This window comes from Xenopus tropicalis, chromosome 5 (genome assembly GCF_000004195.4).
Source record: "Xenopus tropicalis strain Nigerian chromosome 5, UCB_Xtro_10.0, whole genome shotgun sequence".
Classification (NCBI taxonomy): domain Eukaryota; kingdom Metazoa; phylum Chordata; class Amphibia; order Anura; family Pipidae; genus Xenopus; species Xenopus tropicalis.
In genome coordinates, this window is record NC_030681.2 from 141,034,961 (window position 1) to 141,323,318 (window position 288,358).

Below are 288,358 nucleotides of genomic sequence, written 5' to 3' on the forward strand. Positions count from 1 at the left end.
GCAGTTCAGTTCTTGGGAAATTCCATTATTCCAATGGCAGCAGGAGGAGATTTTGTTTGGTACAGTGATAGAATAAGTCATCAAGGTTTCAATTCCCCTTGATAATTGTGTCAAAGTTATTGAAATAATAATTGAAATGCCATCGAAATAATAGGATTTCTATGACATTTTACTAGTACAATGGCATTTCTGTCCCTCTGATTCCAGATTATTTCATCTTTTGACATTATTTTCTGAAACGTTATTAATAGGCATTTCTATCAACTACTTCACTTTATAAATCACTGGTGTTTATTGTCTGTTTGCTTTACCCTACACTACCAGGAACAAAAATGTTTAGGGGCAATGTAAAAATGCACATTGTGTTCCACTTGTCACCCATATCAGCCAATCAGATATTTGCTTTCAAACAGTAGACCAGGAAATGCTATTTAACTGACTTGGTGCAAATGTTGTGCCTGTTATTACATTACCCTAATGGTACCTGCCCCATTATACCAGCAGCATCATTTAACATAACATATCTGTCTAACGTTTTTGCCACCTGTCCCTTTGCACTTTTTCATCTCTAACCTCTCTGTTCCTGCTTTGTTCTCACTTTTTGATACAGTAAGAAGCTAATGATAACCAAATAATATTACCTATTCAGATATAGTATAAAAACATAATACTCTTTGGGTTTATGAACACATAGGTAAGGTTTGTAGCCTTGTGCGCTTCGTACTTCTATTGCATGTAGGCATATAATGGACTAAGCCTATGACTAAATGGAATAGAAGCATGAAACACCTAGCAAGACAACGTTGAATTCATCTGTATGTCTAACTTCTAGTTCCATCAGGGTTGGACTGGGTGGTGCAGGTTGTAGGACAGTGATCCCCAACCAGTAGGGCAACATGTTGCTCACCAACCCCTTGGATGTTGCTCTCAGTGCCCCCAAACCAGGTAGGTATTTTTGAATTCCTGACTTGGGGGCAAGTTTTGGTTGAATAAAAACAAGATTTCCTACCAAATAAAGCCCCCTGTAAGCTGATAGTGTGCATAGAGGCCCCTAATAGCCAATCACAGCCCTTATTTGGCTCCTCCATGAACTTTTATGGTGCTTGTGTTGCTCCCCAAGTCTTTTTACATTTGACTGTGGCTTACGAGTAAGAAAGGTTGGGGGCCCCTGTACCATAGCATAAGACAGTGATCCCCACTGTGGCTTATGAGCAACATGGTGCTCCCCAACCACTTGGATGTTGTTCCCAAAGCAGGTTCTTATTTTTGAATTCCTGGCTTGGTGGCAAGTTTTAATGGGTTAAGCAAGTAGTTACTAAGCCATTGAAGAGATACTCTTTATAAAGAGCACTTGTATTTCAGTATATCCATAAGGGAATCCAGGTGAAAGGATCAAAGTCACATATCCCCTAACTGATCAGCCTAGGCCCCTGTAAGAATATCTGCAGAGCATCACCCACCGGGCTCACCCCAGGGCGGCCTCAGGTATAAATTGAGTTAAACAGATTCCTCACCAATTAGAGCCAACTAGGACTTACAATCTGCATAAATTCATGTGGTAAGGAGGTAATTTGTACGAGTCATCCTGCCTTAAATGTAATTTGAAGCGATTTGAAGTGATTTGTGCCAATTATCTCCTTAACGCATGAATTAATGCAGAATCCCAGTTTCTGCCAGTCAAGTATTACATTTACTGGTGAGGAACAAGCTATTTATATAGCAGCGTTCTTCCTGCCAAGCTGCGGAATAGTTGTTGCTGCTATATTCTACGCTATTTTATAGCCGGGCATTCAAGAAAATACTTTTCTTTATCGATGGAACAGAGGTATCCATTTGTATGACTACCAGTAATATGGATATTAGGTAACACACAAACATGCAGAATTAGTGATATAGGTATATACACAGAGGCGTATTTAGTATATAGGCACTTGAGGACCTGTACCTGTGCAGTCCTCGTGGATATGGTAAATAAAACTTTGTGAAAAAAAAGCCCCTTCCCCTGCCATTGGATGGTTTCCTATCAAATCCAGCAGCAGAGGTAACGCTTGAGAAAAAGTGATGTCATGCCCAGGCGTGTTGCATCATGATGTTACTTCTAGTGACATCATTGCACATAGACCAATGGGCGCCCACTGGTCTGTTGACTAGGGAACCCCCTGACCAGAATATGCCATTGGTGGCACCTAGGTGCCATTCATTAATACATTGCTGCTACAATTCTTTAAACAGCAGGGAACAAAGAGCAAAAAACATGGCAGCTAGTGATGAGCGAATTTTTTCGGCAGGCATGGATTCGCAGCAAATTTCCCCATTTCGTCACTGGCGAATTGTTTAGAGAAACTTCCGTGAAAATTCACCGCGTAAAAAAAAAACGGTGCACGTCAAAAGGGCGCGGTCACATCAAAAAAGGGCATGGTCGTGTCAAAAAACGCGGGTGACAAAAAAAAGACGCGGGTGATCAAAAAAACCACAGGCGACCAAAAAAATTGCGACAAATGCGTTTCGCGAATATTTCTGGACAGATTCTCTCATCACTAATGGCGGCTTGCACTCAGTTTTTTGCACTTTGCACCCTAGCCAGGCAGTAAATGACTCATATTATCCAATAATCAATCCTTTTATATATATATATATATATATATATAGTGCTGACACATTCACACAGCACGTCAATTGGTTGGGGTTTATTGAAACTACCTTATTGCCACTGCAAGTGGATTTAGCAACCATACAGAAGCTTCAGCACCAAATACAGTAGAACACAATTTTACATTTGCCATGGCACAGCGTCAAAATGGCATAAAATCTGTAAATGTATAAAATCCAGGAAAAAAAGATGATTGTGTGGGACTATGGGAAAAACGGTGTAAATCCCACAAAAAGTCAAATCCGGGTAAGTAAAATTGGGGTTCTACTGTAGAAAATGGAACATATAAAAATTAAAAAGAAGACCAATGGCAAGCCGTTACCCATACTACTGCTTACACAAAGTAGCAGTTTATTTATGAAAGTGAAGCTCTCCTGTAGCCCCCAGAGACTGCCTGCAGAAGGGAGCGGAATAATGAAAGATAATGCTGAGTGATGGTGGGCCGTGCAGCGGAGGTCAGAATTTTAATCAGTTAGATTGTAATCAGCCCTGCCGCACTGCTGCTGCTGCTGCTGGGGTTTTGCATAATGCTACTTTATCTTTTATGCACAAAATGACTTCATGTCTTAGTCATCTAATTCATTTATGTGTTGAACAGCCACACATCATGCAGGATTGCCCGGGGCAGCAGCGGGGCCTAGTAAGCCCCACTCTCATTGTTCCCTAATATGGTACCACTTTGCTCTTCCTAAAGCTTGTTAGCATCCCCCCTAAACAGATTTTCCTTCAGCACGCTAACGTTTTTAGTGAATCTAAATGCAGTTAAATGTTCAGGATGTCAAGACTTTCAAGCCAGATTGATTTCATGTATTGTATCATGTGTTGAGATGTCTGATACCATTCGCTGGCTGAAACAGATGTCAAACGGCCCCGCCAGAGACAATAGCCTCCATATACTTTCTATAAGGCACATGTGTTGCCTTCTGTATTTTCCTCTTCTCTTTTCAAGTTTGTTTCTTTTGGTTTGTAAATATAAGGGATCATTTACAAACACAGCCGTGTAGAGCGGGTGCACTAAAATGGATGTTGGCACAATTCATTCAAACAACTTCCAAAGACACTCCTGCACTTCCACAAGGCGGCTAATCTGTCCACCCTGCCTCTTATGATAAATGTCTGCAACTGCGTCTATTGATGCTGTGGGGCCAGGTCCAGGGTGGTGTTAACTCCATGGTTCCTACAGCAGGTTGTGTCTTTTGACACTCCAGAAATGATGCAACCCCCCCCCCCACTAAAAGATCATCATGGGTTGAAAAAACATGGCAATTGTGCCTGAAATTGCACTTTCCATGATGCTAAACGACCCCTTTAATCTAAGATCTAAGCACCTGTTGTGTAGATTACATGTAGTGGGCCAAATATTTCTCAAATAGCATGCTGGAGGGCCAGGTTGAAGTAAAATGATGGTATCGAACAGTAAAGTCTATGGAGCCTTTACGCAAACTGGGGACCATAAAAATCCTTTGGATTATTATTATTAACATTTATTTATAAAGCGCCAACATATTCCGCAGCGCTGTACAATAAGTGGGTTTCATACATTGGACATACAGAGTAACATATAAAGCAATCAGTAACCGATACAAGAGGTGAAGAGAGCCCTGCTCAAAAGAGCTTACAATCTACAAGGAGACATACAGAGTAACATATAAAGCAATCAATAACCGATACAAGAGGTGAAGAGAGCCCTGCCCAAAAGAGCTTACAATCTACAAGGAGACATACAGAGTAACATATAAAGCAACCAATAACCGATACAAGAGGTGAAGAGAGCCCTGCCCAAAAGAGCTTACAATCTACAAGGAGAAAGGGTTGAGACACAAGTTTGGATGGCCACATACGGCCCGCGGGGCTCCAGTTGTACAGCCCTGGATACATCTATCTAATCAGTGCTTCCAGAATTTGATATGCTTCTCAATGGAGGTGATAATGGAGGCTTAAACCTCATATCTCGAGTCGACATGGTCATTTATGCCAACTGCCTTGTGTGAGTGGTTGCTGTAACCAGAACAAACAAAGGCTCCGGCAGTTGTCCAGCGCCAAGTTGATATGAATTACACAAACCTTTTATGGCTTCCAACCAGAGCTTCAACAGAAAAATTGTTTAGTAAATGGTCCAAAGCTAAAACTAAGTATCGAAACCCAGGTGGCCCATCTTTTCTCAACTTGAGAACCTGAGGTAGGGGAGGAAAACAAAACAAGAAATGCTATTAAATGATATGGAACATCTACAGTGTTCTTCTGGTTGGACTCCAGAAATCATCACATAAGCCCTGCTTCCACCAAGCTTTGATTCTCCTTTAGCTTGCACAGACTTCTTAACCATGCTCCCAATATCTAATTGTGTGGCTTAGTGGGTGCACAGTAGCATTGCAGGAACAGGAGAAACAATCACATAGTTACATAGGGTTGAAAAAAGACCAGGGTCCATCAAGTTCAACCCTTCCAAGTAAACCCAGCACACACAACCTATACTTACCTATCTATACCAACACGTACATAAACTATATATACAGAGTATATAGAATTTCTTTTTACAAAAGTACAAATATTTATATACTGTATATATGGTCAATGATAACCCACAATACCCTCATTTTAAGATACAAAGAAACTATATGGGAATATACATGGTTTACTGCAGATATAGCAAACTCAGCCTTCCAGCTGCTGTCAGATGCAATTCCCTGCATCCAAAGATGCAACAGCCGTAGGACTGGAAGAATGTCATGCCTGGTTTTCTCCCATGAATAAAAATACAGAGACTTTGCTTTAGAACATTTTTGCCCCACTTGATTACTGGCTTAATTGAAGTCCATAACGGACAATATTTTGTTACTAAATGGCAGTCACGGATGTGAAGAATAGGTATCCATCCTGGAAACCAGCTGATTTCAACATAATACATTCAGCATGGGGACATATTTGCCATAGATTCCTAATCTCTTGATGATCGATCAGTTCACATAGGGAATAGAGGACGGTGCGACCCAGTTAAAATTCACTGTATACCCCTTTTATATTGGCCTACTGAATTTAAAACCAAGACCATCAGCCTACATTATACACTGGACATAATTCTTTTTGACAGCTGTAACCTCCATTATCACCACCCAGGGGCAAACATCCAGGGAAACCGAAAGCTAAAAAAAGGATATATGGGATTACATTCTTACCCGAGGGAGTACTTGCTCTTAAATGAATACATTTATTGTGAGTTTGAGCATAAAAATCAACCAAGGAAGCTTATGGAACAGAACCCAAACATTGATATTGGTTCTGGATAACATGCAAACACCGAGGCCTGAACACTGCAATGGGATTCGTGCATACAACTGGTACATAATGTGCAAATTGCTACTGGTTTACCCATTCTGATCTCCAGGATTTCCACATCCAATTGAGAATGAAAAAGAAAAAGGTGTAGGTGTATAAAAAAACACAGACTTGGTATTTTATCCAAAATCAGAAATAAAACAATTCCATGTACAAACCCATTATCCAGAGAGCCATGTCCCATAGACTCCATTTTAATCAAATAATTCACTTTTTTAAAAATGATTTCCTTTTTCTCTGTAATAATAAAACAGTACCTTGTACTTGATCCCAACTAAGATATAATTACCCCTTATTGGGGGCAGAACAGCCCTATTGGGTTTATTTAATGGTTAAATGATTCCCTTTTCTCTGTAATAATAAAACAGTACCTGTACTTGATCCCAACTAAGATATAATTACCCCTTATTGGGGACAGAACAGCCCTATTGGGTTTATTTAATGGTTAAATGATTCCCTTTTCTCTGTAATAATAAAACCTGTACTTGATCCCAACTAAGATATAATTACCCCTTATTGGGGGCAGAACAGCCCTATTGGATTTATTTAATGGTTAAATGATTCCCTTTTCTCTGTAATAATAAAACCTGTACTTGATCCCAACTAAGATATAATTACCCCTTATTGGGGGCAGAACAGCCCTATTGGGTTTATTTAATGGTTAAATTATTCCCTTTTCTCTGTAATAATAAAACCTGTACTTGATCCCAACTAAGATATAATTACCCCTTATTGGGGGCAGAACAGCCCTATTGGGTTTATTTAATGGTTAAATGATTCCCTTTTCTCTGTAATAATCAAACAGTACCTGTACTTGATCCCAACTAAGATATAATTACCCCTTATTGGGGGCAGAACAGCCCTATTGGGTTTATTTAATGGTTAAATGATTCCATTTTCTCTGTAATAATAAAACAGTACCTGTACTTGATCCCAACTAAGATATAATTACCCCTTATTGGGGGCAGAACAGCCCTATTGAGTTTATTTAATGGTTAAATGATTCCCTTTTCTCTGTAATAATAAAACAGTACCTGTACTTGATCCCAACTAAGATATAATTACCCCTTATTGGGGCAGAACAGCCCTATTGGGTTTATTTAATGGTTAAATGATTTCCTTTTCTCTGTAATAATAAAACAGTACTTGTACTTGATCCCAACTAAGATATAATTACCCCTTATTGGGGGCAGAACAGCCCTATTGGGTTTATTTCATGTTTAAATGATTCCCTTTTCTCTGTAATAATAAAACAGTACCTGTACTTGATCCCAACTAAGATATAATTACCCCTTATTGGGGCAGAACAGCCCTATTGGGTTTATTTAATGGTTAAATGATTTCCTTTTCTCTGTAATAATAAAACAGTACTTGTACTTGATCCCAACTAAGATATAATTACCCCTTATTGGGGGCAGAACAGCCCTATTGGGTTTATTTCATGTTTAAATGATTCCCTTTTCTCTGTAATAATAAAACAGTACCTGTACTTGATCCAACTAAGATATAATTACCCCTTATTGGGGGCAGAACAGCCCTATTGGGTTTATTTAATGGTTAAATGATTCCCTTTTCTCTGTAATAATAAAACAGTACCTGTACTTGATCCCAACTAAGATATAATTACCCCTTATTGGGGGCAGAACAGCCCTATTGGGTTTATTTAATGGTTAAATGATTCCCTTTTTTCTGTAATAATAAAACAGTACCTGTACCTGATCCCAACTAAGATATAATTACCCCTTATTGGGGGCAGAACAGCCCTATTGGGTTTATTTCTGTCACGAAGCGCTCCCTACCTGGTGTGCGGCGGCGTCCTCCTTCTCAGCGCGGCGGATCCAAGATGGCGGCGCCCAGGACTCCACGTGGGCGCAAGGACGCCGGCGCGATGACGTCACGCGCTATGGCGCCAAATCCAACATTAAAAGGACGCCAGAGACCCAGGTTCAATGCCCGAGTATAGCTCAATTTACCTATTGTGTTCCTGGGTCTCTAATTGTCTCTCTGCTTCCCTGTTGCTGTGTTATTGCCTGTTCCTGACCTTGAACCTTGCTGCCTGCCTTAAGTGACCTTTGCCTGAACCTGACCTCTCTATTGGATTACCCTGCATCTGTACTTCGCTCGGACTCGCTGGAAGCGGCCTTCCTCCTTGATCCTGACTTCACCCTTCTCGTGGGTGCCGGAGGCCCCCGCTGACATTATACTTGGACCATGGATCCCGAGGAAGCGGTACCGGACGTCGGAAGAGCCCTTCGCGGGCTGGCATCCCGTATGGAGGCGTATGAATCCCAGCAAGTCAGAATTGGGCAAGTACTTGATTCCATTTTGTCCCGTTTGCCTGCTACTCCCGCTGTCGCGGAAATTCCTCCTGCTGTGGTGGTTCCTCTGCCAGCGATGTCGCCAGCTCGTGAGCCACGAATACCTCCTCCTCCGCGCTACAGTGGCAATCCGCAGGCCTGCAGAGGATTCGTGACTCAATGCCAGATTCAGTTTGAGTTCCAACCTTCCCAATTCTCCTGTGAGCGAGCGAAGGTGGGCTACGTTATGTCTCGTCTGGAGGGCAAACCACTGGAATGGGCAACTTCTCTCTGGGAGAGTCAGTCACCCCTGACATTTGATGTGAAGGAATTTCTACAAATGTTCAGAACCATCTTTGATGCCCCTGGTCGGGTCGCTACTGCCTCTTCACGCCTGCTGCAAATCCGCCAGGGCAGTCTCGGTGCCAGTGAGTATGCCATAGACTTAAGAACCCTCATGGCGGAAAGTTCCTGGAATGAGGAGGCTGATAAGGCAGTCTTCTACCAAGGCCTATCGTCCCGTCTGAAGGATGACCTGGTATCCAGAGATCTACCTGACTCCCTTGAAGATTTGATTGCTCTCGCTATTAAGGTGGACACTCGCCTTAAAGAACATCAGGCTGATAAAGAGCGGAATAAAAAGTCTCATCCAGTCCTGGCTCCGCGCTTCCAGAACCCTATGATACCCCCGTCTTCTCCGCAGTTTACCACTTCCCCTTCGGAGGAACCCATGCAACTTGGGAAGGCTCGACTATCTGCACAAGAAAAGCTTTGGAGACGCCTTTCCGGCCTATGTCTGTACTGCGGCGGACAATCCCACTTAGCGGTTTCCTGCCCTGTCAAGCTGGGGAATACTCCTGCTTCAAGTAAGACTGTTGTTTCTTTTGCTGGTAGTATTGTTCCTAAGTCAGCGGAACAATCTCACCAATTTCATGTTCCTGTGCAGATCCGGTTGTCCTCCCAGGCAATTCCAGTCTCAGCCTTCCTTGATTCCGGAGCTGCAGGAAACTTTATGGACTGGGCATTCGCAAAAAATGTTGGCATTTCCCTCTTTCCAGTGACTCCTCCTATTCGGGTCTTCGCCATCGATGACAGACCTCTCTCCACGGACACCATCACTTTAACCACCGGTGAACTATCTGTCCAGATTGGAGCACTACATCTGGAGAAGATGTCATTCCTGATCATTCCATGTCCTTCATCTCCTGTTGTGCTGGGGTTGCCATGGCTACGACTCCATAACCCCTCCATTGACTGGTCATCGGGTCAAATCTCCCGTTGGAGTCAGTACTGCCAAAGACATTGTTTAATTCCTCAGCCACTCCAGCGGGTTACAGTCTCCTCTACGAGTCTTTCAGCTCTGCCCTCCGTCTACAGGGACTTCTCTGATGTTTTTTGTAAAAAGTCAGCAGAGTTTCTTCCCCCGCATCGGCGGTATGACTGCCCTATTGATCTCCTTCCTGGAACCATGCCACCCCGTGGGCGGACCTATCCCTTATCCCCTGCAGAGACGGCTGCCATGAAGGAGTATATCTCTGAGAATCTCCAGCATGGATTTATCTGTCCTTCTACCTCCCCAGCAGGAGCTGGCTTCTTTTTTGTCGAAAAAAAGGACGGTGGACTCCGCCCCTGTATTGATTACCGGGGTCTCAATAAAATAACTGTTAAGAACAGATACCCTTTACCCCTTATTTCTGAACTTTTTGACCAACTTAAAGGGGCCAAGATTTTCTCTAAGTTGGATCTCCGCGGGGCCTATAATCTCATCAGGATCCGAGAGGGCGATGAGTGGAAGACGGCTTTCAATACCCGTGATTACGAGTACCTCGTGATGCCCTTCGGCCTCTGCAACGCTCCAGCCGTTTTCCAAGAGTTCGTTAACGATATTTTTCGGGACCTCCTGGGGAAGTCTGTTGTCGTGTACCTGGATGACATCCTTATCTTCTCTCAAGATTTGGAGACCCATCGCTCCCAAGTCAAAGAAGCCCTTTCTCGCCTTAGAGAAAATTCTCTTTTCGCCAAGTTGGAGAAATGCACTTTCGAAGTACCAAAGATCTCCTTCCTGGGCTATATTATCTCATCTAGGGGCTTCGAAATGGATCCTGCCAAGGTATCTGCTATCCAGAAGTGGCCACTTCCCCAGAGTACTAAAGCAATCCAGAGGTTTATAGGATTTGCGAACTATTACCGCCAATTCATTAAAGGCTTTTCTTCCCGCATTTCTCCTATCCTTTCCCTCATCCGCAAAGGAGGGAGACCCAATTGTTGGCCTCCTGCGGCCCTTGAAGCCTTCCAGTCCCTGAAGGATGCCTTCATTTCGGCCTCTGTTCTTCTACACCCAGAGCCTCACCTACCCTTCTTTATTGAAGTCGACGCCTCTGATGTAGGAGCAGGTGCTATCCTCTCCCAGAGACATTCTGCAGATGGTAAGCTCCATCCATGTGCATACTTCTCCAAGAAGTTTTCCTCCGCCGAGCAGAATTACGACATTGGGAATCGTGAACTCCTGGCTGTCAAACTCGCCCTCGAGGAATGGCGACACCTCTTAGAGGGAGCATCTCATCCGGTCACGATCTACACTGATCATAAGAACCTAGAATTTCTACAGTCTCTCAAGAGACAGAATCCCCGTCAGGCGAGGTGGTCGCTTTTCTTCTCCCGTTTCAATTTTGTCCTGACGTATCGTCCTGGGACCAAGAATCGAAAGGCAGACGCCCTGTCTCGAAGTTTCTCCTCAGAAGATCGTCTACCTATAGAGCAAGAGCCTATCATTCCTCCTTCCAGGATCATTGCCTCTGTATTGCCCCAATTCGCTGAACAAATTTTGCTAAGCCAGTCTGCCGCTCCTCCAGATACTCCCATAGGAATGGCATTTGTACCTCCTGAGTTACGCCTTCCCATTCTCCAGCAGACACATAGCTCCAAACAAGCTGGCCACCCTGGTTCGGAAAAGACTCTTGAGCTTCTTCGACGTCTAGTTTGGTGGCCGACCATCCGCAAGGATGTCCGAGCTTGTACAGTATGTGCCACCACTAAAGCCAGCCACTCTCGACCCTGCGGTCTTCTGCATCCATTGCCAATACCCTCTCGCCCATGGACGCATTTGGGTATGGACTTTATTGTAGAGTTGCCGCCCTCCTGTGGTAACACTGTCATTTGGGTAGTGATAGACCGCTTCAGCAAGATGGCTCACTTCATACCCTTGAGGAAACTCCCCTCGGCTGTAGAACTGGCTTATCTCTTCGTACAGCATATCTTCCGTTTACATGGTTTCCCTGTGGAGATTGTCTCCGATAGAGGGTCTCAGTTTGTTTCCAGATTTTGGCGCTCCTTGTGCAAGTCTCTGGGAGTATCTCTTCAGTTCTCCTCGGCCTATCACCCTCAGACCAATGGGGCAGCAGAGCGTGTAAACCAAGCTCTTGAACAGTTCCTGCGAAACCATGTTTCCCTTTGCCAGGACGACTGGTCGGATTTACTCCCATGGGCGGAATTCGCTCATAACAATGCCAGTCACTCCTCCACTGGAAGATCTCCTTTCCTGTCGGTGTATGGTCAACATCCTTTGGCCTTCCCTCAAGATTTTCTCCTCTCCGAAGTCCCCGCCGCAGATGATCTGGCGGCTCACATGTTTGTTATCTGGGCTGCCACCAAGTCTAATTTGGAGAAAAGTTCCTTGGTACACAAGACCTTCGCTGATCGTCAGAGAAAGCCTTCCCCTCCATACAAGGTTGGTGAGAAAGTCTGGCTTTCTTCCAGGAACATCCGCTTGAAGGTACCATCTCCGAAACTGGGTCCAAAGTTCCTGGGTCCCTTCTCCATCTCTGAAGTGATCAATCCCGTGGCAGTCCGGCTACAACTTCCCCCAGAGATGCGGATTCCTAACGTGTTCCACGTTTCCTTGTTGAAACCAGTAGTGCTCAATCACTTCTCCTCTGCTCAGTCCCCTCCTTCTGCCGTCCTCGTGGATGGTCAGCAAGAGTATGAGGTTGAGAAAATTCTAGATTCTAGGCTCTCCAGGGGATCACTCCAGTACCTCGTCCAATGGAAGGGATTCGGCCCTGAGGAATGCTCCTGGGAAAAAGATTCTGATGTACATGCTCCTCGTCTTGTGAAGGCGTTCCATGGTCAATTCCCTCAGAAGCCTCGGCCTGGTGGTCCAGTGGCCCCCCGTGGGGGGGGGTACTGTCACGAAGCGCTCCCTACCTGGTGTGCGGCGGCGTCCTCCTTCTCAGCGCGGCGGATCCAAGATGGCGGCGCCCAGGACTCCACGTGGGCGCAAGGACGCCGGCGCGATGACGTCACGCGCTATGGCGCCAAATTCAAACTTAAAAGGACGCCAGAGACCCAGGTTCAATGCCCGAGTATAGCTCAATTTACCTATTGTGTTCCTGGGTCTCTAATTGTCTCTCTGCTTACCTGTTGCTGTGTTATTGCCTGTTCCTGACCTTGAACCTTGCTGCCTGCCTTAAGTGACCTTTGCCTGAACCTGACCTCTCTATTGGATTACCCTGCATCTGTACTTCGCTCGGACTCGCTGGAAGCGGCCTTCCTCCTTGATCCTGACTTCACCCTTCTCGTGGGTGCCGGAGGCCCCCGCTGACAATTTCATGGTTAAATGATTCCCTTTTCTCTGTAATAATAAAACAGTACCTGTACTTGATCCCAACTAAGATATAATTACCCCTTATTGGGGCAGAACAATCCCATTGGGTTTATTTCATGTTGTACCGTATATACTCGAGTATAAGCCGACCCGAATATAAGCCGAGGTACCTAATTTTACCTAAGAAAACTGGAAAAGCCTATTGACTCGAGTATAAGCCTAGGGTTATTCAATCATTAAATCAATTTCAGAGCATGATTATTGAGACTGACGCGCGGGAGCCAATTTGATATATTTACACTCATATATATATATATATACACAATCAGGGGAATCTTAAATAGTCACATTCAGTATGTATACACTTATGGGGAAGGGACACTGGTGCTAGATACAGGGGATGGTCGTTATAATTAATACTATTGTAGGGTTAATTTTTCAGCAGCAGCCTATGAGCTGCAATAGTGCCTGATCAGAAAGGTCTGGATAACTGCCTTCTCAGAACAATGGCATGGCACCCACCCAATGAGCAGCAAATCTTGATGGTGGTAATTGCTCAGTATAGCATTGTCTTTTAGGGCTCTGGCACATGGGAATATTAGTGGCTGTACTAGTAGGATGAGGGAAAAGCAAGGGGTGCAGAGCTGGTGTGCCCCACACTAATCCCCGCATGCCCAAGCACTGACCTGATTAAGGGTTGGCAAGAGGCTCAGGCTCATGGTCCCCCCACTTCCAGCCTCCTCTTCATCATCATCCGGATCCAGCAGAAGCTCCCCACCAGGGCCGCGGCTTAGCCCACATCCGAGCGCCAGGTTAAACATCTCTATTCCAGCGTCGGCCAAAGGCAGAGAGGCACAAGACACGGCCGCAGGCAGCGCAGAGCCCCGATCCTCCAGCACTAGAACCCACACTATCACCTCCGCTCGGGGGTAGCGATCCAATCGCATGGCCGGCTCCAGGCTTTCCTGTAGCTGCAGCCCGGCCTGGTGGGGAGAGGGCCCGGCGGGGCAAGAGCCAGACCAGGGTCCGCGGCGGGAGAAAGGAGCTCAGCGCAGGTCACAGAGCAGGTGGCCCCGGGTCTCTGCTCCCCTCCCATCCCGCGGCGATCCTCCAGCACTAGGACCCACACTATCACCTCCGCCGAGTACACGGGGGGATGCGGCTGCATCGTGGGTGCCGCACTGAGCTACTGTATTCAGCAATAGCAAGGTGAGGTGGATGCTGGAGGGAAAACTTATCTAGACGCTCAGGTGTAAGCATTGAAATGCTGCAAATCTAGGCAGGATAGATGGCATGATAATTAAATGTGCGGCTGCGGCGTGCATTTGATGCCAGTATTCACTCGATGCCAGTATTCACTCGAGTATAAGCCGAGCATGAGTTTTTAAGCACATTTTTCATGCTGAAAAACTCGGCTTATACTCGAGTATATACGGTAATTATTAATTGCCCCCAAAATCATACTGAATTCTCTCTTATCTGGGACTGCCCTCAGCAGCTGCCAAGAAAAGATGGTGGTGAATGATTGCACACTAGTAACCAAGTTGCAAAAGAAGGAATGAGAATCATTTATTAAGTGCCATTTACTTACCAACCACCCTCTAATGAACTTGGATATTCTACTGCTCAGGCTTTTCATTATACTCTCCTGACATTATATTCTCCTGATCAGCAATGGAGGCCTGTTCACATTGCTTGTAAGCTCTTTTGGGCAGGGCTCTCTTCACCTTGTATCGGTTATTGGTTGCTTTATATGTTACTCTGTATGTCTCCTTGTAGATTGTAAGCTCTTTTGGGCAGGGCTCTCTTCCCCTCTTGTATCGGTTATTGGTTGCTTTATATGTTACTCTGTATGTCTCCTTGTAGATTGTAAGCTCTTTTGGACAGGGCTCTCTTCCCCTCTTGTATCGGTTATTGGTTGCTTTATATGTTACTCTGTATGTCTCCTTGTAGAGTGTAAGCTCTTTTGGGCAGGGCTCTCTTCACCTCTTGTATCGGTTATTGGTTGCTTTATATGTTACTCTGTATGTCTCCTTGTAGATTGTAAGCTCTTTTGGGCAGGGCTCTCTTCCCCTCTTGTATCGGTTATTGGTTGCTTTATATGTTACTCTGTATGTCTCCTTGTAGATTGTAAGCTCTTTTGGGCAGGGCTCTCTTCCCCTCTTGTATCGGTTATTGGTTGCTTTATATGTTACTCTGTATGTCTCCTTGTAGATTGTAAGCTCTTTTGGGCAGGGCTCTCTTCCCCTCTTGTATCGGTTATTGATTGCTTTATATGTTACTCTGTATGTCTCCTTGTAGATTGTAAGCTCTTTTGGGCAGGGCTCTCTTCCCCTCTTGTATCGGTTATTGGTTGCTTTATATGTTACTCTGTATGTCTCCTTGTAGATTGTAAGCTCTTTTGGGCAGGGCTCTCTTCCCCTCTTGTATCGGTTACTGATTGCTTTATATGTTACTCTGTATGTCCAATGTATGAAACCCACTTATTGTACAGCGCTGCGGAATATGTTGCCGCTTTATAAGTAAATGTTAATAATAATAATAATAATAATCATAATTGCTTCTCATATGAATGGGAGGAGACCTGTGGCGAGTCTTTGAATACTGACTGGCTACTGAAGAACCTGCCCCTTTTTGCAACCATATAAACTCAGATTTGAACCATTAAAGTGGTTCTCTTCCACTGGGCCTTGCTCAGGCTCATGGTCCACGTCCATTTTTAGCTATATTATTGTGCTGCAAATGTTCCCTGAATATCTGGCATTTCAATTGTCTTTTAATATTGCAAGAGAATTTGCAAGAATGGCGCTTTTATTATAGCCCCAGAACAGATTGGTGACAAAGTAAACTCTTTTCCAGTAAGTGCAGTTCTGTAATAAATGTGAATAAAAGACAATGTAAAGATGTTATTGCACCTAAAAAATGTGAAATAATAATAACACACCATATTTTTGTGTCAAAATAAGTTTTAAGGGGACAGTTTAAAGGGCTCTGTGCTCATTTGTATGTTCATTTTGTGCAAGTGTTTAGGTGCAGCTGATTTCTATACCTGATAGCTTCAACATCTGTTTTTCAACTACTATGATTATTATCTGTTTTCCTGACCTTCTGGATCTTTTCCTGACCTTCTTGGCCTTCTGAACTCTTCCTCCTTGTCTTCACTCTATTTGAAATTAAATCTACTCCTCGGAGAGGTGGCCACAGAGTAACTTTGGGCTCAATCTTAAATCTCTTTTTTAATTACTGTCTGCCCTGACCTTCTAGGCCATTCTTTATTATATCTGAACTATTTCTCCTTCTCTTTGCTCAGTACTTTGGGCCTTGAAACTAAATATACTCCTAGGAGAAGACCATTGCCTCATGTCTAAGTTATTGTAGTCATGGAGTAACTATAAATCTCCTAAATTCTTTGATTACTGCCTGCTCTGACTTTCTAGAATGTCCTCTGGTTTCTCTGAACTCCTCTTTTCTTCACTCAATACTTTGGGCCTAGAAGAGGAGTATCACTTCATGCCATAGGCATGGTGCCCTCATAGTAATTGTTGGCCAAATCTCAAGGGTGTCCCAGCAGCAGAAGGCTCTGCTTCCTCTATAGTTATAGCCCTGATATCCTATTACATGAGAGAGAAGTTGGCCTAGAGTTCAAGACTTTGATGTGAGTTCTCATAATAGAGACCCTATTTCTATTCTCTGTTGCAACTCCTTGTTACCCTGGACAAGTCCCTGGGGGGTAAATGTGTGATTGCTTGAATCTTTGGGGGAAAATACCTCAACTAACTAGGTATTTTTCCCTGATTGGGCTCTTTTAAATAAAAAAAAAAAATCAGTGCCTAAAAGCTGCTGAACTTTTTCTTATTTAAGAAAGCCTGCTCAGGGAAAAATACCTCAACTAACAAGGTTTTGGTTTTTTTTTATCCCTGAAACCCTGTATGATTTCCTTAACTCCTTTCCTTTATGATTGCTTAAGCCCGAAGGCTCAAGCAATCATAAACTGGCCCCTTGATCTCCTGGTATTCCGTCATGCTATATAATGGCTGCCTTGCTTGCTGTAAAGACCCACAGGAGAAAAGCACTATATAAATGATACCCAAGTCCCACAGGAGAAAAGCGCTATATAAATGATACCCAAGTCCCACAGGAGCAAAGCGTTATATAAATGATACCCAAGTCTCAGAGGAGAAAAGCGCTATATAAATGATACCCAAGTCCCACAGGAGCAAAGCGTTATATAAATGATACCCAAGTCTCAGAGGAGAAAAGCGCTATATAAATGATACCCAAGTCCCACAGGAGAAAAGCGCTATATAAATGATACCCAAGTCCCACAGGAGAAAAGCACTATATAAATGATACCCAAGTCCCACAGGAGAAAAGCGCAATATAAATGATACCCAAGTCCCACAGGAGAAAAGCGCTATATAAATGGTACCCAAGTCCCAGAGGAGAAAAGCACTTTATAAATGGTACCCAAGTCCCAGAGGAGAAAAGTGCTATATAAATCATATCCAAGTCCCACAGGAGAAAAGCGCTATATAAATGATACCCAAGTCCCAGAGGAGAAAAGCGCTATATAAATGGTACCCAAGTCCCAGAGGAGAAAAGCGCTATATAAATGGTACCCAAGTCCCACAGGAGAAAAGCGCTATATAAATGATACCCAAGTCCCAGAGGAGAAAAGCGCTATATAAATGATACCCAAGTCCCACAGGAGAAAAGCGCTATATAAATGGTACCCAAGTCCCACAGGAGAAAAGCGCTATATAAATGATACCCAAGTCCCAGAGGAGAAAAGCGCTATATAAATGGTACCCAAGTCCCACAGGAGAAAAGCGCTATATAAATGGTACCCAAGTCCCAGAGGAGAAAAGCGCTATATAAATGATACCCAAGTCCCACAGGAGAAAAGCGCTATATAAATGATACCCAAGTCCCAGAGGAGAAAAGCGCTATATAAATGGTACCCAAGTCCCACAGGAGAAAAGCGCTATATAAATGGTACCCAAGTCCCAGAGGAGAAAAGCGCTATATAAATGGTACCCAAGTCCCACAGGAGAAAAGCGCTATATAAATGGTACCCAAGTCCCAGAGGAGAAAAGCGCTATATAAATGGTACCCAAGTCCCAGAGGAGAAAAGCGCTATATAAATGATACCCAAGTCCCACAGGAGAAAAGCGCTATATAAATGGTACCCAAGTCCCACAGGAGAAAAGCGCTATATAAATGATACCCAAGCTCCACAGGAGAAAAGCGTTATATAAATGATACCCAAGTCTCAGAGGAGAAAAGCGCTATATAAATGATAACCAAGTCCCACAGGAGAAAAGCGCTATATAAATGATACCCAAGTCCCACAGGAGAAAAGCGCTATATAAATGATACCCAAGTCCCACAGGAGAAAAGCGCTATATAAATGATACCCAAGTCCGACAGGAGAAAAGCGCTATATAAATGGTACCCAAGTCCCAGAGGAGAAAAGCACTTTATAAATGATACCCAAGTCCCAGAGGAGCAAAGCGCTATATAAATGATACCCAAGTCCCAGAGGAGCAAAGCGCTATATAAATCATATCCAAGTCCCACAGGAGCAAAGCGCTATATAAATGATACCCAAGTCCCACAGGAGAAAAGCGCTATATAAATGGTACCCAAGTCCCAGAGGAGAAAAGCGCTATATAAATGGTACCCAAGTCCCACAGGAGAAAAGCGCTATATAAATGATACCCAAGTCCCAGAGGAGAAAAGCGCTATATAAATGATACCCAAGTCCCACAGGAGCAAAGCGCTATATAAATGATACCCAAGTCCCAGAGGAGCAAAGCGCTGTATAAATGATACCCAAGTCCCAGAGGAGCAAAGCGCTATATAAATGATACCCAAGTCCCAGAGGAGCAAAGCGCTATATAAATGATACCCAAGTCCCAGAGGAGAAAAGCTCTTTATAAATGATACCCAAGTCCCAGAGGAGAAAAGCGCTATATAAATGATACCCAAGTCCCAGAGGAGCAAAGCGCTGTATAAATGATACCCAAGTCCCACAGGAGAAAAGCGCTATATAAATGATACCCAAGTCCAACAGGAGCAAAGCGCTATATAAATGATACCCAAGTCCCACAGGAGCAAAGTGCTATATAAATGATACCCAAGTCCCAGAGGAGCAAAGCGCTGTATAAATGATACCCAAGTCCCAGAGGAGCAAAGCGCTATATAAATGATACCCAAGTCCCAGAGGAGCAAAGCGCTATATAAATGATACCCAAGTCCCAGAGGAGCAAAGCGCTATATAAATGATACCCAAGTCCCAGAGGAGCAAAGTGCTATATAAATGATACCCAAGTCCCAGAGGAGAAAAGCTCTTTATAAATGATACCCAAGTCCCAGAGGAGAAAAGCGCTATATAAATGATACCCAAGTCCCAGAGGAGAAAAGCTCTTTATAAATGATACCCAAGTCCCAGAGGAGCAAAGCGCTGTATAAATGATACCCAAGTCCCAGAGGAGAAAAGCGCTATATAAATGATACCCAAGTCCCACAGGAGAAAAGCGTTATATAAATGATACCCAAGTCTCAGAGGAGAAAAGCGCTATATAAATGATAACCAAGTCCCACAGGAGAAAAGCGCTATATAAATGATACCCAAGTCCCACAGGAGAAAAGCGCTATATAAATGATACCCAAGTACCACAGGAGAAAAGCGCTATATAAATGATACCCAAGTCCGACAGGAGAAAAGCGCTATATAAATGGTACCCAAGTCCCAGAGGAGAAAAGCACTTTATAAATGATACCCAAGTCCCAGAGGAGCAAAGCGCTATATAAATGATACCCAAGTCCCAGAGGAGCAAAGCGCTATATAAATCATATCCAAGTCCCACAGGAGCAAAGCGCTATATAAATGATACCCAAGTCCCACAGGAGAAAAGCGCTATATAAATGGTACCCAAGTCCCAGAGGAGAAAAGCGCTATATAAATGGTACCCAAGTCCCACAGGAGAAAAGCGCTATATAAATGATACCCAAGTCCCAGAGGAGAAAAGCGCTATATAAATGATACCCAAGTCCCACAGGAGCAAAGCGCTATATAAATGATACCCAAGTCCCAGAGGAGCAAAGCGCTGTATAAATGATACCCAAGTCCCAGAGGAGCAAAGCGCTATATAAATGATACCCAAGTCCCAGAGGAGCAAAGCGCTATATAAATGATACCCAAGTCCCAGAGGAGAAAAGCTCTTTATAAATGATACCCAAGTCCCAGAGGAGAAAAGCGCTATATAAATGATACCCAAGTCCCAGAGGAGCAAAGCGCTGTATAAATGATACCCAAGTCCAACAGGAGCAAAGCGCTATATAAATGATACCCAAGTCCCACAGGAGCAAAGTGCTATATAAATGATACCCAAGTCCAACAGGAGCAAAGCGCTATATAAATGATACCCAAGTCCCACAGGAGCAAAGCGCTATATAAATGATACCCAAGTCCCAGAGGAGCAAAGCGCTATATAAATGATACCCAAGTCCCAGAGGAGCAAAGCGCTATATAAACGATACCCAAGTCCCAGAGGAGCAAAGTGCTATATAAATGATACCCAAGTCCCAGAGGAGAAAAGCTCTTTATAAATGATACCCAAGTCCCAGAGGAGAAAAGCGCTATATAAATGATACCCAAGTCCCAGAGGAGAAAAGCTCTTTATAAATGATACCCAAGTCCCAGAGGAGCAAAGCGCTGTATAAATGATACCCAAGTCCCAGAGGAGAAAAGCGCTATATAAATGATACCCAAGTCCCACAGGAGCAAAGTGCTATATAAATGATACCCAAGTCCCAGAGAAGCAAAGTGCTATATAAATGATACCCAAGTCCCACTGGAGCAAAGCGCTTTATAAATGATACCCAAGTCCCAGAGGAGAAAAGCGCTATATAAATGATACCCAAGTCCCACAGGAGCAAAGCGCTATATAAATGATACCCAAGTCCCAGAGGAGCAAAGCGCTGTATAAATGATACCCAAGTCCCAGAGGAGCAAAGCGCTATATAAATGATACCCAAGTCCCAGAGGAGCAAAGCGCTATATAAATGATACCCAAGTCCCACAGGAGCAAAGCGCTATATAAATGATACCCAAGTCCCAGAGGAGAAAAGCTCTTTATAAATGATACCCAAGTCCCAGAGGAGAAAAGCGCTATATAAATGATACCCAAGTCCCACAAGAGCAAAGCGCTGTATAAATGATACCCAAGTCCCAGAGGAGAAAAGCGCTGTATAAATGATACCCAAGTCCCACAGGAGCAAAGCGCTGTATAAATGATACCCAAGTCCCAGAGGAGCAAAGCGCTATATAAATGATACCCAAGTCCCAGAGAAGCAATGCGCTATATAAATGATACCCAAGTCCCACAGGAGCAAAGCGCTTTATAAATGATACCCAAGTCCCAGAAGAGCAAAGTGCTATATAAATGATACCCAAGTCCCACAGGAGCAAAGCGCTATATAAATGATACCCAAGTCCCACAGGAGCAAAGTGCTATATAAATGATACCCAAGTCCCACAGGAGAAAAGCGCTATATAAATGATACCCAAGTCCCACAGGAGAAAAGCGCTATATAAATGATACCCAAGTCCCACAGGAGAAAAGCACTTTATAAATGATACCCAAGTCCCACAGGAGAAAAGCGCTATATAAATCATATCCAAGTCCCACAGGAGAAAAGCGCTATATAAATGATACCCAAGTCCCACAGGAGAAAAGCGCTATATAAATGGTACCCAAGTCCCACAGGAGAAAAGCGCTATATAAATGATACCCAAGTCCCAGAGGAGAAAAGCGCTATATAAATGATACCCAAGTCCCACAGGAGCAAAGCGCTATATAAATGATACCCAAATCACAGAGGAGCAAAGCGCTGTATAAATGATACCCAAGTCCCAGAGGAGCAAAGCGCTATATAAATGATACCCAAGTCCCAGAGGAGCAAAGCGCTATATAAATGATACCCAAGTCCCAGAGGAGCAAAGCGCTATATAAATGATACCCAAGTCCCAGAGGAGAAAAGCTCTTTATAAATGATACCCAAGTCCCAGAGGAGAAAAGCGCTATATAAATGATACCCAAGTCCCACAAGAGCAAAGCGCTGTATAAATGATACCCAAGTCCCAGAGGAGAAAAGCGCTGTATAAATGATACCCAAGTCCCACAGGAGCAAAGCGCTTTATAAATGATACCCAAGTCCCAGAGGAGCAAAGTGCTATATAAATGATACCCAAGTCCCACAGGAGCAAAGTGCTATATAAATGATACCCAAGTCCCACAGGAGCAAAGCGCTATATAAATGATACCCAAGTCCCAGAGGAGAAAAGCGCTATATAAATGATACCCAAGTCCCACAGGAGCAAAGCGCTGTATAAATGATACCCAAGTCCCAGAGGAGCAAAGCGCTGTATAAATGATACCCAAGTCCCAGAGGAGCAAAGCGCTGTATAAATGATACCCAAGTCCCAGAGGAGCAAAGCGCTATATAAATGATACCCAAGTCCCAGAGGAGCAAAGCGCTATATAAATGATACCCAAGTCCCAGAGGAGCAAAGCGCTATATAAATGATACCCAAGTCCCAGAGGAGAAAAGCTCTTTATAAATGATACCCAAGTCCCAGAGGAGAAAAGCGCTATATAAATGATACCCAAGTCCCACAAGAGCAAAGCGCTGTATAAATGATACCCAAGTCCCAGAGGAGAAAAGCGCTATATAAATGATACCCAAGTCCCACAGGAGCAAAGCGCTGTATAAATGATACCCAAGTCCCAGAGGAGAAAAGCGCTATATAAATGATACCCAAGTCCCACAGGAGCAAAGCGCTGTATAAATGATACCCAAGTCCCAGAGGAGCAAAGCGCTATATAAATGATACCCAAGTCCCAGAGAAGCAAAGTGCTATATAAATGATACCCAAGTCCCACAGGAGCAAAGCGCTTTATAAATGATACCCAAGTCCCAGAGGAGCAAAGTGCTATATAAATGATACCCAAGTCCCACAGGAGCAAAGTGCTATATAAATGATACCCAAGTCCCACAGGAGCAAAGCACTATATAAATGATACCCAAGTCCTAGAGGAGAAAAGTGCTATATAAATGATACCCAAGTCCCACAGGAGCAAAGCGCTGTATAAATGATACCCAAGTCCCAGAGGAGCAAAGCGCTGTATAAATGATACCCAAGTCCCAGAGGAGCAAAGCGCTGTATAAATGATACCCAAGTCCCAGAGGAGCAAAGCGCTATATAAATGATACCCAAGTCCCAGAGGAGCAAAGCGCTATATAAATGATACCCAAGTCCCAGAGGAGCAAAGCGCTATATAAATGATACCCAAGTCCCAGAGGAGAAAAGCTCTTTATAAATGATACCCAAGTCCCAGAGGAGAAAAGCGCTATATAAATGATACCCAAGTCCCACAAGAGCAAAGCGCTGTATAAATGATACCCAAGTCCCAGAGGAGAAAAGCGCTGTATAAATGATACCCAAGTCCCACAGGAGCAAAGCGCTGTATAAATGATACCCAAGTCCCAGAGGAGAAAAGCGCTATATAAATGATACCCAAGTCCCACAGGAGCAAAGCGCTGTATAAATGATACCCAAGTCCCAGAGAAGCAAAGTGCTATATAAATGATACCCAAGTCCCACAGGAGCAAAGCGCTTTATAAATGATACCCAAGTCCCAGAGGAGCAAAGTGCTATATAAATGATACCCAAGTCCCACAGGAGCAAAGTGCTATATAAATGATACCCAAGTCCCACAGGAGCAAAGCGCTATATAAATGATACCCAAGTCCCACAGGAGCAAAGTGCTATATAAATGATACCCAAGTCCCAGAGGAGAAAAGCGCTTTATAAATTATAACCTTATCCCTTTAGCTTCACAATAGTCTTGAGTCCAGGGAAATACTCAAGCAAAGCAGGCATCTCCTTTTGGAACACTAACAGAGCTCCGACTGTGTTCAAATGTCATTCCCATCACTTCAACAAGTTATAGCCAAGAGAGATTCAATGACCTGACAAAAAAACATATGTGCCAAAAGGTGAGCGCCAGAGCTTCCGTGTATCTCATTGCCAATACGTCTTTACCCGGGTCGTCTCTGCTGTAGCCCTAATAAATACGTCTTTATAAATTGCGGTTGAATCTCTTTTTTTTTCTTATTGTTTTTAGATTAAACAAGTGCAACACCTTAAGGTTCAGAGCTGGGTCACTTCTTTTTCAGCTGTCAATAATTATCTAATTGTTGGAGCTGAATTCAGTGGCTGAGCCCTTGAAGTTATATAAGGTCCTAATGAACTCAGAGCAGGATGTTTATCCTCTATCAACGAGATGGGGAAATGGGCTGTCAAGTAACAGATGCGGCCAAACCTTGATAATTATAAGAATGTGCATTTAGGGGAGTATAAATAAGCATATTCTATCCTACACAGGATTGGAGAGATTCCTGATTAGAAAAAATGGGAGCCCTCATCATGTGTATTCCTTTAGGATAGAGCACGATTCAATAAGATGCGTAAAGATATTTTTAGAGGGAAATTTGAAAATAATAGCCCTGACCACAAATGTATGTACCTAATAAGTAAAAACATACAAATCAGTAGAACTAAGATAATAATCTTCAAGATGTGCAACTACAGTAGTGATACAAACATAATAAACAGAATTAAAAAAAATAATAGTATTAAAGAATCCTTCCTTTGGTTATGCCATAAAGCTGAATCTGTCTGATATTGATAGAAATATGAACCTTTATCATCACAATCATTTATGTACCATGAATTAACATTAAAATAAATAAATAAAACGGGTTATATTTATTTTTGTCTTAGTATTTTGGAAATACAGGGGTGCTTTCCCAACCAACATTTTTTTTCCTGCTACAAACCTAATTACCCAACCATGTATAGTGATTTGCTAATGGCCAACTCATGCTAGAATCAGCCAGTTAGAGCAGGTAACAACTGCCAGCGACCCACAGCATGAGTGTGCAATGTTCAGCCAAAAGGAACATGTAAAGCTGAGGATCTGATGGATGAACCAAAAAAATAAAGAGGACAATTTGTGAAACAGACTCATTAAGACTCCAATACAGTTAAATGGAATTTTTATTTAGTCTAAAAGCCACCCAAGATAAATATAAGAACCTAAAATATCTTTTTTACCTGGAACTCGGAGAAGGGGAGGCATGGGGTCCCCTCCTTTGAGTGTCAAAAAACACAGAATTTCCAAAGTCAGAAAAGAACACGTTCACCCATATACTCCAAAGTCCTCAGTCTTCCATGCAGAACTTTGTTTACAGGAACCTTGGCCAGAAGATATACTTGGCAAAAGTCCTTTTATTACTTATTCTTACATTGCCTAACCGATTTGTATCAGGGATGTTGTAAATACAGCCCTCTAGCTGGCATTGCACCACCAGTGCCAGAAGGTGCTTGTTTACCTGCCTATTTCCATTGATCAGCTGGCAATCGCACAGTGGTAAAGGTAACAATAATAACAGCAATAGTGTTTAGCTTGGCGCTAACTGAACTAGAATTGCTGCTACGGCCAGGTTGGGGGAAATTTCAGTGTGCATAGTTGTGCAATAGCCATCAGAGGAGGCAGGGTGGTTAGCAGAAGGTTAGCAGAACCAGAATATTAGGAACAGGCTAAGCACACAGAAGAACTTATAACGACACCTTTAAATATCCAAAGAGCCAAGAATATATAGGCCTTTAGGGTGAAGACACACAGAGCTACTAGCAGCAGCTACTAGCAGCAGCTACTAGTCGTGACTACTAAAATAGACAATGCTGATCATTTACTGATAACTGTCTCTCTGTGTGTTTTAGCAAAGGCAATATTCAGTATTGTCCATGGCAAAGTATATTCTGGAGTTTAGTAGCCGTGAAAAAGTAGCTGCTACTAAGTAGCTCCGTGTGTCTTCACCCTTAGGGCAGTGGCACATGGGGAGATAAGTCGCCCCGCGATAAATCTTCATTGCCGCAGGCGACTAATCTCCCCGCAATGCCATCCCACTGGCAAGAATATAAATTGCTGGTGGGATGGCAAAATCGTCGCTTAGGTTTCCTGAAGTTGCCTGAAGTTTCCTTGAGAGGCAACTTCGGGAAAACGAAGCTATGCATATGCCATCCCAACAGCGATTTATATTCTTGCCTTTGGGATGGCATGTCAAGGAGATTAGTAATGAAGACTAATCTCCACGTATGCCACTGCCCTTAAGCTGGCCATACACGTGGCGATCTCACGATGTTTCGTACGACCGTCGGTCGCACGAAACATCGTCAGATCCGCCACACACCATTCAGGGCTGAATCGGCAGGTAAGGAGGTAGAAACAATAGGATTTCTACCTCCTTCTGCCGATTCAGCTCTGAAGGGAGAATTTTGGTCAGGCGCCTTCTATGGCGCCCGATCAAAATTTTCTAACTTGGCCGATCGGCGAGCCGACCGATTTCAGCAGCTTCCTGCGATATCGGTCGGCTCGCTGACATGCCATACACGCACCGATTATCGTACGAAACGAGGTTTCGTACGATAATATCGGTGCGTGTATGGCCACCTTTAGGGTGAAGACACATGGAGCTAGTAGTAGCCTCTACTTGTTGTGGCTACTAAAATAGACAGTGCTGATCATTTACTGATAACTGTCTCTACGTGTGTTTTAGAAGAGGCAGTTCTCAGTATTGTCCATGGCAAAGTATATTTTGGAGTTTAGTAGCTGTGAAAAAGTAGCGGCTACTAGTAGCTCCGATTCCGGCAAATTGCCGGGGCTGCGTATGCCATCCCGCCAAGAGATTTGCCGGAGATTAGTTGCCCGCGACACAGCCCTAAAGCTGTTTGCCGAAAAATAATTTGATTATCACACTTATCCTATTATTATATTGGCACTTAAGCTCAGTACCTCAGTCAGTATAGTTAGTATTATTGCTATAAACTGCTGCTTTACTGATTTGTATTTTTCAGCCAAAAGATGTCTTTCCTTATGATAATGATTTTTGGTTGTAAATGTCTATGAGTGCAAACAACAGGGGAACTGCTTAAATATCTGTATATGAGCTCAAGAACACAAGCAATGATCGCTGAAACTGCTGGTTTAATCATTAGACTCACTTCTCAGTGGGCCCCTTATCTCCAGCCCACCCCCAGCTGATCAGCCTTGTACCAGAGCGATTTTCCCACTCCTGTCAACTGGAAAGTTTCCCTTTCCTTTACCCCCGATGTGTTCTTCTTCAGAAGTATCAGGGCGACTCTCCTCTCAGTACACTTCTCAGTACAAAAGATTTGCCTACTCTTAATGAATTTGATCTATGGACATGTACATCTTTAAAAATGGGGAGGGGAGAATTAATTTCTAAAGGTCCCACAACCACAAAGCTATTGATAAATAGTTTCAAGTAAATATCTTTCTCCTACATCTGAATGTTAAATGAACTGACAACTATATTAAGATTTCTTCTTATAGAGACACGGCAGGTTCAGGGCAACCTACTGTGCAATTGTAGTTTTGCCATGTTGGGAGATATACCGGTGTTAAAACTCCAGTCCTGTTCTTTTCACTCAGTGGTCACTCTATCACTAATGAATATAAGAGGTGGGTGTTAGAGTTGGAAGGAAAGGGTATGGAGAGATAGAAAGAAGGTGGGGGACAGATGGAAAGGATGGGCTGGGTAGGTTGAGATGGGTAAGGGGTAGAGATAGTTGGCAAGAGTGAAATAAAGGTGATAAAGATGGACAGGAAACATAGAAAGGGATAGAGAGGGGAAAGATGAGACACAAGCAAGAGTTGATTGAGCCATAAATGACTGCCCAGTTATGTTATAGAATGGTCCATTCTAAGCAACTTTTCAATTGGCTTTCATTATTTATTTTTTATAGTTTTTGAATTGGTTGCCTTCATCTTCTGCCCCTTTTTAGCTTTCAAATGGGGGTCACTCACCCCAGCAGCCAAAAAACTATTGCTCTGTGAGGCTACAGTTTTATTGTTATTGTTGCTTCTTGTAACTTTTTTTCTATTCAGACCCTCCCCTATTCATATTTCAGTCTCTCATCCAAACCACTCCCTGGTTGCTAAGGTAACTTGGACCCTAGCAACCAAATAGCTGCTGAAACTCCAAAGTGGACTTGTTCACTTTCAAATAACAAGTTTGGAAATCTGTCTGATCAGTGATGGAATCATCCCATGTACACAGTGGGCAAACAATTTCCATAGGGATCCAGTCATTTGGCAGACTGCTGAAAGACTGGAACATTGCCCATTGGCTATTTTGCCCATCCAAGTGTGTGGTAACATGGTTGGTAGACCATTGGTTGCTGGATAAACAGCTATAATTATGCTGGTGGGAGTCTCTATATGACATTAAGAAAGGTACATTTTTAAAATAACATAATTGTTGTTGAAAATATTGATCAGGAGACCTTGGCACGGCCAATACAGTGGATTTGAGGTTATTGCTATTGCCTTGCAGTACTGGGATCCTGAGTTTGATTCTGACCTCAACACTGCAAGGTGATTAAATGTTCCCTGGGTGCTCCATTTTACTTTTAACAGCTACAGGAAAGTTCAGTGGCTTCTGATGGAATGGACTCTAGCACATGTCAATGTGATAGGCTCCTTAGATTGTAAGTTCCACTGGGGCAGGGACTGATGGGAATGTGATAGGCTCCTTAGATTGTAAGCTCACTGGGGCAGGGACTGATGGAAATGTGATAGGGACCTTAGATTGTAAGCTCACTGGGGCAGGGACTGATGGGAATGTGATAGGGGCCTTAGATTGTAAGCTCACTGGGGCAGGGACTGATGGGAATGTCATAGGGACCTTAGATTGTAAGCTCACTGGGGCAGGGACTGATGGGAATGTCATAGGGACCTTAGATTGTAAGCTCACTGGAGCAGGGACTGATGGGAATGTGATAGGGACCTTAGATTGTAAGTTCCACTGGGGCAGGGACTGATGGGAATGTGATAGGCTCCTTAGATTGTAAGCGCACTGGGGCAGGGACTGATGGAAATGTGATAGGGACCTTAGATTGTAAGCTCACTGGGGCAGGGACTGATGGGAATGTGATAGGGACCTTAGATTGTAAGCTCACTGGGGCAGGGACTGATGGGAATGTGATAGGGACCTTAGATTGTAAGTTCCACTGGGGCAGGGACTGATGGGAATGTGATAGGGACCTTAGATTGTAAGCTCACTGGGGCAGGGACTGATGGGAATGTGATAGGGACCTTAGATTGTAAGCTCCACTGGGGCAGGGACTGATGGGAATGTGATAGGGACCTTAGATTGTAAGCTCCACTGGGGCAGGGACTGATGGGAATGGGATAGGGACCTTAGATTGTAAGCTCACTGGGGCAGGGACTGATGGGAATGGGATAGGGACCTTAGATTGTAAGCTCCACTGGGGCAGGGACTGATGGGAATGTGTTGGTTCAATAATAAAATGATAATAACTCCCAAGTGACGAGTCTATTTCTTTACAGGGGAGCTTATGTCCCATATTTGGTGACTTCCTTTTGTCACTTATGTGATTTCCACCAAACACAATAAATCACCACAATGAACTAAATCAGATCTGTCGGCTGTAACTTAGTTTCAGTATTTTTTTGCCCTCCTTTTCTAGAAAGTATTTTTATTTACCTTGGCCTTTCTACTCAAAGTTTCGACCCTCCAGCTGCACTCACCCAATTCATGGTTAATGCATGAAAGAGCCGTCAGGCCGAGCGCAGAATGGATTCTTTCACACCCATTTGATTCAAACTTAAGACATAAATTAGAATCATCTTTGTACAGTGCGGCCGCTTCTCTTGTTTCAGCCGCTCGCCTGCTCCCTCTCACACCCGAGCCCCTCCATATGTTTGTGTTTTGTGCCCCTGCATTGTGTTTTCCTCCGTTCCATTGTCGCCGCGTATACAAATCACACCGTGCCGAACATTGTCCCAGAGGGAGGGGTATTACATAACCGTTCCCTTTTTTTCCCCTTTCGAAGCGCTCCATTGTTCAAAGTATGGAGAACCGTATAATTTTCGCTGTAAGGACTTTGAATATATTGGCTCCAATTTCAAAGCAACTTTTTTAGCTTACAAAGTAATCGACACCACTGTCTTGTATTGCAAAGAGCCTTCATTTATCTAAGCTTCCGATGCTCTAATGGTTAAATTGCTCCGTGAAAGTTGTTTCTAATTTTTTCCGAGACGATTAATAGACTATCATGTTATATCCAAAACCTAAAAAAAAGAATTTTTCAAGGGCAAGTTATTTCGGTTTAATATTTGTTTGTGGTCTCTTTTCAATTCAGCAGTTCTATATTATTTTTTTCAAGATCTTTAAGCCTTTTTTTCCTGTTTGTTCCCCCTTCTGGGTAGTGTCTTTACAGGCTGTTGGTAATCTACTCCTAATCCTTTTTTATTCGCATGAAGAAATAAAAGATGCCAGTTTGTGGTTCTTGTTGCATTAAGATGAACCTCCACAATGCTGCCAAGATTTACCATCTGCCACCTACAAGCGCAGGTGCCACGAAGTCTCCCCTGCATACAAAGCAAAATAATATAATGGAACAAGCCAGTGCGCTCCAATAATTGCTAAACACACATAAAAAAAAGGGGCCAGGGCATTTTTATGAAAGTTTACTTAGTCGCCGGAGATTTGCATACAGATGGATAGGTCAGGGACTCCGAGTGTTGTGTGTGCCGCTCGGGCCACTGCGGGTAGGAGTGCCTTCCAGCAACCTTTAGAAGCACACACGGCTTTTTACTATAGTGTAACGTGGTGAAGAGGCCGCATTCTCCACACAGTGAATAGTCATTGAAGAAGCTTGCTTTGAAATTAAAAAAAAAAAGAGAAAGAGAAAGAGAGAGAGACCTTGGATGTGGGGGGAAAAAAAAAAGCAAATTCTTTTCTTTGTCCAACGGGAGGAGTGTTGGGAAAAAGGCCAGAAGAGCTAAAGAATGTAGGCTGGTAACAAGGAATTAGAGCAAAGTTTCTGTGGAGACACATTTAGAAAAGTGGCATTCAGCCTCTTCTTCTGGTGACCAACAGCAGCAGGGACGTTTCAAAGGATCCACGGACGATGTGAACTCAGAGGACATGAGCATTTTCTTTTTTTCCCCCCCCCTTGACATTAAAGAAAAAACTGTAACTTACGTTTTTAAAAAGAGACCTACCCGGACCGGGGGGATTAGGCATTGTCAGCCCGGCCTTGGGAGTCGGGGAAAAATGAGAGGAAATTTAGCATTGTGCCTTTCTGGTTTATAAATTAATTGCCAATTTGAAGGCACTTTTGTTCCTTGGGCGGCGATAGATCAGAATGGGGAAAACTGAAGGGTTAGACCTTTGATCATCGCACAATGCCATTTTAATCTGCCCATTATTCCACTAGGAAACATCAGATTTTGATGAATGCAGTAAAAGACAATGACGCAGAAATGGCTATGATTAGCGAAGAGCGAAAGTGTCCCGTTTGGCTTCACGGAAAAATCTGCGAAACTGATGAAGAATTTGTGAAATGGCGAAAAAATTTTCGAAACGGAAATTCATTATAAAATTCATTATAGTCAATGCATTAAGTCAATAGCCGTTTTTTGTATCAGCAACATTTCTGTCTCTGCAACAGTTTTGTTTTTCGCAAAACAATTCACTGATGGCAAAATGCGTAATTTCGTTGTGATCCATGCCTGGCGAAAAAATTCACTCATCACTAGCTATGATCTAGACTGATATTTATCTAGACTAATTATTTATATCTTTATGGTGTGTGCATAAATAACAGATTATTTATTTATTATAATAGAATAATATATAGAGCAATGGGAGGCAAAGACATTGAAGGGCCTAAAAATTACATTTTTCCCACTCGCTCCGTGGCCAAGTGACTCTTAAACTCCCTATAGATGGAAAGTTCCACTTATTAGTTAAGATCAGCAGACAAACTGCTCTAATTTGCCCACCCAGGTGGTTGGCCTGACAGAGCTGATCTGAGGGTTTGGCCCCCAGGCCAGTAATCTGATAACAATAGGGACCTATACAAACCCACCAAGAGAACACTGCAATAATGGCCCAATGTGCTCCTTGAATGGAATTGTTATTATTACTACACATCATTCCCATCAGTCCCTGCCCCAGTGGAACTAATGGTATTTTGTATGTATGTATGTATGTATGTATGTATGTATGTATGTATGTATGTATGTAAAGCGCCACAAGGGTACGCAGTGCTGTACAGTCTTACAGAATACAAAATTACACACAGGGAGGACAAGTGTTATAATAAATAAATACAATAAATAAGTATAAATGCACAGGGAATAAGTGCCATGGGGTATGAGGGAGGTCCCTGCCCCGTAGAGCTTACAGTCTAAGTGGTTGGGTAACATACAGGCACAAATTTGGCCCTATATCTATCTAATTATCTATCTATCTATGTTTCATCTATCCATCTATAATCTGTCATCATCATCTATCAATTATCTATCTATCTCTCTATATAAAGATTTTAGCTATCTATGCGTGTATGTATGTGTTTATCTATTTATCTGTCTGTCCACACACACACACACACACATACACACACACACACATACACACACACACATACACACACACACACACACATACACACACACATATACACACATACACACATACACACACACACACATACACACACACACACACACACACACATATACACACATACACATATACACACATACACACATACACACACACACATATACACACATACACATATACACATACACACACACACACACATATAAACACACACACATATACACACACACACACACACACACATACACACATATACACACATACACATATACACATACACACACACATATAAACACACACACATATACACACACACACACACACACACATACACACATACACACACACATATACACACATACACACACACACATACACACATACACACACATATAAACACACACACACATACACACACACACATATACACACACATATAAACACACACACACATACACACACACATACACACACACACACATACACAGACACACACACACATACACACACAGACACACACATACACACAGACACACACGTACCTGGCTTACGTCATACTGAAACATTTTTATAAGTCCCTGAATGGAACAGAAATATAATTAGGTTGGTGGTTGGCAGTAACGAGGCTGCTACATACCAAAACCCTGTCATTTCTACATAAATAATTCTTTCAGCTGTTCAGCTTTTGCTTTGAATGCTTTCACAGTTTAAAGTTGTTAGCTGGTGCCAGTTCTGCGCGTTCCAGGTATTTTCCACCCTCCCAGCCTCTCACACAGGCCTCTGGCTATATCCATACTGAGAGGCACACACATAAACAGCCTTAATAATTATGGGATTTGCACTGAATCCCTGATACACTGAGCCCTATGATGCTGGGAACTGTGGCGCTACTATGCAGCGGTATTGGGCGAGTATTGGGCGCAATGGGCTCCTTCCTTCAGGTACCTCTCTGGGCAAAGAGAAATCAATAGACAGAGACAACTGATGGCTGTGCCCTTGATGAGTTTCTTTAATGATCCCTAACCATTTGTTATCTGTAGAACAATCCATCTTCTTCCCTTTTACCTTCTGCTTAAACATCAACTAAATGAACAACACAAACGATGATGAGGTCAATTCTACCCGGGGAAGCTGCTCTATACAGCCAGTCAAGCATAAAAGCCAGTGGATATTTATTTGGTCATTGCTCACACAGATTTCATCATGGAGTCATCACCACTGGCCAAAATGATGTTGTTTGGGAGCCACCTTACCTTGTACAGGTTCTGTATGCACGGCAAATAGACATTATAGCGTTTCAGCAATGAAACCCCAACAACATCAGCAACATCAGCCCAGAATCCCCATACCAGCAGGGAAGCTTGCAGGTCTACATTGTAGGTCTACAGTCTTTAAAATCCAATGGTTGCCTTTCTGTTGGCCACTGGTGTCTGGGTTTTCCGTGTCAGAGATTTGCCTGGCTTTCCTATGATTTCACTTTTTAACTATGGCCCTGGTTATTGAGTTGCCTTCTAAAATGAAGCTAAAGCTGGCCACACACTGATAGATCCAGTCATTTGGTGAGTTGGCCAAAGGAACAGATATTTTGGGATATGCTCTCATTGAGGTGGGTGATATTGAATTACTCTGATCATTTTGCCCACGGGGCAAACGTCAGGATCCCACTGATGGGATACAGGCCATTGGGACAAGGACTTTATTAAGGTGCTGATATATTCCCCTTCCCAATGGGAATTTTTATCCTGGGCGATTGACATTTGGCTGACTTTTCAGGCAGATATTGGTCAGGTAGCCCTTTCGGAGCACCCCCTACATGGGCCGATAAACTGCAGCTTTTATTGGCCCATATGGCCACCTTAATACTCTGCAACTGATTGGTTAATTCTTGGAAGTAGTATTTTCTTCTGAAGTTTTTCAGTCAATAATGAATTACATTTTATTTGTAAGTACCCTTAACTCTTAAGGTGGCCATACAGCTTCAGATCTGCTCGCTTGGCGATGTCGCTAAGCGAGCGGATCTTCTTCTGATATCCCCCACCTATGGGTGGACGATATCGGGAGAATCCAGGATAATTTGGTCATTTGGTCCTGGGGCCAAACGATTGAATTATAACGACGGGTATAGGCAAAGTCGGTTCGGGGACCGCATCAACGAACCAATGCGGTCCTGCCCGATTGATATCTGGATGATTTCAGGCCAGATATCGGTCGGGCAGGCCCGTCGGTAGTGCCCATACATGGGCCGATTAGCTGCCCAATTGGTCTAAGGGACCAATATCGGCAGCTAGAATCAGCCCGTGTATCTTTATACCAGGGGTCCCCAAATTATTATAACTGCGAGCAACATTCAAATGTAAAAAGTGCTGAGGAGCAACACAAGCATGAAAAAAGTTCCTGAGGGTTCCAAATAAGGACTGTGATTGGCTATTTGGCAGCCCCTATGTGGACTGGCAGCCTACAGAAGGCTCTGTTTGGCAGTACCTCTGGTTTATATGCAACCAAACTTGCCCCCAAGCCAGGAATTCAAAAATAAGCCCCTGCTTTGAGGCCACTGGGAGCAACATCTAAGGGGTTGGGGAGCAACATGTTCCTCGAGAGCCACTGGTTGAGACCCTCCGAGAGCCCTATAAGCTGTTCACACTCAAGCCAATCAAATGTCCAAACTGATGCCATCTGGCCAGTACATTGCTGATGTCTATAGGAATTGAGATTTCTAGGAGTTTGAGGTTTGTATGAAAGTATATAGTGTAAGCCCTGAGATGGATACTAATATCCTATTAATGACGCAGTGCATAGAAGCCCTTCCGTGTTGTATCTATGGGTACATGCCCATGCACGTTCTTGTCAGTGATCCAGTCCTGTTGGCCGTAGGCTTCTTCTAAGAGGTCACATAGTAAGCAGACAGTATTACAGGGATAACAAAGCTGGTGGAACTTCCATAGTTGGAGTTTTCAGAGGAAACACTGCCTGCAGGGGGAACTTTTAGACCCACGGCCGTTGCCACATTCCAAAAATTTCCAATGTTTGTCTGATGGGATTGACAGTAAAAATTAGGTTTATATGTAATCCCTGGGACAATATTTCTGTCTGGTCTCTTCTTAGCTGTATTTAAATTCCTTTCGGCCAGTTTGGGTTTCATGAAAGAATTTCCTTTGCTCCCATGTGCTGTTTATTTTTATTTTGCAGAATGACCACTGGGCCTGGAAGCTCTGCCTGCAAAGGAAAATGACGTGCCACTGGGTGCTAAAAGCATCTCTTGTCGTTTTCAAGTGTGTTTGCTTAAATGCATAATTCAGTCATTATTTTTATTTGCCTTTATTTATATTGCACCAACATTGCTAAGTAATGCCTAACAGAGAATGTCTAAACATTCCGTGCCGCAGTGCAGATTGCAATGTAATTTCCCCTCTCAGCATACAGGTTCTACCTTTTTACTTTATATCATTCCATGTGAATGTGCCACGTAAATGGCCACGTAACTGAATGGAGAAGGGGAAACTCATCTTCCTGACTCCATAACAGGGGTGGACCAACTTGCCCCTGCACCCTCCTCCCATGCACATTGCCATCATGGGGGGAGGGGGGCATTTACCCCACCACATAATGACAAGCGTTTGGGGCAATGACAAGGGAGCGTGGACTAGGGGTAGGCAGGAGAGGTAACAGCCTGGCCCCCCCATCATTGCACCCTAGACAGGTGCTAGGGTTGCCACCTTTGTCATCTTTCTTAGCCAGGAGGGGGGGGGTGATGTCACGGGGCAGAGAAGAGGCGGGGCCATGATGTCACAGGGCGGTGAAGAGATGGGGCCGTGACATCACAGAAGCTTGGCTATGACATGGCAATCAGCGATTTCCCAATTGCCGCGTCAATGTCAGTAAGTACTGACTGAGTACTGGGCAGGAGGTTTTGACCCGGACAGCCCTTACAAAAACCGAACTGTCCAGGTCAAAACCGGACAGGTGGCAACCCTAGCAGGTGCCTCTTCTGCCTACCAATAGTTCTGCCCCTAGTCAATAAGGGCAACCTAACCAGCCCTTGGATCAAAACTGTACAAAACCATACAAAGAGCATCATTATTATTAACCTTCTAACTTCTCACTTGCTTTAAAAGGCATCCAACCCTTTCTTAAAAGATCTAGATTCCTTGTCACACCTTATATACTTTCCACCCCATTAAATGTCTGATCTCCAATATAAACAATACCAGCCTAGGCTGCTCTACATCATAACTGAGATCTTCCATACTTATTATCAGCTAAATTGCTCTTGCCTTAACTTTTTGAACACTGGAGGCCAAAACTGGATGGCCTATTCTAGACCAGTGATCACCAACTAGTGGCTCATAAGTAACATGTTGCTCACCACCCCCTATGATGTTGCTCCTGGTGGCCTCAAATAACAGATAACAGATAAACCCCCATTATATGGGGCTTATCTACTAGTTATCTGCTGTGTAACCTGTGCCTTTTCTCCTTTTTTCCAGCTTGAATGGCTGCCCCCATGGCTACACAGCAGCTTATTTATTTAGTAGCTTTTCTGTAGCAAAAACACCAGTTTTTTGCAGAGCAACAGCACATTATATTTTAATTACTTTAAAACACTTTAATTTTTTGATGTTACTGTTCCTTTAAAAGATATCTGACCAATTTATTGGTCAGAATTCCATCAGTGAGGTAGTGCAGGGCCCAGCTTAAGTCTTCTGTACTACAATGTGAGTCCTGTGACACAGATTTCTCTATAATACACCTAAATGTTTAAATTTTTTTACTGGACCTGTAAGGCGCTCTGCCGGTCCGGCGCGTTCTCCTACCTTAGGTCGTGCCGGCCAGCAGACGCGCGCTAGTAAGGGCCCGCACTTCCGGGTTCGGCAGGGACGGCGCGGCGTTACTGCGCATGCGGGATGACACGCGGACATGCGCAGTCGCGCGCCTTGAAGCATTAGGCGCCATCTTTGTGCAGGTTTTCTAGTTCTTCCAGTTCCTTTTGTTTTGGCGCCAAATTCTGCTATTTAAACCCCTTCCTTCAGTGTTTCATTGCCCAAGCTGGCTTCTGGTTACTATCAGTACCTGCTGAAGCATTTTGATTGTTATTTCCGGTTTTGACCTTTGCCTGTACCCTGACTACGATTCTTGCTACCTGCCTCGACCTTTTGCCTGTACCCCGATTACGAATATTGCCGCCAGCCTCGACCTTTGCCTGTACCCCGACTACGTTCTGCCTTTGCCTTGCCGGTACCTCGTATTTGGTCTGAACTCTGAAAGTTTGCAGGACCCCAGCTTGGACCGCAGCAGAAAGTTCCGGGGCCCCAAAAGGGCGTCGGTGAAGACCGGAAAGAGCTGGGAGTTCCTGTTATACTGTAAGAGTCAGATTTTGCATACAGCGGTCGCACACTGGTTCCCTCCTAACTTGAACGTTACAGTACCCTTCCTTTTTAATATTTGAAAAATTATTTTTGTATTGGTTCTTGCAGGTGAAACAATCAGTTCCTCATGTTATATTGTCTTCTTGATTGCTGTTCCATAATAAATAATATATAATATTTATATGCTCTATCTATGTCAGTTTTCTCTAATTTGTAGCTTTTAAATGGTCTCTTCTTCTTCCCTATTATCGTTAAATATATTTGAGTTACGCTACATAGACTGGTCCTTTATGCGTTTATATTTCTTTCCTAAGAGTCTAAATAAATAACAGTAACAGTTCAATATCTTTTTGAAAGACAATATTTGTGTTTTGTGTTTTTAGGGAAGTGTTGCCCTTTTTTTGTATTGACAGTACTAAAAGTTTAGTATCCTTATTGACCAATTGTGTGCTTTTGACAGTAACAAAATTCCCAATTACTGCCACCTGTCTTGCCTTATTAATACTCCATCCACCTTCTATGCCACAGTAGGGCAACTTAAGGCTGTGCTCTCCAACATCTTCTCTCAAAATGATTTTTGGGTGACCTAGCTGCACATCAGATAATGGGTTAAACTACCCATAGACTGTAATTATCTATACAACATACTGTATGTTCAATCGTTGTATCTTGTATGAGATAATAATGGGTTATGTACAAAATAATCACAAAGCTTGTGACAGCCATATCCAATATTTGCTTTTAGATAGGTCACTTGAAAATACTTCCCATTGATTGGTTGCTATGGGTAAGTATGCCGGGGGCAGGTTTTCTTATGTTACCCCCTAAGCCAGTGATCCCCAACCAGTGGCTCGGGGGTAACATGTTGCTCCCCAACCCCTTGGATGTTGCTCTCAGTGCCCCCAAACCAGGTAGGTATTTTTGAATTCCTGACTTGGGGGCAAGTTTTGGTTGAATAAAAACAAGATTTCCTACCAAATAAAGCCCCCTGTAAGCTGATAGGGTGCATAGAGGCTGTCTAATAGCCAATCTTAGCCCTTATTTGGCTCCTCCATGAACTTTTATGGTGCTTGTGTTGCTCTCCAAGTCTTTTTACATTTGACTGTGGCTCACAAGTAAGAAAATTTGGGGATCCCCGGGCTAAGCATTAAAAAGCAATGAATTTGGTTATGAAGAACCTTATCTGACCAAACACATTCTGGTTGAAATGCTAAATTCAATCATTAAAAAATATAGATAATTGTTACAAACGAAAAGAAAACAATCTGGATAGCGTGAAAAATGGACAAAAAGTAGTTGAATTTTTACCCTAATTAAAAGAGCTCAAATTTTCTAATCAGCAAACACTTTGATCTACTTAACCCTAAAGGTTAAACCACCCTGACCTCTGCTAGGCTCTTGCTCCAAACTTCCAGTCCTCGGGTCAGTTACCCCATTGTTTTCCTAGTCGCACATTAACTTCAAAATGAAGCGGCCATGTTTCCCTGCACCTAGAACATTTACCTAATCTTCCAAAAGGTGAAGGCCTATTGTTTTCTCTGAAATCACAGGCCATTGTGCCAACACAGCCAAACATCCATTTCCTCACTCTGATAACTACATCCTATTCTGGCCTCTACGCATTTTGTCATTTTGACTTTAGGAGCCGTAGAAACACTTTGATCTCCACTTCTTTTTTTTGTACTCGTTGTTAGGGATATTATCCATTTATCCCAAGCCAAGTTATTTAGAATTGATGGACGGGAGCTAGGCATTAACTTGTACCACTGAGTGCAAATCAGATTAAAGATTCTTAAAATTCCTAATTTATCTTTACTACCTTTTACAATTAATAATTAATGACTATATACAGGTTAATTTATTTATTCAAATATATATACAGGTATAGGATCCGTTATCCAGAATGTTAGGGACCTGGGGTCTTCTGGATAAAGGATCTTTCCGTAGTAAGTTTACTAAAAAATCATTTAACCATTAAATAAACCCAATAGGGCTGTTCTGCCCCCAATAAGGGGTAATTATATCTTAGTTGGGATCAACTGTTTTATTATTACAGAGAAAAGGGAATCATTTAACCATTAAATAAACCCAATAGGGCTGTTCTGCCCCCAATAAGGGGTAATTATATCTTAGTTGGGATCAAGTACAGGTACTGTTTTATTATTACAGAGAAAAGGGAATCATTTAACCATGAAATAAACCCAATAGGGCTGTTCTGCCCCAATAAGGGGTAATTATATCTTAGTTGGGATCAAGTACAGGTACTGTTTTATTATTACAGAGAAAAGGGAATTAGGGAGTCTATGAAGTCGTTTCGCATTCACTCAAGACACTTAGGGGGCCATTTACTAACTTCCGGATTTTTTTTTCTCAATTTGGGTTTTTAGTGATAAAAGTTGTGGAACAAAAAAGTTGCAACTTTTTTGACATTTACTATGTGTCCAAATGACTAAAAATCCGAATCCAACAATTTCCCAGCTAAAACTTGCTGAGATCATGTTTTGTTTTTTTGTTTTTTTTTACCCTGGTTTTTGTACATATGTATAACTTTATTTATAAAGCGCCACAAGGGTACGCAGTGCTGTACAGTCTTACAATATACACAATTACACACAGGGAGGAACAAGTGTTATAATAAATACAATAAATATATATAAATACACAGGGAATAAGTGCCATGTGGTATGAGACACAGTAGGAAGGAGGTCCCTGCCCCGTAGAGCTTACAATCTGAGTGGTTGGGTAACATACAGGCACAAATTGGAAGGTAAGAGTGCATCAGGTATGGGCATTTGCCCTTAAGCGCAGGACTGGGCAAAATAATGTCTTAGTGCTCCAGAAGGTAACAGCTGAGTTTTTTCTTAAAGAGAGTGGGTGAGTTTTCCCTACGGAGGGAGCCAGGGATAGAGTTCCAGAGGTAAGGAGCAGCGAGATAGAAAGGTTTAAGACAAGAGAGCGCAGTGGGTGTGAATTGTGCGACAATTCAAAAAATTTGAGTTTTCGGGGCAACAATCCGAAAAAGTCACAGTTTCTGTGACTTTTTCCCTCACTGAGTTTTCAAATCCAGATTTTTTTTTTATTTTTGAGTTTAGTCGAATTTTTAAAAATAAAAATATGAGAAATGTTAGAGTTTTAGTAAAGCTGCCCCTTAGCTTTGGGCATGGGGGGAATTGCTCAAACCCAACAATGAAGCACATTTTTCTTTAAAACAATATTACACCATTATATGTATTGATCCACAATATTTGCTGATATGACAGAATAACTCCAGATTAATATTTGAAAAACAGACAATCCCAAAATTGAAGTGCAACACTGACCTATCCCTGTTCTTTCCACATTTTGGTTTGGAAAAGCTTTAATACGGCAGTTCACACCACTAATCCAGAGGAATGAAATGAACCCATTTAAAGGACACAGTAAAATGATTTTCTTCCACGTTCTGTCTGTGATTGATGTGAAGTTGAGTTCACACATAAACAGTTCCTTACATATATATATAATTTAGCTTTAAAATTTTGAATGCACGGCATGTTGAGCGGTCCTGCAATGTTCTGGCAACTCGTGCCAAAATAAATATTGTGCGTTTTGTATGATGAGTTTGCTGTCTGAAGCCCCGCACAAGAAAAAGGCTGTTTGAAAATAAAATCATGAGCAAGAGGTTAAAGGGAAACTACAGCCATAATATCAGCTGTTCCTGTATGAAAGAGCATTTGTAAAATAATATACAGAACATTTGGGGGAAGCAGTCACCACAGCATTCCTGCCACCCTGGTGCTGGAACAGAAAAAGAAAGCGCACACTCAAAGGATATGTTGATAAGCAGAAGGCCTCCTTAGTACTCACATTTTTATAGAGAGCGTCTCAGAGCAGGAGATTTCTTTTTTTTTAACTGGGTATAAGTCCCGTTGCCCAATTATTGACAAATATTGAAAATGTAGGCCATTGGCACACAGGGAATATTGCAAGACACTTTGGCTTTACAGGTAAGAACTTTATTTTACTCCACGATATGGAGGTTCTCTGTAATCTGTCATTGTGTGACACTGGCACACAGGGCCGGAACTAGAGGTAGGCAGAAGAGGCACCGGCGCAACAGTGGGGGGCGCCAGGCAGGTACCTCTTCTTTCACCTACCACTAGTTCTGGGCCCATTCCCCTAACTACATTACCCTCTACCAGCGACCCTAGCAACCCCGCCACCTGGTGTGCGCGCATCTTGAGCTTGCACGGGGCGGGTGCTCAAAGCCGACCAGGTTGCCTAGGGAGCCCAGTTGGCTTGGCCCGGCACATGGTGTGCTTTGATCATCCCTTACCAAAATGCCCCCCTTTGTCTTTAAATAAGTTTCACAAATTGTTGGACAGCAACCAGTGAAATTGCTCTGTGGATCAAAAAACTGAAGGTAGGTCCAGTCCTATGAATGTTCTTATGCACTGACTGGCATATGTTGTTCTAGATTAGTGATCCCCAATCAGTGGCACGGGGGCAACATGTTGCTCCCCAACCCCTTGAATGTTGCTCTCAGTGCCCCCAAACCAGGGAGTTATTTTTGAATTCCTGACTTGGGGGCAAGTTTTGGTTGAATAAAAACAAGATTTCCTACCAAATAAAGCCCCTGTAAGCTGATAGGGTGCATAGAGGCTGCCTAATAGCCAATCACCCTCAGGAACTTTTATTGTAGATTGTAAGCTCTTTTGGGCAGGGCCCTCTTCACCTCTTGTATCGGTTATTGATTGCTTTATATGTTACTCTGTATGTCTCCTTGTAGATTGTAAGCTCTTTTGGGCAGGGCTCTCTTCCCCTCTTGTATCGGTTATTGGTTGCTTTATATGTTACTCTGTATGTCTCCTTGTAGATTGTAAGCTCTTTTGGGCAGGGCTCTCTTCCCCTCTTGTATCGGTTATTGGTTGCTTTATATGTTACTCTGTATGTCTCCTTGTAGATTGTAAGCTCTTTTGGGCAGGGCTCTCTTCACCTCTTGTATCGGTTATTGGTTGCTTTATATGTTACTCTGTATGTCTCCTTGTAGATTGTAAGCTCTTTTGGGCAGGGCTCTCTTCACCTCTTGTATCGGTTACTGATTGCTTTATATGTTACTCTGTATGTCCAATGTATGTAACCCACTTATTGTACAGCGCTGCGGAATATGTTGGCGCTTTATAAATAAATGTTAATGTAATGATGCTCCCCAAGTCTTTTTACATTTGACTGAGACTCGCAAGTAAGAAAGTTTGGGGATCCCTGGTCTAAAGGTTGCTCTAGCCCAGTATTATGCGGTAGGTTGTCCAACATGCAAAGCTAACTGTTGGTTGGTCGCCATGGGTTACTGCACTAGAATACAAGTTAATCAGTGTGATTAAATCATGTCTTTAGTATCCATCTCACTGGTGTCCTCCTCCTGTTGAGTGCAATGTTGGGAGTTGTAAGTAGATGGAGGGCAGCACTCTGTATATTCCTGATATAGCTGGTTTTAATTTCTGCCTTCAGATAGTTTTCCTTTTCTCTAACTATGTTTGTATATTGAGAGGGTATTTAGCAACATTTTGAACCTTCCCCCCAAATCTAAGAGAAGAGTAACTGCTTCACTCACATATCCCAATATGTTTAGCACCTCCACTGGACTTTCCATGCTCCCCTCCCGTTTCTCCCATCTCTCAGCCCTCTGTATTTATGGTTATACCCCGGCTCTGTACTTAAGCTATCACTTTCCCTTAGAAGTAATTTTAGACACCCTCCGCACGGATAGATTGATGTCATGCGAGGACCACTTCAAAAACTCACCGAACCCCAATAAGAGAGGTCACTCTGTTCTGTGAAATGCGAGAGGCAAAACAATTAAAACCATGAATCAGACGAGATAACGTAAAGCCAAACTGTTACAAAGATGCCAAATACATTATTCATTGACAGCTATGCTGTAAAAACCCTATTCTCCAGCGATCAACAAAGGGCTTTCTTTTTTTTTTTTTTAACAAATCGAGGAACAGAAAAGGTATCTTTTAGGGCACAGAGAGGATACTTTGCCTTGCAGAATCTGAATTTTATATTCCTGGACGCACAAATCTCGTTCTTTTTGCTTTTCGGTTGGTCTCTCAAGCATAGGGGCGTGGGTATCTGACAGCCTTCCATGGAGAAGAGGAAATTGTTCCATTATACATTCATAGCTTTACTTCTATATTTCTAGGTGCCATTTTTTACATCACTCGCTGATAGATGAATGAGCACAAAACGTTTGATTGAAAGCCACCAGCAAAGTAAGCTCTCCTCCAAAGGGCCGGCCATCTTTATGAAGACCTTAGAAAGCCCTCACTGTAGGAGGGCGAGCACATTCATTGGAAAGTTCAAGTAAGAGGGTCAAGTATATCTGAATTGAGGCGTTGGATCAGCGCTGGCTCCATGTGTGCTCGGCATACAGTATAGGAGGCAGGGAGACAGCTCAAAAGGTAGGCAGCCACTTGTGAAAAGAGTTAATTATGTAGGTCAAAAGTGTACTTTCTTAGATGAAATAAAGAGACTTTTATGGCTTCTACAGAGGCTTTTAGGGGAGCTGGGACTTGCAGATAATACAGCAAACAAGGCAGTAATGTCTGTGGCGCTACTTGTTATATAAAGGAGGCGTGAAGATGTTTCTTTGGGGATTCTGAAGAAGAATCAGAGAGGGAGGACTGTAAGGACGGCATTAATCAAGAGGAATTCATTAAAGGGCCAGTTCACCTTTATCCTAAGTTTTAGTATGATATTCTGAGACTATTTTTTTTTAGAAAAGTTTATGAATTATTTAGCAGTTTATTCAGCTCTCCCATTTGGAATATCAGCAGGTATATGGTTGCTAGGGTCCATATAGCCTAGCAACCAGGCAGTAGTTTGAATGAGAAACTGGAATATGAGCAGTAGGGTGACTGAACTGAAAGATAAGCAATAAACAGTATCAATAACATTAACATTATCACAGAGTACAGGTCTGGGACCTGTTATTCAGAATACTCGGGGCCTGGGGTTTTCTGGATAATAGGTCTTTCCATAATTTGGATCTCCATACTTAAGTCTGCTAAAAAATCATTTAAACATTAAATAAACCCAATAGGGCTGTTCTGCCCCCAATAAGGGGTAATTATATCTTAGTTGGGATCAAGTACAGGTACTGTTTTATTATTACAGAGAAAAGGGAATCATTTAACCATGAAATAAACCCAATAGGGCTGTTCTGCCCCCAATAAGGGGTAATTATATCTTAGTTGGGATCAAGTACAGGTACTGTTTTATTATTACAGAGAAAAGGGAATCATTTAACCATGAAATAAACCCAATAGGGCTGTTCTGCCCCCAATAAGGGGTAATTATATCTTAGTTGGGATCAAGTACAGGTACTGTTTTATTATTACAGAGAAAAGGGAATCATTTAACCATTAAATAAACCCAATAGGGCTGTTCTGCCCCCAATAAGGGGTAATTATATCTTAGTTGGGATCAAGTACAGGTACTGTTTTATTATTACAGAGAAAAGGGAATCATTTAACCATTAAATAAACCCAATAGGACTGTTCTGCCCCCAATAAGGGGTAATTATATCTTAGTTGGCATCAAGTACAGGTACTGTTTTATTATTACAGAGAAAAGGGAATCATTTAACCATTAAATAAACCCAATAGGACTGTTCTGCCCCCAATAAGGGGTAATTATATCTTAGTTGGCATCAAGTACAGGTACTGTTTTTATACTACAGAGAAAAAGGAAATCATTTTTTAAATTCGGAATTATTTGATTAAAATGGAGTCTATGGGAGATGGGCTTTCCGTAATTCTGAGCTTTCTGGACAACGGGTTTCCGGATAAGGGATCCCATGTCTGTACTGATAAATGCAATAATTACCATTAAATAAGGCAACATAGTTCCTTCCTTATCACCTCTGCCTATTAACAAGGACAAGATTTAGTGGGAGTGGTCTCATGTTCCTTAGGGCGTGGCCTTCTGAAGGCTTCCCTATTGTGCCAGTATGCTTCATGGTAAGGACCATGGGTCAAACAGTTTTGCTTTATAGCAATTACAGGGTCCCAAGTCCCACCACTTTCGCTAATTTTTGCTGATAAATGCAATAATTACCATTAAATAAGGCAACATAGTTCCTTACTTATCACCTCTGCTTATTAACAGGGACATGACTTGGGAGTGGGAGTGGTCTCATGTTTGTGGCTTTCTGACTGTTGCTGTTAATTGAATACTCAGTAGCAGGAATCCCCAAGCTTTTTTTTACCTGTAAGCCAAATTCTAATGTAAAAAGAGTTGGGGAGCAACACAATCAAGTAAATGTTCCTAGGGGGTCCAAATAAGGGCTGTGATTGGCTATTTGGTAGCCCCTATAGAGAATAGTAGCCTAAGGAGACTCTGGCGGTACACTGGGTTTTTATGCAACCAAAACTTGCCTCCATTAAGACAACTTGGAGCAATATCCAATATCCAATAGCCCCTGGTTGGGGATCACTGCTCAATAGCATAAACAATGCCATAAGTTGACTTATAACGTACATGAAGTTATAGCATAAAGCTACACCAGCATAGGGATTGACCTGCAACTAGAACACCCCTACAGAAATTGTCTTAGACATTGATAGACATTGAAATTTTGAGAGAATTTGCAATTGGTCTTTTTTCTTTTATTTTACTATTACTAGAGTTATTTAGCTTTTTGTTTAGCAGCTCTCCAGAATCTGGTTGCTGGGGTCTTATTTACCTTAGCAACCAGGCCATGGTTTGAATGAGAGACAGGAATATGAATAGTAGAGGGCCTGCATAGAAAGATAATAAAAAGTAACAATATCATTGTAGGCTCACAGAGCAATAGTTTTTTGGCTGCTGGGGTCAGTGACCCCCATTTGAAAACTGTAAAGATGTAGAAGAGGAAGGCAAATAAGTAAACAACTATAGAAAATAAATGATGAAGACCAATGAAAAAGTTGCTAGGAATAGGGCATCCTATCACGTAAAGTTAACCTAAAGGTGACCCACCCCTTTTTAAAAATGATATTGTGGCAACAGTTCTACAGTGCTATCAGTTTAAAAGAAAAGTCATGTTTCGGCCACGTCGCCGTATAACTCATACTAAGGGAAATGTCTGGCTTGAATTGCGGGCCCTTTACTGCAAAATGCAAATAGGCTTTGGTCTGAGTAATGGGCCATTGCTAACCATAGTGTCAGGACATAAGTAAAATTAGAGCAGAAGGCTGCCCCTTTTATACAGTAGGCCACTGTGACCGGAGAAGGCCAAGGGCACAAACAATTGGCTCATTTGCTTCAGAAGATCTAAGAATACTGTGGCAACAATGAGAGAGCAAAGACACAATCCCAGATACAGGGTTACGGGCTATAGACTTCACTATGTTCTTCTGCAGCCTTTGCAAGTGCAAACGTTTATATCAAGATAAGATAATGTAAGATACATCAAGCCTGTGTTGGGGTAGTTCACCTTCAAGTTAACTTTTAGTATATAGCATGGCCTATTCTTAGCAACTTTTCAATTAGTCATCATTTTTTATTTATTTTTTATACTTTCTGAAGTATAATGGACATCACCAACCCCAGCATCCAAAAATCTATTATAGGTAAGGGATCCGTTATCCGGAAACCCATTATCCAGAAAGTTTCGAATTACAGAACGGCTGTCTTCCATAGACTCCATTATAAGTAAATAATTTTGAAAATTCTTTCCTTTTTCTCTGTGATAATAAAACAGTACCTGTACTTGATCCCAACTAAGATATAATTACCCCTTATTGGGGCAGAACAGCCCTATTGGGTTTATTTAATGGTTAAATGATTCCCTTTTCTCTGTAATAATAAAACAGTACCTGTACTTGATCCCAACTAAGATATAATTACCCCTTATTGGGGGCAGAACAGCCCTATTGGGTTTATTTAATGGTTAAATGATTCCCTTTTCTCTGTAATAATAAAACAGTACCTGTACTTGATCCCAACTAAGATATAATTACCCCTTATTGGGGGCAGAACAGCCCTATTGGGTTTATTTCATGGTTAAATGATTCCCTTTTCTCTGTAATAATAAAACAGTACCTGTACTTGATCCCAACTAAGATATAAATAATCCTTATTGGATGCAAAACAATCCTGTTGGGTTTAATTAATGTTTTATTAATTTTTTAGTAGACTTACGGTATGGGAATCCAAATTACGGACAGACCCCTTATCCGGAATACCCTTGGTCCCAAGCATTCTTGATAATGGGTCCTATACCTGTAAAAATTAGCAAAAGTGGTGGGACTCGGGGCCCTGTATTTGCTATAAAGCAAAACAGTTTGACCCATGGTCCTTACCATGAAGCATACTGGCACAATGCGGAAGCCTTCAGAAGGCCACGTCCTAAGGAACATGAGGCCACTCCCACTAAATCATGTCCCTGTCAAAAAGCAGAGGTGATAAGTAAGACGGTTCCCTGCCAGTGACAGCAAGGTGAGCCTATATTAACCTCTGTAGAAGCTAAAGAGGCAATAAAAGACTTTTTCAAGTTATATTAAATTTCAAAAGTTTCCCAAAATTCTAATGATGTTCTGCAGCATTGTACCGAAGATGAATAAGACACATGCGCTTCTTGAATGGTGACAATGCAAGCTGATAAAAGGGCACAGGTGTACTGAGCATAAGCCGGCCGGGAGCCGGAGTGCGTGGCCGTGTAGAAGTGTGAGATACTGGATGCCTGCGGCACCTGAAGATAGAGTGACAGCAAATGTGGAGCCAAGCGAGTTCTTCGACTTCAAAGGCGCTGATGTCATGTTCAGACAATGACTTTGTGCCGGAGCAGCTGAGATGGTGTCACTTTTCATGTGCCTGGCAGGGCCGCCATGTGATAGATGAAAGTGTCTTAAGGATAATGACATGAATAATAGATGGAATCCAGTAGTTTGAACCGTGAAAAAACATTGCCGAATGCTGTGGGTGAAGCAAATGAGAACATCGATTGCGAGATTCGGTGGAGAAAGCAGGACAAGGCTGGAATAAATTATTCAACTGCTTTCTTGTTTTTTCAAGACTGGATAAATCAAGCTGGCATTTACCATGGGGCAAAGTATAAATATGATTAGAGTTAGGAACTATTTTGACTGTTTAGAAGGACTTGCTTTAGAAGTGGTGGGATTTGGGGGTAATGTCTATAAAGCAAAACTGTTTGACCCATGGTCCTTCCCATGAAGCCAACACGTTTCCTGCTCCCCTGCCCGATATCCTGCAATTGTTGCATTTATCAGCAAAACTGACCAGGATTACATAGTTACATAGTTACACAGGGTTGAAAAAAGACCAGTGTCCATCAAGTTCAACCCATCCAAGTAAACCCAGCACACACAACCTATACTTACCAATCTATACACTCACATACATAAACTATAAATACAACCACTAATACTAACTGTAGGTATTAGTATCACAATAGCCTTGGATATTCTGCTTGTTCAAGAACTCATCCAGGCCCCTCTTATAGGCATTAACAGAATCTGCCATTACCCCATCACTAGGAAGGGCATTCCCCAACCTCACTGCCCTCACCGTGAGGAACCCCCTACCCAACATCCCCCGGCAGGGCATTCCACAACCTCACTGCCCTCACCGTGAGGAACCCCCTACCCAACATCCCCCGGCAGGGCATTCCCCAACCTCACTGCCCTCACCGTGAGGAACCCCCTACCCAACATCCCCCGGCAGGGCATTCCCCAACCTCACTGCCCTCACCGTGAGGAACCCCCTACGCTGCTTCAAATGGAAGCTCCGTTCCTCTAATCTAAAGGGGGGGCCTCTGGTGCGTTGATTGTTTCTATGGGAAAAAGAACACCCCCCAACTGCCTATAATCCCCTCTAATGTACTTGTACAGAGTAATCATGTCCCCTCGCAAGCGCCTCTTTTCCAGAGAAAACAACCCCAACCCTGACAGTCTAACCTCATAGTTTAACCCTTCCATCCCCTTTACCAGTTTAGTTGCAGTCTCTGCACTCTCTCCAGCTCATTAATATCCTTCTTAAGGACTGGAGCCCAAAACTGCACTGCATACTCAAGGTGAGGCCTTACCAGGGACCTATAAAGAGGCAAAATTATGTTCTCATCCCTTGAGTCAATGCCCTTTTTTATACAAGACAGCACTTTATTTGCTTTAGTAGCCACAGAATGACACTGCCTGGAATTAGACAACTTGTTATCTACAAAAACCCCCAGATCCTTCTCCATTAAGGAAACCCCCAACACACTACCATTCAGTAGATAGTTCGCGTTTGACTTAAGTAGTGGCAGGACTTTGTGTCCTGTAATGTCTATTAAAGCAAAACAGTTTGAGCCATGGTCCTTCCCATGAAGCCAACATGTATACTCCCCTACCTGATATCCTGCAATTGCTGCATTTATCAGCAAAACTGACCAGGACTGACTTTTCTAGTGGTGGGACATAGGGCGCTATAATGTTTAGGGACGCACTGAACCCAGTTTTTCGGGTTCAGCTGAACCCCCGAATCCATCCCAAGGGATTCGACCAAATCCTAATTAGAATACACGCTGCGCATTCGGCGAAAAATTTTTCACTTCCATGTTCACGCAGACATTTAACCCTTTCAAATCCTAATTAGAATATGCTAGTTAGGATTAGGTTTGGCCAAGACCATGGATTCGGCCTAATCCGAACCCTGACAAAAAAGGCAGAACCCTGGCCGAATACCGAACCGAATCCTGGATTCGGTGCATCCCTAATAATGTCTATTACACCAAAACTGTTTGACCCATGGGCCTTCCCATGAAGCACGCTGGCACAGTGGGGCTTATACACAAGCCAACATATTTTCTACCCCCCTGCCCGATATCCAGCAATTTTTCAGCAAGATTTAGCAGGACTTACTTTAGTAGTAGAGGTGGGACATGGGGCCCTATACTGTATATTAAAGTAAAATTGTTTGACCTATGGTCCTTCCCATGAAGCTCTCTGGCACAGTGGGGCTTATCCACAAGCCAACATGTTTTGTGCTCCCCTGCCCGATATCCTACATTTTTCAGCAAGATTTAGCAGGACTTACTTTAGTAGTAAAGGTGGGACATGGGGCCCTATAATGTCTATTAAAGCAAAACTGTTTGACTCATGGTCCTTCCCATGAAGCTCTCTGGCACAGTGGGGCTTATCCACAAGCCAACATGTTTTGTGCTCCCCTGCCTGATATCTCTGTACTTCTTTTTGTCTCCCAAATTCTATTATCTGGTTGAACACAAGACAATATATGGGCATTATGGTTCCTAATTGCCTTGAACGTGCTTAGCGAAGCTAATTGCCAGCGATGTGCGCCCTGCACACAGTTTTATCTCGCTGCTCCTTGAAGTGACACATGCATAAAATGCTTCTTTTGTTTCATAGGAAATCCACGGGCCATTTTATTTTTCCTGAAAGGTCAGAGCGCGTGCCAAGCGCAACCCTGGTGGCACGGTGCCACTGAGCTAATAACCAAGGCACCAGTCAAGCCACATGGATACCGTAGAATTTATTTTAGCTGCTGGGCTATGCTCTCTTTGATATTAAGTGGAGTTTTAGTTCTAATCTATCTAATGTAAATGGCCTTGAGTCATCTGTTCTATAAATGCCAGATGCTCTTATCTGAGCTCCGAACATTTTTGCCTGGTGCTATAAAACATTTGGCTGGCTCCCCTTATTCAAATGAACAACGCTCGCTGCCGACCGAACGCTTTGGATATGTACTTTTCTGCTGTTCCAGCCGCACACGCGTTAGAACTGTTGTTGTTGGAATTCAATTGTGACTCAGATCTGGAACAGTTTAATAGAGGAATTGGAAGCTTGCGGATGCCTTGTTTTGCGCAACACGTTGCCCAGCGTCCTTAGCTAGCCACCTGGGGGTTGAAATTTACAGCAACGTGTGGGCTGAACAGCTAACAGTTACATTTTATGGCACAGATGAACCTCTGAGTGTGGCTGAATGGTAACTTCTAACTCTGGGTCGCTTGCTCATCTTTAAAACTGGACGCTTAGGGGCAGATTTATCAATTAAAAGGTATCAATTAAAAAAAATAAATGATTTTATCCACTAAAAGGACAGATTTTTCAAAGTGTGAATTTGGAGCTCACCACAGTAACATTCCCCCACTCTCTATTCATTCCTGTGGGATTTTTAGAGGCATATTTATCAATGGAGTTCACCATTTAATAAATATACCTCTAAAAATCTCATAGGAATGAATAGAGAGTGGGGGAATGTTACTGTGGTGAGCTCCAAATTCACACTTTGAAAAATCTGTCCCTTTGGCGGATAAAATCATTTATTTTTTTTAATTGATACCTTTTTACTATGTTATCTGCAGAATGAAATCTGGCTTGTGTGAGAATTTGAAAAGAAAGAGACAAAATTAGCGGGGCAAACTGACAGACACTGTACAAGGGACAATAAGCAGTATGGCCTCCTATCTAATGGTACTTGTGTTTGGCTTATGTCCTATGGGGAGATTAGTCTTCTGTAGTGATAAGCGAATCTGTCCAGTTTCGCTTCGCCGAAAAATTTGCAAATCTTTAAAAAGATTAGCGAAACGGCAAAAAGGTCACATGTACAAAAAAATTGTTGCCCGCGACTATTCTTATGTCGTCCGCGGCTATTCTTTTGTTGCGCGGCTATTCTTTCGTCACCCGCGGCTTTTCTTTCATAGCGCGGCTATTCTTTTGTGCAGCGAATCCATGCCTGGCGAAACATTTCGCCCATCACTAGTCTTCTGTAAATCTCTGGTACTGCGAGGGAGTAATCTCCCCGAACTGCCTTCCCCACAGTAGGAATGTGAACCACCGGTGGAAAAGCCATACCCACCACTAAGTCACCCAAAGTTTGCTTTGTGAAGGAAACTTTGGGCAACTTAGTGATGCATACGCCTTCCCACAGGCGATTCACATTATTGCTGGTAGGAAGGCATTAGTTGCCCTCGGTAACAGAGATTTACAATATCACAGAAGACATATCTCTCTGGTTCTCTTTTCCCTATCCAGAAACTGCTTTTCTACTAGGGTTTGCCACTTAGGTCACAACTGTCTGTTTGGGTTTTAGCCTTGTGAAACCCAAACAATAATCTGGCCAATAATCACCACTGATGTCACGCCCACACAAGGCACAACCACGCTCACAAATATCATGAGAATGGGTAGGTCACTGCTCTGCCCCAGATGTTGGTTTTTGCCAGTTCAAAGTTGGCAACCCCATCTACTGACCTTCTCCTCAACTCCCCACTCATTACCTCTTCACATACTCACTGCCACCCTCTGGGATCCCCTCCCACGTTCCATACAACATTCTCCATTCATTCCACGTTCCATGGAACTTTCTCCATTCATTCCACATTCCATGGAACTTTCTCCATTCATTCCACTTTCCATGGAACTTTCTTGATCGCTTAAAACACATCAAGCTTACCCTCATCCAGCCTAATATTCTTTCAGTATACACTGTATGCCACAGCCACCTACTAAATGTAATCCGCCATGGTACATCTCTCAATGTGCTAACTCCTAATATTGCCTAATATTGTTTTGTTTCCTATTAAGATTTTTCAGCATTAAAAGTTGCTGAAAAAAAGTTGCAACTTTTTTTGTGATTTACTATGCAACAAAACAGCTAAAAATCCAATTTGCCAGCTAAACCTTGCTGAGATCATGTAGAAGTCAATGGCAGATGTCCTTTCCCTTCCCTTTGGACTTTTAATGCTGGTTGTTTGTGCGACAGTTTGAAACTGTAGAGGTTTTGGTGCAACAAATAAAAAAAGTAGAGGTTTCACGACTTTTTCCTGCACGTACTATTTCAGCTTAGATTGAAATGTCAGACATTCGTGGAAATGAGTTTTTTTAAAAAGAAAAAAAAATGAGGAAAATCTGCCCCCTTGTGTCTCATATCATTCCTCCTTTTAGATTGTAAGCTCTTTTTACCTCTTGTATCTGTATATTTGATATATACTCCCTCTATTGTACAGCATGTTTGTTCCACCTTCATATACGTATGAATTTCATATTTACATCCATTTAGGATGCTGAAAAATTGCACCTAGCATGTAAATAGGGGGGAAATGCTGAAGAAACACTTCTCATTGACTTTTATGTCTTTAGGCAGCGTAATTGATTTTCATTTCCCATTCATTTCCCATTAAAAATTTGCAACCACGGTTATTAACAACTCTTGCCATATGAGTTGGTTGGAGAGATAATATGCACAAAAGTCAGCAGAGCCTGACCACAGAAGCTGACAGTTTGTGCATAATATACACATAGGCAGCGGATTATTACATGTTCAGCCTGGGAGCAGACCCTGCGGCTGCGGGAGGGCATATTAAGGACCCCAGATACCTCTGCGGCCGGATGTATATGAGAAGGGGGATGTGGGTTGTGCATGTGGTGGTGAAGAGCCACCGTTAAATACATTTACAATAAAATAATTTGCTCTGTATGTCAGATTAGAGTGCGATACACTGTCTCCTACACACGCTCAGTGCAGCCATCTCGGCCTCTCCGTTACGTAACAAAGGGATTTAGGCAGGGTGCTATGGGGCAAAGGGTCATCTGAGGATTCACCTTGTCATAAGTATGAGCCGGCATTAATACACAGCCATCTGTTCCGTGTATCACCCGTGTTTACATGTGTCTGGGTGCTGGACAGTGGATGGGTGTGTCTGTACGGCACAAAACACAGGGCTCTGATTCAGCAAAGCTTTGGCTTATGGCTCGTATCAGTAATTTGGTGCCTTGTACAAATCACTTTCTTGCTGGCACCATTGAGCTCTACAGGGCCAGGACTAGTGTGTCTGAGCTGTTTAATAAACTGATGCAGACCTGACCCCGATAGGATTTGGAGATCAGACTAATTTTTGGGCAGATTTCAGTCAGACAGGCATGTTGGAGGTTCCCATACATGGGCAGATAAGTTGCCAACTTGGTCTGAAAGGACCCAATCAGCATCATAAATCTGCCCGTATGTGGCCACCTTAAGGGCTGAAGGCGAAGACAGACAGGACGATTAGTCGGTGCGATTTTTAATGCCCCAGTTGCAGCAATGGAAATGTACTGCATGGGACTAGCCCCCATGAATTTTGCGGTGACTGATTAGTCCCCGCAGGCTGATTTTTAAAATCGTGTCGATAAATTGCCCCATCTGTCTTTGAGACACACAGAGCTACTTGTATCGGCTACAAAGACAGACAATGCTGATCATTTACTGATAATTGTCTCTACGTGTGTTTTAGCAGAGGCAATTGTCAGTATTCTCTATGGCAGGGGATTTTCTGGGGTTTAGCAGCCGTGACAAGTAGCAGCTACTAAGTAGCTCTGTGTGTCATAGCCCTAAGGAATAACTTGAGAAGCTTTGAGCAACTCAAGAAGCTTTTACATGTTATGTAAAAATGTTATCAGGACTCTGCATTATTGAGTGGATGTATGTGTTATATTCCCACCTTGAGGCCGTTGGGCCAAGGAATTGGATGGCAATGACAGGGGTACAGCCCATCAGGGAGAGCACTGCATCAACAAGTAAATAATGTCTTAGCCCCAACTAGATTTTTAATCCTGTCTGATGAATATCTGTCTGATTTGTGGCCAGATATCAGTTTGTAGGCCTGTCAGAGGGCCCACTCAGTCTGAAAGGGCCAAATTGACAGCTTAAATCTGCCTATGTACCTTTAGGGTTATATAACAGATTTCCTGTCAATATGGAAAGCTACACAAATAGTCCTAACCAATAGTCCTTACCCATTTTTGTCTTGAGGGGCACTTCCCATCAGGGCTAATAGAAGGCAATTGTCTTTCACACTTTGAGGAGCACACGGGGGTGTCAATAATGAGGTCCCATGGATGTTTCTGCTGACCCTCTCCACAGTATAGCAGCAACTCAGGACTATGGCAGTCACACAGAGGGCTATGGTCTCTCAAAGCTGAGAAAAACAAAACCATATATATACATATATTGTCTATGTTACATGGAGAATTCTCTGGTGCAGGTATATTTCTATATTACTCTGAACCATGGAAATCTGGTGTGAGTGCATTGTACATGATTCTCTTCTGCAGCTGCAGGGGGTCCTGCTAATCTGGAGGGTGATTGATCCTCACTTCTCCAGAGAGCTGATCATTTGGTATATAGGTTATACCTTTGTACCTATGTACTTTGATCATTTGGCAAACTGATGTGTTTCACATTGTTATCTCAGGGCTGTATGATTAAATGCCCATTAGGGTGAAGACACACAGAGCTACTTAGTAGCAGCTACTTGTCACGGCTACTGAACACCAGAAAATCCCCTGCCATAGACAATACTGAGAATTGCCTCTGCTAAAACACATGCAGAGACAATTTTCTGTTAGTAGCTCTGTGTGTCTTCACCCTAAAGGTTTGTTTTTCCCACAGTTCACATCTAGTCTAGTTCAACACCTATCAGCTTCTCTGTAAATACTGGGGGGATAAATATAACAACTGTTTTGGGCATTTTAGTAGATTTAGGCACAACATCTCTTAGGGCTCTGGCACACGGGGAGATTAGTCGCCCACGACAAATCTCCATGTTCGCGGGCGACTAATCTCCCCGAGTTGCCATCAGTTGCCATCCCACCAGCGACAATGTAAGTTGCCGGTGGGATGGCACACGCGGCGGCGCGATTTCGGAAAATCGACGAAAATGCCTCGTGAGGCAACTTCGGGGATTTGCTGAAATCGCCTGCGCAGCGTGTACCATCCCACCGGCAACTTACATTGTCGCCGGTGGGATGGCAATTCGGGGAGATTAGTCGCCTGCGAACAGGGAGTTTTGTCGCCGGCAATTTTTAAAAGAGCGATTTGGCGACAAGATGAACGACAAGACGCCAATGCTAAACCAATGGAAATCGCCAGCGTCAAAACATACGAGGCTACTTCAAGTCGCCTGCTGTTTCAAATCGCACACAGACCCTTTTCTGAGCGACTTGAGTAAACTGTTGAGTGGTACCATGGGTACAGATCGCCTGGAGCTCAACTCGCATGAAATCTCTTCGTGGGTATTGTCGTGGCTACTTGTCGCCAAAGCGCCAGGGGGAAAAAATGCAGGCGACAAATCTCCTCGTGTGCCAGAGCCCTTAGGCTAATGCCACACGTGGCGTTTTTACGCTGCGTATTTTCTAATTCTCTCGGCGGCTGAAAAACGCCCGATATCATCATCCATAGAAATAACTTGAAAAGACTCGAAGCAAACCACACAAAGCGTAAATACGCTAGAAAACACCTTACCACGGATTTTTCAAGCGTTTGCCAAAATACGCCAGTATTTGCACAGCAAGCTATTCCTATGTATACGCAAAGGCAGCTGCCAGACCTAGCGGAAATACGTGGCGTTTTTTACTATTTCTCACTATTAGCATTGGGAAATGGGATTTGCTACGTCACCAGTACTAGGCTGAAAAACACCAAAGTCAGGGGCTGTGTGGCTTGTGCAGAGTTTTTAGGCTGAGAAAATACGCAGCGTAAAAACGCCACGTGTGGCATCACCCTTAAATGTCCTTATTATATTGATACTGGGTGAGTATATAGGATTTCTTGTCTTTGTGGCCACAGCCCCATTGCTACCCCCGCTTAATGCTTAATGCTCTCTAGTGAAGAGCACAACTTTCCCTTTTGCTAGAGGGCAAATCTAAGCCAAAGCAGCTACCCAATAGGAACCAATCAGATATTTGCTTTCATTTTATTTCCAGCATTAGACAGTTAAAAGGTAACTTTTGATTTGTTGCTTTAGGTTACTGCACAAAGGCAAAGTTGCTAAATAGTGGTAAGTGATTTACTCTTGAATTAATGTTGCGCCCTGGGCTTGTGGGGCTATAGTTGGAACTGATTTCTCTCATTGACTTGAGCCTAACCCTATATCTGGGTGACTATATTGGTTTCTAAAGCTGTCAGAAACATTTATATATATATATAAAGCATTAGCACATTACACGGCACTTTATCATCATTTCTGAAAAATATCAAAATATCCTGTATTTGATTATGAGGATTTTGCTGAAAGGCCCGAGATGGCCAAATGATATACAAACGAGGAGATGATTAGCTGCTCTACAAATCTGGATAGGGCCTGCGGTAATAATTAGAAGTGCTGTGATAATGAGCTGAGTTTGCCATTGTTCAGTCCTCCCTTTTAGTGCAACCCTCACAAACAGCCTATTGTGGCTGCTCAATGTGCCTTGAGGTATAACAGATCTTTTCCGCCATTCTTTCTTTTGATTGATTGTCTATTCATGTTTTACATTTACTGATCACATGTTCCAATTTACCACCTGTTGCTGTTAGAGCAGGGTGGGCACTTATTTCATTAGGGGCTGCGGAAATCTGGCTATGATTTCTTTCAGCATTTCATGGCGCATAACTATAACTCACTGTAATACTGAGACTGAACAGTAAGGCTGTCGGTTTGATTAAATTATCAATATGCATCCATCCGTCATTATCTATTTATGCCTAACTATCTGTCATCTGTAACTATCTGTCATCTATCTATCTATCTATCTATCTATCTATCTATCTATTATGCACTCCCCTTTAAGCAAAACAGGGATTATTTGGCTGTAGCTGGAAAGGACAGCTTTTAGTTTATACAAGAGCAGTGGCCAGCTCCATGATGCAGCTCCCATCATTCCCAGCTACAGTCAGGTGATCCCAGTGGAGCCAATAAAAGGGCACCCATTTGGGGGTTGTAACCTTGAAAGCAAGCAAGTTGCAGGTAAAACTCAGTCCCTTTGCTAAATGTATATTAAAGCAGTAGAATTCTTAATGAATCAGATGAAAGTGAGTGTAGGACTGGCCAGACTGGGGGTGAGTGAGTGTAGGACAGGCCAGACCGGGGGTGAGTGAGTGTAGGACAGGCCAGACCGGGGGTGAGTGAGTGTAGGACTGGCCAGACCGGGGGTGAGTGAGTGTAGGACTGGCCAGACCGGGGGGTGAGTGAGTGTAGGACTGGCCAGACCGGGGGTGAGTGAGTGTAGGACTGGCCAGACCGGGGGTGAGTGAGTGTAGGACAGGCCAGACCGGGGGTGAGTGAGTGTAGGACAGGCCAGACCGGGGGTGAGTGAGTGTAGGACAGGCCAGACCGGGGGTGAGTGAGTGTAGGACTGGCCAGACCGGGGGTGAGTGAGTGTAGGACTGGCCAGACCGGGGGTGAGTGAGTGTAGGACTGGCCAGACCGGGGGTGAGTGTAGGACTGGCCAGACCGGGGGCGAGTGAGTGTAGGACAGGCCAGACCGGGGGCGAGTGAGTGTAGGACTGGCCAGACCGGGGGTGAGTGAGTGTAGGACTGACCAGACCGGGGGTGAGTGAGTGTAGGACTGGCCAGACCGGGGGTGAGTGAGTGTAGGACTGGCCAGACCGGGGGTGAGTGAGTGTAGGACAGGCCAGACCGGGGGTGAGTGAGTGTAGGACTGGCCAAACCGGGGGTGAGTGAGTGTAGGACTGGCCAGACCGGGGGTGAGTGAGTGTAGGACAGGCCAGACCGGGGGTGAGTGAGTGTAGGACAGGCCAGACTGGGGGTGAGTGAGTGTAGGACAGGCCAGACCGGGGGTGAGTGAGTGTAGGACTGGCCAGACCGGGGGTGAGTGTAGGACTGGCCAGACCGGGGGTGAGTGAGTGTAGGCCAGACCGGGGGTGAGTGAGTGTAGGACAGGCCAGACCGGGGGTGAGTGAGTGTAGGACTGGCCAGACCGGGGGTGAGTGAGTGTAGGCCAGACCGGGGGTGAGTGAGTGTAGGACAGGCCAGACCGGGGGTGAGTGAGTGTAGGCCAGACCGGGGGTGAGTGAGTGTAGGACTGGCCAGACTGGGGGTGAGTGAGTGTAGGACTGGCCAGACTGGGGGTGAGTGAGTGTAGGACTGGCCAGACCGGGGGTGAGTGAGTGTAGGACTGGCCAGACCGGACAAACAATCCCTGTTTTGCTTAAAGGGGAGGGCATTGCTTGGCAGCTTAATGCACAGAATGTCTTATATATACTGATAGTGGGTGAGTGCAGAGGGGCTCTAGATATTTTTTTCAAGAACATATTAAATTGAACTTTGCTAGACAATTTAACCCTTTCTCAGACTAACACTAGTCTAGTGACCACCCCCTCCATTCATTCCTTTTCATTCCTTTATTTTGTATTTTTTGTGAATTTTAAGTTATTTAGCTTGTTCATCAGCTCTCCAGATTGGAGTTTCAGCAGCTATCTGGTTGCTAGGGTCCAAATTACCTTAGCAACCAGGGTGTGGTTTGAAGGAGAGACATGAATATGAATAGGAGAGGGTCTGAATAGAAAACTAAGTAACAATAGTAATAAAACTGTAGTCTCACAGAGCAATACATTTTTGGCTGCTGGGGTCAGTGACCCTCACTTGAGAGCTGCAAGCAGTCAGAAGAATAAGAAGGCAAATAATTCAAAAAATATAACAAATAAATAAAGAAGATCAATTAAAAAGTTGCTTAGAATGGGCCATTCTATAACATACTTAAAGGGGAAGTACCCCTTATATAGTACAATCCTAGAATTGTCTCATTGCCCTGCCCTGGGCTCTCCCTTATCTGATTAAAGAGGCAGCCGCATTCCAGGCATTTTTTCACTGGATAGGTGAGCTTCATCAGAGGATGACATATTAAGGTAATTACGGCTACTTTTGTTTCCCTTTGCTGCCCTAATCCCCAGGAGGATGCCTTGGGAAACATGGCCGTGTTTACTTTCCATCTAATTCAATCAGTAAGCCTGTGTATTGGCTTCCCCTGCCCGGCACTGTTTACCAGCATTGGTCCAGCCGCGCTTTTAGGAGCCAATAGACAGAGGAGACGCGCGGTGCCCCACTGAGAGCAGCCGGGAAGCCTGGAAATATCCACTAGTGAGTTTTTAGGCTGTTTAGTCTGGGGGTAATGAAGAGCTCACAGCTGACCTGATTTCATTGAACTAGGTCAGGGCGACTTGGAGCAACAATATAGCAGTTTTGTGCCGCCATAAAGCACCGCTCCGCACTGACAGGGGTGTGGGCTTCATTCATTTCTACTTTTCTGCACAGATTTTATTGAAATAATGGATGGAGGATATTGAAAAAGCAAAACCATGCGGGATTTATATAATAGCATTGGTAGGGGCTGGCGGACTGGGGATGTTTACAGCATAAACGTAATATAAAGCTGCAATATAAATGTAACACACTGTAACAGTTACATGTAGGAACTCCTTTTGGAATTGGGTTGCCACCTCACCCCTTTAATTCCAGCAATATATTGAATCCATATCCTGCATGGGCAATTAGCAATTTATATAAATGCATGGCTGCACATAAATCAGCTCAGTCTGCAGCATGCATTTAAATGAGTTGCTAATTAGCCATGCAGGATGAATTTAGATGTATGCTGTATGCTGCATGGCTGGTAATAAAACAGCACCAACAAAGGTATAATTACCCCTTATTGGGGGCAGAACAGCCCTATTGGGTTTATTTCATGGTTAAATGATTCCCTTTTCTCTGTAATAATAAAACAGTACCTGTACTTGATCCCAACTAAGATATAATTACCCCTTATTGGGGGCAGAACAGCCCTATTGGGTTTATTTAATGGTTAAATGATTCCCTTTTCTCTGTAATAATAAAACAGTACCTGTACTTGATCCCAACTAAGATATAATTAATCCTTATTGGAGGCAAAACAATTCTATTTATTTAATGTTTAAATGATTTTAGTAGACTTAAGGTATGGGGATCCAAATTACAGAAAGATCCCTTATCCAGAAAAGCCCAGGTCTCAAACATTCTGGATAGCAGGTGCCATACCTGCATAGTGACTTCCAATAGTTATTTTGGAGCAATATGATAAAGATGCTCTTTATTTAGGTCTTTATTTGCTTTCTGAGTGATATAGTTCAACATGTAAGAGGTTGCAGCTAAGGATATATTATTTATATATATATATATATATATATATATATATATGCTATTTACACAGAAGCACACAAACATTTACATTAGTATTATGGTATCTGAAGGTGCTTTTTTGGGCATGAACATTATATATATATATATATATATATATATATATAAACATTCATGGGAAACAATTTTTATAAATTTCATGATCATAGCCAAACTAACGCTGCCCTGAGCCAAACCTGCTTTACATTGGGAACACCCAGGGCTGTTCTAGTGTTAGGGATCATATAAAGTCCAATGCCCCCTCCCTCTGATCGCTTGTCTCACTGCAGCTTTTTGATCACTTCTCTTTATTCATCTGGAAAATATCTCTCCCAGCGCACAGCTCACTGAGCCCAATGAGGTAACCGCACACTAGCCGTCAGCTCCCCGCTCCCATCCGCAGCTCTTAATAAAAGGGCAAGTGGCAGGAACAATGCTAGCCAAGGCTAAAGGCAGAGCAAGGACCTTCAGCTTGTCAGCTCTGGTTCAATGGCAAACCCCCAGCAACCCTCCTGACCGTTTAAAGCTTCGCAGGGGATGCTGGGAGTTGGTCTTGAACAACAGCTGGAGAGCTGAAGGTTAAGTAGCCCAGGCACGGGGCAGTGTGTTTGGCTGGGGGTGATTTATGGCTCTCTGCGCTGGTGGGGCCGCTTTACAAACCATCTGCAGGGGCTGCTGGAGAGAAAAGATGTCACTTTAGTGGAAAACTGAGCAGAACCATTTCTGTGCCCAGTGCCCTTTTACGCCAGACTTACCCTTATTTCATTTAAGGTTTAATCTCATCTAAAGACATAATAATACTGATAGTGATGAGTGAATCTGTCCTGTTCCGCTTCACTGAAAAATTTTTCAGTTTTCGTTTTCGATGCGACCGCAACTTTGATGTAACTTGCGGCAGTTGAGCGTAAAAATTTGCCAGTGGCGATATGCAGAATTTTGCGACGAATTCATACCTAGTGAAAAAATCGCTGATCGCTAAATATTGATTAGGCAGCCACCCTTCCATAACGTTTCTTTGTTTCTGTGCACTTTTTTTATTGGGGTCCCATTGTGCCTGTTTGCAGGGCCTACCACCCAGGGGAACAATGGGCTAATAATTGTGGAACACTGGGGGGGGGGGGGGACATACTAATTCAGTAGTACGGGGCCTCATTATTACTAAAGGTGGCCCTGTCTCTTTCCCTTTATATTAGGCACCTACTGTATACAGAGCTACAAATCTTGACAGGGTCAGACTGGGGGGGAGGAGTGCAGTGCCCATAGGGACCCCTGCACCCCCCAAGGAGCCCTCTGTCGTGTTCCCCACCGCCCGTCCACCCCTCCGCCAAGAGTGCGGTAACTTAAACTTAACTTCATCTTGTAAGGGGGAAGGAGACTACCGCTTCTGTGGAGCAGGGATAGGGCTGGAGGGGCCCACCAGGTTTTTTCCCGGTGCCCCAGCAGCCCAGTCCAACCCTTATTCTGAATAGGAAATGGAAGCAATCACCCTTCCAACACTTTCCATTGTCTCCATGCCTATATATTTGGCGCCTATGTAGCACTACCTCAAAGTGTAACTTCTATTTGATCATTTTTATTTATAAATATACAGAGGAAAATAGGTATCGGTAACGAGGGCTCCACCATGATTTCTCTGGAACACTATGAGCCCTTCTTGCCTTGGTGCATTATAAGATAAATATACAATATAAATTCTGGAACAGTTATGCAATGAAAAACACCACTGAATTATTTAAGGGTAAACAAGAGAAAATGAATTTACGATAAATTATGGATGTTTATCTTTGAACACACATAGAAAAGAAAAATGGAGAATATTGTGTTTCTCTAATTCGGAGCTTTCTGGATAACGGGTTTCCAGATAAGGGGTCCGATACCTATATATATATATATATATATATATATATATATATATATATATATATATGCTAGTTTGTCAAGATTCTTTAATAAACCACTATAAACTATCTGTTGGTTAAGCATTCATTCTGGGGGGTATAGTTTTCCTTTAACTGGAGAATTTAAAACCAATTTAAAAATGAGTGGACTCTGCAATTAGTCCTAGCAATTAAATAAAATAATAAATACCGTAGCAGTATACCTAATAAAATCATTTTAATAGATAGTATAATGAAATAAGTGGATGAAATAGATAGTATAATAAAATAAGTGGATATTCCGTTGGGACTTGCTGAAGGGATGTGATGTATTTACAATAAAGATGGTGTTGGCAGTACAACCAAGACCTTCTTGGCCAATGTGTATATATTTCCATCACTAAAATTGTCATCATCCATCCACAGTCAGATTTAGTTTACTATCTATTAAGTTTTCCTCACTAGGGCTTTGCATCAGTATAGCCAACAACACAATTGTAGACCTTGGTGTCTTACCAGTGCCACACAGAGTTTCAGTGGTAGGTTGGTATAGAAGTCTCAAATCACACACTGATACATCCCAAGAGGAGATTTGGAAAAAAGCTTGGGTAATCCTATCAATTAATTAATTACATCTGTAACAAGTATAAAACGAGCCACATATGGGCTAATAACCACCTTGACTGAAGTGTATATGGTGGTGGGGTCTATATTAATCATAGGATTAAACTAAACTGAATTCTAAACATGATTCACCACCATATATTCAAACATTGTACAGCTGGACCAGTCTAAAGTACCTTGTTGGCCAATACCCCATATTACCGGAGTCAAGCTGGGGGATATTCGGGTCATGTTAACACTTGAGATTGAGCTTCCAACGAGGCTCAAGGGCTGACAATTATCCATCTAGGTCAGAAATTGGATGAGCTGCTCAACACAAGGAAATTCTGATGTCTTTGTGGCGGTTTAGGAAATTGACTTTCTGCATCGATCAAGTAACCAGTTCCCAGAACCATGTTAACTACAAACAAGATATTTTACTGCCATATATTCCTGCCTGAGAACAAGGATGTGGCCTGAAACTCATGCACTTTTGCAAACCACAAAGCCAACTAGGTTTGCGGCCACATTGCTGCCCCTAAAACAGCTGATAACTGATTTACTGTCCTCGCCGCAGCTTTGTTATCTGATTGGAACATTACTTCCCTCTTCAGAATTCTCCCATTGTGCTGTTCTTTAGTTTGGGCAGAAATAGAACCACTTCCAGGATTGCTGCAATTGCCCAAGAGCATAGGCTCTCAAAAAGCTTCTCACACGTCTCTATTAAAAGAATAATCTTAATTCCATGGAACCATACAGAACTTTTTCCTATATTACTGTTCCTACTTGAAGGCCGCCATCTCTTGCAGGCCCACCATGAAAGATTGAGTTGGCACAAAGAGAAATAGGATGGACAAGTGGTGCACAAAGGAACTCTGTGCTTAAGGCCCCCATACATGTGTAATATTAAGTACAGGTATGGGACCTGTTATCTGGAATGCTCGGGACCTGGGGTTTTCCGGATAAGGGATCTTTCTGTAATTTGGATCTCCATAGCTTAAATCTGCTAAATATCATTTAAATTTTCAATAAACCCAATAGGGCTGTTTTGCCCCCAATAAGGGGTAATTATATCTTAGTTGGGATCAAGTACAGGTACTGTTTTATTATTACAGAGAAAAGGGAATCATTTAACCATTAAATAAACCCAATAGGGCTGTTCTGCCCCAATAAGGGGTAATTATATCTTAGTTGGGATCAAGTACAGGTACTGTTTTATTATTACAGAGAAAAGGGAATCATTTAACCATGAAATAAACCCAATAGGGCTGTTCTGCCCCCAATAAGGGGTAATTATATCTTAGTTGGGATCAAGTACAGGTACTGTTTTATTATTACAGAGAAAAGGGAATCATTTAACCATTAAATAAACCCAATAGGGCTGTTCTGCCCCCAATAAGGGGTAATTATATCTTAGTTGGGATCAAGTACAGGTACTGTTTTATTATTACAGAGAAAAGGGAATCATTTAACCATGAAATAAACCCAATAGGGCTGTTCTGCCCCCAATAAGGGGTAATTATATCTTAGTTGGGATCAAGTACAGGTACTGTTTTATTATTACAGAGAAAAGGGAATCATTTAACCATTAAATAAACCCAATAGGGCTGTTCTGCCCCCAATAAGGGGTAATTATATCTTAGTTGGGATCAAGTACAGGTACTGTTTTATTATTACAGAGAAAAGGGAATCATTTAACCATGAAATAAACCCAATAGGGCTGTTCTGCCCCAATAAGGGGTAATTATATCTTAGTTGGGATCAAGTACCTATATATTCTTAGAACTGTGGTCGGATGACTGATACATGGAATTTTTTCTTTATCAGTTATGTTATTATAAGCTAAGGGGGTGCGGCTTAAACTGAAAAAGTCGGCCCACCGGTCATTCCATCCCTTAGGTTTATCTTTTTTGGCATTCTTTTGGCAGTAACATGATTCAGCTGATAAACATTTGAATGAAAAACACAGAGAAAAAGGCTAAAGGAATGAGTTAGATTACTCCTGTCAGCTGTCTGCTCCCTGGTTAAGCTCCAGCGGGCCTTTAATTGAGCTGTTGCATAGCCGAGGGGACAACTTTGTGCCGCTTGTTGTAATCAAAGCTGTTCGTGTTTTCCTCCTGTTACGGAAACACCAACTTTCCAGGGGAATGGTGAAAGTTTTGACAGTACATTCTTTCATTTCTGCTCAGCCAGTCATTGGTCAATACAGTCAGTTAGAATTTGACATGGTCAGATGGAAACAGAGCCCCTAAGAAGAAAAAAAAATGGGTGAAAAATACAATTAGCTCTTTCAGCTTTTGCTGAAATAAATGAATCATGGAGATGGCCAGACTCCTGCACAGTTAGAATTTTTCAGTGCTGGACACCTATAGCTGTGGGTTTGAAGCAGGGGTAACCGAACTGGGTTGCCCAAATAATTGGGCCATGCAGGGCCACCATCACAAATCATGGGGCCCCTCACAACAAAATTTTCTGGGCCCCCCTCCTCCCACACCCTGCCCACCAATGGCCCCTCCCATCAGTACAATGGACACACAGACATTGGTAGCCAGGGCCCCCCAGCAATCTCCAGCTCCCCCCAGATTCCTTCCCAGCATTCTCCAGCTCCCCCCAGCTCTCACCAGAATCCTCCAGTTCCCCCACAGCAACTTCCTCCTGCTCCCCCCCCCAGCAACTTCCTCCGGCTCCCCTCAGATCCCCCCACCCCAGTGACTTCCTATGGCATCCTCCAGCTCCCCCCCCGCCAGCGACTTCCTCTGGCTCCTCTGTGGCTTCCTCCAGCTCCCCCCCCCCACCCCAGCTACTTCGTCCGGCACCCCTGTGGCTTCCTCCGGCATCATCCAGCTCCCCCACCAGCGACTGCCACAGTCTGCATCCTCTTGATTTGTGCCGGCTCCCGCTGCATCTGCACATTTGATAAGGTTGCACCCCGTGAGTACAGATGCACGGGGTGCAACCAATCAAATTTCCCGCTGGCCACCAATGAACCAATGAAAGGGCCCGTAGTTCTTTAAAGGGGGCCCGAGCTAAAAGAACTGTATAACGGCCGGGCCCCCTTTAAAGCGACCCCTGATGGCGGCCCTGGAGCCATGTATAAAATGGGAAGGCTTAAAATTGTACAGAAATTGTACACAGGAAGTAGTTTGGGAGTAAAAAACAGAACTCTGCCTATTAATTGGCTGACATGAATGACAGGTATGTGTTCCCTTGCTTTGTTTATGTGCAGGGTCAGACTGAGAGGTGCCAACCGGGGCTTCTGCCTCAGGGGCCCCTGCACCCCCCAATGGCCCCACCTGCAGTGCATCGGGGGAGAGAGACTGGAGGATCGGTGGAGTGCCCTTCAGGGATCGGTTCTGTGCCGCCGAGGCCGACTGGGTTTTTTTTTCTGCTGCCCAGTCCAACCCTGTTTATGTGCATCATGAATAGTATGATCCTAGGGCGCGGCCCTTATTATTTAAAATGGCAATTTTCAGTTAAGGATTTTACATATGATCTACCTTATGCAATCTATTTTTATAGAGACCTACATTGTTCAGGGGTTTCGTTTTCCTTTAATGGTACCCCCAAATATCTGTAGAACTACATATATTATATGGCAGCTGCAGTTGTACACCTTGGTCCGAAAATCCTCCCCTCTGTTCGAAAATCCTCCCCTCTGTTCGAATATCCTCCCTTCTGTTCAAAAATCCTCCCCTCTGTTCGAATATCCTCCCCTCTGTTCGAAAATCCTCCCCTCTGTTCGAATATCCTCCCCTCTGTTCGAAAATCCTCCCCTCTGTTCGAATATCCTCCCTTCTGTTCGAAAATCCTCCCCTCTGTTCGAATATCCTCCCCTCTGTTCGAAAATCCTCCCCTCTGTTCGAATATCCTCCCTTCTGTTCAAAAATCCTCCCCTCTGTTCGAATATCCTCCCCTCTGTTCGAAAATCCTCCCCTCTGTTCGAATATCCTCCCTTCTGTTCGAAAATCCTCCCCTCTGTTCGAATATCCTCCCCTCTGTTCGAAAATCCTCCCCTCTGTTCGAATATCCTCCCCTCTGTTCGAAAATCCTCCCCTCTGTTCGAATATCCTCCCCTCTGTTCGAAAATCCTCCCCTCTGTTCGAATATCCTCCCTTCTGTTCGAAAATCCTCCCCTCTGTTCGAATATCCTCCCCTCTGTTCGAAAATCCTCCCCTCTGTTCGAATATCCTCCCCTCTGTCCATAACACAACTTCACTTTTGTACAAAGGAAAACACAAGCAAACAAATACCAGCGCTCAGCAACACCTAATGTACAATATTTACTCATTTAGTTCAGAGCGCTGCACCCCGCGGCGTCGGGAGCAGATCACCAAGGAACAAATCCAGGGCAATTTGTGGGAAATGTGTCACAATAGTGTCAGCTCTTGTTGCTTTTCATCTATTTCATACATTGCCAAAAAGAAAACAGGCAGGTGTTAGTTTTTTTTCCCTCTCTTTCCCTCTCAGCCAACCAGCCAGGTATTTAGAGCGATGTCTGCCAAATTACGAGCATAATTACATGGTAGTGGGTGACAGAAAAGATTGGTGATCTTAAGAAGCCTGTGTGATTAGAGAAGAAAGGCAGAACGCGTTGGGTGTGCGAGGCGAGGCAGCGATCCAATTCACACACAAAGATGTTTTCTGGAGGGAAGCCTATCTAATTGCTGACTCCTTCTTTTCCTCTTCTTCCAACGGCCCTTAATGCTAAGGCAATACCCCGGTGCCCCGCAGCAACTACACATCCTCGGATAAATGCAGCCCACACAGTCACACTCGCTAACGGCCGGCTATAATTTGTTTTACATTAGTAGAAATAGAAAGGGCTGAACATATCATTATTTTACTCTATGAACATCGTCTGCGTTCGGTAAAAGTGTAAGTGGTGAATGTATTACTATGAATGAATGGCACAGCTACCAGTGATACTGATTTTTTTTATGGCTATTGTTCAGTTTAGACCCAAAGAGTCTAGAATCCTAATGAAAGGCAGCGGGACCTTAGAAATCCTAGTTTGTTGGGGCCTCCTGGCCTCTGCAGAACCTTATGTGTAAGCTGAAAGGATTCCCCCAGACCCAGACTTATACAGGTAGGGGAGCCGTTATCCAGAATGCTCGGGACCTGGGGTTTTCCATAATTCGGATCTCCTACCTTAAGTCTACTAAAAAGATTATTTAAACAGTAATTAAACCCAATAGGACTGTTCTGCCCCCAATAAGGGGTAATTATATCTTAGTTGGGATCAAGTACAGGTACTGTTTTATTATTACAGAGAAAAGGGAATCATTTAACCATTAAATAAACCCAATAGGGCTGTTCTGCCCCAATAAGGGGTAATTATATCTTAGTTGGGATCAAGTACAGGTACTGTTTTATTATTACAGAGAAAAGGGAATCATTTAAACATGAAAAACCCAATAGGGCTGTTCTGCCCCCAATAAGGGATAATTATATCTTAGTTGGTATCAAGTACAGGTACTGTTTTATTATTACAGAGAAAAGGGAATCATTTAACCATTAAATAAACCCAATAGGGCTGTTCTGCCCCCAATAAGGGGTAATTATATCTTAGTTGGGATCAAGTACAGGTACTGTTTTATTATTACAGAGAAAAGGGAATCATTTAACCATTAAATAAACCCAATAGGGCTGTTCTGCCCCCAATAAGGGGTAATTATATCTTAGTTGGGATCAAGTACAAAGTACTGTTTTATTACAGAGAAAAAGGAAATCATGTTGGAAAATTAGAATTATATGCTTATAATGGAGTATATGGGAGATGGCCTTTCCTTAATTCGGAACTTTCTGGATAATGGGTTTCCAGATAAGGAGTCCAATACCTGTACTGTTAAATCAGTCTTAATTTAGACTGGCCTTGGCAACTTCTTGGCAAGGTCCACTGGTTCAACTAGACTAGAGCTGGAACTGCTTGTCAGGCCTTAGGTTACTATTATTAGGATTGGGGTTTTAGAACTTGGAGCCCTAGACAATACTGGGATTTTCAATGCTCCCTCTCTGGGTCCTAAGTATGTTGAATGATGTTTTCAGGGGTATTTTAAGAACAGTGTGAGAGCCATGGGTTAGACCAGTGTTCCCCAACCAGTGGCTCAGGGGGAAACATGTTGCTCCCCAACCCCTTGGGTGTTGCTCCCAGTGCCCCCAAACCAGGGAGTTATTTTTGAATTCCTGACTTGGGGGCAAGTTTTGGTTGAATAAAAACAAGATTTCCTACCAAAGAAAGCCCCTGTAAGCTGATAGGGTGCATAGAGGCTGCCTATTAGCCAATCACAGCCCTTATTTGGCTCCTCCATGAACTTTTAAGGTGCTTGTGTTGCTCCCCAAGTCTTTTTATATTTGACTGAGGCTCAGGTTGGGGTCCCCTGGGTTAGACCAAGGAATAGGTATGAAATGCATCAGGTATTTTGTTTACATCCTTTGAATCCCTTAAAAAATATTCTCTCCATCTGTTTTCAATTTGAAGAAACAGTAACATAATTTTAGTTTATACCCCGCCCCCCTCCCATGAATGGACTGACATTGTCACATGGAATAAAGTTCTCTGATGTGTTTTGGGTTGAGCAGAAGGCCTGGAAGTCCACACTAAGAGCAGCGTACAGACCTGTTTCCACATTTCCACCTTTTCCTGTTTCTTCTAGTGCTGCTCCCTTATTGTTGGGTAATGTGGTTTATTTCATTGCTACCAGTCCTGATTCCAGGTTTCAAAGGAAAGAGTAAACTCTCAGTGCAACACAATGAATGCACACCTTTGTATGGCTTGACTATCTAAGAACAATTGTCTTCTGCAAAGTTACCCTTGTAACCTCTGATATTAAAGAGATTGTTCACCTTTAAGTTAACTATTAAGGTCCCCATACATGGGCCGATAGTAGCTGCTGATATCGGTCCCTTAAGCTGGCCATACACCTGGCGATCCGACGCTGTTTCGTACGACCATCGGTCGCACGAAACATCGTCAGATCCGCCACACACCATTCAGGGCTGAATCGGCAGGTAAGGAGGTAGAAACAATAGGATTTCTACCTCCTTCTGCCGATTCAGCTCTGAAGGGAGAATTTTGGTCAGGCGCCTTCTATGGCGCCCGATCAAAATTTTCTAACCTGGCCGATCGACGAGCCGACCGATTTCAGCAGCTTCCTGCGACATCGGTCGGCTCGCTGACATACCATACACGCACCGATTATCGTACGAAACGAGGTTTCGTACGATAATATCGGTGCGTGTATGGCCACCTTTAGACAGATTCGGCAGCTAATCGGCCCATGTATGTGGACTACCAACGAGCCTGCCCGACCGATATCTGGCCTGAAATCGGCCAGATCTCGATCCGGCAGGTTAGAAAATCTAGGTGGATCGGGGACCGCATCGGCTCGTTGATACGGTCCCCGGACCGACTTCTCCTATGCCCATCGCTGTCATCCGATCGTTTGGCCCCAGGGCCAAACGATCTAATTTCCCTGGATTCTCCCAATATCTCCCACCTGTAGGGGGGGATATCAGGAGAAGATCCGCTCGCTTAGCGACATCGCCAAGCGAGCGGATCTGCCGGTGTATGGGGACCTTTAGTATGACATAGAATGCCCAATTCTAATCATCATTATTTTTTTAAATAGTTTTTTTTAATTATTGGCCACCTTCTAAATCTTTCCAACTTTCAAATGGGCTCACTGACCCCGGCAGTCAAAAAAACTATTACTCTGTGAAGCTACAATTTTATTACTACTGTTACTTATTATTACTTATTTTTCTAGCTAGGTCCTGTTCATATACCACTGCCTCATTGCTAAGGTAATTTGAACCCTAGCAACCAGATAACAGCTGAACAAAAAGTGAATTAGTTATAAAACTTCACTTATTAAAAAATGAAGACTAACTGCAGATTGTCATAGATTATTATTTTTTACATCAGTGATCCCCAGCCAGTGGCTCACAAGCAACATGTTGCTCCCCAACCCCTTGGATGTTGCTCCCAGTGGCCTCAAAGCAGGGGCTTATTTTTAAATTCCTGACTTGAAGACAAGTTGTGGTTGAATAAAAACCAGGGGTACTGCCAAACTGCCAGTCCACATAGGGGCTGCCAAATAACCAATCACAGCCCTTATTTGGCACTTCTGGAACCTTTTTCATGCTTGTGTTGTTCCCAACTATAGGTATGAAAGGTTGGGAACCCCTGCTCTACATCATACTAAAAGGTAAATCTGGTGTTTTACTGTGATAAAAACATTTTTTTGAGAAGGACAATAGAGACCTGTTTTCTGAGAGAAGACACATTACCATCTATTACAATCCCTTTCAACAAGAAAGAGTACATGCAGATATAAATATCTTATATCCTGTATGTATGATAACTTGGAACCCTATATGTTACTGGTAAATCTGATACTGGTCTTACAGGTCACTGGTTCTAAGTCATGCCCTTGTGACCCAACACTGCATGTTTCCTAGATCTCCATAGAGCAGCTCATGTGGGTGAGGAAATGGATGGCTAAATGCTAATAAAACCATCTGTAATATTGACTGATCACCTGTACTGCTATGTGGGGGTCAATGTGTAGAGCCACAAGCACATGCCATGCATTCTTAAATGCTTTAAGCACAGAGACTGTGTGTACGATGTACCTGTGCTTTACCCTATGTGTAGTTGTGATCATGTTTACAGAGTTTAAGTTATAGAGCGGAGACCCTACATTTTTGTTTTACCTATCAGCGACATTTCAAATTTAAAAAGAGTTGGTGAGCAACACAGGCAAGAACATATACCTGGGGGTGCCAAATAAGGGCTGTGATTGGTTATTTGCTAGCCCTTATGTGGACTGGCAGCCTCTGTTTGACATTACACTTGGTTTTTATGCAACCAAACTTTGCCTCCATGCCAGAAATTCAAAAAGAAGCACCTTCTTCAAGGCTTCTGGGAGCAACATCCAAGGATTGGTGAACAACATGTTGCTCCTGAGCCATTGTTGGGGATCACTGTTATAGAGTATCTGCCAAAAATGCATTTTTTAGAGACCATGGTAGAGCCTCCTGTTCCCATAGGTACCACAGCAGTGTTAGTTTTGGACTTTTTGGAAGCTCCACTTTACAGTCCACTGTTGTCTTGTCTTTAGTACAAGGTTACAGATGTAATATTTTACTTTCCTAGAGAATATATAGGATAGTAAATATATGTTCAACTCAAACCTCACATTAGATGGCCTTCATGTTGAGCATTGAGGAATATATAGGAAAATCTGTCCAACTTTTTCATATATAGTGGGATAGCTATTCACTATACAACATGTTGTATAGATGATGATCATAATTTTAATGATAAACAATGATAATAACATTATGATGTCATCAAATAAGATTAGTGAACATTCTGGGGTTTATAAAAATCTCTCTATCCAGCTTTTGGGCCTCCAGTTTGAAAGCCCTGGGAAAGAATAAATAAATATTTAGCTCAAATCTCATCCTAACTGACCATCTCGCTTTTCACCTCTATCCATTTCTTTAGGTTCCTCCAATGGGGCGAGGGCAACAGTTTAGGAACTTATGGGATACATGGATGGAATGCTGGTCATTGGTCGCCTCATTGTCATGGCTTCCAAAGTAGTGCACTGAATGATGAACTGCAGATGGTATATCTAGCATGATAGGAGAGACATCACAACACACATTATTAGCCCAACATTTTCTACCCCATCACTACTTATTCTTACTTTAGTATAATTTTTATTTAGATTGTAAGCTCTTGTACTTCATTCTGTTATCCCTGATACGTGGTTCTGAAAAATATAGGAGGTCTGCACTTTTCTTATACAAATATCTTATTGCTCTAATCTGTATTTTTGAAGATACATAAATGGGGGGGGGGGGGGTCTCTAGTACAAGTGCGCTCAATTAAAGAAAACCTACCGCCCAACACGTGTGAAGGGGTAATCTAGAAATTGTATAAATATTTATTCAGCATTTTTCATGCTTTTATACAACTCAAGATAACTCAAAGTGATGTGCTGTTTGTAACTAGTCCTCTTCGGCTCTGATAAGCCTCTGATCTCCTAAAGTCGATTCCTGCTGGGCTTCACAATAGCCTTACAATAGGAGGCCAGGAAGCAAAGTGAAGACTACAAAGAGAATTTGCATCCCTAAGAACACGGGCGGAACTATGCACAGAGCAGGGCACCGGGGGCCAGAAACATTAGAGGGCCCGCTTTATTTGATTGTGGGGGAGGTTATTCTAATTTCTGACAAACTATGGGCGAGGGGCCTCAAACCATTGTGTTGCAATGAGGCCCTTCTTAGTTGGCCCCCAACTTTCTTCTAATGAATTGTTACTATCTTTTTAGAGACCTGAGGATTAAAGGGGCATAAAGTGCTATGACACCCCATGTCTACACCCCTTTATTATATTTATGCGCAAGTTTCCCCAAGGCCCAAGGTAGCAGTTGCTACAGGGTTCCCCAGCATCTATAGGTGCACTTATGCATTATTCTTATGAAGAGCAGTGCAAGGAGCCTATTTGGGCACAAGAACCTTTAATAAATAAACAATAAATGTACAGCCTTGCGTCCATTTTGGACTGCGGCTAGTTTACACTTGTGTTCATGAAGAGGACCTATTATATGCTCTATTATTTCTCCTCCCTTGTGTATTCAGCCCTTCTTTTGATAGCTATAGACCTTAATGAACTTAGCCCAAGCAGTTTGGCTCACCATGTTATTTGAGTTTGACATAATTTACTTAATTATAAAACCACCTCATTCGGAGACTATAAGCTCTCTCCTCTTTCCAGTGTTGGCAATTCTCCACCCTGTGGAGAGCCAGTGGTCTTTTTTGTCACTTCCAGTCCACGGTGACATCACTTTCAATTATGCATACCTGGGTGGGGTGGCATACGGTTAGCGGGCCAGGGTGGAGTGACAGGTGTGGGTCAGGTTGAGGGTCAGTGGGTCTGGGTTGGGCACAGGTCTGCTGACCAGTAGAGGTGAGCGAATCTATTCTGTTTTGCTTTGATGAAAATTTTTCAAACATGCTAAAAAATTTGCAGGAGTAGGAAACCCTGAAATTATCTCCAGCTTGAAGGTGTTGGTGGCCCCAGGGGCAATAGTTGCACTTGCATGTGAGAAGGCAGGATGTACCCACAGGCACCAAATGTGACTATAGGGCAGGAGAGACTTTGAGTGAAAGTACAGGTATGGGACCTATTATCCAGAATCTTTCTGTAATTTGGATCTCCATACCTTAAGTCTGCTAAAACATCATTTATTGAATAAACCCAATAGGATTGTTTTGCCCCAGTAAGGGGTAATTATATCTTAGTTGGGATCAAGTACAGGTACTGTTTTATTATTACAGAGAAAAGGGAATCATTTAACCATGAAATAAACCCAATAGGGCTGTTCTGCCCCCAATAAGGGGTAATTATATCTTAGTTGGGATCAAGTACAGGTACTGTTTTATTATTACAGAGAAAAGGGAATCATTTAACCATTAAATAAACCCAATAGGGCTGTTCTGCCCCAATAAGGGGTAATTATATCTTAGTTGGGATCAAGTACAGGTACTGTTTTATTATTACAGAGAAAAGGGAATCATTTAACCATTAAATAAACCCAATAGGATTGTTCTGCCCCCCAATAAGGGGTAATTATATCTTAGTTGGGATCAATTACAAGGTACTGTTTTATTATTACAGAGAAAAGGGAATCATTTAACCATTAAATAAACCCAATAGGGCTGTTCTGCCCCCAATAAGGGGTAATTATATCTTAGTTGGGATCAAGTACAGGTACTGTTTTATTATTACAGAGAAAAGGGAATCATTTAACCATTAAATAAACCCAATAGGGCTGTTCTGCCCCCAATAAGGGGTAATTATATCTTAGTTGGGATCAATTACAAGGTACTGTTTTATTATTACAGAGAAAAGGGAATCATTTAACCATTAAATAAACCCAATAGGGCTGTTCTGCCCCCAATAAGGGCTAATTATATCTTAGTTGGGATCAAGTACAAGGTACTGTTTTATTATTACAGAGAAAAAGGAAATAATTTTTAAAAATTTGCATTATTTGCTTATAATGGAGTCTATGGGAGACGGAACTTTCTGGATAACGAGTGTCCGTATAACGGATCCCATACCTGTATCTTTATAAAAAAAGGAGTCAATGTGTGTACCCACGGCATCCATATATGTGCGACTGTAACGACAATAGCACTTGGGAATGAGCCCTTGGAAAAACTACACATACAGGCAGCAGGACTCTTTCTACCATTATAATCATTGATTTCAATTTCCTTTTTCTTGCCTCAACCGTGGAGTGTTTTTTTTTTTTTTTTTTTTTTTTTTTTTTTTTTTTTATCACAGATCGGAGGAATTTAGCAAATTGCCACATTTCAAAGGGATCTGTTAGTAGAGGAACATCTATCAGTGGTATCGACTCGCTGAGTATTCACTTTGTGTTTCCTGCAGTTATCAGATTTCTGCCTTATGTCCTCAGCGGAGTCTATAAGAGACTCTTTATCCCTTTAATCTGCTGAGCATGTATTCCTCCATATCACATAGCACTCTCAGTAGGAAACCTTCAAACAGATAGCTCAGGTCAGCAAGCCACAGGAATGACTGGGAGATAGGATCCTTGTTACCGTATTTCCTTGCCCTATGGCAGAGGTCAGGGAGCAGATGATCATTAGTTACTCTGATGACCTAAAGAAAACGCTAAGGCAGATGGGTGGTGCCTGAGGGCCACTTTGTTTCCAGGGCAGGATTGATGGAAGAGATTTGCTGTGTTCTGTTGGGAAGATCTAGTTGTATTTGCTATGTTTAATACACACACACATCAAACATGGCCAAACATTTGGCATAGCTGACGCATTTAAGGGCACTACAACGCCCAACCTTCAGCACTTGAGGGACGTTGGGAGCAACAGTGTCACATTACAACTCTTGGAGGTCTTCGGTTTTGCCATCCCTGGTGTACACACAGCACATTAGACCCATTATTGTAACATAAAAGAGACTTGCCATCTGTTGTACAACTACAAATCCCACTATTCTGGGCCAGATGTTGGGAGAAATGGATTTTGCAGGGATAGTCCAGTTATTTTGCCTGGAGGGATCGGAATGACAGGGGCAGCTACTGTTTGGCTCTCTGACTAATGGTAGCAAGAAAGGTTTGATATATCTGGATAGTAGTAGACATTATTCTTGGATCTGAATTCGAGATAAAGATTATACTATTTGTAAATATTATGTGCTCAATTCTTTTTTTTCCTTTTGAAAACTATAGGGATCATTCACAACCAGAACTAGTTGGAAATTGCACTTTGATCCTTTCAACTTGGAGTCAGGGGCTTATTGGTACTTGGGGACAGTATTTGGCTAACAATTCAGACCACAAACACATTGGTGCACCATTATAGATCTCCATTTGATTTAATGGCCTTGTGGCCCAGTGCATATGCGGCCCAATCTAGTAAATACTGATCATACCATCTATGCCCAGCTTTAGTCTTCCTTTGTGCTTAGTTGCCCACCTATCAGAACTTCCTGCACTATAATTTGTTTATATCCAATGAATTGTATGCCTTGGCCATCAGTAGGATTAGTTGTTGTTTTGACTAATAACACATCATAAATACTAATGAAGATAATGTTTCAAGTTCAAATGTTTCCCTGGGTTGTATAATACAGCCTCAGTTTCATTTTTACTTTAGAAAGTGATCAGGTTTATAAATTAATATATCATGTAATTCATTGATTTGGTGTAGAATTCATTCTTCAGTGTAGAATATCCCATATATAAATATACCATAAGCAGCCCAAAGTAGTCGCCATATAGTCAGTTATTGTATTGATTAAAGAAAGGAGATGCATTTGTATAGGGCCAAAACCCGTGGGACTCATGGGTTTACAAGTGGGTCGGGCGGTTCGGGCTGAACTTTCCACAGTTCTTGTGGGTTGCTGGTGGGTTTAAGCCCTTCCAAAATATAACCCCTGGCTACCAATGTTTTAGGGGGTCCCTGGCTACCAATGTTTTAGGGGGCCCTGGCACCCAATGTTTTAGGGGGCCCTGGCTACCAATGTTTTAGGGGGCCCTAGCTACCAATGTTTTAGGGGGCCCTGGATACCAATGTTTTAGGGGGCCCTGGCTACCAATGTTTTAGGGGGCCCCAGCTACCAATGTTTTAGGGGGCCCCGGCTACCAATGTTTTAGGGGGCCCCGGCTACCAATGTTTTAGGGGGCCCTAGCTACCAATGTTTTAGGGGGCCCTGGCTACCAATATTTTAGGGGGCCCTGGCACCCAATGTTTTAGGGGGTCCTGGCACCCAATGTTTTAGGGGGGACATGGCTACCAATGTTTTAGAGGGCCCTGGCCACCAATATTTTAGGGGGCCCTGGCTACCAATGTCTGTCAGTGTCCTTTGTACTGATGGGAGGGGTCACTGGGGGAGGGGCCATTGGGGGGCAGGGCGTGGAAGGAGGGGGCCCAGAAAATGTTGTTGTGAGGGGCCCCCGTGATTTCTGATGGCGGCCCTGGAGGGCAGATTAGGGTCTGGTGTCAGCAAAATGTCAATATCACTAAAGGGAATATGTGCAAATAAAGGGCAGGTGTTTAGGAGCAAAACATAAATAATATAAATGATATAATATATAAAATTTGCAAATGCAGCTTGCAAAGTGCAAAAAACTATGATTTTTGCACTTAGTACCCTGTCTGTGTTCTGCCGCACTTTATCCTTGAAGGGCAGGCAGCTACATTCTCCACCACTTGGTGCTTTTGCACTTGCCCCCAAGGTAAAAGTAAATGCCACTCAGAATAACTGAACCCCCAGGCCAACATGCAAACCCTTCTGCCTCCACTCCCCCAAATGCTAGAATATTCTGGAAACCTTGCTATATTTCCCCATGTATTTTTATGTAACAACATTCCTTTCATTGGCTAGCAAGTCATATGCAGGTATAAGTTTTCCCTTAATAAAAACTTTATATACACGCAGTCCTGTGAATGCCCATTATTCATACAAATACATGTACCTCGCACATATCTGCAAAATAAAAAGGGGGGCCCCCAGGCTACGTGTTAGCTAGCGCACTGGGCTTACGCTCTTTTATACACAGCAATGAGCAATGACATCACATTTTGGCAGAACGTATCTATTTTTGCATTAAAACAAAAGAATTCCAACTTTTTTTTTCCCCATTTCGCATTTTGAGCTTGAAAGTTGCGTTTTTTTTTTTTTCTTTTGTACCGTACATACAGTAGGAAAGGGAAAATGCTGTGTTCTAAGAGGTATTAGGCAACAGCGCTATAGGAATATTAGGAATCCATTTCTCATTAAAGTCGCTCTACGGTTGCACGGATTGTTTTTCCAGAGTCCCCGGTGCCCAGTAAAGCAGCGCGGTGCGAAGAGAAAAAAAACGCATTTGACTATTTAGTGGATCTTGCTGTGGGATTATTACTATTACCTAATGTTTCCATACTGAGTTACTGTAAAAGCACTATAAATGGCACCTTTCATGGGCCAGGAGGGGTTTTTTTTGCTTTTTTTTTTGGAGCAGAGCGCTGTGTTTTTGTAGCTTATTGGTGGAATCCCTTTCTTCACTAAAAATATTCCTTCTGTCTGGGAACGCTTATAAAAGAAGGATTTTCCAATACACAAATGGGAGCCGTGCCTGTAACATTTAACAGGATTATAATGGGCATAAATATTTGTCGAGCATGAGAGATTTTTTTTTCTTAAAGGGACATTATACCTTTAGTACAGGTATGGGATCCCTTATCCGGAAACCCATTATCCAGAAAGCTCTGAATTATGGAAAGCCCATCTCCCATAGACTCCATTTTAATCAAATAATTTAGAATTTTAAAACTGATTTCCTTTTTCTCTGTAGTAATAAAACAGTATTAATGAATGTTTTATTGATTTTTTTAGTAGACTTAAGGTATGGAGATCCAAATTACGGACACACTCCTTATCCGGAATACCCTTGGTCCCCAGCATTCTGGATAACGGGTCCTATACCTGTATAGAGTAATAGTGTCATGCAGCATTGGACTTACAGTACTTATCTCTGTACAATCAGGGAGCTCATTTAGTTGCCCCTATTGCTGCTTACTTAGGTTTCTGTGGCTATTTGCCCCTGGCCACACCCACAGCTAGCACCATAAAAAGGGCTGGGCCAAATCATGCTTTTGAGTTGGGCCCCAAGCTGATCACACAGAGGCCATGTAGAAAATCTTTGTAATGGGACCCCATCCACATTGAACATGGTCCTGGACCAATGGGACTTTTTAGCCTAATAACTGATGTGGCCAGGCCTTGTTTAGACATTGGTCAAAAAGGCTGTTGTTGTGGCTCCAGGCCAATAAGCAGCAAACTGAGTCAGGAGTGGCCAAGTGAGCAGCCAATATCATTCTGTGCATGGCCAACTTTTGCTTTGCAGGATGAGTGATAGGAGGCCATATTGAAGGCTGACCAGCCTGACCCAACTGTAGGTTAGGGAAGACTGCAATGATGCCTTCCCACAGCTTCCCAACCCCATTATGAATACAGCACTGCTGAACGCTGGTCTCTCCACTCTGTGTTGGACCACAGAGACCTGCAGCAATTCTTATAAGTGCAGGGCATTGTGCATGTTTTTTGCACTTTGCATTCTAAAAATGCTAAAAGAAGCCACAACTGATCCTGCATCCCACCCAGCCTATGTGAGGGACTTATGAACTGCCAGGGTAAAAAAGTTGGATTTAGTTAACTATTAAATATCTAAAGTTGAGTATTGTACTGTATGTATATCTTTATTTATAAAGCGCTACTTATGTACGCAGCGCTGTACAGTAGAATTCATTAATACAAACAGGGGGTTATTAAGATAATAATAGATAAATACAAAGTATAACAATAAATACAAATAAATACAAGATACAGTTGAAATAAATTAAGAGTCAAAGACACAAGAGGATGGAGGTCCCTGCCCCGTAGAGCTTACAGTCTATATGGAGTATTATGAACAAATGGGCAAACAGAACTTACCTGTTTAATCACTCACTTGTGTTTGGGTTGTTTTTAATAATAGGTATTGAGATCCATCCATTCCCACTGTTTAGTCGGGGTAGGTAGGGCTCTGCAGGGGTAGTAGGATCATGTATTCTGTAAATAGGATAACTTGGGTGCCCTACCCGACTGAATTAAGGCCAGTGCCCCATTCTTGGTTGCTAAAGAGTCATGTATTTATGGCCATGGTTGAGTTTGGAGTGGGGATAGAGTGGGTTCATATTAAAATAGTTCCGGAGGTGAAACAGTTGGAGCGGTACTATATTTGAGCCTTTTAAACAAACCAGGAGGAATTCATATCAAAATGCCTTTTAATAACTGATTATCCAATAGGTATCTACTGACTTTCTGCAGCCTTGATTGGTGTATGGACCCAATGTGACTGCCTTACCAATTGCCTGTGGTTGATCCATTTACTGTTCAATGTGGTGAATGCTCCACTCAGCCTGATCGGAGACCACAGCCCATGTATTTAATATATTTACAACAAATTGCAATTAAAGATATTTAGTCAACAACGTTACTGGAAAAATCCCGAAACATTGCTACGGTCTGGACTGAATCTGCCCATAAAACCCTGAGACTTTGCTACGAGCCATGTGTCTCAGACTATAAGGGTTCCTGGCTTAGTCAAATCTAAACATTGGTGGTTGCCCTGTGCTCTTTGTGGCCGCCGTCCTTAGAGGCCAAAGCACATTTGCTAAATACTCCTTAAGACTACATTGAACACTACTGTTCATACATAGGTTTGCTTGATAAATATCCCTTTTGTGTTTCTAGGCATGGCCGTGATTTGACCATAGAGCTCTGTCTCGTCTGGTCAAATCACAGACACGCTATTACATAGGTCACCCTGTGTGGAGCCTCGGGGCCTGTCTTGAGGCCTCGTTCTCCTAAATATCCCATTTAGACTCTTGTCTGTTAAAAATCAAATGCTCCGCATTGTACAAGGTTGGAGACCTTTCCTGGTGTAGCCATTCACAATGGCCCTTTTGTGCAAGCGGCGAGGGATGCGGCCAGCAAGGGATGTGGCTTCATTCAATTTCATTAATTCTTTAATTAGACGGCCGTATGGACAGGAAGTGAAAAAGAAAGTTTATTTTCTCTCTGGGAGACTGATATGATATATTTTCTCTTTGGGAGTGATATTTCTAGAAGATGCCAAATAAAAGCCCCTATACCCTCCCCATTACCTATCAAGGGCCACAAGCCCCAAACCATTTTTGTTTTCACGTTCAGCATTCGCATGTTGGCATTTTATTCATTAAAGTCTGATTTTAATGTAGAGCAGGTATCTGCCCAGAAGCTACAGGTATGGGATCCCTTATCCGGAAACCCATTATCCAGAAAGTTCCGAATTACGGAAAGACCATCTCCCATAGACTCCATTATAAGCAAATACTGTAATTCTAATTTTTAAAAATGATTTCCTTTTTCTCTGTAATTATAAAACAGTACCTTGATCCCAACTAAGATATAATTACCCCTTATTGGGGGCAGAACAGCCTTATTGGGTTTATTTAATGGTTAAATGATTCCCTTTTCTCTGTAATAATAAAACAGTACCTGTACTTGATCCCAACTAAGATATAATTACCCCTTATTGGGGGCAGAACAGTCCTATTGGGTTTATTTAATGGTTAAATGATTCCCTTTTCTCTGTAATAATAAAACAGTACCTGTACTTGATCCCAACTAAGATATAATTACCCCTTATTGGGGGCAGAACAGCCCTATTGGGTTTATTTCATGGTTAAATGATTCCCTTTTCTCTGTAATAATAAAACAGTACCTGTACTTGATCCCAACTTAGATATAATTAATCCTTATTGGAGGCAGAACAAGCCTATTGGGTTTATTTAATTTTTAAATGATTTTTAGCAGACTTAAGTTATGGAGATCCAAATTACAGAAAGATCCCTTATCCGGAAAACCTCAGGTCCCAAGAATTCTGAATAACAGGTCCCATACCTGTACAGTAATAATGGGTATGTGTCCACTTTCATTATAGTTATTATATAAAACACAAATCGTTATTAACACTGCAGGTAACGCGCTTGCCCTTGCCTCAGCTTCAAACCAACCAAAAGAAAAGGGAATGTCCCTAGTAAGCGTATAAACTGCCTAATATTAACACAATGGAAATAGAAATGTGCTCAAAATGGCAACAATTAGCCCACGATAAAGAGACTTCTTGCTTCTCACCTTACGTTCTGGACTTTTGTGCCATTTGTGCCTTTAATAGTGCATGTATGTATGTATAGTTGTACTTCTATAGTGCTTATATACTATATTGTATGTAATAAATGAATAGAACAAACAGGGGTCAGTATAGTAATAAATACTAATATATACAACACAGTTACATTAAAGGGGTTATTTACCTAACTTGTTACAGAATAGACAATTATAACTTTTCAATTGGTCTTCATTTTTTATCTTTTATGGTTTTTGAATTATTTGCCTTCTTCTTCTGCCTCTTACCAACTTTTAGATAAGGGATTACTGACCCCGGCAGCCAAAAAACTATTTCTCTGTGTGGCTACAGTTTTATTCTGACTGTTAGTTTTTATTACTTACTTTTGTATTCAGGCCCTCTTGTGTTCATATTCCAGTCTCTTATTCAAATCAGTGCCTGGTTGTTAGGGTAATCAGCACCCTAGCAACCAGATAGCTGCTGAAATTCCAAACTGGAGCGCTGCTTCATTTAAAGCTAAATATTTCAAAAACTACAGGTAATAAAAAAAATGAAGACCAATTGAATATTGTTTAAGAATATCACTCTCTACATTATACTAAAAGTTAATTTAACTAATTAGTGCTAATCTAAGAGACAAGAGGATGGAGATCCCTGCCCATTAGACAGAGTCCACTACTATACCTACTATACCAACTATTTCATAGCCCCAGTCCCTTCCCAGAGGCTATTATCCCCCCACTGCTACTATAGGCACCATCTCTCCCTACTATACCTGCTATCCCACAGCCCCAGTCCCTTCCCAGAGGCTATTATCCCCCCACTGCTACTATAGGCACCATCTCTCCCTACTATACCTGCTATCCCACAGCCCCAGTCCCTTCCCAGAGGCTATTATCCCCCCCACTGCTACTATAGGCACCATCTCTCCCTACTATACCTGCTATCCCACAGCCCCAGTCCCTTCCCAGAGGCTATTATCCCACTGCTACTATAGGCACCATCTCTCCCTACTATACCTGCTATCCCACAGCCACAGTCCCTTCCCAGAGGCTATTATCCCCCCACTGCTACTATAGGCACCATCTCTCCCTACTATACCTGCTATCCCACAGCCCCAGTCCCTTCCCAGAGGCTATTATCCCCCACTGCTACTATAGGCACCATCTCTTCTTACTATACCTGCTATCCCACAGCCCCAGTCCCTTCCCAGAGGCTATTATCCCCCCACTGCTACTATAGGCACCATCTCTCCCTACTATACCTGCTATCCCACAGCCCCAGTCCCTTCCCAGAGGCTATTATCCCCCCACTGCTACTATAGGCACCATCTCTCCCTACTATACCTGCTATCCCACAGCCCCAGTCCCTTCCCAGAGGCTATTATCCCACTGCTACTATAGGCACCATCTCTCCCTACTATACCTGCTATCCCACAGCCCCAGTCCCTTCCCAGAGGCTATTATCCCCCCACTGCTACTATAGGCACCATCTCTCCCTACTATACCTGCTATCCCACAGCCCCAGTCCCTTCCCAGAGGCTATTATCCCCCACTGCTACTATAGGCACCCTCTCTCCCTACTATACCTGCTATCCCACAGCCCCAGTCCCTTCCCAGAGGCTATTATCCCCCCACTGCTACTATAGGCACCATCTCTCCCTACTATACCTGCTATCCCACAGCCCCAGTCCCTTCCCAGAGGCTATTATCCCTCGCTCAAAAACACCTCAAAAAAGCTATCATGTCTATCAAAGTTAAAACTTAAGCTCTATATTAAAAACAATATAAATATACAGTTTATGATATATCATTATGTGACTGATTCTATTATTCTTTGTAAAGGAACAATTTTAGTTATTTAATTAAGAATAGAAGCATGAAAAATCATTTCATTACTGCCTTACATTTATACAATAAACCTTAGACTCCAGTTACTTGAAGTTAAACAATGCCAAATCTATCATTTCCATGAATGAGGCTTGTGTGAGAAGCATTCACATGTGAGAGTGAAACCTATGTTAACTGTCAGAACCATTACACTTCTGTATCAGAGACGTGATGGCGCTGTGCATTTTCCTTCCCATAATAACTCACAACTCTACTTAAGCTTCAGTCTGATGGGACATGACTGTTTCATGACAAATTTGACCCAAAGAAGAAAAATACCTGTCTCCAAATGGGGCGTTGAACTGTCTACATAAATTGTGTTGACAGTCAGCCACTGCTCGCTGTTTAAATGTTAATCTAATGTAATTACACCAGGCTTATGTGCAGGGGAAGGAAATCACCAGTCATCAAACCATTGTTGACTGGGTTTAAAGGAGCAGTAAATCCCTGAAAGATTTCATACCCCCACATAGCTTTTTAAACCAATATGTACCCATATGGCATCTCTAGCCAATCCAAGTTCATTCCCTGATGCTCATATAACCATCATTCTGTATGGTTATGGCATCATCTTGCTTGGTTATGGCTAGGGATACCCAATACCCAATGGGCAGAACAACTTGTAGAGCTTCCTTAGACCACTCATGGTGCTCCTATAGACCATTGGGGAAAATACCATGAATAAAGAAGTTTACTTAACGTATGAAAGAATTTAATTGTAGTATAAGCTCCCATTAAGAAGGGTTCCGCCATGCTAAAAGATTTTGGGGAAAGAAGTGATCCTTCTCCTTTAAGAAAAATCAGCCCTGTTTGGCTCTTTGACCTTCACCAACTAAAACACACAGACGGGACCAAACAACTATTTTGTGTACCCTTTGCTTTCCAGAGCGTTATATTCATGAAATATTGGACATCTGGCCGTGGCAGATGGTCCAATGAGACTAAAATGCTACAAGTAGTCCAAGCAGGACATTATAGATGCTCTCTCAGTCTGGATACAGTTACAGTAGGAACAAAGGATCCTTTATACGTTGGTTAATGAGTTGTGAGATTTCTTTAAATTTCTATTCTGGTCACACATTTCATATTCACTAACATTGATCACGTCATAGGGAAGCCTTATTTCAACAAGGACCCAGAAGGTCCATTAATATATATATATATACACGAGTAATGCATTAGTGAATTGCTAAATTGCTTTCATGGGATCTAACGTTCATTTGAAAAGGAAATAACGGTTATAATTTTATTACTGTGGTTCTCCCCAAAGAATAAAGCCACAGCTTGCAGATGTAATCAAATCATATCAAGCTTGATGCTCTTAGACGTTTGTGGTGTAGTTGGCCATGGTTGTGATGTATGCAACATTGGCAATGGGCAGGTTCCATTAACATATGATGGAAGGCAGAGGAAGGCAGGGTCTTTGCACTTCTGGCTGGAGTTTTTGTAAATGACCCTTAATGAATCCCATATATATTGTAGGGTCCACAGGAATCTGTTCAATGGCCTCATCTGACTTGTTGGCCTTGAGGGCCTCCCTTAGAGCCCAGGCACAGAGCACTTGTATGTAGGCCAATAGCCTAGGCCGGCTGTACTCTACTAAAATGCTGCTCAAGTTGCAGAGCTGTTGAGTGCAAGGCAGCCCTTTAGTTAATGCTTGCCATTGTAGGGGGCATTCCTAGGTGGGCATTACATGGGATGCCTATGTGCCCCTTTTGAATATAAAGTTGCCAGGGTCAGATTGGGGTGTATGAGGCCCAGCAGGGCTGCCACCCCAGGCCCCCCGCATCTCCCCTGGGGCCCCCCCGCCACCCTCTAACCCACCACCAGTCCCTTCCGATCCACACATACCTTATACTTACTGTTGCTACGATTGGGGGAGGGCAGTGGGGGAGCAATGGGGGAGGACAGGCAGGGATTGGGTGTGGGTCGCTGGGCCCACCAGGTTTTTTTTGCCTCCAGCCCAGTATGACCATGAAGACTGCTGGGCAAAGTGCAAATATCAGGGCACTATGAGCCTCTTCTTTGTACTTTGTACCCTGCCCACAGTTTTATGAGCTTTCCTGAGTTTCAGAAGTGACACTTAAGGTGGCCATACACGGGCAGATCTGCTCGCTTGGCGATGTCGCCAAGCGAGCGGATCTTCACCCGATATCCCCACCTACGGGTGGCGATATCGGGGAGGCATGTCGGTGAATTCGATCGTTTGGCCCTGGGGCCAAACGATCGAATTCTGCAAGTGGCAATGGGGCAGTCGGTTCAGGGACCGCATCAACGAGCCAATGCGGTCCCCGATCCGACAGGATTTTCTAACCTGGCCAACCGATATCTGGCCAATTTCAGGCCAGATATTGGTCGGCCAGTCCGATCGTTTCTGCCCCTACACGGGCTGATAAGCTCTGTAAAACTCTGTAAAACTCTGTAAAACTAAGTCACAGGCTCCTTTAACAAACATTTGGTGCAATAACCCAAAGAAACCAATCAGGCCTTTGATTAAATATTTCTATTATTTCTATTAGACTGTAATAAGCTGATTGCTGATTGGTACCTGTGAGCTACTCGCACAGTTTGGCTTTGGGCGTAAGTACCTTTGATTAATGGTACAAATTCATGCAATAACTGCGGCAACAGTTGTACAACTGGTTCTTTTCAATTGCTGGACATGCTACAAACCCGCATGGGACCGTACCGGAGTCCATAACATCAAGAAAATAACTGATTTCTGGCAGTACATTCTGTAAGTGGAAGAACTGATCTGAAAATGAAGGAAAATGGTTCATTCTGCCTTGAAAAAAGGGTCGACTAGACATTGTTAAACGGGCAAATTAAAGTTCCAGAGTTGGAGTACGGCTGTGCGAGGGTATGCCGATGACCTCACCTAATTACTCGTTATATAGGGTTTTGGAAAAACGAATGCAGACACCGTATGTGCAAGGAATGCACCTGATCTGCCAATAAAGGGAACATGACCTGCTCTCTACACAGTCACAAATGGGGGTTTACTAGTTTCTACCCCCCCTGGAAACCTGAAGCATAATGTAACCAAAGCAATAGGCTTACACAACCTTATTATAGGTTTATGTCTTTGTTTCCATATTATTTGGGGCTCTTCTCTTAGACACTAAGGGGCATATGTATTATGCTGTGTAAAAAACAGCAAGAAAATTCGCTACATATCACCTGGCTTTGGCGTGTAAAAAGCGGGGTAAAAATGGCGTAATTTTTTAACACGTTTTTTCTAACACTGGCACTTACTTATAATAACGGCGTCAAATCTGGCGTTTGGACGGCGATCTTCTCCATTTATTCTACATAGCTTTTTACACCGTTAATTCATTTTACACAGCATAACAAATGTGCCCCTAAAGCTGGCCATACACGTGGCGATCTGACGATGTTTCGTGCGACCATCGGTCGCACGAAACATCGTCAGATCCGCCACACACAGTCAGGGCTGAAACAGCAGATAAGGAGGTAGAAACAATAGGATTTCTACCTCCTTCTGCCAATTCAGCCCTGACGGCAGATTTTGGTCAGGTGCCTTCTATGGCGCCCGATCAAAATTTTCTAACCTGGCCGATTGGCGAGTCGACCGATATCAGCAGCTTCCTGCGATATTGGTCGACTCGCCGACATGCCATACACGCACCGAATATCGTACGAAACGAGGTTTTGTAGGATAGTATCGGTGCGTGTATGGCCAGCTTAAGACAATCCCAATATTCATAGTGACTAGCTGTATTTCATTCCAAGGGGCCACGATGGCTTTTGACGTTCTGTAAATGGAAAGTTGTGTTCCCGTTCGTAAAACTGACCAACTGCAGAGAAGAATTACTCAGTGGTTGTCAGATTCTTTAAGTTCAAACCTGTTTCGTATATCCAACCCTTTGTCACTGGCCCCTTGGCTCTTACAAAGATTAGAGATATTGAAAAATACTGGTATATCAGTCATCAGGAACAGGAAATAGGTTTTCACCCCAAAACTTAACCTCTACTGACCTTCCAGCTAGGCTTTCAGGTGTATTCAGGAGAACAATAGTCAATTTCCCTATGTATCCTAGTCTAGCCCACCTTTAGGCTAAGCCCCTGGGCCCCTACTCCATTTCCCCAAAAGGCCCCCCACAGTTTAGGAAATAGGCTCAGTTCTTGGTGTCTGCTCTGTGACCTATAGTTCATGAAAAATTCTTGCAGCAATGTATCCTGTGGGACTGAGGAAGGGTCGTTTATGAACAGAGTGCTTATAGATTCCATTCAAGCTTCAAACCATTCACTCCTTGCACTTTCATACAGTTGCCCCCTAAGTACCATTGCCTCAGTCTTCTATTGAATTGTGTGCAAATTAGCTTATTCATGCTGGGGAATCCTGTAGCTGCTGGAACTACTGGGTGAAAATGCTGCATTATGGGTAAAACAAATGGAGCAGCGGTGCAATAGTTACTGCTGCTGCCCTGCACCAAAGTTGTGGCATAGCTCGGGTGCAAAGTGTGCGCATAAATATTTGCAATATGTGATTATGGTGTAGTTAATAAGCTCTTAATGACAATTGTGGTTTGAACAAGAAATTGTAAACCCACATAGGGACTCCAAGCTCCACTGGGGCAGGGACTGATAGGAATGATATATAATCTCAGTAAAGCTGTTCTGCCCCCAATAAGGGGTAACTATATCTTAGTTGGGATCAAGTACAGGTACTGTTTTATTATTAGAGAGAAAAGGGAATCATTTAACCATTAAATAAACCCAATAGGACTGTTCTGCCCCCAATAAGGGGTAATTATATCTTAGTTGGGATCAAGTACAGGTACTGTTTTATTATTACAGAGAAAAGGGAATCATTTAACCATTAAATAAACCCAATAGGGCTGTTCTGCCCCAATAAGGGGTAATTATATCTTAGTTGGGATCAAGTACAGGTACTGTTTTATTATTACAGAGAAAAGGGAATCATTTAACCATTAAATAAACCCAATAGGACTGTTCTGCCCCCAATAAGGGGTAATTATATCTTAGTTGGGATCAAGTACAGGTACTGTTTTATTATTACAGAGAAAAGGGAATCATTTAACCATTAAATAAACCCAATAGGGCTGTTCTGCCCCCAATAAGGGGTAATTATATCTTAGTTGGGATCAAGTACAGGTATTGTTTTATTATTACAGAGAAAAGGGAATCATTTAACCATGAAATAAACCCAATAGGGCTGTTCTGCCCCCAATAAGGGGTAATTATATCTTAGTTGGGATCAAGTACAGGTACTGTTTTATTATTACAGAGAAAAGGGAATCATTTAACCATGAAATAAACCCAATAGGACTGTTCTGCCCCAATAAGGGGTAATTATATCTTAGTTGGGATCAAGTACAGGTACTGTTTTAATATTACAGAGAAAAAGGAAATCATTTTTAAAAATTAGAATTATTTGCTTATAATGGAGTCTATGGGAGATGGCCTTTGTGTAACTCAGAACTCAGGTTTCCGGATAAGGGATCCTATACTTGTACCTTGCACACTATGTCCGTAAATAGGGTGTGTGATCGCTGTGACGCTTTTGCAGAGCGCAAAGTAAAATCATGTTTTCTCTCTCTGCTCAATGTGACTAAATATAACACATTATGTGAATTGAAAAAATACAAATGTTATGATTTAATGACAATGTTCCTTTAAGAAACCTTAACTGCAATAAAAAAAATGGCTGACCTGGACACTTCCATTATCTGTGGAGTTGGCATTATTCAGAACTTTCCTGCAGTTGAGCATACTTACTAAAAATGCCAGATAAGCCTCTCATAGATCCTCGCTTTACTCCTTAATTGCTGTTTAACTGTTCTTTTCCGAGTGGGTCTGCACCTCTAATTGCCTTTAGCGCTAATCCCTTGTTCTCTGGAGATACCAAGTTGAATAGCAAGATAAGAGATTCTGCTCTGAATGCGCAGCTTGTTAAGGCACCATCCACTTAATCACTCCGGCGAGTTAATTAAAACGCTTGTTTTATGTATATGTTTCAAAGCAAACACAGGCAGCCCAAGCTCACAAAGCCATTTCTGATGCTAATGCCATGGCTAGGTGCCTTCATTTCAAATCACAGACAATATTGGGCAGTAATGACTCAGAAGTGCAATACAGAGGGCGGTGTGGCCCTAATGGGTTGGGGGAGGAGGCAGAGCAGCCATAGGGGCAGCATGAAGGTGACTGGAGGTCAGATATTAAATTAGGTCAGATACTTAGATTGTAAGCTCTACGGGGCAGGGACATCCTTCCTACTGTGTCTCATACCACATGGCACTTATTCCCTGTGCATTTATATATATTTATTGTATTTATTATAACACTTGTCCTCCCTGTGTGTAATTGTGTATATTGTAAGATTGTACAGCGCTGCGTACCCTTGTGGCACTTTATAAATAAAGTTATACATACATACATACATACATACATACAAAGTTATACATACATACATACATACATACATACATACATACAAAGTTATACATACATACATACAAAGTTATACATACATACAAAGTTATACATACATACATACATACATACATACAAAGTTATACATACATACATACATACATACATACATACATACATACAAAGTTATACATACATACATACATACATACATACATACATACAAAGTTATACATACATACATACATACATACATACAAAGTTATACATACATACATACATACATACAAAGTTATACATACATACATACATACATACATACATACAAAGTTATACATACATACATACATACATACATACAAAGTTATACATACATACATACATACATACAAAGTTATACATACATACATACATACATACAAAGTTATACATACATACATACATACAAAGTTATACATACATACATACATACAAAGTTATACATACATACATACATACATACATACATACAAAGTTATACACACATACATACATACAAAGTTATACATACATACATACAAAGTTATACACACATACATACATACATACATACATACAAAGTTATACATACATAAATACAAAGTTATACACACATACATACAAAGTTATACACACATACATACATACATACATACATACATACATACAAAGTTATACATACATACATACATACATACATACATACAAAGTTATACATACATACATACATACATACAAAGTTATACATACATACATACATACATACAAAGTTATACATACATACATACATACAAAGTTATACATACATACATACATACATACATACAAAGTTATACATACATACATACATACATACAAAGTTATACATACATACATACATACATACAAAGTTATACATACATACATACATACAAAGTTATACATACATACATACAAAGTTATACACACATACATACATACATACATACAAAGTTATACATACATACATACAAAGTTATACACACATACATACATACATACATACAAAGTTATACATACATAAATACAAAGTTAAACGTACATACATACAAAGTTATACACACATACATACATACATACATACAAAGTTATACATACATACAAAGTTATACATACATACATACATACATACATACATACAAAGTTATACACACATACATACATACATACATACAAAGTTATACATACATACATACATACAAAGTTATACATACATACATACAAAGTTATACACACATACATACATACATACATACAAAGTTATACATACATACATACAAAGTTATACACACATACATACATACATACATACAAAGTTATACATACATAAATACAAAGTTAAACGTACATACATACAAAGTTATACACACATACATACATACATACATACAAAGTTATACATACATACAAAGTTATACATACATACATACATACATACATACATACAAAGTTATACACACATACATACATACATACATACAAAGTTATACATACATACATACAAAGTTATACACACATACATACATACATACATACAAAGTTATACATACATAAATACAAAGTTATACACACATACATACAAAGTTATACACACATACATACATACATACATACATACATACAAAGTTATACACACATACATACATACATACATACAAAGTTATACATACATAAATACAAAGTTAAACGTACATACATACAAAGTTATACACACATACATACATACATACATACAAAGTTATACATACATACAAAGTTATACATACATACAAAGTTATACATACATATTGCAGGTGAACTTTTATCCTAAATGTCTATGGAGCTTTAGAAAATTGACTTTTGTGACACAATTTTGATATACCTGATAGCAGAACCCAACTGGAATAGGGAGAATGGACCTAAATATTTTCACTCCCTCTTTTCGGGAGTGCCAATGAGCCTGTCCAGGCTATCCATGGATGCTACTACATGGTTCTTGCACTTTGTAAATGAGGTCCAGTGTCCCTACCTATAGCCTGCCTATGGGGCCCAAGCTATTACCTTTGCCAAATGTTTGGCCAGATACTCATCAAGTTTGGGAGAAAACTGTAAAGAGTTGACAGCTGACTTCTTTATTCTGGGCCGTTTTATCATTGGCCCAAGGACTAGAAACTAAGATTATTGTATGCACCCATAGGGTTAAATCCACTACTGGTTTGGGAAATTTTCCCTCTGTTTTGTTTAGGAGTCCTGGTGCCTGTAGCCTGAATGCGTGGGTCAGACGTGTTGCCCATTGGCCTGGGTAGGTGGTGAGCAAGTTGCTTCACCTCTTTGGTCTCTACCTGTGGAACAGGTTGGATATCTGCTGGGGAGCCTAGGACAACAAGAACACAGTAAAGAGTTTGCAACGAAGGGTCAACTTCTATACACTCTATGGGTGTAAGTTAGTGGTGTAAATGATTTATTATTGCAGTTTCTCTACCTCAATTGTTGCTGTAAGTATTAACCCTATGGCATTTTGCAAATAAACTTTTTGTTTATGTTCAAGAACCTCTGGCTTCCTATCTATTTAACTTGTGTAGTTAAAAGGTGTAGTTCTTCTGCTCCATTCCTTTCCTCCACACAATGTAGCGCTGAGGGCCCAGCTGAGATGTATCCGAATGTAACTGATCATCTACTCGAGTAGGAGCTAGTTGTGGGTAGGAAAATAGGGGCAACAAGTGTAATGTGACACCTTGTTTAAGCCCCAGATTACAATTCTTTATATCCTGGGGTGCTATTCTTCAACTCAAGCAGCCCATGGCAATGTTCCCTATAATTTAGTATAAAAAGGATGCACACTCCAAAACAAATAAGGTAAATTGCAGTTATACATTATAAATCACCCAGGACACAAGACCAATTCTTCGACCACAATATGGATCTTCATCAGGATATAGTAAAATTATCCCACAACCTTTACCAAAACTTCCACAAAGAGTCAGACATGGGAAACCTCTAGCCAATAGCAGGATGTCAGTTTCACCTTGTTGGAACCAGAAACAAGCATTTATCTTTGTTTCCCAGAAAACTACTAAAGTATGTTGTCATGGAACTCCAAGTAGGATGTACACTATCCACGCACAAAAACAAGCACGTTCCTCCTATATAAGCCTAAAACCTTTGCCAATTGACCTTTCAGCTCCCCCTCTCCAGGGAACCCTATGGGAAGGATTCCTTTACCGACATGATTCAGCCCCCTTAGCACTGGAACAGGAAGGAGAGCAACATGGTGCAGAAAAGGTCCCAGCTAACTAAGAAGAGAATATGTTGGCTTTGTGCTGGGAAAGATCTTTTTTCTGATTAGATGAGATAATTCACTTTTATCTACCATCATCAAACAATAATGTTTCCACTCAGTTTGTCACAAGGGCTTTAGTAAGTCCAGTGGAGATATCTGAGTATGATCTGCTGTTTGGCTGCTATTGATTTTTTGAACCAGAGCAAGCTTTGCATGCCATTGTTTTACCAAAAAGAGCCTTATCTTTATGGTTCCAAACCCAAAACAAGGTTAGAGGTACATAAAATATTTCTATAATAATCACTGTGCTGCAATGTTCTATACATTTCCAGTTCACCCCAAAGTTCAGCATTCACCCCAAAGTCTATTCTAATTGCATCTTAGGCTGGGCCCCTGTCTGCAACCTTGGGTCATATTAGGCTCCTCTGATCCATAGGGTCTGCAATTGTGGTCGTAAGAACATAAATTATAAAACACCCCCAGAGCATAGAGCTGTTTTTTGGAGGTCCCCTAAATATATAAATATACTTGGCTTGGGGAGAGCAGGGGCATGTCTGGCCAGTAGAGCGGCAGGATATACAGTAACTGGCCATACAGAGGCATCATACTGGGCTAATAAATGGGAGAGCCCATTTATAAACATTTTAAATAAATCTTATAAAATCTAAATCTTATAAACTAAGATATATTATAAACGACATAACACAAACATAACGACAAACATAATTTTATAGGGTTTTATTGCTATATATATATATATACTTGAGTTGAATAACAGCACCCTAATATATTAAGCATTGTAATCTGGGGCTTAAACAAAGTGTTACATTACACTTGTAGCCCCTATTTTCCTATATATATATATATATATAGAGTCCAGATATCGGCACTCACCAGAATAATAGCCACTGTCCGGGTGCTAACCATAAATTCATGCACCATCTCCAAGAAAGCACTCACAGATAAATATAAAAATAAAATAATTTATTAAACAAAAAGGTCTACGCGTTTCAATCCATATAGGATCGTCATCAGGTCCTGATGACGATCCTATATGGATTGAAACGCGTAGACCTTTTTGTTTAATAAATTATTTTATTTTTATATTTATCCGTGAGTGCTTTCTTGGAGATGGTATATATATATATATATATATATATAAACAAATAACCAGTAAGCAGCACACCATCAGCATAGGGTGATACCTGGGTGCCAGTGCATAATTGTATGTCCCTGACGAAAGTTCCAGTTGGAACTGAAACGTTGGACTAAATAAACCTCTTTTTATTTGCACTTGATGACTTTGTGTGGAAATCCCTGTGTGTGCCGTCACTCTTTATAGTTATATATATATATATATGGGCCTCATAATGTTTATGAAAGCTGAAACCCTTGTACATTAAGTTTCATTGCAGTTGGGAACCCTAAAATGGATCTCTTGAGGTCAGTTACCTTACCCTTCAGCCGGCTATGAATGGCACTTTTAAACATGTAGGCCCTACTGATTAAATTTCCCTGACTGAACCAGCTGAGTATCGCAGACTCCAACATGTGATCAGCCAGCTTGGGGGGGCTCTCAGAGATCACATGCTCATTTCAGGGTCTTAAAGCAGGTAGCGGTCAAACAGATCAGTTTGATATTAGCTTATAGAAGCTCTCTTAGGACCCAGAGATACTCAGCTGGTTCAGTCAGGAAAATGTAATCATCCATGTGAGTAACTACATTGCACAGTGTGTACCCATGGGCTGATCAGTGGGATTTCCGTAGACATTCCTTCAGCAGTCAGTGAGATTCTGAGATTTACAGTGGGAGGGCTAAAGGTTGGATATCCTTGGTAAAATATCTAATTGCTACCCCTAAGGAACCATGTGGGCCCTGGGCTTTCTCTAACTTGGGTGGGAAAAAAATAAAAATGGCTGGTAATTTGTTCTTGTTGGACTTTCCCAAATCCTTCTGACATTCCTGTTGAGACCAGCATTCCTGGCCTGATAAGCCCACACCTTTATGTTGACCCAAGGGGCAGCAGATTAGAGAGCCAGGAAGATACATACCCTGAGACAAGCAGATAAGAACATTTTAATGACAGTGGTGCAGTAGTAAACTGTTGCCTAACACCCCAGCCAAGTAACTGTGGAGTCCAAATAGATAACCAATTGTTTGACTGATGCCCAGATTGCCTATGATAAGCAGAATTTATGTGGTTGTATCTTGTGGGTGGGCTGTGGCTGGCAAAGTACAGTTTATCGCCTGGAAGCAAAGGTTGTGACCTGGACTAAAACAACCTTTGGAACAACTTGCTTTCAACAAAAATTCTAATGTTCCCCGTTACCACCCAGTAAAGTCCGCAACCTATAATGTGTAGCTACTGAGAAGGGGAGGGTACACACAGCACTGGATGAGCAGAAAGAGATTTGAAACATTTTTAACAGCAGCAAACAAGGTATTTGTTCCCCTTTATTAAGGGTCCGACTGAAATGAAACTATGACTGACTATACATGAAGGACCTTAGTAACTAAACAGGAAGTAAAGGCAAAATAAATTATTAAAAATTGCTTAAAGTGCTCTTCTGAACCCTTGTGCCCTTCATATTTATTCTCCTTAGGTTTCATGATAATAGCAGTTTTATGTTGCTGACATCTTGATTTTCACCAACAGCCCTGCACTGTTTCATGGTTATCAGAGGGTTAATCAATTGATGCAGGAAGTGTCTTTGTATTCTATTATGCATAGTTCTTTTGTAGTGATGGGCAAAAAAATTTGGCAGGCATGGATTTGTGGAAAACTTCCGCGTTTTGCTATCGGCGGATTGTCTCGCGAAATGGGCGACGAAATTTGGTGCGGAAAAATTAGCTGTGCATCCAAAAATTGTCGCCCGCGTCTAAAGAATTGCTGCGCGCAGTCACATGTTCTAACTGTATCATATACCGGTAATAAATGGTATAACCTGCTCTGCCTCCAGGGGACCAAATTAATCCCCTGTCAAAAAATAACCCACGTAGGTGGGAATAGTCAGATTGCTGAGATTAAAGGATTGAATAGCAAGAGCTGGTATTTTTCAGGTTTGCTGATGGAAGTTGTTGGCTAGATTGCTCGCAACCAGGTCCATACTGGGGACTAATTTACTAGTTGGAACCCTATTACATCTAGCTTTCTCATGTCTTGACCCTATTAAGGCCCCCATACACGGGCCGCATCGGCTCGTTGATGCGGTCCCCGAACCGACTGCCCATGGCCGCAAATGTAATCCGATTGTTTGGCCTCAGGGCCAAACGATCGGATTATTTTTTTTTTTAGCAACTTCCTACCCGATATCGCCCACCCGTAGGTGGGGATATCGGGTAAAGATCCGCTCGCTTGGTGACATCGCCAAGCGAGTGGATTTTATAGTGTATGGCCACCTTTACATATACAGTAGCTTTCTCATGTGGCTTCAGCTATACAGTAGGTGTCCATTGAGAGCAGTTTCCAAGGGCATTGGGCCCTATACATTGTGGGGATTTAGCTCTTTAGGTAGAAGCGGCAGCTCCTTTCACACAGATAAGAGACAGGTACACAGGGGTTCCAGCTGAATTCTGGTGTGAGTTTATTTAACACAGTAGGCTTGACAGAAAGTTCATACAGCGGATATCCCAAATACAACCAAAAAGTAGCAGTCTCACTAAACTGAAAACTGTCCTTCCCAGGGGTCACAATTGGGCAGAATAAGCCAATAGAGGTAAATGCAGGTTACACTCACAGTCTTTTGTAGGATTCCTGTGCTTTCTCGGAAGCGGCTGCACTTCAGTCCCTCAGCCTTCAGGGCAGCATACAGTAGCTCGTCCTTGCTACTAGGCCATCCACCTCCGTGGACCAATATTCCTCCAGCTCCAGTGTCGGACTGGCCCACCAGGATACCAGGAACACTCCCAGTGGGCCCAGGTGTCAGTAGGTCCTCTTGCTTCTAACTATTTGGCCTATTGCATGGTCACTCCCTATTTCTGTATGGGAACAAGGAAGCTTGATAGATAGAAGAATAGAGAATAGTATGTAGAGAAAATAGACTAAGATAATAAAGGGAGGAGAGGTGGAATTAAAGTTTTGAGAGTGGGCCCATGGTCCAGGTTTTACTGGTGGGCCCCTGGCATCTCAGTCCGACACTGTCCGGCTCTCAGAGGTAACTGTGCACAAACAATTTCCCAACAGGTCCCAAACACACTTTTCCTCAAACAGGATAAGTTCCACACTGCAGCCCCAGTGTCTCACCTGTCTCCCAGGAGAGAGCAGCAGCACCTTTTAACCAGGGCCGGAACTAGGGGTAGGCAGAAGAGGCAGCTGCCTAGGGCGCAACGATTGAGGGGCGCCAGGCAGCCTCTCCTGCCTACCCCTAGTGCTACTTTGTCATTGCCTCCGCCGCTTGTCATTAGCGGCGGAGGCAATGACCAATCTAATCCCCCCGCACCGCCTCCTGTGCTTTGGCGTGCATGCGCCATTCGGGGGGGGGCGGGGAGGTGGGCGGAGTTGGCCGACCGGGTTGCCTAGGGCGCCCGGTCGGCTTGGCCCGCCCCTGCTTTTAACTACAGGTGAGGCTAATCAGCCCTCACAGCTGCACAGACCCTTAGGCTGATGCCACACGTGCGTATCTCATTCATTCCGGTGCAGGCACAAGTAGCAGGCGTAGGGCTGAATGCGAAAAAATCAGCCCTACGCCTGCTACTTGTGCCTGCACCGGAATGAATGAGATACGCTTGGGTGCAGGCACATGTATACGCATGAAAACGCGAGAGAATGCAAAGTCTCGCGTTTTCATGCGTATATCGGCTACATGTGCCTGCACCCGAGCGTATCCCATTATTTGGGTGCAGGCACAAGTAGCAGGCTTAAGGCTGAATTTTCGGCAAGCGTTTTTCAGCCTTAACTTTACAGCCCTTTGTGCTGCTTCATAGAGGATTCTGGGAGGAATATACTTTCCTTCTATGATTTTCCCAACCATGCTACAACATTTATTTGGAAACGCTAATAGTGCGCCCATTGTATAAAGCTTTTAGTTGGTCATTGCCAACCATTCCATGCAAAGTGCATATTTTAGTGAGAGAAATTGGAGAATTCTCAAATCATTTATCATTGTCTGTCTTTCCAGAAACCTACCAAAATGAATTCTTTCCAAATACAATCAATGGAGATCATAAACTGGGGGTGGTCGGAGAGACAGAGTTTATAAAAACAGGTGCAAATGTGCAATGAAGCCATGACACATTGCAGCCAATCAGAATGACCGATCAGATCAAATTGCTGACTGGTTGCAATGTGTTACTACACAATTATGCCCTATTTGTCAATCCGCTTAAATCAACTGTAAACACAATAGTCAGACTATAGGGTGTTAATGGACAGTAATTGGCTGCTATACTCACAATATGGGCCATGTCAGGATGACAACTATTGACCATTCCTAAGAATTCACTTTATCATTTTCATTTCAGATGACGTTCAGCTTTCAAAATATGATTGATTTAACTTTTTGCTGGGTTTCTGGGTAAGTCCATAATTTCTTTCTCGATGCTGAAGTTTTTTTTTTTTTTTTTTTACCTTAATCCCAACCATGAACCAACCTCAAATCGTATCCATTAGCACTGCCAGAATGCAACTGGAATTAAAGACAGCTGTCTGAACTTTTCTGTTTGCAAAGGACAGATTGTCTTTATTGTAAGAACAACTTCATGGCTTGTTTGAAGCCAAGGCAATTATGGAATGAATGACTTCCTTCATGTTCAGATGCCGGAGCTTTTCCTCGCAGCCGAGATGGTGTGAGTGAAACAGCGAGCGCGCCTGTTGTCAGAAAGGGAAATAACTCTGATTGAACCATCTCTCATGGATTGTAAAAAGCAGCCTTATTTAACTGCCTATATCCAATACTGTGCCCCTGTTATTCAGCACATTATGTCTCAGAAGATCACAATTGCCTTTTTTATTGCTGAAACGACTTGGACGTGCAGAGAAGACAAGAACAGGCCTTTTCATAGAACTGCTTTGTAGAATCAACTTGATTGTTGCTTTTATAGCTAAAACAGATAGACCTAGCTCTCTAGCTTGATTTGGGTGCAATGGTTGGAACAGGAGACAATTGGGAGCTCATATAATCAGTATTAGTGTGGTCCATACCCATAGGCATGTTGGGTGCAGACTACATCATATTCCACCATTGGAAGGCCTCCATCCTGGTGAAACTAACAAAATATACTGTCATGGAAAAACCAGTGTTTTTCAAAACCCATCAGTTAACAGAACTCCATTGAAATCTGTTTTTCAAAAACAGATGTTTTTATATTTAATTTTGAAATGTCACATGGGGCTAGCCATATTCTTCATTTCCCAGGATGCCACAGCCACGTGACCTGTGCTCTGATAAACTTCAGTCACACTTTACTGCAAGTTGCAGTGATATCCCACCCCTCCCAGCAGCCGATCAGCAGAACAATGGGAAGGGAGCAAGAGAGCAGCTCCCAGTAGGTATCAGAATAGCACTCAATAGTAAGGAATCCAAGTCCGGCTTGGGACTCCTCCAGTTACATGGGAGTAGGAGAAACAATATGTTAGCTGAAAGCAGTTCTAATATGTAGCGCTGGCTCCTTCTGAAAGCTCAGACTCAGGCACACTTTACTGCTGCGCTGCAAGTTGGAGTGATATCCCCCCCTCCCCCCCAGCAGCCGATCAGTAGAACAATGGGAAGGGAGCAAGATAGCTATTCCCAGTAGGTATCAGAATAGTACTCAATAGTAAGAAATCCAAGTCCGGCTTGGGACTCCTCCAGTTACATGGGAGTAGGAGAAACAATAAGTTAGCTGAAAGCAGTTCTAATGTGTAGCGCTGGCTCCTTCTGAAAGCTCAGACTCAGGCACACTTTACTGCTGCGCTGCAAGTTGGAGTGATATCCCCCCCTCCTCCCAGCAGCCGATCAGCAGAACAATGGGAAGGGAGCAAGATAGCTATTCCCAGTAGGTATCAGAATAGTACTCAATAGTAAGAAATCCAAGTCCGGCTTGGGACTCCTCCAGTTACATGGGAGTAGGAGAAACAATAGGTTAGCTGAAAGCAGTTCTAATGTGTAGCGCTGGCTGAAAGCTCAGACTCAGGCACAATGCACTGAGATGGAACCTACACACCAATATTACAGCTACAAATACATTTGTTGGTTCAAGAATAAAATGCTAAATGGCAGAGGGAATTATTTGCTATGTAAACAGTGTCATTTAGAAATAAAATGTACACCATAAAAATCATGACATGTTGAAGGTTATCAACCCAGAAGCTGTGATTTGGAGGCATTACACCAATTAATCTTGTAGTATTTGGAGATAATATGGAAAGTGATTAAATTATCACAACAGATCTATGAGATTTCTCCATTACCCATCAAGCTTAATGGCAGGGGAAGTTTTCATTGCAGTGCCAAAAGGAATATTAGTGAATAAAATACATCTTTCCATATTAATATCTTAACAATCTAATATTTTAAAGAATTCAGATAAAACTTCTGTGTAGACCCCCCCCCCCCCACAACAGATCATATAATTAGGGGGGTCTGAATTAAAGAGACAAAAAAAAGGCATCATGTTTCTGATGGCCTATCGCAACAATAAAATATTTCTTTGGAATATGGAAAGGATAATTCATTCATTTTCATATTTTTTCCAAAATTTCAGAAAACTGTGATTTATGAAAAAAATTGAATCAGAAATACTCAAAAAAAACATTGATAATGTCGTTCCATTCACTTTATAAAATTTGATTTTGAAAAATTCAACTTTATCCATTCATTGACTTGGCTTGGCAGGTTTTAATTGTGATATTAATCTCTTAGAAATTTTTCAAGACTTTATCAATAAACCTTGAAAAATTGAGTTAGGAAATTAAAATTAAAAAAAAAAATTTGAATTGATTCACAAAAATTTTCTTAAACCACAGAAAAAACACTATCTTGAATTTGACTAAATTTGCTCCTAAGCGTCAGATAGAGTAAGCCACACAGCAGGCTGCACACATAGCAAGGTGGGCGTGGGGTCTCCTACGTTCAACTCTAGGGGCGAGAAACAAGTTGTGAAATAGAATAATTTGAATGTTTTTCATCGATTGTTTTACATTTTTGAGGCCTGCTTTTTGTGCAAACCTAAATGGGCTTTTTTTCCCCAAAATTCAAGTGTCATTGCGGTCACAAGCTGGTGTTCCATTCGCCAAAATAAACTATTCACGCGTTTTGTGGCAAATCAGGTACAGTTGTGCCGAATATTTGAGACGTTTGCCAGGAAGAATTTGTGAAATGGTAAAAAATTCACGAAACACTGGTACCGCGCAACTTTTTTGACGTGACTGCGTCCTTATGCATATGGCGAAATGCGGAATTTCACTGTGAATCCATGCCTGCTGAAACAATTCAGTTGTTATGTCCCATGTGGCCCCCCCTCAAGTCACTGACTGGTTACTGACTGCTAACAGAGCTGCAAAGAAGGAAGTAGTGTTCTGGCTATTATGTTAGACATCTGCCCACTCCAGCCTTTATAGATTACATGTTTGCCTAACTAACTATATTGACAACATTTTTTATTTTGCTCAGTCTGTCTATTTTACCCAGTTTCATTTTTACACTGAACTGTAAAAATATATTCACGTTGCAACATGTATTCATTTGCGTGAACATTTTTTTTCCCCTTCTGTGAATTTAATACAGGTTTTTAATTGTATTATTGAGACATTTGGAGAAGGGCCCCAGGTTGCTGCTTTCTTGGGGATATTGGTAAGGAAGCCTGATACTGATGGAGGGAGAATAAGGGCAAAGACTAGCGATGAGCAAATTTCACCAGGCCTGGATTTGCAGCGAAAATTTAGCGAAAATTTGTCGAACGTCAAAAAAGTCTGGGTCGCGTCAAATTGGGCACGGCCCCGGCAAAATGGGCGTGGGCGACAAAAAGAAGATTCGCTGTTTCATGAATTTTCTTGTTGTTTCGCATATTTTATGGCAAAAAGGGACAGATTCACTCATCACTAGCAAAGACACATGGGGCTACTTGTTGGGGCTTCTTGTTGCAGCTACAAAAATAGAAAATGCCAATGGTCTCTGTTATGTTTTGGCACAGACAATTCTCTGTATTTTTGGTGTTTTGTAGTTATGTAATTACAGCCAATGAGCTCAAAGCATTAACAATGCTATGGTTACTAAGCTTCTTATTTTTAAAGTGTGCAAATAGGAGCATTTCCTACACAGGTGCCAATCAGAATGTTCCATTTATAAAGAATCAGTATATTTCAGCTGAAATTGAAACAGCTCTTGATTTTGGAATGGAAATGTTATCAAAATACTAAAATGCTACTGAAATCTAAAGCATTTAACGAAAGCATGTTCAGTTGGATCATTTCTGTTTCTTCCCTACAAACGTTTTCAGCTTTGTATAGAAAATAATGGTTTTTGTCATCTTAAGATATCAAAATGTTTGTTCAAAACATGAAATACAGAGTTCAAGTGAAACCATTTGCAGAGCTAGGAGGTTTAGAAATAGAGGAAATTAGTAACCATTTTTAGCAATTTTGCAGTTTTTATGGTTTAGTAATAGGGGGGGAGATAAATACTTCCATTTTTTATTTGTGCATATAATTTCTAAAATGAGTAGCTCAGAGTCTGGATACAGTTATATGTAGAAAGGGCCTGTAAAACATGAGACAAATCCTTATAGAAAATAAATATAATGAAGCATATGATAGACAAATATGGGCAGGGGTGGAGTATTGGTTCTGTTACTTTAGTAATTAAAGTATGTTCTGTTGTTGGACCGGGCAACTTGAAGGCCACGCACAGGTTAAACATCTCTGATGTATATACTTAAACATTCAGCAGTTGTTAATCTGAAGCTGGCCATGCATGGGGCCCACCAATCAACTTGCTCAACCAATGTCTTGCTGAAAATTGGCCAGATATCTATCGAGAAGGTTTAAAAATCCCAATTTAAGGTGGCCTTACACAGGCAGATTTCAGCAGCCGATTCAAGTCTTTTAGATCTATTCAGTAGCTTATCTGCCCATGTATGGGCACCCTCAATGGGCCTGCCAGGCCTAGGGGCCCCGTGAGCGAATCGCAACACACATGGTCACTTTTATTTGCAGATATGTAGAAACATGGCTTAAGGTGGCCATACATGCTAAGATCCGCTCGCTTAGCGGGGCCACCAATCGAGCAGATCTTCTCCCGATATACCAACATACGGGTCGGTTATATCAGGCCCTGGGGCCAAACAGTCAAAGTAGAACGATGGGTATAGGCGTCCGTTGGTACGGGGACCGCATCAACGAGCTGCTGCGGTCCCCGATCCGACTAAATTTTTAAACCTGCCCGATTGAGATCTGGCCAATTTCAGACCAGATATCGGACGGGCAGTTTCATCATTAGTGCCCATACATGGGCTGATTAGCTGCCGAACCGGATTAAGGGACTGATATCGGCAACTAGAATCGACCCATGTATGGGAAACTTTAGTGGGCCTGAAGATTGGGGGAACACACTCTTGCAGAATCTTATACATATGAATAGCTAAATCAGTAAAGACTTATTTTAAAGACTATGAAAACACAAGGGATAGGGAAATTTTAGCCATGGCAAAGTAGAGAAAACCAATGAACATCTACCACATTGCAACATGGGGCAATTTCAGTTTGATTTACAACTGCTCACAGTTACCCCTTGCTATCCTTCCATGGTGCCATCATGCATCAGGTGATTATCTCTCAGAACAGTAAAAGCTTTAATGGTCTTAAATGGGATTAGAAATATTAAGAGCAATAATATGATGAGATTATTAACTGAATCTGGCAGCATACTTAGATTGTAAGCTCTACGGGGCAGGGACCTCCTTCCTACAGTGTCTCATACCACATGGCACTTATATATATATATATATATTTATTGTATTTATTTATTATATCACTTGTCCTCCCTGTGTGTAATTGTGTATATTGTAAGATTGTACAGCGCTGCGTACCCTTGTGGCACTTTATAAATAATGTTATACATACATACATACATACACAGGTTGTACTGTACATCAATTATCATTGTGCTCATTCTATTATGTACATGTGGCAAATGCCAACACTGGATCAGTGGGTTTATAGGAGATATTCAAATGTCAAACCCACTATATTCACTAGGAATTCCTGAAAGAATGTTCATTTCACCTGCCTCCTTATATCCCACATTGGTCTTACAGACTAGTGCCAAGCTGTAATTGGCCATATTGCCCTGATTACCAAAATAAAGTCCCAGAAGGAAGAGGAAACGCTGATTAGCATTGGGATTGTTTGAGTAACACCGTATTGTTTGTGCAGTCATAAAACAGAGCGTGGCTAACTCAGGCCGAGCAAGGGGCCTTTGGTGCGACTCTGCCTTTGTTTAGCTAAGGTGAGGAGAACATTTGGGTGAGCAAAGTGCAGGAAACATAAACTGGGTGCAAGGATGTGAGAACGAATCAAGCGCCACATCACTTTGTTGTTCTTGTAATTCAATGATTTATTGTGCAGGAGTCCATGACATTCTCAGCCTTGAGTAAACTCATTAAGTTGTTCAGAATTACTGCTCTTGAATTTATTTTCTTTAAATAATCACTGCTTCTCAACGCTATGGGAAAAAAAAGGAAAAAGTGGTTCTGTGTCTAGGAAACAAGCCCTTTGTTAATCGCTCTTTCTTATTTGTCTCTAATGTATAGGCATAGAAATGTATATATTGTATTATTCCCTAGTCCTTTCACACAATCAGCTTAGTATTTAGGTTGTATGATTAATTCTACTTTGAAAGTTGAGGCCCCATAGGACTATATTGCATAAGGTAATTGGGTGGGAGGACACAAGGCTAGAAGGGCAAGGGGTAGGCATATAAACATTGAAGAAAATTCTAGCGGCACTTCCGCTGAGGCATTAGTCCTCAGACTTATTCATTACAAGCCAACAGGGCCCTCCTAGAACTAAACATGGTTACAGTCTCATAAATCAACCCCAAACCCTGACTCTGACTGACCTTCAAGATGGACTTCCAGGAATATCTAGATCAGGGATCCCCAACCTTTCTTATTCATGAGCCACAGTCAAATGTAAAAAGACTTGGGGAGCAACACAAGCACCATAAAAGTTCATGGAGGTGCCAAATAAGGGCTAAAGCTGGCCATACATGCACCAATATTATCGTACGAAAACTCGTTTTATACAATATTATGTGCGTGTATGGCGGCTCGATATCGCAGAAGGCTGCGGATATTAGTCATCTCATCGATCGGCCAGGTTAAAAGATTTTGATCGGCCGCCATTGAAGGCGCCCGTGCAAAATAGGCTGACTCGGCAGGTGGAGGTAGACACCCTGAATGTCAGTGGGGGGTTGGAACGATCTTTTGTGGTCGCACAAAAGATTGTTATTGCTACATGTATGACCACCTTAAGATGGACTATTAGGTAGTCTCTATGCCAGGGGTGGGCAAACTTTTTGGCTCAGGGGCCACATTGACTTTTAAAATTTGACAGACGGGCCGGGCCAGTTTTGCATCGCTGTGCTTACATGCAGTTAATCCGGCCCACCGACTTCTCAAGTCTCATGACACAAGACTTGGCGTCTCGTGTGATGAGACTTGCGGAGACCAACGGGCCGGATGTGGCCCGCGGGCCATAGTTTGCCCACCCCTGCTCTATGCACACTATCAGCATACAGGAGGCTTTATTTGGAAGTAAATCTTGTTTTTATTCAACCAAAACTTGCCCCCAAGTCAGGAATTCAAAAATAACTCCCTGGTTTGGGGGCACTGAGAGCAACATCCAAGGGGTTGGGGATCACTGATCTAGAAGAACAAATAGGCATTCTGTTCAAATATGTGCCCCACTGGCCTTCAGGCTGAGCCCACTCTACCCCCAGTCGAGGCTTTGATCCCCTCAGTGGGGCAGCCTTACCTTTTGGGAACCACTGAACACATATATCATACATATATGACTTTCTATGTTCTGCTATGGTGGGAACCAGTAGCCCCTTACATGGCCATACTGTTTGTCTGCATATCAGAAACATCTCTTGCCTTTTGTGTCTATATTTTTAGTCAAATTCTGGAGTGATCTCCGGCATTTTTATTGTGCAATATCTTAAACTCAATGGCAGATTTGCTCTTACATAGGTGGCCTCTAGATTATTTGTGTTTGAACTAAACATCAAGGAAACTAAGGGTTATCAGGCCTGGAACAAACTTTGCAGCTTTACATTACATTACCCCATAGAGGGTCAAAGAAGAAACGTTTTACGACTTAATTTCTGTTGATGTTGGAATTCGCTGCTTATAAAGCTTAAAAACTTTCCAGCAAAGTCAGAGGAAGGTTAAACGTTTTGATGATGTCGTTATGGAAAATCAATGCACATTAATGATAGGTTTTCTACATTTTCCCAAAATAAAGTTTGGATTCTTCCATGAGAAATAATAGAACTTTTCCAAGTTGGTAAACAGATTTCAATTGATGAATTTACTTACAAAAAAGAAGTGAGAAAAAACATTAAATATGCAATCAAATCAAAATAAACAGATGCATTTCCACACTAAATACGTCCTGAATCAGGATCAGAAATTCATGGGTTGTTTTTTTTTAAGCAAAAATTCTAATTTATAAACCTCAAAATTCAAGATAAAAACTTGAGTTAATGTAGAAGTCAATATAAGTGGGTTTTTCCTCCAAATTTCAAGCTATTTTTCAGTTTTCCAGATAAATTAGAATTTTACCAGTCTCCAAAGGAAGTGATTTTTACTGGATTTGAGTTCTACTTTTACATTTTTAGCAAGTTTTGAGATTTGAGTAGTGATAAGCGAATCTGTCCCGTCTCGCTTCGCCATAAAATTCGCAAAACGGAAAGAAAATTCGTGAAACACATTTGTCGCACAATTTTTTTGTCACCCGCATCTATTTTTTGTCGCTGTGGCTATTTTTTTGTCGCCCGCGCTTTTTTGCCGTGACCCGTTTTGACGCGTCTGCGCCCAATTTTGCCGTGGCCATTCCCAGTTTTGAGATTTGAGTAGTGATAAGCGAATCTGTCCCGTCTCGCTTCGCCATAAAATTCGCAAAACGGAAAGAAAATTCGTGAAACACATTTGTCGCACAATTTTTTTGTCACCCGCATCTATTTTTTGTCGCTGTGGCTATTTTTTTGTCGCCCGCGCTTTTTTGCCGTGACCCGTTTTGACGCGTCTGCGCCCAATTTTGCCGTGGCCATTCCCAGTTTTGAGATTTGAGTAGTGATAAGCGAATCTGTCCCGTCTCGCTTCGCCATAAAATTCGCAAAACGGAAAGAAAATTCGTGAAACACATTTGTCGCACAATTTTTTTGTCACCCGCATCTATTTTTTGTCGCCGTGGCTATTTTTTTGTCGCCCGTGCTTTTTTGCCGTGACCCGTTTTGACGCGACTGCGCCCAATTTTGCCGTGGCCGTTCCCAGTTTTGAGATTTGAGTAGTGATAAGCGAATCTGTCCCGTTTCGCTTCGCCATAAAATTCGCGAAACGGAAAGAAAATTAGTGAAACACATTTGTCGCACAATTTTTTTGTCCCCCGCATCTATTTTTTGTCGCCGTGGCTATTTTTTTGTCGCCCGCGCTTTTTTGCCGTGACCCGTTTTGACGCAACTGCGCCCAATTTTGCCGTGGCCGTTCCCATTTGTTGATGCGATCGCGCCCATTTTTGACACGTGACCAAAAATTTTTGCACGTCGAAATTTTCCGTGGCAAATTGGCAAAACAATTCGCCAATGGCGAAATGCGGAGATTCACTGCAAATCCATGCCTGGCGAACAAATTCGCTCATCACTAGCTTTGAGTTTTTTGCTACCTTAAGTTTTTTTTTCAAATTTGAAAGAATTCAAATTTTGATACGTCTGCCCCTAGGTGTCATTTACAAAGCACAACTATAGATGCAGTCATACAAAAATGGCCTCAGTCGCTGCCCGAGATATAACATTCATTAAAGGTACTTGCATCTGAAGCTCCTTAGCGCTTCCGGATAGTTCCGCTGGGGCCGTCCCACCTCCTCTTGCAAATTTTCAAAGCAGGGAGGCAGTGTGAGCAACATATGGCAGATTGGGCCCATTTTTTGCACTTTGCACATTGCCGTCCTGCTCATAAATGACCCCTTATCTCACATCAGGGGCCAAATTATAGGTTTATGGAACCCCAGGCATTCCATGAAGGGCAATATTCAGGAATATCGAACCATAATCTTCCATATGTTGTTGAACTGCAAATATCACACCTTCCCTCGCCCAACAACCTTTGGCTTTTGTTAACAATACTAACTGGGACAACACAAATATAATAGGAAAATAATATATCCTTTGTGCTTGCAGTAATATTACTCCCGGGGGGAAGAGCTGAATGATGTGGGGGGGCTCTCTCCTTAAATTGGCCACATTTTCCCTTTCATTCACCTTAGATATAAAGGAGGTGCGAGGCATCTATTTAAGTGCAACTAGAACCTGTGAAAATAAAATAAATACAATTAGAAAAATGCCACTCACCTTAATTCAGTGATTTATTACAGCTTTACGGTGAAACACTATACTCGCCCCTTGCATGCTAAGGGCAGGGAAATATTGCTTTTGGAAGGCTTTGTATGACACCTCAGACATTATTTCCGCTGCTCATATAATCCCTAACATTACATTATAATGCTCGCACAATCATGTGTTTAACGTTACAGCCCATATTGCCATTATTGTGTGGATTCATAATGCCCATATGGACTGAGGCCTAACGACCCCCATAGGCTGGTGAGCAGTCAGTGCCTCCACTTGTTCCAATGTTTCTGAAGGGGTTGTTCCCATTTGAGTTAACTTTTAGTATGACATAGAGAGTAATATTCTGAAACAATTTGCAATTGGTCTTCATTTTTTAGTATTTGTAGTTTTTTAATTATTTCAAGTTTTGTTCAGCAACAGTTGAGTTTTTTAACCACTATCTGGTTGCTAGGGTCCAAATTATCTTAGCAACCAGGGAGTGGTTTGAATGAGGGACTGATATATGAATAGGAGAGGGCCTGAATAGAAAAATAAGTTATAAAAAGTAACAATAACAATAAAACTGTAGCATTAAATTAACTTAGGGTCCCCATATGCAGCTCGACTACAACTCCCATACTATACAATAACTGGGGACAATATACACACAGCTTTAGTTTTAACATCCAGGCACCTCAGTCTGCGCTTCTCTTGAATGTGACTAGTGGAAGTTCTAAGGAAGACTACAGTATAAAGTGATAAAGTGTCTAGAAAGGAGGAGTGGCCTCTGCCTTCTGACTCTCAGGGAACAACTCCATTGAGCCTGGGATCAGAATAGGCCCCAGTAAAGCCACCTGCCCTAGAGTAGCCCTCTGTACTCTAGTGTCGTCGGGGATATGCCCCCATGAATGAGGTGAAGTTAGTGGTAGGATTTACTCTGTTATAGCATGCTCTGGGAGTGTGAAGTAGTTAGAGTTATCTAGAAAGAGCAGCTGTGGCTCCAACATAGGAGAACATAAGGGTTTAGCCTACCCCAGGCTCTTTTGCCTTGCTGTAGGGACCGCAGTTAAGACATAGGTATCAGGCTAGTATCTACCCCTGATCCACTGTTGGTTGTAGTGATCCGGCCCAGTAAAAGGTATTCATCCTTGGGATTCCTGGATAATAATCCAATCTGTGGTGTTGCACTGTTTCTGTGTTTCACAACTGCCACTAACCACTGTGATATGCCACCTCGATCATTGGTGAGTATAACCCTGTTTCAACCTTGTCTGTAACAATAAACCGTTCTATAGTTATTTATCAAGAACCTTCTGGCGTCCTATTTAATATATCTGCACCACACAACCTCCGTGAGTTGTAGTTACACAACAACCTCAGCTCCATTATCTGCTCTACTCCGCATTAATTATACCCTCCTGTGAAAGAGGGTCCCAATGTGCCCCATGCTCTAACCTTAGCCTGGGATTTAAGGTGCTTTTTAGCCAAAAAGGGCTTACACTCACGTGCCAAGTCGCAAACTACAACCTGAGCCACAAATCTCCCTCCTAGAAGCAAAAGAGAAATATAAAAAGCAAAATAAATACACAGTCAAGTCTTAATATTTCTATTAGACGAAACAAAGGGAAAAACGTGGTTCTACAAATTGTTAAATCCCACATTTCTAAATCCAGCCAAATGTATTCTGGGACCCAGAGACTGCCCCGCGGCTCTCCTGTTACACCGTGGCTCATAATATCGCTTTTAAAAAGTAGAGCACAATTAGAAGGCAATTAGAACAAAATAATTAAGAGAGGGAGAACGAAGCCCAAGAAGCATAATTAGCCATGGTTACTATATTATGGCACACTACGACTCTATTTTAGTATAATTACGGGCAATTTTAAGATTTTTTAACCTGTTCCTTCTTGCAAAAGTTTTATAAACCTCAGATTAATGTTTGATTTCTATTTAAAAAAAAAAATATATAGATATTAATTATTGTATTAAGATTGGACTCTTGTATCTTGCTACAAAATGGTGCAGTGTTTTCATTGGATCCACCTATCCAATCAGTCAGAGCCATCTATAGTTATAGGGGCAAACTAATCTTTGTGGAGGCCTATTATTTATATACAGTATTAGAGTAGGAGACTATCATTTTTAAAGGGGTACTAAACCCTGCTGTGCTGCACTGCTCAACCAAACTTTACTCATCTGTTGCTGGACTACAAATCCCAGAACAATTTAACATACAATGAAGGTTAAGGCATGCTGGGAGCTGTAGTCCAGCAACATCAGGGTTGTATTCTTAAAGCAATATTGCACAATAAAACTCTCCAGGAGTTGGGAGCAATAAGCACAGTTACCCAGCACTGAACAAGTCTGTCCTTTATCCCCATGTCTGATTCCTGTGTCATATAATGAATGGAAAAAAATTACATGATTATCTCTTTATGTAAGGGACCAGCAAGATGTTTTATTATTACAGAGAAAAGGAAATAATTTAACCATGAGATAAACCCAATAGGGCTGTTCTGCCCCCAATAAGGGGTAATTATATCTTAGTTGGGATCAAGTACAGGTACTGTTTTATTATTACAGAGAAAAGGGAATCATTTAACCATTAAATAAACCCAATAGGGCTGTTCTGCCCCCAATAAGGGGTAATTATATCTTAGTTGGGATCAAGTACAGGTACTGTTTTATTATTACAGAGAAAAGGGAATCATTTAACCATTAAATAAACCCAATAGGGCTGTTCTACCCCAATAAGGGGTAATTATATCTTAGTTGGGATCAAGTACAGGTACTGTTTTATTATTACAGAGTAAAGGGAATCATTTAACCATGAAATAAACCCAATAGGGCTGTTCTGCCCCCAATAAGGGGTAATTATATCTTAGTTGGGATCAAGTACAGGTACTGTTTTATTATTACAGAGAAAAGGGAATCATTTAACCATTAAATAATCCCAATAGGGCTGTTCTGCCCCCAATAAGGGGTAATTATATCTTAGTTGGGATCAAGTACAGGTATTGTTTTATTATTACAGAGAAAAGGGAATCATTTAACCATTAAATAAACCCAATAGGGCTGTTCTGCCCCAATAAGGGGTCATTATATCTTAGTTGGGATCAAGTACAGGTACTGTTTTATTATTACAGAGAAAAGGGAATCATTTAACCATGAAATAAACCCAATAGGGCTGTTCTGCCCCCAATAAGGGGTAATTATATCTTAGTTGGGATCAAGTACAGGTACTGTTTTATTATTACAGAGAAAAGGGAAATCATTTTTAAAAAAGTATAATTATTATATAATTATATATGCTTATAATGAAGTCTATTGTAAATGGCCTTTCCATAATTCAGAACTTTCTGGATAATGGGTTTCTGGATAAGGGGTCCGATACCTGTGCATGATCCTAATTAAGATATAATTAATCATTAATGGAGGGAAAACAAGCCTATTGGGTTTATTCAATATTTGAATGATTTTTTAAGGTATGGAGATCCAAATTACAGAAAGATCCCTTATCCAGAAAACCCCAGGTCCCGAGCATTCTGGGTAACAGGTCCCATACCTGTATAATGACGAAGACAATGATGATAATATATTATTGCATTTTGGTTCATTTACTGTAATATTTTCAATATAACTTTTCGGACAATATAGAGTGATCTGATAAAAAGGAATTTCTATGTTTGGAAAATCTGCAACTTTTCGGCTGTTTCCAGCTGAAACTGCATTCATTTTTTCGAAAATAAACAGCTAATAGTGGAACACATTAGGAAGCTTATCTAGGAAAAAGCCCTGTCCAGACCCCTCTATTACACAGCGGCCTGGGCCCGCGCAGCCGGTAACAGCATTAGGGGCAGGGATAGCTTTCCCACTGATAAGTTGGGTTTTTTCCTCGGCGCCAGGCGAGCAGTATCAGGATAAGTTTGCTTTGGGGCTATTGCCCAGCTGGTTTTGTGAAACTTGATTTAAAGCAACTGAATAAAACATTAGCATGTATGCTTAATACAATCCGTTCTATCATCTGCAATACATGGCTGGGCCTTCGGGCTACGACTGATACGCTATTTAAGCCATTCTCTGTGCTCTAGCGTTTTCAAGTAAATAATATTTGTTATGGGTACATACAATATTAATCATTATCTTTGGGCTGTAGATGGCCGAGAAATGCAGATATTTATGTCTATAAACATGTCATGTATTTATGTATATATGTTTATTCAGCCATATCATTACCCTGGCGGTAAGGCAGTGGCGTTATGGGCATTGTGGGATTATTATTATGGCATTATGGGACAGTAGGGGGTGCTTGAAGGCAGCAGAGTCTCAGGGGCACCTTGGCTGCAACATCTCTTCTCTTACGGGAATGTTCCTTTTCTATGGCCACTTCCTTGGCCACCTTAGTTCACCTACTGGGATCAGTGCCCCTATGATGGATCCCATGCTGCCAGCCATCTCAGGCATAAAAGGAAAGCCAAGCCAATGTGCTTATCAGCCCAATATATTTTAACATTGTTCTGCTATTTCTCTTTGTCAAGGCCAAGGCAGGGTGGGGTTGTGGGGCAGTAAAGCCTTGTGTGCCCATCTTGTTTTGGTTGCAATAAGTGCCCATTCATCAGTTTTTATTGGTAGTCAGTGTTCCACCCGTGCCATGCCTTTTGTTGCCTCAGCACTCACCTTTTTTACAATAAGCGCACCCCTGGGCAGTGGAGAATCATTACTAGTAGCAGCTACCGTATTTTTCGCCGTATAAGACGTACTTTTTCTTCCCCAAAACTGGGGTGAACTGTCTTCCTCTCTGTGCAGCGGCTCTCTGTCGCATCCTCGCTTTTATAAGGTTGCACCCGTGACGTCACACGCACAGGGCGCAACCTTATAAAAGCACAGAAGCTGCTGGGAGCCGCGGCACAGAGAGGAAGACATCACGGGAGCCGGAGGCCGGTGGGGGTAGGTTAGGGGGGAAATGGAAGGTGCTTGGGGCCCTGGGGGAAGCTGAAGAATGCTGGGGGTGCCGTGAGGGAGCTGGAGGATGCTTGGAGGCCCTGGGGGAAGCTGAAGGATACTTGGGGGGGGGCCCTGGGGGAAGCTGAATGATACTTGGGGGGGGCCCTGGGGGAAGCTGAAGGATACTTGGGGGGGGGCCCTGGGGGAAGCTGAATGATACTTGGGGGGGCCTGGGGGAAGCTGAATGATACTTGGGGGGGGCCTGGGGGAAGCTGAAGGATACTTGGGGGGGGCCCTGGGGGAAGCTAAAGGATACTTGGGGGGGGGCTGGGGGAAGCTGAAGGATACTTGGGGGGGCCTGGGGGAAGCTGAAGGATACTTGGGGGGGCCTGGGGGAAGCTGAAGGATACTTGGGGGGGCCTGGGGGAAGCTGAAGGATGCTTGGGGGGGGCCCTGGGGGAAGCCTCATTATGTGCGAGCCCAGAGACAATTAACTTTATACAGTTGATATAAAATATTTTACTACAGTATTTGGTTCAGAATCTTTTTTTCTAGATTTTTCTCCTTTAAAATTGGGTGCGTCTTATATTCCGGAGCGTCTTATAGGGCGAAAAATACGGTACTTGCCGTGGCTACAGAAATAGACAATGCTGATCGTTTACTGATAATTGTCTCTACGTGTGGTTTATCTGAGGCAATTCTCTGTATTGTCCATGGCAGGGGATTTTCTGGCTTTTGGTAGCCGTTCAGGCTCCTACAAGACAGTGGAGCTGCCAGTAAATCTAGAGCAGGGATTCCCAACCTTTTTTAATTGTGAGCACAATCAGATGTAAAAGTGTTGGGGAGCCACACAAGCATGAAAAAGGTTCTTTGGGGATCCCGAATAAGGGCTGTGATTGGCTATTTGGTAGCCCCATATGGACTGCAGGAGGCTCTGCTTGGGGTAAAATGTCCAAAACTTGCCCCCAAGCCAGAAATTTATATATGGGGTGCCCAGTGGCCAATGGGAGCAACACCAAAGGGGGGTGGTGAGCAACGGAACCTTTTCACTACAACCTCCCTATTCTTTATGGCCCTAGAGACAACCCTGTTGCCTGAACATTTTTAGATTTTTGATTATAGATTCATTTTTGCCACATTTAATTAATGAACGATACCATTTCATATCACGTAGTGGTTCCATGACCATATGGGACTGTTATCCTAATACCTTATAGCAACATATTTCTTTGCTATTTTTTGCTGTCATTTTTCTGCTGACGCTGAATGTGGTTCTTGGGCTGTTTACGTTCTGCTTGTGTATCCCAGCGGCCATACATCAAATGTGCCACCGCCGCTATTTCCTTGGATGCACGCATTTTGTCTGGGGGGCTTTAATGTACGTTTTTATCACGCGGCCCCGAAAAGATATATAAATAGATGTACAATACAAGATTCAGCAAGATGTATTTTGTTCTATATAAATGTTTGCTTCAGAAATGTCCATGTGTAACTTGAATAGTTAGAGGTCTCTGTTGTTTTGCCAAGTTTTCTTGTATCCAGAACCTTCCCAGTATTTTATTCCTGATATCATATCTTAAAGCACACCGTTTTAGCCAAGATAGGGTTACATGTTTTTCTGCATTGTGGGTAAAAACATGTTGGTTTGTGCCCAGGGCTGTATTTAGGTGCAGTGCCACCCTAGGCATCTAAATGCTCCCCTCGGGTAGCCGCGTGTGATGTCACTAAATCTATATGTGATGTCACTTCCCTGCCTACGGTCTCTTTGTACCCAGGGCCGTATTTATATATAGGCATATATAGGGTCTGTTGGGCTCAGTCTGGACACAGGTTAAAGGGGAACTCCACCCAAACACAACTTAAAGGACAATGAAAGGTTAATATAAATTAAAAGTAAGTCTAAAGGCATTCTTTTTAAGTACTTACTGCATATCTAAATTCCCAGATCCCTGCTTGCTTCTCTGAGATATGGTGCTGGCAGCCTACAGCAGTGTGAAGCCTACAGTGACATCACTGAAATCTCTCTCTCCTTCCTGTAGGTGCCAGCGGCAGCCTTCCTATTCTCTGAGCATGTGTGTAACTTGATCCTGTCTGCTGTTCTGAGCTACACATGCCCACCAGCCAATCAGAAGCGGATCTGGCAGAGGGGAGGGGGGGAGGGAATGAAACACATGTGCAGTATGAAGCAAGGAGGGAAAGGAAGGGAGAATAGCTTTTTAGAGATGGCTGCCTGTTCTACACAATGTGAAGTAAGGGCTCTGGCACACGGGGAGATTAGTCGCCCGCGACAAAACTCCCTGTTCGCGGGCGACTAATCTCCCCAAGTTGCCTTCACCTGCCATCCCACCGGTGAAAATGTAAGTCGCCGGTGGGATGGCACAAGCGGCGGCACGATTTCGCACAAGTCGGCGAAAAAGCCTCGCGAGGCAACTTCGGCAATTTGCGCGATATCACGCCGCCGCGTGTGCCATCCCCCCGGGCGACTAATCTCCCCTCGTGCCAGAGCCCTAACTGTGACCGAGTAAATATGTGATTAGGTGAGCCAAAAGGGTGGCGTTTTTACTAAACAATAGGAGGGCTATTGGGCAGTATGCTTTTTACCTTTTGACTTGCATTCTCCTTTAAGCTTTTTGAAAAGTAAACATAATTTCAAGCAACTTTGCAATATACATCAAATAAAAAATATGCAGCCATTTCATGATTGTTAATGTAATAATATGGTTCCCTAAGCCCCGCCCCCTGTTCCCCTGCTGATCCTCAGCCTGCCTTCAGCCTGCATCCTCCCAATCCCACAATTCCCTGCACACATGATATCAATAAGGAAAAGAACATCACAGTGCAATGCATCGTGGGTTATGTAGTTCCTGCATGCTGTAAGCAGTGGAGAAGTTGTTACAATTTGTAACATCAATGTTTTAGTCCCTCCTCCCCTGCCAGGATTTCAAATGATGCAGAAAGAGTAGAACTGTTTTGCAGTTAGATTTCAGCATATAAAAATGGTATTTATTCCTACTTTTTGAAGATACAGATTACAATGATAGGTATGTTAGGGGTTTCTGGTTGTATGGGACTCTTTAACAAACTTTGGTGTTAAAGAGTTCCCCTTTAAGTATGCCTTTGTGTTTACATTGTGTTTGGAATGGATGCTTCCCATAGTAACTTTGTCAGATTAAAGAGAGTAAAGGGGAAATATTCATGTCTTGCTTTCAAGGTCGGAGGCAGTTATTAATCTGTTTTGTTTGTTGCCTGACTGGGGCAGCGTCATGGACACAGTAAGTATCTCTTTGTGGGGTAAAGAACCTTCCTGGGTGGATTGATACTTTAAAGACAAGGTTAATCTGTGCCAGAGGCTGCACTGTCACATAACTCCCTGACACATCAGCGTGTGTGTGTATTGTGGGTCAGAGGGGACAATATCACAAACGGATTGATTCCTGCAGGTCTCTGTACTTTCCAAAAGGCCCTCACCGCAAACACCTATTACAGCTTTATTCACTGCTAGTGATGAGCGAATGTTTTCGCCAGGCATGGATTCGCAGCGAAATTTAGCATTTCACCATTGCCGAATTTTCTCTCGAAACCAATGGAAAAATTCACAGAGTAAGGGAAAAATCGCATCAAAAAAGTTTTGGGGGCGAGTCAAATAAATCAGGTTGTGCCAAAAAGTTGTGGTCACGTCAAAAAATTAGTGGCCGCATTGAATAAGTTGCGGTCTGGTCAAAAAAAGTTGCGGCATAAAAAAAAATCATGCCTTACCCATGTTTCTCGAATGTTTTGCTCTTTCACGAATTTTGCAGAAAAACAAAGTGGGACAAAAATATACAAAAATGATACAATTCCACCAGATTTCTCATCAACAGAAATGTGAGCAAAAAAAAAATATTCCTGCATATTCATTTGTTTCTATCTCGTTAACGAAGTTTAAGGGCTGTTTTTTTCTTGGTTATTTTCCTGCTAAAGTCTCCCTGCGGGACCCCAATGGAAGGTCCCCTTTAGAGGTTTCTGTTCCTCTCCATTTCATATCAAGCAGTCACTTATCAATATCAAGCAGTCCATCTAAACTGACACAAAGAGAAAGAAAGTTTGCCAGCCCTTAGTTTGCCTTTAAAAATAATTTTTACAAAAAATTAGGTGTTAGTACCACACTTTGGCCAAAATATGTAAGCTCACGTGCCACGTCAAGGCCCCTCATTGTACGTGAGTCCTACACTGTCTAATGACTTTGAGTCTGTGATGCAATTAAAATAAAGTCCCCCAGAAAACAATGTGACTGAGTGTAAGACCTATTGCACCTACCTTTAGCTCAAAAAGGCTCTAGTGGAAAAGCATCTAAACTGACACAGCTGAGATAAAAAAAATACCTTTTTCCCCATGTACATGGCCAGACAGGGCTGCATTGCCGATTGTGGGTCCCAGTTTGGACCATTTTGATTGAACTTAGCCTTTGTGGTACCTAATATAGGGAATTAAAAACATTTGGCATTTTGCTCTCTGCTCCCTCTCTACCTTCAATCTCTTCCTTAGTCCATTCATTATTTCTAACGCTACATGTGGCAACCTTGGTATGGGGTCCCCCTGTGGAAGCAGGGCCCAAATTGGTTCAACTGACCAAAGGCCAGCCCCAGGTATAGTTATCCTTCAGGCAAGAGGTAGGGTTACAGGAACCCATAACAGTGGTGCCTCCCAGTCCTGGGGTGTGGATACTATAGAGGCAATGCAGAAAAAAATTGTGCAAAGTTAATAAATGTTCATAATCTGCCATATTGTTTGCATTTTGTTGCATTCTGCATTTTATAACTTGCCCCAGTCATGTACTCTCTGTTTTAGAGACTTGCAGCTGGAGCAAGTTAGTACAGGTATGGGATCCCTTATCCAGAAACCCGTTATCCAGAAAACTCCGAATTACGGAAACCTGTCTCCCATAGACTCCATTTTAATCAAATAATTCAGAATTTCAAAACGGATTTCCTTTTTTTTCCTGTAGTAATAAAACAGAACCTTGTAATTGATCCCAACTAAGAAATAATTAATCCTTATTGGGGGCAGAGCTGTCCTATTGGGTTTATTTAATGGTTAAATGATTCCCTTTTCTCTGTAATAATAAAACAGTACCTGTACTTGATCCCAACTAAGATATAATTACCCCTTATTGGGGGCAGAACAGCCCTATTGGGTTTATTTAATGGTTAAATGATTCCCTTTTCTCTGTAATAATAAAACAGTACCTGTACTTGATCCCAACTAAGATATAATTACCCCTTATTGGGGGCAGAACAACCCTATTGGGTTTATTTAATGGTTAAATGATTCCCTTTTCTCTGTAATAATAAAACAGTACCTGTACTTGATCCCAACTAAGATATAATTACCCCTTATTGGGGGCAGAACAACCCTATTGAGTTTATTTAATGGTTAAATGATTCCCTTTTCTCTGTAATAATAAAACAGTACCTGTACTTGATCCCAACTAAGATATAATTACCCCTTATTGGGGGCAGAACAGCCCTATTGGGTTTATTTCATGGTTAAATGATTCCCTTTTCTCTGTAATAATAAAACAGTACCTGTACTTGATCCCAACTAAGATATAATTACCCTTATTGGGGCAGAACAGCCCTATTGGGTTTATTTAATGGTTAAATGATTCCCTTTTCTCTGTAATAATAAAACAGTACCTGTACTTGATCCCAACTAAGATATAATTACCCCTTATTGGGGGCAGAACAGCCCTATTGGGTTTATTTCATGGTTAAATGATTCCCTTTTCTCTGTAATAATAAAACAGTACCTGTACTTGATCCCAACTAAGACATAAATAATCCTTATTGGAGGCAAAACAATCCTATTGGCTTTAATTAATGTTTTATTAATTTTTTAGTAGACTTAAGGTATGGAGATCCAAATTACAGAAAGACCCCTTATCCGGAATACCCTTGGTCCCGAGCATTCTGGATAACGGGTCCTATACCTGTACTAAGGTTGTGCGCCCTTGTACTTATGCCCTGCAAAATAAAAAATGACCCCTTATGTGAATAATCTGTATTGCTATAGGTTTCCTTTCACAGGCCTAAAACATATGCTTGTAGGTAATTGGCTATGGATAAAACGGACCCTGATGGCTATGTGCAGAAATTAACCCACAGTGGCCAATCAAATATTTCTATGAGTTACTAGTGCAGGAGCAACGTTTGAGCCTTTTAGTACATTGTAAAGGGCCTCTAGAGCCGGGACTGATATGAATACTTAAATATACTCTGTAAGTTATGTGGGTTACACGTTGCTCTATAAATCAATGCTAATAAAACTGAAACGATTATGTATCAGGAAGGCTGTGACATAAAGGAAAACTATACCCCCAGAATGAATACTTGAACAACAGTTTCCAGTATATTATGTTAAGTGGCCTATTAAAGAATCTGCCCAAACTGGAATATATATATATCAGTAAATATTGTCCTTTTACATCATTTCCCTGAGCCGCCATTTAGTGATGGGCTGTGTGTTCCCTCAGAGATCAGCTGACAGGAAATTATTACAGAGAAAAGGGAATCATTTAACCATGAAATAAACCCAATAGGGCTGTTCTGCCCCCAATAAGGGGTAATTATATCTTAGTTGGGATCAAGTACAGGTACTGTTTTATTATTACAGAGAAAAGGGAATCATTTAACCATGAAATAAACCCAATAGGGCTGTTCTGCCCCCAATAAGGGGTAATTATATCTTAGTTGGGATCAAGTACAGGTACTGTTTTATTATTACAGAGAAAAGGGAATCATTTAACCATGAAATAAACCCAATAGGGCTGTTCTGCCCCCAATAAGGGGTAATTATATCTTAGTTGGGATCAAGTACAGGTACTGTTTTATTATTACAGAGAAAAGGGAATCATTTAACCATTAAATAAACCCAATAGGGCTGTTCTGCCCCCAATAAGGGGTAATTATATCTTAGTTGGGATCAAGTACAGGTACTGTTTTATTATTACAGAGAAAAGGGAATCATTTAACCATTAAATAAACCCAATAGGGCTGTTCTGCCCCCAATAAGGGGTAATTATGTCTTAGTTGGGATCAAGTACAGGTACTGTTTTAAAAAGGAAATCATTTTTAAAAATGTGAATTATTTGATTAAAATTGAGTCTATTGGAGATGGCCTTCCCGTAATTGGGAATTTTCTGGATAATGGGTTTCCGGATTAGGGATCCGATATTTGTACCAAATTACAAAAAAAAATACTCTTTAAGTGTTCAAAAAACCCAGAAACCAGATCTGAAGTCGTTCCTAGTGACTGTATGGGGTAAACCTCTCACACACACTGTATTGCATAAAAATAAGTGAGTTGTATTTGTTTCGGTTGCATTAAACAGAGTGGAACATGGAAAGCAAACACTTTGCAGATTAACCTATAACCTTGCAGATAACACAGGCCGGTAGGTAATTTTTTCTGCACTGACAGTTAGTCTGTGAAAAAGAAGGGGGAAAAATGGCAGAACCCTTTCCATGTAAATACCAAGCGCCCAAGGGCAGAAGCCAGACAGAGGAGCCATCGCTTTTTTTTTTTCGTCCCGGACCTACAGACAAAAGAATTGTGCAAATGAGCTTTTAAATCCGTAAATAGTCACTGCACAAAGCAGGAAAGAATGCGGTCCGGGACAAAGAGCAATATTCACAGTTTATCTCAGGGTGATGGATCTGAATCGACGCATGAACGAGAGTTTGCTATGGGATAGACCAAGGCCGCAAACCCCCACGGAGAACCCAGTGGCCATACTCTGTAATGCAAACAGGCAGGCTGAGTCGTTAACAATTAGGGTAATTTGAACTGCCCATTATCTGAACTTCAGCTTGCTCGCATGATTGATATGGGAAGTAGAAATGTTTATTCTAGTGTAACTTGTTCTCCCTGTTTGATAGGCCTCATGATTATTATAGGTTTGGGATGGAACCCCCCTCCCACGTCTCATTCTTTCTTCCAATAATGATTTCATAAAGAGAATTTTATTAATGGGCGCATGTAATGCAAGGAAGGCCGCTCCATGCGCTTATGTACATCATGTTCCCTGGCTGACTGCTGAGAAAGGTATTTACTGAAGGAAATAAAAATGGTGGAAAAGTATAAACTGTTTATTCCATCAATTTCCTACATTCATATGATCTAGCTCCATTTCATACCATAATTCCTCCTAGACTGTACTGACAGCTCTTGAGAAACAGGTCCTCATTACAGGTATGGGACCCGTTATCCAGAATGCTCGGGACCAAGGGTATTCTGGATAAGGGGTCTTTTCGTAATTTGGATCTCCATACCTTAAGTCTACTAAAAAAATCAATAAAACATTAATTAAACCCAATAGGATTGTTTTCCATCCAATAAGGATTATTTATATCTTAGTTGGGATCAAGTACAGGTACTGTTTTATTATTACAGAGAAAAGGGAATCATTTAACCATTAAATAAACCCAATAGGGCTGTTCTGCCCCCAATAAGGGGTAATTATATCTTAGTTGGGATCAAGTACAGGTACTGTTTTATTATTACAGAGAAAAGGGAATCATTTAACCATGAAATAAACCCAATAGGGCTGTTCTGCCCCAATAAGGGGTAATTATATCTTAGTTGGGATCAAGTACAGTTACTGTTTTATTATTACAGAGAAAAGGGAATCATTTAACCATGAAATAAACCCAATAGGGCTGTTCTGCCCCCAATAAGGGGTAATTATATCTTAGTTGGGATCAAGTACAGGTACTGTTTTATTATTACAGAGAAAAGGGAATCATTTAACCATTAAATAAACCCAATAGGGCTGTTCTGCCCCCAATAAGGGGTAATTATATCTTAGTTGGGATCAAGTACAAGGTACTGTTTTATTATTACAGAGAAAAAGTAAATCAGTTTTAAAATTCTTAATTATTTGATTAAAATGGAGTCTATGAGAGACAGGCTTTTCATAATTCTGAGCTTTCTGGATAACGGGTTTCCGGATAAGGGATCCCATACCTGTACTACAGTTTCTCCTTGCCTTATGTTTGTTATCACATTTTTCATCTCGGTGGCCATACACGGGCCGATTTTAGCTGCCAATATCGGTCCTTTAGACAAATCAGCTTATCTACTTGTGTATGGGCATCAACCATGGGCCACCCGACCGACATCTGGCCTAAAATCAGGCAGATCTTGATCGGGCAGGTTTGATTTTTCTGTCGGATCAGGGACCACCTCGGCTTGTTGATGTGGTCCCCAAACCGACAGCACCTATGGCATATATTGTGATAAAGGCACCTATACCCACCGTTTTAATTGAGGTATAAAAATTAATTCTAGCATGACATATATTCTTAGAAAATTAGCAATTTTACAATGTTTACATTTTTGCTCTGCAGCTCTCGGCCTTGAAACTTCAACTTCTGTCTGGCCGACCGGGCCTGAAAAGAAAGGTAAGCAATAAAACCAGAAAAAGAATAGCAATAAAAATTAACCTTCACACTCAATCTGTTTTTCGATTGACAGGGTCGGTGACCCCCACAATCACGGAGAATTTTTAGTTGCAGGCTGGAAATCAGGAGAATGGGGAGACTGATAATGTTAAACCAACCAAAATAAGGAAAAAATTAAAAGTTGCTTAGATACATTTTTCACATACTGAAAATTCTTGAACTTTCTCTTTACAATATTTAGTATTATTAGCATTTTTGTTCCATTTTTTTTCAGACAGGAAGCCTTATTTGCCCATATTTTTGTGGCTGAATGGTCAAGCAAAATGTACCTTTTTCATTGAAAAATTCTGCATCTATTGGCCCCATATACTCATAAAGTACCTCCTATAGTTATGTACCTGAACCATATACAGGATAGCGCTGGCAACGGTCACATAGCAATATGTAGATTGTAAGCTCTTGTGAGCAGGGCCCGCTGATCCAATTTTTATTCTGTAACTCTTGTTTGGTTAATTATTAACAACCAGTTTGTTTTAGGTTAGTGCACAGTGCTACGTAACTTACTGGCTCTGTATTTATAACTGATGGTAATAATGTCAGCATACCAGTCAGTGGGAGGGAGCAGAAATCACTACTTAAAGCAACGTCTGAGGGTGAGGAGATACAGTGGATAATGACAGGAGAGACAAACGTGTAGCCCAAACCAGCAAAACAGCAGGTCCAGCAGTCAGGCTGAAGGACAAGGGAGGCAACATCAGGCCAGGATTGTGGGCAGGCCATAAAGGCCATAAAGGCCCGGCCCTAGGGGGGCTAATATTAGAAGGCCCACTGGCCACATCACCACTGGGGACTGGGTGGGAGATAATGACAGCCTTTTGAATCACCTGCCATTTCCCAGTGGAAGTGAATGATCGCATTGGAGCAGAGAAAGCTCCTGTGCTGGGTGAGAGGGGTTTGAGGGCCAGGGAGAGGATTTATTGGACAGCGTTAGGGGAAACATGGAGCAGATGCGTTGGGTGAAAGGTATTGTGAAGGGGGGGGTGAGCGATGGGCCTAGGGGCACAAAAATTTTAAATTCTGCCCTGGGCATCATATAAGAAAGTCAAGTATAGGCAGAGGCTGAAGTCCACGGGCAGGAAGCATTAAAGAAAGTCAAGTACAGGTGAAGAATTAAAGTCATGGGCAGGCAGCATACAAGGAATTTGAGTACAGGCAGAGGCTGAAGGCCACGGGCAGGCAGCATAAAACAAAGTCAAGTATGCATGAAAAGTGAAAGTCAAGGGCAGGCAGCATACAAGGAATTTGAGTACAGGCAGAGGCTGAAGGCCAAGGGCAGGCAGCATACAAGGAATCTGAGCACAGGCAGAGGCTGAAGGCCCAGGGCAGGCGGCAAAAAAAAAAGACAAGTATGGGAGAAAAATGAAAGTCAAGGGCAGGCAGCATACAAGGAATTTGAGTACAGGCAGAGGCTGAAGGCCAAGGGCAGGCAACATACAAGGAATCTGAGCACAGGCAGAGGCTGAAGGCCCAGGGCAGGCAGCATACAAGGAATTTGAGTACAGGCAGAGGCTGAAGGCCAAGGGCAGGCAACATACAAGGAATCTGAGCACAGGCAGAGGCTGAAGGCCCAGGGCAGGCAGCATACAAGGAATTTGAGTACAGGCAGAGGCTGAAGGCCAAGGGCAGGCAACATACAAGGAATCTGAGCACAGGCAGAGGCTGAAGGCCCAGGGCAGGCAGCATACAAGGAATTTGAGTACAGGCAGAGGCTGAAGGCCAAGGGCAGGCAACATACAAGGAATCTGAGCACAGGCAGAGGCTGAAGGCCCAGGGCAGGCAGCATAAAACAAAGACAAGTATGGGTGAAAAATGAAAGTCAAGTGCAGGAAGCATACAAGGAATTTGAGTACAGGCAGAGGCTGAAGGCCAAGGGCAGGCAGCATACAAGGAATTTGAGTACAGGCAGAGGCTGAAGGCCAAGGGCAGGCAGCATACAAGGAATTTGAGTACAGGTAGAGGTTGAAGGCCGAGGGCAGGCAGCATACAAGGAATTTGAGTACAGGCAGAGGCTGAAGGCCGAGGGCAGGCAGCATACAAGGAATTTGAGTACAGGCAGAAGTTGAAGGCCAAGGGCAGGCAATATAGAGGATAGTCGGGTACAGAACGGGTGCTGCTGCCATAAGGCAAGTTGAGAAACTCGCCTCAGGCAGCAACACCCCCAAAGTTACCAGGGGCGGCCAAAAGCAACTCCTGGCAACTATAAGAGCCAAATTTCCATTTTTTAAAATGGAAATTTGGCTCTGCTAGTGTTGAAAGGACAATTGCCCTCTCTACATTAGCAATATGACCCCCCCCCCGGACCCCCTGTGGTGCTGTAAAGCCTGAGGGGGGGTGGCATCACAGGAGCTACCTTAGAGGGCTCAGGGGCCAGAAACGCCCCTGAGGTACATGCAGAAGGTGATGGCCAAGGGCAGGCAGAATACAAGAGACCATAACTTCAAAAGAACAGTCTAATTCCTGACCCATGAACTACTAACCCAATAAATACATGGTTCTGTCCCTAAGGTAATTAATGCCAAGTAGTTTTCACCAGGTCTTGTAACCCATAGCAACCAGATAAACCGGTGATAACTTTGCCTTTATGGTATAAAAATAAAGATTCACATTTAAAGTGAAAAGAACTTAATCGCATTCGCATTCAAATATGTTCCATTATTTTAAGGCATAAAGGAACATGCGGGTCTCTTTGTGGAGTCAGCTTTTCCCAAGGGAACGTTATTGAGAAAACATGAGACAAATTGTTCGGGAAAAGTTAATGATGACCTTTGTGGTTACGGCACACGCAAGCAATTATTTCCACAAAACCCAGTGAGTTTGGAGCTGTGTGCCATAACGGCAGCCATTGTTTTACTCTTCTCAAAAACAAATCTGGTTGGTCTATCTCCGCGGCTATTCATGGGAAAAATCACCAACACAAAACACCACAAAATACTTCTTGTGATCTAAGCCTTCAGCAAATATCCTGAGCAGAATCCCTAGTGTATCCCATAATGCTGTTCATCCCGAGGGTATGTGCACAACGCATCAAGAGCCGCTGACACTTGTTCGTACAAATAAACCTACACGGCTCTGGCCGAGCACAAAAGAATCTTCAGGTTTTTCAATGAGATTGAAAGAAAAGACCAGGAATCCTCTAATGATAGTGTTCAGCCCTTATAAATCAATTTTCTAGCAAAATACTCAATGAAATAAAAAATATTCACAAATGCCAACCAGAAATGGGTTCTATTCCTGTATGTACAAATGTATCTATTGGTGGTATTATTTTATTCAAAGTGGGCATTTTTGTTTGTCTCCAATAGTGATGGATCCAGTCATGGATTCATGTTCCAATATGAAATATTATTAAATTTCTCTCTTTAATTGAAGACGTGATGAGCGAATCTGTCCCACTTCGCAAAACGGCAAAAATGTTGCACGACAAAAACAATTGTTGCATTTTTTTTTTTTAGATTTGTGTGACATTTAGGCTAATGCCAGATGAGGCGTAGGGCGGATATTATCGACAAGCGGAAAAGCACTTGGTGAAAATACCGCCCTACGCCTCCTACATGTGCCTGCACCTGAATGAATGGAATACGCTCGGGTGCAGGCACATGTAGCCAAAATACGCAGAAATACGTGAGACTTTCAAACTCTTGCCTTTTTATGCGTATTTCCGCTACATGTGCCTGCACCCGAGCGCATTCTATTCATTCGGGTGCAAGCACAAGTAGGAGGCGTAGGGCGGAATTTTCAGGAAGCGGTTTTCCACCTGCCGAAAATATCCGCCCTACGCCTCGTCTGGCATTAGCCTTATTTTGAGTTTTTTGAGGGTTTTTTGAGTTTTGTTCTGTGAAAAATTTGCAAAACACCAGAAATGTTGCACGGCAAAAAAAATGTTTGCGTCCGTTTTTTTAGGCGCATGACAATTTGTGGACACACATGACATTTTTTTCTGACGCAAGCGAAATTTTTTTTGCGCCGTGGACTTATCGCCAACGAATTTTGTCTGTGTTTGCGCAAAAAAACTTTTTGAAAACAAAAAAACAAATTTGACGTGGAAAAATTTGCTGCACAACAAAAAATGTCACCCATGCCAAAAAAAATTTATTGTGTGTGTCAAAAAAGTTTTTTTTGACATACAACATTTTCACTATTTCACGAATTTTTCGCTGTTTCACAGATCTTTTAGAAGATTCGCAAATTTTTCAGCAAAGCAAAATAGGACAGATTCGCTCATCACTAGTCTTCAAATGATGTTCAATGAAATTCAATGATGTTTTATATTGGAAGTGGAACATGATAGAAAAAGAAAAGGCAAAATGAATTCAATTAAAATAAGAATGATTAATACATGTAATTAAGGGCTGTGTATTTGAGGAGGAAATCGTGTCTCAACCACCTTGAAATCAAATGCAATAAATATCTCGAGAGGAATGCCTTGTTCTTGACATAAGGATTTTCATCCTCTGAGTACAGACACAGAATATGAAGAGCCGTTGACACTTGTTTGTACAAATAAATCTACAAAGCTCTTCCTGAGAACAACAGAATCTTCAGGTTTTTCAATGAGCTCAGACAAAAAAAAAGAAAAAACAACTAAAAACGTATTTAGCTTTTATTCAGTCATAGAAATGAATTTCTGTAGTAATATATGGGATTATGGAGGAAATACAAAATATTTAAAAGTACCAATTAAGAATGTGTTCTATTTCAGAGTGTAAAAAAGCTATATAAGTGGTCTTATTTTATTGAAAATTATTGTTTTTGGCATCTTAATTCAATAGTAAACAAAGTAATATTTCACATCATAACTAGTGATGGGCGAAAAAATTGGCCAGGCATGGACACGTGAGGTCACCAAGCGAACGGATCTTCTCCCAATATCCCCACCTATGGGTGGGCGATATTGTGTAAATTTAGGGTCCCTGGGGCCAAACGATCAAATTATAATGGCGGCAATGAGCGCAGTCGGTTCAGGGACCGCATCAACGAGCCGTTGAAGAAATCTCCCAAGCTGGCCTGTAAGATGAGTGAGGGTAAAGGTGGCCATACACGTCAAGGTCGCCAAGCGAGCGGATCTTCTCCTGATATCCCCACCTACGGGTGGGTGATATTAGGAAAATGTAGGCTAATTCGATCGTTTGGCCCTAGGGTTATTATGAATTATGACTGGAGCAATGGGTGCAGTTGGTTTGGGGACCGCATCAATGAGCTGATGCGGCCCCCGATCCGACTAAATCTTTTAACCTGCCCGATCGATATCTGGCCAATTTCAGGCCAGATATCGGTGGGGCAGGCCCGTCGGTAGTGCCCATACATGGGCCGATAAGCTGCCAAATCAGTCTAAGGGACCGATAACGGCAGCTACAAACGGCCCGTGGCCACCTTTAGAGTTTTGGCATGCATTTTGTTTTGCCCAAAAAAGTGCCATTTTTTTAACTCAGAAAAACTGCCAACAACATTTTATTAGAATTTCTCAATTTTGGGGGGGGGCTGGAAAAAACACTTTTTCTGCATTGGGAAAAACTGCCTATTGACTTCAAAAATGATGTAAGAAAAAAAGTGCAGGAAAATTCATACTAAGACCGATTAATTTGCTTTGCCAAAAGATTTGCGAAATTACATCATTTTGCAGAAATGTCACCATTTGGCAAATTTTTTAGCAAAAAGGGTCAGTTTTGCTCATCACTAATAAAAGACAAAACTGGAGTAAGAATAATAAATCCATGTTCATTATATAATGTATATTGGAGGTAGAAATCTTGACTCAACAAACTTGAAATGTGTGTAAAAGTGTGAAAGCCCGGACAACAGTTTCAGTTAACATCAATATTTGCAGAAAAGTTCATTTTTTAGGGAGGTGGGGGGGGGGGCAGATATGGAAATGTTTGTTGAAGAACAATCCAGCAGTTTCCCCAGTGTAGCCACTAGGATGGCCAGTGTTTAACATGGACTTTAAGAAACCACTGTTCAAAGCATGATTTATTGAAAATACATTGCGTTCAGGCTGGGTGGATTTCTCCTTTGTCTCCGGTCATCAGAGGCAAGTGACATCTTGAACGCCTCAAGAAGATTAAATAGCAAAGCTCAGTCGGAAGCTTTAAAAAAAAAGGAAAACAAAAAAAATAAAAGAGAAGAAAAAAAAAAAAAAAGAATGGGTCTAACAGCCATAATAGAACTGTTCCTTTCTTTCTCTGAAAGAGCTTTCAAGGAGATCCATGGAAGAAGAAGGCACAGATAAAGAATACAATGATGAGTAGAAAGGCAAAACTGTGAGTGGAAGCAGAGGGTGTGGGTTGTGCTGAATGCAGGATTAGTGCAGCTTCACAGCTAAGAAAAGGGGGGATCCTAGTCAAGATGAAAATGAGGAATTACTTTTTTGGGAGACTTCAGTTCACTGAGCACCAACAATGCATGATGGGAGGTACTTGACATAACATTCTTCCAGGCCATGTTTGCTCTCCATGTGGGACCTGAGGACAACAAAAAATACATCAAAAGAAAACAAAACTATTTTCGCCTTTGTGAGGTGCTCTCTCTGACTATGACAAGGTAGGACTGTAGTTGGTGGTTCGTAGGAATGCTTGGAATTTAATTCAGAATGGCCATTCCCTACAGGCTCTTACTCATGCCAAAGTGTCCCACACACAACCTTCTTTTGATAACACAATAGGGGGGCTGTGCTCCTATTTATCCAGCCATTGTTAGAGTTACATTCTATTCATTTCCCTTGAAACATGGGTGATGCAATACATATTTTGTTATATATTAGTTTCCAGGCTTTATTATATCTAACAACTAGTAAGATAGTAGGGTTTTGCAAAATAATATGATATCAATGCTGACTATAAAACTGGTTGGGAGTTGCAGATAGGGTTGGGTGCAGCAGATTTGTTTGCATTTCCCTGTCCATGTGGCCAATTGTTGGAAGGTCAGGGGAGTAACTTTGTATTCTTTTTGTCACTCCCATTCTCACTGACCCCCATGCTCACTGACGCCCATTCTCACTGACGCCCATGCTCACTGACGCCCACGCTCACTGACGCCCATGCTCACTGACGCCCATGCTCACTGACCCCCATGCTCACTGACCCCCATGCTCACTGACGCCCACGCTCACTGACGCCCACGATCACTGACGCCCACGCTCACTGACGCCCACGCTCACTGACGCCCACGCTCACTGACGCCCATGCTTACTGACGCCCATGCTCACTGACCCCCATGCTCACTGACCCCCATGCTCACTGACTCCCATGCTCACTGACGCCCATGATCACTGACGCCCACGCTCACTGACGCCCACGCTCACTGACGCCCACGCTCACTGACACCCATGCTCATTGATGCCCATTCTCATTGACACCCATGCTTACTAAGAGTACGAGGGACCCCCTTAGCATTTTATTTGACTTTCAACTTCTCACTGCTCACTGACGCCCACATGCTCACTGACGCCCATGCTCACTGACGCCCACGCTCACTGACGCCCACCGACGCCCACGCTCACCGACGCCCACGCTCACTGACGCCCACTCTCACCGACGCCCACGCTCACCGACACCCACGCTCACCGACGCCCACGCTCACTGACACCCACGCTCACTGACACCCATGCTCATTGATGCCCATTCTCATTGACACCCATGCTTACTAAGAGTACGAGGGACCCCCTTAGCATTTTATTTGACTTTTAACTTCTCTATTTTTTTCTCTCCCCGCCATCCCATGAGGTAGGACAATCAGTCGTTTGAATTTCCAATTAAAAGGGGTTTCATAAACCATAGGGGTCATTTATGAACCTATGGTCATCCAACTAAGGTTGGTTAGATTTAGTTTATTCAGACTTACATTAATGGCAGTATTGAAGCCAGAATTAACTGATCAGCCCTCTAGCATCAGCTCCTCTCAGATCTAACTTTACTGCTAATGTTTTGATGATTTCCAAAAACCCAGTAACCCTTAACTTTTTTCCTCAATAACTGCCCAGAGAACACTGAGCATGTGCAGTGCCACTGACCCTCAAAAGTTTTTATAGCAAGTTTCAAGATGCTGGGCATAACACTGAAGGCCTGGATCATTACTGTTATAGGTATGGGTGCAAAATACATTATTTCTAGATTTATTAATTTTACAGGCCTTGTACCCTAGTAATACTTATTGGAGATGAAACAATCCTATTGGGGATAATTCATGATTTAAATGATTAGTTTAATAGTTTAAATGATTTTTAGCAGACTTAAGGTATGGAGATCCAAATTACGAAAAGATCCCTTATCCAGAGAACCCCAGGTCCCATAGCTGTATTAGAAAAATGCAAATTCCCAAAAGACTCTACCTCTAATATCAATAATGTGAAAGGGAAAGTAGATCAAAAATGGACAGCAGCCAAGATTGCAGGGCCCTTACATGTACCCCTCACAATTTTAGATATAGAGTTATATAGGGTAAATGAAAAAAACTCTAAGCTGGTTTTACTTTGGTCTAAAAATTAATGCTATCTGTAAAAATTGTCCCTTTATTGGAGTTTTCTATAGATCTGCTATGGTCCCTATCTGTGTTCAAATGAGGGGTGGGCGTGTCCTAACGTTCCCTGCCACAAACACAGTAGGAGAGAGGAGGAAGTGGAACAGATGGGCGGGGCTAGTGGGGTTTTTGGAGAAATGTTCGATAAATTATTTGAAAACATTACTTTTTAGAGCACAAATCCTTCTATATTTAGATCAGTATAATTCATCGGCACAATATTATTTTTTAGACAATATGTCCCCTTTAATGATTCACCTATTATACTTTATGTTGGTGCAATATATACAGTAACTGTGCCTGTGTGCAAATTATTAGTGTGGGCAATGTGCGTGCAGGACAGAGGGTTTCCCAAGGCATCACGACTGGAGCTTCATTGGCTTGAATTGTAATTGAATGTGGCAATGTGAATTATTTAACATTATGTCCATTCAGATATCCCTGATCACGCCATAACATCTAGGCAGGCAGAAAACAAAGGCTTCCTGGTGGGTCCCCCAGCATGGGGTCTGCAGCTGAGAATAAATGGGTTGGATGTGGCCCTCGGGTCCCCTGTTGGGCATCTCTGGCGTGAAGATTTTATATATCAAGTTACTGATTCAAATATAAACCACTTCACTTGTAAACTGATTTTTACAAGCTGTAAGGAGTGTGAAATTATGGGGGATTAGGGAATTTCAACATTTCCCAAATTTTGCACATTTTTAGAAACTCACAGGGTATAGAGCAATATTGTAGGCAAACTGTGTATAAAAACGCTAAGGATTTCTCACCGGCCAATGACTATTCTAGGCACCCCAGGTGTCATATACACAAAGTGACCAAAAAGTCCATATTTCTCAGAATATTTCCTAATATTGCACAGTCACACACACAGGTGCCAAACTGTCATGCCGCCCCACAGATTGGGAAGTGGTTGGTAACTGCTGTTTCTCTAAGTTGCATTTCTTCCACTGAAACTGCTGAAGTAGTTCCTCTAAACCATCACAGAACCTTTTTGTGCTTTAATTATTTAGTAAATTAAAACGGCATGTTGACAGGGACGTCATTGTTGATATTTTTATGTAATGTACCTTAGTAGGAGACTGCCTGGCAGCCTGATGATTAGTAGTGATGAGCAAATCTGTACTGTTTCGCTTCGCCGAAAAATTCGCGAATCTTTCAAAAGATCTGCGAAACGGCGAAAATGTCGGTCGGCAAAAAAAATTGTCGCGCGCAGCTATTATTTTGTCGCCCGCTGCTTTTATTTTGTCACACGGCTATTCTTTTGTTGCCCGTGGCTATTGTTTCATCGCACAGCTATTATTTCATTGCCCGCGGTTATTATTGGCGAATCCATGCCTGGCGAAACATTTCACCCATCACTAATGATTAGGGATTAGTATATGGACCTCAAGTACAACCTCACAAAAATACTAAGAATATTCAGTTAACAACAATTCAAATAATTTATTTGTCATTGCGGGGTTATGTAATTTAGTTGTGTCCCGTATACCCACGGCCTGAGCTTGGTGTTTGGCACCAGGAGAAAACTCTGTCCTGTTGGGCCCCACTGGCCCAGGCACTGTGTGCTGAAGTGATGGAGTTGGGGGGTGGAATGCATTGGGTGATGGAGAAAGCTGGGAGTGGGCCAGAGGTGGTGGGAATGAAGGGCTCTTAGTGTGGGCTTCCCAGTGGGCCCAGCTTCCCCCAATCTGACACTGTTCAAATCTGCAGGATAAAACATATACTGTGTGCTGGAATCAGTTTTTGAGTATAGAGTGGCATCTAAGGATAGACTAATAGCGAGATGTCCGTACAGTGAGTAGATGCTTGCCCACACTGCCATCAATCACCAGCGAACTTTTCATATGATTTGGCTGTGCAATAATATTTAATAGTTCTGATAGGATAAACCCATGTAAATGGGATTTTTTTAAGACCCTTAAGTAATTTGTTCCCAGAACTCCTTTGGTATATTTGCATACGTATGAGGCGGTCTCCTCAAACCTTTTAGCTTGTTCGTGAATCCCCACACCTTGCTCTACCTAAGCTGATCAGAAAACCCTGCGCTGCACAAGAAGGGTGAAACCAGTCTGTAGTTGGGAATCTGATCAGCTATTATCCTGGCTTTTGCTTTAAAAACCCAGTGGGTGAGCTTTAGCCTATAGGATAGTCACTGACCTTGCCCCAACAAGGAAATACATCCGCTTATGTTAGGAACCGAAGGTTACAGGCAAGTCTGCTCTACAGACTGCTCTATAGTGGCTATTGTGGCAGATCTATCCCTTCTTTCTGTCGCTACACAACCCTTACACTACAATTCCAGTATCTGCTGATCATTCTACAAAGCAGAATCTATGCTTGCTCCCAGGGGTGTAACTATAGAAGAAGGAGAGCCAGAAGGTATAGGGAACCCAATTACTGGTAAAGAGTTTCAGCATAAAATAATATTAAAACGTTTATGTAATATGAAGATATCAAAATCAGATGTTGCCCCAAACCTATGTCACATTGTACCAGTAGTCATAGGAACCATTTATACACCCATGTATCCTAAACAAGTAACGTACTAAAGGTTGCAACATTTGCATCAGGTCTAATAGCCCAAAGCAACCAATCAATAAGCAAGGTATAACTAAAAGAGTGTGATCACGGCCAATTGGAATGTTGACACGTGAAGGAATGTTACCATTTGAGCGGACATTTTGTGCATGTTTATACTTTATACCAATTAATAAGCAACACTCACTAGGCAACTATTCTGAAAGCAAACATCTAATTGCACCAACATTTCCAGTTCGGGCAACCTCCCTGCCTCCAATACTAAATAGTAAATGACACCTCTGCAATCCTCGCAGTACTGTCTGCAAATAGTGGGTGAATATTAACTTATTGGTATAATACATCATAGCACTTAATGAACAACACACACACTTACCAGTCTATTACCAGATGGGCAGCCATCATGTCTCTAAGAATAAAATGGGGCATCTCGGTTCTGCATGGTTCTAAGGCATTTGTGCACTTTGCTAAGTAATATCTACTGAGCAGTTAATTATTTGAAATCCCCACTCTGACTTTTTATTTAAGCACTGACACATTACTGACAATGTCATTAACAAAGCCCTTTCATGTGTGCCAATATCTGTGCCAGTATTCTCTGTGCCCTCTAAGTCTCTCCTTCCAATCGGACCTGGCAATGCCTGCAGTAACATGGAACCATGCCAAGCCACCATGAAATCTTCCATCTGTTTCTGCAGTGTGCGCAACCTTAACCAAGCAATACATTAGCACTGCTGGATCTAAGCACTGACTTCTTTTAGGGAAAACTGTCATCTAAATATCTTGTACAGGTATGGGATCTGTTATCTGGAAACCCCTTATCCAGAAAGTTCTGAATTATGGAAAGCCTGTCTCCCATAGACTCCATTTAAATCTAATAATTTAGCTTTTTAAAATTCCTTTTTCTTTGTAATTCTAAAACAGTACCTTTTATTTGATCCCAACTAAGATATAATTACCCCTTATTGGGGCAGAACAGCCCTATTGGGTTTATTTCATGGTTAAATGATTCCCTTTTCTCTGTAATAATAAAACAGTACCTGTACTTGATCCCAACTAAGATATAATTACCCCTTATTGGGGGCAGAACAGTCCTATTAGGTTTATTTAATGGTTAAATGATTCCCTTTTCTCTGTAATAATAAAACAGTACCTGTACTTGATCCCAACTAAGATATAATTACCTCTTATTGGGGGCAGAACAGCCCTATTGGGTTTATTTAATGGTTAAATGATTCCCTTTTCTCTGTAATAATAAAACAGTACCTGTACTTGATCCCAACTAAGATATAAATAATCCTTATTGGAGGCAAAACAATCCTTTTGGGTTTAATTAATGCTTTATTGATTTTTTAATAGACTTAAGGTATGGAGATCTAAATTACGGAAAGACCCCTTTTCCGGAATAAGCAGGACCCCTTAGGAAAGTTGTGGAATGAGACCCCATGAATAAGGGCTTGCAGTGAGTGGTAGGATAGCTACTGTTATAGCACTCTGTAGGACAGTGAGATACCTTTTCATGAGTTGTTTGTGGTTAGTTCCCCAGAAGACATTTGCCAGCTTAGAGACCTCAGTATGGCAGAGCTCAAGGTAGGGTGCATTCCCTTTCAGAGATCTTCACTAAATATCTGGTTCACAGGTACCAGATACTTAGCAGAGATAAACCAACTAAATTACAGTTCAGTTGTACCACCCTTCCCTCCAGACCTTAGGGGATTCAGCCAAGGAGATAGGGTCACTTGTAACACATGTTCTATGGCAAGCAGCTGGGGCCAGAAAGGATTTTCATTTGGCTCCACTCCCGTAACAGAATGTTCAACGTAAGATTCAACCATTTAACAATCCTTACTCAACATTAACCATGGGCACTTCTTTAAATGAGACAAGACATCCCCTTTCAACCAGAGAGTAGTGTGCCTTTATCCCTATTCCTTGTTTAAATGGGCATTGGATTTGGTGCAATTAAACTGATATGGGTGCCCTGGTTCAGCAGTCATATCTTCACCTAAACTCCACCCTTAGACATCCGGTTAACAAGGTTGCATTATTGGTTATCAGTGAATGAGGCCACAAAACCACGGATTCTTTTGGCTGCCCCACCCTCTTAACCTCTTACCATTGGGAAGTGAATTGCCCTATTTCTATTTCCTATTCCCTAATTGTTAACAGTGTGGTGATCCTAAATTGTAACTCTCAAATTTCTCATAGAATCAGTTTTCTCAAATTTCTCATTACATCTGAGACCTTATATATATATTACATTTAGTGATGAGTGAATCTGTCAAAAAAAATTGTCACCCCCGCCTATTCTTTCGTCGCCCGCGGCTATTATTTTGTCGCCCGTGGCTATTCTTTCGTCCCGCGGCTATTCTTTTGTCGCCAGTGGCTATTATTTTGTCGCCCGCGGCTATTCTTTTGTCGCCAGTGGCTATTATTTTGTCGCCCGCGGCTATTCTTTTGTCGCCAGCGGCTATTATTTTGTCACCCACGACTATTCTTTTGTCGCCCACGACTATTCTTTTGACACAGACAATTTTTGGACGTGCGGCGAATTTATCCACTGCAAATTTTTTCATCCGTTTCATGAAACAATCCGCCAATGGCGAAACGCGCAAATTCGCCGCAAATCCATGCCTGGCGAAACATTTCGATCATCACTAGTTACATTCTCACATCAAGGTATCCCTCATTCTGGGATTATTTTCTTTTTATTAAACATGATTCCATTGTGGATTGAGTACATTGTGGGATTGGGGAGCTGGTGGTTTTCTACATTCCTTTATTTGAAACCTTTGTGCCACCGGTCCCTGGGTGGGTCACAATATATACAGGTAGATAAATGCATGTTTCTTAATATGAATATGTGCCCAATAAAACATCACTAGGGAAAATCTAATTTAAGAATTTAAAAAACCATTGTTTTGTCATCATTTTTAGGCAAATATTTCAAACAAAGAGAGGACTGGCCTTTACTAAATTTAGGCTGCAGAAGACGATACATATTTCGTCTCCATTATTTGGCACTAAATAAACACTAAGGTCATTAAAGAGATATGAAATATTATTCCAATGCATGTTTCCAGGAAAAGGCTGTGCTCAGGGTCAGGATATAGTCTTTCCAGTCTCTACAAATGCGTTTAATGATTCATGTAGCCAACTCATATGTACAGTAATTGTGCTCTGCTGTTGCACTAAATCTTCCCTGATATGCGGCTTCCAGGAAACCAACATAATATGTTGTATTTACTGTCTCTTTGACATACTTCCCCTGTGCATGTTGTTATGAAAAAGTGTTATGTAGGCTACAATCACTGTCATTATTAGCACCATCCGTTTATGAAGCGTGACAAAACATGAGACAAAGTTTGCACCAAATATAGTAACTCAGAGCAACTAATTAGATGTTTGCCTTCCAGCCGGTAACCAGTGCGTAAATGCTAACTGTTGATTGGTTGTTGTAGGTAACTAGACCTGAAGCAATTTTTGTTCCTACAGTTCTGTACAGGAGGCTTACTCTGGGGTAATAAGTAATATCTTACTATGTAAAATCTTAAATAGAAAAAGGGACAGTTAAAGTTTGAGTTTAGTATCAGGGCCATCTTCAAACATCTAAGGACTTCATATAACCCAAGAATTAGGACTCCAAAGGTTGACTAATCCACCAGAATGAAAATGTTAATGAACTATGTGTACTTTAATATGTCCAGAGAGAATGGTTAGGATTAGAGATGTAGCGAACTGTTCGCCGGCAAACTGATCGCCTGCGAACTAATTCGCGCGAACATCGGGTGTTCGCAAGTTCGCAAACTTTTCGCGTATGTTCGCAATTTGGGTTCGCGTGGCGTTTTTCTGCTGCGTTTTTTCTCGGCCTAAAAACGCTGCACAAGCCACACATGGCGTTTTTCAGCAAATCCCGTTTCCATGGTGCTAATAGTGCGAAATAGCAAAAAACACTAGGTCTGCCAGCTGCCTTTGCGTATACATAGGAATAGCTTGCGTTTTTACACAACGCTGTGTCAACAAAGTATTTTTCAGAGAAATTTTTGCCCTTGATCCCCCTCCTGCATGCCGCTGTCCAGGTCGTGGCACCCGTTAAACAACTTTAAAATCGGTTTTCTGGCCAGAAATGGCTTTTCGCCTTCCCATTGAAGTCTATGGGGTTTTGAGGTTCGCTACATCCCTAGTTAGGATGGCCCTAGTTTGCTCTTGCTCTGTCAGAACAAAAGGGCTTAGGGAAGTAAGGGGTGTGAGGGCAATACTAGCAGAGCACAAGAGTTCTAGGTGCCTCTGGTGCTGGACAAAGTTACTCAAAGAATACATTTATGGGGCACTAAAACCCAATCTTATTTGAGAAAGGCCTGTACTAGTGATGTGCGGATTGTCTTGCAACCCACAGGACCCACATTTACCCTTAACTCAGGTGGGTTATGGTTGAAATGTGGATGGCCATTGTGAATTAAGTTTGGGTGTGGGTCAGGCTGAGGAAGTGCACTCTTCTTCTGCTTCTGAAATGTCCCTGTCTTGGAACCTAAGGCAATCACAGAAGTAACACGTGGGTATGGGTTGGGTGCGGGTCCTACAATGGCAACAATTTACAGGTCAGGGTTGGGTGCAGGTTACGGTTTTATGCGTTAGGGTTGGGTGCGGGTCAAGTTTTTCCTGATTCCCTATTAAAAGACCCTTGACAACCATAAATTTACAAAGGCTTCAGCTCTACAGGTTGTAAATCCATGCAGTAATGCACTGATCTCTCAATGTGTATGAAATCACTTGGCTCAATCACCCAATCAATTATTGCATTAAAAACCTGTCAATTGTTTTAAGCATTAACAGCTTTTGGCAACAGATATGGAAGGGGTGATCCCCATATGTCAGGCTCTAGGCCAGTGGGAAAGTAAAAAAAAGTTATTTTACTAGGCCCCCAAAGAAAATATGGCCTTATTTATATAATATAGGATTTAATATATATATCATATTATACTGTATTACATGTAAATTAATGATACGTTTAAAAAAATAGGTGGAGTCAAAATTAGAAGATGTGGGGGGGGAATTTCACAGAAATACCGATTTGGTTGTTGAATGTTCCAACCCCCCCCCCCCCAAATCAACTCAAACACAAAACTCTAACTGTATAGGGAAGAGAGGGTATTGGTTGGAGGTTCCACATCATCGTGTTAACAGGTTTCCCTTCTGTTATAGATTATGGAGGTTGGTGACTTTAATGAAGCACATAAAGGGGTAGATCACCTTTAAATTAACTTTTAGTATGATATAGACTTGATATTGATATAAAATTGATATTCTGAGAGAATTTGCAATTGATCTTAATTTTTTATTTAGCTTTTTGTTTAGCAGCTCACAAGTTTGGTTTTTCAGCAGACATGTGGTTTGCTAGGGTCTTATTTACCTTAGCAACCAGGCCATGGTTTGAACAAGAGACAGGAATATGAATTGTAGAGTGCCTGCCCCTGGTTTCCGCCCTGGTGTCCAGCTGTGAAGCATACAGGACAGGCTATAGGTGGGCAGCATATGGGTATCTCCTGGAACACCCTTAGTTTGTATTAGTGATGAGCAAATCTGTTCCGTTTTGCTTTGCCAAAAAATCCGCATACCTTTCAAAATATCCGCGAAGCGGCAAAAAATTTCCGAAACGGTGAAAATGTTGTGCGGCAAAAAAAAAATTGTCGCCTGCAACTATTCTTTTTTCGCCCGCGGCTATTCTTTTGTCGCCCACGGCTATTATTTTGTTGCCCAGGGCTATTATTTTGTTGCACGGCTATTATTTTGTTGCCCGCGGCTATTATTTTGTCGTGCGGCTATTATTTTGTCACCCGCGGCTATTATTATGTCGCGTGGCTATTCTTTTGTCGCCCGCGGCTATTATTTCGTCGCACGGCTATTCTGTTGACGCCCGCGACTATTCTTTTTTGACGCCAACGACAATTTTTGGACGTGCGGCGAATTTTTCCGTGGCAAATTTTTTCATCCGTTTCTCAAAACAATCCGCCAATGGCGAAACACGGAAATTCGCCGCGAATCCATGCCTGGCGAAACATTTCGACCATCACTAGTTTGTATGTTATTTAGAACATGGAAACTAGGGTCTGTGGGGTGACACAAGAAAGCTAGGGACCCCTGTAATTTCCTTCCGGTTTATACCTGACATTTCCATGCTCTGCTCTCTACACCAGATTTTAATTCTGTGCAGCACTATAAAGGGCTTGGTCAGTGTCGGACTGGCCCACCAGGATGCCAGGAAAACTCCCTATTTCTGAATGGGAAGAAAGAGGAGAAATAGATGGAAGAATAGATGCTAGCATGTAAATAAAAGAGACTGGGAGAATAAAGAGGTTGGTGAGGAAAGGGGGAAAAATAGTTTGGAGAGTGGGCCTAGGGTCTAAGGTTTTCTGGTGGGCCCCTGGGTTCCCAGTCCGACACTGGGCTAGGTTCAACCCTAAGGGTCTCAGCCCATCAGAAATAAGGGCCAAAGTCTTGATGACAACTACTCCAGCATACATCCATGTTGACAGCAAAACATTCCTATTGGGTTTATATGTTTAAATGTTTTGAAGCCACCACATATAACTGCAAAACCCCTAATTTGGCAAACTCAAGTTCCCAAGCATTCCATAGAATAGAGTCCATACCTGTGTAACTAATACGTGCCTATTAAAAAAAAAGCAAACTTATCTTGAGTTAAATGGCGTTACTGTTTAATGAAAGCGACTTTACGCTTTTCTCATTAAAAATGGCAACTACTGCATAATTAATCGGCCCCAGCATGTCTCTAGCCTGCCCTACATTAAAGAGATTGGGTTTGTTGAATAGGCTGGATAAATACTCGGGGTCAACTCACCTGCTTGTCAAGTTAAAGTGCAAACATTGCAAATACCAGAGGAGGTTAGGAGCTGCTGAAAGGAACACAGGCAACATCCTTCCCATTATGAGACGCTGCTTAGCGACACTTGTGTTTGGCTGTTGGGTTCTGGCAACCCCACCAGAAACATTACCCCATGACAGCTAGCCACTGATGCTTGCGGAGGGGGGGGAAAAATCCACTTAAAAGTCTAATAAAGCCCCTTTAACAGCATTAGATCATTTAAATCTGTTTATATCCTTCCATATCATATAAAAACAACTTTTAATTAATTCTTAAGAGTTAAAAAAAAAAAAGAAAGGAATTAAGATTTTTTTTTTTTTGTTTCTAAGGAATGCTAAGCTGTACAAAAGCTCAAGGCTTTGTGTTTTTTTGCCTGTCATTCTTAAGGAGGTGAGGATGGATTATAATTGCACCGTGGGCCCTGAACAGAGGACCCCTGTAGGTAGAGCAGACCTTTCAATCTTCTGATCAACGGAGCTGAAACAAAAATGCGGGAGGGTTGTGTTCCCACGTTCTTTGACAGTTTCCTGCTGCAGATAGCGTCCCTTTAAAGCCCCCTTATGCTCTCATTATCTGGGAGAAATAATGAATAATTTTACTCCTACACGCTTTCCTATGCATGGTCAGATATTATTGGGCGAGGAGCAAGTAGAACTTTACCCTGTAATCAAGTTCACGCTCATAAAACGCATTTGGCTGAGCTTCCTTGGGAAGCAATTATTTTTTTTCCCCAAGACAATGAATATTTTAAAAAAAAACCTCTAGAAGGTAAAGGTAAATCAGGCCATCGAGTACTGATTTACTTCACATACAGAGGCCCGGGTAGGTCTGAAGAACCAACTTCAACTTTCCTCAGCCTTGACCTTCTCTGTTTAAGTGGAATAAAACATGTTTTTTTGTTTTAAAAAAAGTTTACTTTGATTGTTCTAACACTGCTGAGTAGTGATGGGCGAAATGTTTCGCCAGGCATGGATTCGCGGCGAATTTCTGCGTTTTGCCATTGGCGGATTGTTTCGCGAAATGGATGAAAAAATTTGCACGTCCAAAATTTGTTGCGGGCGACAAAATAATAACCGTGCGACAAAATAATAGCAGTGGGCGACAAAATAATAACCGCGCAACAAAATAATAGCAGCGGGCGACGAAATAATAGCCGCGTGACAAAATAATAGCCGCAGACGACAAAATAATAGCCACGGATGACAGAATAATAGCCGCGGGCGACAAAATAATAGCCGTGGGCAACGAAATAATAGCCCCGGGCGACGAAATAATAGCCGCGCGACAAAATAATAGCCGTGTGACAAAATAATAGCAGCGGGCGACAAAATAATAGCCATGGGCGACAAAATAATAGCTGCGGGCGACAAAATAATAGCCACGGGCAACAAAATAATAGCTGCGGGCGACAAAATAATAGCCACGGGCAACAAAATAATAGCCGCGGGCGACAAAATAATAGCCATGGGCAACAAAATAATAGCCGCGTGACAAAATAATAGCCGCGGGCATATTCACTCATCACTACTGCTGAGCCATTGTGGCACAGGGTATAGCAGGTGCAATCTCATTTTTTGTAGAGTCAAGTCTACTAGACTTGTATTCATGTTAATGCTAATGAAAATATCTTGAGATTCTGAGTATAATTTTGCATAATGTTTTGCTATTCAGATAAGAAATTTAATTAGGCAACAATGAGTTTTCCCTGAAATGCTCCGTTAGAGAGGCCATCTATTATCCAGAGTGATAAAGAACAACTGACATTTACAAGTTAATTACTAGTTAACTAACTGCCCAGCGCAATATCATTAACTGGTACAGGCTAATATGTTAATTGCATGTCTAATTATGAGGTATAATGAGACAGACTGAGAATCTGCTTTCCCTGGGTTATGCTTTTATACACTCTATGGAGCTGATTTATGAGAAATTTGGCACTTAAACTCCCAAATTCTAATTAGAGTGTTTACTATTTGAATGTTTGATATTTATTAAACGCCAAAAAATTTGAAAAACCGTGAATTTAAATTTCTGCATCTTAAGCTTAAGTGATGAGTGAATCTGTCCCATTTTGGTTCGCCGTAAAATTTGCGTAATGACAAGAAAATTTGCGGAAACGACGAAAAATATGCAAAACGCGTTGTTGCACGACTTTATTGTCGCCCCCCCCACTTTTTTTTTGTCTTCCTCGTCTTTTTTTCACGTGACCACACCTATTTTGATGCAGGCGTGTCCATTTTGCTGCGACTGTGCCCAATTTAATGCGATCGCAATGGATTTTTTCGTAGCGAATTTTCACGAGGCAATTCGGCAATGGCAAAATGCAGAAATTCGCTGCGAATCCATGTCTGCCAAAAAAATTCTCTCATCACTACTTGTAAGTTCATGTAGAAGTCAGTGGGAATTGTTCTAAACAAAATGTAAGCCATATTTTCAATTTGAGTTTTTCAAATGTTTCAAACATTGTAGACCCACTGAAAATGATGACAAGAATATGAATTTGGTGTATTTGAGTTCTTTTTGCTCAGTTTTATTTAATCAGGTTTTTATAGAATCAGATTTTTTATTAATAAAGCAAATGACGGAGTACTTAGTTGAAAATTCTTAAATTTGTTTACCAGTACAAAAGTCACACACATTTAACAAACTTTCGCAGGGACCAAATCTCCCCATGGGAAATTAGCCTAAAGGGTATTTTATTTGGCTGATCTCCTAGAATGGAATCCCAACCTGAATATTAAGTAGAATAACATTTAGATGAACATTTCAAACCTTGTTATGAGCTTAAGGGATGTCTAATCTAGATGTGGAACCTCGGGATCGGTCTATAAAATACTGGCCTATGAGTGAGGGTTAAGGTCGCCAAGTGAGCGGATCTTCTCCCAATATCCCCACCCACGGGTGGGCAGGGTCGGACTGGGGGGTGCAGGGCCCACTGGGGCTGCCGCCCCAGCTGCGTCCCCTAATCCCCCCGCAGGGCCCCCGCCTGATGTCCTCCCCGAGCGCGTATAAATTGAACGCGTCGGGGAGGAACAGTCAGTAGGGGGAGCGCCGGCAAAGGTCGGACTGGGCCGCTGGGGCCCACCGGGATTTTTCCCGGTGTCCCGGCGGCCCAGTCCGAACCTGCGGGTGGGTAATATTGGGAAAATGTAGGCTAATTTGATCATTTGGCCCTGGGGCCAAATGACTGAATTATGACGGGAGCAATGGGCGCAGTCAGTCCGGGGACCGCATCGATCTGACTAAATCTTTTAACCTGCCCGATCGATATCTGTTCAATTTCAGGCCAGATATCAGTCAGGCAGGCCCCTCGTTCCTGCCCCTACACGGGCCGATAAGCTGCCGAATCGGCCCGGGTATGGCCACCTTGGCCATCTAGTAGCAACACTGATTTATTACTTAAACCACCCGTGGCCAGCACTGACCAAAACACATACCAGAGACTGTACCTTGGCTCTTTTAAGTATGAAAATAATAAAGAAAATAAGGTTGCACCTTCCACTTGGATATATCTCAAGTCTAATTATACTCCCCCATAAAGGGATCTCAAATCAAGTGAGGATGGAAGGAGAATGTGCATCAGGAGTACTTAACTCTTTTAAGTATGGCCAACATCTGTGGTTCAAATGGAGGAAGTAATGCTTTATGACCCCAATGTCCTCGCAAAGTATGTCAAACGCTAGTATTTCACTTAAACCATTAAACCAATTTCAAGAACGGCAAATAAAACTGCCCAGTTTGATAAAAATTGACTAATTCTTGAAACAAAACCCTTACATCTCTTTCAACTACAAAGGAATGTTCAGTAAGAATCAGGTACCATTTTTTTCTGCTGCGATTCCCATAAGATTTTATCAGCTTGGAATTGCAATTTCTGAAACAGGACGAATTCCGGACATAAATGTTTGAGATAAATAAAGATCCTTTTCATTCCACTCAACCTTACAGAGGAAGAGACGTTATCTGTAATCAATAGGCTCAATGAAATACCATTTTTACTGAGGCAATAATGCTGACAAATAATTGTCTAACTTCTGGTTAAGATTGTCTTCTTTTTTCCCCTGAAACATTAACCGACCATAAATGTATTAATCGTGCAGAAAAACAGATAAGGGAGTTAAACGTGCGAGGGTTGGGTTTATTTTTGGTTTTGTCCATAGACAAAGGAGGGTATGTGAGATAAGGTAATACATGTTTTTTTTATATCTAAAAGTCATCTTAAAATGTCAAGATTATATAAATATCCTTAATCTATCCTGAACTTTACACTGTTAAGAGTTATCATTTGTTTGCCCACCAACAGGAAAGAAAGGCATCGGGACAAAAGCAATACAAAAGATGTCATTGAAGGGGATTTGGCAAGAACATTCAAACCCATGCACATTCAGACACTGCTGTATGAGTGCTATGTACAAAGCTAGTCAAGTGGATTTGTACATACCGAGGACAAACACGTTAGGAGTAGAGGTGAGCAGGTCACAGAATGGCCTTCCTACACTTTGTATGGCCTGGAATGCAGAAATACAAGAACAAGGAGCATGTACTTATGCTTAGGGGCCTATAGACAACGCTTGATCCATGGTGGCTGTAACGCTGTCTTAAATAATGTAAGAATAAAGCTCAGAAAAATACTGACTCTTTTCCTGAATATTAAGTTCAACTGAGGTCTAGAGTAGAATCTAAGTATGTATCTAGAACAGTGATCCCCAACCAGTGGCTCAGGGGCAACATGTTGCTCACCAACCCCTTGGGTGTTGTTCTCAGTGCCCCCAAACCAGGGAGTTATTTTTGAATTCCTGACTTGGGGGCAAGTTTTGGTTGAATAAAAACAAGATTTCCTACCAAATAAAGCCCCTGTAAGCTGATAGGGTGCATAGAGGCCCCTAATAGCCAATCTTAGCCCTTATTTGGCACCTCCATGAACTTTTATGGTGCTTGTGTTGCTCTCCAAGTCTTTTTTATTTGACTGTGGCTCACGAGTAAGAAAGGTTCGGGACCCCTGATCTAGAACATATGATTAAATGCACAAGAACACCAATCTTAATATGCAATAAGGTCACAATTTGGAAATTTTGTGTTCTGGGCTGGAAAACAGCAACAGTCCAGCCCAGAACACAGGTAAAGGGCACTGTGTCTAGAAAGTGAAAAACTTGACCATAAAGTTGGTTAATATTGGTAATATTGGGTGTTGGATTCTCCTGAGTAAGCTACTTGTTACAAGAAAGGGGTCATTTATAATCCCTTTTACACTGTACTCTGTACTGAGCACTAGATGAAAAAAGCTGCCACTTCTATCTTGCACCTCAGAATGACTCAAGGTGAAAGCGGGAGGGAAGTGTACCTTTCTGCTTCCCCCCACTTGCCCTATTAAAATAGAGCGTAGCCTAATGCAGGCCGCACTCAAAGCCCAGTCCACAGGTCCACAGTTTGCAGACTGCAGGGAGCATTGTGAATGAGCCCTCATATGTGGCGCCAAAATTATTCTCTTCCTGACCACAGATAGATGCAAGAACTAGTGCGAACTGCAGGGCATGTTGATCATCAGCACACATCTGATCATGGTTCAGTCCAACACCGATCAGGAAGGCTGGAATCACTCTGGGACCTTCTTGATATGAAGCTTGAGTGGGCACTATTGCTTCTAACTATTTGGCCAATTGCATGGTCAATTCCCTATTTCTGTATGGGGAAAAGAGATGGAAGGATAGAGAGAAGAGACTTGGATAATAAAGAGGTTGAGGGAGGAGAGGAAGAATAATAGTTTAGTAAGTGGGCCTATGGTCCAAGGTTTTCTGCTGGGCCCCTGGCATCTCTGTTTGACATTGGATACAAGTCACCATGTTTTCTACCAATAAAGCAGTGTTTTTATCTATGATGATGATGGTGTAATTGTGGGCGTGTTCAAAGTTGTGTCTGCCAAAATAGTGCCTGATGCACGAAAACGAAGTTGCATCTAGCATTTTCAGAATAAGGGTTGAGCCAATAATCATGAAATAACATCACAAACACCCAGCTCCCTAATTAACCTCATCAGGTTCTGATATCCCTCAGTGACCTCAGATGCCATCATTAAAACTTATAGAGGACAATGTACTTGTAAAAAAGCTATGTTGGCAGCCAATCAGCAAACACCAGCTGTTATGGGTTACTTACAGTTAACTAAAGGTTAATTTTAACATAAACACCCCCATTAACAGAATACAAGCAACCTATCTACCTCAACATTTTCATTCTCAGAGCAAAAATTTGTGAGTTCAGCAGGCACCCTTGAATGGGTGTTTGAGACCGCGGTGCGGTGCTGGCAATCAAACGTCCAAGTTATTAGAGGTAAGAACCATTCCTGAGTGTGGTATGGGAAGAGACAGTGCATGAAAAAGATGGCAGAGGTCAGGAGGGTAACACTGAGGATAAAATACTTTCATCTATTGTGTTGGGGTCAACAGGCTCCCTTCAGGGGACCACGAGGCCGAGATTAATTACTTGTTGCAGTTGGTGCACTATTGTTTTCTTGAATAACAGTGATGACTTTAGGCACTTGGTGGGACTCTGGTTCACACAGTGTAAGGAAATAGAGGGAGATGAGCGAAAGCATTTGACTTATGTAGGACAAACGGCCTCGTACCATATTCATCTTGGAAATGAATGATCATTAGACATAGAAAAGCGCAAAATCTGCCTCATGGAGCTGTTCTGATTTATAGATTGGCGTTTATGGATGAGTTCAGTGCAGCAGATACATGGCGCCCCCCCTAGCTGGACTGAATTTTTGAATTTCATGAAGTCTGATGACACAGATATTTTTTTTCCCTATTCATTGTTTGACACCTCAGTATTTATTATCTGTGTTGCAAAGAGAAATGAGGAGAAAAACAAAAAAAATGATCATGTCCTAAGCAGCTGTCTAGCGGCGGCTGAATTAAAACTCCATTCATCAGTCTTGCTTTACGTGTGCATGATGGGAATTGTAGTTCCGTATCATTGGATATTTTTTAATCACTCTTAAAGTTGCGTTGATAGAGCACATATATGGGATAACTATTTTTGATATAAGTGAAGTGGGCTCTTCTGAATTAGGTTTAGCCATCTTGATACTAAGCCATAATGGAATGTTCCACAGCACGAGCAATGATATATGCTGATGACATAAACACAATGAGATAAACAGAGAATAAACCTTATTGGCCAAGGATCCCCAATTTGTGTCCTCTGTGGATCTGCATACTACCCAATTTTAATTGAATTTAATTTATCTATAGGTAACACATATACTAGATTGCTACATATGCTGAAATTCATTAAGAGAGGAAGGAAGTATCACAAGTTGTTCTCTAAATAAGTCAAAGGGATTCTGGGAACAAATTCCTTAAGGCTCCTAGAAAAATACCATTTACATGGGCTTATCCTATAGGCTAAAGCTCACCCACTGGGTTTTAAAGCAGAAGCCAGGATAATAGCTGATCAGATTCCCAACTACAGACCGGTTTCGCCCTTCTTGGGGCTCATCAGTGTAGTGCAGTGTTTTCTGATCAGCTTAGGTAGAGCCAGGAGTGGGGATTCACGAACAAGTCAAAAGTTGTTCTCTAGCAACCCCCTGTTCAGCAAGAGGTATATAAAGAATAGGTTGGTGAACTTAAAGCCCAAAAACAGTGCATGGCTAAAAGAAGACCCCATGGCTAGCCCATTGGTGAGGCTGACAATTTATAAAAGCATATTGTAGCAGACTGTTATACAGTGGCACATAACAAACACATCAATATACTTTTGGAAATGGAGAGTGCCTAAGTAAGAAGTCAACACGGAGTGCCTGCACATTCTTGCGTGTAGACTTCTCATTAGTATGACTTTTCGTGGCTCATTATGTGCCATCAATCAACATCAATTGTATAGGCGCATTTTTTGTGTATGGAGATGACCTGTCACATTTTTGGAGGTTCTTCTTCTCTGTTGGGAGTGGAGACTGAAGGTTGAGCAGAAGAATCAACTAGACAGCGCTTTTTTGAAGTCATTGACTATTGATTCCCAGCTTGGGAGTGTATTTGACATTGTTTGGAACTTTGGAGGTGACCTGTCACATTTTGGAGGTTCTGCTTCTCTGCAGGGTTTGGAAGTGGAGATGGTAGGTTGAACAGAAGCATCAACAGATATTCCAAAGTCAGTGACTATTGATCCCCCGCTTGTGGGTGTATTTGTCATTGTTTAGAACACCACCAATATTTATTCATTCAGGATTTAGACTGATTCCAGGATATCATGGAAACTGTCACTTAATCCACCAGACACATGAAGGAAATACAATTTTGCTGCCATTTTGATGATTTGGTTCAGATTCACTTTGGGTCAGATTCATTTTGTTAGTTGCCCGCTTATATTATCCAGCCTAAAATTGGGACCTGTGAAAAATATAAAGGCATTCATCACTTAAGGCAGCTTCTCATATTTCCCATCTGATACATGCCCGCAGCTCACTTTTATTACCATTACATCAGTGATCCCCAACCTTTTTTACCCATGAGCAACATTTCAATGAAAATAAAGCTGGGGAGCAACACAAGCACAAAAACATTCCTAGTAGGTGACCAATAAGGTCTCGGATTGGTTAATTAGTAGCCCAATGTGGACTGGCAGACTACTATAGACTCTGTTTAGCAGTACAAATGGTCTTTATGCCTCCAAGTCAGAAATGGGCACTAACTTTGATGCCACTGGGAGCAATATCAAAGGTGTTTTGGGGATCACTGCATTACATTAATGGCACTAAAAAGGGGTAAAACAACTAATGACCCGTAAGCAACATGTAGCTCTCCCCCCCATTTGATGTTGCTCCCAGTGGCCTAATGGAAGGTGCCTAATTTTAAAACTCTTCACTTGGATGCAAGTTGTAAAGGCAAATAGCCTCCTGCAGTCATGCAGTCTACATGGGGCTACCAAAAAGCCAATCGCAGCACTTATTTGGCAACTGTTAAGAATGTGTTTTCATGATTGTGTTGCACCCCAAAAATATTATACATTTGATTGTGGCTTATGGGTAAACAAGGTTTGAGTGCACTGATCTCGAGGTTTGGTCGAACTACAAATTCAGTGTGTTATAATTGCCCTGATGACTTTTTCCAGTAGATGCATTTCTTTTTCCTCTTTGGATGCCATCACAGTCACCGCCACCTGTGCATTACGACCATTAATAGAGTCTAATCTGTGACTCCACGCCTCTCTTTACTAATGTTGGAGATCTCCCCTTTGATACGGAGATCATTTTGCCTGGCTTAAAAAATATCTCCAGTAAGACTTTGGCAAGAAAAGATGTTTCCTTTGTTAAGGAATTGCAAATGTCTCTCTCTCTTTTTTTTTTTTTAATTCTGACAAATATGCATCACTTCAAATGAGACAGCTCGTCCAACAGCCTTCAGATCTCCGCAATGCATTTTGGCAAGGAGACTAAACACTCCCGGTGCCCGCTCCTCGCCTTATGCACGCTGCGCATCACTGCAGTTGGCAGGTTACACAAGAAGACTCACTCATGGCGACGCTCAGATGGTGGCTAGCAGGAATATCAGTGAATTAACTTTTGGCCTGCTGACAATGCCTACCTTTGCCAAAACAGCCCCAGATAATTTGATTTCTCGCCTGTAGCTGATTCCGTGCCAACCCACAAGAGGGATTTTAGAAAGCTAAATTCTTCTTGGAGGATGCTGCTGGGGAGGCCAAAATCTTGCTGTATGAATAAAACGCTAGCTGCTCAATGGCTTTGGGCCAGAACATGTCAGCGCTTGATTCCTGAAGAGACAGTTATGTTTCAGAGCATAGTAATATATAGAAGTAAAAAAAAGTCCAATATTTTAACTTTTTCTTAGAATCACTCTTTGCATGGAATTCTCTGCTTTGCACAATTTAGTATCAGGAAACAGATAGGGTTCTTACAATGCCAACTTGTAGGTCATTTATAAATAAGGTTAAAGGCAATTGACCAAAGACAGACCCCAACATACTCCATTAACAACATTGGTCAAACTACAATACATTCCATTTATTAATACATGCAGTATGGGATCCCTTATCCGTAAACCCGTTATCCAGAAAGCTCCGAATTACGGAAAGCCTGTCTCCCATTGACTCCATTTGAATTAAATAATTCAGAATTTTAACAGCCCTATTGGGTTTATTTCATGGTTAAATGATTCCCTTTTCTCTGTAATAATAAAACAGTACCTGTACTTGATCCCAACTAAGATATAATTACCCCTTATTGGGGGCAGAACAGCCCTATTGGGTTTATTTAATGGTTAAATGATTCCCTTTTCTCTGTAATAATAAAACAGTACCTGTACTTGATCCCAACTAAGATATAATTACCCCTTATTGGGGGCAAAACAGCCCTATTGGGTTTAATGAATGTTTTATTGATTTTTTAGTAGACTTAAGGTATGGAGATCCAAATTACAGAATGATCCCCTATCTGGAATACCCTTGGATAACGGGTCCTATACCTGTACTGCTTTAGGTGAGCCCGCCTCCTCGTAGAAGGCAACTAGTCTGGCAGGATCTGTTGCACTTAGCACAAGCTAGCTCTACTTTTAATGTTGTGGTTTGAAATGAATTCCAATTCTTATCCCATTCATGTCCCTTCCTACCACAAAACTTTCCTTCCTTACATATTTAACTAACAGGACTTATTTTCTTGGGTCTTCTGAAGACAATAAAAAACTTAATACAGCCTACCAATGTGGTAGTGAATCATGGGAAGGACTTGTATGTATATAAATGAAATAAAATGCCAGTTTGGCCAGCTATTTAGTTGGATAAAGATCCAAACATCAAAGTATATAGTGAAGACCAGTGTTTCCCAACCAGTGGCTCAGGGGCAACATGTTGCTCCCCAACCCCTTGGATGTTGCTCTCAGTGCCCCCAAACCAGGGAGTTATTTTTGAATTCCTGACTTGGGGGCAAGTTTTGGTTGAATAAAAACAAGATTTCCTACCAAATAAAGCCCCTGTAAGCTGATAGGGTGCATAGAGGCCCCTAATAGCCAATCTTAGCCCTTATTTGGCTCCTCCATGAACTTTTATGGTGCTTGTGTTGCTCTCCAACTCTTTTTATATTTGACTGTGGCTCACAAGTAATAAAGGTTGGGGAACCCCTGGTGTAGCATAACCTCTGAGTAGCTACCACTTTGACCTACATGATATCCATTCTAAACAATCAACTCCCAATCAAAAATAATTTTATTTCATTCTGAAATAATATTTTTGGAGGACACACACCATGCAATTGCTGTGCCAAGAAGGTAAGAGTTTGACTTTTGTGGGGGCTGTTGTGTTGGCTTCTTGTGGTCTTGGGTTACAAGCACATATACAGTGTCAAGGGGAAAAAGGGAAATCTCAAAAAATTTCTCAAATACCAACCATTAAAATTTGCTGGTAGGTGTGAAGCATTTTATCATTCCCCTTTGATAATATATTGGAAAATAATGAACATTTAGGGAAACGTGACTCCCCAAAAGGAGACTAATTGCTCTATATTCTTATGTAAGTTCTCCAATGGAAAGCCTTTTATTGGTTGTCCCCAAGACACACGTTTCAGCCTCCTCCATGCTTCCTCTACCCTTGCTATTAAATAACAAATCGGTGTACAAATCTTTAAGAAATTAAGAGCTCTATATAATTATAGAAGTTATAAAGATATAGTAATATTATTATTAACATTATAAAGCGCCAACTAGTGATGAGCGAATCTGCCCCCAAAAATTCTCGAAACACATTTGTTGCGCAATTTTTTTTGTTGCCCGCGTCTATTTTTTTGTCGTCCACCCTTTTTTGACGCAACCGCGCCCAATTTGACAGCGCAATGAATTTTTTCCGCGCAAATTTTCACGGAAGTTTCGCGAAACAATTCGCCAAAAAGAGCTTACAATCTGCAGGGAGAAAGGGTTGAGACAGAAGATGTGGGAATGGGCAAGATCATATAGGAGCATAATAAACTTTGGTGATTACATTTTACGGAAAACTTGTAATTAATTTATGGGATATAATATCATTATTCTAAAAAAACAAAAGGATGAAAGGCCCTAATTGTCTCTGCAATATATGTATTTGATGAAGGCTACATCATGGAGGAAAATTGCTCCCTATCGTTCTTGCTTCAATGTCATTGAAAATCTGTTCATATTTCCATAAGGAAGCGTGACTCGGCCACTGTTCGACTACGCAAAGATAACAAAAACCAAAGTAGCATGACAAATACATTTTATCGTAGCCCCTACTACTGGCTATGTCAGGAAGCCCTCTGGCTAAGATTAACGTAGTTATAAATTTGCACCTCTAACATCTTGTATTCATTTACCATGTGTGTGAGATAAGTAGGGTTACATGACATAGAACTTCAATAAAATACTTTAACTCAAAGAACTCGGAATACATTGTTGGCTTAAATAAATTAACTCCAAATGAGCAAACATGGTCTGGCTGCTAAATCCATGTTGCCTTTATTTCCTATTAGTTAAGTGAATTCCATTTCTTTACTAATCAAGAACTTAAAGCAGTGGTTCCCAGACAGTGGGGCTGGCCATTACAGGGGGGCTTGGAACAGGGGCGAGGGGCTCAGCATGAAGGCCAGCTGGGGAAGATTTTGGAAAATACATATTTGTTCTCCTAGATACACCTGAAAGTCCATGTTGAACATCAGGGGTGAGACATGAGGCGAACACTTATTGACATCTTAAGCTGCCCATACATTAGAACAAGTGGATCTTTCCCTTCTATGCCCACAGGGGACAGGAATACAATGGCAGGGATACAGACCATCGAGATGAAGACGACATCAACGAGCCAATGTGGTCCTTGGTCTGAAAATCAAACCTGGACAATAAACATTTGGCTGATTTTTGGCCAGATATCGGTTGGGTAGGCCAATTGTAGGACCCCATGTACTGGCAATTCAGCTCCAAACTGGTCTGAAGGGGCTTAATTGGCAGCTTAAATCTGGCTGTGTATGGAGTAAGGAGTGCCGGCAAGGGTCAGGTCTGGGCTGCCGGGGCCCACTAGGGCCAGGCCCCACCGGGATTTTTCCCAGTGTCCCAGCGGCCTAGTCCGACCCTGCACACTACTTTCTGTTACAGTTAGAGCTGCATTATTTCCTGTCAGCTGATCTCTGAGGGAACACACAGCCCATCACTAAATGGCGGCTCAAGGGAAAGGATGTAAAAGGGCAATATTTACTGATATATATATTCCAGTTTGGTAAGATTCTTTAATAGGTCAATTAACATAATATAAACTATCTGTATCTGTTACATATTCATTCTGGGGGTATAGTTTTCCTTTAATGAGGGGTTACCAGGGGAAGACATACAGGCATCAGTCTGACTCTCAACAGGCTGCCCTATTGCGGCTAGTACAGAGCAGAACCACACTCAGGAGAGGAGATAAAAAACTAAAGCAGACAGCTAGAGCAATGCCATCTCTTCACTGGCTGCTAGACTGGGGGGCGTGTTTAGTAATCTGAGCTTAGAACAACTGAGCATGCCCACAAGCCAACAGCCAAAGCAAATTCCTGAGGGAGGGGGCTGAGTGGGTTACAGGAGGAGAAGGAAATCTAAGTGATTAAGGGGACACTGCAGGTATTGAAAGATTTCAAAGAGGCAGTTCACCGATTACATTTTTGTGTGTGGGGTTTACATGTCCTTTAATTCATGGGCGCAGCTTTTTTTTTTTACACAATTGTGACCTATTTGACACAATCGCAATTTTATTGACACAACCATGATTTTTGGATACGACCGCAACTTTTTTCTCACTTGGCCAATTTTTGTCGCTGGAAATTTTTCCCGAAAAATGGTGAATTGAGGAAATTTGTAGCAAATCCGAAAAAATCCGCTCCTTGCTAATTATAATATCCTTTAAAGTTTTTCTGGGGGTGTATTATTTTAGCTTAGTCCATGTATTTTATTTGTAAGACTTCAATCAAGAACCCATGGCCCCAAAAATAGTAACGGAAAAGGAAACTTCTCTTGGTTTTTCTCTTTATTTTCTTCTTAAAAGCAGTTTGTTGCAGTGTTGTAAGACTTATATACATAATAAAGATGTGGGTCAGTAAAGCAGGAAGAAACCAAGTAGTACTGACCCAATTCATGGTCACAAAGAGGGTTTAACCGCTGGGGTTTAAGGTCCTTACAGTCTTGTAGGAGCTGCAAGTTACAGGGAGTTTGAGTTTTGTTGTTCTTGAGTCTGAGGGTCCCAGATGTCCTTATGGAATTCTATTTTATCTGTAGAAATCGCTGTAGACATTGTTCACTTCTTAGTAACCATCCACTGAGATGTTGCGCCAGTGCGATTGCTGCTGCCTAATGAGGTAGCCCAAGGCGCTCTCTGTGGAGCAAGGCAGGCGTTTATTTCATTTATATACAGTGCTCCTTCAGCCTTCAGTGCTGTACTCAGAAGGACTGCTGGCCAGCATTTTGGCCCCTTGGATTTTCCCTAGTTTGCCCATAGTTCTGGGAGCACCATCAGCGTCACTTAGCAACCCGCCCTGCCCTTGATTGAGGCCTACTATCTCACCGTATTAGGCCAATGGCACAAATGACTTCTGCTCCAGTCCCACATTCAGCATGAAAATGCATAAGTTCCACTCCAAAATCTGCTCCGTGTTCGTGCGAATGCGCCAATGCCGTGCCTGTAAGGTGCGCACAACACAAGGCGGATGGGGGCATATCAGTCTTTTCTATGCCAACAAAGACAATACTATGAGTGCCATTGGCCGTAGGGAAACCTACTGTCTCAGTGTTAGAGAGACTTTCTGTGGACTTGGATACTGCATGGGTATTGCTTCTGAGCTCTGGGAGAATAAAGGGAGGGATAATAGATTTAGTCAGTTACTATTCATTCACTTCCATTGTTCATATGGAGCATAATGCCCCCCCCCCATGGAGCCTTTCATCATAACGTTGCTCTCCAACAGAAAAATATCATTTATCCATTAATCACTGTGCCCTGTTTCCAAGAATTCTGCACGGCTTCAGCAGAAAACGCGGCTTCATGGATCAGTTTGTGACCCTGAAGCAGCTGTTTGCATTTCCTAACATCCCCACTATAGCTATATAAGCACCTTGCATTTAACCCTGTCAGTGAATGAAAATATCTGATGAATTTACATGTTTATCAAAGAAGATTCAGGCATCAGCTTAGCTTATTAGAATGCATTGGACAACTCATAGCAGCCAAACACCATTCTGCTCTATGGGTTGTTAGAGCTCAGTAGAGGCACTGATCTCTAACACCCCTCCATTTGCCAGTTGCATAAACAATTCTGACAAACCTTTTTGTGCTGGATCATATTATCACAGGAAGGAAATGGCAGCCCATGGCCTCAGTCACTATTGATCCACCCCTGCCCATTGCTATATCACTACAGCCTGTATATCCCTTTCCTGTTGTATCAGTAGCATAGGAAAGCTTAGTGAAGCAGAATAAAACCAGCCCATGCATTGGACAATGACCCTATACATGGCAAGAATCAGGTTAGTAGTTGGCACGGTCTTTACTCTTGACTAATCAACTTTGGTGCAATTGATACCATTTTGGGACCCCCATGCACAAAGATTACCATATGGGTCAGCCAAGAATTCACCATAATAAACAAAAATGTACAGGTGGACAACTTTCTGAATATTTTGCTCCTTCCCCCAAGATGTGAATTATTCTTTTTTTCTCCTCCTTCTTCAGTATGTAATAAGAAAAGATGCTGAAGGCCACGGTATCTGTTATCCTTGGTCTTTCCCATGAATTCTTTAGCTGATTACATACTTCACTTTTCAACAGCAAACGCTTTGTGTGCCACACTCTGATTTCTGCAAAGGATCATTTCATTCACAATTTTCTCATCATGTGCTCCGCCGGTCACAGTGGAAGGTAATGGCAGATCGATTTCAGGAGATGAATAAGGCAAATATAAGTTAGCTGTAACCTAAATATGCTCTGCTCATTATCGGACGTAAGCATAAAACGCACGTATTGAATTTTATATTTGAGAACTTTCCTGTGCTTTATCAGAAACCTTTCCCATTTATTATGCCCACTTCCTTTCCATTACATCAATAAGCAGCACTAATAGGATTATGGCATCTCACAGGTTCCCATAGGAATAGCTTGTGTTTATGTTACCATTACTTGGCTTTTCCTTAACATTATTTTGGGTAATATCTATAACCTTTTTTAAGAGATGTTGATATAATGCATAGCATGTTGGAGAATATAGTTAGCATTTCCTCCTAATGTCTACAGAATGTGCATAATTCGTTGAAGGCTCTGCTGACCCCTAAACTCCCCTTGGTACTGCCCATTAAGTCTAGGCTAGTGTTTCCCATTTTATTCTGTAAGTAGTAATAAGTGATAACAACTGAATTAGGTTAAGTTCTTTTAGGAAAAATGTTGAAAGCACCCGAGAAGTTGTGTTTTTCTTAAGCCATAAAAGAAATTCTAGGAGAATGCTTTGAGATAGTTTTAAGACTGAACTAGTATTAGAGTTATGTACCTCCTGCTTAAGCCACATTTACTTCTTGGGGCACACACACCATTTGTTGAAAAATCATGATCTAGTACAGCGTTGTCCAACCTTCCATACAATGGGCAAGCCAACCGACACACACAGTGTTCATAAATATACATTAAACATAGTATCTAATGGGCCAAATTCAATTAGGTAGGAAAAACTTATGTTATAGGATCTGGTTCTCATATCTCCACCAAGCTTGGTAGGTAAGGTCTAGAAATAGAAGTGCCAATGGTTAAACAGAGTTGGGGTCATGTAGATCCAAGGCTAAGGCAGATAAAACTGGTTCAAAAACGGAAAGCAGGCCCGGAGTCAGAACAGGTGATGAACATGGTGGTCAGGTCCAAGCAAAGTCTCAGCCGGAATGGACAATCCAATCCAATACAAAGCCATCCTTAATCTATTCCCACAATCATACAGGACAATGCAATACATTTGGTTTGTTTGATGTTCAGGCAGAGCTCCTACATTTTCATTTTCAAGTGCTTCCCAGGGAGTAGAAGAAAACATTTAAGGGATCTGGCACACGGGAGGAAACTTCCACCATTTCGTTGAAATCGCGCCGCCGTGTATGCCATCCCACCGGCAATTTACATTTTCGCCGGTGGAATGGCAATTCGCGGGCGACTAATCTCCCCATGTGCCAGAGCCCTAAAGGAGCCTTTATGATAAAGGGCAGTTGATCCTGCGTCATGTCTTATGAAATGAGGGTATAAGCAAAATCCCTGTCATAAAGCAAGATATAACTGTTGTTGCTTTAGTACACGGGCCCCCAACCTTTCTTACTTGGAAGCCCCAGTCAAATATAAAAAGACTTGGAGAGCAACACAAGCACCATAAAAGTTCATGGAGGAGCCAAATAAGGGCTGTGATTGGCTATTAGGCAGCCTCTATGCACCCTATCAGCTTACAGGGGCTTTATTTGGTAGGAAATCTTGTTTTTATTCAACCAAAACTTGCCTCCAAGTCAGGAATTCAAAAATAACTACCTGGTTTGGGGGCACTGAGAGCAACACCCAAGGGGTTGGTGAGTAACACGTTGCCCCCGAGCCACTGGCTGGGGATCACTGTTTTAGTAGAATAACTGTTGCTATTAAAAATAAGATGTTATAATAAAAAATCAAACAACTGAACTGCTCAGGTTTCCATTCAGAGTAATAGAGTCTGTGTTTCCTTGGGAGACCGGTTAGTCTGATACAGTACTTGGGCAATGTGAACTTTTTACGACTGGTGCATTTGATGCCTTTGCCAGTCATATGTTGGATCTGGATGGTGCGTGCTGTTCACAGCATGGAGTTGACGTTGCTTGAGAAGATCCATATAGAAGGAGTTGTTCTATAGAGTTTGTTCCAAGGCCTTGTTCTTTCTGTAGAGATATCTCAATCAGCAGGGGTCTCGGCTGGCTTTTTTGTTTTTCCACTGTGCACTTGTTGGTTGTATGTTTGAATGATCAGACATTTGAGTGATCCTTTCATCTCTTCCAGGGGGCTTGTAGAGACCCTCTGAACTAAGATGACAGGATTTGGAACCTGAGAGTAGAGTTTTTTGTTTAGCATTGCCTATCATCAGTCAAATCCAGTGTGCAGGTTAATAAGGCTTAAGCTGAAAGGAATGATGCGCATCTGATTGACATGCTTGGGAATAAAGGGGCCGATGGAAGGGCTGCTTATGGCAGGCTCTAATTCATTTGGCTGCACAAAATGCACAAGAATAGGACATTTATTCAGCAGCGTAATACTGCTAGCAACACATCCAACATCTAGTTTTAATGAACATACTGAACAATTATCATGAGAAGGGAGGGGGGAATTGATTTTAGTGAATTGATTAAAGGGGAACCAACATTTGTTAAAGAGTCACACAGAAACTCCTTCCAGCTATGGGCACTGTATATACTGTAAGTCATTTAGTGAGGCCCCTCTCCTTCCAGCTATGGGCACTGTATATACTGTAAGTCATTTAGCGAGGCCCCTCTCCTTCCAGCTATGGGCACTGTATATACTGTAAGTCATTTAGCGAGGCCCCTCTCCTTCCAGCTATGGGCACTGTATATACTGTAAGTCATTTAGCGAGGCCCCTCTCCTTCCAGCTATGGGCACTGTATATACTGTAAGTCATTTAGCGAGGCCCCTCTCCTTCCAGCTATGGGCACTGTATATACTGTAAGTCATTTAGCGAGGCCCCTCTCCTTCCAGCTATGGGCACTGTATATACTGTAAGTCATTTAGCGAGGCCCCTCTCCTTCCAGCTATGGGCACTGTATATACTGTAAGTCATTTAGCGAGGCCCCTCTCCTTCCAGCTATGGGCACTGTATATACTGTAAGTCATTTAGCGAGGCCCCTCTCCTTCCAGCTATGGGCACTGTATATACTGTAAGTCATTTAGCGAGGCCCCTCTCCTTCCAGCTATGGGCACTGTATATACTGTAAGTCATTTAGCGAGGCCCCTCTCCTTCCAGCTATGGGCACTGTATATACTGTAAGTCATTTAGCGAGGCCCCTCTCCTTCCAGCTATGGGCACTGTATATACTGTAAGTCATTTAGCGAGGCCCGTCTCCTTCCAGCTATGGGCACTGTATATACTGTAAGTCATTTAGCGAGGCCCGTCTCCTTCCAGCTATGGGCACTGTATATACTGTAAGTCATTTAGCGAGGCCCGTCTCCTTCCAGCTATGGGCACTGTATATACTGTAAGTCATTTAGTGAGGCCCCTCTCCTTCCAGCTATGGGCACTGTATATACTGTAAGTCATTTAGCGAGGCCCCTCCCCTTCCAGCTATGGGCACTGTATATACTGTAAGTCATTTAGTGAGGCCCCTCCCCTTCCAGCTATGGGCACTGTATATACTGTAAGTCATTTAGCGAGGCCCCTCTCCTTCCAGCTATGGGCACTGTATATACCAGTGATCCCCAACCAGTGGCTCGGGGGCAACAACCCCTTGGATGTTGCTCTCAGTGCCCCCAAACAAGGGAGTTATTTTTGAATTCCTGACTTGGGGGCAAGTTTTGGTTGAATATAAACAAGATTTCCTACCAAATAAAGCCCCTGTAAGCTGATAGGGTGCATAGAGGCCCCTAATAGCCAATCACAGCCCTTATTTGGCTCCTCCATGAACTTTTATGGTGCTTGTGTTGCTCTCCAAGTCTTTTTACATTTGACTGTGGCTCATGAGTAAGAAAGGTTGGGGATCCCTGGTCTATACTGTAAGTCATTTAGCGAGGCCCGTCTCCTTCCAGCTATGGGCACTGTATATACTGTAAGTCATTTAGTGAGGCCCGTCTCCTTCCAGCTATGGGCACTGTATATACTGTAGGTTCCCAATACTGTAGGTTCCCAAGGAGTTTGCAGGGGTTCAGAAAGATTTTATCATGGGTCCCGGCTTTCTATGTTTGTGCTCTGAGGAGTTAAAGATATTGAGGATAGTGTAAGATATTAGCCTATTACAAACACTATAATCGGTGGGGTAGAAGCATCAATAGACCCATCTGTGCTCCATTAGAGCAGCCTGTACCTCTGTGGATTGCGAGCACTCTGAGACATATGTAGCAACAGACTCATTAACATGTAGAAATTGCAGGTTTCTTTCATTTTATTCATAGCCAGGGAGCTGATGTATCATATAAACTTCATTATCAGTGTATAAGAGAGTTACATGTGTCTCTGTAACGCAGCAGTTACTTTTATTTCCCATAAAACGGAGCCGTTCTATAAATACCCAGGTATTATTGTGCAACGGGAACCCAAATCATGTCACAAGGTCTGGGTCTATTTGTGTTCCATCTAATCTAGCAAGTTAATAAATAATGCATGCCTTGCTGAAAAGCCGCCTGATCAAAAAGCACAAATCTGTGAGATATAGAATTTTCCCTCTTGCATCTGTCCAAAAACCTGGCAAACCATATGGCTCAGATACTTTCAGTAGTTATATATATATCCTTAAAAAAACAGCTTAATATTTACTCAGGAATATTTAAAAGGATTTCAGATCCTGAACCGGAGAGAGAGCAGCGTGAATTGCAGGAGAGCAAATTAGTTGCATTTTTTAATGATATTCAATTAATGGGAAATTGCGGCAATGTATTCTAGTTATATCAGTCAGCGGGGCGGCCGAGTAACGTAAAACCAGAAAAGTGAGAGAAATCGGCCAATAAGAGGGACATTAGCGCTGACAGATAGTTCTACTAAATGTCATGCTTCAAAGGATTTCACGGTTTCACATATAAGGTTTAATGTAAGATCAGGGGTCACCCTGGCCATCTGGGCCGCTCGCCCTACAGACGCTCACATATGGGTGGCCTTTCAGAGAGTCCGAGTAGCAGAATGTGTCTATCGGAAATATCATTAACCCTAAGCTTTGTACAGATATGTTTTTTCTCAACTGCTCTTCAGTTTAACAAGGTTTACATTCTAGACCGGAGTTCCTCTGATTTCCATTCCAATGTCTGAATGTAATAAGTCAAGAATATAAATAACGATACATATACAGTATGGGTGGTGCCACCTTCATGTAGACACCTGGCTCATAGGGATGTAGCGAACATCGCCAAAAATGTTCGCGAACCCGTTCGCGGACTTTCGCCAAAACTCGCGAATATTCGCGAACTTTGCGAACCCCATAGACTTCAATGGGAAGGCGAACTTTAAAACCTAGAAAAGCCATTTCTGGCCAGAAAACTGATTTTAAAGTTGTTTAAAGGGTGCCACGACCTGGACAGTGACATGCAGGAGGGGGATCAAGGGCAAAAATTTCTCTGAAAAATACTTTGTAAAAAACACGCAAAAAAAAAACCAAAAAATAACGCCCCCAAAAAAACGCAAGCTATTCCTATGTATACGCAAAGGCGAAAAACCGAAGCGAAAAAACACGGCGGAAAAAACCGAGGCGAAAAAACACTGCGCAAAAAAAAACGCGGCGAACCCAAAATGGCGAACATCGCCAAAAGTTCGCGAATTTGCAGACTTGCGAACACCCGATGTTCGCGCGAATTAGTTCGCCGGCGAACAGTTCGCTACATCTCTACTGGCTCAGCTAACTCAATGGGTCCTACTGTTTCACGCCATTCAAATGAAAGTTGTCGCTAGTGATGAGCAAATCTGTCCTGTTTTGCTTTGCCAAAAAGTTTGCAAATGGCAAAAAATTCACAAAACGTGGCTACCACATTGACATGACAAAGGCGAAATGCAGAGTTTTGCAGCAAATTCATGCCTGGCGAAAAAATGTGCTTATCACTAGTTGTGGTCCTGTGCTTTGTTGGGGTGCATGAACGGTGCACGTTTGCTCCATCTGTACGTGGTGATACCAAACTCAGTCACACAAAGAAATCCCAGATATCCTTAATGAAGGCAATTTGCTGGATATAACATACTGGGGGTGAAACTAATAACTGGTGTAGGTGACTCATTTATTGATGGTGGGCAGGGCGCAAGATGCAACAAACAGGCGCTAGCCACACAAGGACCTGTATTTGGCAAATGTGCTCTTCGCATATGGTGGCACAGTATTCATGATTAGTGATGAGCGAATCTGTCCCGTTTCGCTTCACCGAAAAATTGGAGAATCTTTCAAAAGATTTGCAAAATGGCAAATGATTCGCGAAACGGCGAAAATGTAGATCGGAAAAAAACGACTGTTCTTTTGACGGCCACGACTATTCTTGCAACAATTTTTGGACGTGCGACTATTCTTTTGACGCCCGCAACTATTCTTGCGACAATTTTTGGACATGCGACTATTCTTTTGACGTCCGCGACTACTCTTGTGACAATTTTGTGTATTTTGTGAATTTTTGTGGGTGTTTTGTGAAAAAATTGGCAATGGCGAAAAATGTTGCTCATCACTAGTATGTAGGAGATTCCCTCCCACCGCTAACCCTCCCCATAGCTTGTGTGTCATTTAGATGTAAGGAAAGGGTTACCTTGTGCCTGGCAGCACTGTGCTCAGAACCTGAAGGACCCTAGGTGCACATGCTTTTTGTATGAACAGTAAGGGGCACAATTTGGCTCCCATCAGGGCTCTTGCACTTGTGCCTGGGGTCATCGTAAATGACCCCTTTAATCTTCAGTCAACATAATAAAGATGTAAAACTTCTAAGTTATGGTCTATGTTGGCTCTACTGTGTTCTCTTAGGTAATTAGGACAGGCCAGACAACTCTGGAACTCAGTCAAATAAACAGCCAAAGCTTCATCCATCTGTCAATCTGGTGGCTAGCACAGCTGAAAGTGCATTGCTGATGGGTCAGGTTATTTGTGTTTGACCTACAATATTGACACCATAATGTACAACAAATCTATTCAACTGAAGGTCATCGGGTCTTATATGGGATTTTTATGGCTTCCAACCTGGACAAGAACTTTGACCTCTTTGTATGGTGTTTGCTTTGCAACATAATGAGCCCCATTAACATAGCATATATTGAATTATTGTCCCACTATAGTAATGAGCAAAATTTTTCACCAGGTTTGGATTCACGGCGAAATTCCACATTTCGCCATTGGCAAATTAGCCGTGACAAAAATTCACAGAGTGAGGAAAAAGTTGCGGTCACATCAAAAAAGTCATGGTTGTGTCAAATAAGTAGCAATCACGTCAAAAAAGTTATGTGTGTCAAGAAAAGTTGTGCGGTAGCCGCTGTTTTGGTAAATTTCCGGTGAAGCTAAGCAGTCAGATTTGCTCATCGCTATCCCACTATATGGGGTTTGGGGATGGGGTTTTTTGCCTTCCTCTGGATCAACTAGTAGTTAGGCAGGTTATATATAGGCATTATGGTTGAACTTGATGGACGTATGTCTTTTTTCAACCCAACTTACTATGTTACTATGTATGTTACTATGTTACTATATGGAAAGCTTGACCTAACCAATAATAAAATGGATACTCTTTCAAATCAGCTCATAGAGACAAAGAAATAGTGCAGCCATTGTTTGAATAATGACTAAAAAAAAAAAGAATAAGAATTATTTCATGTTGCGTATGTGTTGCGTACAAGGAAGAGGTGCAAGTCATTACTTTACTGAATAGCCAATTATATTATGTAGTTTCTGTCACTGCACATAGATTGGGGCACTAGGACACACTGGACAGGAAAATGAGAGATAAGGTTCAACATAGACGTGAACAGGGTCTCATTAACGTTAGAAAAATGTTATAATTAAGTGTAATTCATTATGGCAAATTAAGATCCATGAGCAAGCTTTATGGTAGGGTAGGAATGGCATTTGTTCCAGGCTCTCAGCATTACCATGGGTTCTTGGGGGAAAATATAATATAAGAACAAACAACAAGGTAAGGCTGTATGTTCTAGTTGGGCTGGAGATACTTAGGGTGGACACCAGTAACTTACTTCTTTACTTACTGGGATTATAAACAACTGGATTACAGGACACAGTTACAGGGCTCTAGGGTTATCAGGTTATTGGTTTAACGTCTAATTGATTTGCCATTGGGTGGATTTTTACCCTTCGTATTCTATTCAGATAGAGTATATTATATACGATACATGCCTAGGTCAGTGGTCAGTTTGTTTAGGTTGGGAGGACTAGGAGCAGGGCCGCAGCTCCCTATAAGCAGAGTACTCAGTCTGCATAGGGCACCAACTCCCAGGGGGGCACCATCCCAGCTGCTCCAAAAAAAAAACCATTTTTATATATTATAACATACCCCCCAACACTGTCCCGCTGGTTTTTATAGCGCATCCCGCTTTCCCGGATAGTTCAATCAATCTATGGGGGCAGCGCCGGATTTCTAAATGATGCGCCCCGAGGCCGCCCCCATTCGGCGGCCCCTACCGCCCCCACCCGCCGTGCGAGCGCGCATGCGCAAACCACCTCCTCCTCCCCTGCCGCCACGCTAACGCGCATGCGCCAAAGTTAAAACTCCCATACGGAGCAGTGGGGAGAGGTCCCCATTGCTCCGTATGGGAGCAAAATTTTTAAATTTGAGTGCGGCGGGGCGGCATGCCGCCCCTATGTTTATGCCGCCTGTATGGAGGCTATTGGGGGCACTTACTATGGGGGCAATTGGGGGCACTGTGTGTGGGACCCCTATAGTAGGTGTTTTTTTTATTATTTTATTTTTACTTCCGTAATATTTGGGGGAGGGGGCACAAAAGTAAATTTCTGCTTAGGGCACCCATTTGGCCAGCAGCGGCCCTGACTAGGAGAAGGTATACTGTATATTTTCACATATATTCTTTTATTTCTAAGAAATGGCTACCTTTGCTTTTTGCCATTTTTTTTGCCATTTTTTGGTTTTGAAAATTAGACCTGGAAACTCTCAAAAGCAGCAAAACTGATTTCAGTAATTGAAGATTTGAGCTTTGGGCTAATGGCGCAGGGGTTATTTTATCCACTGGTGCCAGAAGAAAAGCAATGACGCATGTACCATTAGCCTTATGGTAAGGATTGGTAAATAAAGAATAAAGGCACCAAAGTGGGAAAATATGGTCAATATCTAAATAAAAATTATTAGTATCATTATTTTTCTAATTAAATAAACTAATTACCCTGGGTAGGTTTCAGTAAAAAGATGGGTTGTGGGGAAAGATGGGTTGTGGGGGAAGAAACATATTATGATGTTCTTTAAAGAAGCAAATGGCAGAAGTAAATTGATTGGTGGCTGTAGAAACTGGGTGAGTGACTTCTAACAATAAAGAGCATATGCCATAATGATCATTTAACAAGCCCGCCCAGTGACCCCTGTGGCTATCCAATTATCATTTATGGCACAAGAGTTGAACTCCATAAATAAGTCTTTTCTGGATTTCACTATATAACGTATTTAATGATGGTATCATCCAGTGGATTAAAAGAAAGGATGACAGATCTTATATATCAAATCAAAATCAGCGAGTGATTTCCATGATGGCTGTAGAAACCATTTCTGCTGATTTTTTTTAATGTCATGAGGGGTAGTTAGCAAGCCTACTCATGGAGATAATGTGCTGTCAGTTTTACATTAGGAAGTAAATGAATTTTCAGGTTCAGAACACAGGTGCCGTATGGTCTTCAGACGGACTGAGATGTAGCTGTTTTCTAATTGAGACGGCTTCATATCACAGTTTATAACTGGTAAGACCATTAAATACTTTCAGTATCAATTAATTATGCAACAAGAATGAAATTGTGAACTTTATTTGCTGCAGAGAAGCATTTGACACTGCATAGAGACACTGAATAGAGTAATAACAGTCCAAATCCACCATATGGAAGATGAAAAACTGGTAGCATCTCAATAAAAGTTGCCCAATTAGAAGTATAACCTCCAACCTGCTGAAAAACATGCAGCCCTAACCTGCCCCTGTTTTTTGTCTTTATACCATATTTTTGCCCAAAAATGGGAAAAATGCCAACACTACCCTACCATAAAACTTCCCTTGCTTATGGATCAAAGCCACACCCACAGCTCACCTTAAGTGTCATTTTCTATTCCCATTGCATAGTAGAATGACTTGTACCCCAGCGTACCCTCTTTGTCAGTACATTGAGGTCATGGTAGCCTTACTATATAACCTGTGCCACTGAACAGAGTAAAGGTGGCCATACACGGGCCGATTCTAACTGCTGATATCGGTCCCTTAGACCAATTCGGCAGCTTATCGGGCCATGTATGGGCACTACTGATGGGCCTGCCCGACCGATATCGATCGGGCAGGTTAAAAAATGTAGTCAAAGTCGGTCCCTGAACCGACTTTGCCTATACCCGTTGTTATAATTAAACGACTGAATTAGCCTGTCGCCAAGCGAGCAGATCTGAAGGTGTATGGTCACCTTAAGTCCAAATCCACCAAATGGGAGGTTGTTACTTTAAAAAACTGGTAGTGTCTCGACACTGAGTCTGCGGTGTGAACAAAGTATCATGACATATGCTGTTGGGCCGTTGGCCAATAGAGATATTTTTGACCGTCCATTGATTGCAGAATCAACAGTAATTACACAGGCTTTAGTATTGAGTAGCTGCACTGGCTGACTCCACCGCCGGATATACATTGCTTTGGGTGGTTAAACATTGGGAATGTGGGCTTAGATCACAATATACTCTGGGTAAAATAAGGTTGTTTCCAAATACACATCAGAGTTTCTCCAGCAGAATCCTGCATTGAAATCCATTTCTCCAAAACCCAAACATATTTTTTTTATATTTAATTTTGAAATTACACATGGGGCTAGCCATATTCTTCATTTCCCAGGGTGCCACAGCCATGTGACCTTTGTTATGCTAAACTTCAGGCACACTTTACTGCTGTGCTGCAAGTTGGAGTGATGTCCCTCCCCTCCCCCCCAGCAGCCGATCAGCAGAACAATGGGAAGGGAGCAAGATAGCAGCTCCCAGTAGGTATAAGAATAGCAATCAATAGTAAGAAATCCAAGTCTGGCTTGGGACTCCTCCAGTTACATGGGAGTAGGAGAAACAATAGGTTAGCTGAAAGCAGTTCTAATGTGTAGCGCTGGCTGAAAGCTCAGACTCAGGTACAATGCACTGAGATGGCGCCTACACACCAATATTACAGCTACAAATACATTTGTTGGTTCAAGAATAATATTTTAAATGGTAGAGTGAATTATTTTCTGTGTAAACAGTGTAATTTAGAAATAATAAGTATACCTCAATAATTATGACAGTATCGTTTTATTTGCTATGACTGCCTACTCATCTCACATTGAGCCATCCCCCTACAAGTAAAAGTATTGTGTATCTAATACAATCATTAACCAAACCATTGCAGAACAGTTTTTTGTCAAGTAAAAGAGTGAAACCAGTGAGACCAGTGAGAAAGAGATACTTATCCACTTTGCCAGGACCTGACATATCATGGAGTGGATTATATTAAGTTGATGAAGTCATGCAAAGAAGCCCATGGAGACAATGGACAGGCCTGAAGCCATAGATACCATATGCTTTGAAGGACCATCTCCAGCCCACTGATCCTCATCATTTATTTATATAGCGCCAGCAAGTTACGTAGCCATTTTTTAATCATTTATAACAATCAGTGGATCAGAGGGCCCTGCTCACAAGAACTTACAATCAAAAGTGTGAGGGTACAGTTAGCACATAAGAAGTTGCAACCAGTTGGAGATTCTTTATGGTCAGTTGACTTCTGATCAGTCAGTGTTTTTAATACCTTTCTTTAAACAGATGGGTGTTTAGAAAGGGTTTTTGAAGTTTGGAAGGAAGGGGAGAATCTGATTGGTTGAGTTCCAGAGACTGGCAAAAGCCTAAGAAAAGTCTTGGCTTTGGCAGAAGAAAAGTGCAAAAGACAGGTGCAATCTGCCATATTGTTTGTCACTGCAATCCAAAACTGGAGGCTGCAAGGACAAACATGGGGCAGGCAGTAGGTAGGGGGTTCAATGGCTGCACCCACCAAGAGCTTAGTGATGCATGAGTTAGGGGCAGTTAGGGGCAGGTGAGGGAAACCCACGTGCCACCCCCCCCATTCAACCCCATGAATACAGAGCGGCCAAATGCTGGCGATATGTATTCATGGGAGGGTTGGGTACAGGTCTAGTTTTAAAGTGCAGAGACCTGCAGTAATTTCTCAACGTGCAGAGCAGGGGGCAAAGTGCAAAAAACATGGCAGATTGTGCTTTTTTGCACTTTGTGTCCTTCTCTGCATGCAATAAATATCTCTTGTTGGTAACTTGAACACTTAAATACATATACAGAACATGTTACATGAGGCGAGTGTGCTTATCTTCCAGCTGCTCATTATATGCAAAATAAACATTCTATTCTGCTGAGGCAAGCAACATGGCAGCTCCCACTCACATACTGTATATAAATAGTAAGATTTTAGACTAGGGGCATCATAGGGCTTTGCACATATAAATGCAAGTATGGATATAGAGAAATCATATTCTGCATATCCATAGCAATCTATTCACCTGTTTTAATAACTTTCAAATCTATTATAATCGTATTTGCCATTGCCACCAATTGACAATAGTTCATACGGAATGATTGTATATATAGAATGTTTTCTATCAAGCCCACTGAGCGGCAGGCACGACATGGGCACCGGGGGGTACAGGGAGTGCCTACAGCTCAGAAATAACCAGGGAAACAGAGAGAAATCTATGCAAGCACAGGCCGGTAGTCAGGTAAAACACAATCTTTAATGCATTAACCCAGCAGGGAAGCGAAATATTCCACCCAGAGCTAAACTGGAGCCGTGTTTACTGCGCCTTCATGACTATTTTATTGCTTTCAGCGCCGATTCCCAGACACTCACTTCCCACCGGTGCAATCCCATGGCATTTGTTTTTCTAACACTGTTTGTGTGTATTTTGCCATTAATAAAGATGCGTCTGTATACGATTCTGTCAGATTATCTAGTAGGAGTTATTGTATTAGAAATAACAGAGCGGTGGCGAACCCTGAGTCCCCCCGGGGAGCCCAAATCCATAAATAATTAACAGTAATCCTGCCTGTACCGTTTCTAAATGGGCAACACTGGCCTGTGGCAAATATTTCATAATTATACTTGGAATTATTTCTGTTACTTGGGCCCAATATGGTGTCTGCGGATATTCACACGGGATTTAGATTGTAAGCTCTTGCGAGCAGGGCCCACTGATCCCATTTTTACTCTGATAAATTATTGAACCCTAATTCATTAAAAAATGAATGTCAAGTGCTGCTTAACTTGCTGGTGCTGTATAAATAAATGATGATGATGATAAAATAATTGCAAAAGATAAATAAAATAAAATTCGCAAAACTGCAAAAAATTTGCAAACTGCATCTGTCTCGCGATTTTTTTTTGTCGCCCGTGTCTATTTTTTTGTCGCCTGCGCTTTTTTTGATGCGACGCACCCTTTTTTTGCCACGACCGCACCCAATTTCATGCGACCATGCCCTTTTTTGTGCGACCGCACCCAATTTGACGCACAACAAAAAAAATTCTGCGGCAAATTTTTCACAGAAGTTTCGCAAAACAATTCGCCAATGGTGAAATGTGGAAATTCGCTGCAAATCTATGTCTGGCGAAAAAATTCGCTCATCGCTAGGGCTGGGTTCTAGAGGTTTGGGCTGTCCGACATATTGCTGGACCCATAGGTTTGAGGCAGACTTTTCTCTGTAATAATAAAACAGTACCTGTACTTGATCCCAACTAAGATATAATTACCCCTTATTGGGGGCAGAACAGCCCTATTGGGTTTATTTAATGGTTAAATGATTCCCTTTTCTCTGTAATAATAAAACAGTACCTGTACTTGATCCCAACTAAGATATAATTACCCCTTATTGGGGGCAGAACAGCCCTATTGGGTTTATTTAATGGTTAAATGATTCCCTTTTCTCTGTAATAATAAAACAGTACCTGTACTTGATCCCAACTAAGATATAATTACCCCTTATTGGGGCAGAACAGCCCTATTGGGTTTATTTAATGGTTAAATGATTCCCTTTTCTCTGTAATAATAAAACAGTACCTGTACTTGATCCCAACTAAGATATAATTACCCCTTATTGGGGGCAGAACAGCCCTATTGGGTTTATTTCATGGTTAAATGATTCCCTTTTCTCTGTAATAATAAAACATTACCTTGTACTTGATTCCAACTAAGATATAATTACCCCTTATTGGGGCAGAACAGCCCTATTGGGTTTATTTAATGGTTAAATGATTCCCTTTTCTCTGTAATAATAAAACAGTACCTGTACTTGATCCCAACTAAGATATAATTACCCCTTATTGGGGGGCAGAACAGCCCTATTGGGTTTATTTAATGGTTAAATGATTCCCTTTTCTCTGTAATAATAAAACAGTACCTGTACTTGATCCCAACTAAGATATAATTACCCCTTATTGGGGGCAGAACAGCCCTATTGGGTTTATTTCATGGTTAAATGATTCCCTTTTCTCTGTAATAATAAAACATTACCTTGTACTTGATTCCAACTAAGATATAATTACCCCTTATTGGGGCAGAACAGCCCTATTGGGTTTATTTAATGGTTAAATGATTCCCTTTTCTCTGTAATAATAAAACAGTACCTGTACTTGATCCCAACTAAGATATAATTACCCCTTATTGGGGGGCAGAACAGCCCTATTGGGTTTATTTAATGGTTAAATGATTCCCTTTTCTCTGTAATAATAAAACAGTACCTGTACTTGATCCCAACTAAGATATAATTACCCCTTATTGGGGGCAGAACAATCCTATTGGGTTTATTTAATGGTTAAATGAATCCCTTTTCTCTGTAATAATAAAACAGTACCTGTACTTGATCCCAACTAAGATATAATTACCCCTTATTGGGGGCAGAACAGCCCTATTGGGTTTATTTAATGGTTAAATGATTTTGATTTTGACAGAAAAACCTGTTATCTGGAAACCTCCTGGTTCTGAGCATTCTGGATAACAGGTCCCATACCTGTACTCAGAGACTGACCTAGAATTGTTCCCAATATCTCTGTTATTGCCAAAAGAAAGTGAAAGCCTAAATTTCAAAAAGTAGAAACTGGCACAACATAATATCATGTTCTCACAGGCAATCTGAGCAAAGGCCACACTGGATAACACATTTCTCAGTATCACAATGCTGTATCGGTTGGTATAAAAACCCGGAATTGGAAAAAAAACAGATTTTTCAGAAGTGACCAAAACACAAACATTTAACAAATATGCAGAACTTTTTCTGCTTTCATGGCTAAAATGATGAAAATAACAACCCGCATCATAATTATTTCACCCAGATGCCAACATTCATTTCAAACTTTGCGTTGCATGAAACTGGGAAGACTCTGCTCCTTCCTGCTGGGGACCCACCACAATTGCTTTCCGAAGGAATTAGTCTCCGGGGAGGGATTTGCCTGCAGATTTATAAACGTTGACAATGACCTTAAACTGTTAGCGCTGGAACGGAACCCATCGGCACAGTTTCCTAACAAATGTTAGAGGGGTACTTGAAAGCGCCGGCATTCATTAGGGAGCAAATGGGCGACAGCTGAGAGGCAGATAAAGAACCCCCCCTAAAATAATAGATCCCTCCTTAGAATACTAATCTGCAACTTTTTATGCATTTGATTTAGAACCACAAACAATGGATACACAACTGAAAATGGATATGGCTAGCTGTAACTATAAATCTGCTTGTGTTTAATTAGCATTAAAATGAATTAAAAGAAAAGCAAAGGAGGCAATGTGCCCCTGGGCACCTCCAAACAGCCATTAAGGGCCTCCCCTTGCTAACTGTCATGTCCCTGATGACCTTGCTTGGCAAGTGGAGCTGAAAATGAAGCCCAGGATGGCAACCGACAGGACTAAATGTCATCATTTATAAATACATTTACATTTAATACATTTGCCCAGATTTGTTTATCTATTTTACTGGATTTGTATCCCATATATGTTTCCAAAACTCAGTATTATGGTTAGAGGGTAGGGCTGGAATGAAATGATTGTGCTTCACGTTAGCATTTTGGAAAAAGTTATAGTAAAGCAACAAAAAATTTCAAATTTTGATCAAAATTCAAAACTACTTTTGCAGTTGCATGTTTTTTGTTCTTATCCGCAAGGATAGGAAAAAAAAAATTGTAAAAATTGCAATAAAAACACAGTCACGTTGAAAATGAAATTGTTCCATTCATTTTTACAAATTCAACAAAAAAACAGGAAAACTCAAGTTATAGAAAGCTACTCCCTAATGAAAGTGTTTTTGTCATTATTCTACCGGCGAAAATACAACTTAGTGACGTCAGCAAGATATAATAAACCTGAGAACAGTTAATACAAAGAGGAAAAACCATTTTGCTTTGAGTTCTGAATTCCCTGTTTCATTGTTTTTTTCTGGCATCAGTTTTTGCTAAATTTGTGTTTCATAGGATGGATAATCTATAATGGGGATTTACGACTGCGAGCATGGTTGTGGTCCCATTCGTTAAAGGTACAGGTATGGGATCTGTCATCCGGAAACCGTATATCCAGAAAGCTCTGAATTACGGAAAGCCCGTCTCCCATAGACTCTATTTTAATCAAATAATTCATATTTTTAAAACTGATTTCCTTTTTCTCTGTAAAAATAAAACAGTACCTGTACTTGATCCCAACTAAGATATAATTACCCCTTATTGGGGGCAGAACAGCCCTATTGGGTTTATTTAATGGTTAAATGATTCCCTTTTCTCTGTAATAATAAAACAGTACCTGTACTTGATCCCAACTAAGATATAATTACCCCTTATTGGGGGCAGAACAGTCCTATTGGGTTTATTTAATGGTTAAATGATTCCCTTTTCTCTGTAATAATAAAACAGTACCTGTACTTGATCCCAACTAAGATATAATTACCCCTTATTGGGGGCAGAACAGCCCTATTGGGTTTATTTAATGGTTAAATGATTCCCTTTTCTCTGTAATAATAAAACAGTACCTGTACTTGATCCCAACTAAGATATAATTACCCCTTATTGGGGGCAGAACAGTCCTATTGGGTTTATTTAATGGTTAAATGATTCCCTTTTCTCTGTAATAATAAAACAGTACCTGTACTTGATCCCAACTAAGATATAATTACCCCTTATTGGGGGCAGAACAGCCCTATTGGGTTTATTTAATGGTTAAATGATTCCCTTTTCTCTGTAATAATAAAACAGTACCTGTACTTGATCCCAACTAAGATATAATTACCCCTTATTGGGGGCAGAACAGCCCTATTGGGTTTATTTAATGGTTAAATGATTCCCTTTTCTCTGTAATAATAAAACAGTACCTGTACTTGATCCCAACTAAGATATAATTACCCCTTATTGGGGGCAGAACAGCCCTATTGGGTTTATTTAATGGTTAAATGATTCCCTTTTCTCTGTAATAATAAAACAGTACCTGTACTTGATCCCAACTAAGATATAATTACCCCTTATTGGGGGCAGAACAATCCTATTGGGTTTATTTAATGGTTAAATGATTCCCTTTTCTCTGTAATAATAAAACAGAACCTTTTAATTGATCCCAACTAAGATATAATTAATCCTTATTGGATGCAAAACAATCCTATTGGGTTTAATTAATGTTTTATTGATTTTTTAGTAGACTTAAGGTATGGAGATCCAAATTACGGAAAGACCCCTTATCCGGAATACCCTTGGTCCCAAGCATTCTGGATAATGGGCGCTATACCTGTACTTCAAAATGAGCTCCTTGCCCATCCGTATAGTTGTGCTCAGCGCTGCTCAGTCCTTCCTTTCTCCTGTTTCAAACTCAACACTGTTGCACCTATTGATGCAGAGTAACCATGGAGCTACAGCCACCTCCGGACCAGGGGATAACGCCAGGGATCCCTTAGCACCCTGTGTTAATGGGTGCAGAGCACTTGTGCCAAAGAACAGGATACAGAAGTCATTTGCATGACAAACACTGAAACTGGGCTTCAGTGTAACTGTGTTCATTTTGATCCATTGTCTCCAATTTCATCAGCTGCAACACAACTGCTCTAGAATTCTGGGGAAAAATGCAAAATGAAGTTTCTTTTGCTTCTAGCCTACACATAATGGAAGATGCAGACGTTCCAAATAAAGTGAGTGCATAATTACAGCTCTGGGGTAGTGATGAGCGAATCTGTTCCATTTCGCTTCGGCAAAAAAAATTAGAAACGACAGTAATATTTGAAACAGGCATTTTTTTTGCCACGACCACACCTATTTTGACGCGACTGCACCCAATTTGATGCGACCGGGCCTATTTGGACGTGACCGCACCCAATTTGATGCGACCGGGCCTATTTGGACGCGACCGCACCCAATTTGATGCGACCGGGCCTATTTGGATGCGACCGCACCCAATTTGATGCGACCGGGCCTATTTGGACGCGACCGGGCCTATTTGGACGCGACTGCACCCAATTTGATTTGCAACTGTGTCTTTTTTGGACGCATACCAAATTTTTCTGCGGTGAATTTTTGCTGAAGTTTTGCAAACCAATGGCGAAATGCGGAAATTTGCTGCGAATCAATGCCTGGTGAAAAAATTCGCTCATCACTACTCTGTGGTCTTGGGAATAGTCCTGGGCAGAGCACTAAAGACTATGTACAGAGTTTACATATGTTCAGACCCTGCCTGGGTGGGTTTCTCTGCCCTTACTTCCTCCCCATTTAAAAAATATAATTAGCTTGAAAGTGACCCTAGGGCATGTGTGCCGTTATACGGAAACTAATAAATAATCTCAATAAGAACTGTCTCTCTAAAAACAGTGATCCCCAACCAGTGGCTCACAAGCAACATGTTGCTCCCCAACCCCTTGGATGTTGCTCCCTGTGGCCTCAAAGCAGGGGCTTATTTTTGAATTCCTGGCTTGGGGGCAAGTTTTGGTTGCATAAAATCCAGGGTAAACCCAAACAGAGCCTCCTGTAGGCTGCCAGTTCACATATGGGCTCCCCAACTTTTTCCATATTTGAATGTGGCTCACCAGTTAAAAAAGAAACAATATAAAGGATAATCATATCCAAGTCTTATATTATATTGTTGTTTAATTAGGCCCGTAGCCTCCCTGTGTTTCCCCAGGGCCTCTCCTAGGACAAAAGCAGCCGTATATTTTTGTAAAATGATAATAGGTCAGACACATTATCGGTATGGGACATGTTCAGTGGTTACGTGTAACCAAACTCACGGCAATGTTAGTGAAACATGACTTTGTTTTTAATAAATTCTGCTTTCATTTACCCTTTCTACATACATTTTACCGTCTTTGTCTTTCGTTTAAAAGTTCTTCTTTTTTTAAAGCCATTGAGCTCATATGGAGCCACGCCTCAGTGCATTGCAGATATTGCTGAAATTATCAGGCATTTCTCTTGTTCTTCTCCCTCCGAGGAACCTAAAACCTTTTAACCTCAAACATCTTATTAAAAGTCTTCTAACCCAGGCCTCTTGAATGGGAAAAAAGGGGCCCGAGAAACAACTGGATTTGTTCTCTTCTATAATTCATTCACGCAGCCTGTAGTGTGTAGGGGAGGCCGGCTTTGATCTCCACGTCTGTTAATTGGATGGAAGTGAACTGTTCGCCTGTCACTTCTCTTTCTCTCCCACCCGCTACCTTAAGCGCTATCAGCGCACTACCGTTCTCACACCACTGAAAGGGAAATAATGAGTGATCTGTTGTTTGTTATAATGTTTAATCAATGCTTCCGCCTCACAAAAAAAGAAAAAAATCCACTCTAATGCCATTTCACATGTTGGTTCTTCTACTTTTTCTGCAAGTGCCTCTCACCTATTCACTCTAGCATGGCCTAAATAGCAGCCTTAGGAAGGGTGTGTGGCGAGGCTGGGAGTCGTTGGGCCGCGCTTGATGATGTGCTAACACAAATTACAGAGCAGGCATTTAAAGCTGAAGGTGTAGAAAGAAAACCGAGCCGGTGGAAGTTCCATCTGGTAAAGTAACGCTTTGCCAAAAGCTTTCCCACTATCCAAAAAGACTTCCAAATTCAACCAAAAAGAGCAACGTTAACAAGGAAAAATATACAAATATGTGAAATTAAATACAGGTATTTCCTTATCCGGAAACCCAAGTTCCGAATTAAAGAAAGATCATCTCCCATAGACTCCATTTTAATCAAATAATTCACATTTTTAAAAATTATTTCCTTTTTCTCTGTAATAATAAAACAGTACCTGTACTTGATCCCAACTAAGATATAATTACCCCTTATTGGGGGCAGAACAGCCCTATTGGGTTTATTTATTGGTTAAATGATTCCCTTTTCTCTGTAATAATAAAACAGTACCTGTACTTGATCCCAACTAAGATATAATTACCCCTTATTGGGGCAGAACAGCCCTATTGGGTTTATTTAATGGTTAAATGATTCCCTTTTCTCTGTAATAATAAAACAGTACCTGTACTTGATCCCAACTAAGATATAATTACCCCTTATTGGGGCAGAACAGTCCTATTGGGTTTATTTAATGGTTAAATGATTCCCTTTTCTCTGTAATAATAAAACAGTACCTGTACTTGATCCCAACTAAGATATAATTACCCCTTATTGGGGCAGAACAGCCCTATTGGGTTTATTTAATGGTTAAATGATTCCCTTTTCTCTGTAAAATAAAACAGTACCTGTACTTGATCCCAACTAAGATATAATTACCCCTTATTGGGGCAGAACAGCCCTATTGGGTTTATTTCATGGTTAAATGATTCCCCTTTCTCTGTAATAATAAAACAGTACCTGTACTTGATCCCAACTAAGATATTATTAATCCTTATTGGAGCCAAAACAATCCTATTGGGTTTAATTACTGTTTAAATATTTTTTTCAGTACACTAAGGGGCTGATTTACTAACCCACGAATCCGACCCGAATTGGAAAAGTTCCGACTTGAAAACGAACATTTTGCGACTTTTTCGTATGTTTTGCGATTTTTTCGGATTCTGTACGAATTTTTCGTTACCAATACGATTTTTGCGTAAAAACGCGAGTTTTTCGTATCCATTACGAAAGTTGCGTAAAAAGTTGCGCATTTTGCGTAGCGTTAAAACTTACGCGAAAAGTTGCGCATTTTTCGTAGCGTTAAAACTTAACGCTACGAAAAATGCGCAACTTTTCGCGTACGTTTTAACGCTACGCAAAATGCGCAACTTTTTACGCAACTTTCGTAATGGATAGGAAAACTCGCGTTTTTACGCAAAAATCGTATTGGATCCGAAAAATTCGTAAAGAATCCGAAAAAATCGCAAAACATACGAAAAAATCGCAAAGTACCGATCATTACGAAAAAAACGCAATCGGACTCCATTCGACCCGTTCGTGGGTAAGTAAATCAGCCCCTAAAGGTAGGAGATCTGAATTACGTAAAGACCCGGAAAGACCTTATCCGGAAAACCCCAGGTCCCGAGCATTCTGGATAACAGGTCCCATACCTGTACTACTGATGTGCAGGAAGGGCGGGCTAATGAAAGTCTTCTAGAACATTCCTGCAAAGCCAGTCCATCCATCATCCAACACTTAGGGGAGGCAGGAGAGGTATGTGCCTTGGATCCTCATGCTCCCCACCCATTGCCCCCTTACCACATGCCTCCTCTACCTACCCCTAGTCCTGGCCCTTCATTCCTCTGCAGTGGAAAACCATCATTTTACAAAGAAAACCAGGGGTTTGGCTTAGGATGAGTTCCATTATGACTCTGATTACCTGGCCATACTCCAGTTGGTATGAAACCAAGCTATGACATGGTAAGGAGGTGGTAAGAAGGCTGTGAGCAGGTACTCTGACACAATGACAGTTAAGGCATGAGGTGAAATTAAATTAAAATGAATACCTGGCATCATGGTGGAGCACTGGGTTCCTAGGTTGAATTGCATCCTGGGCACTAGCAACAAAGTGTTTGTATGTTGTCCCATACACTTACGTGGGCACCCTGGTTTCCTCCAACCACAACATACAGGTACATGAATTGGCTCCTGATAAAACTGATGTACAGCTCTACAGTTTTGAGGAGAAGGTGCTTTTTGGTAGTTACATTCACTCTGAACGGGTAGAGGGAGCGACCCAATGCTTGGAAATTTCCATTTGCGCAATTACTCTTATTGTTATGTGCACCACCATGATGCCAGTTATTCCCTTGCTATCATATCATTTTAGGCATCTAGTCAACTGCTCCCCATGATATGGTCCTTAGTCATTACCTGCTATGACTGTACCTCCAATAAGTATATGGTGTTAAGAGCTTACAACATAGAGATGATTGAAGAGAACACAACATTAAACAGAACCTACAGTATCTCCCAGTGCTCCCTATTTAGGTGGGATAGTCTGTATTCACAGTTCAGGGGTAGGGTATAGGGCACATTAGGGGCATGTGTGAGGGGTAACTGGCTGTAAACATTATAACTTTTCAGTTGGGAAGGCTGGGATAGGAGATACCTATCAAAGAGTTATTGAATTAAACATAGCACACATGAATGATTGTAGAGTGTATGTATGTATGTATATCTTTATTTATAAAGTGCTACTTATGTACCAGGTGCTGTACAGTAGAATAGATTAATATAAACAGGGGGTTAAAGATAATAATAGATAAATACACAGTATAACAATAAATACAGATAAATACAAGGTACAGTTGCAATAAGTTAAGAGTCAAAGACACAAGAGGATGGAGGTCCCTGCCCCGTAGAGCTTACAATCTATATGGGAGGGTAACACAGACACAAATAGGCAAAGTGCTGTAGGTCACAGTGGATTAGAATCCATGCCTTACACAGTGGCATCTTGGTTCAATTCCAACCAGCTGCAGTTTGTATATGGCTTTTATATGTTTCCATTGGTTTCCTCCTTTATACTTGCAGATTCATTGGCTTGTGAGGAACTATATTAGGTGTGTGGCTAGGATGTATGCTTCAGTGGAGTAGGGAACAATGTCAATAAAGAAACATTCCCTTATCGATATGTGCTATTATTAAATACATTTCCCATTAAGAACATCCTACAAGTATTTAGTAGAACAGGTACAGTATCAAAATCCATAGTCATCAATTATACATTACATTGAGTAAACAGCCACAGGACATTATGAAGGGTAAATAAATGTAATTATGATCAAATATGTTGCCTTTTTGACTTCCAACTTGTACCTTTCTCTAACCCAGACATTCATTTTTTTTTACAAAACGATTTACATTTTATTACAAAAGGCACCAAAAACACACAAAGCCGGAGTGAATCCCTCATCTGCATCACAGGTTGCATTGATGAACGATCAAAATCCACATGGATGGGTGCCTGACAACAAAGAACCTTTTTATTCCATGGCTGTAAAGAGGCGAGCAATCAAACTGTCTCCTTATCAGATTCGGTTACAGGGTACAAGTCATGTGATGAAATGAAAATGGCGACACACTCTGTTGATTGTCACCTAAAGAATGAGGGAGCTCGGCAAACGCGTCTCCGCCAATTTAATCGTGGGTAATTTTGCATTTGCACATGTTTTTTTTATTATAGCTTTTTCTGAGAATAGTGACACGTACATAAAAGAGGAGCCATCGGATCTGACGTTGTTCTTTATTAATCAGCGCACATTAATAGATGTCAGAGAGGCATATGTGATGCTTTGAATTGTGCCTTGTCATCTTATTGATATTCACTTGGTTCCTTTTCTATCTTCTTTCTAGGGTAACAGAAGGGAAGGGAGAGTAATACAGGGACTCAGGACAAAAATGAAGTTTATTTAGCAGAACTCGGACTCCTGACAGACATCTGATACAGATACAGTATAATACATTATAAGAATTACTGTTGGACCTAGCTGTACAACAATTTGCTAAAGAACAGGGCAAAATGCAGGTTACAAAGATAGGATAAAGCTTGTTCTCACCAAACATTGGTATGATATGGGACTTCCTTCCATCCTTTTCTCGCGTCCCACGGGAGAAAAGCGCTTTACAAATGTTTGTTGTTGTTGTTGTTGTTGTTCCTTCTGCCACAGGTGAACATTTTTGCCCCTAGTCTGCCTGAGAGCTCCATGGACACATTTTGCTTGGTACCATTCAATAGGATAAGGTCCATTTATAAACTTTCCTAGGAATGAGTCTTGCTATAATCCAGGGATCCCCAACCAGTGGCTCCGGGGCAACATGTTGCTCCCCAACCCCTTGGATGTTGCTCTCAGTGCCCCCAAACCAGTTATTTTTGAATTCCTGACTTGGGGGCAAGTTTAGGTTGAATAAAACCAAGATTTCCTACCAAATAAAGCCCCCTGTAAGCTGATAGGGTGCATAGAGGCTGCCTAATAGCCAATCACAGCCCTTATTTGGCTCCTCCATGAACTTTTATGGTGCTTGTGTTGCTCCCCAAGTCTTTTTACATTTGCCTGTGGCTCACGAGTAAGAAAGGTTGGGCTATAATCACATAAAGCGGTGTGTGATACCAGCATGTACCTTCCCATTACAAAAAGTCATGTTCTTGCCAGCCCTAATACTTTGCCAATGGGACTAGGCACATACAGACATGTCTATTTAATACAGTGAGAGACATGCAATGCTCAGGCCCAGAGCATACGAGACCATTATTCCTGACACTATGTCCGAGCACAGTTGACGATACTGCATGCCTATTGCATAATTAACATATGACCATTGCCAGACATTTTAAATCCTTGATTTTTTTTTTCCTTAAATATGATCTCAAACACAAACTCTGTTTCATGCAAGTATCAGATTTCCTGACATGGGAATACTGGCACCAAATGGAGATATTTTATGCTTGACCTCAAAGAACAGGTGCTGGAACCATATAGCGAAACACTGAGCAGCTGTTGTAACATATTAGGCAAGTGAAAATATTGCTATAGTTTTCTTTTAAAGAGAGCGTTTCTGGGGGATTTCGCCCGCCGGCCGCCCCGAGTGACGTGGCCATGGAACCAGTCCATTCTGCAGTGACAGAACGCACAGCTACATCTTATCATATGCCACGGGGATCCTTGCCAAATAACTGGAGACAGGCAAGCTTTTGTATAGTTCTGCCAAACCAAGCAAGACACTTTCTCACTCACTATAGTAACCGGCACTGCTGGAGTGATGACAGTGGGAACTGAACCACCAGAAATGAAACTGAATCAGCTTCTTTGGATAGGAAACCACATTCCTAGAATAACTGCAGGGCTATTTTCCAGCTACCAAGGAGCGTTCTCATGATGCACCTTTGTACAATGAACTGTATACAAATCCCATCGGCCCATTATTTGCTCATTTGTCATTTTCTGTTCATCTGCCAAAATAATTTTTAATTAATTATTTATTATTTAACATATTTATTTCTATGCCCTTGTCTTTCACATCCATATCTTCAGCACCCCCAACTGTCCACATTTGTAGCATGAACAAATAGCTTATCCATTGATTCATCCACCAGTGCCTGATGGTAGGGTTTTTGTATCAGAGATGCCCTCAGGAATTGGGAGGGAAGTCATTGGGAAGCACATAGGTTACCTGGGTAGTAAAAGGTGATATAAATTATTTTATTCCTCCCTGGGTACAACTCAAACTAGGTGACTATTTCCTCAATATTGTTAAATATATAGAAAACGTTTTGGGTCACAAAGAGCAGCTTGAACTTGATTTGTGCTCAACGTTTGCACCATGTTGGTCTTTTGATGGAGGTGATTCAGTCATTGGGCTTTGATTCTAAGTTTAGCTTGGGAACATCACTGAGAGCAGTGGTCTCCAATCCGTTGGGCTGATCCCACAGAGCAGTGGCTGATGGGTTTAGCCTGAAGACCAATGGGTAGGAATTGTGAAGAATGGCCTTTAGCTCTCCTAGATACACCTGAACACCCAAACTTGAAGGTCGGTAAGGGTGAGATTTGGATGAATATATATTTGTAAATGGTGAACCTTCAGTGGGGGCCCTAAGCAAATGCTGGACCTTCAAGTGGGGCTCTGACCATTATGTGGGGCTTGAAGAAAGGAGGTTTGACAATCACTGGGGTTATAAAGTGCTTGCAAAGTCCAGTCCTGGGGAACTTTGATGTTGAGCGGCACTGCTGGAAATCTCAGGGTTGCTCACATGAAATGTAGTTTTGTTTCCACGGACACATAATAATAATAATATTAAAACCATATTATTATTTTGGTCTGTATGGGAAATGGCATTGCCCATACCACTTAATTACTTTATAAAGAAACTAGCCCATCAGAAATAAAACACAGAATATATAAGGCTGAAGCTATACGGGGGCAGCTCTTTGTGGGTATTTCAGAAAAACATCCCTGGGACAAAGCACAAAGATGGAGTCATGGGTGTCAGTGAAGCATAGCGCATGGATGATTTGTAGAGAGACCATCAATTTTAGTCCTCCTCATAGATAAGATACATTTCAATGATTTTAAATGGAAATGCATTGTTAAACCATGGGAAGGATGTTTTCTCCCTGTCATTTATATTACAACACAGTTAGAGATTGTGTTATAACATTCATATCATCCCTTCTTTTTGGATACAAGAAAACAATATGATTTATCTGATCAGGTATAAATAATGGAACTGTGTCTTGTTCATTAAAATGACCTACGGCAACGGGCCATGGAGGCACTGAGGTCACTATTTGTTTAGCATTGCTGGAATGATTATTGTTTAGACCCCATTGAGTAGATGGCCATGGAGATCACCCAGTGACTGAATTTGCAATCATGTGTGTTAATTAAATATGTCTGGCCACTATGTGGTTTAACAATTGTATTGGAGGGAGTGCAGTATTGGTGCTGCCATTGTTCAACAGGATATTTAGGCCTGCAGCCCATGGGTGGAAAATAATGACCCTCTTTGTTATTGTTCCTAATACTAATAAAGGGAAAGCAGAGAGTCTATTGCAGAATAAAGGTGCCCATACACATCAACGAGCTGATGCGATTCCCGATCCGACTAGATTTTCTAACCTAGAGTTTATTGTGGGAGGAGCATAATGCAGGTAAAGATATGACCCATCCCAGTTTAACACCTGGTATAATGAACCTGTGCTTATCTTTAAGCCTAAGACACAGTCTAGTACTGGGGGCTTTCTTATTAAAGGGGCTGTTCACCTTTACATTACAATTTGCAGTTGGTCTTCATTTTTATTCTTTGCAGTTTTTTAAATTATTTTTTGCTCAGCAGCTCTCCGGTTTGGAATTTCAGCAGCTATCTGGTTGTCTGGGTCCAATTTAATCTAGCAACCAGGCAGTGATCCAAAAGACAATTAGCAGTTGGTCTTCATTTTTATTCTTCGTGTTTTTTTAATTATTTTTTGTTCAGCAGCTCTCCAGTTTGGAATTTCAGCAGCTATCTGGTTGCTAGGGTTCAACTTATTCTAGCAACCAGGCAGTGATCCAAAAGACAGTGTGGAATATGAATAGGGTCTGAATAGAAAGATAAGCCATAAAAAGTGACAATAACAATAATTGTAGCCGCACAGAGCAATCATTTTTTGGCTGCCGGGGTCAGTGACCCCCATTTGAAAGCTGAATAGAGTCAGAAGAGGAAGAAAAACAATTCAAAAATGATAAAAAAAAAAAAATGAGGACCAATTGAAAGTACAGGTATGGGACCCATTATCCAGAATGCTTGGGACCTGGGGTTTTCCGGATAAGGGGTCTTTCCATAATTTGGATCTCCATACCTTAAGTCTACTAAAAGATTATTTAAACATTAAATAAACCCAGTAGGGCTGTTCTGCTCCCAATAAGGGGTAATTATATCTTAGTTGGGATCAAGTACAGGTACTGTTTTATTATTACAGAGAAAAGGGAATCATTTAACCATGAAATAAACCCAATAGGACTGTTCTGCCCCAAAAAGGGGTAATTATATCTTAGTTGGGATCAAGTACAGGTACTGTTTTATTATTACAGAGAAAAGGGAATCATTTAACCATGAAATAAACCCAATAGGACTGTTCTGCCCCCAATAAGGGGTAATTATATCTTAGTTGGGATCAAGTACAGGTACTGTTTTATTATTACAGAGAAAAGGGAATCATTTAACCATGAAATAAACCCAATAGGGCTGTTCTGCCCCCAATAAGGGGTAATTATATTTTAGTTGGGATCAAGTACAGGTACTGTTTTATTATTACAGAGAAAAGGGAATCATTTAACCATGAAATAAACCCAATAGGGCTGTTCTGCCCCAATAAGGGGTAATTATATGTTAGTTGGGATCAAGTACAGGTACTGTTTTATTATTACAGAGAAAAGGGAATCATTTAACCATGAAATAAACCCAATAGGGCTGTTCTGCCCCAATAAGGGGTAATTATATGTTAGTTGGGATCAAGTACAGGTACTGTTTTATTATTACAGAGAAAAGGGAATCATTTAACCATGAAATAAACCCAATAGGACTGTTCTGCCCCCAATAAGGGGTAATTATATCTTAGTTGGGATCAAGTACAGGTACTGTTTTATTATTACAGAGAAAAGGGAATCATTTAACCATGAAATAAACCCAATAGGGCTGTTCTGCCCCCAATAAGGGGTAATTATATCTTAGTTGGGATCAAGTACAAGGTAGAATTTTATAATTACAAAGCAAAAGGAAATAATTTTAAAAATTAGAATTATTTGCTTATAATGGAGTCTATGGGAGACAGCCTTTCCGTAATTCGGAACTTTCTGGATAATGGGTTTCCGGATAACAGAGCCGATACCTGTATAACATACTAAAAGTTAACCTAAACCTTCATTAGCGCTGATTCCATGGGGAGGGGGTGGCTGTAAGGACACAGCAAATAAAAAACAATTTCAGTGCTTTATGATAGAAAAAAAAAAGGTCCCTACTTTTTCCCACAATAAAATATTGACATGGTAACATAATTGCCCTGCCCCTCGCTGAAACCTGAGGCTGGGAACCCCTACAACAGTGGGCTGCCGGGGCCTATTCTCACCATAAAGGCTTTACAGGCATATCATATGAACATATAGGTACGCTCTCTGTTACAGGAACCCCTGGCATCCCCAGCGCAGTGAAAATAAATAGGCCTGTGAGATATTTCCCCCAATCAGTGTTAAGCGCCAAAGCGCTCTAAGTCCATGTTTTATGAATCACATTTCAGGGATATCTATTTATTCCTGCCTTATTGCAGAAATTACAGGCCTCGGCTTGGTTAAAGGCGGAGGAAGTTATTTATTCAGTCAATTGAGTTTTACAGCTGTCAGTCTCGGAGCCATTAGGGTTGTATATTCGGAGCAGTTTCTGAAAGAATAAAAGAATCTGTGGCTCTTATCATATGTCATTATAGAAGCCATTAGACATTCAAGCCCCGCGGAGAGACTCCAGGGATTACTTTAAGTGGTTTCCACGAAACAAGCGAAATTCTCCATTCTTTATTTCTGCATCTTAATTTTTGTCTCAGTTGAAAGTGTTAAAATTCACTGATTTTTTTTTTTTGTCCTAAATAACCATTTGGCTACATTATTAAACAGCAAAGATATTGTGTGTTTAGTGTGACGCCTGTTGTGTTGTGTAGATAAGTGGTGTTTCCTGGTAAGAGATACCTCCCAACGAGCATCACCTGCCTACAGTACATTGTAACATTCTATATACAGGTATGGGACCTGTTATCCAGAATGCTCGGGACCTGGGGTTTTCCAGATAAGGAGTCTTTCTGTAATTTGGATCTCCATAACTTAAGTCTGCTAAACATCATTTATATTAAATAAACCCACTAGGATTGCCTCCAATAAGGATTAATTATATCTTAGTTGGGATCAAGTACAGGTACTGTTTTATTATTACAGAGAAAAGGGAATCATTTAACCATTAAATAAACCCAATAGGGCTGTTCTGCCCCCAATAAGGGGTAATTATATCTTAGTTGGGATCAAGTACAGGTACTGTTTTATTATTACAGAGAAAAGGGAATCATTTAACCATTAAATAAACCCAATAGGACTGTTCTGCCCCCAATAAGGGGTAATTATATCTTAGTTGGGATCAAGTACAGGTACTGTTTTATTATTACAGAGAAACGGGAATCATTTAACCATGAAATAAACCCAATAGGGCTGTTCTGCCCCCAATAAGGGGTAATTATATCTTAGTTGGGATCAAGTACAGGTACTGTTTTATTATTACAGAGAAAAGGGAATCATTTAACCATGAAATAAACCCAATAGGGCTGTTCTGCCCCCAATAAGGGGTAATTATATCTTAGTTGGGATCAAGTGCAGGTACTGTTTTATTATTACAGAGAAAAGGGAATCATTTAACCATGAAATAAACCCAATAGGACTGTTCTGCCTCCAATAAGGATTAATTATATCTTAGTTGGGATCAAGTACAGGTACTGTTTTATTATTACAGAGAAAAGGGAATCATTTAACCATTAAATAAACCCAATAGGACTGTTCTGCCCCCAATAAGGGGTAATTATATCTTAGTTGGGATCAAGTACAGGTACTGTTTTATTATTACAGAGAAAAGGGAATCATTTAACCATTAAATAAACCCAATAGGACTGTTCTGCCCCCAATAAGGGGTAATTATATCTTAGTTGGGATCAAGTACAGGTACTGTTTTATTATTACAGAGAAACGGGAATCATTTAACCATGAAATAAACCCAATAGGGCTGTTCTGCCCCCAATAAGGGGTAATTATATCTTAGTTGGGATCAAGTACAGGTACTGTTTTATTATTACAGAGAAAAGGGAATCATTTAACCATGAAATAAACCCAATAGGGCTGTTCTGCCCCCAATAAGGGGTAATTATATCTTAGTTGGGATCAAGTGCAGGTACTGTTTTATTATTACAGAGAAAAGGGAATCATTTAACCATGAAATAAACCCAATAGGGCTGTTCTGCCCCCAATAAGGGGTAATTATATCTTAGTTGGGATCAAGTACAAGGTAGAATTTTATTATTACAAAGAAAAAGGAAATGATTTTAAAAATTAGAATTATTTGCTTATAATGGAGTCTATGGGAGATCCTTAATTCGGAACTTTCTGGATAACAGGTTTCTCAATCAAGGGATCTCATACCTGTACTACTGTCCATAGTAAGGAAATTATAGAAAAAAAAGATGGTTCCAACTACAGAAATCTTTATATTTTTATGTGTAACTGTGTTATCTTTCCAACAGAGCATGTAGGCAACAGTGATCCTAGGGCTCTTTCTCCTATGGTACAGGTGCAAGTACTGGATCTCATACATAGAGCAGTGATGGGCGGAATTATTCACCAGGCATGGATTCACTGCAAATTTCTGCATTTATCATTGGTGGATTGTATCGCAAAACGGGTGTAAAAAAGTGCTACAAAAAATGATGATGCACGAAACAACTTTTTTACCCGTGCAACAATTTTTTTTGTCACACAACATTTTTGCTGTTTGCGAATTCAAAATAAGTTAATAGAGCTTTTCCAGCAGAATCCTGCATTGTAATCTGTTTTTCACGTTTTTATATTTCATTTTGAAATGTCACATGGAGCTAGCCATATTCTTCATTTCCCAGGGTGCCACAGCCATGTGGCCTGTGCTCTGATAAATTTCAGTCACACTTTACTGCTGCGCTGCAAGTTGGAGTGATATCCCCCCCCCCTCCCAGCAGCCAATCAGCAGAACAATGGGATAGCAGCTCCCAGTAGGTATCAGAATAGCACTCAATAGTAAGAAATCCAAGTCCGGCTTGGGACTCCTCCAGTTACATGGGAGTAGGAGAAACAATAGGTTAGCTGAAAGCAGTTCTAATGTGTAGCGCTGGCTGAAAGCTCAGACTCAGGCACAATGCACTGAGATGGCGCCTACACACCAATATTACAGCTACAAATACATTTGTTGGTTCAAGAATAATATTTTAAATGGGAGAGGGAATTATTTGCTGTGTAAACAGTGTAATTTAGAAATAAAAAGTGCCCCATAATAATCACGACAGAATTCCTCTAATGGCTACTGTAACCAGGCATTAGGTACGCCCCACCTGCATATACTGACTGATACACAAGTTAGGGGAGCTCCAAAGCACCTATGTGCCCCCCACCTCCCATACTTTCGATGTACAGCACCAACCCCGGGAATAACCTGTAGCCCCCCTATATCCTGGACATGCCTAGAAAACCAAACCATAAATTTTCATTGATTTGTTACACTCAGCTTTGCCAATACATGCAAAATAGCAAAAGTATGTATGAATTGCTTAAAATACAATCAAATGAAAAATCTGCTAGCATTCTCTATGGATAAAAACCCAGATGCTTGTCAACAGGGACCCTTGTGCCCAAGCAAAGATTAGCCATCAGGAATGCATGACATTTAGTACAACTCTAAGACAGGAGCAATAGGTATGTGCTTATACTGACAAGGTCCAAGGCAAAATAACCCTCGTTATTTTCAGTTCTTTTACATGTCATTATTTACACAGGGTTCAATATAGGAAGAAATTCCACTAGTCGTGTTTGTAAGTACAATTGTAGCACTATTTTGGCTCACAGAGGTCCTTCTTCGGGGACCAACCCAAGTTACAGTCAAAGATGAGCAGCCATTTATATTGGAGGTTAAAAGCACGTTACTGTTATGGCGACACTTTACCCTTAATGCGTGTAATAACTTTTAAATAGTAACATTTTATTGAAAGGGACTGGGCAATGCAGGGTCTCATAAGAATTCATCATAGAAAATAGTGATAGTGTTAAGGAAACTACTGGAAATCACCTCTACCCTAAAGGTGGCCACAGACGTGGTGATTTTCTCCACTAACGTTCAGGGCTGAAACAGCAGATATGGAGGTGGAAACAATAGGATTTCTACCTCCTTCTGCCGATTCAGCGCTGAAGGCAGATTTTGTTCGGGCGCCTTCTATGGCAGCAGATCAAAATCTTTTAACCTGCACGATCGGCGAGTCGGCCGATATCAGCAGCTTCCTGCAATATTGGTTGCCTCGCCGAGTTGCCATACAAGCACCAAATATCGTACGAAATGAGGTTCTGAGGTTCTGTATGATATTATCCAGCATTACTTGAGTTCCAACTCTGATGGATACAATCATAATGATAATGAACCAACTCACCTTCTCAGTGAAGCTTAACTTGCCCTGCCACTTACTCCTTAAATGCTCCCAGACCACCTCATCTTGGGATCTAACACTAGAACCTGCTATTCCTCTGCCACAACACAGGCTCCACTTGGTTCTGGCTGGACTTTCTTACTGAGGGTATCCAACTGACAATCCCGTTACCTACACGTGTTCCCATCTCTTTCTCTCATTCACTCTCATCCTCATCTGGTCTCTTGTTTTCTCCTAGTCATCCTATCAGCATTATTTTCAGCCAATCAGAGCCAGCTCCTACCTCACTACCTTGCCTGAGCATTAGATCTGCTTGAGTATTGTAGTTAGCCCCTAGCTCCCACTCCTTCTGTCCCCAGTTCTGTCCCTGTCACTTTGCCCCCTCCATCCCTATTCTGTCTATTTCCTTCCTGACGTTCAGCCTCTCCTTTTATAGTGTCTGTCTTGTTTCTGGTTGGTCACAATAACCGGCCCTCCCCTGAAGGACTTACCACCCATCAAAATCCCTTACAATATCAAATAATTTGTGATGAGTGACACATTTTTTGGCATGGACTTGCATGAATTTGGGGCAAAATTCCACATTTCACCCATCAGCAAACTGCATGAAATAGTATACAAAAAACAATAGAAAACAATGGTTATATTTCTGGTGTCTGTATCTCTTTAAGAAGGACACTGGCCAAAAATACATGACATCTAAGAAGACCTGTAAGAATATGTGATATAGATTCAGCATTATTCTGAGTATTTATATGTTCTGCTCCAAGCTGTGTTGCCGGGGTGGGGAGCCCATTCTACAAAAACAATGCACAATACGCAGAAATAAAATGATTTTTGAAGGAGGCTGGAAGAAATAATGTTGAAGTTTGCGTCTCACCTGCCCTGTAAAGGTTTATTCAGCCTCTTCTGAAATTCACTTTGTGTCAGATCTCTGTTCTTTAAATGCTGAACATTATATATTTCTTTCTTTCTTCTTTTTTTCCCTTCACTTCAAAAGCATTTCACATACGGTTTGTATTTCTGCGAACACACGGCTATTCAGTGCTTCATATTAAATTTGCTTCCTGCAGGCCTTTCCCGTTTGAATTTAGGTCCATAAATTTTCAAATGACTTACTTAAATGGCACTTCACTGTTTTTTGGGGGGATACTTAGTCAACTTAACACATGATATGTTTTTAAGTAATTACATTAATATATTTTACTGTTGCATGTTGTGAAATGCTTTCCTTATATTGTGTCTACAGTGGTCATGTTATTAAAATGGTATTGAGATATCAAAGCCGTTAAGTCAATGATGTAGTAAGAGACCTTATGGTATGGGACTGGGGGGGGGGGGGTCATTCAGTGACAGACTGCAGGGGGGGTTGGCATTTTTACCCAATATCCCACCAAAGAATCATAGTAGGGTCTCAAAACATGAAATATACAGTATGTAAAGTCTCGCCAAATGTCCAGAAGGACCTGGCAACCGCAGTGCTAATCAGACAACACCCAATGTCTGTATGTATAACTTTATTTATAAAGTGCCACAAGGGTACGCAGCGCTGTACAATCTTACAATACACAGAATTACACACAGGGAGGACAAGTGTTATAATAAATAAATACAATAAATAAGTATAAATACACAGGGAATAAGTGCCATGTGGTATGAGACACAGTAGGAAGGAGGTCCCTGCCCCGTAGAGCTTACAAGCTTAATGCAACATGGTTGGCCAGTTAGGAAACTGATTGAATTTACTACACATTGCTATATCTGCGGGGGCCATCAGAACAAGATTGGATGTAACCAGTTTCAAATTAAATTCCAGTCGGGTGATGACCTTCATCCCAAAGAGGTCCCTCAGCCCAACCGTATGTGCAAATGGCTGTGCTTTTTTGCAGTGCAAGCTCTTTTCACTCAGAAGTCAAATGATTGAACCAGTAGAACTGCCCATCCTAGCTAGGGTCAAATTGGATGCTGTCAAATACGTCAAATACTGGGCTGCTAGATTGAGTAACCAGATAAATAGATATGGCCACCTTGAAGAGTCGGTGTTAAGGTGGCCATACACGGGCCGATATGGGTCCCTTAGACTGATTTGGCAGCTTATTGGCCTGTGTAGGGGCACAAATGATGGGCCTGCCAGACCGACATCTGGCACTTTAAAAAATTTAGTCGAATCGGGGGCCGCATTGGCTCATTGATGCGGTTCCCGAACCAACTGTGCCTATTACTGGTGCTCTAATTCCATCGTTTGGCCCCAGGGCCAAACTACCGAATTAGCCTAAATTCACCCGATATCGCCCACCCGTAGGTGGGATCTTGACGTGTATGGGCAGCTCTAGTATGCATGTAAATATAATGTACTGCTACACTGCACTGGTGGAACAAATGTGCTTCCTTCAATAGCTGTACAGCCATTAATATAAATAAGCAATTGGTTAGCCAATGGTGGCCGGCATACAGGTATGTATTGAGTTGTGCTTGTGCTAAAGTGCCGTTAAATAAGACTCAAATGCCATTCACAGCATTCATGTAGACCTCCTTCACACTTCTGATGTTCACCCCATTTTTGTCCAGGTAAAAGATAAGGGGGTCCACAGCAACACCCCCCCCCCTCAGCATGAAGAAAACACAAAGTCATCGCCACATTTATTATGTCATCACCACATTTATTATGTCATCACCACATTTATTATGCAGACATTTGACAGAAAAAGGCAATGTTTGCGGGTTGGCACTAACCAACCAGGGTGCTGCTGCATGGAAGGCTAATGTATCAGTCACACAGAACATTCACGCCCCACAGTCACTTCTCATTCATGTATAGAAGCTGATGCCAGGCAATCCCATGGTGGCTGGGTGTAGCCAGTAGGAACAATTATGCATCCAAAAATCAAGAGATTGAGGTTCTATTCCGTAAATCTCTGATTTAATTTAATTTAGTTGAGCAGATTGGGTGTTTTCTTCATTTATAGCTCTCTGCACAGTTACAAAATGATCTCACATAAGCCCCTAGTGCTACCAAACCAACCCTACCTGTAAATTCAGCCATGCCCCTATAATAAAATTACATACCAGTCATTGCCCAATGAACACCCTAAACCTCCTGGGCACCCCCCAGCATTCAAAGAGTCTGCTTTTTCAACCTTCCTTGGGTGAATACAGTGGCAGATTAACACTGGGCCCATTCAAGTGCTTATTGTTTCCAGGGGGCCCACTCATGGAACTGGTATAGAGTGGGGGCACAACTGGGAAGAGCATGGTAGAGGCAGTACCTGATTGAATGTATAGGTATGGGACCCGTCTTTCCGTAATTCAGATCTCCTACCTTAAGTCTACTAATAAAATTATTTAAACAGTAATTAAACCCAATAGGATTGTTTTGCCCCAATAAGGGGTAATTATATCTTAGTTGGGATCAAGTACAGGTACTGTTTTATTATTACAGAGAAAAGGGAATCATTTAACCATGAAATAAACCCAATAGGGCTGTTCTGCCCCCAATAAGGGGTAATTATATCTTAGTTGGGATCAAGTACAGGTACTGTTTTATTATTACAGAGAAAAGGGAATCATTTAACCATTAAATAAACCCAATAGGGCTGTTCTGCCCCCAATAAGGGGTAATTATATCTTAGTTGGGATCAAGTACAGGTACTGTTTTATTATTACAGAGAAAAGGGAATCATTTAACCATGAAATAAACCCAATAGGGCTGTTCTGCCCCCAATAAGGGGTAATTATATCTTAGTTGGGATCAAGTACAGGTACTGTTTTATTATTACAGGGAAAAGGGAATCATTTAACCATTAAATAAACCCAATAGGGCTGTTCTGCCCCCAATAAGGGGTAATTATATCTTAGTTGGGATCAAGTACAGGTACTGTTTTATTATTACAGAGAAAAGGGAATCATTTAACCATTAAATAAACCCAATAGGGCTGTTCTGCCCCCAATAAGGGGTAATTATATCTTAGTTGGGATCAAGTACAGGTACTGTTTTATTATTACAGAGAAAAAGCAAACCATTTTTAAAAATGTGAATGATTTGATTAAAATGGAGTCTATGGGAGTCAACCTTTCCGTAATTCGGAACTTTCTGGATAATTGGTGTCCGATTATGGGTCCGATACCTGTATATGGAGAGTATAAGGAGCAATGAGATGACTATGGCAAGCCAACAAGGTAAGAACAAGCAACATCACACAAAGTAGCAAGTTATGGTTCTGGTACTATCCCTTCTAAAATCCCCACACTGGTTTATGACTATTAGAGGGTTAAGCCAACATACAGTCTAATCCTTAGCAAGTGAGTTCCGGCCTATATTTCTGTGCATCATGATATCACCCTAATGCTGACAGATGCTACTGTTAAAAGGAAAATCTGATTTACTAGCAGGATAAAGATGCGCCTGCATTAACTGGCCTAGTTGGCACCGAGACTAAGAAGATCTGCTGAACAGATTATCAGTCTACACCTAGAGATTTATAATTACCTAATTGGAAGGCAAATCCTCTCTGTGCTGGCTGGCTTTCATTCAGGCACATAACCCCCCCCCGGCCCCACTAATTGCACCGTGCTGTTCATGGGGGTCATAATCGTTGGAATTGTCTGGTATCTTCCGGTCACTCCTAATGAGGCGCTGCCCGCGGGGAGGTTGCTGTGCCTTCAGCTTCAATGTCATTGGTGCAATTAACACTGACAGACTGACAATTGTCTCATAATACCTCTCTCCTTATTGCACCCAATAACCTTTAATGATTCACTCGGCTGAGGTCGACAGGCTGCCTTGCAAATTACTTTGTGCGGAGTTTGGTGGGTCATTGGGAGTTTATAGGGTTGAACTCCCGCAGCGATAGGTGAAATTCAATCAAAATCATTATCTCTAGTTGGAAGCCTGAGCCTCTTGGTCTTCCTGCTTCCTGTTGGGGTGGGTAACCTGAGGTCCTCTTGATGGGGTCAGACTACAACTCCCAGCATCTGCTGTCGTTAGTTGCAGCTACTTCTGGAAGGGGGCAGCTTATCTGGAATTCTGACACTGAACTACTAACCATGTGTTGTTGACCGTGGCTTAAGGGTCTATATAGCCCCATAGAGTAATCCTCTTACACTTCCGAGAGCTCTCTAGCCATTTGGCTTATGTGTGTGTGTTCCCTCCATTTCTACAGAGATGCAGAATATTGCTAATTATTATCATTTAGAGACTGGAATTAAATCATTTATGGATTTATATAACAGACCTTACAATCTGCACAAACAGTGGGTAAAAAATTCTTACCTAGAAAATGGAACATTATTCACAGGCAGGGGGGTTTAAATTGGTCTTGTTTAGGACTATAAAGGCTCATTTAAAGGTTTACATAAAATTCTGCATTACACCTGTAATTAAAAGTACCGGTATGGGATCCCTTATCCACAAAAACCATTATCCAGAAAGTTCAGAATTATGGAAAGGCCATGTTCCATAGACTCCATTATAACCAAATAATAATTTACATTTTTAAAAATGATTTCATTTTTCTCTGTAATAATTGAACCTTGTACTTGATCCCAACTAAGATATAATTACCCCTTATTGGGGGCAGAACAGCCCTATTGGGTTTATTTAATGGTTAAATGATTCCCTTTTCTCTGTAATAATAAAACAGTACCTGTACTTGATCCCAACTAAGATATAATTACCCCTTATTGGGGGCAGAACAGCCCTATTGGGTTTATTTAATGGTTAAATGATTCCCTTTTCTCTGTAATAATAAAACAGTACCTGTACTTGATCCCAACTAAGATATAATTACCCCTTATTGGGGGCAGAACAGCCCTATTGGGTTTATTTCATGGTTAAATGATTCCCTTTTCTCTGTAATAATAAAACAGTAAATGTACTTGATCCCAACTAAGATATAATTACCCCTTATTGGGGGCAGAACAGCCCTATTGGGTTTATTTAATGTCTCAATGATATTTAGCAGACTTAAGTTATGGAGATCCAAATTATGGAAAGATCCCTTATCCGGAAAACCCCAGGTCCCAAGCATTCTGGATAACAGGTCCCATACCTGTACTGGGATTAAAACATGATTCTGGCACCTCATTATAGTTCCATTCAGCGCCATTGTGTTCATCCAGACTGTGATGCTAAATCATGGGCAGAGTTGCTCATTGGCACTGGGAAATAGTAACATAGTAACATAGTAAGTTAGGTTGAATAAATACCTACGTCCATCAAGTTCAACCATAATGCCTGTATATAACCTGCCTAACTACTAGTTGATCCAGAGGAAGACAAAAACCCCATCTGAAGCCTCTATAATTTGCCGCAGAGGGGAAAAAAATTCCTTTCTGACTCCAAGATGGTAATCGGACCAGTCCCTGGAAATAGGAAAAGGAGGCTTTTTTTCTCTACTTGTTGTGGATTCACAGTGAAATTTGTGTTTTTGAGAGTGCTGAAAATTGTCATGAATCTGTGTTGGGATTTTGCCAAGTGGGGTTTTTGAAAAAAATTAGAAAAAAATGCCCACTGACTTCAATGCACTTGTGGTGAGAGAATGAGAAACAAAGCCTGTTGGCTTCAGGGCATTTGGCGTGAGAAACAATACATAAAAAAACACCCATTGACTTCAATGAATTTGGCAAAATGTTGCTGAGATTTCGCAGTTTCACAAAAATGTCAGTGGTTTTACAAAGTGAAATTGGGCAGTTTTGCTCATCCCCACTGGGGAAACCTGCAGCTACTGCCACCCTGAATATGGCGGTAATTCCAACATTCCCACAGTGGCTTCTATCAACAGCCCTGCACATAAAGAACCATTGGCTAATAATGTTTTATTATCCACCTGATGTCACACAATTCCTAACAACTTGCACCCCTTTTACAAAAACCTGCATATAAAATTGGATTCCTTTTGACATACTGCGATTGTGGAGGATGCAACTCAGTGGCAACAATGCTGTAATACTTGAAAAAAAACCTCCATTTTGGGGAAAAACGTGTCAATTTGAGTTGATCATAAATATATTTTAATATACAGTATATTGTTAGGGGCACATGATAATTCTAGTAGTAAATTCCAAGTAGTAAGGTAATATTGTTATAATTGTATCTGCTTTCCAAACTCACAGTTACAGTGAGTCATTAGGCACAGCTGACATCACAAAGCATTGATTATAACTGATGACATCACTAAGCACCAATTATACAGGTAATAACGCCCTACTGGAAAATAGGAAGATATTAGTTGTCACTCAGGAGCTCCAACAAGGAAAATATTTGTTTTGATAACACACAACTTTCAGTGATGCATTTGATACAAAAGCCGTTGTATCTACTGATGCAAGGAAACCCTGATGCTACAGCGACCCTGAGCGTAACAGTAACTCCCATGTTCCTACAGTGGACTGTGTCCATAGACGCAACTAGCACTGAGCGAATCTGTCCCATTTTGCTTTTGCCGCAAAAGTTGCGAAACTGCTTAAAAAATTTGTGAAATGGCAAAAACAATTTTTTGATGTGACCGTTATTTTTTTTCGACAAAAGGCAACTTGACACGACCACAACTTTTTCCACGTTCAGTAAATTTTTTGACATGGCAGTTTTGCAAAAAAATTGGCCAATGGTGAAATGCAGAGTTTAGCAGCGAATCCGTGTCTGGCGAAAACATTCGCTCATCACTAGATACAACCTGAGATTCACACATAATGTCATAATACTGGGCACCAGAAGTGACGCCTTCCCCATTATTATTATTATTATTATTATTAACATTTATTTATAAAGCGCCAACATATTCCGCAGCGCTGTACAATAAGTGGGTTACATACATTGGGCATACAGAGTAACATATAAAGCAATCAATAACCGATACAAGAGGTGAAGAGAGCCCTGCCCAAAAGAGCTTACAATCTACAAGGAGACATACAGAGTAACATATAAAGCAACCAATAACCGATACAAGAGGTGAAGAGAGCCCTGCCCAAAAGAGCTTACACTCTACAAGGAGACATACAGAGTAACATATAAAGCAATCAATAACCGATACAAGAGGGGAAGAGAGCCCTGCCCAAAAGAGCTTACAATCTACAAGGAGACATACAGGGTAACATATAAAGCAACCAATAACCGATACAAGAGGGGAAGAGAGCCCTGCCCAAAAGAGCTTACAATCTACAAGGAGACATACAGGGTAACATATAAAGCAACCAATAACCGATACAAGAGGTGAAGAGAGCCCTGCCCAAAAGAGCTTACAATCTACAAGGAGACATACAGAGTAACATATAAAGCAACCAATAACCGATACAGGAGGGGAAGAGAGCCCTGCCCAAAAGAGCTTACAATCTACAAGGAGACATACAGAGTAACATATAAAGCAACCAATAACCGATACAGGAGGGGAAGAGAGCCCTGCCCAAAAGAGCTTACAATCTACAAGAAAGCTTACAATCCCCATTATAACTGGCACCCTATTAACACTCATTGTACAGTTGCTAAAGTAAATGACCCTTGAGAAACTCGTATTTTATTCCCAGTTATCAGCCACCTATGTAACTATGGTTGGGGCGGTTTCCTGGCAGAATGTATACAGCAAAATGATAAAGATCTTAGCGCCACCATAACAAGTATCTGACAACAGCCTGTGACCTAGAGCCAAGGCCGCAGTGCTAATGCCGGGGGTATCTCCCTTCCTCTGCAAACCACATTTCAGTCCTATTTCCCTTTTCATCTTTTGTAACAAGCAACAAACCAGAAAGACAGTAAAGCCATAAACTCGGAGTGACACAAAGGGAGTGTTGCAACTGGGAGTGCGAGTGGAGTGAAGCAACACGCTGGCGTTAGGAGATAAATACTTTTACTGCCTTCCTCTTCCAAAGCCACGAGCTACCAGAAAAGGAAAATGTTGCAATATAGAGAGAGAAAAGAGGTTCCTTGGGGTGAGCCAAATGATTATTCAATAACCGATTTGCTAGCGTCTCCGCTCGGTGAGTGCTTTACCACCCACAATCTGGGAGCCTGGGATAAGCATTCAGCGCAACAAGACGTGTTCCCCCCGACATTCTCCCACTCTGTGGATTCCAAGGATTTAGGCTGAGACTGAGGGAGATACATTACAGTGCCACTATATAACCTTTTTTCCATTTCTGTCTGCTTTCTGCATTGCAAGGGAATAAAGAAGCTGATGCCTGTGCGTATGTGCAGGGCGGGCCATGGAAATGGGTCTTTAGTAAGAGGGGGGACTCATCATTTTTCATTTTGCAGCAATGCTTTGCACTTAATGCTTCATGCTTAGGATGACAGGACCTAACCAACAGGCTCAGTGGGGCGGCCAAATGCACTCGAAATAAACGGCCAAGGTAAAATACCCACAGACACCCACGGAGACAGGCATTACAAATCCAGTATAGTAGGACTCTGTATCTGCCAGACTTAGTGGACCCGGTTTCCTTTTCATGAAGAGGTTTAATGTTATTGTTTATCCAAGACAGCGCTGGCACATGAATACTGTGTACACAAGAGCAGTTTTAGGGCTCATTTACAATGAGTAGGCATGGTACAAAGTGCAAAAATCAGGTACAAAACACCAAGGAGTCATTTAAAGAGACTCTAGATGCAAAAGCGTGTCCCTAAAGGTCCCCATACACGGGCCGATTCTAGCAGCCGATATCAGTCCCTTAGACCAATTCGGCAGCTAATCGGCCCATGTTTGGGCACTAACGACGGGCCTGGCCTACTGATATCTGGCCTGAGATCAGGCAGGTTAGAAAATCTAGTCGGATTGGGGACCGTATCGGCTCGTTGATGCGGTCCCCGGACCGACTTTTGGCCCCGGGGCCAAACAATCGAATTATCCTGGATTCTCCCGATATCGCCCACCCGTAGATGGGGATATCGGGAGAAGATTCGCCAAGCGAGCGGATCTGCCAGTGTATGGGGACCTTTAGTGCTCATTTAAAGAGAACTTGCGCGGTCATCAAAATGTTGACCATCACTCGACTCTAACCCACCCGTGCCCAACCCAGAAATCCACCTCTATTTATAAACCCACGTCTGACCTGCCCCATCTCTGGCATCAAAAAGGCAGCAGGGCAGATGCACATTATAAATAGAGGCTGCCGGAGGTGGGAATTGGGCACAGTAAGACTCGTGTATGGAGCCCTGGTGGCATCTGTCCTTGCTGCATACAAGAGGAGTGAAACGTAGGGGTTAGACGTGGGCATCCACTGGCTCATAATTCATCATGGACCGGGCACAAACACCATGTGGATGGCACACTGATAGGCATAGTTTTGTGCCCACTAGCACACACAGTGTTTTTGCCTGGATGTAATAAATGAGCTTATGGTTAGAATTACTTACTGTTGGCTAAGTGTGACTCACAATTTTGGATTAGATATCAGAGGACACATTTATTGCAAAGATGCTGCACCAAGCACAACTATATGGAACTTAAGGAAAGTACCTAATGAAAGTGGTTTTACATGTAACTGGCTGCAGGGAAATTGGAGGGATATAATCACCAAAACAAAATGTTTATTTATATTTATCATCATTCCCATGCTCTAGAGCAGTGATCCCCAACCAGTTCCTCGTGGCCAACATGTTGCTCCCCAACCCCTTTGATGTTGCTCCCAATGGTCTCAAAGGAGGTTTTCATTTTTGAATTTCTGACTTGAAGACAAGATTTGGAGGCATAAAGACCATGAGTACTGTCAAGGCAGAGCCTCCTGTAGTCTGCCAGTTATCACTGGGCTATAACAGGGGTCCTTAAACTTTTTAAACATGGGGCCAGTTCATGGTCCCTCAGATTGTTTGGGCACTGGATTATAGTTCCCCCCCGTACGCCCCCCCCCATGTCCTCAAACTATGGCCTGCTGCCTCCTCCCGCTTCCTGCTCCTCCGCTGCATCCTCCTACTTCCTGCTCGTCCGCTGCATCCTCCTGCTTCCTGCTTCTCCGCTGCATCCTCCCACTTCCTGCTCCTCCGCTGCATCCTCCTGCTTCTCCACTGCATCCTCCCGCTTCCTGCTCCTCCGCTGCGTCCTCCCACTTCCTGCTCCCCCACTCCCCGCTGTGTCCTCCGGCTCTCTGATCCCCGCTGCGTCTGCAGACAGGTAGTAGCCAGGGGTGAGGACGCAGTGGGGGCTGGGTAAATTACCTTGGGGGGCCAGATCCAGCCCTTGGGCCATAGTTTGAGACTATTTTTTCATGCTTGTGTTGCTCTTCAACATTTTTTACATTTAAATGTTGCTCACAGGTAAAAAAAGGTTGGGGATCCCTGCTCTAGAGCATCTTACAAATCTAAGAACTTTGATACATGAGCAAGATTGGCTATTTGGTAGCCCTATGTGGACTGCTGGCCTGCAGAAGACTTTGCTTGAATTAAAACTGCACCTACATTGAGGCCACTGGGAGCAACATCACAAGCCACTGGTTGGGCATCCAATAAAGCACCAATCCTCAACTAGTGGCTCAGGAGTAACATGTTGCTCCCCAACCCCTTGGATGTTGCTCCCAGTGGCCTCAAAGCACTTTTTTTTTTTTTCATTCCTGGCTTGATGGAAAGCTTTAGTTGTATTAAAACCAGTACTGCCAAAGAGAGCCTCCTTATTAGTCTACATAGGGGCTCCCAGTAGCCAATCACAGCCCATATTTGGCACCCCCGGGAAGCTTTTTTCATGCTTGTGTTGATCTCCAACGCTTTTTATTTTTGAATGTGGCTCATGGATAAAAAACATTGGGGGATCCCTGCAATACAGCGTTGGAAAGATCTACACTGAGGGGAAAACAATGGGTGGACCATTTTATCTTCTTCTAGAAACATAGAAGGGAGCATAAAGGGTTAAAACTCCTTCATGCGCCAACGTTTCTCAGGGAAAACACTTGAGTACTTCAACATCTCTTTCCAACAAAGCTAAAAATACCCTCTGGCTTAGCTCTAGATCAGAATGTCTGGCCAAGTCAAAGAATTTCAATTAGATAGATCCAGGAAAGCAGTGACATAACTAAACAGTACTGTAACTGAGTATTTCCCACACACTTACCATGTTGTGAGAAAGGGATCAGTTTAGAGAGACCCCCCCCCCCCTTACCCACCCCATACCTCACAGCAGTGGGCCATTAAGCTATTGCAAGCTGGGCAGTAACACACGCTGAACGCACATACCGTCCCTACGCTACATTGCGCTATAGAAACTGAGGCATAGGGGAAAAAAACAAGTGCCATTTTCCTAAAGCTGCTACTTGGATAAAATTCAGAAAATGTATATATTTTTATTTTTTATTACGGAAAAAAAAAATCCACCAGATTGGTGTTGTATATCGTTTACGGCAATAAAAGCTTAACGGACTTATAGCAGCAAGAAAATATTTGATACGGCTAAAGCCCCGAATTAACAGTTTGACTCTGCTGATATCCTATACTCGAGCTCAGTTAATGTTTAATTCTTTTACTGCATGCATCTGTGGCTCGGGACCCTGGGAAAATCTGCCGCTATTTAATGCCTGCAAAGGGGAAAGCATCAGTTAAACAATTACACTATAAATTGGGTCTTCAATTAAAAAGGGAAAAGAGGAATGAGACTGGGATTGATTCGAATAGAACCACATTCGTTGCCTTGTATTCCAATAAACCTGAATTTAAGCTCTTTACAATACATGGTCAGTGCCAAATACGTATCCAAATGGTCCAACAGTGTATCCAACAGACATAGGGCTAACACCATACAAAGTATGGCCACCTTTTCATTCTTCAAGCAGACAAAGCTTCTCACTTCTTCATCTACAAAGCCCCAGTCACTGGACATGGTGTATCAGCAGATAAAGTCTTCCCAATCAATGAGCAGGACAATATTCATATTAAGCACACAGATATCAATCAGGATTACTGGACCCCAATATGTGTTCAGAAAATAACATAGAATTACATTTCAGTACATGTATGCCCAACTTTAGACCATAGCAGCCAAACAGCCTGCAGCATTTATAGGTCAATTAGAATTGATGTTGGTATATATAGTTTATGCATAGTATGTGAGTGGATAGATAGGTCAGTATGGGTCTGTATGTGAGTGTATAGATAGGTCAGTGTGGGTCTGTATGTGACTGTATAGATAGGTCAATATGGGTCTGTATGTGAGTGTATAGATAGGTCAGTGTGGGTCTGTATGTGAGTGTATAGATAGGTCAGTGTGGGTCTGTATGTGAGTGTATAGATAGGTCAGTGTGGGTCTGTATGTGAGTGTATAGATAGGTCAGTATGGGTCTGTATGTGAGTGGATAGATAGGTCAGTGTGGGTCTGTATGTGAGTGTATAGATAGGTCAGTGTGGGTCTGTATGTGAGTGGATAGATAGGTCAGTATGGGTCTGTATGTGAGTGTATAGATAGGTCAGTGTGGGTCTGTATGTGAGTGTATAGATAGGTCAGTATGGGTCTGTATGTGAGTGGATAGATAGGCCAGTATGGGTCTGTATGTGAGTGGATAGATAGGTCAGTGTGGGTCTGTATGTGAGTGTATAGATAGGTCAGTATGGGTCTGTATGTGAGTGTATAGATAGGTCAGTGTGGGTCTGTATGTGAGTGTATAGATAGGTCAGTATGGGTCTGTATGTGAGTGGATAGATAGGTCAGTATGGGTCTGTATGTGAGTGTATAGATAGGTCAGTGTGGGTCTGTATGTGAGTGGATAGATAGGTCAGTGTGGGTCTGTATGTGAGTGTATAGATAGGTCAGTATGGGTCTGTATGTGAGTGGATAGATAGGTCAGTATGGGTCTGTATGTGAGTGTATAGATAGGTCAGTATGGGTCTGTATGTGAGTGTATAGATAGGTCAGTATGGGTCTGTATGTGAGTGTATAGATAGGTCAGTATGGGTCTGTATGTGAGTGGATAGATAGGTCAGTGTGGGTCTGTATGTGAGTATATAGATAGGTCAGTGTGGGTCTGTATGTGAGTGGATAGATAGGTCAGTATGGGTCTGTATGTGAGTGGATAGATAGGTCAGTGTGGGTCTGTATGTGAGTGGATAGATAGGTCAATGTGGGTCTGTATGTGAGTGGATAGATAGGTCAGTGTGGGTCTGTATGTGAGTGGATAGATAGGTCAGTGTGGGTCTGTATGTGACTGTATAGATAGGTCAGTATGGGTCTGTATATGAGTGTATAGATAGGTCAGTATGGGTCTGTATGTGATTGGATAGATAGGTCAGTATGGGTCTGTATGTGAGTGTATAGATAGGTCAGTATGGGTCTGTATGTGAGTGGATAGATAGGTCAGTGTGGGTCTGTATGTGAGTGTATAGATAGGTCAGTGTGGGTCTGTATGTGAGTGGATAGATAGGTCAGTGTGGGTCTGTATGTGAGTGGATAGATAGGTCAGTATGGGTCTGTATGTGAGTGGATAGATAGGTCAGTGTGGGTCTGTATATGAGTGTATAGATAGGTCAGTGTGGGTCTGTATGTGAGTGGATAGATAGGTCAGTGTGGGTCTGTATGTGAGTGGATAGATAGGTCAGTATGTGTCTGTATGTGAGTGGATAGATAGGTCAGTATGGGTCTGTATGTGAGTGGATAGATAGGTCAGTATGGGTCTGTATGTGAGTGGATAGGTCAGTGTGGGTCTGTATGTGAGTGGATAGATAGGTCAGTGTGGGTCTGTATGTGAGTGGATAGATGGGTCAGTGTGGGTCTGTATGTGAGTGGATAGATAGGTCAGTATGGGTCTGTATGTGAGTGGATAGATAGGTCAGTATGGGTCTGTATGTGAGTGGATAGATAGGTTAGTGTGGGTCTGTATGTGAGTGGATAGATAGGTCAGTATGGGTCTGTATGTGAGTGGATAGATAGGTCAGTATGGGTCTGTATGTGAGTGTATAGATAGGTCAGTATGGGTCTGTATGTGAGTGGATAGATAGGTCAGTATGGGTCTGTATGTGAGTGTATAGATAGGTCAGTATGGGTCTGTATGTGAGTGGATAGATAGGTCAGTATGGGTCTGTATGTGAGTGTATAGAAAGGTCAGTATGGGTCTGTATGTGAGTGGATAGATAGGTCAGTATGGGTCTGTATGTGAGTGGATAGATAGGTCAGTATGGGTCTGTATGTGAGTGTATAGATAGGTCAGTGTGGGTCTGTATGTGAGTGGATAGATAGGTCAGTGTGGGTCTGTATGTGAGTGGATAGATAGGTCAGTGTGGGTCTGTATGTGAGTGTATAGATAGGTCAGTGTGGATCTGTATGTGAGTGGATAGATAGGTCGGTGTAGGTTTGTGTCTGTGGTGGGTTCACTTGGGGTTGAACTTGATGTACTTTGGTCTTTTTTGAACCCAACTTATCTATGCAACTTTGTATTTGCTATGGACTACTAGAATTGGTGCAAACTTACCAATTGTTATTAGATTAGCCTTGTGGTTTTTAGGATAGAACCTGCAGAGGTGGGCGTAATGTGTATGGCCCCTCATATTGGTCTTGAACTTGGCGATTATTTGCCACTGTCAATCACATTGGGTTGTTTACGCAGAGCAAGCGATTGGCCTTATGGCTGGCTGGTTGGATTCTTCTGTCAGTGTAAATGCTCACAGAATAGAAATAATGCTGTACACAAAAAAATGGAAAATAAAGTACATTTTATGAAGCTTCAAAAGCCATAAGCAGGTCAAACTGTAAGGAGGACACAATTCTAAAGGGCAATTATGTCTTGGCGTAAGTGATTTGACATTGTATTAATTAAGGAAATATGTTGAATCTGGCCTGCTTGTGATTCTTCAGTAATTACATTGTCCGATTCTCTCCTAATTAGGGATAATTTACAGCCAGCAAGTCACCAGCTAAATTAAAATGCACGGCACTGTATGTGCGGAAATGCTGCATATTAAGTATTGGGCAAGGGATATCTCTATATCAAAGAACAATGGAAAACCTTGCAGCTGAAGAACAATTCATCAAAATATTGTTCTTTGCCTGGTTGTTGCTAGGTTGTTGCCATGAACCCAACTGACACGGGGGCAGCATGGTGGCAGATTAGCCTGGCTACTAGGTCCTAGGTTTAATTTCAGCCAGGGCACTATCTAAAAGGTGTTTGTATGTTGTATCTGTGTGGGTTTCATCTTGAGGTCTCGCATACTTCAGAAACATAGCAGACTCCTGATAAAATTAATAGGGATCTAAAGGGGCTATCTAATAAAAGGCCTTACATTTGCCCAGGATCAGTTACCCATAGCAACCAATCAGCAAGCAGAATTTACTGGTCACCTGTTTAAAAGCATAAATCTTATTGGCTGCTATGGGGCATATTTAAAGTCTTTTATTACATATGGGGGTAAGATTGTAAGCACCTCTGGGGCACTGAATCATTTATAATCTCAGCGCTATATACATATCATGAATGTAATGAAATGGACATAATGGCAAATGTCTCAGTGGCTCAAGACAGGACAAATTTCATGGGGGTTGAGCCTCTACATTCATACTCCCATTGACTCACATAAATATAGGTAACTGCCAACAGTTGGGTAAATGTGGATGACACAGAGTATAATGTCCCCCTGTTGCATAGTATAAGCATTCTAGAAGCCCCCAGGGAGGTTCATTAGTGGAGTAATGTCAATGGCTTAGTCTGTGACTGTCTGTGGCATCTTACAGAAGCCCCTTTGGCATTTGCCAGAATCTAAAGATTGCCACCTGGGCCTACTGGATGGCCAAAACCCAAAGGTCCACCAGAAAGGATCAAACATAAAGTTTATATATTTTTTAATGAATAGCTCAATGTGCCGGCCCTTTAAGCAACAGTTAATGCAAGTGTTTTGGAAGGCATTTGGGGTAAATATACTGTATATTCATATACCCAGCTAACCATCAAGGTGGTATGGATTAATGTGGACTCTCTGTAATGAAACCCATTGCTCTTGGTTCATGTGGGTGTAATTTAAGGTGTCTATTCCACTTCAATGGCTCCCAAACAAATTTCATTAGGAGCCTTCAAAAAGCATTTGAGGAGGAACATGTCTCTGCTGCCCTCAGTCATGAAGCCAACTGTGACTCTAAGGGGAAATTATATTTCCCAATAAACCTTTAGTATTAACTCCAAAAGGCAGTGACTGAGGAGAAGGTACATCTTGGTCTCTCTAAGGCTAATGAGATGTGTGAAAGTGAAGTCCATGTATTGCTTCTCCCCCACTACTCCAGTGAGCATTTCTCAGATGATTAATTTCCCCAACGCCTCCTTTGCCCACGGCAGTGTGTTGCTTGCCATTGTGTTGAGTGTTTCCCCAGCACCATGGATGTTAATCATTATACTTGCAATTGTACGGTGCCACCACAAACTGAACGACGGGTGCTTTGTACCTAATCCTGATGCACACAGTAGCTACCAATTTCAATCCCATTAGATAAAATAGAATCTTCTGTATAGCTTGTAGCAGAGATAGGAATAGTAACACTACAACTCCCATCATGCTTGTAGTTTTCTAGGGGCTGCTGGTAAGTTTAGTTCTGTAGGTAGAAGATCTGGAACAGCTTGAAGGCTAAAGGTTGCCCTTCCATAAAAACAGCTTTGCGTAGCCCGGGAGTACAATGTAACAGGGCAGCAATATGGAGGCAATAAAGATCTCTCCATGAATGGATTTAAAGAAACCAACTATTGACGGCTGATGGATTAGAACGCACTGGCTTGACTTCCTAATGTCTTTCTAGAACACTACATGGTTTATCCAGAAACACACTGTGGGCATTATACTCCCTCTTCCAGTTTGTCCCTGCCTAATCCAGTTCTCTCCCCGAACTGCTGCTCCCTTCTCTCTGTTTATCTACCCCCCAAGAGCCCCCCAGAATCTCCTTAATCAGCATCTAGCCGGCTGCTGTCACAGCAAGAAAATTGATAGGATCTGCATTGCAGATGAATCACAAGAGCCAGATTAGCTGCTGATGTTGATGATGAAGCGTCCTCTCTCAGCTCCGCTGCTGTCTGCAGTTTTCTTTGTCTTCTGCTGTCTGCTTCTGTATACAAGCCAGTCAGACACATCACTTGCTGGTGCCAGACACATTCCAGCTGACAGACAGCCCAGCTTCTTAGGCACCAGCGCCATCTCCAGGTTAATGGAGAGCATTACATTGCTGCTACTATGCATGCCTATGGCTATTACTGATTTGTTTACAAAAGGCATGCATAAAAACGCTCTCTCATAACGGTAAGGGTGAAGACACACGGAGCTACTTAGTAGCTGCTACTTGTCACGGCTACTAAATGCCAGAAAATCCCTTGCCATAGACAATACTGAGAATTGCCTCTGCTAAAACACATGTAGTGACAGTTATCAGTAAATGATCAGCATTGTCTGTTTTTGTAGCCATGACAAGTAGCTGCTACTATAGCTCTGTGTGTCTTCACCCTAAAAAATAAAATATTTTCCACACTTATGTTATAAAAGGCACTAAGTCTGCCCAGGAGCAGTAACCTATAGCAACCAATCAGCAGGCAGAATTTACTGGTCACCTGTATAAAGCAAAAATCTTATTGGTTGCTATGGGTTACTGGCAAACTTGGTGCCTCTATGGGGGGTTGTGATGGCAGTACTTGTGTAAAGGGGTTGTTCACCTTTAAATTATCTAATAGTATGACAATTATTTTGCTTTTTGTTCAACAACTACCCAATGTGGGATTTCAGCAGCTATCTGGTTGCTAGGGTCTTGTTTACACTAACAACCAGGCAGTTGTATGAAGGAGACACAGGAACAGGAATAGGAGAGGAACTGAATATTAAAATTAGAAATATAAAGTAGCAATAGAAATGAAATGGTAAGCTCACAAAGTAAAACTAAAAAGCTACATAATGAACACATAAAGACCAATTTGCAAATTACATTGGCTATTTTGAGACAATTTGCAATTGCCCTTCATTTTTCAATATTTGTGGTTTTTAAACTATTTATCTTTTGTTTAGTAGCTCTCCAGTTTTCAATTTCAGCAGCTAACTGGTTGCTAGGGTCCAAATTATTTTAGCAACTAGGAAGTGGTTTGAATGAGAGACTGGAATACGAATAGGAGAGGGCTGAATAGGAATATAAGTAGTAAAAGATGACAATAGCAATAAAACTGTAGCCTCTCATAGCAACAGCTTATGGGCTGCCGGGGTCAGTGACCCCCATTTGAAAGTTTGAAAAAATGAAGACCAGTTAAGAACTGAATATTCTATAACATATTTAATATTACCTTTCAGATGAACTATCCCTTAATATATATATCAATAACATACCCTGAAACCCTGTCATTTCTAATCTGTAAAATACATAAATCTTAAGGAAACAGGACAGATTCCAATGTCCAACCAGGAGAGGATAAAAATGTTCAATTTCCAGACTATTTCCCCTTGGAAAAATCATTTCCCTTTATTTCCTCCTCACAGCGGGAAACCTCCTTCTAGGAACATCCATTTCACTCATGAAGCACTCACGGAAATATCTGGAAACTGGAGCCGCGTTGTTCTTCCTAATCAGCCAGTTGTAGTGAGGGTCCCGCATCTCCCCTAACAGAAACCCCTTGAGGCTTATGCTCGAGAAACCCTTTGAGTTTCAAGGTTGAACCAACCAAGGTTACACCAACATCTTTGTTTTCTTAAAGGAACAGTAACACCAAAAAATGAAAGAACTTAATAAAGTAATAAAAATATAATGCACTGTTGCCCTGCACTGGTACAGCTGGTGTGTTTGCTACAGTAACACTACTATAGTTTATATAATAAGCTGCTGTGTAGCCCCGGGGGCAGCCATTCAAGCTGGAAAAAAGGAGAAAAGGCACAGGTTACATAGCAGATAACAGATAAGTTCTGTAGAATACAATAGTGTTTTATCTGTTATCTGCTATGTGCCTGTGCCTTTTCTCCTTTGAATGGCTGCCTCCATGGCTACATAGCAGCTTATTTATATAAATTATAGTAGACTTTCTAACACACAACTTTTACCAGTGCAGGGCAGCAGCACATTATATTTTAGTTATTTTTATACACTTTCATTTTTTGGTGTTACTGTTCCTTTAAGGTTGCACGTTCCTATTTATCCTCTGCTTCTATATCACAACTCTGTTATGGTTCCCTGGTAATTATAGTATATACTGGGCAGGGAACCAATAGAGTGCAAGCTCCCATATATGTTACCATGCTACAATATGATTTCATATTTGAGAGAAAAAGTAGATTTTGTCAGAAAGTCAGGATTTTTTTTTAACAGAATTTGGATTTCAGTACATATGTAGCTGTGTAAAATGTGTTTTATACTAAAAATTGCCATCGCAGAGCCAATCATTTTTACGTTGGAAGAGACGTCAGTGCAACACAAGGGCTCATATACAAATTGTCCACAAGTGCAATTGTGGTCCCTGCAATTTCTCGCAGTCAGTTGCACATAAAACCACTTTCATTAAAGGTACTTGTGCCAAAATGTGCTCCTCACACTTCTGTATTGCTGCATCCGGCGCCACTCGGCCCTTCCTGCCTCCCATTCCCATTGTCCACATTTTGCTATTGGCGAATTGTTTTGCGAAACTTCTGTAAAAACAAATTTTCCTGCGGAGAATTGGGTGCAGTCGCGTCAAAAATGTGCATGATTGTGTCAAAATTGGGCTCAGTTGCCTCAAGAATGGGCGCAGTCGCGCAAAAAATGGGCGCGGGCACGTCAAATAAGACGCAGGCGATAAGAAAATAGTGCAACAAATGCGTTTCATTACTTTTTCGCTGTTTTGTGAACTTTACGGCAAAGCAAAATGGGACAGATTCGCTCATCACTACTGATGAACCCTGGAGTACTGCCTCCTCCCACAAGGTGCTTGCTGCAGGGTTCCTATCATGCACAACATCAATAGGTGCATCACACTTGCAGGGTCAGACTGGGCCATCGAGACATCGGGACACCAGGAAAAAAACGGTGGCCCCCTCCCCTGACCGCCGGTGTCCTCCCCTGACGCATTTCACTTATGCCGAAAGGGGCCCCTGAGGGGGGTTAGGGGGGCGTGGTGGGGGACGTGGCCAGCGGGGGCACCTTGGGGGTGCGGGGCCCCTGGGGCGGCCCAGACCCAACCCCTATTGGCACTCCCCCGCCCGCAGGTGTCCCTCCCCTGACACGTTTCACTTACGCGCAATCAGGGTAGGACGTCACCCAATGGCTAGGGCCCCTATTGGGGGGGTTAAGGGGGCACCCCTGCGGGGGACACGGCCGGTAGGGGCATCTTGGGAGGTGCGGGGCAGCCCCAATGTGCCCTGCACCCCCCAGTCCAACCCCTGAGTATTGCTGTGCAGAGTATTTAACAAAAATTAGTAGAAACTTCCAGTGAAATATGCTGCTATATCTATTTCTACTGAATTGATTGCGGAATAATTTTTTCAAAACCCCTTGCTCAGTAAAACTATTTTATTCTTTTAAATTGTATTCATTTTCATTAAAAAATTTCAAAAACGATATACAAATAAAATGAATTATGTTTCATATTAATGTTTTTATTGTGATAATTTGGCCCCATGGGAGAACTGTTTCACTTATCTTTTAAAACACGGGTAATATTTTCATTAATAAATAATTCTGTGCAGAGTATTCCTATACAGGTATTGGACCCCTTATCCGGAAACCCGTTATCCACAAAGCTCCGAATTACGGAATGCCCGTCTCCAATAGACTCCATTTTAATCAAATAATTCAGAATTTTAAAACTGATTTCCTTTTTCTATGTAGAAATAAAACAGAACCTTGTAATTGATTCCAACTAAGATATAATTACCCCTTATTGGGGCAGAACAGCCTATTGGGTTTATTTCATGGTTAAATGATTCCCTTTTCTCTGTAATAATAAAACAGTACCTGTACTTGATCCCAACTAAGATATAATTACCCCTTATTGGGGCAGAACAGTCCTATTGGGTTTATTTAATGGTTAAATGATTCCCTTTTCTCTGTAATAATAAAACAGTACCTGTACTTGATCCCAACTAAGATATAATTAACCCTTATTGGGGGCAGAACAGCCCTATTGGGTTTATTTCATGGTTAAATGATTCCCTTTTCTCTGTAATAATAAAACAGTACCTGTACTTGATCCCAACTAAGATATAATTACCCCTTATTGGATGCAAAACAATCCTATTGGGTTTAATTAATGTTTTATTGATTTCAAATTACGGAAAGACCCCTTATCCGGAATACCCTTGGTCCGGAGCATTCTGGATAATAGGTCCTATACCTGTATTAATTTTACTTAGTAAAAACTTACAGTGAAATTAAATGTAAAGGAGACATATTGGACATGTAGGGATCTCCAAAAGTAATCCCTTAGGTGGGTTCCCGTTAGACAGGCACTAAAGGGTGACCCTGTGGGATTTGGACACCTAAGGTGGTCCTGTAAGTTTATGGGCTTAGAGGGAGTTTCCCTGCAGTTCAGACAGCAGCCACTGGGTGGTGTGTTGGGATATAAAAGGGGATGACTTCCATGTTCAGCAGGTTTTTAGTCCTGGGACCTCGCTCTAGGAGTGACAGGCAGGAAAATAAGTATGGGCAGAAGTAGCCCCACCAAGAGTAAGAGGGGTTAAAACCCCCCAGCACTCATGGCTGGAGTTTAGGGCATGTAGTGGCTAGTTAGGTGACCATACCAGGAGATTCCTAATCAAAGGCTACTTAGGCATGAGTACCGGGGTGAGGCCTTGTGGAGGGTCAGCCTGGCGGGAGTACCAGGGAGAGCCCTGAGAGAGGGTCTCCTGGCGAGAGTACCAGGGGGAGCTCCTACATAGGATCACCTGGTGGGAGTACCGGGGGGAGCCCTGAGAAAGAGGTTCTCTGAGAAGTGTCACCGTAACTGTTCATGTATTATACCCTGGAAGTCCTGCCTGCTCTCAATAAAGCAAGTTCATCTGGTCCATCATCATAACCAGTGTCTTGACTCTTCATACCCAGAGGATCCTCAACTGCCTCGTAAGCAGCTACCCCAAGGGAGGGGAAAGGTACCGGGAGTTACAGGGAGTCCCTGTCCAAGGAGGACTTCACAGAGTTTCCCAAGGAGGGGAGTTATAGTTCTACCTACCCTGGGTGGAGGCACGCCAGTAATATTGTACCTCTTGCCCCATAGTGAGTGGGGGCTCAGAGCTCCTGTAGCATCAAAAGTAAGCCATTGGAGGCACCAGTAGCAGCACCGTTCTAAAGTGGGCTACAGATAAATGGAAAAAACCCTCATTTTGTAGGCAGTTATGAATAAAATACGGTGCTGGTTTCACTTTGGGCTGAAATTGAATACTGGCTGCAAAAATTGCCCCTTTATTGGAGCTCCCTATAGATCCTATCAGGTCTCTGTCCGTGTTTCAAATGAAGGGTGGGCGTGTCCTAACAGTCCCTACCAGAAGCACAGTAGGAGGGGGAGAGCCAATCACAGCCTTGCACTCACACAATCAAAGACAGGCTTCAGTTCCTTAACAGGTCAGCCTAGCTACTGATTGGTTCCTATCCTACAGTGCCTGTACTGAGTGCAGCTGGCCCCCCTGCACATCCAGAGAATTCAGCCAACAGGAAGTGGAACAGATGGGTGGGGCTAGTGGGGTTTTGGTGGAATTTTCTGAATAAATCAGTCCAAAACAACTTTTTTTTAATCACAACCCTTCTATATCCAGAGGAGTATAATTCATTGCTACATTCATCATTATTATATGATATGTCTCCTTTAAAAATAAAGGGTTCCCTATTGAAAAAATCCCTTTAATGTTTATGTTCTAGCTGGATCTCAGATTAAACATGACTTATTTTTGAAATCCGTATTACTTCTAGTCAAGCGCAAAACATGATTAGAGTCAGATGGAGATTCCCTACAAAGACTGAAAAAGATATCAACCTGCCAAAACGTTATCCAATAGATAAGAAATGGAAATAGATAGAAATCGCTCTATATTGCCTTAGACACCTGCCATTTAATTTAATTTTGCCAATATTGTATTTATGATTATTGTCAGGAAAATGTACGAGTCATTGGAGCAGTGTGAAAACGAGACGACTTGGATGAAGACGCCCTGTGTTTTATAAAAAGACAAGTCCCCGGTCAAAGAGAAATGATGTGCTTGTCTCCGATTGGGAATATAATTGGCTGTAGGAGCTAATTCAGCAGGACGAGCTGATCTGAGCCATCTGTTCCTAATGTAATTAAATAAAGGCTCTGTAATCAGTGCGGCTGCGCTCATTTATTTCATCTTTCCCAATTTTGAATCCATTAGTGCCGAGCGAGATAAAGAATTTCCCGGTCATTTTTGTCCATATCAACACTAGGAAGCGGCAGTTTCGCCGAGAGGCCAGCACAAATGGGAATGTGCTTATGTGCGCACAAAGCTTTCATTTTCAGAGCAATTAGGCGCTAAGATGTGGCTCATTCAATGATGAGGCTTTTTATTTCTATTGCTGAGGAACAAAAGGAAAGTTATGTCTTTTTCAGGGAGCTGCTACTGACGTGATTTTAGATGTATCAAAGCAGATTAAGGTTTGTTGTGTGAGAGGAGTCCTGACAATTGCCATGCAGTGAGCATTATAATCATGTCGTTAATGTTGAAGCAGGAGAGCAGAATGAAACGGAGGTTTTTATTGGCAACAGCAACCTAGAAACCGATACAGACACAAATTCTTCCCCAGCCCTTCCCCTGCTCATCTCATCCATTGTTGGACAGGAGACCCAAGGGCCCACTGGAGGGCATACAATAGAGGGGGATTGATCAATGCACATTCCCTGGTCCCGTTTCATAAGTAAATTATCTATGTTAGTGCGTTTATTTACTAAAAAACACTGCCCATGACTTTTTGAAGGCATAAGACCACCATTAAAGGAGAAGGAAAGGCTAATAAAGAGTTAATCTCAAGCTGCAGGCATACCTTCAGTTCTCTCAATAGTGCCCTTAAGGCTCCCCATATTTCTCCCGTTAAGATGATCAGAAGCCAGACAGGAAGAAAAAATGCTGAGCTGTGTAAAGAAAGTTCCCATAATGCCTCACTCCTGCACCAAAACCGAGACCGAGAATTGTACATGCGCAGAGAGTTAGAGTCAGCTTTCTGCTGATTGGCTCAGATCAACATTCCTAAGGGGGGGGAGTTCTTAGCATTCTTGAGGGAGGAGGGAGCAGGAGAGGGGAGAGAGGAGGGAGCTGCATGTCTCTGGCACATGAATTACAGACACAAGAAATCTTTTGACAGAGAAGTCAGTGCAGTGTTTCTGTGAGTGCTTATGGCTGTATTTACATAGAGCTTTTTAGATAAAGCTTACTTAGTTTTTACCTTTCATTCTCCTTTAAAGGGACAGGTGTGGGGGTGCTGCAACCACATGGAAGTTTGGCCATTCTTCCTGCAGAGTAGCTCTGCTAGAGGACCTAGCCTTTAGAGCCACCAACCACCTCCATCTGTCACTCACATACCTGCTGCACAGCCCTGGAGCAACTGGGCGCACTGGGATCTATCCTAATGGGCCAGTCCCACACTGATCTCTGAAAAGTTGTAGTTTCGATGATTGTTTTCAAATTTGATTTTAGATTTGGTTCACTGGTTAGAAAGACTTCTTGTGGACAAATGATTGTATCTGTTGCCATGTTGCGGCCAACAACATGAAACAGTCTTGCTTGGAGAGCATAGAGATAAGAGGCAAGCAGAATGAAGCTAAGGTAGACTTTGTTGCTAGGGTACAGTTTGTAGAGCAGCCAGGTTTGAAAAAGTCTAATGAAACACCAGCCAACTATTTCAGCCAATGAGGACTATTCCCGAAGATGCCTGTAGCCATCTACCCATACTCTTGCGTGGTATTCTGTAAATCCTGGAGCTCTCACGGGACCTGCTCCACGGCTATGTACAACCATAAGAATGAAAATTCCTCTTCCACCTTTGATCCGGGACTTCTGCTGGTAGGAAATTGCCCAGATTGCCCTATACTGACAGTGCCTGAACTACATGAATGACATGGCACTACTTACATGGGGAAAATTAACCCCAGTTCTCATGGTGGTGGAGAATAGTGATGAGCAAATCTGTATAAAAGCACTCGGCCTTTGACCTTGTACTTTTTATATGGTCTTGAGTTATACTATCCTTATAATAAACGAATGCCACCAATATCCATATAAATGGTTCTTAGTGATGTCAGTTATAATCGGTGCTTAGTGATGGTTTCACATGAATTATTTACCTCCTGTAGTAAAACATTAGGACATAAGAAGTCACCTCAGCTCCATTACCCTCACTTGGCTCCAAAGCTCTTGGCCCTCAACCATTTTCCTTCAGATGGTCATGGAATTCCACAGTGATTTATAACATCCTTACATTTTACGATAACAGGCACATTATTCACTATATGCTGCCACTGATAGTACATGAATAATGTGGAAAAAGGCTCGGATTTGTCCAAATCCTGAATTAGTGGCATTTTTTTACTACACGCCAGATCAATGATCTACTCAGGAACTGCTGAATCTGAACATTGTCTTTCAATGGTGTATCTATCACAGTTTCTGCTTCACAGGGGAAAAAAAGCAGCTTTTTGTGGTTGCCATGGAAACTAAGATCCCAAGAACAGGTTGTGAGGTTTTGCATTCCAGGCACAGCATTTAGGAGAATTTAGGAATAGCGAGTGTGACACAATGAGCGGAAATGTGCATCCCATAAATGCCGAGCTCGGCCTGCTTTCAATTTCTCTCTCTTTGACTTTAACTCGCAACATATGCATTCTGGAAGTTAATACTGATGTGGCCATAAAACAACATCCTATGTTTCTACTTCAGGTTACACTAAAAGGCCAGTGACTTACTGCTGACACTGGAAGTATAATAGAACAGCTTTTTTTTAAAACTAAATCTATACAGGTTTAAGGGGATTTTCTCTATTTTTAAATATAAACACCAACATTCCTGGCATTATGTTTTGATAACAATTTTTGCAAACATCCTCATTTTGCAATAAACCACCGACTGGCTGATACGGCATCAGCAAACAGGGCTGGATTTAGGTCCATTGTTACACTAGGTACCAGACCTCAACCAAGCTTCCTACACACCATCCACTGACTGATATGGCATCGACAGATAAAACTTTCCAACTGGCAAACAGGGCTGGATTTAGGTTTATTGCTATTCTAGGTACCAGACCTCAACCAAGCGTCCTCATTTTCCGATATACAATCCACTAGCTGATATGGCATCGACATATAAACATTTCCACTTGCCCGGCAAACAGGGCTGGAATTAGGCTCATTGCTATACTAGGTACCAGATCTCAACCAAGTGTCCTCATTTTCCAATACACCATCTGCCGGCTGATATGGCATTGACAGATAAGACTTTCCAACTTGCCCGGCAAACAGGGCTGGATTTAGGTTCATTGCTATACTAGGTACCAGACCTCAACCAAGCTTCATTATCCGATAAACCATCCACTGGCTGATATAGCATCAACAGATGACACTTTCCAGCTTGCCCAGCAAACAGGGCTGGATTTAGGTCCATTGTTACACTAGATACCAGACCTCAACCAAGCTTCATTTTCTGATACACCATGCACTGGCTGATATGGCATGGACAGATAACACTTTCCAACTTGCCCAGCAAACAGGGCTGGATTTAGGTTAATTGCTATACTAGGTACCAGAACTCAACCAAGCTTCATTTTCCGATACACCATGCACTGGCTGATATGGAATGGACAGATAACACTTTCTAACTTGCCTGGCAAACAGGGCTGGATTTTGGTTCATTGCTATACTAGATAGCAGACCTCATACATGCGTCCTCATTATTCTCTTTTAAACAATCTAGAGCGAGGGCTGTCAAACTGTGAGGTTGTAGGGAATAGGATCACTTAGACTAAAGGGTTATGTAGTGCAAATTTCATATAAACCAACCAGCTATTAGCATTTACTGGTCACCTATTTAAAAAGCCATTGTGCGATTGGATGCTTTGCAATGAAACACCTGGCCTATTAAAACTCAAGAGTTTCTCCTTGCCAAGCCATTGTCAGTATATATATGTATAGACTAGTGATGTGCACGTTCAACCACACACTTCCGGGTTTACTCTTGGGTCAGTAGGGTTAGGGTATGGGTCAGACTGGCTAAGTACACTGTTCCTCTGCTCCCAAAGATTCCCTGTTTTGGAACCTAAGGCACGTGCAGAAGTATCGTGCAGAAGTATTGCACAGAGCAGAATGAGGCGGATACAGGTTGGGTACGTCTCCTACAATGGCAACATTTTGCGGGTTGAGTTTTCTTGACCTGCATGTCACTACTATAGATGTCTCCTTTTCAGACTTAGAGTAGTACAACAAAAGACAAATAAACCCCCACAATAACCAGTGGTTACCATTTATAATTTTTATTTTCATATCACACAATCTTTTGTACAAAAAAATGCAATCCAGGCAGAATCAGCGCAAGAGCCCTGGCTTATTATGCTAGAAGAATCTAGACTTTAATGCTTTGTATTTCTTAGTGTTTTTACATTTGGAAACAATCCAGTAATATATATATATATTCTTAATACTGACAACTTAACATAGTGTTTTGTTATAAAGTACTCTGGACCCTGCATGGATTTATATCGGATAAAAGCAGCAGTCACTCTTCTCTGAGCAATCGCACCCATAGGCCAAGTGTGGGTCGATACCCTAGTTGTGCCATATTGTGCCTTATGATAGAACAGGGTCAGGCACATAGTGTGAAGGCATGGCCTTCAGTTGGATGCCACCATTTCTTCACTTGTGCAAATTGATACATGCAGCGATACAACTGTAAGGATCAAGATGGGCAGGTCCTACACATTTGGATTTAGGCATTTAGAAAATACAGCTTCAAAAGTCTTGAATTTGTTTCCTTGCAACCCCTATGGGAAGTAAATTCTCCAAAGAGAGGATATATCAGTACGCTTCCCCCCAAAAGCAACTTAACGGCCGTGACATACGGGGGGGGGGGATTAGTCGTGCCGCAACAAATCTCCCTTGTCGAGGGCGACTAATCTCCCCGCATTGCCATCCCACCAACTAGAATGTAAATCGCCGGTGAGATGGCATACACGGCGCCACGATTTGAAGACATTGCCTTGAGAGGAAACCTCAGCAATTTCGGCAAATCGCAGCGCAGCGTATGTCATCCCACCGGCGATTTACATGTTAGTTGGTGGGATGGCATTGCGGGGAGATTTGTTGTGTGGATACTAATCTCCCCATGTGTCACAGCCCTAAATGGTACATGTTAATAGCAAATAAACTTTGTAGCAAAGGTGTTCTGATCAAAGCTTCGTTCTGGGTTTAATAGAGGCCACATCCACTGCCAACAAATGAAACCATTGCAAGAAAGCCCTTGGCTTTGACTGTGGACAGACATGTTTCCTAAAAGATAACTGTGTGTTGAGAAGAGTTTTAGTGGTTTTATTACTGGGCAATGCTATCATGCCTAGCACGCAGACAAGCCAATGAGGTGGCAGTGCTACAGAGCAGAAACTACCCTGATCTTTTGCACTGGCTCCAGTTGGTGTGAGGGCTGCATGCTTGGATTGGCTGGAGAAGAGCTGTCTTAAAGGCAATCGCTACAAAATAAACTTTCAAATGAAACAATCAAGTGCCAGTATAGCTTCAACTGGAACTAAACCTCAGTAGCAGCAATCATGCCATAGAGAATGAGAATATACACACACAGTGCCTTGACATGTATTTAGACCCCTGACCAATTCTCTCATTGTGCTGAATAACAAATGCTTGGTATGGCTGACCAAGTGGTGAAAGCATCATTTTGTGGGGATGATTTTCTTGATCAGGGACTAGATGAGTTGTTGGTACAAAATAAATGACCCAGTCAGAGCTCTGACCTCAATTTAGGGTGAAGACACACAGAGCTACTAGTTGTGGCTACTAAAATAGTCAATGCTGATCATTTACTGATAATTGTCTATACATGTGCTTTAGCAGAGGCAATTCTCAGTATTTACTATGGCAGATTATTTTCTGGTGTTTAGTAGCCATGGAAAAGTAGCTGCTACTAGTAGCTCTGTGTGTCTTCACCCTTACCCAGAAACAGTGGCACTAAAACTGAAGGGCACAAGCTTCATCTGCCTAAGCTGAACAACCTGGAGTAAATCTGCATTGAGGAAAGGCCATAGGTCCTTCAAATGAGAGGACTTGTCAAGAACCTAAATACATTTGCAAACAAAAAATAATAATATATGTCTCCCCCCCAAAGCAAAGACCATGCTTACTTTAGAAAAGCACAGAAAATATTCCACAGGGGTTTAAAATGTTTCTAGCACACATAGTCTGTATTGTAACTAAAGCGCTCAGAAAATCAGCAAATTTAAAAGACATTTAGGGTAAGAACCCACAGAGTGGTTCAGTTGCCCACAATAGATCTCTGCTATCATGGGCGACAAATGCTCCGAAAAGGCTTTCCATCAACAATAGGACTCGCCGGTGGAAAGCCCTTGCATTGTTTCGGAAATCCAAAGTCACACAAAGTTTCCTCCTGCAGGCAACTTCACGTGACTTCGGAAAAAGAAGCAATGCATAGGGCTTTCCTCCGGTGACTCCTATTGTTGCCGGTGGAAAGCCTTTTCGGAGCAGTTTGTCACCCGCGACAGCAGAGATCTATCGCAGGTGACTGAACCATTCCATCGAGCACCTTCTACTTATCAGTCCATTGGAATATTTATCAGGAAGGATTACTGTGCTTTAACTTGTATCCTATTGTGTCTTGTTAAGCTCTGCATAAACGATAACACAACAGTTGTGTGTGCTTTAGATTAGATTTTGGGAAACATAGGTAAATCGACACATTATATACAACGATGCAATTCAGACAACTCCTCAACGTGAAGAATTGTTTTTTTTTTTCTCCTGGATTTTTTTTTAATAAGAAAGCAAAACCTATATTAACAAAATAAAATAAAAAAAAGAGTGGTCAAGAGTTCGGCATTATCACAAATCATTTTTGTCAGTGCAATTACAAATGCAACATCAAAACACTCAATGCAGTACAAATAAATGGGAAAACAATGTTACGGGAGTTTCAGAAGTCGGGTGGCAAACTTGTCAACTTCTTTTGTCGCACACAAGGCAATGTTTCCTAAGTCATTACATGATCAGTGTCATTGGTTCAATGGCTGTGAATGAATTGTGGGAATTTATGGAAGTCAGAGGATGTGTCGGATAACACCCCACATTCATTTCATGGCTACTAAAAGTCTTCTACAGAAATTCACACATTGGCTCTCTGAAAATTAAAAGCAGAAGATGTAGCAGTGACGTGTTACACCTGTTGGCATACGAAGTGAGGGCACAAAAGTAACATTAAGGGTGAAGACACACTGGGCTACTAGTAGCAGCTACTTGTCATAGCTACTAATCCCCAGAAAATCCCCTGCCATAGACAATACTGAGAATTGCCTCTGCTAAAGCACATGTAGAGACAATTATTAGTAAATGATCAGCATTGTCTATTTTAGTAGTTGTGACAAGTAGCTGCTACTAGTAGCTGTGTGTCTTCACCCCAAGGGGCAAGCACAGACTGTAGAATCTCGAAGTAAAATCACGTTTATGGGAACAACCCAAAAAAGTCAGGGTCAATTCCTTTCTCAAAGGAGGTTTTGTTTACAAACCTCAATATACAGAAGCAGCAGGAGTATTTGATGCATCTGGCAAACACAGGCATACCCACTTGGCAGATGCATCAATAAAGCAGGGTCTGTCTGTAATTTCGAGAATTCATTATACAGGTTGCCACTCAAACAATTAAAACCCCATATGAATACGAAATATCTTACAGGACATGTAAAAACTATTTCACTGGGGGTGCCAAAATGTCAGGGACCAGTGAAACAGTTAGCTAAGTTTTTCCCCAGGATGGTGCTCCCATTAAGAGAGAACCCCACCAGCCTGTGGAGGAAACTACAATAATTTCTTATTGATTGGCATTTAGCGCAGTGCAGTAAAGTAAATCTCGATGAGGATTTCAAAGGGGCGTAAAATGGTGGCTCGGCTCTCAGACAGTTTATTCCACAGGCTGGTGTGGTTCTGGGGAAAAAACCTGACAATTTATTTCATTGGAGGGGTACTCGTATTTTGGCAACCCCAGTAAAATAGATTTACATGTTCTTTAAAAAGAAATATTGATGACGTAACACTTAAAACCTTCTGTATCTGTATACTATGCTCTGTCTTAAAGGAGCGTTATGGCTCAGCACTGTGTAAGATATCACGTGATAACTGAATTCCCAAAAGGGTGTGCCCCTTAAGGCCCCCATACACGGGCCCATTGTAGCTGCTGATATCGGTCTTGGTCCGATTCAGCAGCTTATCGGCCCGTGTAGGGGCAGAAACGAGGGGCCAGATATCGATCAGCCAGGTTAGAAAATTCAGTCGGATCGGGGACCGCATCAACAAGCCGACTGCCCCTTTGCCGCCAATATAATTGTTGGCCCCAGGGCCAAACAATCAAACTTTTTTTTTTTTTTACCTACACGCTCCCCGATATCGCCCACCCGTAGGTGGGGATATCGGGTGAAGATCCACTCGCTTGGCGATCTCGCAGAGCGAGTCTCAACGTGTATGTGGACCTTTACATTGTGCAGAACCAGATGCACCAATAAAGTCTGCTCTATCTGCTGGCACAGACTGTGGGGTAAATAATGTAGGGGAATGTGCAATAATGCCAGCAAGGTAATAAGCTATGAGGCAGCTCATAGTTACAACAACTGTGCCCTGTCCTGTGTTAGTAAGGAGCAAAAGAATGTTATATAATAGATTAGACGCTCGCTGTACTGCAGCAATGATGGCATATCACACTCTTTCCCACATTTATGTGGAACTTCCATGGAACGGCAACAACCAATTTGTGTGTCTAAGTCTCACTAATTTTCTAGTTAATTATAGACTGAATATATATACTGTCCTTGATAATCTCTCTATATACCGAGGGTTAATGCATGCGTGAAACGGAGTACATTATTCAAACAAGCAAATGTCTGTTAGCAGCACTGATCCATAACGTCAAGTCTTACCTTTAATATGATATATATCCCCATTCAAAGTGTGCATATTTCTTTTATATATATATATTTATATTTATCTCACACACACACACAAAACTGGCCATGAGGGAATAAGGAGCAATAAAAACTGGTATCCAAATAGCGCATAAAAAGGCAAATCCTCCTATTACAGGAATTATTCATTTCCACTTCCCTTACAAAATCTAAGAAAAAGTACAAAAAAAAAAGTTTACAAACCCTTAAGCTACAGACACATTCATGGCAAACCGCTTCGACCAACTCACTACTCAAGGGTTCAAGCACCGGCCCAATAAACACCTGAAGCCTTTAAAGGAGCACTAAGGTGTGTAAGAAATAAAAAAGGGGGGGGGGGGCAAAGAAATAAATTACACATCTGAGCATCAATGAAAAAATTAGAGAAGCACCAAATCCTAGAACTGTAGGGTTTGGACTCGAGTACTGAGCCGACCGAATCCATACCATATATGACTTTAAAGTTCTAGGCAGCCACATTTGTCAGACTGACTTCAATGGGTTACGCCACATGACTATTGGCCTTACTATGGCGTAACAAGATAAAATATACGCCTCTACGCATATGGTGATTTCTCTAATTGAGATGCATGTTGTTAATTCACGTGTAAAGACCATTTTTGTGAGGCAAACTATTTACTCACCTTTATAAAATATGCCCCCAGATACAAATGGCTTTCTATAAAATTGCCACAGGTAACATTTACAAACAAACGTGTAAACTTTTCAGGAGCTTAGTAGAAATAAATATAAACTTAAGGCTTTGATTGTGGTCAAAGCTTTTTTTAAAATAGGGAGCCCTCCCGCCCATTTTCCTTCTTTCAGACACTGTAGGACGTGTCTCTGAGCAAAGAACAAGGCTTTGCAGACTAGTGAGAAGATAACAATGACATACAGTCGCTACAGAACCCCTGTGCTTCTATCTGATGTAGCTAGCTCTAGTGAAAAGATAACAATGACATACAGTTGCTCCAGAACCCCTGTAGTTCTATCTGATATGACGAGTTCTTCTAAGGAGCTATCACCATCACAAGGATGAGCTAGATCTACTAAGGAGCTAACATCCCCATCCAGCCAACTTCATAGCCCGCTGTCGTTTTATCTGATGTAACTAATTCTACCGAGGAGCTAACAATGCCACAAAGTCAATCGACGATGTTCCATAGTCCACTTTGGTTCTATCAACTGTATTTAGCTCTCCCATGGAGCTAGCACCACAAAGTTGAGCGATCATTTGCACAGCCCTCGTTGGTTCTATCTGATGTAGTCAGGTCTACTGAGAAGCTAACACCACCATGCAGTCACTTCATAGCCCATTGTGGTTCTATATGAAGTAACTACTTCTATTGAGGAGCTATCATCACCTTGACAAAGTCAATCTACCATGCTCCATAGCCCACTGTCGTTTTATCTGATGTAACTAATTCTATCCAGAGTCCACTTTGGTTCTATCTACTTTAATTAGCTCTACCGTGGAGCTAGCATCATCACAAAGTCGATCGATCATGTTCCACAGCCCTCAGTGGTTCTATCAGATGTAGCCAGGTCTACTGAGAAGATAACACCACCATGCAGTCGATTCATAGCCCACTGTGGTTCTATCTGAAGTAACTACTTCTACTGAGGAGCTATCATCATCTTGACAAAGCCAATCTACCATGCTCCAAAGCCCACTGTGGTTCCATTTCATGTAGCTATCTCTACAGAGAAGCTAACACCATCTGGGTGTTGCTCCATAGATCCCATGGTTCTGTCTGATGTAACTAACTATAAAAATGCCAAAAAATCAAGTAACCATGCTCAAACCACAGTGGGCTATCTGTTGAAGCTAGCTGTAGTGAGGAGCTTGTCTATCAGATAAACACAAAGATTAAATGCTATGATGTCACTGATGACATCACAAGCGACGGGGTTCAATGCCTTAGTAAATAACTGGTCAGCAATTAAAACCAAGAGCTCAGCATTTCCACAGATAACTTAGGGGGAAAAAAAACTCTTTGCAGTGTTCTCCCAACTGTAAATGCTATAAAATGTAGTTTTCAAACTGAATTAACTAGTATTTTAACTTTTGCCCGCCCTATAAAAGCCTCCAGAAGATCGATGGCAATGTAACAGGTCAAAATAACTAAGTGCCTAAACTGCAATTCTTTGACAAACCAACAAGGAACAAAATAGCAGATACAATCAATCAATACACAATATTTTTAAATATTGTTTAAGCACTTTGATAAAAAGGAAATCAAAACAAAGAAAAAAAAAAATTACACAGACATTGTTCATCTTGCAAGTCACATAGTAATGGAGTGTCAGCGCAGGTTGTGCAGAATCAGTCGGGTTAAGGAGAAAAATACAGTGGAGGTTTCAGTGACATGTAGGTAATGGCTATGTACTGTAAATACACATAAGTATTAACATCAATCTGTATTAAATTATGTAAACATATACATCTTTTGAGGTCAGTAAAAGAACCCTCCTCGGTCGCAGGATTTTACTGAAGCATAGCTCGGATCTGTTTTGAAGTGGATTCATCATTCAGGTGTTTGGTTGTAAACCTAGAGATACAACAAAATGGTAAATAAATGATCAGCCTTAAATAAAAGAATTGTCGGGTAGGTGCTCAGATGTCATGAAGTGTACCTGAGAGCATTTAACAGCCCTTCCACGGAATCAGGTGGCTGCTCCTTCAGAACCTTTATACATCCCTTCATCTAAAGGAAACGGCACAGAAATAGAACGGTCACTAGAGCATTGCCGAAGGCTGTAACATTATGTAATGTGAGAGCAAAGTCCTAAGGAATATAAGTGTCATGGACCCAAGGGAAAGTCATTCCCTTATCCTAAGTTAAAGGACACCTACCTGTACTTTCCCTGCGTACAGTCAACTTACTTGTTTTTTTCTATTTTCCTAAACCCACTCAATGGTTTGCATTTTCATTACTCGTTATAAAAGGTAATTCTAGCTTCTGAACTGAAATTTGTTGAAGAGCCCCACACAACACAGAACCCCTTATTATACCTATCACTGTAATCTTTTCCTTCAAAAAGTATGAATAAATACCATTTTTATATGCTGAAATCCAGCTGCAAAACTGTTCTTCTCTTTCTGCATCATTTGAAATCCTGGCAGGGGAGGAGGGACTAAAACCCTGATGTTACAAATTGTAACAACTTCTCCACAGCTTACAGACAGCATGCAGGAACTACATAACCCACAATGCATTGCACTGTGATGTTCCTTTACTTATTGACATCATGTGTGCAGGGAATTGTGGGATTGGGAGGATGCAGGCTGAAGGCAGGCTGAGGATAGGTGACTACTGTTACATTTTATTTGAGTCTGAAAGTAGTCAGCCAGATCAGCAGGGGAATAGTGAAGTGTTCCAAACTATATTATGGGGAATAGACCCCAGTGAACACACGAATGCAGAACGCAGGCAGTGCTGTGTTTGTTTGGGGACATGACAGGTCTGTGCTCCGATATGGAGTGAAGAGACTGGAAGGGACAAGACAAAAATATCTGGCTCTTTGCTTCTTGCCCTGCATATAATAAATCAATTACCCCTCATTTGTAAATGATAAATAATTAGTAACAAGAACAACGCAGCATTTATTCTCACATCAATCTTCGACGTCTTGCAGAAAGCACCCACAGGATGCACGTGGTCATACAGGATTATAACACCAACCATGACTCTCATACAGAACATTAGCGTGTCTTCACTGGTAAATCGACTTCTGTATTCCCTGTGGGGAAAATACATTGCAAATTCTAAGATTACAGCCTTTACGGAAACTGTACAGAAGAGTTTTCCAATGTATTCACTGGGTACATAGTGATTGTAAAAGCATCATTTAGATTGAGTAACACTAAAAGGCTTACACTATCGGGAATGTGTCACTTTGATAGAACTATCCAGTGCTAAACTTACTTTTGAACTGTGCCCATGTTTCCTCCCGTCCCACCCCGCTCCCCATTACAGACCTGAACTGCAGATACTTTTTCTATTGTCTATTTTGTAGTCGCTGTTGGGATTTGGGGGAAGGACACAGTTCAGAAAGGCTGGGGCATTGCGCACATTTGTCCTCAACCTATTGTGACTTGTCAAACAGGCAGACATTGTTCACTGCAGAGCTTACTGGTTACTGGTCTGCAAGGAGGTCTTGTTGGGAGGCTGTGGGACAGGATTATGAAAAGGACACTGACATATTCCTGATAAAGTGTCACTATCCCTTTAAAGGAGAAGGAAAGGTAAAAACTAAGTAAGCTTTATCAGAAAAGGTCTATGTAAATACAGCCATAAGCCGTTACAGTAATGCTGCACTGAGTCCTCTATCAAAAGAAATACAGGATTTCTTGTCTCTTTTTTGGTAAACATGATGTTCCAGAGTCTGACTTCCTCTCTTAGAAACATCCTTAATTCCTGGGGCCAGAGTCTGCGCAGTTCTCTCCCCTCTCCTGCTCCCCCCTCCCACCAGAATGCTAAGAACTCCCTCCCCCCTCCCTTAGGAATGTGTGATCTCAGCTATAACGGCTAGAGCTGCAGGAAGGAAGCAACTTAAAATGGCAGCTGCTATCTTAAGAAAATGGAGAAAGCTTCTAAAGCTGTTTACTCAGGTAGGGTAATGGTTTCTGCAGAATAAAGATATTGTTCTAGGTGGCACTAATGTGGCAAATCTATTGGCAGTAAAATGCCAAAATGACTTTCCTTCTCCTTTAATAAAGTTTATAAAGTTTCCTCCATGGCAAGTAAAACTAAACAACCATATTGTTTCCTACAGAAGCTTTACAAATGCTGTTTAACTTTCTGTTTGAGGTTAACACTGATATTTGAAGTTACAGAGACACAGACAAAAATAAAAAGTGACTTACGGTGTTTCCAGCATGACTTTGCATACACTGGCCATTGTACTTAAGCAGTCTGTCGTATTTTCAATGGGTAACGTTTTGTTCTATAGCAAAGAAAGGTAAAGTTCCATCAGGCACATCTTTTGCTGCTGTTTTTATTGGAGCTGCCCAACAAATCATTTTAACCTTGTGTTATAAACCTTATATTTGACTACAGCCTAGTCAAGCAATATCAACGCTCGGACTGGTTTCATATCGGTTACAGCCCCTCTCTTCAACATGTAAAAGGACAAGCATAGGAACAATTATTTAATAGACATTTCAGAGGGTTGTGACCACATCACATGATCAAACCCGCCTGTAAGTTTCATTTGAAAAATACTCACGTCAGACACAAAGCTTGTTGTGGCATTACTCAAGGTCTTCAGCATTGGTGTGGCTTCTGCATAAAACAGGGACATTCTGTTGGCCATTTCATTGTTTACGTCGTTCTCAATGTCTAACTATTAAAGGGAGAGAAACCCGTATTAGGTACAGCAGCATATCTATTAACCCAACATTACAGAACAGCAGGTAACACACTATTACACAGGTATTGATCTATACCCCAGATAATGTCTTACTGTTTAGAGATACATAACCCTTGACAATGGTTTCAGAGGGGCCTGAAACATTGGCTCACTAAATAAAAAGCACTTTGTTCGCTATTATAAGAAGACCCATGCCTTTATCCTACACTATACATTATTTTTGTGATGTGCACCCAGGTAATCTCAAGTGAATGATTATGGTGCCACACATCCACGACCACCCACACCACAATCTGACTTCCACAAACCAACAAGTCCCCCACAACTGACAGCTCAGGTACAGATGGCAAAGACTGGAGTAGAGAAAAAAAATATATCTTGCACCATTGGCCAATAGCAGAGCGATCGGTTATAAACAGGGCAAGTGGATGCTGAATTTATCACTAATGGTCATACTGTTCAAGTGCTAACTGAAGTCTATAAATGTTTATTTACAGGGCCCACAGTTACAATGTATAGAAGCCTACTGCGTGACTGGGAATTGCCTTTAGCAGCTGGAAATTCCTGGGGCTTGTAGTTTTAGTTGTACTCAGACAACCGCTAAATTTGTTTAGGTTGCACAATATATGTTATGAATGAATAAGTGAGGGCGTCTACTGGTATTTGCTTGTCCGACGTTGTTTTTGCTTGTGTGAATTGGCTGGGGTTGCGGAGGGCAGATGCTAGTCATCATGGGAAAGGAAGCTGTACCGTTACTGTTGCTTACCCATTACACATTGCGGCACTGACTAGGCTTATCCCAGCCTACTGGCTTAAAGATAACCGCGGCACACAAATGATTATTTGATATTTTTGCCCTCACAATCGAAATCTTTATAAATAATATATATGCGTGAGTGCAAGTGAAGAAACTTCGAAGGAGGCGGCTGCATCCTATTGGGAGCTGTTGCTAAGCCACATTCTCCCTCCCCCATGTGATAACTCCTGCCTCTCTTCTTTCACCAGTCGGTATCCATGATTGCCCAATGGGCATTACATTAGCTATATATGTACATGTATATATACACACACCACAGGGCTTAATTATTACCAATAACAAGTATTTAAAAAATAAAGCACTTTACAGGACTTAAGGCAGCTACTGGGTACGCAAAGGGGCATATTTACCAAAAAGCCTGCCACTGTCCCCCAGGTGAAATCCTAGGGAACCAAGCATTATGCAGAAACAGATTTTTTTTTTTTTCTTTCTTTGCACCCTTGCACATTGTGGGTAATGGAATTACAGGACCCGTTATCCAGAAAGTTACAAATAAGGCGTAGGCAATCTCCCATAGACTCCATTATAAGAAAATAGTTCTAATTTTTAAAAATGATTTCCTATATCTCTGTAATAAGAAACCAGTACCTTGTACTTGAACCCAACTAAGATATAATTACCCCTTATTGGGGGCAGAACAGCCCTATTGGGTTTATTTCATGGTTAAATGATTCCCTTTTCTCTGTAATAATAAAACAGTACCTGTACTTGATCCCAACTAAGATATAATTACCCCTTATTGGGGGCAGAACAGCTCTATTGGGTTTATTTAATGGTTAAATGATTCCCTTTTCTCTGTAATAAAATGTACCTGTACTTGATCCCAACTAAGATATAATTACCCCTTTTGGGGGCAGAACAGCCCTATTGGGTTTATTTCATGTTTAAATGATTCCCTTTTCTCTGTAATAATAAAACAGTACCTGTACTTGATCCCAACTAAGATATAATTACCCCTTATTGGGGGCAGAACAGTCCTATTGGGTTTATTTCATGGTTAAATGATTCCCTTTTCTCTGTAATAATAAAACAGTGCCTGTACTTGATCCCAACTAAGATATAATTACCCCTTACTGGGGGCAGAACAATCCTATTGGGTTTAATACTTAAATGATTTTTAACTTAACTTAAGTTAAGTTATGGAGATCCAAATTAAGGAAAGATCCCTTATCCGGAAAACCCCAAGTCCCGAGCATTCTGGATAACAGGTCCCATACCTGTACTAAGAAAATGTTATTTTTTTCAGCGGAAAAAAAAAAAGCACACAACTTTTAAATCTGTCTTAAGAAGTAATATTGTGATGAAGGTAGCAAGGTTCCTACGAGGTGCACTCTACACTTACATGCATGTTGTTTATCCTGTTACGACTTATTGTCCGCCTGTAGTAACTGAAGTCATTTTGAATTGCCGGATTCCTCATCTAAATGAAGATACAAATAACTAGTAAATTAGCTATACAAACCCAGTATGTACAATATAGTAAGTTACTTTTTGTTGTACTTACCTTAAGCTCATCGAAACGCAAGGTGAAATGTAAAATTTCTGCAAACTCTTTGGCCAGAGCTTGCTCTCGCTCCAGATGTTGTGTAGGAGTATAAGGCGGACAGGTCAGGGACTCCAACAAACTCTGCAAAGCTTTCTCTATACACATAAGCACAAAGTCAGGATACACATACAAATAATGGCATTTAGAAATGGGTTTCCTAGTGCTAAAATTCTACTTAAAGGTATGTGTTTCTAACAAATATTTATCCTTAACAGACAGTAAAGTATAAGGGCTCTGGCACACGGGGAGATTAGTCGACTCGCGAGTCTTTTTCGGCGATTTCGGGAAATCGCGCCGCCGCGTGTGCCATCCCGCCGGCGACTTACATGTTCGCCAGTGGGATGGCGGGTCATGGCAACTCGGGGAGATTAGTCGCCCGCGAACATGGAGTTTTGTCGCGGGCGACTAATCTCCCCGTGTGCCAGAGCCCTAAAGGCAAAGCTTATTAACAACAAACATCCCTTCTCTGCTTAGATGTAGGAAGATAAAATCACATGACTTTAGGTTACATCATTGGGTTGTCAGGTTGTTGTGGGGGTTAAGGGTTTGGATTCGAATCTGCAAGGCATTCCGATTTGGCTGAATCCTAAACTGAATCCAGGATTTGATGCATCTCACAAAGCCTTGCTTATTTAAGTAATTCTACTTCTTCACAGTTATATTAATCACAGAACATGCAAGGCATTGTGGGAAGTGGAGTCTTAGCATGGAGGACAGCGGACTAATGCTGCACTGGTTTAAAGGAACAGTTCAGTGTAAAAATGAAAATCGGCAAAATAGACAGACTGCGCAAAATAAAAAATATTTCTAATATAATTAGTGAGGCAAAAATGTAATCTATAAAGACTGCAATGGGCAGATGTCTAACATGATTGCCAGAACTATACTTTCTCCTTTACAGCTCTCTAAGCTGTTAGCAGTCAGTAACCAATCAGTGACTTTAGGGGGGGGGGGTGGCATTTGGGACATAACTGCTCAGTTATTTTACTTTTGGATCTGACCTGTGTGCTCACAAACTAACTTAACAGTTATGTCCCATGTGGCCCCCCTAAAGTCACTGACTAACTAAGAGTTTAGAGAGCTGAAAGCAGGAAGTAGTGTTCTGGCTATTATGTTAGATATCTGCCCACTCCAGCTTTTATAGATTAAATTTTTGCCTAACTAACTATATTACACATTTTTTTATTTTCGCAGTCTGTCTATTTTACCCAGTTTCATTTTTACACTGAGTTATCGATAAGCATTTGAAAGAGTAGCAAAAACATTGCTTTCATTAACAATTACTTTTATAAATCACTTTGAAAATGATACTAAAAATTCATTTATATTGGAGTCACAATTCCCAAAGGTGTCTAAGCCACAGCTAGCCTAGAAGGGGCTGAGACTGACATCTTACCAAGTCTCAAGGAAAATTCATAAAAGCGCTTCAGCCTCACAACCAGAGGGCACACTGAATTCCAGGCTTTTTCTTGAAGTTGGATATCATTTGGATTTTGTATAGCCTGAAAGAAAAAGAACATCACATATATAGATAGAGACAGACAGACACATTTTACAGTAAGCTTTACATGTTGCTCAAACTGAAACAATTCCCCTTGTTTTAAACGGCACAACTGTCCAGGTGGTTTAGCCACTATTGCATTGAATTGAAGAGCATTAAGCCTTCTGTGCTCTAAAGTTACCTTGCTTTATTGTGCACAACACAATGGAACACAACTCTTATAGGGCCTTATTAAATAAGTCCAATGGTACAAGGAGTGATTTTGAGATTTCTGCCTTTATTACAGAAATTTTACTAAGATGATTTTCACTAAGGTCTCTCATGGGTTATTCTTCCCATAGATGTCAATGAACTTTTCAGGAGTAAAATGTATATTTTATAATTAATAAGGCCCCATAAGAAATCAGATATTCCTCATGTGCAGTGTAATATAAAGCAAGGTAACAGAAGACTGGCACTTCAATAAACAGTCCCACAGACAAAGTTATCTACAAGTCATATACACCCGCCTGTGGTTTTACTATATCCAGACACGTTGTTTAGAAATAACTCGTCACTGGGGCACTCGAACAAATGTACTGGAACATTAAAATGTACTTGATTGTAACCGCCTATTGAAGACATACATCTCTTATCTCTTGTCCAGCTCCCTTATAGGCTTGAAGGTCTGAAAGAATGCTCTCTGAATCCTGCAAAACTGCATTAACCTGGTTCCACACTTCCCTTTCCCCATCAGTTGGCTGAGCATCTGAAAACAAAATCAAAGTTATAGAAATACATAAATAAAATAATATTCAACAGCCTGAAGATTCAACGAAGTAATCACGTCAGAATCCCATCCGAAATGGCACAAAGAACTTGCAGGATGCGGAAAAGTCTGTTCTTTTAGGGTCAAATAAATCCTAGAAATCATATTGTAAGTCGGCCATTGCATTGTATTTGGGCTGCGCAAATTATAGGTAGATCGCCCAATGCATAGTGCCCCAAATGCAATAGTGCAAATGCAGAGTGCCCACGTGGTATGGGACTGCACCCACATAGCCAATTATTGGTCTGAAATTATGCAATATCTGAATGACCAACTCGCGCTACCTAGAGTTAAAAACCCCCAAACTGTGTCTTCTGTGTGTGGTGGACAAAAAGGTCCCTCAGAACCATTCCAGGAAACTAATGATAATGATACTGTTTTATCATCATGAAATTATGCTGCAGGCATAGAGGTGGGGCATGCAATATATGATTGTCAGCTCAGATTTTTAAATACATTTATATCAGGTATGGATGATTTATTAAAAAAAAGAATTTGGGTTTCATATTTAATTTTTCAAGGACTTTTATTATACAGCTTTTTATGTATGGGTGACAGGTCCACTTTAAGAAAAGGAAAAAACCATGATGAATTAGGCATTGATGCCAAGGAGCAGAAGAAAAATGGAAATGTTATTTTGTGGAATAGCTGATTATATAAGTTTTAGCTATAGGCCCGGCACAGTTCATTCCATTCTGCTCTGAAGGAAGCACTGAATAAACAGTGAGGGAGGCAGGGAGGAATAATGTGCCGGATGTTATATAGAGGATCTGTTCCCCAGCCAAACACACGGTTACATTGTTACGTATGGATGTGTGCTGGGCCGGGGCCTGTGCGGAGAACACGAGTAGAACATGTAACGTGAGCCCCGGTCTGGACATGTAAAGAGCCTTATGGAGCACAGCGAGAGCAGACACGTACTGGTTTTCATTTGAGGGGGAAAACATAGATGGGTATATGCTAGAGTGGGAACAATTCAAGCATTCTGACAAGTACAGCGCTCAGGTAACCCTGCCAAACAGGCGCTACAATACTGCCAAGAAAATGCTTCTATCCCTAAAAGACTCCTGCAGAAGCGAGTGCATTGGGTTATGGAAAGCACATTGAGCCACTGAAATCTAATTTTCTCAGTGCTTTCTGCAGTAATGCTATACAGGTATGAGATCTGTTATCTAGAAACCCATTATCCAGAAAGTTCCGAATTACGGAAAGGCCATCTCCCATAGACTCCATTTTAAACAGATTATTCTAATTTTTATAAATGATTTCCTTTTCTCTCTAATAATAAAACAGTAAAGGTATGGGACCTGTTATGCAGAATGCTTGGGACCTGGGGTTTTCCGAATAAGGGATCATTCTGTAATTTGGATCTCCATAACTTAAGTCTGCTAAAAATCATTTAAATATTGAATAAACCCAATAGGATTGTTTTGCCTCCAATAAGGGGTAATTATATCTTAGTTGGGATCAAGTACAGGTACTGTTTTATTATTACAGAGAAAAGGGAAATCATTTAACCATGAAATAAACCCAATAGGGCTGTTCTGCCCCCAATAAGGGGTAATTATATCTTAGTTGGGATCAAGTACAGGTACTGTTTTATTATTACAGAGAAAAGGGAATCATTTAACCATTAAATAAACCCAATAGGACTGTTCTGCCCCCAATAAGGGGTAATTATATCTTAGTTGGGATCAAGTACAGGTACTGTTTTATTATTACAGAGAAAAGGGAATCATTTAACCATTAAATAAACCCAATAGGGCTGTTCTGCCCCCAATAAGGGGTAATTATATCTTAGTTGGGATCAAGTACAGGTACTGTTTTATTATTACAGAGAAAAGGGAATCATTTAACCATGAAATAAACCCAATAGGGCTGTTCTGCCCCCAATAAGGGGTAATTATATCTTAGTTGGGATCAAGTACAGGTACTGTTTTATTATTACAGAGAAAAGGGAATCATTTAACCATTAAATAAACCCAATAGGGCTGTTCTGCCCCCAATAAGGGGTAATTATATCTTAGTTGGGATCAAATACAGGTACTGTTTTATTATTACAGAGAAAAGGGAATCCTTTAAACATGAAATAAACCCAATAGGGCTGTTCTGCCCCCAATAAGGGGTAATTATATCTTAGTTGGGATCAAGTACAGGTACTGTTTTATTATTACAGAGAAAAAGAAAATTATTTTTAAAAAAATCTGAATTATTTGATTAAAATGCGGTCTATGGGAGATGACCTTTCCGTAATTCAGAACTTTATGGATAATGGGTTTCCCGATAAGGGGTCCGATACCTGTACCTTGTACTTGATCCCAACTAAGATATAATTAATCCTTGTTGGGGGCTAGACAACTCTATTGGGTTTATTTAATGTTTAAATTTTTCAGTAAACCTAAAGCATGGAGATCCAAACTACGGAAGGTCCCTTATCCGGAAGACCCCAGGTCCCGAGCATTCTGGATAACAGATCCCATATCTGTATCACTTTCCAAACAATCTGCTTATTTCCCTAGGGGCTGTACAACTGGGCTATCCCATGCACAGCCACAAGGAGGGTTTTTTTTTCCCCCCCTAAAAAGAATGAATTTTCATGCTAGTTTAGTGCCATTAACAATGGATGTTGCCAATTATTAGGGAGTCTATTTCATTTTTAATTAGGCCTTTTTGTGCTCTGTCCATAATAGGCCCCCCCATGACACCACCACTACCCATACCCCAATTCCCCAGTGATGTCATAACACACTCCGCCCACTTTGGTGATGTCACCTACCATACCCCACCTATATGAGGGGGTTGGTCCGGTGCAGGATTTAGAACCACCAAGAGAAATGGCACTGGGTTGGGACTGGGAGGATCGAGCCAGAAGCAAATTGAGAATTACTCAATCCAAGAAGAAATATAGAAAGTAGGGGTACAGGTATTGAAACCACCCAGATGCCAGTGATATAGACTTAAAGTAATACAGAGCCAATACCTGAAGAGTGCATATGAATGGAATATTCGCAGCTTTATTAAATGGTGTTCATGACACTTCAAACACAATCAAACATTTCGGGATCCACACAACCTCCAGTCCTGAGGAAGAGCAATGTGAAACGTTTGATCTTGTTTGAAGAGTCATGAGCATCATGTAACAAAGCTGGGAATATCCCATTCATCTGCACGCTTCAGGTATTGGCTCTGTATTACTCTAAGGAAATTGGGAAAGGCCATTGTGAATATCACTGCCCACCCTGTACACTTTTCCCAGCAGCATTGTTTAAACAGGGCACTATGGAAAATGGCAATTTTTTATTTCAGAGCTTTTTCAATGATGGGTTTGCAGATAACAGATCCAATATAAAATGTGACCACCACCACAAGCGAGACAAAAAAATACAGTGCAGTGATTTCAGCTTTACATTTGCAGTTTGGCAGTGCACCAAGATATTATGTAATAACTGTACTTCTGTCTGTCTAAGGAAAACTATACCCCCAGAATGAATACTCAGCCAACTGTTATATCATAATAAGTGGCCTATTAAATAATCTCTCCAAACTGTAATATATCCGTAAATATTGCCCTTTTACACCCTTTCCCTTGAGCCGCCATTTAGTGATGGGCTGTGTGTTACCTCAGAGATCAGCTGACAGGAAATAATGCAGCTCTAACTGTAACAGGAAGTAGTGTGGGAGCAAAAGGCAGAACTCTGTCCATTCATTGGCTGATGGGGCCTAGCATGTATGTGTGCCTTGGCTTGTTTGTGTGCACTGTGAATCATATGATAAAAGGGGGAAGCCCTTGGTACATAAAATTTCAATTTCCTGTTTAGGATTACCCAATGCTACATATGGCTAAAAAAGTATATTATGGTTTATTTGGATGAAGCAGGGTTTTACATATGAGCTGAACCTACACTTTTCATGGTTATAGTTTTCCATTAAAGGGCTAATATACCTATACAGTTCAGCAGTATGACGCTTATGGAGTGTAATGATGCAAGCACAGACCTATTGTATCTTCCTGTAAAGCCTATATTACATAAATCCAAGGGAGATGTCCCTGGAACGAAGGGTGTCTTTTTATGGACAATTTGTCTGGCAAGTACCGCAGTGATGCCATAAAACCTACATGCTTCTGCCCTTTACCCTTCCTGACTGCTTGTAATAGGGTAACAATTAGGAATGTAGGTAGTAATAAGGGCCTTTGTGCCCTGCTTAGGTGGGGATAAAAATGCAGGATGTATTTCCATTGGGGGAAACCGATAGAGAAAATAAAAATTAAAGACCACCAGAGTGTTAGAACTTTGCAAAACATGAACTTCATTATAACAAGGCGCACAGGGGTCGCACACCTTGCACCCCTGCTACTTACGCCCTTGTCTAAAGTTCTCCATCTAACTGATAAAGGATAAATCTGGGGTTGGCAGAAGCTAAGAAAACACTACCTGTGTGAATGGCCTGTGGCTGTTTTCATGGATTGGGCTGGGGCCCCTGGTTCCACTGATAGCAAACCTTAAAGGAAAAATAAAGTCAAAGTCACTTGGGGGTGCCAAAATGTTAGGCACCCCCAAGTGACTTTGACCGCCTACCTTTTAGCCCGGGGTAGCTGCCGGCGCTTCCTTGCTGCTGATTCGCTGCGCGCGCATGCGCAGTAGAGTGAAAAGCCAAACTTAAATGTTAAAGTCGGCTTTTCACTCTACTGCGCATGCGCCCACCGCTGGCACTCAGGAAAAGGAAGCGAGGAAGACGGAAGCGCTGCGCTCCAGGTGCCCCGGGCTGGTGCTGTTTTCTCCTAACAGGGGCACCAGCCCGGGGTACGAGGTAAGCGGTTAAAGTCACTTGGGGGTGCCTAACATTTTGGCACCCCCAAGTGACTTTGACTTTCGTTTCCCTTTAAGGCTACAGTATTCAATATGTGTGCTTCCTACTCTGTGCTAACAGTTTGAGGAAGGTTCTTTCTTTGTTCAAAACAACAATATGCCCTAAACTCAAAGCAGGTCTGTATGCAGTAATGTCGGCCATACACGCACCAATAAAATCGTACAAAGCCTTGTTTTGTACGATATTCGGTGTGTGTATGGCTGCTCGAAGAGGCAACCAATATAGTAGAAGGCTGCGGATAGCGGTCCACTCGTCTATCGGCCAGGTTAAAAGATTTTGATCAGGCGCCATTGAAGGCGCCCAAGCAAAATCTACGTTCAGGGCTGAATCACCAGGTGGAGGTAGAATTGCTATTGTTTCTACCTCCATATCTGACGATTCAGCCCTGAACGTCAGTGGAGGGGGGGGGAATGATCTTTCGTGCGGCCAATGGTTGCACGAACGATCAGAATTGCTACGTGTATGGCCATCTTAAGTCTGTAGAGAGGGAAATGGATGAACTTGCCTGGCCTGCACAAAGCCCTCACCTCAACCCAACATCTGTAGGATAATTTAGAAGCCGAATGCTCAGAGTCCAATCTAACTAATCATCTTGAGGCTGAATAGGAACAAATCCCAGCAACAATGTTCCAACATCTATAGGAAAGCCTTCAAGGAAGAGGAGAGGTGGAGCAACTTCATCATAATCCCCTTTGGTATTGGAATGAGATGTTGGCAAGCACGGTGCCCCGATACACTAATATACACTATATGGCTCTGCACTAAGGTAGCCACAACGGCAAGTGTAATGTACGCTGCTACCTCTGTAGGTGACATTGGTACAGAAACTGTGGCTTGTCATCTTAAAGGGTGGCTCTTGTAGAAATACAGCCAAAAATGAAATAATAAGTTTAGAAAACCTATTTTTGTGAGTTTCCATAAATGCACATACTCATTCATTCCAAACAATACTACGTACGGCTAAGAAAATGTAAAAAAATAAAATACAAATAATATTTCGAAAAACTTTGCATTTAATAACATCAGACATAGGGAGTACAATATTATGCAGAAGGCAAGCAAATGAGACCGCCATGCAACAAGCATATCATATAATCAAGTCAATAGATATTTAGTTAAACATTTTAATGTCCAAGAAGAAAGTGACCGCTGCAACCTCACACCAGGTTTAGTCCAGGGCTTGGACCTCTGGTGACATATTAAGTTTGGAAAATTAGTATATCACACTTGGTCCCTTGGTCCAATGAACTGGCTGGATCAAAGTGTTACATTTTTGGGTTGGAGCCAAGAGTATGTTTACTGGATTTTGGGCCCTTTCCAATTGGTTTCCACAGAGTTTACCTACAATAGCAACATAATTCAGTGCTACACAGTGAACTCTTGCTTCTAGGAGGACATTAAAGAGCCAGGAAGCATTACAATAATGTAACTAACACCAAAAAAATAAATAAAATGTATCAATGTACTTAAATTATAATGTTGCCCTGATGTTGCTTTAAAGAACTTTCATTTTTTTGGTGTTACTGTTCCTTTAACAGCTACAGGTATAATCATGGAGAAGGCAGCAGACCCACTTGGGGCACATTTATATGTTTAGTGCTCCTTGTAGTACCAACTCTAGTTCTGCCACAGCCATGCACATACCAGGGTCACTTTTATCTAATTTATCTAAGAGGATTTGAAAGTGGTTTCTTTCAACTGGACATAATACATTTAGAACAACAAATGAGGACATCAGAACTTTTAATAAATGCACATACAGAATTAACTTGTGTTAATATGAACACACGTTCAAACATCATGCACTTCAGATCTGTAACAATCATGGATTCACATTTGCAATTTCATGGATCTAATAGGGATTGTTATAGGGAAGCATACCCGGCAGGGAACAAGGGGTGTATCTAGGGTCTTCTATTTATTCTTGATAAAGATTATTGAGTGGGGGGTTATATTGTGTGACTTGGCTATTACTTTCTCCTCATACTTGAGAACATCATGGTCTGACTATGACCAGCAGGGTGCTTTTTCTCTGCAGTCCCTGGTGTATTTTTCTTCCATGAAAGCAGCTCTTACTAAAAATAGGTGTATGCCTGGTTGCTAAGGCAAGTATGGTCAGCAGAAACTAGATATTATTACATTGGAGAGCTGCAGAATTTAAAATATTTCAAAATTCAAAACCCACAATGAAGACCAAATGCAAGCTGTCTACAAACGTTTAAGGATAACTTCACTATAATGCATTCATCATCTCTTCAACACTTTTCTGCCTGTAACCAGTTGGTAGCAGCCACCCTTAGGTGCTTAGTGGTATGGTCCAGTCGAGGTTACAACTCCTCAGGCAGATGATAAAAAGATGATGAAGAAGGGCAGAAGAACATAATGGGTGGTGTATTCTTAAAAGCAGGATCACGTTATCCTTTTTTGGCCTTCTAGGGGGTGTTGGCCCTGAAAAGTGCAACCCAAACATTGCAAAGGTGAAAGCCAGGCCGTTACCAGTCATTAGAAGAAACATGCAATAGAAACCATCAAGTGGGTTAGTAGAGAAAACCAAGCCAGGCAAGAGGTTTGCTCACTTTCAAAGTCAAGGAAAAAGTTTGGTCCCTGATCAAGCTCTGTGCAAGTAAGAACTTTTAAAAGATTTCCCATTTGGTTCCTGAAAAATAGAAAAGTAGGAGAGAAAGAGAGAAAAAGAGAGAGGAAGTGCTGAGTGAGAATCATGCAAGCATCTCCGGTGCAGTTATGTGCTTCAGATTAATGGCGTACCAGCTCATCAGCTCAGCCCCGTAAGGAAAGGATCAGCACAGGTTCTTGGACACATTTTAAACTTACTTTCAAAATCCAGGAAAAAATGTGGATAGTTTTCAATTTCCCTGGTAAGCACCTTAAGAAGATTACCCATCCCAGCACACCTAATGGATGCAACACAAAATAGCACACGGTTATCATGGCATAATTGGGAAAGTTGAAGGCTATAAATGGACTATAACGCAAATAATTCCCTACTGAAGAGGTAAGCGACCTTTGGCAAAGCAGATTTGGCTAACCTACAGATCCAAGGAGCCTAAAGGTGGCCATATATGCACCGATTAGGCGACCGATATCGCCTTGGATATTGGTTGCCTCATCGATTGGGCAGGACCGGAAATTTTGATCATTTTTGACACCCTTGAAGGTGCCCACACATCATAATGTTAATGCTGAATCGTCAAACAGGGGTTAAGAATTCCTTTGTTTTTACCTGCATATTTGACAATTCAGCTCTCAACGCTAGTACAGTGGATGAATGTTCTTTTCTACAAGTAAAGATTGTAACTGTAGCGTGTACGGCTACCTTAAGTTTGCAGTGGGGCAAACTCTGGGATTGGTAGTCCCACCTAACTGAAGGGCAGAAGTAAGCCATGTTCCTTAGCACTTCCAAGATCTAATTTCTGCATTTGGCTTCAGATTCTGCCCCCAAAGATACAGGGCCAAGTGAGAGACTCGTGCCAGTTTGGGCAAGAGTTGAGGTTCCACAGGAGCTGAAGGACTAACTAGATTTGGGATGGTGGTTCCACATCTGCAGATCAGGTTCTCTAGTAGTGACTTGGATATAAATCATCATGGGATGTGTAGTAACATGGCTAAATATCCTGACCCAGAATCCCACAGCAACCACTTAGCATTGAACTTTTCCAGGATCTTTTACGAATGATTGGTAGAGATTACTGGACTGCCATTGAACCTGAACATGGTTCTAAATTACCAGTATTGACCTGGAGCCCTGGTGCTTAAGATGGCCATACTTGTACCACCAATATCATACAAAATGACATTTCTTACTAGTACATGCATGGTGTAGCCTGTTGATCCTAACCGATATCCATGTGCAATCAATATTGGTTGGCTTGGGGGATTAAATAAGGCAGGGCCCTGCCGGAGCCACCGACTCCAACTACCCCCCAAAGCATTCCATCACAGATATGACTTTCCAGCCATCCTAATGGATAAATAACCAAGCTCTGGTAGCACATCATTCATCCATAGGAATGGCTAATTCCATTTTCTCTATTTAAAGGCCCTGATCAATGATAAAGTGTCTATTCCCTGTCAGAAGCAAAGAATTTTGGCCGGCACAACAGGTACAATGCAAGCAGGGTTATTCCTGCATGTTTATTTCAAGTGGGTCGGACCCCTTCGTCAGGCATGGAACTTTTCTTTGTCTATTCCCTGTCAGAACCTCTTGAATTCAATGGCTCCCCCTCCAGTCAGGGTGAAATTTTAGGTAAATACTTAACAGTTGACCTCAACATTCCTGGAACTATAGCTGATTGGCTGAAACACCAGTGTTTTCCTATATGTGTGACCTCATTATGTGCTAAGAAGGTCAGACCTTTAAGGGGGGGCTTGAACTGAAACCCCCGACAGCCACTGCTCTAGAGTGCTGGGTGTAAGCTCTTCTGGTTCCTTTCAGGCTGCTCTACTGCATGCAACTTTTGGCAACACATGGGGCCCATTCATTAAAGCACAATTGACCACAAATGAGAAAAATTTGAATTTTTTCTAATTGCTAGAACTTTTCGTATTGACCATTATAATATCGTTAAAATAGTACGACTTTTTTGTGGTCTACGACCACTTCAAGCTTCGGTATGGTGACTTTCCTTGGGCCAGGTTGGAGCTGCAGAGTGCCACTGAGCCCTATGGGAGACTTTCCTTGGGCCGGGTCGGAGCTGCAGAGTGCCATTGAGCCCTATGGGAGACTTTCCTCGGGCCAGGTTGGAGCTGCAGAGTGCCATTGAGCCCTATGGGAGACTTTCCTTGGGCCGGGTTGGAGCTGCAGAGTGCCATTGAGCCCTATGGGAGACTTTCCTTGGGCCGGGTTGGAGCTGCAGAGTGCCATTGAGCCCTATGGGAGACTTTCCTTGGGCCGGGTTGGAGCTGCAGAGTGCCATTGAGCCCTATGGGAGTCTTTCCTTGGGCCTGGTTGGAGCTGCAGAGTGCCATTGAGCCCTATGGGAGTCTTTCCTTGGGCCTGGTTGGAGCTGCAGAGTGCCACTGAGCCCTATGGGAGACTTTCCTTGGGCCGGGTCGGAGCTGCAGAGTGCCATTGAGCCCTATGGGAGAGTTTCCTTGGGCCGGGTTGGAGCTGCAGAGTGCCATTGAGCCCTATGGGAGAGTTTCCTTGGGCCGGGTTGGAGCTGCAGAGTGCCATTGAGCCCTATGGGAGACTTTCCTTGGGCCGGGTTGGAGCTGCAGAGTGCTATTGAGTCCTATGGGAGACTTTCCTTTGGCCAGGTTGGAGCTGCAGAGTGCCATTGAGCCCTATGGGAGACTTTCCTTTGGCCGGGTTGGAGCTGCAGAGTGCCATTGAGCCCTATGGGAGACTTTCCTTTGGCCAGGTTGGAGCTGCAGAGTGCCATTGAGCCCTATGGGAGCCTTTCCTTGGGCCGGGTTGGAGCTGCAGAGTGCCATTGAGTCCTATGGGAGACTTTCCTTGGGCCGGATTAGAGCTGCAGAGTGCCATTGAGCCCTATGGGAGCCTTTCCTTGGGCCAGGTTGGAGCTGCAGAGTGCCATTGAGCCCTATGGGAGACTTTCCTTGGGCCGGATTAGAGCTGCAGAGTGCCATTGAGCCCTATGGGAGACTTTCCTTGGGCCGGGTTGGAGCTGCAGAGTGCCATTGAGCCCTATGGGAGACTTTCCTTGGGCCGGGTTGGAGCTGCAGAGTGCCATTGAGCCCTATGGGAGACTTTCCTTGGGCCGGGTTGGAGCTGCAGAGTGCCATTGAGCCCTATGGGAGACTTTCCTTGGGCCGGGTTGGAGCTGCAGAGTGCCATTGAGCCCTATGGGAGACTTTCCTTGGGCCAGGTTGGAGCTGCAGAGTGCCATTGAGCCCTATGGGAGGCTTTCCTTGGGCCGGGTTGGAGCTGCAGAGTGCCATTGAGCCCTATGGGAGACTTTCCTTGGGCTGGGTTGGAGCTGCAGAGTGCCATTGAGCCCTATATTTTCGTACGACCAAGAAAAGAATTTGAGCAAAAGCACATCAGAAATGATCATGGTTGCTCCGAATTTTTTCCAATTGGGCTTTTAATTGGCGAAAACTTGTGCTTTAATGAATGGGCTGCATGGTCTTACCTCATAAATGAGCTATAATAATAAAATCTGACATTTGTTACGTTCAGGACAACTGACCTATATACATTTACAATATGATCTTTCTGCAACCTGGTGACTGTCTGGTCCTTGAAGTCCCTAAACAATGTTTTATTATGAAAAATAAAAATGTATTTATACCATAGATCTAGTCAGCTTGCTGGCCACTGGCCTATGTTTAACTGCAACTCCCAGGCAGCAGGGGCATGCAGGAAGTTGTGCAAGAGTAGTAAGTAGAACAGGTTGCAGATCCTGCCTTTGGGGCATTTAGTATTAGCCCACTGATCTTGCAGCAAAGCCTTCCCAGCATGCAATCCATTCTCATTACAGGATGCAGTCAGTAAATGTTTATAGGCTGCAATATCATTTGTATGTGCTCCCTGAGGCTCCGTACCTACAGCCGGCACCGACCAGCCATCCCGATAAATGAAAAATGTTCTACCATAAACCTGGCTTGTGCTTCCCGTACTGCAAAGGCATCCTGGCCATAAAGCCATATTGTACAAAGCCCTCAGTACTGTCAGCGAGGCTAAACCCACACACATAAGTCGGCATTGTGCGCCTGTTTTGACAACCCTGCAATGCTACTCCGTGGATTTCCTGAGAAGGAGACATTTAAAGCTCACAGACTGCCCAATAGACATGTAAGCATTTCATGTGGGTCATTGGAAAAGCCCTGAGCCCCAGCAGCAAGAACAGGAATTGTTATTCCATACTGCCCCCTGCTGTTTAAAGGCAGAATAAACATTTTAAGAAATCCCACTCTTTCCAATCTGACATGTAAAAGGCTATTTGGGTTAGTGACCCTGGATAATAGAAAGCAGGCTGTGAGACACTACTTTGTTTTTTAGGAATGCTGGGACTTGCAGTTTCACCACCACAGGGAGTTGGTCTATGTCCAGGTAGGTTCATAATTTACTAGTTTATTAATTTACAAGATTAATAACTTACTATATAGGTATAGGGGCTGTTATCCAGAATGCTCAGGACCCCAATACCTGTACCTGAGTTATTTATGCTGTAGCTATAGATGTTCAAGGGTCAGATTATATTAGATTGATGACACCCAGGATGGCCAACCAAATCGCTTGGAATTATTATTATTATTGTAGTGCAAGGGGAGTGGGAAGCTGGAGTGTGGGGAAAAACCATGTTCATATTATGGACCTTCAAAAAAATTTAGCACTGCTTTTCTGATTGAGTAAAAAGTAGGAATAACCATAGGGAATAACTATGATGCCATGTAAAATTCAGCCACTAGGGGGAACAATCTCACTAGAAAATATGACATAGGCAACACTTAAACATTACAATCAACTTGATCAATAATAATAATAATAATAATAATATACGGTAACTGGGTAGCAATTGCACAGGGTTCTAGTTACCACACCTATTGACAGGAAAGCTGGACCTGTACATGATGCAATGAGCCAGATGCACAGCAAGGTTATCTGTTTCAAAGGGGTTTAAGGTTTATAAAAGCAAGAAAAAGGTTGGGTGTGCTCAGATTCTTTTTCCCCACTCTTTATTGCCTAATAAATTGTCTTAAGCCATGTTCCAAAACACATATTTAGGGCAGAGAATGAGCAGGGGGCCTGGATATCATTTAATTGCACTTAATGATAAAATACATCTGTAAGAGCCAGAGCTCCCCAAATCACTGGGAAATTTTCTCAGCAAGTGATTTTGATGTTTATCCACCAGGGGGCGCACACTAACACATAATCCACAAAAATTCCCTGCATCTCCACAAGATGTAATTATCTCTTCATTTAACTACTCCAATCTATTAATATTAATGAATCTGTTTATCAGACACTAACATATTAACCTTAACTGTATTTAATAAGGTTATACAGCAGATCAATTGCAAAACCAGGGACAGTTCTAATAACGGAGAGTTGCAGGAATGCACTGCTTTCATTATAATGAATCACAGCCTTTCTAGATGTTTGACTTTGTCCACCATGTCCCCATATGCACCCAAAGCAGTGCCCTTCAATTAGATTTTAATATCCCGTACTAGGTAGCATTGTGCAAGTAAGAGGGTGTAAGTACACGCTGTGTAGTAGAAACTTAAAGGAACAGTAACACCAAAACATGAAACTGTATGAAAGCAATGAAGCTATAATGTGCTGCTGCACTGGTATAACTGGTGTGTTTGCTTTAGAAAGACTTCTATAGTTTATATAAACAAAGCTGCAGCCATTCAAAAGGAGAAAAGGCACAGGTTACATTGCAGATAAACTCTGTAGAATACAATGGAGTTTTATCCGTTATCTGCTATGTAACCAGAGCCTTTTCTCCTCTTTCCCAGCCTGAATGGCTGCACCCATGTCTACACAGCAGCTTATTTATATAAACTATAGTAGCGTTCCTGAAGCAAACACATCCATTTTACCAGTTCAAGGCAACAGTACATTATATTTGAATTACTTTAAAAAAACGTTCATTTTTTGGTGTTACTGTTCCTTTAATGGGGGAGTTTTTATTTCCCCTTAGGGGGAACTAGAAAGCCACTGCCACATGGGGCGATTTAGGCAAAAAAGCCCAAGTCAGCGTGCATTATGTTAGTAGCCAGGTGGGGCCACAGATAAAAATTAGCCCCTACGACTCAGAGCTAAATGGAAAAGTGTAGGGAGCGAGCGGGCGGTTTCCGGTCAGAGGGAGTTAATGGGGCCCTTTAATAAGGCCCTGTGAGCCGGTTGGCCAGACAGTGTGTTCTTTACATCTTGGCTCTGTGCTTCCTGACCTAATGCCATTCCATTCCGATGGCGTCCCCAAGCCCACGCTGCACTCACTGCCGGGAAGACAAGCGCTGTTTGTTAGGGCTGGGACAGGCCGCCGTTACATATATATACCCAGCCCCGACATTCTCTGGGTGCCAGCCTGGATTCCAATACTTACAGCTGGGAGCTTCAAAGGGGCTTTATTACAAGCTGCCATTATCCCCACCCTACAGGATATGACTAATGGCTTTATATGCCAATGGGGCTCACAGCTAGGGACGTATAAAGGTATATACCATAACCAAACCACGCTTGTGTCCCAAAACCTTGTGCTGTGGGTTGGGAAGTGGAGCAGAACCTGTAGCTGCCACTTGGGGACTGCCCTTCTGATAAGCACCAAACTATAACATTTAAAATAAACATAACATTTGGGACACTTCGTAGAAGGTAAATAAAAGGAGAAAGGGATGATTTGCCAATCTGTTAAACCCTATATTTGATTGCAAATAGAAGAAAGACAATGTATCAAATGCTGAAACGGATGTTTTTGTTTTTGAAAAAATATATATATATATATATATATATATATATATATATATGTATATATATATATAAGAAGAAAAAGAAGCCGCTCTCTCAGGACTTAGGTGCAAAAATAAAAAGTAATTTATTGAGTAGACGAACTGACGTTTCGGCTGAACACCTCAGCCTTTCTCAAAGTCAAAAACACATTGTGAATGCTAACATTAAATACAGTGACTGGCGGGAAAATACAAACAGAAACTGGGTGTGACGTCACAGTTTCACGTAGTCCAATACACATCAAGCGTGAAATACTCATTAGCATAATAAACAAATGCGTGTCTCATTGTTTATGTATAAACAAATGCTTTGTACATCCGCAATAAACATAACACCTAAAGAAAGAACCGATACCAGTGGACAGAAAGAGTGAAACTAAAAGTATCACGTATAAACAAACAATGTATCAGATATTGAGTTGAAAGGAAATTATCCAACATGTAACAAGTAGTGAGAGACAAAGTGACACAGGGGTGAGGTTACAGTTAACACGACCAGAGGGAAGCAGTATATGTAAGGAGCAGAGAGTATAAGTAGCCACAAGAGTATATATACCTGCTTGTTAAGGTAGCGGGAGCTGTTAGCTATGAGTGAGAGACAAAGTGACACAGGGGTGAGGTTACAGTTAGCACGACAAGGGGGGAGCAGTATATGTAAAGAACAAAGAGTATAAGTGGCCGAAAGGGTATATATACCTGCTTGTTAAGGTAGTGGGAGCCGTTAGTAAAGAGGCAAAATGTCAGAGGCCCCAATGGGACCACATAGTGCCCTGAACAAATGCTATCTTAGAGTGCAGCAGTCCTTGGGCCAACATTAGGTAGTAAATTGGGTTCAGGGTTACCACTCACTTTGCCAGTTGTAGGCATAATCATAGAAGGCTTGTCTTTCAAAGTAGAACCATCCCGGATAATAGGCTGCACTGTTGCATGATCCCAGGCAGTATGTGCATGCAATCAATTCAACAGGTCTTGCCTACAGGACTGGGTTTACACAGTTTAACGCTGTTTGTGTTGTGGGTATATGGCCCATAAATAAAGAGTTGGTACCCAAATTATGGCCGAACGGCCCGAGACAGGGACTGGTCAGCACAGGTGGTATTAGTACCCCCCATATGGAGGACATAAACCAACCAGGCATTCCTATAGTGTCCCGTCAAAATGGAAGTAAAAAACAATGCCCATGTTAGAAGCTTGGTCATAGGTTGCTGCAGGTGTCTATTGAATAAATCTCAGTAGCACAACCGCAAGTCACTGCAGTCGTGTGCCACAGTTAAGGGATGCTAGAGATGTTAAGCTAATCTACACGAGAGCAGGTAGTTTGTAAGTATTTTATAGACAGCAGAATTGAAAACAGAAATGTCAAAAGGACGTATTTTAAGAGGGAAAATACATGCACTGTAAAGAGCGGAGCCGGGAAGCAACTGAAACCCAAACGAGGGGAGGCACACTTATTGATACAAATACACCGACTGTGACAAAAAACACGTAACACATAGCAATGATTAAAAAGTAGCTAGGCATAACAATGATTCTAGAGAAGCTAGACACTATATAGGAATTTGTAGGAACTGAATGTTCAAAATTATTGTTAACCAACAAATCCAATAGCAGTGCCTACAAGCCTGTATTACATTCAGTGTCAAAATAGGTGTATAGAAAAATGTACAGACCAATTACTACTTTGCATATCATGAAATGACGATTACATGCATTTACTCGTGTGTTGTAATAAAGGTGATGGTTACAAGAGATCAGTCAAGCTAATTCGCCTTCAATTATGGTAAATAAAATGGTGAATATGAGACAAGTTCATTCAATCCAAAAGGACTCAGCGTGTTGAGTTTGTGGATCCAGCGGAGTTCAGCTCGCAATAGTAGCTTTTCTCTATTACCACCACGAACCGGAGGTGGAATAAAGTCTATAATCATGCTCCTCATACTAGCCAGCGAGTGATGGTGTGTCAAAAAATGTAGGGCTACCGGAGTGTCTGCCTTTCCTGTGTCTATTGCAGTACGGATTGCCGATCTATGGTTCGCCATACGATCGCGAAATGTCGTGATGGTTTTGCCAATGTAGTATAAACCACAGGGACATCTGATGAAGTATATTATGAACTTGGATGTGCAGGTCACCCGATGCTTGATGGATATTGGCTTGCCTGTATGCGGGTGATGAAACACGGATCCTGTGATTAAGTTCCCACATGTTGTACAAGATGGACGTTTGAAACATCCCGGTTTAGTATTACTAAGCCACGTGGTTGGTTTATCTAATGTATAACAGTGTATGGGGTCTGTTTTCATCAGCAGATCCCTTAGACTCCGCCCACGTCTGTATGCAATGAGGGGGGGAGTTCTAAATATGGGTGGAAGTGTCTTGTCTTTGGCCATCACTGACCAGTGATTGTGGATTGACTCAATCATTGGTTTTTTGTCCTGACTGTAGGTGGTTAGAAAAGTGAGTCTCTCTGGCATAGTATCCGATTTATTTTTCCGGACCCCCAGGAGATCCTTTTGGCTATAGGACAGTGCTTTTTCTTTGCAGGATACCAAATGATGGAAGTTATATCCTCTTTTCAAAAATCGCTCAATCAGATCTTCGAGTTGTTCTTCCAATTGTATCGGATGAGAATTATTTCTGACCATACGGAGCATCTGTGAAAAAGGAATGCTCTTAAGGAGATGTGGTGGATGGCAAGAGGAGTGGTGAAGAAGAGTGTTACGATCCGTTGGTTTCCTATATGTGGTAGTATGGATTCCCGTTGGTGTTAGTGTAATGGTCAGATCCAAAAATGATATTTGTTGTGTGTCAATTGATGCAGTAAAGCGGATTGGTGAGGGCAAGGAGTTTAGTTCAGTGATCATAGACGAAAATTGTTCACATGTACCAGTCCATAGGATGAACAAATCATCGATGTAGCGGTACAATTTGAGAATGTAGGTCCCATAATTGGGTAAAATATGAGTATGTTCATAATTTGACATGTACAGATTCGCGAAGGAAGGTGCTACATTCGAACCCATACTGGTTCCGCTTGTTTGTAAAAAGAACGATCTTTCAAATTTAAAATAGTTCATGGTAAGACAAAACTGTAATAGATGTATCAAAAAGTCTATTGGTGGTCTATTGGTTGCAGGTTGTCTAAGCAGAGAATCTCTAACCACTTCAAGACCTTGATTAGTCGGAATTACTGTATATAGCGAGGACACATCCATTGTGGCTAGGCATACATGGGGAGGCAAAGGTTGCAATTGGAGTAATTTATCCAAGAAGTCGCCAGAGTCTTTGATATAAGTGGACATGCCTTGTACCAACGGTTGTAAGTAATAGTCTACAAATGTAGCTATTGGCTGAAGTAGTGAGCCTCGTGCACTGACGATTGGACGACCTGGTGGTTTCAAATTGTCCTTGTGGATCTTAGGTAATGTATATAAAATTGGACAAATGGGGTAATCCTGTGTCAAAAAATCCAGGGAATTTTGTGAAAGCAGTCCCATAGAAAAACTCATTTGTAAAAAAGAATCAATTTGCTGCTTGAACTTCACTGTTGGATCTCGCGTGAGTTGTAGGTAGGTTTCCTTATCATCCAGTTGCCGTATGATTTCCAATCTGTAGTCCGTGTAATTCTGTATCACGATCGATCCTCCCTTATCAGCAGGTCTAATAACAATTTCTGGATTGTTGGCAAGTCTGTGTATGGCTTCCCTCTCAGTTCTAGAGAGATTAGGGAAGTTTGCTTGCTGTGAAGAAATTTTTCTGGTCTCATCTATCATCAGCCGGGTGAATGCTTCGATAGATTTGGGAGTGTTAGTAGGCTCAAAAGAACTTGGTGCTTTAAAAATCACCTGCTGTGATGTGGAAAGTCTGAAGTGTTCCTTTAGCTTGAGGGTCCGTTGAAATTTATGTATATCAATTAGTGCATCAAGGGGTTGTGTATTATGTGTGGGTACAAACGAAAGGCCTCCCACACTTCCCAGAGATGGGGGGGCCCGCACAAGAGAAGGGGTGGGCGCAAACACCCGTTCAACAAGAGGCACAAAGGTAATGAGGAAGTAGTGTTCAATCTTAGTTCCATCACCCTGTCGGACTCTGAGATGAGTTTGCTCTCTAGAGGCCTTTCGTTTGTACCCACACATAATACACAACCCCTTGATGCACTAATTGATATACATAAATTTCAACGGACCCTCAAGCTAAAGGAACACTTCAGACTTTCCACATCACAGCAGGTGATTTTTAAAGCACCAAGTTCTTTTGAGCCTACTAACACTCCCAAATCTATCGAAGCATTCACCCGGCTGATGATAGATGAGACCAGAAAAATTTCTTCACAGCAAGCAAACTTCCCTAATCTCTCTAGAACTGAGAGGGAAGCCATACATAGACTTGCCAACAATCCAGAAATTGTTATTAGACCTGCTGATAAGGGAGGATCGATCGTGATACAGAATTACACGGACTACAGATTGGAAATCATACGGCAACTGGATGATAAGGAAACCTACCTACAACTCACGCGAGATCCAACAGTGAAGTTCAAGCAGCAAATTGATTCTTTTTTACAAATGAGTTTTTCTATGGGACTGCTTTCACAAAATTCCCTGGATTTTTTGACACAGGATTACCCCATTTGTCCAATTTTATATACATTACCTAAGATCCACAAGGACAATTTGAAACCACCAGGTCGTCCAATCGTCAGTGCACGAGGCTCACTACTTCAGCCAATAGCTACATTTGTAGACTATTACTTACAACCGTTGGTACAAGGCATGTCCACTTATATCAAAGACTCTGGCGACTTCTTGGATAAATTACTCCAATTGCAACCTTTGCCTCCCCATGTATGCCTAGCCACAATGGATGTGTCCTCGCTATATACAGTAATTCCGACTAATCAAGGTCTTGAAGTGGTTAGAGATTCTCTGCTTAGACAACCTGCAACCAATAGACCACCAATAGACTTTTTGATACATCTATTACAGTTTTGTCTTACCATGAACTATTTTAAATTTGAAAGATCGTTCTTTTTACAAACAAGCGGAACCAATATGGGTTCGAATGTAGCACCTTCCTTCGCGAATCTGTACATGTCAAATTATGAACATACTCATATTTTACCCAATTATGGGACCTACATTCTCAAATTGTACCGCTACATCGATGATTTGTTCATCCTATGGACTGGTACATGTGAACAATTTTCGTCTATGATCACTGAACTAAACTCCTTGCCCTCACCAATCCGCTTTACTGCATCAATTGACACACAACAAATATCATTTTTGGATCTGACCATTACACTAACACCAACGGGAATCCATACTACCACATATAGGAAACCAACGGATCGTAACACTCTTCTTCACCACTCCTCTTGCCATCCACCACATCTCCTTAAGAGCATTCCTTTTTCACAGATGCTCCGTATGGTCAGAAATAATTCTCATCCGATACAATTGGAAGAACAACTCGAAGATCTGATTGAGCGATTTTTGAAAAGAGGATATAACTTCCATCATTTGGTATCCTGCAAAGAAAAAGCACTGTCCTATAGCCAAAAGGATCTCCTGGGGGTCCGGAAAAATAAATCGGATACTATGCCAGAGAGACTCACTTTTCTAACCACCTACAGTCAGGACAAAAAACCAATGATTGAGTCAATCCACAATCACTGGTCAGTGATGGCCAAAGACAAGACACTTCCACCCATATTTAGAACTCCCCCCCGCATTGCATACAGACGTGGGCGGAGTCTAAGGGATCTGCTGATGAAAACAGACCCCATACACTGTTATACATTAGATAAACCAACCACGTGGCTTAGTAATACTAAACCGGGATGTTTCAAACGTCCATCTTGTACAACATGTGGGAACTTAATCACAGGATCCGTGTTTCATCACCCGCATACAGGCAAGCCAATATCCATCAAGCATCGGGTGACCTGCACATCCAAGTTCATAATATACTTCATCAGATGTCCCTGTGGTTTATACTACATTGGCAAAACCATCACGACATTTCGCGATCGTATGGCGAACCATAGATCGGCAATCCGTACTGCAATAGACACAGGAAAGGCAGACACTCCGGTAGCCCTACATTTTTTGACACACCATCACTCGCTGGCTAGTATGAGGAGCATGATTATAGACTTTATTCCACCTCCGGTTCGTGGTGGTAATAGAGAAAAGCTACTATTGCGAGCTGAACTCCGCTGGATCCACAAACTCAACACGCTGAGTCCTTTTGGATTGAATGAACTTGTCTCATATTCACCATTTTATTTACCATAATTGAAGGCGAATTAGCTTGACTGATCTCTTGTAACCATCACCTTTATTACAACACACGAGTAAATGCATGTAATCGTCATTTCATGATATGCAAAGTAGTAATTGGTCTGTACATTTTTCTATACACCTATTTTGACACTGAATGTAATACAGGCTTGTAGGCACTGCTATTGGATTTGTTGGTTAACAATAATTTTGAACATTCAGTTCCTACAAATTCCTATATAGTGTCTAGCTTCTCTAGAATCATTGTTATGCCTAGCTACTTTTTAATCATTGCTATGTGTTACGTGTTTTTTGTCACAGTCGGTGTATTTGTATCAATAAGTGTGCCTCCCCTCGTTTGGGTTTCAGTTGCTTCCCGGCTCCGCTCTTTACAGTGCATGTATTTTCCCTCTTAAAATACGTCCTTTTGACATTTCTGTTTTCAATTCTGCTGTCTATAAAATACTTACAAACTACCTGCTCTCGTGTAGATTAGCTTAACATCTCTAGCATCCCTTAACTGTGGCACACGACTGCAGTGACTTGCGGTTGTGCTACTGAGATTTATTCAATAGACACCTGCAGCAACCTATGACCAAGCTTCTAACATGGGCATTGTTTTTTACTTCCATTTTGACGGGACACTATAGGAATGCCTGGTTGGTTTATGTCCTCCATATGGGGGGTACTAATACCACCTGTGCTGACCAGTCCCTGTCTCGGGCCGTTCGGCCATAATTTGGGTACCAACTCTTTATTTATGGGCCATATACCCACAACACAAACAGCGTTAAACTGTGTAAACCCAGTCCTGTAGGCAAGACCTGTTGAATTGATTGCATGCACATACTGCCTGGGATCATGCAACAGTGCAGCCTATTATCCGGGATGGTTCTACTTTGAAAGACAAGCCTTCTATGATTATGCCTACAACTGGCAAAGTGAGTGGTAACCCTGAACCCAATTTACTACCTAATGTTGGCCCAAGGACTGCTGCACTCTAAGATAGCATTTGTTCAGGGCACTATGTGGTCCCATTGGGGCCTCTGACATTTTGCCTCTTTACTAACGGCTCCCACTACCTTAACAAGCAGGTATATATACCCTTTCGGCCACTTATACTCTTTGTTCTTTACATATACTGCTCCCCCCTTGTCGTGCTAACTGTAACCTCACCCCTGTCTCACTTTGTCTCTCACTCATAGCTAACAGCTCCCGCTACCTTAACAAGCAGGTATATATACTCTTGTGGCTACTTATACTCTCTGCTCCTTACATATACTGCTTCCCTCTGGTCGTGTTAACTGTAACCTCACCCCTGTGTCACTTTGTCTCTCACTACTTGTTACATGTTGGATAATTTCCTTTCAACTCAATATCTGATACATTGTTTGTTTATACGTGATACTTTTAGTTTCACTCTTTCTGTCCACTGGTATCGGTTCTTTCTTTAGGTGTTATGTTTATTGCGGATGTACAAAGCATTTGTTTATACATAAACAATGAGACACGCATTTGTTTATTATGCTAATGAGTATTTCACGCTTGATGTGTATTGGACTACGTGAAACTGTGACGTCACACCCAGTTTCTGTTTGTATTTTCCCGCCAGTCACTGTATTTAATGTTAGCATTCACAATGTGTTTTTGACTTTGAGAAAGGCTGAGGTGTTCAGCCGAAACGTCAGTTCGTCTACTCAATAAATTACTTTTTATTTTTGCACCTAAGTCCTGAGAGAGCGGCTTCTTTTTCTTCTTATCTCGGTTTCACTGTGAAGGCTGCACCCAGGCGGATTTGAGATTTATACGTGAGTGCCAGTATTGCATTTTGACTTTCTATATATATATACAGGTCCTTTTCAAAAAATTAGCATATTGTGATAAAGTTCATTATTTTCTGTAATGTACTGATAAACATTAGACTTTCATATATTTTAGATTCATTACACACAACTGAAGTAGTTCAAGCCTTTTCTTGTTTTAATATTGATGATTGTGGCATACAGCTCATGAAAACCCCAAATTCCTATCTCAAAAAATTAGCATATTTCATCCGACCAATAAAAGAAAAGTGTTTTTAATACAAAAAAAGTCAACCTTCAAATAATTATGTTCAGTTATGCACTCAATACTTGGTCGGGAATCCTTTTGCAGAAATGACTGCTTCAATGCGGCGTGGCATGGAGGCAATCAGCCTGTGGCACTGCTGAGGTGTTATGGAGGCCCAGGATGCTTCAATAGCGGCCTTAAGCTCATCCAGAGTGTTGGGTCTTGTGTCTCTCAACTTTCTCTTCACAATATCCCACAGATTCTCTATGGGGTTCAGGTCAGGAGAGTTGGCAGGCCAATTGAGCACAGTAATACCATGGGCAGTAAACCATTTACCAGTGGTTTTGGCACTGTGAGCAGGTGCCAGGTTGTGCTGAAAAATGAAATCTTCATCTCCATAAAGCTTTTCAGCAGATGGAAGCATGAAGTGCTCCAAAATCTCCTGATAGCTAGCTGCATTGACCCTGCCCTTGATAAAACACAGTGGACCAACACCAGCAGCTGACATGGCACCCCAGACCATCACTGACTGTGGGTACTTGACACTGGACTTCAGGCATTTTGGCATTTCCCTCTCCCCAGTCTTCCTCCAGACTCTGGCACCTTGATTTCCGAATGACATACTTTGGACCACTGAGCAACAGTCCAGTGCTGCTTCTCTGTAGCCCAGGTCAGGCGCTTCTGCCGCTGTTTCTGGTTCAAAAGTGGCTTGACCTGGGGAATGCGGCACCTGTAGCCCATTTCCTGCACGCGCCTGTACACGGTGGCTCTGGATGTTTCTACTCCAGACTCAGTCCACTGCTTCCGCAGGTCCCCCAAGGTCAGGAATCGGTCCTTCTCCACAATCTTCCTCAGGGCCCAGTCAGCTCTTCTTGTTGTGCAGTGTTTTCTGCCACACTTTTTCCTTCCCACAGACTTCCCACTGAGGTGCCTTGATACAGCACTCTGGGAACAGCCTATTCGTTCAGAAATTTCTTTCTGTGTCTTACCCTCTTGCTTGAGGGTGTCAATGATGGCCTTCTGGACAGCAGTCAGGTCGGCAGTCTTACCCATGATTGCGGTTTTGAGTAATGAACCAGGCTGGGAGTTTCTAAAAGCCTCAGGAATCTTTTTAAGGTTTTTAGAGTTAATTAGTTGATTCAGATGATTAGGTTAATAGCTCGTTTAGAGAACCTTTTCATGATATGCTAATTTTTTGAGATAGGAATTTTGGGTTTTCATGAGCTGTATGCCACAATCATCAATATTAAAACAAGAAAAGGCTTGAACTACTTCAGTTGTGTGTAATGAATCTAAAATATATGAAAGTCTAATGTTTATCAGTACATTACAGAAAATAATGAACTTTATCACAATATGCTAATTTTTTGAAAAGGACCTGTATATATATATATATATATATATATATATATATATATATATATATATATATATATATATATATATATATATATATATATATATATATATCTTCTCATTTTATATTTGATGCCTGTGCTCTGACCAATCAAAATTTGAAAATCGTTTTGGAAATCAGGGGCGCCCTCCGGGCTAAAGAGAAGGACCATCTGGCTTATTATCGGCGCACAGCACAAATGTCATGGCATGGGGAGCTGGCATATCCGTGTCGGTATGGGGGGGGCATCAGTGCCTATGGCACGGGGAGCTGGCACATCCGTGTCGGTATGGGGGGTGCATCATTGCCTATGGCATGGGGAGCTGGCACATCCGTGTCGGTATGGGGGGTGCATCATTGCCTATGGCATGAGGAGCTGGCACATCCGTGACGGTATGGGGGTGCATCAGTGCCTATGGCATGGGGAGCTGGCACATCCATGTCGGTATGGGGGTGCATCAGTGCTTATGGCATGGGGAGCTGGCACATCAGTGTCAGTATGAGGGGGCATCAGTGCCTATGGCATGGGGAGCTGGCACATCCGTGTCGGTATGGGGGGGCATCAGTGCCTATGGCATGGGGAGCTGGCACAGCCGTGTCGGTATGGGGGTGCATCAGTGCCTATGGCATGGGGAGCTGGCACATCCGTGTCGGTATGGGGGGCATCAGTGCCTATGGCATGGGGAGCTGGCACATCCGTGTCGGTATGGGGGGCATCAGTGCCTATGGCATGGGGAGTTGACAAAGCCGTGTCGGTATGGGGGGGGCATCAGTGCCTATGGCATGGGGAGTTGGCACAGCCGGGTCAGTATGGGGGGGCATCAGTGCCTATGGCATGGGGAGTTGGCACATTTGTGTCGGTATGGGTGTGCATCAGTGCCTATGGCATGGGGAGCTGGCACATCCGTGTCGGTATGGGGGTGCATCAGTGCCTATGGCATGGGGAGCTGGCACATCCGTGTCGGTATGGGGGTCCATCAGTGCTTATGGCATGGGGAGCTGGCACATCCGTGTCGGTATGGGGGTGCATCAGTGCTTATGGCATGGGGAGCTGGCACATCCGTGTCGGCATGGGGGGGCATCAGTGCTTATGGCATGGGGAGCTGGCACATCCGTGTCAGTATGAGGGGGCATCAGTGCCTATGGCATGGGGAGCTGGCACATCCGTGTCGGTATGGGGGGCATCAGTGCCTATGGCATGGGGAGTTGGCACATTCCTGTCGGTATGGGGGTGCATCAGTGTCTATGGCAAGGGGGGGTTGGCACATCTGTGTCAGTTTGGGGGTGCATCAGTTCACATGACATGGGGAGCAGAGTAGTTTATTTGAATTAAAAAAACAATCTTGAATTCACAAACTTGAAAACTGATAAACAATAAGCCCCTAAATCTGTAGCCTTAATACCCTATACAATTAAACAGAGGGGTTAAATTATTTGCAAATCATCCCATTCTCTTTTATTTACATTTTACACAGTGTCTTTTTTGGAAAAGTGGAAAAGGGTTGTATGAGTAAAACTAGGGCAAGAGCACACCGGCATTCGTACGTGCTTTTCCCAAAACTGTTGGGACCATAACACCCCAAAATCACTATTACCCTCTATAATGGTTGAAAGCAAGCCTGTATGGATCTTAGCTAACAATTGCACGCATACAGATTAGCCTGCTGGGGTATCAGGCAAAATAACCCCATTCAGAAGATTCTCAACAAGGGCAATAAAAGGGAATTTGTGGTATTTTGCCACTACACCCAGCTATGGAAACTTTATATCACTGCTAAACCAGTGCATTTCTCAGTGTAGTTTATGGCAGGGTATTTTCTGGAGTTTAGAAGCCATGAAGGAGCTGCTGCTAGTAAGCCCAGTGTGTCTTCACTCTAAAAGGACTATATAAGTAATAAGGTCCCTAACGAACCTGTGTGGCCCACAGTAAAGAGAAGGGTGTGTTTTGTACAGCCGTGACTTCTCTGATAGTGACAGTGCCTTTTGCTTCTTAAAGGAAAAGTAACACTGACATTTTTTAAGTAAAAAATCTATTCTACCCTGCTCCAATAATTGCCCTACCCTGCACACCATATATTATTTTGAATGCTTTATTAGAAAACACCTGCTAAAACTTGGCTTCCGGTCATTTGAAATAGGGCGTTGCAGGGAAGAATCCACTATGCGACGATCGACTTCTCCTCCTAGCCTTCCTTCTGTATAGGATAGGTCAATCGATTGTCGCATAGTGGATTCTGCTTCTTCTGCATAGCCGTATCTCCCTATTTCAAATGACCGGAAACCAGAGAATGAATTTGCCAAACACCCCAAATTGACTAAATTGCTTCCTACCCCGGGCCAGTGCTGTTGTTGGTGAAATAAACGCAGTGGCTTGGGTACTTTCCAGCAGAACTAGAAAAGTGGAGGGCACTCCAGGTTAAGATATACTTGCCCTTTAAAACAATTTCATCAAATAGAAAATATGCTTAGGTGCTAAGGTTTAAAAATCCCCCCAATAGAGTAATATATAGACAATATGGGGTTCTACTTTCCAGCAGAATGCCATGCTGCCATCTTTAGATTTTTCTGAAAAATGACTCTAAAGCACCCTGCCCAAGGTGGCACCGGGGGTAAACTACTAACTACCACCACCAGCGGTTCGGGGTTTCCATCCCCTTTAACTCCCAGCTACCCTTCCCTAACAAAGCCTAGGACCTGGAGCATGTAGATTAGGAACTCCCAGCATTCCAGGCCATACCTACAGCACATGATTGCGGGCTGCTTGTGATTGAAAATATCTGATTTTCAGTAAAATGTTTACATTCCTACCAGGAAAAATTGCAATAAAAAAAAGAAAAAGCCCCTTGTTATCCCAGGCCTCCCACATTCCCCCTGGAAATATTAACAAACACCATAACTGTATGTACAAATGTGAATACAGAGCCTTCTGACTGGGGAGGGATATTTACCTTTCTTTCCGACTTTTTAAACAACACTGCTAGATGGCGCCGTCCTTTATCATGAGTTTCAAAAACCTAAGGGGGAAAGAAAAAGAGAAAACCGCTGTAACCACAAAGGTTGCAATGCCATAGAATATACAGTACAGGTGTGGGACCTGTTATCCAGAATGCTCGGGACCTGGGGTTTTCCGCATAAGGGATCTTTGAGTAATTTGGATCTCCATAATTTAAAGGGGACCTGTCAACCTAAGAAATCATTCCAAATCACTGTACTTACACTATATAAATTATTACATTTTTTTCCACTTCAATCTTGGAATTTACAGTCACAGCCAGCAGGCCGGTGCCATTTTGTATCACCCCAAATCTTGTGCATTTGCCATTTAGGTGATATTTAGGAAGTGCTGAATGGAAAGTTAAAGTAATTGTAATTACAAATCTGAGCTGTCAATCATATATTGCTTGCCCCCGCCTCTACGTCGGTGGGATCAAGTACAGGTACAGTTTTATTATTACAGAGAAAAGGGAATCATTTAACCATTAAATAAACCCAATAGGGCTGTTCTGCCCCAATAAGGGGTAATTATATCTTAGTTGGGATCAAGTACAGCTACTGTTTTATTATTACAGAGAAAAGGGAATCATTTAACCATGAAATAAACCCAATAGGGCTGTTCTGCCCCCAATAAGGGGTAATTATATCTTAGTTGGGATCAAGTACAGGTACTGTTTTATTATTACAGAGAAAAGGGAATCATTTAACCATTAAATAAACCCAATAGGACTGTTCTGCCCCAATAAGGGGTAATTATATCTTAGTTGGGATCAAGTACAGGTACTGTTTTATTATTACAGAGAAAAGGGAATCATTTAACCATGAAATAAACCCAATAGGGCTGTTCTGCCCCAATAAGGGGTAATTATATCTTAGTTGGGATCAAGTACAGGTACTGTTTTATTATTACAGAGAAAAGGGAATCATTTAACTATTAAATAAACCCAATAGGATTGTTCTGCCCCCAATAAGGGGTAATTATATCTTAGTTGGGATCAAGTACAGGTACTGTTTTATTATTACAGAGAAAAGGGAAATTCGAATTAATTGCTTATAATGGAGTCTATGGGAGATGGCCTTTCCGTGATTCGGAACTTTCTGGATAACGGGTTTCCGGATAAGAGAAAGCTGTATTTCTCCCATGACAGGACTAGTGCAATGATACAGGACTCACAATGGTGAGTGGGAATCAATAAGTGAAGCACTAGTGACAATAAGCCGGGCCCAGTAGAAGGGGTTTCGGATGGAAATGTCCGTATAAGGGCAGAACTTTTCATGGCAGTTGGAATGTTCTTCCCTTTTAACAAATCAACACCAAATTCTTTCAGCACATCAGTTACAAACACCTCTGCGCCGCAATGGGGGCAACAAAGCAACAGAGAAACGGCCCCTTAGCGAGGGGCACGCATGGCGTTGTACCTACATCCCCCACATTCCAACACACACGTTACATTACAGTTTATTTTTAGAAACACGCAGGTGTTTAACAACATACATAAAACGCACATATATGCAACTGCCTTCATTGTATAAACTCTGAATAGTTCCTGTGTATTAAACTGACTTTGAAGGAAAATAAGAGTGAACAATTTCATATCCTAGTGTACGATAGCACGGAGCAGAATCAACAAAAAAAGAAAAAGTAAACTGGAAAAGATCTGTGTTTGTATTGGGGTGGTAAATTGATTGTAAGCTCCACTGGGGCGGGTGTATATGTGGTTGGAAACCATGTTTGGGTATTGAAACGGAACAAGATTACATGGGTCCCCTGAGAACAAGGGTAAAAGGGGTAGTTTACCTTTAAATTAACTTTTACTATGGCACAGACAATGATATTCTGTGTGGCTCTCCAGTTTGGAATTTCAGCAGATCTCTGGTTACTAGGGTGTTGTTTACCTTAGCAACCAGGCAGTGGTTTGAATGAGAGATGAAATATGGGACTAAATGGAAAGATAAATTATACAAAGTAACAATAACAATAAAATTGTAGCCTCACAGAGCAACAGTGTCTGGCTGCTGGGGTTCAGTGCCCCCATTTGAAAGCTGGAAAGATGTAGCAGAAGAAGTTGCAGTATACAGCCACCTCCATTCCCCCATTATGAAGAATGATTATCTGCAAATATCAGAATTATCCCAGTTCTTTTTAAGTAAATATTGTTTGTTCACCAACAAACAGCATTGTGCCCCTTTGGCCTACCCCTAGTCCTGGCCCTGAAAGGCTTGCTTCAACGACCATAACCTATCATACTGGACAAGAAGAAAAAAACATAAGCTTTATCTTTATTAAAAAGTCATCTGTTCGGACACTCAAAGCTCAGGGGCAACATGTTGCTCCCCAACCCCTTGGATGTTGCTCCCAGTGGCCTCAAACCAGGGAGTTATTTTTAATTTCTGTTACGGAGACAAGTTTTGGTTGAATAAAAACAAAGTATAATGCCAAACAGAGCCTCCTGAAGGCTGCCAGCCCACATAGGGACTATTAAGCAGCCAATTATAGCTCTCTGGCACCCCCAGGAACTTTTTTGATGCTTGTGTTGCTCACCAACACTTTTTCCATTTAAATGTGGCTCACAGGTGTAAAACGTTGGGGATTCTTGGTCTACGTTATCATCCAGCCCTCCAAGCTGGTAGATGATGGGAGGACAATACAATGGCCTAAAACTGTTTTATTGCTCTGCGTAAAATGAATTACAACTGAGAATTTCCATAAAGGCTTTTAAAACGATACAGTTCCCAACTGTGTGTTGGGATAGAAGGGATAGTGTTGCGGTTGTTAGGAATGTGACTAGCCATGAAGGAAACATATTTGTTATGCTACCTGAGCCACAAAAGCATTAGGCACCAAATGGCTTCCAGCTCCCCTTGTACCGAAGATGATGTGGCATAAAATTTCTTCAACATTTGCAAGATGTTGCTCCCAGTGGCTTTAAAAGAAGTCCTTCTTTTTGAATTCCTGGCTGGGAGGCAAGTTTTGGTTGCATAAAAAACAGGATTACTGCCAATTAGAGGGGCTACCAAATAGCCAATCACAGCCCTAATTTGGCACCCTCAGGAACCATCATGCTTGTGTTGCTCCCGAACACTTTTTAGTTTTTGAATGTGGCTCACAGGTAAAAAAAGGTTGGGGGGATCCCTGCTAAATAGCTATAGCTATATATACGGTTATGAGATCCCTTACCAGGAAACCTGTGATCTAGAAAGCTCTGAATTAGGGGAAGGCCATCTCCCTTAGTCGACTTTAATCAAATATTGGCGGCAAAAAGATCCTACTAAGTTTATTGATGTTTAAATGATTTTTATTAGCAGACCCAAAGGGGTAGTTCACTTTTATGTTAACTTTTAATATACGTCCTATTTTTAGCAACTTTTTAATTAGTCTTTTCTTTTTTAATTTTTTTTTTTAATTATTGACCGCCTTCTTCCAATTTGAAGCTTTAAAATTGTGGTAACTAACTCTGGCAACCAAAAACGAGTGCTCTGTGAGGCTACCATTTAATAGTTATTGTTGCTTTTAATAACTTGTCTTTCAGTTCAGGCCTCTCCTTTTTAGCTTCCAGTCTGTCACTGAAACAAATAACTGCTTAAAAGCAAAACTGGACAGCTGCTAAAGAAAATGCTAAATAATTCAAAAACCACAAAAAATCAAGTCCAGCTGCAAATTGTCACAACGCATCTATATCATTAACATGAATGTAAATGTGAAATGCTACTTTAACGTGTGGTAATCCAAATTACTGCAAGAACCCTTATCCAGAAAACCCCAGGTCCCTAGTATTTCTGATAACAGATCCCATACCTGTGATTAACTAACTGGAGATCTTAACAACACAATAGCCTTGGATATTCTGGTTGTCCAAGAAGTCATTGAAGTTGCTCTCAAAAGCATTAATAGAAATAACCACCTTTTATGCTTTTAATAAAAGTTTGATTGTAAAGGTGTGGCCTCTGGTTCTTTGGTCTTTTCTATTCTGTTATATTCTATAATATTCTCTAATGTACTTGTATGAGTAATTATATCCTCACATATGCCTTTTCTCTAGGAAAAACAACCCCAACCCTGGCAGTCTAACCTCATAGTTAGAATCTTCCATCCCCTTTACCCCTTTAGTTGCAGTCTCAGCACTCTCTCCAGCTCATTAATATCCTTCTTAAGGACTGGAGCCCAAAACTGCCCCCCATACTCACGGTGAGGCCTTACTAGGGACCTATAAAGAGGCAAAATTATGTTCTCATCCCTTGAGTCAATGCCCTTTTTATACAAGACAGCACTTTATTTGCTTTAGTAGCCACAGAATGACACTGCCTGCAGTTGCACAGCTTGTTATCCACAAAAATCCCCAGATCCTTCTCAGTTAAGGATACCCCAAACACTTTACCATTTAGTGTATAACTTGCATTTCTGTTATTTCTAAAGTGCATAACTTTGCATTTATCAACATAAAACTTCATTTACCACACTGTCGTCCAGTTCACCAATTCAGTCAAATTTTTTTGTTAAGCATCACTAAAAAATACAAAATGAACTACAGTGTCATTAATAAATGAAACCTAAAACCAAAGGATCAAGGACAGACCCTTCGGTACTCTACAACCCTGTTCAAATTAAAAAAATGTTCAATTCACCCTTTGTAATCCATCCTTCAGTCAGTTCTCTATTCAAGTACAAATATTATGTTGCAGGTGAATTTTCATTCATTTAATTTTGTACTAATTGTAAATTTGCGCTTCAGGCCATAGTATAGTCAGTCACCTATCAAACGATTTGTGTAATCAGAACTTGGTGTCTTCCCTTCAGTCAAAATGAAAAACTGCACTGACCAATGAAGATCATTAGTGAATATGGTGTCATCAACCAACTTGGAAATATATGGGCCTGCACCTTCACCTAGTGATCTGACATGCAGCCACATTTTAGTGCATTTTTGGAAAAAGTCGAGTGCCAGCCAGGATCTGAAGTGAGGGTTACAATCACTAGGAGGGTATAATTTTGAGTGGAGTTAAGGTCACCATAAGCAGGAAAATTTTAGCTGCAGATTTGGGCCCTACAGACCAATTTGGCTGCTTATCTGCCCATGTATGGGGCCCTCTGACAGGCCTCCCCGACCGATATCTGGTCAAAAATCATGCAGATGTCAATTTTTCAGAGGACCGCATCTATGAGCTCCAACTTTTCGCATACCCTTCACTGTAATGCAATCGTTTGGTCCTAGAGCCAAATGGTCGCATTAGCACAATATTGCCACCTAAGATGAGCAAATCGGGGGAATGATTTGCTGGTTTGCCAACCTCGCCAAAATGAGCGAATCTTACCGTGTATAGCCATCTTTAGATTTATATGCACAACAGAAACAGCTACAACTAGGGGTATACAGATAATTTCAACTACTGTGTCAGTACACAAATGAGTTACAGGTTGCTGCTCATATTCATGTTAATAATCAAAGGCAAATACCGAATACTTTCAGGAAAACATACAAAGTTATACATTTTCCCTTTGTAAGATTTTTTTTCTTTGCTTTTTAAACTATTAGATGGCTTTCCCTTCTCATCTTCCATTGGAAATGTGTAGTATGAAACATGTATATTACCATATAAATAAAATAATGTATACAGGCCACATTCAATAATTACCAACAAGGCTCTCCAGTAAATATATTTTCCATGTTTATAGTAGCAGCTATCTGCAATTTCTCCGAGTACAAATAATTTCCATAGATCATCCTGGGCTTTTCTTAAGGGCAATTACCAGCACAACAGTCTTTTGAGAACTCTGAGGCAACAACATTGTCAGTGTGATATTACCCTTAAACTAATGATAAAAAGCCAGACATTGAACCACTACAATGGCTGGAGAAGTAGCAAGAGAAAAATCCCTGGTTTCCCAGTATTAGGTAGTAACCATACAAAGTTTGCCCAACTTTAGAAACCAATTAAATGTTTGCCTGATTTGCTAATTGTACTAGACCACTAAAAGCTAACTTCTGATTGGCTACAGATAAAGAACATGTAGCAACAGAAAAGGTTCTAGGTTTCCTTTTCATTTGTGACTTTTGTTGATACTTTACCTGCTCCTTGTTTTGTCTACTCCAAAGAGTGTGCTACAAATCTGAAAAAATCATATCTACATAACTAACCACACGCTGCAACCACAGGCTGGTGAAACACATGGAAAATGGCACAAAATAGCATTATGCCTGAATAAACAAGGTAGAAAGAGACAATTGCTTATTAGGGAGCTAAACTAAACTGACCTGTATTAAAAGGGGCATAGATTCGCGGAAGGAGGGGGTTATTCTTCCCCTTTACAGAGCGCTGGCAAGGCCCCATCTACAATATGCCATGCAGTTTTGGTCTCCAGTGCTCAAACGGGACGTTATTTAGTTAGAAAGGGTCCAGAAAAGGGCAACTAAGCTGGTAAAGGAAAAGGAAGGTCTCAGTTATGAAGAAAGACTGGCCAGATTTGGATTGTTTACGCTGGACAAGAGTCGCTTAAGGGCTCTGGCACATGGGGAGATTAGTCGCTCGCAACAAATCTCCCTGTTCGCCGCCGCGTATGCCATCCCACCGGCGATTTACACTTAGTCGCCCGTGAACAGGGAGTTTTGTCGCGGGTGACTAATCTCCCCATGTGCCAGAGCTCTAAAGGAGAAGGAAAGGTGGAATCACTTCAAAATGTTAGGCACGCCCCAGTGATTAAGATCGCTTACCTGATAGCCCAGGCTAACACTATTAGCAGAAATTCACAACAGCCAAGGGTACATGCAAGCGATCTTCTGCCTTTCTTCTCCTTTTGCTGCGATCCTGGGGCCCGCACATGAGCAGAAGAGTCAAAAAGACAACTATTTTTGTTTGAAATGCACCTTTTCACTTTACATGCGCAGCCGACCAGAAGAAAGAAGAGCAGGATTGCTGGGCTGCATATACCGCGGGCCAGTGCAGATTTTTGCAAAAAGGAACACGAGAATGGCTCGGGTAAGTGAATACAATCACCGGGACCCCTAGTGATTCCAACTTTCCTTCTTCTTTAAGGGGTGCCATGATAACTATGTTTAAATATATAATGGGATCCTATAATAAACTCTCTAATGCTTTATTTACCAGTAGGTCCTTCCAGCTGACACGAGAGCACCCATTCCAATTAGAACAAAGGAGGTTCCGTCTGATCATTTGGAAAAGGTTTGCTACAGTGAGAGCTGTGAAGTTATGGAATTGTCTCTATGCTGTCTTGTTTCATAGGGGCTGGCACTTGACCCTTTTATATCTACAAACAAGCCTTAGTGCCATGAAACTGCGATTAGTCGCCGTTACAGACTTAAAAGTCGATGTGACTAATCGCCCCGTCTGTCTTCGCCTTTAGAGAAAAGCAAAAGTTCTATTTTTTTTTTTTTTTGTTTACTTGACCACCAAAGGGCATTGTCTCATGAGTATCTGCATTTATTACCAGAGCAAGTCATGAGCAAACATAAAAATGCTGTGCAGATACGATATTTTACCTTTTAGGGTTATCCTAGAAGAAACAAATAGAGCATAACAACACTAATAGATGTAGTACATTTTCCCTTTAAGGAGCCACTGTTAAACAGATCAAATGCTGTAGAACAATGTAGCTACTGTATTCATGTCTGTGCCATGTATTAGATGGAATAAAGTAATAAGATACCTATTATTGCTGGCTTGGGACTCTATGCTTTATGTTTGTGTTCTCAATGAACGCACTTAAGATATTTTTAAACCAAAAGGTATTCAAGACTCTTGCTAAACACGCAGCATTGCCTTACCAAAGCAATGATAGACTCTGGGCATTGTATGCAGCTTGCTTCTTATGCATCCATTCCATGAACTGTAATCTAGCCGGTGGCACAGATATATCCTGAGCCATATAATCATCTTAAAATACATAGTTTCAGACTTAGCAGAGCTAATCAGGGAGAAAATGCCTAGAACAATCAGCAATGTGGCGAGATTGGCTAAAAGGAGCAAAAAATGCCCTAGAGATTTCCAACTGCATCTAATGCCAACTAGCTGGCCATCTTCATCAAAATCAGATCGTTAATAATCAGGCCTTCTTATACTATGTGATTGTAGGCTATTACATACATTTTGTCTTGGCAAGAACAATGCAGAGAAAGGGGTTATGCAAAGTAATGGAAGGACTATTAAAGTGCTTCTGATGTTAAGTAGGAATCACACTGAAGATAAGCACTGACTTACGGGACTAAAGGTGGCCATACAGGAGCCAATAGAAGCTGCCGACAGACTTCTGTCAGCAGCTAATTGGCCCGTGTATAAGCCCTCCCTGACCATTATCTGAAAGAAAACTGGCCAGATGTTGATTGGACACGCCTTAAAATCCCACCGGGCCAGGAATAAATTGGCTCATTGATGTGGTCCTTGCCCTGACACCTGCTTGTACTGTATTGTGATCCACTTGATATCACCTACCTCAAGGCAACATTGCCAAACTAGTGGATCTTTACTTGTATGAGCAGCGCAACTTTCTGTACTGGCTAACACTGCTTGGGTATAATTTCTTCTTATGACTGAACTTCTTATGGCCTTGAAAACATCACTAAAGGGACATTAATACAGATCACAACATATCACTTTCCTTTCTGAGTAAAACAAGGGCAGCTTTTGTCCAAAGCAAGGTCAATCAAGGATTCACTATTTGCCATGAAAATGTGGTCATCTTTACAAACACTTGTATTCTGTAGGAGAAGGCTTTTTGTCTATGCCAATATGTTCTAGTGAACATTCCTATAAAGCAGCAGTTTTCAACCTGTGGGTCGGGACCCCTTTGGGGGTCAAACGACCCTTTCACAGGGGTAGCCTAAGACCATCAGAAAACAAATATTTCCGATGGTCTTAGGAATAATTTTATGGTTGGTGGTCACCACAACATGAGGAACTGTATTAAAGGGTTGCAGCATTAGGAAGGTTGAGAACCACTGCTATAAGCAAACACTAAACTTATAAATATGGTACCTGTTCACATATAGTTATATAGTTACATAGGGTTGAAAAAAGACTAGAGTCCATCAAGTTCAACCCTTCCAAGTAAACCCAGCACACACAACCCACACCTACCAATCTATACACTCACATACATAAACTATATATACAACCACTAATACTAACTGTAGATATTAGTATCACAATAGCCTTGGATATTCTGCTTGTTCAAGAACTCATCCAGGCCCCTCTTATAGGCATTCACAGAATCTGCCATTACAGCATCACTTGGAAGGGCATTCACCAACCTCACTGCCCTCACCGTAAGGAACCCCCTACCCTGCTTCAAATAGAAGCTCCGTTCCTCTAACCTAAAGTGGTGACCTCTAGTGCGTTGATCGCTTTTATGGGAAAACACAACACCCCCTATCTGCCTATCTATTCACAAATGCCCACATTTGATTTCTCAGTATGGAACTTTTAAACATGTGTGTCACCTTGGAGGGGGTGGTTGTGACATATAGCATGCATGATTGATGCAGCTCTCGGCCCAAAGGCCTGCATCCTATCAATGTGATCGTATACCGCCCATCTCAAGGCAGGCATATTAAGAAATGATCTGCTCATTTGGCAACCTCCCCAAATGAGCGTATCTTTCAGCGTGTGGCTTAACACCTTCACATACACCTACCACTTTCCCATGGAAAGGCTTCATGCATTATTGCCCATAATTAAATGCCTATATAATTGACAAGCAGATGACATTTCCGCATTCATCCCAGCTATTATGTAAATCTCAATTATTTTAGAGCCTGTATTTCATCTCAATTTAATTTCATGGTACTTAAATCTAAGCACAAGATTTGTATTGGAGGATGCAAACTGATTTAAACTGTAGAAGAACTAATTCTTTAATTTTTTTTTTTTTTTTAATGACTAAATTTGCCACAGGGCTTCCTGGCTGCAGTATACTATTTACAGGAAATGACAAGCAGCTAATACATGATACTAATACACAGAGTATACAGATACAATAAATAATAATATGTGTGTATGTTTTTTGCAGGAGTAAAATAAGAAAGGGGAATAACATCTTTTAATTGGCTTTTGGTTTCTTTGTAAGTGAGAAGAGCATATGCACAGTGAGTAACAGGTTCTTTCTTATAAATAAAAAGGAGGAATAAAGTGACCCTTACCCCCAAGCACAATAAATCCTTTGGAGACCCACAGACGCAACTAAGACCGTGTCCAACCTCCCACCATCTGCTCTTAGCACAGGCATTATCCCAGAATGCAAAGTAAATATGCAAAGGGCAACCACTGCATATAAATCATGTATAATTTGTACAAAGGCATAGGGAGGAAGATAGCATTACAGCTTATACTGCTTCACAGCAACAAAAGGCCTTGGCAAGCAAGCTATTGCCTTACAGAGCTGTGCAGCAAAACCAGGAGGAACACTAGCTTGATAGATTGCTCATATGCCAAATTATTTAGATTGTAAGCTCTATGGAACTTATTCCAACTTAACCTTGTATTTATTATCATGCTTTGTATTTATCTATTATTATTTTAATAATCTCCTGTTGTATTAATGTATTCTACTGTACAGCGCTGCGTACATAAGTAGCACTTTATAAATAAAAATATACATACATACAAATAAATGCACTATATATAATAATGGCAGGACATATTGACAACATATGCCTTTACAGGTATAGGATCCATTATCCAGAAACCCCAGCAAGCCACGGTGCTACTAATTAAAGAAACGCATATCCAGGAAACTGATCCCAGTATATAGAAATAGTGTTATGAAGAATAATAATAAAAAAATAGTCTCATTTCTTATCATTCGCTCAGCTTAATCGGCTGTTTCCCTGTAATAAGTGCTTAATCCTTGTTGCAATTAAACTTCAAAATGTGAATTTAAACTATAAGCAAGTCTGATCAAATTTAGATGAAAGATAGATAGATCCCCCTGTTATAGCCTGCCCCTCAAGGCAAATATAACTCAGAAACCACACAAAGTAACCAATAATCAGTTGCAAAAGTCTGGGTGCACCACAGGACTTAAGTTTCCCTTATATTTCCTAAAAGCTAATTTAAAGGAACAGTAACACCAAAAAATGAAAGTGTATAAAAGTAACTAAAATATAATGTGCTGCTGCCCTGCACTGGTAAAAGTTGTGTGTTTACTTCAGAAAGTCTACTATAATTTATATAAATATAGCCATGTAGCCATGGAGGCAGCCATTCAAAGGAGAAAAGGCACAGGCACATAGCAGATAACAGATAAAACACTATTGTATTCTACAGAACTTATGTTATCTGCTATGTAACCTGTGCCTTTTCTCCAGCTTGAATGGCTGCCCCCATGGCTACACAGCAGCTTATTATATAAATTATAGTAGTGTTACTGTAGCAAACACACCAGTTTTACCAGTGCAGGGCAACAGTGCATTATATTTTAATTACTTTAAAGCTCTTTCATTTTTTGGTGTTACTGTTCCTTTAAAGGTGAACTTCCCTTTAAAAATGAAAAGCAAATGAAATATCTGTCATTCAGTACCAGTATGAAATAAGCGATTATTGGACGCTCTCACCAGTGCCGATTTCAAACTGCAGCATGATAGTTTCAATGGTCTAATAGATCAGAAAATTAGCTTTAAATTGAATTTCAAATTTATTAATGAGTTTCATAAATTAAATGCATGGTCATTTATAAATAGATAAAGATAAAGACCGTTTATTCCAGTGCAATCGACTGCAGGATAATCCTTACAACAAGGGACCTTGAAAGAAAGAATCTCCAGGTTTTTGTGCCCTTTAAAGGGGTTTTTTTTGGCCTTCTTGGTTTGGGGGGGAAATACTATATTGAATATAACATGCAAGCACTTACTGCCCACAGTAATGCAGGTAGTTTAATGAAATGTACACACACAGTTGTAGTTTTCTTACAATAATATTGGTGTGTGTATGGCCACCATTACATTACCGGCCCTAACAGGAATGATCCAAGCTTAACAGTAGTCCACAGGAGCTCCCCATCTTGGATCTTGTTAGGACATCTTTTAACACTTTCATGCTCAGTGTGCCCAGGATAGCTGCTGAGAATCTAAGCTTAGGGACAGCCGGAAATCATTAAGCTGAAGATGAGTTTTATATGTCATAGAAGCTGATGCTACAGGGCTGCTAAATGCATTCTGGGGCTGAATGCACTAGTTTCTGTGCTGCCATGTAGTGATTATCTGTATTTATTACTAATCAACCTTATATTGTGCCATTTATATTCTAAATATACAGGATAGTGTGCCATTTATATTCTATATATACAGGATAGTGTGCCATTTATATTCTATATATACAGGATAGTGTGCCATTTATATTCTATATATACAGGATAGTGTGCCATTTATATTCTATATATACAGGATAGTGTGCCATTTATATTCTATATATACAGGATAGTGTGCCATTTATATTCTATATATACAGGATAGTGTGCCATTTATATTCTATATATACAGGATAGTGTGCCATTTATATTCTATATATACAGGATAGTGTGCCATTTATATTCTATATATACAGGATAGTGTGCCATTTATATTCTATATATACAGGATAGTGTGACATTTATATTCTATATATACAGTATAGTGAGACATTTATATTCTATATATACAGGATAGTGAGACATTTATATTCTATATATACAGGATAGTGTGAGTGGGCCCCTAAGCTCAGGTAAGTGACAGCAGCACAGAGTATGGGCAGGGAATCAGCAGAAAAGACTGGGAGCTACTGGGGCATTTTGGGGGCACAGACCTTCACTTAAGACCTGGGGTTGCCTCGGGCTGGTACAGAACCCCAAAACATCATGTGTATTATTTTTAGCCTAATTCTTTGTTAAGCTTTTATTCTCCCTAAATCAACGTGGGAGTTTGGAATGTGGGTTAAAAGATCTAATGCTGAACACAGTGTTCTGTTAAATGAAAGCCTTTATGATTGCTACAGAGTAATGGTTCCTATAGGAGCAGTTTGTAGCTATATCTGTCCTCCATAACATTTTTCTTTTCCTTAAGGGACCCAAACGAATTAAGACAATTACCTTGGCGACACGATACTTTCAATCACTTATAGCCTTATTCAAATAACTACTTCCTACTGTAAGCAGATATTATTAAAGGAGTATTGCGGAAACCCAACCTAAACAGAAAGCATCACTTCCAAGTGATAATCAGCGGATCTGCAAGTGCACCATCAGTGCCGGGATGATTATCATTTGCAGTGTCGGACTGGGACCCCAGGGGCCCACCAGAAAACCTTAGACCCTAGGCCCACTCTACAAACTATTTTTCCACCTTTCCTCACTCAACCTCTGTATTCTCCTAGTCTCTTTTATTTACATGCTAGCATCTATTCTTCCATCTATTTCTACTCTTTCTCCCCATTCAGAAATAGTGAATAACCATGAAGTAGGCCAAATGGTCAGGAGGGCCCACTGACGCCTGGGCCCACCGGGAGTTTTACTGGTATCCTGGGGGCCAGTCCGACACTGATCATTTGGGTCAGTTGTGGGCAACTGCCAGCCAATTCTCACTTACCGAGCTGGAAATTAAGTGGGTGGCAATCGCCCCCTTTGCCATTCCCTAAGCCATGGCAGGAGCATGTTGATGATGACATTACTCTTGTGGCATATATAGATTATGCAGATGTCAGTGGTGGCCAGTGAAGCTTACAATCTTATTTCCCTACAAGCTGGCACATACCCAGAAACAGTGTGGGACTGAGATACCAGGGGCCAACCAGGAAACCTTGGACCATAGGCCTACTGTCTAAACTATTATTCCTCCTCTCCTCCCTCAACCTCTTTATTATCCAAGGCTCTTTTCTCTATCCTTCCATGTCTTTTCCCCATACAGAAATAGGGAATGACCATGCAATAAGCCAAATAGTTAGAAGCAATAGGGCCCACTGGCACCTGTGTCCACCAAGAATTTTCCTGGTATCCTGGTGGGCCAGTCCTACACTGCCCAAGAGCGAATCAGTAGCCAATTATGCCACCTGTAGAAAGCAGAAACACTATACAAAGGGTAACTACACATATATTGATGGCACTTGTCACTGCTGTCAACGATATGACGTATAACCATGTAAATCCTCTGGGTACCTCTGTACCTACACCGTATAGGGCTGTCACGGTTTCTGGAAAATAAAAATGTGGCCTTGCTATTTGTTATCTTTCTAACCTATAAATAGCACTACCAACGCCATTTACCATTTAGGGGAGGCTGCCCAAGGTTGCTTGAGCGCAGGTATGGACTCCCACAATCCTACCAACTGGTTTAATGAAAGAAAATAAATACAAAGCTTAAAAAGGACTGGGGAGGGTGTTTTGCCTTTAATGCTGCCCCCAGGATAAGTAAATGGTACCCAGAAAACCATTTCTAACTACTGCACCATTCAACATACACCTTTCAGCCAATGCATATTCGTAAAGTATTCCAATATAAACAACTGTGAACACTGATATAGTGAGCTAGCTCTTCAGCTATTGCTGTACTACAACTCCCAGCATGCACCCTATACAGACATGTTCGTTTAGTTACACATCACAAGGGCATCCAGTATCTGAAGAATGTTGGATAATACAATGGAGATTGAAGGTCCTGACCCAAGAGCTTACAATCTGGTTGTCAAAAAGTAGTAGCAAGGACAGTGTATAAGCTGGTGGTGGGGTCAATAATGGAGGAGTTACCAGTCAATGCTGGAATCTGTCAGCGGGATTCTGCCAAGTATGGCCCTTACAGACTGAAAATAATTACACAATGTTGGGGGCCCAAAGCAAATGTCTTCTCTCCCCAACACTAAAGTAAGAGCTCTGATGAATAAAAGGTGGGCAATAAAGGGGCACATGGAGCAAGGGGGCATACCCCACTGATACTGGGGGCACATGTAGCAAAGGGGCATACCCCACTGATACTGGGGGCACATGGAGCTGATACAGGGGGCATACCCCACTGATACTGGGGGCACATGGAGCAAAGGGGCATACCCCACTGATACTGGGGGCACATGGAGCAAGGGGGCATACCCCCCTGATACTGGGGGCACATGGAGCAAGGGGGCATACCCCCCTGATACTGGGGGCACATGGAGCAAGGGGACATACCCCACTGATACTGGGGGCACACGGAGCAAGGGGGCATACCCCACTGATACTGGGGGCACATGGAGCAAGGGGGCATACCCCACTGATACTGGGGGCACATGGAGCAAGGGGGCATACCCCACTGATACTGGGGGCACATGGAGCAAGGGGGCATACCCCACTGATACTGGGGGCACACGGAGCAAGGGGGCATACCCCACTGATACTGGGGGCACACGGAGCAAGGGGGCATACCCCACTGATACTGGGGGCACACGGAGCAAGGGGGCATACCCCACTGATACTGGGGGCACATGGAGCAAGGGGGCATACCCCACTGATACTGGGGGCACATGGAGCAAGGGGGCATACCCCACGGATACTGGGGGCACATGGAGCAAGGGGGCATACCCCACTGATACTGGGGGCACATGGAGCAAGGGGGCATACCCCACTGATACTGGGGGCACATGGAGCAAGGGGGCATACCCCACTGATACTGGGGGCACATGGAGCAAGAGGGCATACCCCACTGATACTGGGGGCACATGGAGCAAGGGGGCATACCCCACTGATACTGGGGGCACATGGAGCAAGGGGGCATACCCCACTGATACTGGGGGCACATGGAGCAAGGGGGCATACCCCACTGATACTGGGGGCACATGGAGCAAGGGGGCATACCCCACTGATACTGGGGGCACATGGCTGATACCCAGGGCTGGTTGTAGGATAGAGCAGAAGGTGCATTTGCTGTAGCCCCCCATGATCAGAGGGCCCTTAGGCAGGGAATGTACATACAGGCACAAATCATACTGTATAATAATTGTTAGAATCAGTATGTAGCAATAGAAGAATGCTGGGGCCCCAGTATGGGGTGGGGGGGAATTGCACAAACCAGGGATGTCCAACCTGCTGCATCCCTCAAGCTGTTGCTAAACTGCAACTCCCAGGGAGTAACGCTGCGGGCTGGGCATCCCTTATTTATGCAGTCCCCCGCCCCTCACACTGGGGCCCCAACATCCATGGATTTCTAGCTCCCTGACCTTGGCGATGGTGCCCGGCTCATATTTGCTACGAGCTCCGCCACCAACAGGCAAGGAGACAGAGAAAGACTATGGCGTGAGGAAAAGGAGCATAAGGGCGGGTTACTCACCGCTACACTCCGGCCGCGCACAGCTACTCCCGCTACTGCCTCTATAGTCTCACTGCCGCTTGCTTTCAGCCTAGCACTGCGCCTGCGCACACACCCCAGCTGCTCCACGGCGGTCAGAATAGGGGGCGTGTAGCTAGTGTGCTCATGCGCAGTAGAGGGGTGCGGTGTAGTGACTGTGGGCGGGGAAGTGTAGGGTTGCGTCACGGGTTGCTAAGGGCTCTGGATATGAGGGGTGTGACAGAGCAATGCGGGATGGGGCTGTCCTGCTGTCACTCACTCGCTCTCCCCTAGTCACATGATCCGGTGCCAGGGCTAGGGCGGGATATTTAGGCAGGTGTCAGAACAGGGTTAGTGAGTGATATATAGATGGGAAGCGGGAATGGCGGGCTAGTGAGTGAAATATAGATGGGAAGCAGGAATGGCGGGCTAGTGAGTGAAATATAGATGGGAAGCAGGAATGGCGGGCTAGTGAGAGATATATAGATGGGCTGCAGGAATGCCAGGCTAGTGAGTGATATACAGACGGGCTGCAGGAATGCCAGGCTAGTGAGTGATATACAGACGGGCTGCAGGAATGGCGGGCTAGTGAGTGATATACAGACTGGCTGCAGGAATGCCAGGCTAGTGAGAGATATACAGACGGGCTGCAGGAATGCCGGGCTAGTGAGTGATACATAGATGGGAAGCAGGAATGGCGGGCTAGTGAGTGATATACAGACGGGCTGCAGGAATGCCAGGCTAGTGAGAGATATACAGACGGGCTGCAGGAATGCCGGGCTAGTGAGTGATATATAGTTGGGCTGCAGGAATGGCGGGCTAGTGAGAGATATATAGATGGGCTGCAGGAATGCCAGGCTAGTGAGAGATATATAGATGGGAAGCGGGAATGGCGGGCTAGTGAGTGATATACAGACGGGCTGCAGGAATGCCAGGCTAGTGAGAGATATACAGACGGGCTGCAGGAATGCCGGGCTAGTGAGTGATATATAGTTGGGCTGCAGGAATGGCGGGCTAGTGAGAGATATATAGATGGGCTGCAGGAATGCCAGGCTAGTGAGAGATATATAGATGGGCTGCAGGAATGCCAGGCTAGTGAGTGATATACAGACGGGCTGCAGGAATGGCGGGCTAGTGAGTGATATACAGACGGGCTGCAGGAATGCCAGGCTAGTGAGAGATATACAGACGGGCTGCAGGAATGGCGGGCTAGTGAGAGATATATAGATGGGAAGCGGGAATGGCGGGCTAGTGAGAGATATATAGATGGGAAGCAGGAATGGCGGGCTAGTGAGTGATATATAGACGGGCTGCAGGAATGCCAGGCTAGTGAGAGATATATAGATGGGAAGCGGGAATGGCGGGCTAGTGAGTGATATATAGACGGGCTGCAGGAATGCCAGGCTAGTGAGAGATATACAGACGGGCTGCAGGAATGGCGGGCTAGTGAGAGATATATAGATGGGAAGCGGGAATGCCGGGCTAGTGAGTGATATATAGATGGGAAGCGGGAATGGCAGGCTAGTGAGTGATATATAGATGGGAAGCGGGAATGGCGGGCTAGTGAGTGATATATAGATGGGAAGCGGGAATGGCGGGCTAGTGAGTGATATATAGATGGGAAGCAGGAATGCCAAGCTAGTGAGTGATATATAGATGGGAAGCGGGAATGGCGGGCTAGTGAGTGATATATAGACGGGCTGCAGGAATGCCAGGCTAGTGAGAGATATATAGATGGGAAGCGGGAATGGCGGGCTAGTGAGTGATATATAGACGGGCTGCAGGAATGCCAGGCTAGTGAGAGATATACAGACGGGCTGCAGGAATGGCGGGCTAGTGAGAGATATATAGATGGGAAGCGGGAATGGCGGGCTAGTGAGAGATATATAGACGGGAAGCGGGAATGCCGGGCTAGTGAGTGATATATAGATGGGAAGCGGGAATGGCAGGCTAGTGAGTGATATATAGATGGGAAGCGGGAATGGCGGGCTAGTGAGTGATATATAGATGGGAAGCGGGAATGGCGGGCTAGTGAGTGATATATAGATGGGAAGCAGGAATGCCAGGCTAGTGAGTGATATATAGATGGGAAGCAGGAATGGCGGGCTAGTGAGTGATATATAGACGGGCTGCAGGAATGGCAGGCTAGTGAGTGATATATAGATGGGAAGCGGGAATGGCGGGCTAGTGAGAGATATATAGACGGGAAGCAGGAATGGCAGGCTAGTGAGAGATATATAGACGGGAAGCAGGAATGGCAGGCTAGTGAGAGATATATAGACGGGCTGCAGAAATGGCAGGCTAGTGAGTGATATATAGATGGGAAGCGGGAATGGCGGGCTAGTGAGAGATATATAGACGGGAAGCAGGAATGGCAGGCTAGTGAGAGATATATAGACGGGCTGCAGGAATGGCGGGCTAGTGAGTGATATATAGTTGGGCTGCAGGAATGGCAGGCTAGTGAGTGATATATAGATGGGAAGCGGGAATGGCAGGCTAGTGAGAGATATATAGACGGGAAGCAGGAATGCCAGGCTAGTGAGTGATATATAGTTGGGCTGCAGGAATGCCAGGCTAGTGAGTGATATATAGATGGGAAGCAGGAATGCCAGGCTAGTGAGTGATATATAGATGGGAAGCGGGAATGGCAGGCTAGTGAGTGATATATAGATGGGAAGCAGGAATGCCAGGCTAGTGAGTGATATATAGATGGGAAGCAGGAATGGCGGGCTAGTGAGTGATATATAGACGGGCTGCAGGAATGGCAGGCTAGTGAGTGATATATAGATGGGAAGCAGGAATGGCGGGCTAGTGAGTGATATATAGATGGGAAGCAGGAATGGCGGGCTAGTGAGTGATATATAGACGGGCTGCAGGAATGGCGGGCTAGTGAGTGATATATAGACGGGCTGCAGGAATGGCAGGCTAGTGAGTGATATATAGATGGGAAGCAGGAATGGCGGGCTAGTGAGTGATATATAGACGGGCTGCAGGAATGGCAGGCTAGTGAGTGATATATAGATGGGAAGCGGGAATGGCGGGCTAGTGAGAGATATATAGACGGGAAGCAGGAATGGCAGGCTAGTGAGAGATATATAGACGGGAAGCAGGAATGGCAGGCTAGTGAGAGATATATAGACGGGCTGCAGAAATGGCAGGCTAGTGAGTGATATATAGATGGGAAGCGGGAATGGCGGGCTAGTGAGAGATATATAGACGGGAAGCAGGAATGGCAGGCTAGTGAGAGATATATAGACGGGCTGCAGGAATGGCGGGCTAGTGAGTGATATATAGTTGGGCTGCAGGAATGGCAGGCTAGTGAGTGATATATAGATGGGAAGCGGGAATGGCAGGCTAGTGAGAGATATATAGACGGGAAGCAGGAATGCCAGGCTAGTGAGTGATATATAGTTGGGCTGCAGGAATGCCAGGCTAGTGAGTGATATATAGTCGGGCTGCAGGAATGGCAGGCTAGTGAGTGATATATAGTCGGGCTGCAGGAATGGCAGGCTAGTGAGTGATATAAAGACGGGCTGCAGGAATGCCAGGCTAGTGAGTGATATACAGCTGACAGGAAATAATGCAACTCTAACTGTAACAGGAAGTAGTGTGGGAGTAAAAGACAGAACTCTGCCCATTCATTGGCTGATGGGGCCTAGCATGTATGTGTGCCTTGGCTTGTTTGTGTGCACTGTGAATCCTATGATCCCAGGGGGCGGCCTTTGTACTTATATTTAGGATTACCCAATGGCACATACTACTAAAAAAGTATATTTTTAAGAAAATGGTTTATTTAGATGAAGCAGGGCTTTACATATGAGCTTGTTTAACCCTTTAAGTGCCAGCCGAATTCGTCATTTCAGTTCCCCCCAGTGCCAGACGTTTTGTAAACATTCTGTGCTCTCTCAATGTAGGGGCTTTTACTGGGGGCAGGGTTAAGTTTAGGTAGGCAAACTATATATTGTTTTTTTCAGGAGAACCTGAGCTTTCCAAATCTACCTGAGTTTTTGTGTATTTCCACTTCTGGAACAAGATTTAGAGCTTGAAATACAAAAAAAAAAAGAAAAAATGCTATTTTTCATGATATAAGGATTTATACCAGAAACACATTTTATTTTATGGACAAAAATTCAACTGATTTGGAAAGCCTCATGTCTTCCGAACATGCCAATACCTGATATGTATAGTTTTATTGAGATTTCTGACTTCTATAAATCAAAAACTCCCAGCAGTAAATTACTAAATTTTCAAAGCATTACAGCAGAATACGGCATACTTTACATTCCAAAGCCAAAAATCCTGGAATATTAGGTTTACCCCAGGAAACCATACATTTTAGAAAACTACACATTCTGACGAATCTGAAATGGGTAACTATGTCTTCCAACTCCTAAGTACCAAACGGCAATGCTTTACTGAATTTAGCATTTTCTATAAAAAATTATGAAAATTCTAAAAAATCACCTCAAATCTTCAATTTTCAAGCACCTTATCTCCCACATAACATTAGGTACGAAGAAAACACACCCTAAATATGAAAGCCAGGGGTCCACTGAACAGTTTGATGCCCATTGTGCATAGGATCACCGATGTATCTGGAATTTAGAGACCCCAAAAGGAAGTTAGTACATACAAATTGCCCAGGAGATCTCTTTAGCTACTCAAAATTCAACACATTTACTGCATTTTCTGTGGGGTAAAAACACAAAAAAATACATTGACCCCCCAAAATCATATATTTTTGGAAAGTACACATTCGGACGAATTCAAAATTGGTACCCATGTCTTTCTACTCCAAACTACTGAGTCGCAATTCTTTCCCAAAATTGCCAGTTTTGATGAAATACCTAAAAATCACATCAAATCTTCCACTTTCAATCACCTTATCTCCCACATAACATTAGGTACCAAAAGAACACACCCTAAATATGAAAGCCAAGGGTCCGCTGAACAGTTTCATGCCCATTGTGCATAGGATCACCAATGTATCTGGCATTTAGAGACCCCATAAGGAAGTTAGTGCATACAAATTGCCCAGGAGATCTCTTTAGCTACTGAAAATTCAACACATTTACTGCATTTTCTGTGGGGTAAAAACACAAAAAAATACATTGACCCCCCAAAACCATATATTTTTGGAAAGTACACATTCGGGCGAATTCAAAATTGGTAACCATGTCTTTCTACTCCAAACTACAGAGTTGCAGTGCTTTCCCAAAATTGCTAGTTTTGGTGAAATACCTGAAAATCACATCAAATCTTCCAATTTCAAGCACCATATCTCCCACATAACATTAGGTACCAAGAAAACACACCCGAAATATGAAAGCCAAGGGTCCGCTGAACAGTTTGATGCCCATTGTGCATAGGATCAGCACTGTATCTGGCATTTAGAGACCCCATAAGGACGTCAGTGCATAGAGATTGCCCCAGAGGTCTCTTTAGCTACTGAAAATTCAACACGTTTACTGCATTTTCTGTGGGGTAAAAACACAAAAAAATACATTGACCCCCCAAAACCATATATTTTTGGAAAGTACACATTCGGGCGAATTCAAAATTGGTACCCATGTCTTTCTACTCCAAACTACAGAGTCGCAGTGCTTTCCCAAAATTGCTAGTTTTGGTGAAATACCTGAAAAACACATAAAATCTTCCACTTTCAAGCACCTTATCTCCCACATAACATTAGGTACCAAAAGAACACACCCTAAATATGAAAGCCAAGGGTCCGCTGAACAGTTTGATGCCCATTGTGCATAGGATCACCAATGTATCTGGCATTTAGAGACCCCATAAGGAAGTTAGTGCATACAAATTGCCCAGGAGATCTCTTTAGCTACTGAAAATTCAACACATTTACTGCATTTTCTGTGGGGTAAAAACACAAAAAAATACATTGACCCCCCAAAACCATATATTTTTGGAAAGTACACATTCAGGCGAATTCAAAATTGGTACCCATGTCTTTCTACTCCAAACTACAGAGTCGCAATGCTTTCCCAAAATTGCTAGTTTTGGTGAAATACCTGAAAATCACATCAAATCTTCCACTTTCAAGCACCATATCTCCCACATAACATTAGGTACCAAGAAAACACACCCTAAATATGAAAACCAAGGGTCCGCTGAACAGTTTGATGCCCATTGTGCATAGGATCACCGATGTATCTGGCATTTAGAGACCCCAAAAGGAAGTTAGTGCATACAAAGTGTATACACTGCAATATAAGCTACCGGCATGTGCATTATGCGGCATAAGACCCCCTAACAGTAAGGAGACCCTAGAAAACTATACATTTTCCGAAAGTACACAATCTGACAAAACAAAAATGGGTAAATACATCTTTGTACTGCAAACTACCAAACTACAAAGCTATGCTAAACAGAAAGATTTTTTTGACATTTCTGAAAATTGTCACAAAGCTTGCATTTTACCCCATTATGTACCCCCACATTTTATACTGTATCAACATAAAACATTCTAAATATGAACGCCAGGGGTCTACTGAACAGTTTGATGCCCTATATGCATAGATTTACCAAACTATGTGGGGTACAGGGGCACCCAAGTAAAAATAGTGCATATGAATTTTCACATAAGATGCTTCGGCTCATGCAGTTTTTGCACCCGGTATGTGTATTGTGTGCCATACGACCACCTAACAGTAAGGAGACCCTAGAAAACCATATATTTTCCGAAAGTACACATTCTGACAAAACAAAAATGGGTAAATACATCTTTCTACTACAAACTACCAAACTACAAAGCTATGCTAAACAGAACGGTTTTTATGACATTTCTGAAAATTGTCACAAAGCTTGCATTTTACCCCATTATGTACCCCCACATTTTGTACCGTATCAACATAAAACATTCTAAATATAAACGCAAGGGGTCTACTGAACAGTTTGATGCCCTATATGCATAGATTTACCAAACTATGTGGGGAACAGGGGCACCCAAGTAAAAATAGTGCATATGAATTTTCACATAAGATGCTTCGGCTCATGCAATTTTTGCACCCGGTATGTGTATTATGTGCCATACGACCACCTAACAGTAAGGAGACCCTAGAAAACCATATATTTTCCGAAAGTACACAATCTGACAAAACAAAAATGGGTAAATACATCTTTCTACTACAAACTACCAAACTACAAAGCTATGCTAAACAGAACGGTTTTTATGACATTTCTGAAAATTGTCACAAAGCATGCATTTTACCCCATTATGTACCCCCACATTTTGTACCGTATCAACATAAAACATTCTAAATATGAACGCCAGGGGTCTACTGAACAGTTTGATGCCCTATATGCATAGATTTACCAAACTATGTGGGGTACAGGGGCACCCAAGTAAAAATAGTGCATATGAATTTTCACATAAGATGCTTCGGCTCATGCAGTTTTTGCACCCGGTATGTGTATTATGTGCCATACGACCACCTAACAGTAAGGAGACCCTAGAAAACCACATATTTTCCGAAAGTACACATTCTGACAAAACAAAAATGGGTAAATACATCTTTCTACTACAAACTACCAAACTACAAAGCTATGCTAAACAGATCGGTTTTTATGACATTTCTGAAAATTGTCACAAAGCATGCATTTTACCCCATTATGTACCCCCACATTTTGTACCGTATCAACATAAAACATTCTAAATATGAACGCCAGGGGTCTACTGAACAGTTTGATGCCCTATATGCATAGATTTACCAAACTATGTGGGGTACAGGGGCACCCAAGTAAAAATAGTGCATATGAATTTTCACATAAGATGCTTCGGCTCATGCAATTTTTGCACCCGGTATGTGTATTATGTGCCAATTATTAGCTTACTGATCACCTTGGCTTGCTGGGTGGTGGGCCTGTAAAAATAGGGTCCCTCTGCCAACCCCAGTTATGCCCAAACTCCACCCAAAAGCCACCAAACCCCACAAACTCCAGTGCAAGCCCTTCCCTCTTTGCAACCTACTAGTCTTGATTTTTCCATTTTGTGGGCTTCTTCCTCATAGTGCCCATGGCTGAAGTACCCCCTGATCGCAACCCTTCCCCTGTGGTTAACTCACCTACTGGCTCATAAAGTCCCAGTTCTGTCACCTATGCTCTGTGGGGCAAGGTTTCCCAATTGGCCCTTGGTCTATATAATGGGAACGAGTGCATGATTCTTTCTTTTTTCCTGGACTCCATTCTAGCAGAAGGTTTATCTGCAAGAAGGTGGGAGGTGGAGGTAGGCCTCAGTAAAGGACTAAGACCTTAGTCTAAAAGTGGTTGCCAAATAAGTGGATCTTTCTCCCAATATGCCCACCTAAGATGGGGGATATTGGGTTAATTTGATTACTTGCCCAATACATTCCTCGATCTGATCAACATCCATCCTATATTGGTGCCAGATATTGGTTGGGAGGACCATTGGAAAACCACGTACACAGGCAGATAAGCTGCCAAATCGGTCTGAAGGACCCAAATCAGCAGCTTAAATCTGCTTGTGTTTGGCCACCTTAAGCTGAGCCCTAAGGTAACCCAAACCTTAGAGAAGTTGGGGGAACAGGGGCCCCATGACCCAGTGGAGAGCAGCTTCTGTCTCAGCACACACTTAGCAGTTGTAAGTTACACAGGCTAGCTTTTCCAGAGCCCCTCTTTGCTCCACGGAGAAGCAGCAGTGTGGAGTTAGTACTCACATGTGACCCCTGTCTAGTGTTGAGACCACAGGCTGCAAAGGGATTTCTTGTCCCTGAGAGGCTTACACTGAAGGGGATCCATTACATTAATCTGTGCCTCAGTAATAAGACTTGAAAGTTACATCTCCATACAGGTAAAGAGGCATATTTGTCGGTGTCTTGATTAACATGTGCTATAGCACCCAGTACCATCAGTTGTACAATGGAAATACCTTGCTCTAGCTCAATAAATCCTATAGAAGGATCACTGGTGCCTAATTGGTTTCTCAAATATTTGCATTTGAGAGTTACAGTTCAGATTCACTTTTTCTCTAGTACCACCACAAAGGCCCAGCTCAGAGAGAGTGTGTGTTCTACAGATTAGCAGCTGTGCTAATTGGGATTTTCTACCTGTTACAAGTATCTATGTGTTGCTTGCTTTCCCAGGGTGCCTTTCCATTGTACAAAAGCAGATGCTCTCATACAGCAGGGCAACATAAGAGTTCTTTAGTAATGGCTACACTATAATAATTATACCCTTTATTTCTGATAATGCCTGCCCAGTCGAGTCTTGTTTTAAACAACATAATGCAAGACTTGCCTCTTTAATAATAGTCATGTAAATTATGAGCCTATACATTGGCTAATACTTGGCCAATTGCATATTACAAGGGTGCTCACAGAGATGCTCACATAGGGGACTAGGAGCAGCTCATCTGAGTTGCCAGTCTCAGTACCACCTGGGTGTCAGGTAGTTTGCCAGGTGCTAAGATGGAGATCCAGGCCTCAGCCCTTAAATGAGTTTAAGGGCTTTCTACTTCCTTGAATAGTCTCCTACTCAAGTAGGGGGTCTTTATAAGGGACTCTAGCTTTCTCCTTCATGGCCACATAGGCAAGACTCCTCAAGCAACCCTCTTTTGCCAAGATAGCTCCCCAGTAGAGTAGTCTTTCAAAGGGAATTATGATAAACTTTAAAGGCCAAATAACTATCTATCAATCATTTATAACTCTATTTCCCTTTATTTCTATCATCTACCTATCGTCTGTTTGTCTATCTATCTATCTATCTATCTATCTATCTATCTATCTATCTATCCTATCTATCTGTCTCTATTGATCTATTTGTAAATATATAGAGCTAATGTGATTTTGTTGAAGAAGAATTGTGTATTCATCCTAATAGGGTTTTAGAAGTACAGGCATAGGACTTCTTATGCAGAATTCTCAGTACCTGTGCTTTACTGGATAAGGGGTCTTTTGGTCA

The 288,358-nt window shown here is 41.9% G+C and overlaps 2 protein-coding genes and 1 pseudogene across 2 annotated transcripts; all 3 read right to left on the bottom strand.

Moving 5' to 3' along the window:
• Positions 1 to 13,397: 13,397 nt before the first annotated feature.
• LOC101735133 lies at positions 13,398 to 211,543 on the bottom strand (annotated as a pseudogene).
• A 15,721-nt stretch (positions 211,544 to 227,264) lies between these two features.
• Positions 227,265 to 278,441, bottom strand: fam49a (family with sequence similarity 49 member A; the record flags this gene model as incomplete). Its single annotated transcript, NM_001016838.2, is given in 12 exon segments — positions 227,265 to 227,622; positions 227,708 to 227,778; positions 228,688 to 228,814; positions 229,941 to 230,020; positions 230,303 to 230,419; positions 232,606 to 232,683; positions 232,768 to 232,904; positions 234,206 to 234,311; positions 234,937 to 235,058; positions 242,820 to 242,899; positions 262,112 to 262,177; positions 278,426 to 278,441. Coding segments are annotated over 10 exon segments (972 nt in total). The 5' UTR covers positions 242,890 to 242,899; positions 262,112 to 262,177; positions 278,426 to 278,441.
• LOC116410997 lies at positions 250,208 to 253,570 on the bottom strand. Its single transcript, XM_031902759.1, has one exon. The coding sequence runs from the start codon at positions 253,568 to 253,570 to the stop codon at positions 251,210 to 251,212; it is 2,361 nt and encodes a 786-aa protein (XP_031758619.1). The 3' UTR covers positions 250,208 to 251,209.
• Positions 278,442 to 288,358: the final 9,917 nt, after the last annotated feature.

What these genes read in the sequence shown, in the direction of transcription:
- LOC116410997 (XM_031902759.1), bottom strand. Translation starts at nt 253,570, where the DNA reads ATGTGTGGGTACAAACGAAAGGCCTCTAGAGAGCAAACTCATCTCAGA.